Source organism: Hyla sarda, chromosome 7 (assembly GCF_029499605.1).
Source record: "Hyla sarda isolate aHylSar1 chromosome 7, aHylSar1.hap1, whole genome shotgun sequence".
Lineage (NCBI taxonomy): Eukaryota > Metazoa > Chordata > Amphibia > Anura > Hylidae > Hyla > Hyla sarda.
In genome coordinates, this window is record NC_079195.1 from 59,698,673 (window position 1) to 59,987,030 (window position 288,358).

The 288,358-nt window shown below is 44.0% G+C and overlaps 7 protein-coding genes across 25 annotated transcripts in view; 6 read left to right on the forward strand and 1 right to left on the reverse strand.

Annotated features, from left to right (window-relative positions):
* Nucleotides 1–15,159, reverse strand: part of COL17A1 (collagen type XVII alpha 1 chain) — a 67,646-nt gene extending 52,487 nt beyond the window's left edge. Inside the window, exon 1 of one of the 3 annotated variants that reach the window (XM_056529178.1) lies at nt 15,071–15,159. The gene's annotated coding sequence lies outside the window, so the exon portion shown is untranslated. Of the gene's footprint in view, nt 1–602; nt 832–9,143; nt 9,218–15,070 lie in introns of those variants that run through there. The other 2 variants (XM_056529180.1, XM_056529177.1) reach the window with 2 other exon arrangements.
* On the forward strand, nt 9,430–81,251 carry SFR1 (SWI5 dependent homologous recombination repair protein 1). 9 transcript variants are annotated; one of them, XR_008846083.1, is made up of 6 exons: nt 57,764–57,861; nt 58,234–58,287; nt 62,182–62,283; nt 74,499–74,852; nt 79,297–80,430; nt 81,087–81,251. XR_008846083.1 is itself a non-coding variant. In XM_056529193.1 (5 exons), exons 3-5 carry the CDS (start codon nt 62,203–62,205, stop codon nt 79,483–79,485), a joined length of 624 nt encoding a protein of 207 aa, XP_056385168.1. In that variant the 5' UTR covers nt 9,430–9,450; nt 58,234–58,287; nt 62,182–62,202; the 3' UTR covers nt 79,486–81,045. The 9 variants fall into 9 exon arrangements, 8 of the variants coding, with proteins under 8 accessions (XP_056385168.1, XP_056385170.1, XP_056385165.1 ...); XM_056529193.1 differs by lacking the exons at nt 57,764–57,861; nt 81,087–81,251 and adding an exon at nt 9,430–9,450 and having other exon boundaries at nt 79,297–81,045; XM_056529190.1 differs by lacking the exon at nt 81,087–81,251 and having other exon boundaries at nt 79,297–81,044.
* A 23,078-nt stretch (nt 81,252–104,329) lies between these two features.
* LOC130281692 (glutathione S-transferase omega-1-like) lies at nt 104,330–154,444 on the forward strand. Of its 2 annotated transcripts, none has more exons than XM_056529186.1 (7): nt 104,330–104,348; nt 139,928–139,987; nt 143,591–143,699; nt 145,105–145,327; nt 148,119–148,220; nt 152,159–152,265; nt 153,883–154,444. In XM_056529186.1, exons 2-7 carry the CDS (start codon nt 139,957–139,959, stop codon nt 154,037–154,039), a joined length of 729 nt encoding a protein of 242 aa, XP_056385161.1. In that variant the 5' UTR covers nt 104,330–104,348; nt 139,928–139,956; the 3' UTR covers nt 154,040–154,444. The 2 variants fall into 2 exon arrangements, with proteins under 2 accessions (XP_056385161.1, XP_056385160.1); XM_056529185.1 differs by lacking the exon at nt 104,330–104,348 and adding an exon at nt 139,591–139,657.
* A 43-nt stretch (nt 154,445–154,487) lies between these two features.
* On the forward strand, nt 154,488–193,487 carry LOC130281693 (glutathione S-transferase omega-1-like). 3 transcript variants are annotated; one of them, XM_056529188.1, is made up of 7 exons: nt 154,488–154,531; nt 167,504–167,563; nt 168,426–168,534; nt 177,788–178,010; nt 180,023–180,124; nt 181,073–181,179; nt 192,548–193,487. In XM_056529188.1, the coding sequence occupies exons 2-7, from the start codon at nt 167,533–167,535 to the stop codon at nt 192,702–192,704; spliced, it is 729 nt and encodes a 242-aa protein (XP_056385163.1). In that variant the 5' UTR covers nt 154,488–154,531; nt 167,504–167,532; the 3' UTR covers nt 192,705–193,487. The 3 variants fall into 3 exon arrangements, with proteins under 3 accessions (XP_056385163.1, XP_056385164.1, XP_056385162.1); XM_056529189.1 differs by lacking the exon at nt 154,488–154,531 and adding an exon at nt 164,974–164,992; XM_056529187.1 differs by lacking the exon at nt 154,488–154,531 and adding an exon at nt 167,353–167,385.
* A 14,409-nt stretch (nt 193,488–207,896) lies between these two features.
* LOC130281793 (glutathione S-transferase omega-1-like) lies at nt 207,897–226,093 on the forward strand. 5 transcript variants are annotated; one of them, XM_056529411.1, is made up of 7 exons: nt 207,897–207,992; nt 214,482–214,541; nt 216,721–216,829; nt 217,743–217,965; nt 219,189–219,290; nt 223,335–223,441; nt 225,842–226,093. In XM_056529411.1, exons 2-7 carry the CDS (start codon nt 214,511–214,513, stop codon nt 225,996–225,998), a joined length of 729 nt encoding a protein of 242 aa, XP_056385386.1. In that variant the 5' UTR covers nt 207,897–207,992; nt 214,482–214,510; the 3' UTR covers nt 225,999–226,093. The 5 variants fall into 5 exon arrangements, with proteins under 5 accessions (XP_056385386.1, XP_056385391.1, XP_056385387.1 ...); XM_056529412.1 differs by lacking the exon at nt 207,897–207,992 and adding an exon at nt 208,000–208,060; XM_056529415.1 differs by lacking the exon at nt 207,897–207,992 and adding an exon at nt 208,607–208,654.
* A 12,232-nt stretch (nt 226,094–238,325) lies between these two features.
* Nucleotides 238,326–257,050, forward strand: LOC130281738 (glutathione S-transferase omega-1-like). 2 transcript variants are annotated; one of them, XM_056529317.1, is made up of 8 exons: nt 238,326–238,465; nt 248,203–248,340; nt 249,896–249,955; nt 251,278–251,386; nt 252,286–252,508; nt 254,428–254,529; nt 255,551–255,657; nt 256,798–257,050. In XM_056529317.1, exons 3-8 carry the CDS (start codon nt 249,925–249,927, stop codon nt 256,952–256,954), a joined length of 729 nt encoding a protein of 242 aa, XP_056385292.1. In that variant the 5' UTR covers nt 238,326–238,465; nt 248,203–248,340; nt 249,896–249,924; the 3' UTR covers nt 256,955–257,050. The 2 variants fall into 2 exon arrangements, with proteins under 2 accessions (XP_056385292.1, XP_056385291.1); XM_056529316.1 differs by lacking the exons at nt 238,326–238,465; nt 248,203–248,340 and adding an exon at nt 249,723–249,754.
* A 24,732-nt stretch (nt 257,051–281,782) lies between these two features.
* The window catches only part of LOC130281975 (glutathione S-transferase omega-1-like), a 14,495-nt gene continuing 7,919 nt past the window's right edge, over nt 281,783–288,358 (forward strand). The window contains exons 1-4 of the mRNA XM_056529776.1: nt 281,783–281,853; nt 284,756–284,815; nt 287,174–287,282; nt 287,659–287,881. Of these exons, the coding sequence (XP_056385751.1) occupies nt 284,785–284,815; nt 287,174–287,282; nt 287,659–287,881 (363 nt within the window). The 5' untranslated portion in view covers nt 281,783–281,853; nt 284,756–284,784. The remainder of the gene's footprint in view (nt 281,854–284,755; nt 284,816–287,173; nt 287,283–287,658; nt 287,882–288,358) is intronic.

A 288,358-nucleotide genomic window follows, 5' to 3' on the forward strand; every position in this document is an offset into this window, starting at 1 on the left:
AATACCCTCTCATAAGCTACACTACAGTATCCCGTATATTCATGTTCTTTTTCTTGTTCAATGATATCTATCTCGAATGATGCCCCGGCACCTGCAGAGCTGCTGACCATTTACAAATTCCCAATAAACAACACAACATCTCTGCTCTCATGAGCTTCCATTCTACCCCTTATACATTAAGATCATAGCAATATATAGTTCTGCATAAAAGCCCATGAAGAACAGCCTAACAAAAATCACTCACAAATCATAACTAGGTATAGTAGTACCTAGTAAATCAAAAGAAGGTTCTAAAGTCCAGGCTCTTTGAGTCACTGCCACTGATAACACCACCTTAGTAAATAGTCAAGAATATGGACAAGAATACAAATATGTTCTCCGATTGGAAAGTGGAACAAGGACACTTAGCTATAAAGTACTTAGACTATGAGTAGTAATAGGACAAGTTTATGCACAATAGGACTAGTGCAGTCTCCAGGCTGGTAGAAATATATCCAGTACTGGGATCCATTGTAGTCCAGATAGTCCGATGGATATAAATATATCTATATATATATATCTATATAATCTATGTAAATAGAAGTAGTTTCCAATACACATACCTTGTGTGTTATGATGAGAAGAACCTCTGGAAACAGGTGAGGCCAAATTAATGTCAGCCTCCCAAAAACTTTTCCTTTTTATAACTGTTCGCCCTCCTACACTCCTCTGAGGTGTGTTGAGGCTGACTGATGCTTCAAGAATGTTCACTTTTTCTCTTATTCAATCTGTGAATCCCAGTCTCCCAGGTCCCTTCACTTCCAGGCAAGTCCTGACAAAGGTGTGGCATGGTTTTCGTTTTTTTTTTTTTTTTTTTGGTCCCACCCTTACACCCGGCCCAATAATCTGTAAGAGGAGAGAGGAAAAAAATCTCTGCCTTCAGGATGTAAACTCTGAGCGAAGCTACACCTGCCTGTGATTCAAGGCTCAGTAAGTGGTGCTAGAAGAAAAGAAACATTAGACTTGGAAGATGAGATCTGTGCGTGTTACAATTCTCAAGTGTAATAATTGGATTCCATGTATTGTGTAAATATATATATATATATATATATATATATATATGTTAAAGTTCACATACTACCTGGAACACCTATGTAGGTATCTGTCCTCTATCTATCTATCTTTCATCTATCCTTCTATATCTATCTATCTGTTTATGTATCTACAGTGGGTGAAATAAGTATTGAACATGTTACCATTTTTCTCACTAAATACTGTTTGAGACAACAGTGCCCTCTTACTCCAGGTCTTTATGAAGCTCTCCGCAATTGGTCCTTTGCTCTTAGACAACTCTTCCAATTATTCTTTTCTCTCCTCTGTCGAAGGTAAATTTAAGGTGAAACGATTGTCTTTCCACTTTTGTTTTATGGCCCAACTGTGCTCACAAGAACATTCAGAAACGTAGAAATGCGCCTGTTTTGCAAAAATTAGGTTGTGAAGGTCTTGAGACAGCTCTTTGCATTTACCCATTAGAAGATGTGTCTAGTGTGACACCTTGGCAATCAGACCTTTTTGTAGCTATCTGTTTGGACTGAACCAGCTGATGTTGATTTGCACTGACAAGGGGTTGGATTGCTTTTTAATTACTGATAGATTTCAGCTGTTGTCTTGGCTTTCCAGGTCTTTTTGCACCTCCCTTACTTAAGGTGTTCAAAACTTTTTCCTGCATCATTTCACATTATTACATATAACTTAAATTCTGAGATTAATTGGGTTGTTACCAACTGGTGAAAACATCATGTCAGTAGCAACTTTGGAAATATATTTAGTGAGAAAAATGATGAAGCATTCAATACATTCACCCCCTCTATCTATCTATTTATGTATCTATCTATCTATCTATCTATCTATCAGTCTGTCAATCTTCTATCGATCTCTCTATCTTTCTATCAATCTATCTTTTGTAATTAAAAGAGTAATACTAAAAATAAAATTGCAGCTCACTGTCATGCATTTCAATATGCCTTAGAAATGGTGGATTTAGTGAAGAGAGAATCAAGTCACACTTTGGCAATAAAGCATAATGAGGCCCAAATGCCCATGTTCCATTGGAGAAGACCTGTACAATAAATGGCAAGTGATAGATGGGGTTCCTCCTACATATTTTGCATTGGGGCTTCAGGTCACATTCACTTGAGCATCACAATCCAATCTCTGGTAGACATTCTGCTCAGGTCCCTCAGTTACCTACAAATTTACCACAACTTTAGAAAGGACAATGTAAAAGCTGGTTGCCATAGCAAATTTTTTCTCAAACTTTAAATCTATTCAGTATCTTGGGCTGAACCCTCTATAGGGGCTGAGCCTAATGTCTGTGGAATAGTGATGAAGAGGGTGTTCTAAAAACTTCCTGAAGGAACAAGTTCCAGCAAATCAGATTGTCATCATTGGTGCGTAAAGTGAATTAATACCATGAAAAACATCCAGATGCTGATTGGCTGATGTGTTAAGAAGTATTTTTTAAACATGAATAATAACAATTACATAAGACACACCTTTTAAGAACCGGCTGATCTTCTGTTCTACTTTACTATGATACAAAGATGAACTGTGAAAAGAGATGAAAAGGTGGCCTATCAAAGGCTTCCAGGTACTGCATGTTAAGCTCTCAGGGCCTATTGTTTAGAAGTCATTACTGAAAGTTCATTATATGCAAGGCCTACCTTAGAAAACGTCTAGAAGGAGTCCTTCTAATTGTATGTGCTCCTGAGAAACCCTAAGAACTCAAATCTAAACTAAATGTTATGTGGTATATCAAAGTAGACTTTAGAATGTATATAGTCAGTCCATTTATCTCATTACCCATGTGCCTTGCTTTAGAGAAATCATATCAGACCAGTGATTGCTATGAAAATCATCATATTTACTTGTATCTAGGTCAATAATTGCCAGATAGTGGATGCCAGTTTGCCGTAGGACCTCAGATTTGGTATCTGTAGATCTTTGTCAACCAGTGGACAATGGTAAATGGTTACAATGGTTGATAGACAGCAGATCTACCTTGAATTGCAGGCCAGTACATCTTGGTCATCTTAGAGATCTGTAGGTCAACAGTGGCCATAAAGCAGAAAGTGATCTACAAGTAGATCCCAGCCTGAGAATCAGCAGATGTTGCTCAACCAATAACTCTCTAGTATAATAGTGGAAAAAAAGTGTAGCATGATCCACTGGTAGACCTCAAATTGGGAACAGTACTGTAAATCTCTAGGTAGGTGGTGGCCAGACAGAACACCATAATCTACTGGTAAACCTCAGACTGAGAACTGGAAGGCTTCTTAGTAAATCATTATCTACTGTAGACCTCCAGCTGAGACCCAGTAGGTTTTGTTGTTAGGCCATCAGGCTGATCAAACACAGTATAAAAATGCAGCTTAGTGACAAATAAAGTCACTTATGTGGCTTCTAGGACTATTATGGGGGCAGTGGAGCATGTGTAAAAAAGTAGTACCATAGTCCTCCACATATCACATGCCCCTTGTCCTCTATTACACAGAATATTAGTCTGCCTTAGGTTTAGCCCAGGGGGGTACATACTACATCTCTAGGGGGCCCTTACACTGTCTTCACATTCTTAGGCAGAGAAGAGGATGATTTTTGAATTCAAGGTATTTCAAGTTTTTTCCTTTGTTTGTCTTGGGAGTTATTGTCCTGGTACATCAGCTTACAACAGCTAACAACAGGCTCCACAAATGTAGATCCCATATTTAAAACAGGTCCTGAACCTGCTCATGTCTTACCCTGACACTTATCATGTGTCCCATGAACACAATGTTATGCCATAACTTGAGAACATCACTGATGCTTGAAACCACTTATTCAGGCCAATTATAATCCCACTTTCTGCCAAGCACTACCTCTAACTCTAGGGATGCACACACCTGCTTACTGAAGGGCCAGTGGGTACCAACTGAACTCTGCTTAGCTGCTTGTGGCCTGCCCTGACTGGTTTACTTGTGTTTTAACTTTTGTACCAGTCCAGACCACAGTTTTGTATGACTGTGCTTCTGTCTATTGTCCTATAGGCATTGTAGAATGTTCTGAGGCCTGCTGTTATTAACAACATTTCTTCAGGGCAAGTACTTCTTCGGAAAGTCAATGGCGTATGCCCAAGCAAAGTCAATGGTTTATTCCCAAATCCAACATATTAGCAGCCCAGAGGGTCCACTATCTGTCTGTTGGTAACTTAATGACAGCTTAGTGGTCCATAGTTAAAGCAAACAAATATGTGTTCATGATGTAAGGGTTATTATCCGCATTGTTACTTAATCACAGTCAACAAGATATATATACAAAGAATAGACTACAAATCAAAATAGCTTATGGTCTTACAACGATTACCAGGACCCTACTTTTTGTGAATGACATTCTGGCTAATATAAAAAAAATATCTGACTTAAAGGGGTTATCCACCATAAGATTATTTTAGTACATACCTGGCAGACAGTAATGGACATGCTTAGGAAGGATCTGTGCTTGTCTTGGGGCTAAATGGCTATGTTGTGAGATTACCATAATACTGTGGCTAGCTTTTTATGAACTTGTATTTCCTGTTTGACTTTTATTTTTTTGACTACAAATCCCAGAATTCCATTTTCCTCCCTCCCACACATCAGCCACCCCACCCATTGAAACATAAATGAGCTGCATCCATCAAAAGAGCTGTGATTTTCAATCAGGGTGCCTACAGCTGTTGCATTAGTTGCAGATTGATCTCTCTCCCACCAAGCAATCCCTCCACCCATTGAAGCAGACAGGCTCCCTGTCATCAGCTGACTAGTGAATCAGGTCTCGGCCGCATTGCAAGCTGGGAAAAATCTGAGACAACAGTCATTTTTTATGCTGTTAAAAATGAATATTGGAGTGAAAATCACATAAGAATTGTGAGAAAAGCGTCACACACAGGTACAGACACTTTATTATGAACTACACTAACTTTACAGCCCCTGTAGCATAGTCAAATAAAAAAAAATCCTGGAATACCCCTTTAAGACATTTTGCAAAAGTTGCAGGATCACCTACTACCTTGTTGCCATTATGGAAACATTGAGGGTATGCAGTGGCAATCCCTAGATTTTATTGTGGTTTGTTCATGACCAAAACCTTAGAGTCTGTATGCGGAAACAACTGTGGCTGAAGAGAAAGAACAGTTATATCATTTGTTATGACACAGGTAAATAGTAAATGGTTAAAAAAATCCTCCGATTTAGGTTACAACATACAAACAAACCATATGGTATGTTACATAACTTCCAGGAGTATCAGTCTTTTTTTTTTTTTTTTTTAATACCCGGAAATGCTTTATTATACTGTTCCCCCTCAGGATAACTTAGTCACAATTTTTCGATGTACATTTTTGACGTGGATAGAGGGCGGATTTCTTAAAGAAAAAAAAAGAACTTTAGATTTATATTTGCCATAAATGGAAGTAGGAAGTCCCTGCTAATGATTTGTTCACACTTGCCTGGTTTGGCATGAAGCGTGTCATTCATTTAAGATATGATTAAAATTCACAACTTTATAATATGACGAAATCAAATAGTAGCCGGAAACTGTGCTATGTTTTATCAGCAACTTCTTTATCATCAGAATTGGAATATATGATATATAATAAACAATTCTACACATTTTAAAGTACTAAAGGAATATTTTTTATTATTTCCAGTTTGCATAATCTGAAAATGATATAATTTTTAAATCTGATTATTTTATACTTTTGTTTTATTTTGAAGGTATTGTTAACCTGCCAATAGAATGCATACAATAGGCTGACGTTTTCTGTCACTTTTTTGTGTAGACTGCAAAAGACTGACAGGGATGCTCTGGTGTTTAACTTTTTTGATAAACCTGCCCAGGCTGTCGTCATAGAAATAAAACCTGTACTTATCTTTCACCGCTCCCTGATGCCTTCGGTATTGCTACCCCATCCTCCAGTGTGATCCTTTTCCAGGTTGCCCGAATGCCGGGGGTTAAAGCATCAGACCATATCTTAACTAATCACTGGCCCCAATGATGTACCGCCTTGGCCAGTGATTGACTGAGGAGCAGTGTGACGTATCTGGCTATGGTATCAAAAAGAAGGCCGGTGCTGGGCAATACTGCTGCTCATCCAATGACTGGTTGAGGTGGAAGATAACCACGGGCAGCGATTAGCTGAGCTGCAGTCTGATTCATCGACCCCTGGCAACCAGTAAGAGGGATGCACCAGAGGATGGGGCAGTGATATCTGAGGCACCGGGAGAGTGACTGGAATTTTTTTTTTCTTTGTTGGCAGCTGGGCAGGATTGGCAAAAAAAAAAGTTAAATGCAGAGTACCAATTTTAAGGTTTTTTCAGGATAAATATTTTTGTACTTAAAAGTGCTCATGGTGTGGGTGGAGGGATAAAAACACTGGAACTCACCTGCTACCCTGCTGCTGCCATTTTAAGAGGGTCTGGTCCCAACTGTTGAGTGCTTTCTGCTTAAAGGGGTAATTCGCTCCAGACATCTTATCCCCTATGCAAAGGACAGGGTATAAGATGTTTGATTGTGGGGGTCCCGCCGCTGAGGACCCTTGCGATCTATGCAGCAGCACCTCACCGTCATCACTACAGAGAGAACTGGCTCTGTGCTTGATGATGGGGTGATGCAGGGGACAGAGCATCGTGATGTCATGGCTCCGCCCCCATAACATCACACCCCGCCCCCTTAATACAAGTCTATGGGAGGGGGTGTGACAATTGCCACGCTCCCTCCCGTAGACTTGTATTGAGTGGGTGGGACGTAATGTCACGGGGCGGAGCCGTGATGTCACGATGCTCCGTCCCCTGCATCGCCTATCATTACGCACAGAGCGAGTTGGGGTGCCGCAGTCGAGATCACGGGGGTCCCCAGCAGCGGGACCCATGCGATCAGACATCTTATCCCTTAGCATCTTATCATTTGCATAGGGGATAAGATGTCTAGGGGCGGAGTACCCCTATAAGTCTTTTTGCCCAGAAAATGCCTGGTCAGCCATTTAATGGTGGGCTGCATCCACTGATCAGCTAAGTAGACATTTTCTATGTGCTGAGATGGAAGCACGAAATGTGCCCCCGCACTTATAGTTAGGCCTCTCTGTGCCGAAAACTGTATTTAGGTTGCTGTAGTTAAAGGGGTTATCCATTTATTAAAAACTTTTTCTACAGGATAGGAGATAAATGTTTGATTGCGGTGGTCCAACCTCTGGGACCCTCCGTGAACTCTAGAACAGGGTGCCTACCTTCCGAGACATACTAGTCTGTGCAGTGACGGCCCACTTAGCCATTCACCAGATGAGGTGGGACAGATGAGTATGTCTCAAAAGGTGGTTGCCAGAAAACTCAGCAGAAAGAGCCAGGCCCTATTCTGAAGGTCATAGGGTGTCGGACCACTGGGATCAAACACTTATCCCCCATCCAGAGGCATAAGTTTTTAATAACTGGATAACCTCTTTAAGCCAATGGGGGGAAAAAAAACTAAACTCACCTCTCCACACCCACCCACTGAATGGTTGGGTCCTCTCCCTGCTGTAGGCCTCTCAGTGCTGGCAGCACAATACAGTGATATCAAAACAAATGCTCTAGTCCTCGACAGCTCTGATTACTTATAGGCTGTAGTCCTAAAGCAGTCTATGTCCTACAAGGTGATGGGGCAGGGAGTCATTGGCTCTGTGCGCTGTCATATTTTATGTTATATGCAGACACAGTTGAAGGCAATGCATGTAAATAAAAGCTTTACTGCCCAATGCCAAATGGACGCTGGATATGAATTTATATAGTTTTCCAGTCTGTATGATATGACTATGGGATCTTTGAGTTTGTCAGTCCACTGTTAAACAAGATGCAGCATGTCTATCTAACTCAGATGCATTAAAGTGTGTACGCTGTCAGCCTGATAATACTTATTATACAGACCATACTATGGTGACACGTGCCTCTCATCAGAACAGGCACTAACATGACCATAATCTACTATTTATCCTTTTTCAAACAGGACCTTATCAATATTACATGACTGCTATGATGCTATGGTGCATTTATTTATTAGCTTCTTAAAATTGGATATTACAGTTCTGGGCAATAGAAGTACAGTATTTTTAATCTCTGGATTCATATAAAAAATAGAATTTACAATAAATTGCATTTCTCTTGTATTCATAGTATCCAGCACATACTGTATTATAAAACATTCCTCATATTTGAGAGGATTGAGGTAATATACTTTTGAACCCCATTTTTTTCAGAGCTGCATTCACAGTTCTGCAGGGCCCAGAGCTGAAATCTTCCAGTATCCTGTAGTGTAGTCAAATCATGGCAGGCAAAAAAACATATGTCTCAAAACCGGACCGAACCGTATACAACCGTGTACAACCGTATAGACCTCTGTACGGTTTTAAACCGTATACGGTTTGAAAATGGATATCCGGTTGCATACGGTTTAATATGTTTTTTGAAGAAAAAAAAACTGATATGATTTTATGTTTGTCCTTAATTAAATAAAGTTCTTCTTGTTCTATTTGTGGGTAGAACTTTCGGCGTGCACTGTGCATGTGCAAACTGCAAAACCGTATTGTGCAAACCAGATGGAACCGTACGCACATACGGTTCAGTACGGTTCCCATAGACAACCATTTAAAAAAAAAACAAAAAAAAAAAACCTATACGGGTTGTATCCGGTTTTTCACCCGGACATAAAACCGTAGTAGACTACGGTTTTGTGTACGGGAAAAAACACGGATAAAACCGTAAATGATGCAAAACTTACACAATCGGATGCTGCAGTTGGCATGCGGTTTTCTATGAAATGTCTATACATACGGTTTGCCATACGCTTCCATACGTTTTTCTTTTTCACTTAAACCGGATACGAGAATCGTATTGCAAAAAGGAGATGTGAATGCAGGCTTAGAAAGCATCTCTATCTCATTCCATAATACCAACTCAAGTAGAGGGGACGTGGCTCGCAGCTAGCTTGTCTACTGTTTCCCATGACAATAGGCAGAGGTAAAAATTCAGCTCTGGACTATAAAACAGAACATAAACCAGAATGAAGAGAGAATCACCATAATCTATACATCTTTATATTACATCAAAACACAGTATGGCAACCTAGATATGAAGAGCTGTGTCTGATTCTGCACACATGAAATGCAAAGGTACACTCTGGGGGAGATTTATCAAAACCTGTCCAGTGGAAAAGTTTCTGAGTTGTCCATAGCAACCAGTCCTTTTCAAAAATGAAAGAAGCGATCTGATTGGTTGCTATGGGCAACTCAGCAACTTTTCCTCTGGACAGGTTTTGATAAATCTTCCCCTCTGAGTTTCGGGTTGATAAAAATAATTAATTTATTACGTATGCTTCAACAGATGGGATTTTCCTTTGATCAATGACTTGCGAAGATGACCTTCCCTCACAGTAAGGTATTTTTTATTTTGCAAAAATGGTTTCCCCCTTCTACTTTATTATTCACTCTCTATTTTACTAAAGGGGTTATCCACTATAAGGTGATTTTAGTATGTACCTGCCAGACAGTAATGGACATGCTTAAAGGGGTAGTCCAGTAGTGAAAAACTTATCCCGTAATCTAAGGATAGGGGATAAGTTTCAGATCACGGGGGGTCCGACCACTGGGGCCCCCGCGATCTCTCTGTATGGGGCCCCGGCTTGCTGTCCATATAGCACGTGTTGACTACCGCACAAAGCCGCGGCTGACACGCCCCCTCAATACATCGCTATGGCTGAGCCGGAGATTGCCGAAGACAGCACTCTGGGTCTGCCATAGAGTTGTATTGAGGGGGCGTGTCAGCCGCCTCTTCGTGCTTTGGTCAACACGCCCCCATCCCGTGGGCTGTCGGGGCCCCGTACAGGAGATCGTGGGGGTCCCCAGCGGTCGGACCCCCCGCGATCTGAAACTTATCCCCTATCCTTAGGATAGGGGATAAGTTTTTCACCACTGGATATCTCCTTTAAGAAGGATCCTTGCTTGTCTTGGGGCTAAATGGCTATGTTGTGAGATTACCATGACACTGTGGCTAGCTTTTTGTGAACTGGCTATTTCCTGTTGGAGTTCCCTTTCTCCAACTATAAGTACCATAATTCCTTATTTGTAAGTCCATTCTGGACTGTTCTGTGTCTTCTACTATTATCACAAAGCCGCAGACCTGTTGTACCAGCCTCACCTCTGCCTGTGTTTCCAGTGTCTGGCACTGGGGCTGTCTGGCTTTCTTGAACAGCTGTTACTTAGACTGGGACCACTCTTGGGGCAGCTATCCTTTAGCAGCAGAACTCCAGCTTTCACATCGTAGGGGAGACTAGATGCAGACTTAAAAGGCCACTGTCAGATCCCAAAATTTTATATATTGTTGTTACTGATGAAAATTAACCCCTTAAGGACTCCATGTGTTTTTTCATTTTTGCACTTTCGTTTTTTTCTCCTTAGCTTTAAAAATCATAATTCTTTAAATTTTGCACCTAAAAATCCATATGATGGCTTATTTTTTTTGCGCCACCAATTCTACTTATTAATTACATCAGTCATTTTACCCAAAAGTCTACGGTAAAACAGAAAAAAAATCAGTGCGCGACAAAATTGAAGAAAAAATGCCATTTTGTAACTTTTGGGGACTTCTGTTTCTACGCAGTACATTTTTCGGTACAAATTATACCTTCTCTTTATTCTGTAGGTCCATACAATTAAAATGTAACCCTATTTATAAAAGGTTTGATTTTATGGTACTTTTGGAAAAAATCATAACTACATGCACGAAAATTAATACGTTTAAAATTGTCATTTTCTGACCCCTATAACTTTTTTTTTTTTTCTGTGTACGGGGTAGTATGAGGGCAAATTTTTTGCACCGTGATCTGAAGTTTTTAGCGGTACCATTTTTGTATTGATCAGACTTTTTGATTGCTTTTTATTAATTTTTCCATGATACAAAAGGTGACCAAAAATAAGCTATTTTGGACTTTGGAATTTGTTTGCGTGTACGCCATTGACCATGCGGTTTAATTAATGATATATTTTTAAAATTCGGACATTTCCGCATGCAACGTCTAAAAGGCTAATAGCGTGTGGCACCGCGATCAGTGCCAGGCGTTATTAGCCACGGGTCCTGGCCATTGTTAGAGGCCGGGCCCGACCCGAGTTATAGAACGGGAGCAGACTTAGGGCGTACAGGTACGCCCTGAATCCTTAAGTGGTTAAATAAATCGGCTCCTGAAAATCCCACCATTAGGGGTCCCTGTACCTACTGGGACACTAACTAGTTTTACAGCAGCATCAGGCTTGTCCATGAGTCATGGACAAAATATGACTAATTTACAAGCCTGCATGAGCAGATGCACCAATTCCCTCCCACCACCACAAGAAAGGGACACGCCCCCTTCACCTGAGAGGATTTCTAACACTGTAAGCTAATGAAAAGAGGAATTTTTATACTAAATATTGGTGATAGAGGCATAACAATTAAATGTACATGGCAAGGATTAGGTACAGAGTAAAACATTTTTTGTGTGTGGGATCTAACAGGTACGCTTAAATTAAGTTCAGACCATAAATTAATGAAGACAGTTATTAGTTAAAACTGTGAGGGAAAGATACAATTGAAAAGAAAAAAGCAAACCACAGGACCAGTGTGGTTGCCAGAAATAAAGAATGTAGTAAAATGGATCACTTACCTCCATCTTTAAAGAAGAAAATCTTAATAAATTAGAACAAATGGACCAGAATCATTTTCATTTGGTCTATCAGTGAAATCAATAACCATGGTTCCCACATAAAAATAATTAACAGTAATGAAGATGAGAACCAGTTGAGAATCAGTCCCCAATAGAAGTACACCTGGCTCTATATGCTTATAGGGTATGAATACCATAGAGAAAGTTTACCACTTGGGATCTTTTCAATTAGCTGGAGTGGATATTCACAGGAGCACCCTGAAGAAAAGGAGCATTTATTTAAAGGGGTATTTGTAATAAAACCTGAGAATTGAGCAATGATCACCTGATGGTCAAGGGACTGTTTTATATGAAGGGGTTGTTCTGATGGACAACCTTGAATGAAAATCAATACACATCATTATGAAGAGTTGTATCGTCCCACCAACTAGAAAGTTATATGCACCCTTGCTCCTTGTTGGCTCACTTTTACAGAACATGCCTACATAGCCCAATACTTTTCTCTCAGCTTGCAGGGAGAGGGTTTTATCACCAGAGATGGGACTATATTGTACAAATTAGATTATATGGTACAAATAACGTTTTGGTTGCTGGGATAACCGTTTAAAGGCGTCCTCAGGATAGGGGATAAGTATCTATGGCACTTTCATACAAATGAATAGAGCACATGTTGTCTACATCAGAGTCCATTTCCTGAAACTATAGCATGAAAGGGCCCTAACTTCTGAAGATGAACCTGCAGCAAAAGTGCTGGCCAAACAGATTTTTTTTTAACTCAATAGGGTATGTGAGGTAACAAAACAATCCACAGTGTTAGTTACTGGGAGTCAGGTTAAAGGGGTACTCAGGTGGTAAACAAATGTTTTCAAATCAACTGGTGCCAGAAAGTTAAAAGGGTTATCCAGGAATCGAAAAACTGCTCCCCATCTGTCTCCAGGTTGGGTGTGGTATTACAACTTGTCTCCATTCACTTCAATGGAACTGAGCTGCACAACCACACCCAACCTGGAGACAGATGGTTTTGAAAGAAAGTGGCTCTGTTTTTCGATTCCTGGATAACAGACATGTAAATTACTTCTATTTAAAAATATGAATCCTTCCAGTACTAATCAGCTGCTGTATACTACAGAGGTTGCATAGTTCTTTTCAGTCTGGCCTCAGTGCTCTCTGCTGACACCTCTGTCTGCGTCAGGAACTGTCAAGAGCAGAAACAAATCACCATAGCTAATCTCTCCTGCTCTGGACAGTTCTGGATATGGACAAAGGTGTCAGCAGAGAGCAGTGTGATCAGACTGGAAATAATTATACAACTTCCTCTGTAGCATACAGCAGCTGATAAGTACTGAAAGGATTAAGATTTTTAAATAGAAGCAATTTACAAATCTGTATACATTTTTGGCACCAGTGGATTTGAAAACATTTGTACCCCTTTAAAGTCACAGATTAGATAATATTTTATTATATGATTCTATAATGATTTGTCCAAAGATATAGGAAAACTCATTTATTGTGACATTTCCTAAAATTGAAAATGGCTTTGCAGTAATTCTACAACTTGGCTTTGCCATTCTAAGTCACAGACAAGGAACATGAAATACTTTAAGACAGAGTTACTCTATATCATAAAGCTCCAAACACAGGAAGAATGGATACAAAGACAGCAAAGGATATCAGGGGCCTTTTGTTCAGCACAATGCAACAGATATCAGGATGTTCTACTTTAGCTAGTGACAATAACTCCTTACAAAGAAAGATGAAATTCACATGAGAATTACTGTTAAGATTTACATGGAAGCGAAAGTGACAAATAAGAAGCTAAATTGTAAATTGTGATCTTGTTTTGCTCCAAAAATATTAGTTTGTAAAGGACACCTATCGCTACACAGACACATCAAAAATTTTGTTTGGTTGGGATCTCAGTGCTGAATTGGAGAAGCCTCAGCAGTCGGACCCCCGTGATCTATCCTGCGGATATGGGATACTTTTTTTTTTACCAAGAGATATCGCCTTTAATGACAGTAACGCTTCATATGGGTTTTCTAAGTTTAGAGAAAAAGCATCAGCATCACTCTTGTCTGTGGACTATAACTGATATTGCATGCAAGTCATTGTGAACAACCATGTGTTAAAGATACCTGTCACCAAAAAAACCTTTCTAAACTAACTCAGGCTATGTTCTCTAACTACTTCTAACACCCCTCCCGCTCTTAAAAAAATTTCAGAGCTTTAAAAAGCTGTGTATCTTACCATTCTTCTTGCTCACATAGTGCAATCTCCCAGCAGGCATGACTTCACCGAAGCCTGCTGGGGGATCACTTCCACCTTCACATTTGTTACAGTGCTGTGATAAATAGAAGACCTCCAGCTCTGTGCATCTTTCAGCGAGACACTTTGCAGCTTTCAGTAAGGCTCTATGCCAGTTTCAGTGAGGCTCTTTGCAGCTTTCAGTGAGGCTCTGTGCAGCTGTCAATCAAGCTCAGTGCAGAGAAACACTTTCTGTGTTTGGTCTCCTGCCAGGCCGGGAAGAGACCAAACTCAATGTATTATTTGCAGCAGGGAACAGAACAGAGCCACCTAGTGGCCGATTTTTCTTTTACATTTGAAACTTATTTATGTTGATAATTTTAAAAGCAAGTGAATAGGAAAGTGTCTGCTAATTACACAAGGAACACTATATTAAAAGTTTTATTTGGTGACAGGTACTCTTTAAATAGGCAGTCTTAGATCTTAGTTGTTCCAGTAGATAAGAGTAATATGGCCACAAGTCTCAGCCTAACAGCTTCCTGTTAAAAATTCTTCTTTTTTCGTTTCTTTGAAACTTTCTTTTCTTACTTCCACAGTGCATGACGGAAATAGCAAATTTGTAAATGAAATGGAGCCATAACCTGAAATCAGTGAGGCTGAGCACGGGCCGTGAGTGAAGCGTGCTTCTGCTGCGTATGTCACACAGCTATATCTTGTGATCAGTGGGGGACAGCGACTGGTAAAAACTTTTGACCTGTCCCTGCAACATGTCAAAAGTTGTTTTTTTTTATAATGAAAGTAGAAGTTTACGTTTTTCACTTTTGTTGCTTAATTATCTACAATAAAGTGCAGTAGAAAGTAGATACACATTTTTTCCAATAGCTGGGGGGCAGGACCCAAGAGTAAGTTTCCTGGATGGATTAAATGTATTGCAACCTGGCACTGTAAATTGTCAGTTGTAATGTTCCATCCTGAAGATCAACACATGTCAGGTCTTCTCCTGACTAGGGGCAGGTACAGAACTCTACACTTAGTCATTTCATGTAGTCACAGTACATTTGGTCCAAGGTGGTTTTCATGATTCATGACTATTGCTAACATTCACACTTACTTGAGATCGTATGGCCGTAGGGAGTATTATGAATACCAGAGAAAGTCCTAGGTAACTCGAATGAATCATCTTTTAAAATTGTTCAATCCCTGTAAAAATAATTTTTTAAGAAAAGTAATGAGGAATTAAATCTCAGAGTGTTAGAGTTTTGTAATAGAACAAGGTTGTAAGTGAACATAGACTTTACAATGAGGATGTTGTAAAAACTATAAATGTGACAAATTATTCTTACACAATTTACTTTTTACTATACAATAAATATATGGCATATATTTTACTTAGACGTCATGGATGAGTGGGTATAGGATGGGCACCGGCTTCTCTGGTTACAGGAGGAGGCATAAGGTTTAGTGTGGCAAAAATGATCAGATCACTGGCTTTAAGTCAAACTTAAAGGGGTAATACAGGAACAAAAACATTTTTTTTATATCAACTGATAAACCGATTTATAAATTACTTCTATTAAAAAAATCCTAAACCTTCCAATAATTATTAGCTGCTGAAGTTGAGTTGCCGAACAAGGCCTGGCTGGGGCGGGGTTAAGAACCTCCCTGATGGGGCGGGGTTAAATACCTCCCTGATGAAACCACCCTATACCAGGTGGTAGAAACACGTCGGCGGTTCTGACCATTACTCCAGTATTGCATTTGTGGCTGGCAGGGACCAGCAGAGCCTCATTTTTACGATGATAAAATTTACGATGATATCGTTTGGTGTTGGTATACACAGGCACTATTTGAAATTGGTGGATTTTAATAGAAATCTAGTAAAAGTTAAGTATTAAGCACACCTTTTGTTGGAACACTCTTTAGTTGTTATCTAACTATAATTTGATCTTTGATGCTGAGGTGAATTCCCTATATCTGGTTGAGACGCATAACCTATTACATACATTGCGTTCTATATACACAGAAAAGAACCACTCAACTTTAGCAGCTCATAAGAACTGTAAGGATTAAGATATTTTGTAATAGAAGTAATTTACAAATCTCTTTAACTTTCTGGAGCCAGTTGATGTATAAAAAAAAGTTTTTTTTTCCTGGATAATCCCTTTAAATAGGAAATAGATGAAAATATTTGGCCTTGGTATTGGGAGGGTTGGTGATCACAATATTTAGCATTTCCACTATATCGTAAGCGCTGCTAGTCGTACCATCCTGGATCATCTACAACAAAGAGCCCATTGTGGAAGGCATTATACACATGATATTTTTTCTTTTACTGTGATGCCAAAAATATTTATATGGTTGTGTACTCACCTGTGTTTCAACAGGACTCTATGAACTTACATGTGCTTTAACTTGAGCTATTCATCAAATTCATATGAAACAATAGCTTAAATACAGTAAATAGATGCTATAATTTTGCATGAAAAGAGTGCTCATAGGTCCAGTATTAAATTAGCATTTTTTTTGAGCCAATTATAAAAGGGAATTAATTTAACATACCGTATTTTTCGCAGTATAAGATGCACTTTTTCTTCCCCAAAACTGGGGGAAAAAAGTCGGTGCCTCTTATACGGCGAATACACCCCTATCGTGGCAGTCCCTACGGCCATCAATGGCCGGGACCCGCGGCTAATACAGAACATCACAGATCGCGGTGATGCCCGGCATTAACCCTTCAGATGCGGTGATCAAAGCTGACCGCAGCGTCTGAAGGGAAAGTGACACTAACCCGGCTGTTCAGTCGGGCTGTTCGGGACCGCCGCGATTTTACCGCGGCGGTCCCGAACGGCCCGACTGAATAGCCGGGTTAGTGCTTACAGGACACCGGGAGGGACCTTACCTGCCTCCTTGGTGTCTTCTCCATTCAGGGATCCCCTGTATGGCCGGCGCTCTCCTTCCTCGTCATCACGTCGTCGCGTACATGCGTCGGCATGCGTAACGACGTGATGGCGGCGATGGAGAGCGAGGATACCCGGCCGGCAGCAGAGACGTGAGTATTACCTCCTATGCAGTGGTCTTCAATCTGCGGACCTCCAGATGTTGCAAAACTACAACTCCCAGCATGCCCGGACAGCCAACGGCTGTCCGGTCATGCTGGGAGTTGTAGTTTTGCAACATCTGGAGGTCCGCAGGTTGAAGACCACTATTGAGTTCAAAATCTTTATTTTTTTATTTTTTGCCCCTAAAAATTGGGTGCGTCTTATACGCCGGTGCGTCCTATAGGGCGAAAAATACGGTAATTATAAGGTGTTGGGAGCAATGATTACATGAGGACACACACTGATGGCGAACAGGTTCTGGACAGCCCAGACAGACCATCAGTAAAGAGGATTGTTTAATCAGCCGACCAGCATGAGCAGCTTCATAATTTCCTTGTCCACCATCAAGACTCATGTGACTCCCTCATTACATGCCTATGTCTCTGCCCCGGCCATTTCCAGGCGCTTTACAACATTTTTTTTATTGTCATGGCACCCATTATGAGTCCTGCCATTGACATCCAGCCATTGTCACCTTCATTGGTAGTGGTGTTGTGGATGGGAAACCTGGATTGCTATGGGATAGAACTGTATTGTAACAAATCAAGTTTCTGTTTGGGATGGCTGGGTTTAAAGTAGTACTCCAGTGGAAAAAAAAATGTGTTCAAATCAACTGGTGGCATAAAGTTAAACAGATTTGTAAATTCATAAATACAAATAGGAGTGTGCGCTGAGAAAGCAATGCAAATAAATGATAAATAAAATAGGTGGGTATATGAACCTACCTTATGATAACAATGTATTGTTGATACTAATATAGAATGAACATCTGATGCGAGCAGCTAAAAATGGATATAAATGAAAATATGCTAGTTGAAATATCCAAATGAAAAAGCATTCAAGGTGTATGCGTAATGATAGAGATGTAATATAATACCTGGATAACAGATAAGGCGACTGATACAGTGTCTTAAAACATATATAGGATAAGGGTGTTGAAAAACGTGTGGAAAAAAAAAATCCGATGAAGAAAGCCTGCAGTACTTCCGAAACGCGTCATCACTAAGCCCTTTGGACTAGGGATCGACTGATTATCGGTATGGACGATATTATCGGCCGATAATCACGATTTTGGGCATTATCGGTATCGGCAATTACCTCGGCACAGCCCCCCCCGACCTGCCGCACCGCGACCGCACCGTGACCGCCCCCGCCCCCCCCCCCGACCCACCGCACCGCGTCGCACCCCCCACCGTAGTGCTGGGCGGTATACCGGTATGGATTTTTGCCCATACTGCTATACTGGTCGGGCCCCTCCCCCACCCTCCGAGTCAATAAAAAGAATTAAACTTACCCGTAATGGGGGTGGTCCGGGCCATCCATCCTTCCTGTAGTGTCTGGCGGCATTCCGGGTGGAGGGTGAACCGGTCCGGGCTGTCCTTCTCCGGGGGTCATCTTCTCCACTCCGGGCAGGCTCCGGCCTAGTATGCTGCATAGACGCCGCTACGCCGTGACGTCAGGTGCGTCGCTGCGCACGGGCGTCACTGCGCAGCGGCGTCTATGCTGCGTTACTAGGCCGGAGCCTGCCCGGAGTGGAGAAGATGACCCCCGGAGAAGAAGGACAGCCCGGACCGGTTCACCCTCCACCCGGAATGCCGCCGGACACTACAGGAAGGAAGGATGGCCCGGACCACCCTGACAGGTAGGGGGAGAGAAGTGGGTGGTGGCGGCGGCAGCCTATGGCACCGCAAAAGCCACTGCAGTGCATTGCTTTAAAGCGCCTGCTTTAAATCAATGATCTGCAGCGGTGTCACAGGGGGATAAATAGCCGATAACTTATACCGGAATATCGGTATAAGTTATTGGCTATCGGCCCTAACCTCCACCGATTATCGGTATCGGCCCTAAAAAAACGATATCGGTCGATCCCTACTTTGGACACCACACGCCCCCATAGTGACGTCACTATCTACGGCCTACTCCATCTAGCCAGTGTGCGTCGTGGACGCGGTCTGGTCAAGACGCTACCGGCCGGAGCGATCTCCCACTGCCCCGCCAAGAAGATCGTGATACCTACCGGAACAGATTACGGACATCAGAAGACTACAGGTACCCTCTGAAAACAAAAGTAGTCAGCCCTATACCATTCACGTTCAATAGCAGCTTACTAAAGAGTATTTTTTGTTGCTAGATGCAGCGCTGCAGTACCTGAAAAGTCAGCCCACTCAGTTTGGGAAGGAATCACTTTTTTTTTTTCAATTATTTTTTTTTTTCCACACGTATAACACCCTTATCCTATATATGTTTTAGGACACCATATCAGTCGCCTTATCTGTTATCCAGGTATTATATTACATCTCTATCATTACGCATACACCTTGAATGCTTTTTCATTTGGATATTTCAACTAGCATATTTCATTTATATCCATTTTTAGCTGCTCGCATCAGATGTTCATTCTATATTAGTTTCAACAATACATCGTTATCATAAGGTAGGTTCATATACCCACCTATTTTATTTATCATTTATTTGCATTGCTTTCTCAGCGCACACTCCTATTTGTATTTATTTTTTACATTTTGTTAATATTAGTACGCCCTACAGGGAAGCGTACTGGAGTTGTGCAGCAGAGTCCATTACCCACAGTATCCTCTGGCGCTCTATGATACACTAATATACATATAGATTTGTAAATTCCTTCTATTTAAAAATCTTAATCCTTCCAGTACTTTAGACAAAAAAAGAGCAACTGGCAGGAGGTGCTCAACCCCAATTGCAGTTGTACATATATACTGGGGGAGCAGATTCTGCCCTTGTGGTCTGTTGCTAAGGGTGATCCCCAGCATAAAAATGCATACAATGGGGGATGCCTGCAACAAACTACAAGTGTCACAATGGCATCCTACACCAGATAGACGGTGTGGATGTGTAACAATTAGAATAATACAATACAGAAATGTAGGTGCTTGCTCTACTGTGGGAGATGTGAACAATGACATTGTCTAACCCTCAACACTGATGTTCTATTCTAATTGTTACACATCCACACTGTTTATCTGGTGTAGGATGCCATTGTGGTGTTGCAGACATCACCCATTCTATGCATTTTTCTGCTGGAGATCACCCTTAGCAACAGACCACAAGGGCAGGATCTGCTCCCCAGTATATATGCACAGCTGCAATTGGGGTTGAGCACCTCCTGCCTGCCAGTTGCTCTTTTTTTTGTCTAAATTGTATACTTGGAGATACAAAAACTCCACATTTAATGTGCCTTTAGGCAGCATTCTAGGCAGCATTAAGGTCCACCTGTGAGGCCGGCAACCACATCAGCCAACTTAGGTGGGGCTTATAGTCTGCCTCCCTCCTCCCATTGTATGTGGCCCCTGGTTTTGCTTATCACTAACAGGTAGGTTAGTGTTAGGTCCCGTGCCACTTGAGAAACCTTGGCGTTGGTGTGCGGGCTCAGGTATGTCCTTCATATTAGGATTTACTGGCGAATGTATCAATTTTAACTTCAGTGTTGAGGGTTAGCCAATGTCATTGTTCACATCTCCCACAGTAGTGCACCTAAATTCTTGTATTGTATCCTTCCAGTACTTATCAGCTGCTGAATACTACAGAGGAAGTTGTATAGTTCTCTTCAGTCTAACCACAGTGCTCTCTGCTGACACCTCTGTCCATATCAGGAACTATCGAGAGCAGGAGAGGTTTGCTATGGGGATTTTTCCTGCTCTGGACAGTTTCTGACATGGACAGAGGTGTCAGCAGAGAGCACTTTGTTCAGACTGGAAAGAACTACACAACTTCCTCTGAAACATACAGCAACTGATAAGTACTGAAAGGCTTAAGACACAGGTGGCACACTGGGGCCTCTCTGCTGACAAGTGAGCCATAGACTTGCACAAGGCTGGTCCACCAAGAACACTCCACTTTAGTTCTGCTTTGCGCTTTAAGCCATAAGTCTTGCCTTTACTTGGGAGCAGACATGCTGTTGTCACGCCGAGCGCTCCGGGTCCCGCTGCCTCCCCGGAGCGCTCACGGCATGCCTCTGCATGCAGCACTCCGGTCAGCGCCGCTGACCGCGAGCGCTGCTCCTGTGTCATCGGAAGGACGTGGCCACTTTCGGATTGCGCCCCATGTCACTCACCTGCCCCGTCCTCCTTCTGTCCTGTCCCTGCGCCCCCGCTCTCTAGGGCGCGCGCGCCGGCTCTCTGAAATTTAAAGGGCCAGTGCACCACTAATTGGTGCCTGGCCCAATCAGTGCAATCACCTCCCTACACTATATTAACCCACTTCCCCTTCCTTTCCCTGCCGGATCTTGTTGCCTTGTGCCAGTGAAAATGTTCCCGTGCTTCCTTTGCCTGTGTATCCAGACCCTTACCATTGCCCTTGACTACGAACCGTTGCTGCCTGCCCTGACCTTCTGCTACGTCTGACCTTGCCTTTTGCCTAGTCCTTCTGTCTCAGCTGTCAGTGAGGTTGAGTCGCTATCGGGTGGAACGACCTGGGGGTTACCTGCCGCAGCAAGTCCATCCCTCTTTGCGGCGGGCTCTGGTGAAAACCAGTAACCCCTTAGATTCCTTTCCCCTGGTACGGCCCACGCCATCACCTCACTGACATAGAGGATCCACTACCTGTGTCTACCCTGCATACCACTCCGGATCCTGACAGTAGATCCGGCCATGGATCCCGCTGAGGTCCCGCTGCCCAGTGTCACTGACCTAACCTCCGTGGTCGCCCAGCAATCACAGCAGATCGCGCTACAAGGACAACAGCTGACTCAGTTGACCGCTATGCTGCAACAGCTTCTGCCGCAACAACAGCAACCATCTCCTCCGCCAGCTCCTGCATCTCCTCCGCAGTGAGTGGATTCCGCCTGTCTCTACCAGACAAGTTTGATGGGGACTCTAAACTGTGCCGTGGATTCCTGTCCCAGTGTTCCCTACACCTGGAGATGATGTCAGACCAATTTCCTACAGAACGGTCTAAGGTGGCGTTCGTGGTCAGCCTGCTGTCTGGAAAGGCCTTGTCCTGGGCCACACCGCTTTGGGACCGCAACGATCCTGCCACTGCTACTGTCCAGTCCTTCTTCTCAGAAGTACGCAGTGTCTTTGAGGAGCCAACCCGGGCTTCCTCAGCCGAGACAGCCCTATTGAATCTAGTCCAAGGGAGTTCTTCAGTGGGCGAATACGCCATTCAGTTCCGCACCCTTGCCTCTGAGCTATCCTGGAATAATGAGGCCCTCTGCGCGACCTTCAAAAAAGGCTTATCCAGTCACATCAAAGATGTTCTGGCCGCACGAGAAATTCCTGTTACCCTGTCTGAACTCATCCATTTGGCCACCCGCATCGACATGCGTTTCGCTGAAAGACGCCAGGAGCTTCGTCAGGAAAAGGATCTTGTTCGCAACAGGTGGTTTCCTCCCCTGGCACCTCTCTTCCAGCATCCTTTGCAATCTGGTCCAGTGCCTACCGCCGAGGAGGCTATGCAAGTGGATCGGTCTCGCCTGACCCAACAAGAGAGGACTCGCTGTAGGAACGAAAACCTGTGCCTGTACTGTGCTAGTACTGAACATTTCCTAAAGGACTGTCCCATTCGTTCTCCACGTCAGGGAAACGCTCACACCTAGTTAATGTAGGAGAGGCGTTGCTAGGTGTGAATTCTACCTCTCCACGACTGACTATACCCGTGCGGATTGCCATACCCGCTAATACTAATACTTCCTTCCCCGCTGTGGCCTTCTTGGATTCTGGTTCTGCAGGAAGTTTCATTGAAGCCTTCCTAATCAACAGATTCAATATTCCAGTTACCCGTCTTGTCAAACCTCTCTTCATTTCATCCGTCAATGGAGAGAGACTGGTCTGCACCGTGCGTTACCGCACTCAACCGCTACTCATGAGTGTTGGAGTTCACCATCATGAACATATTGAATTTTTTGTGCTACCCAACTGCACTTCTGAAATTCTTCTGGGCTTGCCCTGGCTCCAACGTCATTCGCCTAGCCTCGACTGGGTCACCGGGGACATTAAGAATTGGGGAACTTCTTGCCACAAGCGATGTCTCCACCCAGTTTCTACGTGCCAGGTCTCCTTTGCTACTCCATTGCCAGGTCTTCCTAAGGCCTATCAGGACTTTTCGGACGTCTTTTGTAAAAAGCAAGCAGAGGTCTTACCTCCACATAGACCCTATGACTGCCCTATCGACCTGCTCCCTGGTACCACACCGCCCCGTGGTAGGATTTACCCACTTTCTGCCCCGGAAACACAAGCTATGTCTGAGTACATAAAGGAAAACCTCAAAAGAGGTTTTATCCGGAAATCTTCTTCTCCAGCTGGAGCTGGATTTTTCTTCGTTGCTTAAAAAGATGGATCTCTACGCCCCTGTATTGACTACCGCGGTCTCAATAAAATTACTGTAAAAAATCGCTATCCACTGCCTCTCATCTCCAAACTCTTCGACCGACTGCGTGGAGCTAAGATTTTCACTAAACTTGATCTAAGGGGCGCATATAACTTCATCCGTATTCGAGCAGGAGATGAATGGAAAACCGCCTTCAATACCAGAGATGGTCACTTTGAATACCTAGTCATGCCCTTTGGTCAATGCAACGCTCCAGCAGTCTTTCAGGACTTTGTTAATGAGATTTTTCGGGACATGCTGTACTCCTGTGTGGTAGTCTATCTTGACGACATCCTCATTTTTTCCTCCAACCTAGAGTCACATCGCCTTCATGTCCGTCAAGTGCTCCAGCGACTACGCCAAAATCAACTTTACGCCAAAATTGAGAAGTGTCTATTCAAACGCAGCAGCCTTCACCTTCCTGGGATACATTGTGTCCTGTCAAGGTCTTCAAATGGATCCTGATAAACTATCTACGGTAATGGATTGGCCTCGTCCCACTAGTCTACGAGCTATCCAAAGATTTCTCGGATTTGCAAATTATTATCGTCAATTTATTCCCCACTTCTCCACCATCGTTGATCCTATTGTAGCACTGACTAATAAAAATGCTAATCCGAAATCCTGGCCGCCACAGGCGGAGGAAGCCTTAAACCACCTCAAAGCCTCCTTCTCCTCGGCTCCAGTCTTGTCCAGACCAGATCCTCTGAAGCCCTTCTTCCTCGAGGTTGACGCCTCCTCAGTTGAAGCCGGAGCCGTTCTCCTACAAAAATCTGCTAAAGGAAAAAATGTCGCTTGCGGATTTTTCTCCAAAACCTTTTCTCCTCCAGAAAAAAACTATTCTATTGGAGACTGTGAACTATTGGCTATTAAGTTGGCCCTTGAGGAGTGGAGACATCTTCTGGAAGGATCCCTTCATCCCATCACCATCTATACAGATCACAAAAATCTGTCTTATCTTCAATCCGCCCAGCGGCTAAATCCTCACCAGGCTAGATGGTCGTTGTTTTTTGCCCGTTTCAACTTTCAAATCCATTTTCATCCCGCAGACAAAAATGTCAGGGCTGATGCTCTATCTCGTACCACCGATGCCTCTGAAGCCGAGACCCTTCCTCAGCACATCATCCCCCTGATCTCTACTGCTCCTGCTTCTCTGGTGCCTATCCCTCCAGGAAAGACTTATGTTCCTCCCCGTCTTCGCCTCCGGATCCTCAAATGGGGCCATTCCTCCCTTCTGGCCGGTCACGCTTGAATCAAAAAGACTTTACAGTTGATTGCCAGACACTATTGGTGGTCCTCCCTGGAAAAAGATGTGACCGATTTCGTACGAGCCTGTACAGTGTGTGCACGTGACAAGACCCCTCGCCAGAAGCCTTCAGGTCTTCTCTTTCCGCTGCCGGTGCCTGAACAGCCTTGGTACCACATAGCCATGGACTTCATCACTGATCTTCCTTTATCCCATGGCAACACTGTCATCTGGGTGGTCGTTGATCGTTTTTCCAAAATGGCTCACTTTATTCCGCTTCCTGGCCTTCCTTCTGCGCCTCAGTTGGCGAAGCAATTTTTTCTGCAGATTTTTCGTCTTCACGGGCTTCCCACGCATATCGTTTTGGATAGAGGCGTTTGTGTCAAAATTTTGGAGAGCTCTCTGTAATCAATTAAAGATCAAATTAAATTTCTCGTCCTCCTATCACCCCCAATCCAATGGACAAGTGGAAAGAGTGAACCAGATTCTTGGTGACTACATGCGACATTTTGTCTCCTCCCGCCAAGATGATTGGGTCGACCTTCTGCCCTGGGCTGAATTCTCGTACAATTTCAAAAATTCTGTGTCTACCGCCAAATCTCCATTTTTTGCGGTGTACGGCCGTCACCTGCTGCCCCCCCTCCCATTCCCACTTCTTCTGGAGTTCCTGCCGTGGATGAAGTAACCCGGGACTTCTCCGCTATCTGGAAGGAGACTCAAAAGTTGCTCTTACTGGCCTCTTCTCGGATGAAGAGACATGCAGGTAAAAAGAGAAGAACTCCTCCTGTCTTTGTCCCGGGTGGCAAAGTGTGGCTCTCTGCCAAATACATACGGTTTCGTGTCCCTAGCTACAGGTTGGGTCTTCGTTACCTCGGGCCTTTTAAAATCAAGAATCAAATCAATTCTGTCTCTTACAAGGTTCATCTTCCCTCTTCTCTTCGCATTCCTAACTCTTTTCATGTGTCTCTTCTCAAACCTCTTGTACATAACCGCTTTTCTCCCAAGGTCACTGTTCCCGCTCCAGTTCTGGCTCCTCTGATGTCTTCGCCATTAAAGAAATCCTCGCCTCCAAGATCGTCCGAGGTAAACATATTTTTTGGGTAGATTGGGAGAATTGTGGCCCTGAGGAGAGATCATGGGAACCCGAGGCCAATATTTTAGACAAAGATCTCATCCACAGATTCCTCGGTTCTAAAAAGAGGGGGAGACCCAAGGGGGGGTACTGTCACGCCGAGCGCTCCGGGTCCCGCTGCCTCCCCGGAGCGCTTGCGGCGTGCCTCTGCATGCAGTACTCCGGTGTCACCGGATGCGCTGCTCCCGTGTCACCGGAGGGGACGCGATCCGAGGCATGGGACGTGCCCGCTCTCAGATCGCGCCCCATGTCACTCACCTTCCACGTCCTCCTTCTTTCCCGTCCCGGCGCGCGCGGCCCCGCTCTATAGGGCGCGCGCATGCCGGCTCTCTGAAATTTAAAGGGCCAGTGCACCACTAATTGGTGCCTGGCCCAATCAGTGCAATCACCTCCCTACACTATATTAACCCACTTCCCCTTCCTTTCCCTGCTGGATCTTGTTGCCTTGTGCCAGTGAAAGCGTTCCCGTGTGTCCTTTGCCTGTGTATCCAGACCCTTGCTGTTGCCCTTGACTACGAACCGTTGCTGCCTGCCCTGACCTTCTGCTACGTCTGACCTTGCCTTTTGCCTAGTACTTCTGTACCGCGCCTGACTCAGCAGTCAGTGAGGCTGAGTCTCTATTGGGTGGAATGACCTGGGGGTTACCTGCCGCAGCAAGTCCATCCCACTTTGCGGCGGGCTCTGGTGAAAACCAGTTACCCCTTAGATTCCGTTCCCCTGGTACGGCCCACGCCATGACCTCACTGACATAGAGGATCCACTACCTGTGTCTACCCTGCATACCACTCTGGATCCTGACAGCTGTGTGCAGGCACGTCAGCATAAACATGCCCTTGATGTTGCCAAAGAGGGGCAGAACAGTCAGTAAAGGAGAAAGCGCCGCAGCTGCTACACTGCGGTCTGATGGCCAAGTGGTGTCACTGACATCAGGCTGCCTGGGGACTGGTGCATCACTTCAGTTGACTCAAAGTTTCCTAAGGTAACTGGATGAGACTATAAGTGTCTGAGTGACCTGCTGCTTCCATGATGTAGTACCACCGCCCATGTATTGTGTGAAATTTAACTATTGCAGTAAATGCAAGGTCACATTACATTATTTATACTATACTGGTCCTAAATTACCTCCTGGATTATACTCCAGAGCTGAACTCCCTATTCTGCTGAAGGAGTCACTGTGTACATTACATCACTTTTTGCAATTAAACTTGAACCCTTTTCTTTTAGAAAAACACATCATACAATAACCTGAACTAAGTGCTTCTGTCTAAGACAAACGGGGTCTGCCAGGTATAGAGCGGACATGAGTCCAGAGCCCTCTCCATTCCCTCTTAATGACCCCATGATGTAATGATATGTGACCATGAACTAAAAATCATTCCTGATATTGTGGTTGCTATGATAAGAAATAATCATTTTTGTTTTTGAAGTCGTTTGTGACAGTGGCTGTTAAAAGCCATGTTCACACACCTTACAATTACAGGTTTTTAGCCATAAACTTCGCATCAGTGTGATCCTAAGTTTATGGCTGAGAAAAGACAATTTTACGGTGTGTGAACATGGCCTGGATGGCCGATGTACTGCAGAAGTAGTTCACATCAGAAATAAGAAAGGGTCACAGTTATTTGTCTACCGTGGTACCTGTATAAGAAGGTGGGTAACACAGTCATACACTGACAATCTTGGGTGGTGAGTGATTGGGAGATGCAGCTGCCATTCATAAGAAGCAGCTGCCACCTGAGAGAGTACATGGGAGGAGGGTAAGTATTGGAGAGAACGAATACCAGGGCTAACATCAGGATGGATTGTGATACTGATTATCTGTGATTTTGCTGTTTGTAAACAACAATGGCTCAAGAGGAATTCATATCTACAACCAATGCTTACTACCTAACTGTGCTGTAACCTTTGTTGACATTGCTGCTTGTGGACAGATATTTTCATGAAAACTCACCCTGGCATTTTTAATACCGCAGCTGTATCATTCTTAGTGACTAACAGAATATGTATTTTTTGAAAACATTACAGATAGAAATCTAGATAGTCCTTCTATCATGTATGATTCTTCGAATATTTCTTATGTTGCCATAGTTGCACCTGCTGTCCTCGGGCGTTCTCTCTATGTCTAGTGGAGACATGCTGGTGAAGAGAGTGACCTCCCCTAAACACAAAATATACATTCCAAAAATATACACTAGATCTTCTAGTAATATTTTTTTACAATATTATGTTTCTTAAAGCTCATATTTTTATTATAGTTACAAAGTGTGAGTATTTTGAATAAATAACCTGAAAGGACTATTGTCCACTATATGGGTGATGGCAATATATGTTTGTAAAGCTGGGATCATACATTAGGCTGGAGATAACCATAGGGCCCCATTAACCTGATTAATGCTTAAAGAGTGTTTACACTATTAACACCAATCAACAGTTGTGCCCAAAAGGCACATTAATCCCTCTTGATTCCTTCACCGATAAAACTTAGCGTTTATTAATATCATATAAAATGGTAGAGGGTATGTGAAGTTAAAACTACATCCAACATCTCTGGCATTAATCAATATTCTCTCCAGTAATTAGTGTAACTCCTTTCCCATCCGGGAATAGTTATATATATGTATGTATACCATAAACTGAATGAGAATTAATTCAATACTGAGCCCAATATTAACCCGGGCTCAATGTGCTTTTAGGGCGATGCCACCTGCATTATGGCTACTGCCTCACTTCATTGTTTGTTTCCGGCCAGTATATGTTGGTGTTTGGTTAAAACTTAGTTCTGCTGCATTGTAAATTATCTTAACAATATGAACCTAAAATTTACATATAAAATCAGTCGTCAATGTTTGGAATTTCTGGACGTTTTAATATCTAAAAAAGAAGAAGGGCAAGTCATTGTTTCTGGTTACAGAAAACCCACAGCGGGTAATTCATTACTTCATTACGCCAGTTACCACCCCTCACATACGAAATCTGCAGTCCTGTGCAGCCAGTTCTTGTGACTCTGGAGAACCAATAATAATGATGTGGATTTTCTTACCCAATCCAAGGATCTTAATGATCGGTTCAGAGTAAGAGGTCACTCTCCTCAGATTCTAGATTAAGCCTTGGAAAAAGCTCAATCTAAAAACCGCAACACATTGATTCAAAGGAAACGAAAGTCTGACAGTCTGAACAATACCAAATGTTTTTCATTTTCCTTTCGCTACAGTTCTATGTCCACACAAATAGGAAACATCATTCATAAACACTGGTTTATCATTCAAAACGATCCTGACTTAAAGGGGTATTCCAGGCCAAAACTTTTTTTTTATATATATTAACTGGCTCTGGAAAGTTAAACAGATTTGTAAATTACTTTGATTAAAAAATCTTAATCCTTGCAATAGTTATTAGCTTCTGAAGTTGAGTTGTTTTTTTCTGTCTAACTGCTTTCTGATGACTCACGTCCTGGGAGCTGTGCAGTTCCTATGGGGATATTCTCCGATCATGCACAGCTCCCTGGACGTGACATCATCATTGAGCAGTTAGACAGAAAACTTCAGAAGCTAAGTTGATATATAAAAAAAGTTTTTGCCTGGAATACCCCTTTAACCAACATCAGTACCAATAAACCCCTTATTGCTTTTAAAAAATGCCAGAATCTAGGAGATATCCTGACGCAAAGTAAATTCTCCAATAGAAATACAACCTGGCTTGAAAATACTGCACCCAGGGGTAACATCCTGTTCGTGGTGTCCCTATATGTACATAGGTAAATACCCGAAAATAGGAGGTACAGACATCACCATTAAAGATTGCATATATTACTGAATGTCTTTTGTCGTCTATGGCATCTTTTGCACTTGCGGACGTTTTTATGTCGGCTGTACCAATCGTGCTCTACACACCCGCTTCAGAGAGCACATTTACACGGGGAGAGGAGCTCCTAGATTTATATCACACCTAAAAGAAGTTCACAACAACGATTATAACTGTTTAAAGGTATGTGGCATTGAAAGAATTAATGCAAAAGATGGCATGGACAGAAGAAAACTATTATTGCAACAAGAAGCGCGATGGATCATAAGAACTCAAGTCTTAAAGAATCTCGGCTTGAATGACAGATTTGATTTAAGCATGTTTATATAAAATCACAGTAGACACCTTCTCTCTGTTTTTAACTTTTTTTGCATTATGTTTTGTATGTAAACGCCCCCTCACCTGCGTCACTGCATTTTCGTTTTTTCCTCCTTACCTTTAAAAATCATAACTCTTTCAATTTAGCACCAAAAAATCCATACTGCGAAATGGCAAAAAAAATCATTGTGAGACAAAATTGAAAAAAAAAATGCCATTTTGTAACTTTTGGGGGCTTCCGTTTCTACACAGTACATTTTTCTGTAAAAATGACACCTTCTCTTTATTCTGTAGGTCCATGCGATTAAAATGATACCCTACTTATATAGGTTTGATTTTGTTGTACTTCTGGAAAAAATCATAACTACATGCAGGAAAATGTATACGTTTAAAATTGTCATATTCTGACCCCTATAACTTTTTTTTTTTCTGCGTATGGGGCGGTATGAGGGCTAATTTTTTGCGCCATGATCTGAAGTTTTTAGCGGTACCCTTTTTGTATTGATTGGACTTGTTGATTGTTATTCATTTTTTAATGATATAAAATGTGACCAAAAATGCACTATTTTGGAATTTTTTTGCGCGTACGCCATTGACCGTGCGGTTTAATTAACGATATATTTTTATAATTCGGACATTTCTGCACGCGACGATACCCCATATGTTTATTTTTATTTACACAGTTTTTTTTATTATGGGAAAAGGGGGGGGGGGATTCAAACTTTTAATAGGGGAGGTGTCAAATGATCTTTATTCACTTTTTTTCACTTTTTTTTTTGCAGTGTTATAGCTCCCATAGGGACCTATAACACTGCACACACTGATCTTTTACATTGATCAGTGGTTTCTCATGAGAAACCACTGATCAATGATTCTGACGCTTGACTGCTCATGCCTGGATCTCAGGCACTGAGCAGTCATTCGGCGATCGGACAGCGAGGAGGCAGGTAGGGATCCTCCAGCTGTCTTTTAAGCTGTTCGGGATGCCGCGATATTGCCGCGGCGATCCCGAACAGCTCCCTGAGCTAACCGGCATGGTTTCACTTTCACTTTAGACGCGGCGTTCAACTTTGAATCCGCGTCTAAAGGGTTAATAGCACGCGGCACCGCGATCAATGCCGCGCTATTAGCCATGCCATGGCCCCGCGTTATAGATCGGGAGCGGACTCATGACGTACGCGTACGTCATGGGTCCTTAAGGGGTTAAGCCCTCCATACAAAGGTGAGATGTTGTAACCTGACGAAGCTCCATGGCGGAGTGAAACAGCTGTAGTTATGAGAGGTGCAAGCCATGGCGTCCTCTTCCCGCATAGCTACTTTTTAATGCAGGAGAAATAAAGAATTGCCGTTTCACATTCAAGAATGAAGAACATCAATCAAAACAGGCGGGTTTTGGACAATTCTCTGTCTTGCATAATGGATAAAGGATGGCTGATGATACAGTCTTCATACATGGCCCCTACATGTGACATTTCCTGGTCACATGTGTCAGGGAGTTCATGCTTCTTTAAGAGCTCTTTCCTGGTCCCGTACGGGCATAGCTATTTTTCACATGGAGTTGGCATATACATAAGGTGGAATATATATATATATATATATATATATATATACAGAGGGGCAAAAAAGTTTTTAGTCAGTCACCAATTGTGCAAGTTCTCCCACTTAAAAAGATGAGAGAGGCCTGTAATTTTCATCATAGGCATACCTCAACTATAAGAGACATAATTAGAAAAAAAACATCCATAAAATCACATTGTCAGATTTTTAAAGAATTTATTTTCAAATTATGGTGGATAATATGTATTTTGTCACCTACAAACAAGCAAGATTTCTGGCTCTCACAGGCCTGTAACTTCTTCTTTAAGAATCTCCTCTGTCCTCCACTTGTTACCTATATTAATGGAACCTGTTTGAACTTGTTATCATTATAAAATACACCTGTCCACAACCTCTAACAGTCACACTCCAAACTCCACTATGGCCAAGACCAAAGAGCTGTTGAAGGACACCAGAAACAAAATTGTAGACCTGCACCAGGCTGGGAAGACTGAATCTGCAATAGGCAAGCAGCTTGGTGGGAATAAATCAACTTTGGTAGCAATTATTAGAAAATGGAAGACATACAAGACCACTGATAATCTCCCTTAATCTGGGGCTCCACGCAAGATCTCACCCCGGGGTGTCAAAATGATCGCAAGAATGGGAGCAAAAATCCCAGAACCACACGGGGGGGACCTAATGAATGACCTGCAGAGAGCTGGGACCAAAGTAACAAAGGCTACCATCAGTAACACACTACGCTGCCAGGGACTCATATCATGCAGTTCCAGATGTGTCCCCCTGCTTAAGCCAGTACATGCCACCAATTCTACTTTGTAAAGACATCAGTAATTTTACCCAGAAATCTAAGAAACGGAAAAAAAAATCACAGCGTGACAAAGAAAAATCGCCATTTTTTGGGGGGCTTTCGTTTGTACACGGTGCATTTTTCGTGGCCCCGCGTTATAGAAAGGGAGTGGACTCAGGGCATACAGGTACACCCTGAGTCCTTAAGAGGTTAATGAATGTTGCTGAGAAGCCTTAGATCATTGTGCATGTTGTAGATGTGCGACCATGTCAGTTTTTCCTATATTTGAATTCACATATATATATATATATATATATATATATATTGTATCATCACATTGAAGTTATGATTAAAGACAGGAAATTGGCAGAAATGCATTGATGATCACAATGATGTTCTTAGAAGATATGCAATGTAAGCTGACATTTTAAATGGAGCTGCAAGCTGTAATGATCTTTTTCTACATGTTTGTAGACTCTCTGGGACCCAAGGGAAGTTTGTCTCACTGCAGAAAATAGGTTCCATCATAAGTCTCTAAGACCCGTCTCCTTCAATGAGACAGACTAAGCACCAAGTGCTTTCTATTGGGATACGTGGAAATCTGGATGGGGACAGGTGGGAAGGGAGAGAAGGAGTATAGGGAGAGTAAGAGAGGTGTTGTGTAGGGGAAGTAAGAAGGTAAAAAAGATGGCTACAACACCATGATAGGGGTGCAGTTCTCAAAAGCACTCACTAATGGGGTGACTGGAATGAATAGGAGGAGAGGAGTAGATCTAGGGAAGAGTGACTAGTGGGTAAAGTAAAAGGGGGAAAGTGGACAGTGCAAAAGGAAAAAACTACCAGAACCAACCTCACTATTAACCGAGAACACTCTAGAAAATGCACAACAGATGAGAACATCACAACAGATGAACACACCAAGAAAAAGAGGCTTAGAAGGAGACAAAGAAAACCCAGACAATCCACCACAGAAGATAGGGAAGACTCGATAGCAATCTGACACATCTTAACCCCCAACCAATCAGCAGTATCGAACAAAGGCCTAAAGTTCGCCCTCACACAACCACTCAATACATTTTATACATACATATGTATCGAGAAGTACGTACGGAGATTATGCCTGAATAAATATTTCTTGAAACTACCTGAAACCAGACCCAGTCAAGAGAAAGACAAATACAGACACGCAAACTGTACTCCCAAATCCTGGTTTTATCCTAAAAAGGAAACTGGACCAGATATAACAGCTTTCAAGAGAGCCATGTAAAATGACATAAAATATTTAAAAGATAATACAAGAAGAACAAACAACTTGACTAAGGAAGAAAGAGAGATGCCCGGCAGACAAGGGAAGAGCCATCGTAATTCAAAATGGGGAGAAATACAACGCAGAGTGCCTAAGACAACTCCAAAATGAGACCACCTATCAACTCATTAAAGAAGACCCTATGGAAGATTTCAAAAAGTCACTGGAAACAATGTGCAAGGATGTTAAAGATAGAGGGATTTTAATGGAAAAAGAGTATCCTTTTAAATACAGACAATCGAATGCCAGTGTTCTACTGTTTACTCAAACTACATAAGGACCCTATAAACTCCCCAGGACACCTGATCGTATCAGGCATTGGTTCAATTACTACCAACTTGTCACGTTACATCGACAATTTCCTTTAACCCATAGTGCAGAAGACAGAACACTACCTCAAGGACACCACGCAAGTTATTAAGATTTTAGAGAATTTTAAATGGGTACCCAATATCCTTTTAGCCACAATGGACATCAATGCCCTGTTCACAAGTATAAAAAACGACCAGGGAATAGAAGCGACAAGAAGATTTTTAATGAAAGAAGAGATGGAACCGGACCAAGTGGATTTTCTATGTGATTGTATGGACTACATTTTAACCGACAATTATTTTTATTTTGAGGGCAATTTTTATCTGCAAAGTACCGGTACTGCTATAGGCACCAGATTCATGCCAAGTTTCACAAATGTATCTATGGCCACATGGGAAGAAGAAATCATTACCCCCAAAGATAGGCGTGGGTCTGGTGCTCTGCTACTGGTACATAGACAACATTATTTTAATTTGGGATGGGACAGAAGAAGAGATTTAAAATGTTATAATCACAACTAATGAAAATTACCGCCATCTAAAATTCACTCCGACTATCAGCAAAACCAACGTGGAATTCCTTGATCTAGTTATTGAAGCAAACCCCGGAGAGATTAAAATGCAGAACATTACACAAACCCAGTTACAGCAGTTACATCCTCTATGACAGTTGCCACCTACAAAGATGGCTGATTAGCGAATAAACGTGATTAAAATGGTGATTTTACCCCGGATTCTATATTTATTTCGTTCCCTTCCCATACCGTTGGTCAACCGTGATGTTCGAGCATTGCAACGGGACGTTTTCGCCTATATTTGGGCACATAAACGACCCCGTATAGCGCGCTCTATGATGCATTATAATAAAAAGGTTGGTGGCCTGTCAGTCCCCAACTTTCTTAAGTACTATTATGCTGCTAGGTTGGCGCAGCTCGCACTAATTAACCGAACTGAGGGGGCTCCTCGGTGGGTCACCTTGGAGGACTCTTTACTCCATCCATACTCTTATAGGGCGTTTATGTGGTCTTCTTGCCCCCTGACTGGTCTACTCCCTTCCTCAGCCCTGGTAGTTTTATATTCGCTGTCTCTCTGGCGTCAGGTGCGCTTCAAATTTCAGCTTCAGTCTCCTGTTTCTCCCCTTCTTCCTATTCTTTCTAACCCTCTCTTCCCTCCTTGACTGACCGCACAAAATTTTTCCTGGTGGGTGCGGGGCAAGTTACTCCGCCTACATGATATACTGGTAAGGTGACAGCTTCCTACACTGGAACACTTTCACTTAGCACACACCTTCCCCCCCCCCCCACTGAATTTCTGCGTGCCAGACAAGTTTTCTCCTTCTTTCGCTCGCAAGTAATCTCTCTCGGTGCTATTTCCCCTACCTTTTTTGAATCGAGCATGCTTTTCACACCCGACAGGTTAGGTATGCTCTCCTTATATAGGTATATAGAGGTATGCTCTCTCTATATACTCTCACCTGAATGCCCCTCCGCGAGAGGACAAGCTCCGCTTCATGGTGGACTGGGAAATGGACATAGGCACCACCCTGACATTGTCACAGTGGCAGGACTGTTGTACCACCTTGAGCCGTGGCAGCTGGCAGGTGTCCTTGATGGAGACAGCACTTAAAGTTCTGCACAGAACCTACTTTGTCCCCGCTAAATAACACGTTATTTATCCATCAGTTTCCCCTTTATGTTTCCAAAATTGTGGGCTTCATGGGACCATGTATCATGTATGGTGGTCATATCCTGTGGTCACTGATTTATGGGTTAGAATTTTAAACCTCCTTTCCTCTTTATTTTCGTGCACCGTCCCTAGGACACCTGCCTTCTGCCTACTAGGTTTTAAACCATTGAGGATGCAGTTTAAACCTTTCCGCTTGATCCAGCTGATTCTACTGGCTACCCGCATACATATTGCCTCCCAATGGAAAAAACCTCAGCTGCACTTCAACACTGTGATACAAAGGGTGAACCTCATTATGCTGAATGAAAAGATTACTGCCATTAGAGAGGACTCTGTTGACCGTTTTGAAGAGGTGTGGGAACCGTGGCTGACTTCCACGCACTGTCCCAGTATGTTTCATTGCTTTTCCTTGTATTAATATAATTTCTTTTTCATTCCCAACCGGGTGAACAACACATGTCTCATTCTTACTGGTATGTAATACCCTGATTGCTTTGATTTTTATGTGTTTTTTTCTATGCCTAACTGTACGTCGTGTACATCCATGTGTTCATCTGTTTTGTTGTCGCTTGACCTTGTTGGCCCGCGATTTCGCCATCCTTTCGGGATGACTTGCTCTTTGTTGTGCTTTCATTATCTAATAAAAGCTTCATGGTTTGACTGTTAAAGATGGCTGATTAACGTTATCTTTTTGGACAATATAGAGGATCGAGGCGCAATTGTACAGACACAGAACAATACGGCAAAGAAGCAGTGGCCTTGACACAGTAATGTAAAGAAAACAAATATCCTGAGAGAATTCTGGAGGAATTAGCCCAGAAAGCGAGAAACCTGGACAGAACGTCCTTCTTTCTAGAGAAACATACGGGAAAAACGACCAGTGAACAAGAAGCGAAGATCATCATTCCGTTTACAAAGGACCATAAGAAAATTAAGAGAGTGATCCAGAACAATTGGCACCTAATATTAAATGATAAAGTATTGGGTGCCTTATTATCTAAAAGACCCCCTATCGTCTATTCCAAGGCACCCAACCTGGGAATTAATGTAGCCCTGTCAATCAGGAATCCCACACAGCAGACTCAAAAAAAAGACCTGGCTCACACTGAAAGGCTTTTTTCGCTGCGGGTCCTGCAACAACAGCCAAATTACAAATTTCCAGAAGAAAACCACAAACATACAATCTGTGTCAACCTACTTCAAGTGGGAGATAGAAGAATTCCTCACCTGCAATTCAAGTGGAATCATCTACCTAATTGAATCCACGTGTGGCAAACAATATGTGGGAAAGACGAGGAGAGCATTGAAGACTAGAACAGCGGAGCATGTATACAACATTAGAAAAGGAATCATGAAACACCCACTGCCCGCACACTTTTTGACCCACAACAATTAAGACCCTACCAACATCAGATATATAGCCATCCAATCAGTGAAAAGAAGCTGGAGGGGAGGAAATTACACCACCCAGATATCCAGAGCAGAAACAAGAAAAATCTACAACTTCAATACCATCAAACCCAGAGGTTTTAATGCCAAATGTGAACTTTTTGGCTTTCTATAAACCCGAGAGTACCCCCATCTCATACCAGACACGGTGCCAGGCTGGATAGCGCCCGTGCGTGCCAAGAGAAAGTGTCGCCCCAGGACTAGGCCACTTACGCCACACCCAGACATATACAAAGAGAAGCCCTGAGGAATAAGTTAACCTGTGTTCTAATTTTATACATGATTCTACACTAATTTTATTACGATTATCTTTATTACTATTACCTTTTTAGCATTTTATGCTTGTTTTAAAATTTTTATTCCAGATATGAATATCATTTCCTTCCAAGGCCAGGCATATATTCAATTAATATTCAATTATTGTTCATTCACCCCAGACTAATTTATGAGATGAATCCTTAACAGATTATGGTGCAAAGAATATCATCCAACATCAGCTGATTATGGTTATCCACACCAAGTTCTCTAAGACTTGAATCCCGATCCACTTTACCGGATTTATTTTCTCCCTTTTTCCACACAACCCCTTTCTTCCCTCCATTCCTTTTGGTTTCTCCCATCCCATTCTCTATGACTTGAAGCCTGATCCACCTTACCAGAATTATTTTATCACTTTTTCCACATATCTACTTTCTTCCCTCCATTCCTTTTGGTTTCTCCCATTTCTTTAGTTTGTTTCCCATTTCCTGGCTACAACACTCCACCATTACTGTCAGATGCTAGCTACTGAAAAACTGAGAAGGTCTCCAGAAACCCCTCAATATGAAGATAGCGGCTCCGACGAGAACACCAACGACTTCCTCATATCGCCTTTGCTTTCGAGCGGGACACGAGCGGGACTCCTTTTGGTTCCTTTAAGTACACTCTAACTAGAGGTACTTGTTGACAATATTTTGTTTAATTAGGTTGGGAACGACAACCGGCAAGGGCCCTGCGGTCTAGGATTCCAACCATCTTGTAACAATCTCAAATAAATCTTTACTTATTTAATTTTCCAGTGTTGTAGCCATCTTTTTTTTTCTGGATCTGCTCCTCTCCTCCTCTTCATTTCAGTCACCCCATTAGCAAGTGCTTTTCAGAACTGCACACCTATCTTTGCGTTGTAGCCATCTTTCTTTCCTTCTTACTTCCCCTACACAACACCTCTCTTCCTCTCCCTATACCCCTATTTTGGCATTGTAGCCATCTTTCTTTCCTTCTTACTTCCCCTACACAACACCTCTCTTCCTCTCCCTATACCCCTATTTTGGCATTGTAGCCATCTTTCTTTCCTTCTTACTTCCCCTACCCAACACCTCTCTTACTCTCCCTATACTCCTTCTCTCTCTCCCCTCTCCTTCCCCATTTCCACGTATCCCATTAGAGAGCACCGGAGGACTGTACCCAACTTTTTTTCAATTATAATTTTCACTAGGCACTTTGGGTATTTAGTGCTTTCCAGTTAACCTCGGCACTCCCTATTACCTTAGTGAGCTGCACTTGCCTTTTGTTTCATTCAGACTAAGCACCAAGCCAGGGAGGGAAGTTTTTTTTTAAATTGCAGTAACATTTAAAATATACTGTAAGTAATGAAGACCAAACCTTTTTTTCCCCAGACGGAGAGAGGGCCCCGATGTCTTTTCAGGGGGATTTATCTGGAACATTTTTTCCCCATATTTTTTTGTATGAGCCATTAATATACAGCTGATCATATCCCCCATAGTCGACCATACGCCCCCTTAGTTAATCATATGCCCCTTAATACTATTTCAAAGAAACAGAAGCCCTAATGTACTTAGCTCTTTCAGGTTTTTTTATTTTTTTTGGTGTCCAAAGAAATGTATTATTATTTTTTTTTTGTGTCCATCGTGTTCAAAAATAAATAAATAAATAAACCACAATCAAATAAAACACTAGAAAAAGGCATGGAAACAAATTAGCATAAAAAACCTACATATTTATTAAACTACTAAAAAAAAAACAGAGCATTTTTAGATGCTTAGATTTATGTAGCCTTGGAGTTTGCAGTCTCCGAACTGTATATTTATATATATATATATATATATATATATATATATGTGTGTGTGTGTGTGTATTGAGTATATATGATACTCAATACACAAAATAGTAACATGTAGATAGGTGTGTTCATACCTTAAAGGGTACCTCTCATCAAATAAACTTTTGATATATTTTAGATTAATGAATGTTGAATAACTTTCCATAGCATGTTAATGAAAAATATGCTTCTTTCTATTGTATTTTTCCCGATCAGTCCTGTCAGCAAGCATTTCTGACTCATGCTGGAGTCCTAAACACTCAGAGCTGCCAGCCTGCTTTGTTCACAGCCAAACAGGCTGTGAACAAAGCAGACTGGAAGCTCGTAGTGTTTAGGACTCCAGCATGAGTCTGAAATGCTTGCTACCAGGACTGGTAGGGAGACCCCTAGTGGTCATTTCTTCAAAGTGGAAAATTAAATAAAAAGAAGCATATTTTTTAATAACATGCAATTGTAAAGTTATTCTGCATACATTAATCTATAATATATCAAAAGTTTTTTTTTGATGAGAGGTACCCTTTAAACATCTTATGGATTTATGTTATAGCCAAAATTCTTATAATTTCTAATTTGGCACATGGATAATTACCCAGACATTGGGTAATTACGGTATGTTCCAAAGTCTGGGTAATTATACTCTTTTTGCTATCATTTTGGCTTACACATTACCATATTAGCCAATAACTTGCTTAGTTAGTTGTTGCTAAATGTTTTGTATACAGAGGGTTTTCCTTCTGGTTTTTCCCTTTGCGAATGTTCTGTTCTAAACATAGTGAAATATGTAGGCAATGGTTGCCAAAGTACTCTAACTTCAACTTGCACAATGGTAATATTCAATATTGGCAGCTCACCTACAAGGCGGTGCATGGCCCCAATGATCCACAACAGTCCAATAGCGACCAACATTACATAGTTATACATAGTTAGTATGGTTGAAAAAATACATATGTCCATCAAGTTCAACCAAGGAATTAAAGGGGTACTCAGGTGGAAAACTTTTTTTTTTTAAATCAACTGGTGCCAGAAAGTTAAACAGATTTGTAAATTACTTCTATTAAAAAATCTTAATCCTTCCAGTACTTTTTAGGGGCTGTATACTAAAGAGAAATCCAAAAAAGAAATGCATTTCCTCTGAATACTACAGAGGAAATTATTTTCTTTTTGGAACACAGAACTGCCTGCTGACATCATGAGCACAGTGCATTTTAGGAACCGTCCAGAGCAGCATATGTTTGCCATGGGGATTTTCTCCTACTCTGGACAATTCTTAAAATAGACAGAGATGTCAGCAGAGATCACTGTGCTCGTTATGTCAGCAGAGAGCTCTGTGTTCCAAAAAGAAAAGCAGTTCCTCTGTAGTATTCAGTAGCTAATAAGTACTGGAAGGTTTTAGATTTTTTTATAGAAGTAATTTACAAATCTGTTTAACTTTCTGGCACCAGTTGATTAAAAAAAATTAAAAAAAAGTTTTCCACCGGAGTACCCCTTTAAACATCCTTTAGTGTCTTCACAAATCTATAGAAGGAGTACACAGTAAAATAAGAAACAAATAAGAAACAAATAATGATAATACGGCAGTTGGAGCAGTAGATAAACCAATGCCTTTCAACCTTTAACAGGTATATCAGATTATCCCAAGATTAAAGGGGTTATCCAGGAAAAAACTTTTTATATATCAACTGACTCCAGAAAGTTAAACAGATTTGTAAATTAAGTGTGAATTCGGGTAGAAAACAGACATGGTGCACATCTGCAATCTTGTATAATGATCTGATTGCTTCTCAGCATAATATCAAAAACTAACAGGTAGTTAGTATACATTTTTGATCAAAAAGTACAAGCCCACTCGCCACGTCAAGGCCACCTATTTAGAGTGGGTCCCTAACGTCCCTAGCATAAAATGGCGTAGCACTGGGCGGCGACCACCACCGCCGCGACACCAATGCCCACAGGGGGGAACGACCCACTGGCCGAGCGGCCCCAATGCCACTCCAACCAGTCTATGGGTCGCACCTCCCCGCAGACCAGGCGCCACGGCAGCAACGGACGCCACACAGCACCACACCAGTGTGAACAAGGTGTAATAGCTCACTTACCATGCTCTCCCAGTCAGACTGGGAGGCTGCTAGGAAAGAAATGGCCCATGTGTAGCTAACTACTACTTATATAGGGTTGGGCTGAGGGGGTGGGGAAGAGTGCAACACATGTTCAAACAAAAAAATAAAAAATAAATAAATAAAAAGGAAGGGATAGAAAACACACTGGTGTCGCGGCGGTGGTGGTCGCCGCCCAGTGATACGCCATTTTATGCTAGGGACGTTAGGGACCCACTCTAAATAGGTGGCCTTGACGTGGCGAGTGGGCTTGTACTTTTTGATCAAAAATGTATACTAACAACCTGTTAGTTTTTGATATTATGCTGAGAAGCAATCAGATCATTATACAAGATTGTAGACGTGCACCATGTCTGTTTTCTACTCGAATTCACACTGTGTTTTCTATCCCCTCCTTTTTTTTTTGTTTGAACATGTGTCTGCACTCTTCCCCATCCCCTCAGCCCAACCCTATATAAGTAGTAGTTAGCTACACAAGGGCCATTTCTTTCCTAGCAGCCTCCCAGTCTGACTGGGAGCACATGGTAAGTGAGCTGTTACACCTTGTTCACACTGGTGTGGTGCTGTGCGGCGTCCGTGCGACCCATAGACTGGTTTGAGTGGCATTGGGGCCGCTCTGCCAGCGGGTCGTTTCCCCCCCATGGGCACTGGTGTCGCGGCGGTGGTGGTCGCCACCCAGTGCTACGCCATTTTATGCTAGGGACGTTAGGGACCCACTCTAAATAGGTGGCCTTTACGTGGCGAGTGGGCTTTGTACCTTTTGATCAAAAATGTATACTAACAACCTGTTAGTTTTTGATATTATGCTGAGAAGCAATTAGATCATTATACAAGATTGTAGATGTGCACCATGTCTGTCTTCTACCTGAATTCACAGATTTGTAAATTACTTCTATTAAAAAATCATAATCATTTCAGTACTTATGAGCTGCTGAAGTTGAGTTTCTCTTTTCCATCTAAGTGCTCTCTGATGACATGTGTCTCGGGAACTGTCCAGAGTAGACGCAAATCCCCATAGCAAACCTCTTCTACTCTGTGCAGTTCCTGAGACAAGCAGAGATGTCAGCAGAGAGCACTGTTGCCAGACAGAAAAGAACAATTCAACTTCAGCAGCTGATAATTATTGGAAGGATTAAGATTGTTTAATAGAAGTAATTTACAATTTACATCTGTTTAACTTTCCGTAGCCAGTTGATAACAGAATAACAGTTGACTGTATGAGGCTCTGGTTACAATGATGTCATGGCTTCTATTTCCAAAGGAGCCATTACCGATATGATGGATCTGGTGTAGTTCCTTTTTGTAAGAAAACCGAATGGATGCCATTAATGAAGCAGTTCTCTAGTGTTTAATTTTTATTATTTGTAAAAGGTTCGGAATGTCTTGAAACAGTTGGTGGCATTTTACATATTTTTTTTCTTTCAAGCCCTGGAATCTCAAGTTCTTCATCTAGGGCAGTGGTCTCCAACCTGTGGACCTCCAGATGTTGTAAAACTACAACTCCCAACATCTGGAGGTCTGCAGGTTGGAGACCACTGATCTAGGGTAATCTTGTATTATTATATGTAGAATTATTTTAACAGCACTATCTTACTTTATCATCTAAAATTTGGGAAGTGCATAATTAAACATTTTTTGCAAAAAATTTTAGAAAAATAAGCTGAGCCAAACATTCTTGTGTATGGGGGGGGGTTGGCTATCGTATGTGTATGGCTGCCTTGAGAGACCATGCACATAAGTCATATAGTTTTTTTGGTTGCCATTTGTATGGTGCTCTTCTTTCCTTACATACGTCATATAGCATTAGATGCAAGTTTGATTCGTGTGTAAGACAATAGAATGGAAACCCTTTCATGACTTCATAGAAGACAAAACCCGGGCAGTAGAAAATGTAGATGCACCACTAGAGGCCCATGATATTTTAAAGATTCCAGGACCAAGGTGCTTCTTAGTTAAAGGGGTACTCCCATGGAAACTTTTTTTTTTTTTAATCAACTGGTGCCAGAAAGTTAAACAGGTTTGTAAATCACTTCTATTACAAAAAAATCTTAATCCTTCCAGTACTTTTTAGGGGCTGTATACTACAGAGAAATCCAAAAAAGAAATGCATTTCCTCTGATGTCATGACCACAGTGGTCTCTGCTGACCTCTGCTGTCCATTTTAGGAACTGTCCAGAGCAGAAAAAAATCCCGATAGCAAACATATGCTGCTCTGGACAGTTCCTAAAATGGACAGCAGAGGTCAGCAGAGAACACTGGTCATGACATCAGAGGAAATGCATTTCTTTTTTGGATTCAGTATACAGCCCCTAAAAAGTACTGGAAGGATTAAGATTTTTTTAATAGAAGTGATTTACAAATCTGTTTAACTTTCTGGCACCAGTTGATTTAAAAAAAAAAAAAGTTTTTCACGGGAGTACCCCTTTAACTGCAGATAAAATTATCAAACTTTCCATCAACAAGTGTGAAAACTATATGTAGGGCATATACTTTTTGTAGGTGTTCCTCCTCCTTATTGCTTATATGTACATGGTAACAATTCCACAATCATAATAGATGTGTTTGTTTCTCTATCTTGTTCTCACTGTATCTCCTCCTTCTGCATGTAAAGGCTTACACACGGCCTTAGGGAACATTTTATCATTTTACACAAACTTGTTTTCCCGTCTATGCTCCAATGAATAAAGATTCTAGTGGCTTAGAGGACTATTATTTTGTGCCACCACATTAAAGGAGGAACACACTCTGAATGAGTTTGTTTCTTTGTTGGTACAATGACATCAGAGGAACACACCCAACACACCCAAAAAACATATCTGACAACGACAAGTGGACCTGTCAGCAGGTTTGTAGGGTACAGCTGTACAGGGCTTTTGACCCTGAATCCATACATGCGTCTCATTAGATAATTGACCCCTTCAGTGCGGAGTTTAAAAATGTAAAAATGTTGGGCTTTGGAACCCACTAGAGGTACCATCAGCTACTAGAACCCATAAAAGTTCATCCCCTTCACCTGCTGGTCACCTCCTCTAACCCCAATTGACAGGGGAATGACTAACTGGTGAAGGGGCGAACTTTGCAGGGCTCTACCATTGGAGGGGAAGGCTCAATGGGCTCAATAAGTTTTTAAACTCTGATATTTCAGAATTTGAAGGGTTAATCACCAGTGAAAAAGGCCAAGGTCAAAAGGCCAAAAGGCCTATACAGCCCTGCCCTTACTTTATACTCTAAAAACCTGCTGACAGGTCTGCATTAAAGGAGAAATCTAGTTAAAGGGGTTCTCCAATTTAATGTCTCTTCTTTCTGCTTTGTAAATGATACATTGGAGCAGGACATGACCACTCAACCAATCACTGGCCGAGATGGGACACCACTGGGCCAGTGACTGGCTGAGCGGGCAAGTCCTGCTCCAACTCATCGCATCAGAGGCAGGACGATATAAGGAGCATAAGGAGGAATGGAAGGACTTGCAGCGGGACAATGGTGTAGATAAGTATGACTTTTTTTTTTACAGAGGCCCAGCATTATATAAAAAAAACTTAAACCCAGAAATACTCTTTTTAGGGTACATTAATGTAAGGGCTCATGACTGCACGATTTAGCCCCCCCCCCCCCCCCATTTCCATTTAAGGTATCATGGTGGACAGGTCTTTAAAGGATAACTCTGGGCTGTAACAACTTATCCCTATCCTAAGGATAAAGGATAAGTGTTAGAACGCAGGGGGGTCCGACCGCTGGGGCACTCCACGATCTCCTGAACGGCGCCCTGGATCAATACATGAAACAAGCATTTTCGACCACAGCACAAAGCGACAGCTGACACGCCCCCTCCATGCAGCTCTATGGGAGAGCCGAAGCACTGCTTTCGGCAATCTCCGACTCTGCCATGGAACTGCATGGAGGGGGCGTGTCTGCTGCAGCTTCGTGTTGTGGTCGAAAATTCTCGTTTCATGCAGGAAGCCTTGGCGCTGTTTGGGAGATCACGTGGGAGCCCCAGCGGTCAGACCCCCCCCGTGTTCTAACACTAGGGGATAAGTTGTTACATCCCGGAGTTATCCTTTGAGGTTATTAAGGGTTAAGGGGTGGGATCCCTGTTTGGCTAGTGGGCTAGGAAGGGGCTAGTCAGTTAACATGTTTCCTTTATATTATGGGTGAATACAATTAAAATGACACCCATGGTTACATGCTTTTCTATTATTGTACTAGTGAAAAAACTTACTTTTTTAAAGAAATTTGGATGTTTAAAATTGTTCTATTTTGACCCCTATAACTTTCTTCTTTTTCCATATATATGGAGCTGTATAAGGGCTTATTTTTTGTGCTGTGATCTATAGTTTTTACAGGTACCACTTTTGTGTCTATTTGATTTTTTGATCACTTTTATTACATGTGATACAGATGTGATGTCACCAAAAAGCAGCAATTGTTTAAGTTTACGTCTTTCACCATACGGGAACATTAACGTGATATTTACATATGCTGCAATACCAAATTTTTTGTTGTAAAATGGAAATAATTGGGGATCCTAAAGGGGAGGGGCTTATAATACCTATTATAAAAAAAAAAAAAAAAAAATAAAATTTTTTTTTTACATTTACATTTCCCTATAGGAGACTATTCATAGCAATCACTCATTTGCTAGTACTGTTCAGTAGTATGCATAGGCATTGCACTGATCAGTACTATCTTAAAAAATGATTGCAACAGAGCGGCAGGAGGCGGGTGAGGGGATCTTCAACCGCCATCTTGACTCATTGGACCCCTGAGATTATGCCAGAGGTGTTCTGGTGATTCTGACTAAGCCTCAATAATACTTCAGATGTGATCAGTATTGATTATGGCATCTGAAGTGTTAATGGCGGGCATCGGAGTGATCACTGATGTTTATCATTACTAGTCTCCATGTATGATCCGACCACAGCTCCTACAGTCCCATCATGTATTGTACATAAATGTACATTGATGTCTAATGTCCTTACAGGGTTAATAACATTAAACATGAATTACTTTATTTATATAGTGCTAACATATTGCCAGCACTGTACAGAGATTGCCCTCTCTCCCAGGACCCCATGCATTTGGGTGGGGAACCTGCCCCACAGTGAGGAGAGACCTACAGAACACACTGGTTACAGAGGGTGACATAAAGAGGGGTGTTACATTTATACCTTATCCTATAGGAAATATCAATTAACATTTTTATATTCGTTCTGGGAATTATGCCAGACCATTTTTTTTTGGTGTTTAAATTTGTTGCATTGTCTGGAAATGCTAAGCATGCACATTGTGGTGGCCCAGTACAGGAGGTGTTACCTTGTCCTGTCCAGCAGCCTCCCTTCAGTGTCCCCTGGGCCCCTTGTGCTTGTTCCCCCTGTATATATGTTTTGCTATGTATTATAATATATAATATGTTGTTGCTTTAAAAAAAATGTACCCTGTGATTGTTACCCAGGAGGTATTAGTGATCAGGTGATCCCAGGGGTGACTTATGGGCTCCCTGCTAGTCTCCCCCATATAAGCCCTGGGTGGAGCTAGCTCCCTCTCTTAGAGCTCTTGTTGCTGAGGTCCAGTGCAGTCAAGTCGAGTCTAGGTGTGTGTGCAGAGTCATTGGAGGCCTCAAGTAGGGCTGGGCGATATACCGGTTCATACCGAATACCGAAATTTTTGTGCTGCACGATATGAATTTTAACCCATACCGCAATACCGGTTTGGCCCCTCCCCCTCGGGAATGAATGTATTATCAGCCCAGCGCTGCGCTGTCCCCATCGGGGAACTAATCCTATGTGACCCGCGAGCGCTGTTCTGCCCGCCCCTCCAATTAAATTATCAGCCCAGCGCTGCGCTGTCCCCATCAGGGTACTACTCACATGTCACCCGCAAGCATTGCCCTCCTCGTCCTATTTGTTGCGGTCACCGAAGCTGACACTCTATACCAGTGGTCTTCAACCTGCGGACCTCCAGTTGTTGCAAAACTACAACTCCCAGCATGCCCGGACAGCCAACGGCTGTCCGGGCATGCTGCGAGTTGTAGTTTTGCAACATCTGGTGGTACGCAGGTTGAAGACCACTGCTATATACTGTGCGGTATCCCTATGCCCGGGCTGCAAAAAATAAACAAAATAAACTTCAACTCACCTCCTGTTGGTCCGGTACCGGCCTCATCTGCTTCCTGGGGACGGGAACGTTGGACAGCCGTCAGCCTATCACCGGCCGCAGCGATGTTCCACCTCGGCTGGTGATAGGCTGAGCCAACTGTCATGTAAGATGCCGGCTTCTTACATGACAGTGGGCTCAGCCTATCACCGGCCGAGGCAGAACATCGCTGCGGCCGTTGATAGGCTGACGGCTGTCCAACATTCCTGTCCCCAGCGTAAGGCCGACGTCGGAACATGCGTTAAAGTTTACTTTGTTTACCTTTTGCAGCCCGGGCATAGGGATACTGTACAGTATAGAGTGTCAGCGTCGGCGGCCGCAACAAACAGAACAAGGAGGGCAGCGCTTGCGGGTGATATGTAAGTATTTATCCCGATGGGGATGTGGGCTTATAATTAATATGGGGGGGTTCTAGGAAATATCGTTATATACCGTGGAACCGCCAAAAAGTTGAAAAAATACCGTGATACACACATTTGGTCATACCGCCCAGCCCTAGCCTCAAGTCAAGTCTGCAGCCACAGTCAATTGCAAGTAAACTACAGTCATAGCTTTGTTAGTCATCAGTCAAGTCAGTCCCTGTCAGCAACAGTCAAGTCAGCGTGGCCTGCATTAAATTGTCCAGTCCTACTACAAGTCTCAGCAAGCCCTTAATGTCTCTGAGTCACTGGTCACCCTGGCTGAACTGTATAGACTTTACCATCTGTCTACCCTCAGTAAAGCTACCGTTATCCATAACTTGGTGTCGGAGTCATTATTGCCCCCGTGCCTAGCCCAGGATCTAGCGGTATACCTTTGGGTGGTATCGAGGATAAACCACACCCTGGCGTCACAAATACAAGGGGTTAATTCCATCTGCCCCTAGGGTAACAACATCTGCCCTCATTACACCCTCAATCACAACATGGTATCCGAAAAAATGTGACACACGTAGAAGTTTCACATTTATTGACAAGGAATCTCCATAGCCACTAAACAAAATTTAAGGGTACGGCTCAGAACCTCAGTCACATCCTTTTGGGCATATGAATAATGTCTTGTCCTTCATTTATAAGTCATATCTTAATAACTCCTTTAGGATAAAAGGAGGAGAAAGGTCTGTGGTAGATTTTTTCATTAGTCTTTTCACGTTGCCCACAGCTGACAAAACACCCATGAAATAATTTTATTACAAGACGCATCATGCCAGGACATTGTTTGGTATTAATCAGCACTGGAGACTCAAACTTGTAACTGCAGGTATAAAATAAAATGTGCTTAGGATAGACAGGAGCCTGTGCCAGCTTCAATGGTTGTGCCAAGTTGCTACATAGATTTCCTGGCAGTTGTCTCTTCACACAGTGCTGCTAGAGTCCTTTCTTGGTATTCTCATTCCCTCACGACAAATATATAGGAACATCTCCAGAACAGGGCTATGATATTAAAGGGACACAACCAGTCATTGCTTTGGGCACTGAAATACTGTGCACGGAATTCAAGTTTATATAATGTATTTGTAGGTAGCCATAAAGGGGTACTCCGCCCCTAGACATCTTATCCCCTATCCAAAGGATAGGGGATAAGATGTCTGATTGCGGGGGTCCCGCTGCTGGGGACCCCTGGGATCTTGGCTGCAGCACCCCGCTGTCTTTACTGCACAGAGCAAACTGGCTCTGTGCGTAATGATGGACGATACAGGGGCCGGAGCATCGTGACATCACGGCTCCAACCCCTCATGATGTCATGGCCCGCCCCCTTAATGACAGCCATCACGCCCCCTTACATAGACTTGCATTGAGGGGGCGGAGAGTGATGTCATGAGGGGGTGGGGCTATGACATCACGAGCTCCCGGTGCCCGCTGCAGCGTTCAGAACAGTTTGTTCCAAACGCTGAGCAGCGAAGTACCCCTTTAAAGAACTAACTGAAATCATCCAGGGTAAATAGCAGTGGTCAATGTTAAAGGGGTACTCCCCCCCCTAGACATCTTATCCCCTATCCAAAGGATAGGGGATAAGATGTCTGATGGCGGGGGTCCCGCTGCTGGGGACCCCCGCATTCTACCATGCGGCACCCACCTGTAACGGCTTCCGGAACCGCTGGAGGCCCTCAGGCTAATACCATCCCGACCACGAGAACGGAAGGTCATGACATCACGACCCCCGCCCCCCGTGTGACGTTACACCCGCCCCCTCAATGCAAGTCTATGGGAGGGGGCAGGACCCCAGCCATCAGACATCTTATCCCCTATCCTTTGGATAGGGGATAAGATGTCTAGGGGTGGAGTACCCCTTTAATCCATCTGTCGTACCATAATACTGCTTGATGAACTTTAATTTTACAAACAAATACTTTTTTAGTGTATCATACCAGGGGGTATGACGTTAGGACCCCTAGTGATTTCGAGAACAGAAAGCTCCCATCAGGATAGAAAGGTGGTCATGTGTGAACACTGCTACTCCAGTCATGGTCTGTGGGAGCTGCCAGCGATTGCCAAGTTACCAGATGCCGATCATGGAGAGAAGAGGCTGTTTTTCAAGTTCAGTGTCTTACACACGAAGAACAAAACAATGTTGCTGTTCTTTGGTACTTCCATCGAAAGATAGCAAAACACACTGTTCTTGATAGCATCTTTTTTGAAGGGCTACGGACATGTCTGAACATTGCTTTAGCAAGTTGTTTGGTTGGAAGTCATCTGCCAGCAATAACTCTGCCTTAGGTGATACACAGCATCTCCACAATGACCGCAGCAGCTGGTGAGGCATCCAGCAACGCTCCACCTTTAGCCTCCAGCACTGAAAATGTGCAGACTATGCACTCTACTGTAAGCAGTGAGATATATCACATGCCATTTAGTGTATCCACAAGTTCACGGGGAGAAAGACCTGAAATTGTATCTTGGGTTTTGAAATAAGACACCTTCTGAGCTTTAAACTTCCTAAAGAATTTGAATTTAAACATCAGAACTTGGACTTGATACAAGATCCATAGTAAATTTCAATAAGAATGTAGGAAGGACATGTGGATCTTAAGGATGGCCTATTATTACTGAGAAACGAGAAATAGGCGTCCACATACAAAGTCCCATCTAAAGAAAGCCAATCGTCATGCAGATAGCTATCCAAGTGATAATCTTTAAACGCGACCTGTTCACATGGGTTTTCAATTTCTCCACGTGATGGTTACATCAATTATACCATTATTCATCTACTAATCTGCAGACATGTTAAAACTTAACCATACACAGCACATGTGGGTCGGCCTTCCTCTGCAAGGATCAGACGAATACGATCATACTAAGATGTTGTAGCCATCACAATCTATCAGCAATTCATCTAAAGAAGTCTGGAAAGTATCATATTTACCCACAGGAATATACTGTCAAGTCTAGAACTACTTTGTCTGTATAATCTTAGAAATCATCTGTAAAGGTTTGAAAGATTTCCTAAACACTAGAGTCATTTGTATTCGTTGTATGTGTACTTTTATAAGAGAAATGCATTGGAACCTACTGTACAAATCACTAGTCAGACCACACATAGAATACTGTGTACAGTACTAGTCAGACCACACATAGAATACTGTGTACAGTACTGGGCACCAGTGTACAAGAAAGATATAGTGGAGCTGGAGAGGGTTCAAAGACGGGCAACCAGAGTAATACAGGGAATGGGAGGACTACAGTACCCAGAAAGATTATCAGAATTAGGGTTATTTACCGTAGTTTAGAAAAAAGAAGGCTTAGGGGCGACCTAATAACTATGTATAAATATATCAGGGGGCCATACAGAGATCTCTCCCATGATCTATTTATACCCAGGACTGTATCTATAACAAGGGGGCATCCTCTACATCTAGAGGAAAGAAGGTTTCTACACCAGCACAGACGGGGGTTCTTTACTGTAAGAGCAGTGAGACTGTGGAATTCTCTCCCGGAGGAGGTGGTCATGGTGAACTCTGTAAAAGAGTTAAAAAGGGGCCTGGATGCATTCTTGGAGAATAATAACGTTGCTGGTTATGTATACTAGATTTATAGGGACAGAAGGTTGATCCAGGGATTTATTCTGATGCCATATTTGGAGTCGGGAAGGAATTTATATGGATACACCTACAGGGTGGGCCATTTATATGGATACACCTTAATAAAATGGGAATGGTTGGTGATATTAAATTCCTGTTTGTGGCACATTAGTATATGTGAGGGGGGAAACTTTTCAAGATGGGTGGTGACCATGGCGGCCATTTTGAAGTCGGCCATTTTGAATCCAACTTTTGTTTTTTCAACAAGAAGAGGGTCATGTGACACATCAAACTTATTGGGAATTTCACAAGAAAAACAATGATGTGCTTGGTTTTAACATAACTTTATTCTTTAATGAGTTATTTACAAGTTTCTGACAACTTATAAAATGTGTTCAATGTGATGCTTATTGTGTTGGATTGTAAATACAACCCTCTTCTCCCACTCTTCACACACTGATAGCAACACTGCAGGAGAAATGCTAGCACAGGCTTCCAGTATCCGTAGTATCAGGTGCTGCACATATCATATCTTTACAGCATAGACAATTGCCTTCAGATGACCCCAAAGATAAAAGTCTAAGGGTCAGATCGGGAGACCTTGGGGGCCATTCAACTGGCCCATGACAACCAATCCACTTTCCAGGAGACTGTTTATCTAGGAATGATCTGACCTGACACCCATAATGTGGTGGTGCACCATCTTGCTGGAAAAACTCAGGGAATGTGCCAGCTTCAGTGCATAAAAAGGGAAACACATCATCATGTAGCAATTTTGCATATCCAGCGGCCTTGAGGTTTCCATTGATGAAGAATGGCCCCACTATCTTTGTACCCCATATACCACACCATACCATCAATTTTTGTGTTCCAACAGTCTTGGAGGGATCTATCCAATGTGGGTTAGTGTCAGACCAATAGCGGTGGTTTGTTTGTTAACTTCACCATTCACATAAAAGTTTGCCTCATCACTGAACAAAATCTTCTGCGTAAACTGAGGGTCCTGTTCCAATTTTTGTTTTGCCCATTCTGCAGCACCTGAAACTACGGATACTGGAAGCCTGTGCTAGCATTTCTCCTGCGGTGTTGCTGTCAGTGTATGAAGAGTGGGAGAAGAGGGTTGCATTGACAATCCAACACAATGGGCAGCACATTGAACACATTTTATAAGTGGTCAGAAACTTGTAAATAACTCATGAAAGAATAAAGTTAAGTTAAAAGCAAGCACATCATTGGTTTTCTTGTGAAATTCCCAATAAGTTTGATGTGTCACATGACCCTCTTCCTATTGAAAAACAAAAGTTGGATTCAAAATGGCCAACTTCAAAATGGCCGCCATGGTCCCCACCCATCTTGAAAAGTTTCCCCCCTCACATATACTAATGTGCCACACACAGGAATTTAATATCACCAACCATTCCCATTTTATTAAGGTGTATCCATATAAATGGCCCACCCTGTAGTATGAGTTTTTTTGCCTTCCTCTGGATCAACTCAGTAGGGACACATTAGGGTTATAGGATTAACTTGATGGACTCTTTTTTTTTCCCAACCTTATGAACTATAACTATAACTACTGCTGTGGGCTGTAATTGCTGATTTTATTGTTGAGAAGACTTTTTAAGAGGATAAAATACATTGGATCATGTTGATAGATTGTCTGGTTTCATTAACAGGACATCCAAATGTCTGGGGTTTGGTTTTAAGCATGGGCTTTTGCTCTTCAAAGTCCATCAGAAAACAACGTGACTGCTACTGCAATTCGTAGTAACAGCGGTCAAATATGTTAGGCTGAGTTAACATAGGTCCGGCATCTGGCATAGGTGAACGCAGCCTAAATCTCAACACAACTGATGCCACAACTGATGACAACATGTCATCAGTTGTGTAGCTTCCAGCATCCATTGTTTCTGCGTTCCCCTGTCCGGTACCATCCGACGTGTTTAACCATCTGGCGTCCAAATTGAGATGCTGGATGAATGTGAACTGACACATTTAAATGAATGGGATCAGTTCCAGCATAATATAGGCTGCAGCAGGGAGATGTAAGTACTGTAGCTGTGAGACTTAACTTAACTTGCCTAATTACTTGCCTAATAAAAGGCTAACCTATCTTCTTAGGGAGCATAATTGTTTAAATAGGAGTCCTACCTGCCGGGGGTAATATCTATCTGGGGGCCTGAACACCTATTGGGAACCCCTACCTGATCAACAGGTAGGGCTCCACAGTAGGTAGACAGGCCCCCAGATAGATATTTCCCCCATCAGTGATAGGGATCATATATATCTGGGGCCTCTATACCTTCTTGGGAGACCTACTTGATGGGGTCATATCTATCTGGGGGCCTGTGTACCTACTGGGGAGCCCTACCAGATGGGGGTCATATCTATATGGGGGCCTATGTACCTACTGTGGAGCCCAACCAGATGGGGTCATAGCTCTATGGGGGCCTGTGTACCTACTGGGGAGCCCTACCTGATGGGGGTCATATCTATCTTGGGGCCTGTCTGGGGGCATTATATGTGTGGGGCGCATGATGAGGGCATTATATGTGGGGGGCACATGATGGGGGCATTATATGTGTGGGGGGCGCATGCTGGGGGAATTATATGTGTGGGGGCGCATGATGGGGGCATTATATGTGAGGGACACATGATGGGGGCATTATATGTGAGGGGGCATGATGGGGGAATTATATGTGAGGGGCGCATGATGGGGGAATTATATGTGAGGGGCGCATGATGGGGGCATTATATGTTAGGGGCATGATGGGGAATTATATGTGAGGGGCGCATGATGGGGGAATTATATGTGAGGGGCGCATGATGGGGGCATTATATGTGAGGGGCGCATGCGGCCCAGCCTCACCCAGCCTCTACCTCCCGTGGCCCCCTGATAATTTGAGTTTGAGACCCCTGCTGTATAGGATGTGACTGCCAGTGTTCAAGAAGAAAATCAGCTGCCTCCTTTACTTATCACAGTCTGCTGTACTATACCTAGCCCAGAATAATAATCCCATACAGTAATTATGTAATATCACTTTAAAGAGGACAAATAGTATCCTAACTTCCTGACCACATGTCACCACTATATGACGTTTGAAAAACGCTACTATACTGTTACAAAATACTACCCTTACAGTGAGACCACATATTACTGTGGTGTCCCAGCACCAAAGGCTGTCATGTGGGCTAGAGATTGCCTCGGGAACCCTTACTGACTTTTTCCTGGGGCCACTGTTTCATTATTTCACTTTGTTATATTGTGTAATTTTGTCATGTTATGTATTTTATTATGTACTGTATCCTTAAGAGATCAAGGCAGAGAGACCAGGTGACCTTGACACCCCAATGGGGCACCCCGAAAACATAGCCCTTAAAGTAGTGTAGGGGGGAGGAGAGGTCAGTTTAGCGAGGAGAAGAAGTCTAGTGAGAGGAGAGTGCGTTCCAGCTACCAAGCGAAGGAGAAGCCTAAGGGAGAAGTCTACTAAATTCCACAGCCACGCAAGCCTGGTAGTAAGCAAAGCTCCGTTGGGAAAATCTCTACGTCAGTCATTCAGTCAGTCAAGCTAAAGTTTTCAGTCAGCGTGCGCTGCTACTAATCTTCAGACGGCATTCAACAGCCATTACAACTCCCAGCAAGGCAACAGGCTCCCCGGATTCCACTCTGCCCATCTCACTGTGGAAACGTTTGTGTTGTATAGGGCCTGCTACCTCTATAATCAGTAAAGAGAAGGTTATCCCTAACCTGGCATCAATGTATTAATTATTGTGCGCCAGGCCCAGGAGAAGCTGTCTTATCCTCAGACCATGTAGGTTAATGGTGCCCTGGCTTCACCTCCCTAACCACCCCGAGTCAAGTACCACAATCTGTCTGATCCCCATGGCTGCCACATTACAACATAGTGACTGAATAAAACCCCCATACTGTACTGAATAAAAACCACTATACATGGATGGCGAGAAGGGAGGTAAAGGCCCTCATGCTGTCAGCAGATTGGGACATTGCAACTTCCCTGCAATGGTCCCACTCAGCACCACTGAGCTACTGGCAGTACACTTTTGGCATTTTAGACACAGGGATCAACTTTGATCGCAGCATCTAAAGGGTTAGTGTTTGACATCAGCCCAATCGCTGATGTTCAGCATTAACCACGGGTCCTGGCTACTGATAGCAGCCGGGACCAAATGGATATGAAGCGAGCTCAGCTTCTGAGCTTTCCTCAGACCTGCCGCATGGCTGCGCTGTATATATATGGCACCAGTTGTTAAGGGGTTGAGATCTGCTGGGAGGATGAAAAGAAATCCGCTCATGTGAATGAGCCCTTAAAGGGGTACTCCGGTGGAAAACTTTTTTCTGGTGCCAGAAAGTTAAACAGATTTGTTATTACTTCTACTACTTTTTAGCAGTTGTATGCTACAGAGGAAATTCTTTGCTTTTTGAATTTCTTTTTTGTCTTATCCATATTGCTCTCTGCTGACACCTCTGTCCATGTCAAAAACTGTCCAGAGTAGCATAGGTTTGCTATGAGGATTTTCTCCTGCTCTGGACAGTTCCTGATAGAGGCATCAGGTGTCAGCAGAGAGCACTGTGGACAAGACAAAAAAGAAATTCAAAAAGCAAAGAATTTCCTCTGTAGCATACAGCTGCTAAAAAGTACTGGAAGGATAAAGATTTTTTAATAGAAGTAATTTACAAATCTGTTCAACTTTCTGGCACCAGTTGATTTATAAAAAATAAATAAATAAATAAAAGATTTCCACCGGAGTACCCCTTTAAGATGAGACTGGAACTTGATAAAAAGTAATGGAGGCAGCATCTCAACCTGGCTGCTCGCCACCTCCCGGGGCTTGACTGACAGTTTTCTCCTTATACACACATAGGGGGGCATTTATCAATGGATGTACAACGTTTTTCTGGTGTATATTAGGTGACAAATTGTGCGCAGTTTCCGCTGCTGCAGCTTTTTTGTGCATTCTTTTTGATAGGGTATTTCTCAACCAGTGTATTGTTTGGAGCACAATGGAGAACTTTATGCATTGGGCATGAAGTTCTCATGTGCGGAAAATTGTTGCACCAAACTCTTGTAAACCCTGCTTTTTTTTTTTTTGCACAAGCCTACACGACCTAATAGGACACGTATAAATGTGTCAGATGCCGGAGCACAAAGCTTAAAGGGGTACTCCACCCCTAGACATCTTATCTCCTATTCAAAGAGGATGTCTGATCTCAACTCTGTGCATAATGACAGGTGATACAGGGGAAGGAGCATCGTGATGTCACGTTGGGGCGGGCCGTGACAGCGGGGCGGAGCGCGTGACATCACAATTCTCCGTCCCCTGTATCGCCCGTCATTTCGCACAGAGCGAGTTTGCTCTGTGCAGTGATGACAGTGGGGTGCCGAAGCCTAGATCGCGGGGGTTCCCCAGTGGATGGGCCCTCGCGATCTGACTTCTTATGCGCTATCCTTTGGATAAGGGATAAGATGTCTAGGGGCAGAGTACCCCTTTAAAGGAAATCGGTAGACAGATAGTGCAGGTGACACTGATGACAACGGTATTAACCTTGTCCCGTTCCGTGGTTTTCCGGCAATCCTCTTCGGTATCGTCAGCTCCAGGACGACTTGGAGCATAGGCGGAGCAGAGTACAGCGGTTATGTCACTAAGCCCCGCCCATGCTCCAAGTCGAGCCCGATGCTGGAAATACCGAAGAGTATTGTCGGAGAACCACAGCACAGAACTGGACCAGGTAAGTATCGTTTTCACCAGTGTCACCTGCACAACCTGTCTGTACCGACAGCTTAGTGCAGGTGACACTGATGACAGATTTCCTGTAAACCGAGCGCTGCAGCTCACTAGTTTCTAGAATTGCATAAAATTTATCAAGTCCAGTGCGCAATTTTGGTAAATATTAAGCAGCTGTGCATAAAAATACACCAATGAAACATGGGTAAAATCTTTACTACCTCTCACTAAATAACTGATAAATGTCCTCCATATAGCTGTTGCAAAACTACAACTCCCAGCATGCCCGGACAGCCTTTGGCTGTCCGGGCATGCTGGGAGTTGTAGTTTTCGACAGCTGGAGGCACCCTGGTTAGGGAGAACAGCATTAGAAGGGACTTTTCTTACTTTGACACAAATTGTTTAAATATGTTTTTATTTTACACATTTTCAGGATATATTTTTCTAAGAAAAAAATGAAGAAAAAAAAAAAATATGCAAGCACCGCCATGTTTCTACTCCCAGTTACACTATAGACTAAAATCACCTAGCTTTACTGCTACGACATAAAACGAACAAAAACCTCACCGTCCAATCAGGTGTCACGTCTGAGGTCACGTGTCTTCAGAAGGCTGGCGTCACAGACTGCTCTCTGATTGGCTGAGCTGCAGCACTTGCGCTGCGATAGGTTGACGTCGCTGGGTGGGCGGGGTTTAGGACGGCGGGATTTTTGATTGACAGCTCCGATAGACTCCGGGTCTGGAGGGTGTCTGGGTGAAGGTGAAGCGCCTGACGGACTGTATGATCATTATATTCCGCCAATCAGAAGTCACGTGCTAGTCCGTCCTCCTGGTACTTGTAGTACAGTTTAAATGTTGTTGCTACGTTAAAAGCAGAATTTCGGTGAAACCTATCCTGTTCTGCCATAACAATAAAACCACCTACCTAATACAGTGAGTTGCAATGTTTTATGCCAGTGTTCCCCAATCTGTGGGTCCCTGGCGGTTGCTAAACTACAAGTCCCAGCCTTCGGCTGTCAGGGCATGCTGGGAGTTGTAGTTTTGCAACTGTTGGAGGACCACAGGTTGGAGACCACTGATCTATATGATCTTACAGCTTTCTGGTAAGTTTTTTCTGCTATTTTCCCTACAGATCAGCCATTGTGAGCCCTGGGCGTCCATGACACTGTCCCCATATCCACCTCTGGTAGGTATTAACCTCTACATAGCAGGACCACCCCCCACAAGACCCGCCATATTGGAGATGCTGCCATGTGATTGTGTATACGTCACAATTCAGCCGTTATCGCAGTTGCTCGCATCCTTTCGCTTGCCCATGTTCTGGCTTCCTCATTAACTTAACCCCTTAAGGACGCAGCGTTTTTCCGTTTTTGCATTTTCATTTTAACCTCATCACCTTTCATAACGCTTTCAATTTTGCACATAAAATTCCATATGAAGGCTTATTGTTTGCGCCACCAATTCTACTTTGCAGTGACATCAGTCATTTTACCCAAAAATCCACGGCGAAACGGAAAAAAAAATCATTTTGCGACAAAAATGAAGAAAAAAATTTCATTTTGTAATTTTTGGGGGCTTCCGTTTCTACGCAGTGCATTTTTTGGTCAAAATGACACCTTATCTTTATTCTGTAGGTCCATACGGTTAAAATGATACCCTACTTATATAGGTTGGATATTGTCGTACTTTGGAAAAAAATCATAACTACATGCAGGAAAATGTATATGTTAAAAATTTGCATCTTCTAACCCCTATAACTTTTTTATTTTTCTGCGTACGGGGCGGTATGAGGGCTAATTTTTTGTGCCGTGATCTGAAGTTTTTATCAATACCATTTTTGTATTGCTCAGACTTTTTGATCGCTTTTTATTCAGTTTCGATCAGCCCGACTGAGCTGCTGGGAAGCGTTTACTTTCTTTTTTAGACGCGGCGGCAGTTAACAGCGTGCGGCACAACGATCAATGCTGCATGCTGTTAGCCCCGTTTTAAACACTGGGACCGGGCGTAGGGCGTACAGGTATGCCCTACGTCCTTACGGAGTTAAGGACATAGCGTTTTTCAGTTTTTTCATTTTTGTTCTGATCGTACTTTTTGATCGCTTTTTATTCATTTTTTTTAATGATATAAAAAGTGACCAAAAATACGCTATTTTGGAATTTGGATTTTTTTTTACATGTACGCCATTGACCGTGCGGTTTAATTAACGATATATTTTTATAGTTTGGACATTTACGCACGTATTTTTATTTACACTTTTTTTATGGGAAAAGGGGGGTGATTCAAACTTTTATTAGTGAAGGGGTTAAATCACATTTATTAACACTTTTTTTCACGTTTGTTTGCGTGTTATAGCTCCCATAGGGACCTATAACACTGCACACACTGATTTTTTTACACTGATCACTGGCATACATTAACATCACATTAATCAGTGTTATCAGTGCTTGACTGCTCCTGCCTGTATCTCAGGCACGGAGCAGTCATTCGCCGATCGGACACCGAGGAGGCAGGTAGGGATCCTCCCAGTGTCCTGTAAGTTGATTTCATTGCGACGGTCCCGAGCAGCCCGACTGAGCTGCCAGGATACTTTCAGTTTCACTTCAGGTGTGGCAATCAACTTTGATCGCTGCATCTGAAGGGTTAATACAGGGCATCACTGTGATCGGTGATGTCCTGTATTAGCCGCGGGTCTCGGCCATTGATGGCCGCTGGGACCATCCTGATATGACGTGACCCCGCGTTATATCACGGGAGACGGCACAGGACGTATATATACGTCCTGTGTCGTTAAGGAGTTAAAGGAAAGCTGTCACCAGTACCGACAATTAGTGCAGGTGACACTGCTGACAACGGTACTTACCTTGTCCCGTTCCGTGGCGGGGATCTCCCTTTATTATTTCATCACCCCCTCTATTATTTAATTTCATTCCCCTCTTGATCCCCCCCGTGCTATTTCATCCCCTGATTCTCCCGTGCCGTGTCTTCTCTTGACAACCCCCCCACTGTGCCACATCATTATCCCCCCTTCCCTTTATACCCGCTGTGCTGTTTCATTCTCACCAGGCCTGTGTTGAGTGATGTCCTCCTGTGTGGCTCCACTGTATGACATTAGGTGCATCACTCGTCAGTCCCAGAAGCCACCGCTCGTTCTGGTGATCGGTCGGGGTCTGAACACTTTGGCTCCAACCAATCAAAATTTTTGACATGTCTCTATAACATGTCAGAAGTTTCTTAAAGTAACAGTGCCTCTTTAATGGCTCCCTGCCAGCCTAGGTTTACTGTGCCGCAGTAGACATGTGACTGCTACAGCCAATCACTGGGCCTCAGTGGTATCTGGCGCTAAAAGACAAAAGAAATCTTATCTATTGATAACACTTCATCACACCAATGTGCATGGAGTATTACAAACTCTGGACGGATCGTGTTACAAGGGCATGCGCAGTCTTTATCCGTTCCAATCACTGTTCTCCACTTTGTTGTCTTTGGAAGTCCCAGAGCGTTAATTCACCGAGGAGCAAGAGATCTGTATCTCCTGATCAGTGGGGTCCTATTGGTCGGACCCCCACTGATCAGCTAGTTATCCCCTATTCTGTTGACAGAAGATGACTTTTAAGCTTAGGATAACACCTTTTAAATGTACATAAACTTTTATTCCCCTTCAGACATGTCGTCATAGTGAGGTATCAGTAGTTGTGATCAGTCGGATCCGTGCGGCGAGACTGTCTTGGCATTTAATAAAAACGATTGAACCAGAGAATGTCATGGCATCTGTACGTCGAGTGCTCTGCTTTCCACGTGAAAAAAAAGGGACAGAGCCCTCCTCTGAGCACTTTTGTTTCTTTGTTCTAGCGGTCGGTGGGGGTCTCAGCAGCCGAACCCTTAGAGTGTAATTCTCTCATGGCAATCTGTAAAAGAAATAATTTTACTGTTCTCTATGAGACCTGATATTACATAGATAAAGCCTTTATAGGAGACCACATTGCTTCTCCAAGGTGCCTGTAGGTTCATAATAGTGTTCTTTATTTTTGTTGATGCATATCTGTTAATATTAGACTGTCACTTTTATACAAATTTAAATCTATATATTTATCTAAGGCAGTGGTCTTCAACCTGCGGACCTCCAGATGTTGCAAAACTACAACTCCCAGCATGCCCGGACAGCCGTTGGCTGTCCGGGCATGCTGGGAGTTGTAGTTTTGCAACATCTGGAGGTCCGCAGGTTGAAGACCACTGATCTAAGGGATTGAAAGAGAACTATCATGCACAAAAATGTATCCTTTAGTCCAAACTCGCCATTCTTGGGCAGAGCCAGCGTCCCGTGCAGGAGATCGCAGGGAGTCCCAGCAGTCGGACCCCCCTGCAATCTAAAACTTAGCCCCTATTCTTTGGATAACAGATACATTTTTGTGCACGATAGCTCTCTTTTAACACATTATACATACTACATGACTTGGCCTGGGTGCTGTTGCCTATGCACCAGTCATGTACAGACGTTTCCTAGTATATCAGCATATTGTAATTTGTCACACTTGCTTTTTTATGGGATTTTCTTAATTGTCTTTAAAAGGGGTACTCCTCTGGAAAACATTTATTTTTTTTAATCAACTGGTGCCAGAAAGTTAAACAGATTTGTAAATTACTTCTATTTAAAAATCTTAATCCTTCCAGTACTTATCAGATGCTGTTATGATCCCCAGGAAGTTCTTTTCTTTTTGAATTTCCTTTCTGTCTGACCACAGTGCTCTCTGCTGACACCTCTGTCCATTTTAGGAACTGTCCAGAGTAGGAGCAAATCCCCATAACAAACCTCTTTTGCTCTGGACAGTTCCTTACATGGACAGAGGTGTCAGCAGAGAGCACTGTGGTCAGACAGAAAGGAAATTCAAAAAGAAAAGAACTTCCTCCGTAGTATAAAGCAGCTTATAAGTACTGGAAGGATTGGGATTTTTTAATAGAAGTAATTTACAAATCGGTTTAACTTTCTGGCACCAATTGATTTAAAAGAAAAAGTTTTCCAGTGGAGTACCCCTTTAACCATGTTGCATGTGTAGTAATGTGTGTATTATTCTTGTTGCAACAGGAAGACTATTATTAAGCAGACATGGACAATCCCCCTATGTGTACTTCATCACCAATGTACATTGGCTCTCCGGATCCTCAGAACAATGTATCACTAAAGAAAGTAAGTGTTTTATCATGACAAGCTCTAATGTATTTCATTTAAAGAGTACCTGTCACTAACTACTCTCTTCCTGATTTATTACTATATCTGTACCTGACTAATGCTGAGAAGCATCCTGCTCTTTTTTCAAACAAAATCACACAGAAATACCTTTTCTGTGGTCTGAATTGGTCCTCACTGTGTGTGCCGTCCGTGAGGCAGGAGGGGGCGTTTCCCGGCAGACGTCATCTGAATCCCTGCCGGGGGATAACTTCCGCCCTTTACAGGACTCCTGGAGCAAAGGCATCTCCCATCCCATCTCTCACCAGCCGTGGGGGGTGTGGAAAATTGTGTCCCCGCTGCTGCTCTCCTCTATCCCTGTGGCTCTCACTCTCACCAGCCACTGGGATGTAAGAAGCGTGTCCCCACTGCTTCTCTCCTATCTACGCTGCCCCCGCTGTTGCTCCTCCATCCGTGACCCTGCTGCCAGATGTTAGAGCAGAGGCAGGGGAGAGCGTCATCCATCCCTGCCCTGATTGACAGACAAGGAGCTGCGCTATCACGTGTCCCGGCTGCAGTCTTAGATTTTGGACTCATGCCAGGCCATTGGTGACTTTTTCAAACAGTAAATACATTTAGAAATAAACGTTTTTTTAAAATTATATTCAATTAGGAAGTTGTTTGCCATACGTTAATACACCATATATAAATATATATAAAAAGTTTTGATGACCGGTACTCTTTAAAGGGATTTTCTGTCCCATATTGCTTTGCCATCTAGATCAGTGTTTGTAACCTCAGACCCTCCATGTGTTGCATAGCTTGGACTGTCTTTGACTGTCAAGGCCCTGATGGGGATTGTACTGGTTAAACACAGATTGGAGATCTATGATGTCGATAGTTGTGCTTCTAGAGTAATCTCTAGGACCAAGGAGGAAAAACCCCAGATAGTGTTAGGTAGCCAGGGCGCCTTGCATTTTGGAACCTAGGCAGTTGGAAATAATATCCAACCGGGTATGCTGATGCATATTGGGAATTGGAAAATCTGCAACATTTCTGCAGTGACAAATCTACACCAAATTGTGCAAATTTACAGTCATGGCCGTAAATGTTGGCACCCCTGAAATTTTTCAAGAAAATGAAGTATTTCTCACAGAAAGGGATTGCAGTAACACGTGTTGTATACACGCTTATTCCCTTTGTTTGTATTGGAACTATACCAAAAAAGGAGGGAAAAAAAGCTAATTGGACATAATGTCACACAAAATTATTGGCACCCTTTCAAAATTGTGGAAAAATAAGATTGTTTCAAGCATGTGATGCTCCTTTAAACTCACCTGGGGCAAGTAACTGGTGTGGGCAATATAAAAATCACACCTGAAAGCAGATAAAAACTGTTTGAGGACTCGAGAACCAAAATTTTTAAAAATATCAACAATCTCAAGGTTACAAGTCCATCTCAAGAGATCTAGATTTGCCTTTGTTCACAGTGCGCAACATTATCAAGAAGTTTGCAACCCATGGCACTGTAGCTAATCTCCCTGGGCGTAGACAGAAGAGAAAAATTGATGAAAGGTGTCAACGCAGGATAGTGTGGATGGTGGATAAGCAGCCCCAAACAAGTTCCAAAGATATTCAAGCTGTCCTGCAGGCTCAAAGAGCATCAGTGTCAGCGCTAACTATCCGGTGACATTAACGCTATGGCAGGAGACCCAGGAGGACCCCACTGCTGACACAGAGACATAAAGCAAGACTACATTTTGCCAAAATGAACTTGAGTAAGCCAAAGTCCTTCTGGGAAAATGTCTTTTGGACAGATGAGACCAAGATAGAGCTTTTTGGTAAAGCACATGATTCTACTGTTTATCAAAAACGGAATGAGGCCTACAAAGAAAAGAACACAGTACCTACAGTGAAATATGGTGGAGGTTCAATGATGTTTTGGGGTTGTTTTGCTGCCTCGTGTACTGGGTGCCTTGAATGTGTATAAGGCATCATGAAATCTGAGCACTGTACAGCCTAGTGTCAGAAAGCTGAGTGTTAGCTTTCAGCAAAACAATGACCCCAAACATACATCAAAAAGCACCCAGAAATGGATGGCAACAAAGTGCTGGAAAGTTCTGAAGTGGCCAGCAATGAGTCCAGATCTAAATCCCATTGAACACCTGTGGAGAGATCTTAAAATTGTTGTTAGGAAAAGGCGCCCTTCCAATAAGAGAGACCTGGAGCAGTTTGCAAAGGAAGAGCGGTCCAACATTCCGGCTGAGAGGTGTAAGAAGCTTATTGATGCTTATAGGAAGCGACTGATTGCAGTTATTTTTTCCAAAGGATTTGCAACCAAATATTAAGTTAAGGGTGCCAATAATTTTGTCCAGACCATTTTTGGAGTTTGGTGTGACATTATGTCCAGTTTGCTTTTTTTTCCCTCTGTTTTTTGGTTTTAGTTCCAATACACACAAAGGGAATGAACATGTGTATAGCAAAACATGTGTTACTGCAATCCTTTTCTGTGAGAAATACTTCATTTTCTTTAAAAATTTCAGGGGTGCCAACATTTACGGCCATGACTGTGTATATGCAAAACAAAAATACTAATCTGTTTGTACTTAAAAATCAGCAGCTTTTCAACAGCAAAATCCACAATATCACGGATTTACAGTGGATTTTAAAGGGAATGCAAAAGATCAATATGTGCCTTCCCCTGCATTAAAACAATAAAAGGCTGCATACTTACCTCCCCTGGTGCTGCAGCTGTCAGGTCTTCCAATCTCCAGTGTTGTTCATCCTTCTTCTGATGACATCCCACTTCCTGCTAAGCCAGTCACAGAGCTGAGCTGGGACAGGAGGCCGTCACCGGAAGCTGACAAAACAGGAACAATGTCAATGTAATCCTTTGCGCAATATAGGTGGGACCCAGCATACTCAGAATCCCTGCCTCTCTGCTCCTATATACCCGTCCCCTCGCGCTTACAAGGACGAAGGTGTCCAGGAATATTCACAAGGTAGGTGGCATATGGGAGTAAAGGGAACAGCAGGGATGCTGGGTATGGTGGGTCCCGTCTTCATTGCACGAAGGATGACATTTGCATATTAGCATCGTAGCTAATACACCCTGTATTTCTGGAACGGCAGCAGGGATGAGTTATACATCATTTTACTCAGGTTCACTTGCACAATAACTCTGTGCACTGGTTTAAGTGTAGGTTTCCCTTTAAAGTGTTACGGCTACAACATCCAGCCAAGTCAAGGAGGTCAGCGTATCACAATCAGAAGGCAACTTCATGAATATAAAATACAGATGATTTTTTTTTTTCTCATGATATAAATCTCTGATAACATGTGAACATAAATATAAATAGGGCTGCAACGATTGACCAATATTATCGATAAAAATAGTTAATCAAAATTGTTATTGACGATTTCCATAATCGATTAATCGGTTGTTAATGGCCTCGCTTAGTAGGGGACAGAGCCTAATAACATAATAATTCTACTATTGTTACTACTTTCCCTGCCTTTTAGCCCCTCAGTCGGCCCCTAAATGCCCCCTCCGTCTCCCCTTACCCTCTGGTGCCTTTTTTGAAGATGTTGCGGCTTAGCTCGAGCACTGAGACTGTGGCCTGCAGTGCAGTCCAGAAGCCGGTGTAGCCTCCCTTTTACTCTGTGCCTCCGACGACAAGAAGCCTACAGTTCTGACATTGTTTTTTTTTATCCGATTTTAATTAATAATTGTTCAAATAATTGTTAGTTGCAGCTCTACATATAAATCTTTGCTAAAAACATAAAAAATTGCCCAGTTTTAGAACAAGATTCTTTGGATAGATCAGTGGTCTCCATACTGCTGCAGCCATCAACATGGGCTACCTTGTTAAAGGTTGTCCGGGAATGCTGGGAGTTGTAGTTTTGCTACATCTGAAGACCACAGTTAGGAGACCACTGGGATAGATGAAACCAAGATTATCTGGTACCAGAATAATGGGAACGTAATAGTATGAAGTAGGAATGGAAGGGCTCATGATCTGAAGCAGAACACCTCATCTGTCACATATATTAGAGGCAGTGTTATGGCATGGGCAAACATCACAGCCTTCCATCATATATTATATATATATATATATATATATATATATATATATATATATATATATATATTGGTATATCCTCCTGGAATACCTTCAATGTAAGGCGCAGTGTGAACAGAGCCAATCTAATGCTTTGAATAAAATTGATCTGTGGCTGATGCAGTCAAGGGCCATCTGAAGCCTCTGAAAAGTCAGGTTTATGAGCTCTAGGTCAAAGAGAAAGTATTTTATTTTTAGTTTATAATGTTCTTTCTGCTCCCTCTGAAACTGGGCTATGATGTGAATCTAGTATATACTGTAATGTATGTATTTACTATGATATATTGCTGTATATTTCCTTTTCCTCGCGGATAACTTTCCTCTCTCGTTCCCTCTCTTCTATTATACACCAGATGGTCTAGGAAGGAGAAAGGATCCTATATAGTGATCTCTAGTACAGATCAATAGCACAGTCATTTTTGCCATCTATGAAAATGCCCATGTGTGCCTGTATCCACAGGACAATCCTTTGGTTTTCTGTGCCCAGATTGTGCCTTGCAGTGACTCCACCCTCATGACGATCCTCTTGTCCTGGCTAATTTCGCTTTTACACTCTCGTTTTTCCCTCTTCGCACTATAATAGCCATAACTACCTACTGTAATGATACCTTTTCATTTTTCCATAACATTTGCTCCGTAACAAAAAAAATATCGGTGAAGTGAAATTCAAATAGTAAAAGATAATTTAGCAAATTTGGTGATTTTCTTTTTTACACAATTTACCTTGTGGTTGATATGACATGTTGTTTTGATACTTTAGGTCAGCCTGATTACAGCAATACCAGATTGGTATAGTTTCCGTCATGTTTTACTAATTAAAAAAAAAATCTGAACTTAAAAAAAATAAATAAATAAATAAAAATTTTAATTGCCATTTTCTGACCCCCGTAGCTTTTTTTATTTTTCCGTATAACAGGCTGTATGAGGGCTTATTCTTTATGCCATAATCTGTTTTTTGTATCGGTAACATTTTGGTATTGATTTGACTTTTTAATCACTTAACTTTTTTCTAGGATATTATAAAAATTGCAATTCTGTGGTTTGGTATATATTTTAATTTTTTTACATTTAAGTCATTTACCGTACGGGATACATAAAATTATATTTTAATAGTTCATACAATTACGCAAGCAGTATAAGCCGAGTTTTTCAGCACGATTTTTTGTGCTGAAAACACCCCCCTCGGCTTATACTCGAGTGAACTCTCCACCCGCAGTGGTCTTCAACCTGCGGACCTCCAGAGGTTTCAAAACTACAACTCCCAGCAAGCCCGGGCAGCCATCGGCTGTCCGGGCTTGCTGGGAGTTGTAGTTTTGAAACCTCCGGAGGTCCGCAGGTTGAAGACCACTGCGGCCTTCGACATCATCCAGCCCCCTCTCACCCCCTTTAGTTCTGTACAGTACTCGCCTCCGCTCGCGCTGGTCCGGTGCTGCAGGACTGTCCGGAGAGGAGGTGGTCCGGTGGGATAGTGGTTCCGGGCTGCTATCTTCACCGGGGGCGCCTCTTCTAAGCGCTTCGGGCCCGGCCCCAGAATAGTCACGTTGCCTTGACGACGACGCAGAGGTACGTTCATTACCAACGTACTTCTGCGTCATCGTCAAGGCAACGCCTCTATTCTGGGCCCGAAGCGCGGAGAAGAGGCGCCCCCGGTGAAGATAGCAGCCCAGAACCACTATCCCACCGGACGACCTCCTCTCCGGACAGTCCTGCAGCACCGGATCAGCGCCGAGCGGAGGCGAGTACTGTACAGAACTAAAGGGGGTGAGAGGGGGCTGGATGATGTCGAAGGCCGCAGTGGTCTTCAACCTGCGGACCTCCGGAGGTTTCAAAACTACAACTCCCAGCAAGCCCGGACAGCCGATGGCTACCCGGGCTTGCTGGGAGTTGTAGTTTTGAAACCTCTGGAGGTCCGCAGGTTGAAGACCACTGAGGGCGGATGATGACAAGAGGATGATGAAGGGGGGTGGGGATGATGACAAGGGGATGATGAAGGGGGGGGGGGGTGGGATGATTACAAGGGGATGATGAAGGGGGGTGGGGATGATGACAAGGGGATGATGAAGGTGATGATGATGAGGGTCTGGATGATGACAGGCGGTGATGATGATGAGGATGTTAATGACGGGGGGTCTGGATGATGACAGGGGGGGATGATGTATTTCCCGCCCTAGGCTTATACTCGAGTTAATAACTTTTTTTCCTGGGATTTTGGGTTGAAATTAGGGGCCTCGACTTATACTCGGTCGGCTTATACTCGAGTATATACGGTATTTTTATTTTTACATGTTTTATATAGGAAAACTGGGTGATTTGAACTTTTAATAGGGAAGGGGTTAATGTTTGTCTTTTAAACTTTTATAAATGTATTTATTTATTTTTAATACACTTTATTAGTCCCTTTGGAGACTTTTAGGAGGAATCATTAGATTCCTCATGCAGATCAATGCAGTTCTATTGAACTCCATTGATCTGTGTGCTCTGCGATCCATTGATAGAGCCTAGTGCAGTCAGGATCTATCAATGACAGAGCCACAGACACCAGGGAAGCAGAGGTAAGCTCTCCGGCTACCCCTACAGTTGATCACATTCACATGTCCCTTTAGATGCTGCTGTCAGCTTTGACAGTGGCGATTTAAAGGGTTAATAGCCAGACGCGGTGATCGTCGAATCCTGGTTATTAGCGGCGGACCCCAGATACTGAAAACAGCAGGAGGCTGCAGAGTATAAAGTGATCACAAGTCTAGAGCCTGCTCCATACACTCCTCTGAGCGTCGCCATGCTTGTCGGGGTCTTTCAGGCCTGGCCCTGCTTGCCCGAAGCAGGGCTAAGGGCCTGAAAAATTCACTTGCCCGGCGCCCGGAACTGCATGTCCCGGGCATCAGGCGATAGGAATTCCACATCCCTGAATCTGAGCCAAGCTTTGGAATGTCATTTTGTAGATCTTTTACTGTTCTCAAATCTTATCCTAGAGAATTTTACATCTACCCCACGTCTCTTCTAATCTCTTCAATTGATCATAAACACATTTTTGTATTTATCACTCATAAATCTTGTTAAAAGCAAAATATGTTCCTGATCCCTCAGGGAAGATCAGGGGGCAGAAACGATTACCCCGTTCTGATAAATGACATTGACTAAACATGTAGGTATCTGTGTAACATATATGCATCTATATACAAGTGTTTTAATCTAGGTATCTGAGAATTCCCCTGATGAGTCATTTACTGAACAATTCTGTCCTGAAATCATCATCTTGTTGTCTCCAGTTTCTTTTATTTGGGGGGCCTGGGGTATTTTGTGTCACATGAAACCCTCCAAGGCAGAATGTAACTTAAAAAGACATTTTTAATACCAGCCTGTAAGGAAACAGATGTAGTCCCGCACCTGCCATAGATTACAACATGTTTTAAAGCAATTAAATTGAACTTTAAAATTTTCTACTCTCGTAGTTTCCACCTACATCAGGAATGGACAAAAATCTCTATATAGACCATAGAATCCAAAAGGACTAATCCTGGGGCCAACCAAAGGGTTAATTCCATCTTATTATTGGATGGTACAATGCAAGGAAATGGCATTACTTTACTGTTGATGTGCGTCTGACCTCTGGGATCCCCACCAGTCTTGAGAGTTGGATCCCTTACTTAAGCTTTCTGCCCACGGTGCTATACAGGGAATTATAGCTGGCACTAGTTAAATGGGTTATAACTTTTTTTTATATATCAACTGGCTCCAGAAAGTTAAACAGATTTGTAAATTACTTCTATTAAAAAATCTTAATCCTTTCAGTACTTATGAGCTTCTGAAGTTAAGGTTGTTCTTTTCTGTCTAAGTGCTCTCTGATGACACGTGTCTCGGAAACTGCCCAGTTTGGAAGCAAATCCCCATAGCAAACATCTTCTAAACTGGGCGGTTCCCGAGACACGTGTCATCAGAGAGCACTTAGACAGAAAAGAACAACCCTAACTTCAGAAGCTCATAAGTACTGAAAGGATTAAGATTTTTTAATAGAAGTAATTTACAAATCTGTTTAACTTTCTGGAGCCAGTTGATATATAAAAAAAAGTTTTTTCCTGGATAACCCCTTTAACCCCTTAAGGACTCAGCCCATTTTGGCCTTAAGGACTAATTTTTACGTTTTCATTTTTTCCTCCTCACCTTCTAAAAATCATAACTCTTTTATATTTTCATCCACAGACTAGTATGAGGGCTTATTTTTTGCGTGACCAGTTGTCCTTTGTAATGACATCACTCATTATATCATAAAATGTATGGCGCAACCAAAAAACACTATTTTTGTGGGGAAATTAAAACGAAAAACGCAATTTTGCTAATTTTGGAAGGTTTTGTTTTCACGCCGTACAATTTCTGGTAAAAATGACTTGTGTTCTTTATTCTGAGGGTCAATACGATTAAAATGATACCCATTATTATATACTTTTATATTATTGTTGCGCTTAAAAAAAATCACAAACTTTTTAACCAAATTAGTACGTTTATAATCCCTTTATTTTGATGACCTATAACTTTTTTATTTTTCAGTATAAGCGGCGGTATGGGGGCTCATTTTATGCGCCATGATCTGTACTTTTTTTTGATACCACATTTGTATATAAAAAACTTTTAATACATTTTTTATAATTTTTTTTTTAATAAAATGTATTAAAAAAGTAGGAATTTTGGACTTTTTAAAAATTTTTTCGTTCACGCCGTTCACCGTACGGGATCATTAACATTTTATTTTAATAGTTCGGACATTTACGCACGCGGCGATACCAAATATGTCTATAAAAAATGTTTTTTACGCTTTTTGGGGGTAAAATAGGAAAAAACGGACGTTTTACTTTTTTATTGGGGGAGGGGATTTTTCACTTTTTTTTACTTTTACTTTTACATTTTTTTACATTTTTTTTTACACTTGAATAGTCCCCATAGGGGACTATTCATAGCAATACCATGATTGCTAATACTGATCTGTTCTATGTATAGGACATAGAACAGATCAGTATTATCGGTCATCTTCTGCTCTGGTCTGCTCGATCACAGACCAGAGCAGGAGACGCCGGGAGCCGCACGGAGGAAGGTGAGGGGACCTCCGTGCGGCGTTATGAATGATCGGATCCCCGCAGCAGCGCTGCGGGCGATCCGATCGTTCATTTTAATCGCGAACTCCCGCAGATGCCGGGATCTGTATTGATCCCGGCACCTGAGGGGTTAATGGCGGACGCCCGCGAGATCGCGGGCGTCGGCCATTGCCGGCGGGTCCCTGGCTGCGATTAGCAGCCGGGATCAGCCGCGCATGACACGGGCATCGCTCCGATGCCCGCGGTTATGCTTAGGACGTAAATGTACGTCCTGGTGCGTTAAGTACCACCTCACCAGGACGTACATTTACGTCCTGCGTCCTTAAGGGGTTAAGTGTCCCAGAAGTTGCTCTTCTGCTGACCATAAAATGAAAGAATATTGTAGTGATAAGTTGTTAATTAATAAAGGAATTCCTCTTAAACTTTTTAGGTGACCTTGAAGTTTTGTAGACACCAGGAAGTTGTGATTGCATGGGGCTGCTCGCTGTTGTTTTTCCCTCTTGTATAATTTAGCTGGCCATACACTAAATGTTTCAGACTGCAAACAGTAGGAATCGACCGATATCGTTTTTTTAGGGCCGATACCGATAATCGGTGGAGGTTAGGGCCGATAGGCGATAACTTATACCGATATTCCGGTGTAAGTTATCGGCTATTTATCCCCCCGCGACACCGCTGGAAGATCATTGATTTAAAGCGGGCGCTTTAATTAAATGCACTGCAGAGGCTTTTGCGGTGCCATAGGCCGCCGCCGCCACCCGCTTCTCTCCCCCTGCCTGTCCGGGGGTCCTGAGACCTATCACCGCCACCTCTCCCCCCGCCGCACCCGCGACCGCCCCGAGCCACACCGCGACCGGGGGGCGGTCTTGGTGGGGGCAGGGCATTGTCGGCTTATCGGCAAGGTAATTGCCGATACCGATAATGCCCAAAATCGTGATTATCGGCCGATAATATCGGCCATACCGATAATCGGTCGATCCCTAGCAAAAAGAGACCTTTTTCTGCCCACTTTTTCCTCCCTTTCGTGGCTTGAGGAAGCATGACAGATGGCGACCAAATGCATGTCTGTTAAGTTGTCAGGTCAAACAACACTAGTGCACCCTGTGATGTGATGCCTAGACTAGACCACTGATCACGGCAGAGTTTACCTGGCAATTCATTGCTTTAACCTATAACCTTGTCGTCCAGCCATGTTGTCGCCCAATCACGATCAGCAAGTCAACTGGTGTATGGCCTGGAGAGAAAGATCAAACTTCCCTTTATCCCTCTGACCGCTGTTCAGTCTGCTGTTACAAAAGGGAAACACAGTATTTAGAATGAGATGTGATGATCTATTGCCAAAAGTACAAAGGTCTATGCAGTGAATTAGGGTCAATACTAGAGCTGGGAAGTATGACCAAATATGTGTATGACTGTATTTTTGTAACTTATGGAGGTTACACAGTATATAACTGTATTTCTTTCACCCCCAACCCCCCAAATCATGTTACCCGCCAGCGCTGTTCTGCTTCCCCCCCAATTAATTATCAGCCCAGCGGGGTACTACTCACATATGTCACCCGCAAGCATCCTCCTCCTCTTTGTTGCGGGCCGCCGGCGCTGGAACTCTATACTGTACGCCAGTGGTCTCCAACCTGCGGACCTCCAAATGTTGCAAAACTACTACTCCAAGCATGCCCGGACAGAAGCCGGCTTCTTACATGACAGTGCGTTTAACCTATCACTGGCCGGGGCGGGACATCGCTGCGGCCGGTGATAGGCTGACGGCTCTCTGACGTTCCAGTCCCCAGGAACAGTGTGAGGCCGATGTAGGTGAGTTAAAGTTTATTTTGTTTATCTTTTGCAGCCTGGGCATAGGGATACAGCGTACAGCAGTGGTCTCAAACCTGTGGGCCTCCAGCTGTTGCAAAACTACAACTCCCAGCATGCTCGGACAGCCGTTGGCTGTCCGGGCATACTGGGAGTTGTAGTTTTGCAACATCTGGAGGTCCGCAGGTTGGAGACCACTGGTGTACAGTATAGCGTTCCAGCGCCAGCGGCCTGCAACAAAGAGGAGGAGGGCAGTGCTTGCGGGTGACATATGTGAGTAGTACCCCGCTGGGCTGATAATTAATTGGGGGGGGGGAGCAGAACAGCGTTGGCGGGTAACATGATTTGGGGGGAGCAGAACAGCGCTGGCAGGTCACATATGATTAGTTCCCCGATGTGGGGACAGCGCAGCAGCGCTGGGCTGATAATTCATTCCCAAGGGGGAGGGGCCCAACCGGTATTGCGGTATGGGGGAAATTCATATTGTGCGGCACAAAAATTTCGATATTCGGTATGAACCGATATACCGCCCAGCCCTAGTCAATACCCTGCTGCATATAGAAGATAAGAAACTTACCATCGAGTTGCCATAAGAACTGATGTCTTTACCTCAACAAATATATAAATATATACAGCATAAGCCATTGGACAATACAGGGACTTAACGACATTACATGAGCTCTGATATGGGACACCAATGGCCTTAACTTATTTTCTGGGCTACACTGTTTGTAAGTTACTACAAACACCAGCATCTTAAACATAACCATAGAAGATTTAACCAGTGGGCGTACATAGAGACCAGCTGTACAGCACTCAAACACCACTTGCTGCAGCATCCTCCCGATTTAGTTGACCAGGGGGGCATCATGATTAGTAACATCTGTAAAACGTCCCTTATGTGCATCATTCAGAGCACCTGCTAATCTTAACAGGTCCCATTACAAGTCCCATATGTGCAACTGGCCAATACACTTTATTTGGCTGATTAACTTCTTGTGATAGAAGAGCCCTACAGGGAATTTTACCAGTTTCCATATGGCAGTAAAGCAACCTTTTATGTATTGGTGACTGCAGGAAAGTTCAGGAGGGTAGATCTGCACCCTGTAGGCTTTTGTGTCACTAAAGGATTTTCGATAACAGCACAGTGCAGTTTATAGATGTAAAATCTCAGGTACCTCCAGACTGAAATTAATGGCGTTACCAATTTTTCTTCCTGTAGCCCATAAGTGCGACTCTTCGAGAGCGTCTGAAAAAGTGTCGGAGATCATTTAGTTCAACGTGTTCAGTGGCGAAACGGCTGAAAGTTGATGGCGATGAGAGTGATTCTTCCCTTCCCAAAAATGTACAGAATAACTCTGCGGACACAGGATCACCAGGTGGTCTTCTCATTCCTGGACCCACCAGTGTGTCTGAAGACGGACCAAAACTAGAAGCTTCTCCTTCTAAGCCTGACGTTCCTGCTTGCAACAACCATCAGGAAATGGTGCAGGAGAAAAAGAGATTGCTGAAGCGAATACAGGAGAAGGAAGAACATCTGAGGAGACTGAAGATGGTTAAACTGTATAGGTCAAAGGTAAAATCTGTACAACCTCTAATTCTCTAGAGGAGAAAACTGTGTGAGACACAACTTTGCTGTTAAACAGAATCTGTGCATTGAGAAAACCCCTTTGTCTTTATAGTTTATGTAAAACTATAAATATTTTTGTGAGTATTTTTTTTTTTTTTTCATAACTTCGTCTTTCCCAGATATCTTCACTTTCCTCCTCCACTTGTCTGCTCATCGTCTAGGTTACTGCCATTGTTCTGCTCATGAAGCATTGGTCGGACTGGTGACCGTGCCAACTGGTCAGAACTGTGGGAGCATGCATGCTATTGAGGGGCATCACTTTACTGGACATCTAGAGATATATATATATATATACACACATACATACATACATACATACATACATACATACAGTGGTCCCTCAACATACGATGGTAATCCGTTCCAAATGGACCATCGTTTGTTGAAACCATTGTATGTTGAGGGATCCGTGCAATGTAAAGTATAGGACAGTGGTCTACAGCCAACGGCTGTCTGGGCATGCTGGGAATTGTAGTTTTGCAACATTTGGAGGTCCGCAGCTTGAAGACCACTGGTATTGGAGGTTATACTGACGTGCCCCCGCCGCTCCGTACCGTCAACGCTGCCCTGGATGTCGCCTTCCATCGCTGTTGCCGTGTCCCCAGGGTGTCCCTGACGCTCCGGCAAGGCCTTTGCTTCCCCGGCATCCTCGCTCTCCGTCGCCGCCATCACGTCGCAACGCACGCCGCTCCTATTGGATGACGGGACGGAGTGCGCAGTGACGTGATGACGACGATGGAGAGCGCTGACGATGTAGGGGATCCCGAAGATGACGCGCCGGAGCCCTGAGGACAAGTAAGTGATCATCAGCGGACCACACGGGGCACAGTAAACTGCTATCCGGAGGCAGCTGAAGCAGTCTGCGCTGCTGGATAGCCGTTTAAGCGATGGCCCCGACATACAATAGCATCGTATGTTGATGCTGCCTTCAACATGCGATGGCCTCTGAGAGTCCATCGTATGTTGAAATGATCGTATGTCGGGGCCATCGTAGGTCGGGGGGGGGGGTCACTGTGTGTGTATGTGTGTGTGTGTGTGTGTGTGTATATATATATATATATATATATATATATATATTTTATAAATAGTTAATCTGATACACATTAAAACACATTTTACCTGAAATAAATCTGTTATGCTGATCCTGAACAGTCTATTTATCCAATTATGCAAATGTCATTTTCTGAGCAATGGAGTTGGTCTCCAGCCTTTACCTGCTTGCTGTGACCAGATATCAAAGCATAAATATGCATCTGACATGACAAAGAGTCTGCGATACAGATTTTGAAAGGAGGCGGCAATATCAGGCCAGAGCGGGTGGCAGAAGTATTGCTCAGAAGGCTGGAGACCGCCTCAATTGCTCAGAAAATGAAATTTGCATATTTGGATAAATAACCTGTGGCCATACATATACGATTTTGACTGAGTATGGCTGATCAATCATCCATTAGATCTCTAGTGCACTTTAACACAATACTGAATGGCCAATTGATCATACCAGATGCATTTAATTTTAACCAACAATGGTCAAAAAGTAATCTGTTAGGTTTATACTCTGGCTGGAGATTTCAAATGCGGCCAGTGATGACTGAATCAGTCGGGGCTAGGACCGCGCAGACATTGCAGACTCCTTAGACTGCAATTTATTCCAATTGAATTTTGGCAGAAGACAGACAGACAGATCATTATTTTGGAGGTGGAATTTTTAGCAGCGCAAACTTCGTTGCTGAAATTCTGTAGTGTAGGCTGTACAGCGGAATCCCATAGACAGCGATGGGATACTGCTGCATCGGAATTTCTGAGTGTAATTTTTAAACAGAATTATTCTGTAGTTTACATTTATAAGATGCGCTCAGTGGAGCTTCTGCTCTAGCAGTGAAAGTAGTGAGTGGACTGCCACCCTCCAATGCTAGTGAGGAGGAGATAACAAAGTAAGTGCTTAACAGTGTAGTTTTCAAGGGACAGGGGAAGTGTTTCATGTTAAGACTAGTCCATTTCAAATACTCATACGTTCTTTGCACCCCTTTTATGCGATACACAGAGCTCTATTTTTATTTGCTCCATTTTTGTTTTTTTATTTAAATGTTTTTTATTCAATACACCAATTTTAACAAACATTCTTTTTTATCACACAAATACACAATAGCTTTTATTCTTTAATAACCGTTCTTTCCCCTATTTTTTTCAAGCATATTAAGTGGAAAAATAAAAAACAAAGTAAAGCAAAAAGGTGTCTGGACATGTTCGCTTATAATCATGATCACCATGCCCACCTCTATCATAGACTGGCTTCATTGATACCTTAAGTTTGTAGATAGAGTCCTTCTGCTGCTTTACTGTTTATTCTTTATCAGCTTAATCTAATATAAGAAGTTAGAAGGATCAAGAAATCTTCACTGTCAAACCTATCGTAGAAACATAGAAACTAAAGAATAGCCTTATACCTATCTCTATCTTGTATGAAGGATAGCCTTATGCCTATCTCTATCCTCTCCTCCTTTACTGTGTTGATTCCCTTATGTATATAAAAGTTTCTTTCCTATCCCCTCTGTCCTGTCTGTCTTCTATACATGTTAAGGTCCTTTAACCTTTCCTGGTAAGTTTTATCCGACAATCCATGTACTAGTTTAGTATCTTCTCTTTCCAATGTATCTATATCCTTCTGAAGATATGGTTTCCAGTACTGTGCACAATACTCCAAGTGAGGTCTCGCCAGCAAATGGCATGAGCACTTCCATCTCTACTGCTAATACCAGCCAATGCTTTGGTGAAACTTGACAATGTCTCTACAACAGGGTTCTCAAACTCAAGTTATCCGGGGGTCACTAGAGGTAGCAGCTGGGTGAGGCTGGGCCGCATGCGCCCCTTACATATAATGCCCCCATCATGTGCCCCTTATCATCCACCAGCAACCCCCCCCCCCCCCAATTCCCCCTACCCTGTGTGGTAATGGCATGAGTTGATGGATGATGGGGGTGCTACTTCTGGGGGTTCCCCACATTAGGTAGGCAGCAGGTTCCCCGCATTAGGTAGGCAGCAGGTTCCCCACATTAGGTAGGCAGCAGGTTCCCCGCATTAGGTAGGCAGCAGGTTCCCCGCATTAGGTAGGCAGCAGGTTCCCCGCATTAGGTAGGCAGCAGGTTCCCCGCATTAGGTAGGCAGCAGGTTCTCCGCATTAGGTAGGCAACAGGTTCCCCGCATTAGGTAGGCAACAGGTTCCCCGCATTAGGTAGGCAGCAGGTTTCCCCGCATTAGGTAGGCAGCAGGTTCCCCGCATTAGGTAGGCAGCAGGTTCCCCGCATTAGGTAGGCAGCAGGTTCCCCGCATTAGGTAGTAGCAGGTTCCCCGCATTAGGTAGAAGCAGGTTCCCCGCATTAGGTAGTAGCAGGTTCCCCGCATTAGGTAGAAGCAGGTTCCCCGCATTAGGTAGAAGCAGATTCCCCGCATTAGGTAAGAGCAGGTTCCCCGCATTAGGTAGGAGCAGGTTCCCCGCATTAGGTAGGAGCAGGTTCCCCGCATTAGGTAGGCAGCAGGTTCCCCGCATTAGGTAGTAGCAGGTTCCCCGCATTAGGTAGTAGCAGGTTCCCCGCATTAGGTAGAAGCAGGTTCCCCGCATTAGGTAGTAGCAGGTTCCCCGCATTAGGTAGTAGCAGGTTCCCCGCATTAGGTAGTAGCAGGTTCCCCGCATTAGGTAGGAGCAGGTTCCCCGCATTAGGTAGGAGCAGGTTCCCCGCATTAGGTAGGAGCAGGTTCCCCGCATTAGGTAGTAGAAGCAGGTTCCCCACATTAGGTAGCATTTTTGTTCAAACCCCCCACCCCCGGACTCTCTCACACACGCACACATAGACACATTTACCTGTCTGGTGCTGTGCTTCTCCTCTCCGGCGGCGGCCTGACGAGTGACATCACTGACGTCCTCCTGTACGGGTCTGCGGAGGAACGTCGCATGCGACGTCCCTCACCAGACTCGGGCCAGCCAATTGGAGACGTGGAAGAGGGCGGGGTAAGTGAAGCCTATCGGCATTTAGCGCTGCTTGCCCGAAGCAGGGCTAAATGCCTGAAGAAGTTACCTGCCCGGCGCCCGGAACTGCATGTCCCGTGGGGCAATTCAAATTACATAAACCTGGTGCGGCCCACAAGCTTTCGTTCCACGGGCCGCAAATGGCCCGCGGGCCAGGAGTTTGAGACCCCTGCTCTACAGTCTCCAGAGCCCTGCACACAGCAATGAGTGAACAGGGTCATGATGACAACTTTTTTATTGTCTAAAATTGCAGTAGGCTCCATATCTTCCCACATTCCTACGTTTAATTAATTTGACTATTCAGACTAGAAAAGGTAATATTGTGCTGATAACACTTTTTAATGTTAATTTCTGTTTTATCTCATTTAGAACAATCTGGAAGAGCTACAGTCTCTGATAGACAAGTGGAGGGAGAGCAGCCAACTTCTATTGCCTGAGATCCAGAAAGCATTGTCTACAGCAAACCAGAAGATCACTTTAACACAACTGATAGAAAACTGTGGACTGGATGAGAAGTTACTGCGCTACAACAGAGCTGAGGAGGACTTTGATGCATAATGTCTATGGAGACCTGAAATTCTTAAATATATATTTAAGTTAATGTGATTGGACTATGAGCTGGGTTTTCTGGTGTGTGATAAAGAACATTTAAATGGATAACAATAACACGTAAATCCTATTTTAACATGCTAACCTGAACTGTAAACCAGAGGTCAAACCTCCAACTACGGTAACTATTTTTATGGTTGGTCCGACTGGTTATAAAAGTAAAAACATGTTACTATAAAGTATTACCTCCAATCGAAAGGGAGAATGTGGGGTTCTGTTCCTGTTGTTGATTTAGAAAATAAAAAAACATTACAGCAATTATATCAAACATTTATTTGGGTAAATTCAGATTTTGCTACCTATTGCCTTTATTGTGGAACAAAATCTTAACAAAATATGCACATTTGAACCTAATCCTTCTGCTGAATTGAATTTTACAGTTCATAATGTTAGGGCTTAAACAATCAACTAATCGACTATTATCATTTATTAATCGGTTGGTGGATTATCACTATGTATATATGGACCTGCGGTCCTCAGAAGCCTGTGCAGTGAAGAGGGGGTCCAGCACATCATCAGACTGCCTGATTTTCCATTAACACCATTCAAGTCTGAGACTTCCAGGATGGAACATTAGGTAGTCTGCCTGATGATGTGAGTATCGGCTCTAGTCTCGGGCAACGGGACATCCCTTTTTAGTTTAACCCATATCCTGCCATTGGCTACAAAGATAGTAACGCTTTAAAGTGTTGTGGTTTATATTGCCCTGTAGCACAGTTCTCCTTTCTCTTATTTTTTGGCCTTTTCCTCCTTTTCTTCAGGCTCCTCAGGGATTTCTTGCTATTGAGTGACATTTTTTTGTCGCACTACGCCACACTTTGCACCAGTAAACACATAAAAAAAATAAACAAGTTAGGAGGATTATTCAACTGAATAGAAAACCCAACTCCAATAGTAAGTCAGGGCCATTTTTTTTCTTTTTTTTAATGATCTAATTCCAATGTTAGAATTATGAACGTTTTTTAATATGTGTTTATTGACTGATGCTGCTCTTTAATAGAAGACATTTTTAACTCGGTACAGCCAATTTGTTATCCCCTGTTATTTGCTCTGGTTGGTTTAAAGGAGTAGTCCAGTGGTGAACCCAGTGGTGAACAACTTATCCCCTATCCTAAGGATAGGGGATAAGTTTGAGATCGCGGGGGGTCCGACCACTGGGGCCCCCTGCGATCTCCTGTACGGAGCCCCGACAGCCCGCGGGAAGGGGGCGTGTCTACCTCCGCACGAAGCGGCGGCCGACACGCCCCCTCAATACAACTCTATGGCAGAGCCGAAGCGCTGCCTTTGGCAATCTCCGGCTCTGCCATAGAGATGCATTAAGTTTTTCACCACTGGACTACCCCTTTAATTTAAATGTTTTTTTGCAAATTATTCGGTGGCTGCCCCATCCACAGCCATGTTCTATGGATTATTGTCTTAAACAAGTTTTCTTAGGGGGAAGTCCAGATGTTGTGTATTATTCATAAAATGCTCTAAATGTAAAAAAAAAAAAAAAAAAATGTAGTGTGTAATACAATACATATATCTACTGTGTTTTTCTTTGAATGTAGAGAGCCTGGCTCAAGAATGGACGAAAACCAGTGGGAATTCTGAAACATATTAATCATAAAAAAGAGCCCTGAAGGAAATAGTTTCCCATAGACCTTTAAGAAAAAATATCAAGTTTAAACCAGAGCTTTGCATTCTGACTTAAGGCAAATACTTTCAATGTGTGATCACATATTTTAAAGCATTATAAAGTAATTTTTAACATTTTTGTAATTACTGATGATTTTGAGATTTTTTTTTTTGTATAGTAATTGTAAATAAGCTGCCCACCCTTTTATGAAAGAGACAATATTCCCACTATGTCTTGTTCATACAACAGTTAGGTGATATTTACAACATCTGCAATGGAGGCTAAGCCCAGAACCTCTGTCAAATGTGGTGTGAAAATGATGGCAGAAAGCAGTGTTGTTCTTCTAAAACCATGGTCATCACAACAGAATCTAATGGTCCCTGTTAAGACATTGGTGTCAGTCAGGTTTTTGGTGTTTTCTATTCTACAGATTCAGCACTGCATTGTGGTTTCCGTTGTGAACTTAAACCCAGACAAGTGTGAGCACAGCCTCTAATAGGCATTTTTTGTGTTCAATAATCAAAAATTGTTCCAAATAGACTTATAGTCCACATTCAGCAAATATTTTGAGAGTACATATAAAATTTTGAGAGTAATATTTGATTGAAACAAAAAACATTTCCTATTGATATCCACCGCAAATATGATGGAGAAAGAGCCATATGAAAATTTGATTTCCTTTTTATAGAAATCATGGCTTATAAAAAGACCACTAGTGGTCCCCATACCATCCAGAACATAATCTTTTCTGGCTGCAGCATTATCTTTCTCCCAACTGAAGCAAAGGCATGGGCAAAGTCACAGAGAGGAGGGGGTTACAGAGCAGCCTGTAGTGATTGGATAAAAAAGACCCAGCACGGCAGACTCAGGGAAGTGAATGCGTGGTGAGCGAGGGCTGGCTCAGTACTTGCCTCAGACACACCCCTTCCCGGGCAGTGGATTTCAGAATGAGTGATCAGCAAAACAGAGGGATTTGTGAGCCAAAGATACAAGCTAGACAAGCAGTGAACTTTGCACACAGCGGGCAAAAGTGGACTTCTCTCGGGGCGCTTCTCCACAGAATTTGCAGATGTAAGATCCAAATTATTTTATAGGGTAAAATGCTACAGACACTTGGCGTTTCTAGCCCAGACCTGGCTCTTCGTCAGGCAATACATATAAAAGACAACGCATACTTAAAAGACATAGGGTGAATTGGTTCCGGGTCACCCTGTTACGTCATCACATCAGAAAGGTTAATTAATTAAAACAACGTTACATAATGACTTCAGAATTTTTATTTTCTAGATATTTGTATTTCACATACAGACCCTTTATTCGTTACCTCTACCTTTTTCAAAATAGTAGAAGCAAACAGTTATTTGGATTCCCGCAGCGCTCATTATAAGAAGTGGCTACAGAATATAAGAATTAGGAGAAATTGTACGGACGATCATCAGTTTAAGAAGGAGGCACAAGTACTGCATGAACGATTCTGCCAGAAACATTACCCAAAAAGGAATACTCAACAATGCATACAACTGAGCAAATACTCAGTCAGCAAGAATGCCTCATCAAAAAGGAAACACCGGGAACGAATTCCACCCGCTTTTCGTCTAACTTCATCAGTACTTATAGAATTCTACCAAATTTAAAGAGATGTGGAAACATTGGCACATTCTATGTGAAAATACTTATCTGAAGAAATTACTACCGAAACAGCCACAAATGATTTACAGGATCGCTCCCTCACTTAAAAGTTTACTGACACCAAGTCAGCTAAGAAGACATAGATTAAGGAAAAATCTGCAGCTAAATGGATACGGGAAAGAGCGCAAAAAAGGTAGTTTCAAATGTTTTAAGTCCAGATGCCTTTGCTGTAAATAAATTACTCATAGAGCTACCCAATTTCATCATATTCCACTGGTGAATCTTTTAATATGAAATATCACTTGACATGCCAGGGTAGCTATGTCATCTATCTGATACAATGCCATTCTTGCATCCGACAGTACATGGGACGCACTACCCAACCCCTGCACTTCTGTCTCAACCAGCACAAGCATGGACTCTCTAGGCATCCGGATGTGCCAGATCCTATTCACATCAATCCTATCGATCATGTTACAGAGGATGTAGGTATACACTGCTCATCTCCTCCGAAACTCACTGCATCACCTGTGCAATGACACGCCGGTCCCACCCTCGGCTAGGTGCACAATTGGAAGAAAGAAAGGTTGTCCAGTACTCGGGATATGCAGGTAAAAATCAATGCTTGCTTTATTGATAATCTTCGGACAGGGATCAAAAACAGAGATAACGTCTGACGCGTTTCGCACCTGGGTGCTTAATCGTAGACTAACAAATATTACAGACCACACAAGTTAAAATACTCCCAAAAAAAAGGATCACATGACACATTACATCAATGATTGAAAAGCACATACACATGAGACAGATGTCTAAGACTCAGGGTGGATGTGTCCGTTGCAAACTTGTGGGTGGTAACCTCATTGTTCTACTCTTCTGTGAAAAAGACTTCAATATGAGAAAGGAGCAAATATGTAAAGTATAATGAAATGACAGACATCAAATCGAACCAAGTCAGATAATGGATTGGTGAGTCATTTTTTGTTTTCCTATTCCAGTCAGTTGATCATACTTTATCTTCTGTTGCTATGGGCTACCACCCGTAAGTGCAGAGGATATGACAATCATTTTGAAGCATTAAAACTTCTAGAAATTTTCTGGATTTGTAAGTTGTCTACACTAACTCCTAATGGCCTAATGAAGTACTCATCTAGTTTTATCAACTATTTACCCATTACTTAAAGGGGTACTCTGGCCCTAGACATCCTATCCCCGTTCCAAAAGATAGGGGATAAGATGTCCGATCGCAGGGGTTCCCCTGCTGGATAGTCGATACGATGTCTTATCGCGTGTGTCCCACTGCTGGGCACCTAAGCGATTTCTCCTGCAGCACCCCCTGTCATCTGCTGCATGGAGCGAACTTCGCTCCGTGCTTGATGAGGGGCGATACAGGGGCCGGAGTATTGTGTAAGTCTATGGGAGGGGGCATGGCAGCCATCGTGCCCACTCCCATAGACTTGTATTGAGAGGGTGGGGCCATGAGGTCACAATACTCCGGCCCCTGTATCGCCCTTCATCAGGCATGGAGCGAAGTTCGCTCCATGCAGCAGATGACAGGGGGTGCTGCAGGAGAGATCGCGGGGGTCCCCAGCAGTGGGACCCCCGCGATAAGACATCTTATCCCCTATCCTTTGGATAGGGGATAAGCTGTCTAGGGGCGGAGTACCCCTTTAAATATTTACCCCTTGAACAGCATTTTTACACTCTGCTTCTTTTTGACAAAGCTACGGCTGTAGCAGGTATTATCAGCCAGTGATCTTTATCATAATACTGTAAAGTTGTACATATCTGATACACCTTTTGCACTTTATATGAATAGAAGTTGACAGCACTATAATTTTTAAAGTTTATTTTTGAGTGTGGTAATACTATTAAAGCTTATGCGTTCTTAAAATATGGGAAAGATGAGTATTTTTGGATCACACCTATGGTGATCTATGGGTATATAGAAACATAGAATGTGTCGGCAGATAAGAACCATTTGGCCCATTTAGTCTGCCCAATAATCTGAATTCTATCAATAGTCCCTGGCCCTATCTTAAATGAAGGATAGCCTTATGCTTATCCCATGCATGTTTAAACTCCTTCACTGTATTTGCAGCGACCACTTCTGCAGGAAGACTGTTCCATGCATCCACTACTCTCTCAGTAAAGTAATACTTCCTGATATTACTTTTAAACCTTTGCCCCTCTAATTTAAAACTATGTCCTCTTGTGGTAGTTTTTCTTCTTTTAAATATGCTCTCCTCCTTTACCGTATTGATTCCCTTTATGTATTTAAAAGTCTCTATCATATCCCCTCTGTCTCTTCTTTCTTCCAAGCTATACATGTTAAGGTCCTTTAACCTTTCCTGGTAAGTTTTATCCTGCAATCCATGTACTAGTTTAGTATCTTCTCTGAACTCTCTCTAGAGTATCTATATCCTTCTGGAGATACGGCCTCCAGTACTGCGCACAATACTCCAAGTGAGGTCTCACCAGTGTTCTGTACAGCGGCATGATCACTTTTCTCTTTCTACTGCTTATACCTCTCCCTATACTTCCAAGCATTCTGCTAGCGTTTCCTGCTGCTCTATTACATTGTCTTACTACCTTTAAGTCTTCTTTAAGTCTTATGATAAGATAGAAGCTAGACACCTAAAAAGACTTAATGTTTTTTTTTGTAATATGTCAGGTATGTCTTAAAAATATATAAGATACCCAATTTCTAACAAGAGGTCTTGCCAAAAAAGCAATAAGCTACCAGAGATACTTCTTTGTACAATCATAGAACAATAGACTGGATCAATTCTGTCATTTGCGGCCTCTTTCCAACTTTTTCCCCAGTTAAAACAAAATCTGGATTTTGGCCAAATCATAGCCATATCTATGCCAACTTTACTCCTTTCCTTGTAAGGCTGGTATTACCTGGCTTCTTTGTCAAAAAATGCCATACTAACTGCATTTTGGGCCAAAATCACTGGCCAGATGTAAACTGGAAGTCAATAGGAAAATATAAAACTACATGGCACTTTTTGTATTTTTGTTTACCCTTTTGTGGAGTTATTAGGCATGTGCAGTTTGTCAAAATGGCAAGATGCTCTGGATACAGCATTTTGTCAAGAAATGTTGGGAATAAATGCTGTGTGTGTATAAATATTAATGCCCCCCTCCCAATTCTTGGATAGAGTCACATGATGAAATAATCCAATTTGTATATTCACCTCTTAGTATTTCTCATCTTATAGTGTCAGTGATGGAGCAGTACAGTGGTCCCTCAACATACGATGGTAATCCGTTCCAAACGGACCATCGTTTGTTGAAACCATCGCATGTTGAGGGATCCGTGCAATGTAAAGTATAGGACAGTGGTCTACAACCTGCGGACCTCCAAATGTTGCAAAACTACAACACCCAGCATGCCCGGACAGCCAACGGCTGTCCGGGCATGCTGGGAGTTGTAGTTTTGCAACATCTGGAGGTCCGCAGGTTGAAGACCACTGTTAGAGAAAGTTGTACTCACCTGTCCCCGCCGCTCCAGACCGTCACCGCTCGTCACCGCTGCCCGGGATGTCGCCCTCTGCGTCCCCGAGGTGTCCCCGATGCACCGGCAAGGCCTCTGCTTCCCCGGCATCCTCACTCTCCGTCGCCACTCCTATTGGATGACGGGATGGCGTGCACAGCGACGTGATGACGTCGATGGACAGCGCCGCTGATGCAGGGGATCCTGAAGACGACGCGCCGGAACCCTGAGGACAGGTAAGTGATCGTCAGCGGACCACACGGGGCACCGTAAACTGCTATTCGGTGGCAGCTGAAGCAGTCAGTGCTGCCGGATAGCCGTTTATGTGATGGCCCCGACATACAAAAGCATCGTATGTTGATGCTGCCTTCAACATGCGATGGCCTCTGAGAGGCCATCGCATGTTGAAATTATCGTATGTCGGGGCCATCGTAGGTCGAGGGGTCACTGTATAAGAATCTATAAATGTAGATAACTTGTAGAATGTTTATTACATTTTATTTAATAAACAGTGTAAGGTTAGGATTTATGACATTTCCCATAACAGAAAGCTTACTGTATGCTGCCCCAGGCCAAGGTGAAGTGTAAATACAATGGTAAGGAGTTGAGATGAAAGATTACCATAAGGAATGGCACAGTTCAATGCTGTGTTGTGCTGGATCCCCCCAGGCTGAACCACATGCTGGACAGTGAAGTCCTAATACAGAAATGCCTTGTGTGAACTTGCACGTGCTCAAGATGGAATGTGCTTCTTGTATTTATAGCCTCCATTTGTCGGACCACTGAAAAGAACTGCTTCAGTTTTTCTAATTGACCCATCTCATTAGATCTATTACGGTTCCCAGAACTCTTGAGTGCAAAACTTTCTTTATCTTCACTGTGAAAAAATGTACTGCCACCCACAGCAGATTGTCAGTAGCAAATTATATACATCCTCTATGTGTGGCTGGGTCTATAGTTACTGTAACCTGCAATGTTATTGTGATGTCCCAGTATGGGATATAGTCCCGTAAAGTACTTAGGCCCTGTCAGGTTGAGTCCCTCTGTGTCCTAGGGGCCCTCCTGCAGTGTCTCCCCCATTGTGTTATCTGTATAATAGATGTATTATATATTAAGGACCTTTGAGTTAGTCACATGATAATGTTGTCACATGTTTTGTTACCCAAAGAGCACCAGCTAACCCAGTGGTTCTCGACCTTTTTTAGGAAAAAATCACACAAGGGGATTAATATCAAGGAGGGGGGAATAATGAAACAAGGGGATTAATATGGAGGGGGGGGGGGTTGATTATTCCCCCCTCCTTCTTAATCCCCTTTTGCCGTTATTCCCCCCTCCATTTTAATCCCCTTGCGCCATTCCCCCTTCCTCTGAACCCCTTTTGCCATATCGGATAATAATGGCACAAGGGGATTAAGTTGGAGGGGGGGGGGGGGGAAATGGCACAAGGGGATCAGAGGGAGGGAGGAATAATGACACAAGGGGAATAAGATGGAGGGGGGGGGGATAATCAACCCCCCCTCCATATTAATGCCCTTGTGTCATTATTCCCCCCTCCCTCTGATCCCCTTTTGCCATTTTTCTCCTCTCCATTTTAATCCCCTTGTGCCATTATTATCCGATATGGGACCGGAGCACCCGCTCCCCCGGCCTCTCTGCTCGGGATCCCGGCGGCTCCCGGTCAGACGCGCTGACCGGGAGCATGGGTTCCCTTGTGTCGGGGACGCGGCTGCCGTGGCGGCTGGTCCCCGCTCACGTGCCGCATCCCTGTCTGCCTTACCTGGCTCCCCGCTCCCTGCGACGTCAGTCTCTGCCTCCCGGCACGCACGTCCTCGATCTCTAGGGTGGACGGGCGCCGCCTTCTGTAAATTTAAAGGGCCAGCGCGCCTTTCATTCGTGCGCTTGTCCCTGACCCCTGGCCACTTCCCAATAAATGTTACCTGCCCCTTCCTGCCCTTGCCGGATCTTTGTGCCCTTTTGCCTTTGAGAAAGCGTTCCCTACTGTGTGATATTGCCTTGCCTGTTGCCGAACCCGTTGCTACCGACTACTCGCTCTCGAACCTTTGCTGCCTGACCTCTGCTACGTCCGACTACGCTCCTGCCTACTCCCTGTGTGCCGCGTCATATCAGCTGCCAGAGAGGTCGAGTTGTTACTAGGGGAAACGACCTGGTAGTTACCGCCGCAGCAAATCCATCCTGCTTTGCGGCGGGCTCTGGTGAAGACCAGTAACTACTTAGAACCGGTCCTCCAGTACAACTCGCGCCATCGCCTCTCTGGTCTAGAGGATCCACTACTAGTCCTGCCGGTACGTGACAAGTATATTTATACATACGATTTACATTTGTTTTGTACTTTAGTCCCTGTACTCTAGCAGGCATCTGCCCTAATGTGGACCGTTGGGGCCTACGCAGCACCATTTCCAGAGACTCTGGAACAGCAACCTCTTCAGAAGCTCTTGACTCTGCTGGGCTGACAGTAGATTCTTCTCTCTCAACAGCTGGAACAGGTGATGACTCTTGACTAACAGGATGGTCACTTGGAGTGGGAGACTCTGAGATGAGTGAGGCAATTGGACTGGAGACTGGAGTGAACTCCTGTGCCATTGGTGACAGAACTTGGGCCGGTGGAGTGACTATCGCTGGCTGCCGGTATGTGACAGTAAGATCCGGCCATGGATCCCGCTGATGTTCCCCTGCCAAGCCTAGCGGACCTCACCACCATTGTGGCCCAGCAGGGTCAACAGCTGGCCCAGTTGACTGCTATGGTGCAGCAGCTCCTTCCTTCTCAGCAACAGCCAGCTCCTCCATCTGCACCTGCCGCTACACCTCCGCCTGCAGTTTCCACCGGTTCCGGGATCGGTTTGTCCCTGCCTGATAAATATGACGGAGATCCGAAGAAGTGCCGTGGGTTCCTGTCGCAGTACTCTCTCCACCTCGAGCTGCTGTCCGACCAGTTTCCTTCTGAGCGAGCAAAGGTTTATTGTCCAGGAAGGCCCTGGCCGGGGCTACACCACTTTGGGACTGCGCAGATCCAGCCGTCTCTTCCGTCCAGAACTTCTGCCAAGAGTTCCGGAATGTTTTTGAGGAGCCTGCCCGGGTTTCCTCCGCAGAGACTGCCTTACTTAACTTGACCCAAGGAGGTTTTTCCGTGGGTGACTATGCTATTCAGTTCTGCACCCTGGCCTCTGAACTGAACTGGAACAATGAAGCCCTTTGTGCCACCTTCAAGAAGGGCCTCAACAGTGAGATAAAGGACGTTCTGGCTGCACGTGAACTACCTTCCACCCTTAGTGACCTCATTTTGCTGGCCACTAGGATTGACAAACGTTTCGCCGAGAGACAAGAGGAACTCCTCCTTGAAAAGGAAAAAGCTCGTCCTAGACGCTACCCTCGTCTGGCTCCCGTTTTTCTGCGTCCACCTCCACCCACTACCAGGCCTCCCGCCGTGGAAGCCATGCAGGTGGATCGGTCACGCCTGACTCCGCAAGAATGATGCTGTGCCAGTACCGAGCACTTCCTTAAAGATTGTCCTCTCCTTCCACTGCGCTCGGGAAACGCTCGCACCTAGTAAACATGGGAGAGGCGTTGCTAGGTGTGGATTCATCCTCTCCATGTCTCACCATACCCGTGCAGTTGTTCATCTCTTCCAAGTCCTCTTTCTCCGCTACCGCATTCTTGGATTCCGGTTCAGCTACATAGTTAGTACGGTCGAAAAAAGACATATGTCCATCAAGTTCAACCAGGGAATTAAGGGGTAGGGGTGTGGCGCGATATTGGGGAAGGGATGGGATTTTATATTTCTTCATAAGCATTAATGTTATTTTGTTCCATAAATGTATCTAATCCTGTTTTAAAGCTGTTAATTGTTCCTACTGTGACCAGTTCCTGAGGTAGACCGTTCCATAAATTCACAGTCCTCACGGTAAAGAAGGCGTGTCGCCCCTTGAGACTAAACTTTTTCTTCTCCAGACGGAGGGAGTGTCCCCTCGTCCTTTGGGGGGGTTTAACCTGGAACAGTTTTTCTCCATATTTTTTGTATGGGCCATTAATATACTTATATACGTTTATCATATCCCCCCTTAAACGTCTCTTCTCAAGACTAAACAATTGTAACTCCTTTAATCGCTCCTCATAGCTAAGATGTTCCATGCCCCATATTAGTTTAGTCGCGCGTCTCTGCACCCTTTCCAACTCCGCAGTGTCCCTTTTATGGACAGGTGCCCAAAACTGAACAGCATATTCCAGGTGAGGCCGTACCAATGCTTTATAAAGGGGGAGTATTATGTCCCTGTCCCTTGAGTCCATGCCTCTTTTTATACATGACAATATCCTGCCGGCTTTGGAAGCAGCAGCCTGACATTGCATGCTATTCTGTAGTCTGTGATCTACAAGTACACCCAGATCCTTCTCTACCAGTGACTCTGCCAGTTTAATCCCCCCTAAGACATACGATGCATGCAGGTTATTAGTACCCAGATGCATAACTTTACATTTATCCACATTGAACCTCATTTGCCAAGTGGATGCCCAGACACTTAGTCTATCCAAGTCATCCTGTAACTTATGCACATCCTCTATAGACTGTACCGTGCTACAAAGCTTGGTGTCATCTGCAAAGATAGAAACAGAGCTGTTAATACCATCCTCTATATCATTGATAAATAAATTAAACAACAGCGGGCCCAGTACTGAACCTTGGGGTACACCACTAATTACCGGGGACCAATCAGAGTACGAATCATTGACCACCACTCTCTGGGTACGATCCATGAGCCAGTGTTCAATCCAGTTACAAACTAAAGTTTCCAAGCCCAAGGACCTTAACTTACCTGTCAGACGTCTGTGAGGGACAGTATCAAATGCTTTGGCAAAATCCAGAAACACTATATCCACAGCCATTCCTCTGTCAAGGCTTCTACTCACCTCTTCATAAAAGCAAATTAGATTGGTTTGACAACTTCTATCCTTAGTAAACCCATGCTGGCTATCACTTATAATACAATTATCCCCTATGTATTCCTGTATGTAATCCCTTATAAGTCCTTCAAACAATTTACCCACAATGCACGTTAAACTTACCGGTCTATAGTTTCCTGGGGAAGACCTAGAGCCCTTCTTGAAGATTGGCACCACATTCGCCTTGCGCCAGTCCCTTGGCACAATACCAGACACCATAGAATCTCTAAATATCATGAACAGGGGTACAGATATTACTGAACTTACCTCTCTAAGAACTCTTGGGTGTAGTCCATCCGGCCCTGGGGATTTGCTTACATTTATATCACTTAACTTACCTTGTACCATCTCTACATTAAGCCAGTTCAGTACATTACATGATGTGTTACCAGCACTGACCTGGCCAATGTTAGCTCCTTTTTCCATATTGTATACAGAACTAAAGAACCCATTCAGTAGCTCCGCCTTCTCTTGATCGCCTGTGACAACCTCCCCATTATCATTATTAAGGGGTCCTACATGCTCTGTCCTTTTTTTTTTTGCATTTATATATCTAAAAAAATATTTAGGATTAGTTTTGCTTTCTTTGGCCACCTGTCTCTCATTTTGAATTTTTGCTGTTTTTATTACATTTTTACAGATTTTATTAAGCTCTTTGTACTGTTTAAATGTTATCGCTGACCCATCAGATTTGTATTTTTTGAAGGCAATTTTTTTGTTGTTTATTGCTCTTTTAACATCATGTGTCAGCCATGTAGGATTTAGTTTTAATCGTTTATATTTGTTCCCCTTTGGTATATATTTAGCTGTATAGTTATTTAGAGTTGATTTAAAGATGTCCCATTTACCTTCTGTATCAGTATTTGAGAACACCTCCCCCCAGTCTATGTCCTGTAGTGCAGCCCTCAGCCCAGGGAAGTTTGCCTTTTTAAAGTTATATGTTTTTGCCTTCCCCGCCTGTCTTTGTTTTCTACATTTTAAGTCAAAAGTAACTATATTGTGGTCGCTATTACCAAGGTTTTCCCGCACAGTTACATTACCAATCAGCTCTGCGTTGTTGGAAATGATCAGATCCAACAAGGCATCACTTCTTGTTGGGTCCTCCACAAACTGGCCCATAAAATTATCCTGCAATAAATTTAGGAATTGTCGCCCCTTTGTAGTTTTAGCCAACCCCGGACCCCAATCTATATCTGGATAGTTAAAATCTCCCATTATTACCACTGTACCTGCCCGGGTGGCCCTCTCTATTTGTTTATGAAGCCGAACATCTATCTCTTCAGTGATATTAGGGGGTCTGTAGATTACCCCAAATATTATTTTTTCAGTATTTCCCTCCTTTTGTAATTCTACCCACAATGATTCCACATCCTCAGAATCATCACACACTATGGCATCGTTCACACTGACTTTCATACCACTTCTTACATACAGACAGACTCCACCACCTTTTCTGTTCATTCTATCCTTGCGAAACAATGTAAACCCCTGCAGATTGACAGCCCAGTCATGCGAGGAGTCCAGCCATGTCTCAGTGACCCCAACTATATCAATATGTTCCTCCAGTATCAAGGCCTCAAGCTCCCCCATTTTATTTGCTAGGCTTCTGGCATTTGTGAACATACACTTTACATTTCCATCCTTTATGTTATTGGGGTTAATGGGATTCAAGGGTGTAAGTTTTATTTTCCTATGAAGCCTATTCCTATTAACTATTCTAACCCCTCCCTCCGGTCCACCCCCAGGTACATTTATAATTCCCACCTCTCTATCTACACTATCTTCCCCCTCTTTTCTGTAGGTTCCCTCCCCCCAAGTCCCTAGTTTAAACACTCCTCCACCCTTCTAGCCATCTTCTCCCCAAGCAAAGCTGCACCCTCCCCATTGAGGTGCAGCCCGTCCCTACGGTAGAGCCGGTAACCGACAGCGAAGTCAGCCCAGTTCTCCATGAACCCAAACCCTTCCTTCCTACACCAGCTTCTGAGCCACTTGTTTACCTCCCTGATCTCCCGCTGCCTCTCTGGTGTGGCTCGTGGTACTGGTAGTATTTCAGAAAATACTACCTTGGAGGTCCTTGCCTTAAGCTTGCGGCCTAAGTCCCTGAAATCATTTTTAAGGACACTCCACCTACCTCTTACTTTGTCATTGGTGCCAATATGTACCATGACTGCTGGGTCCTCTCCAGCCCCGCCCAGCAACCTGTCAACCCGATCCGCGATGTGCCGAACTCGTGCGCCAGGCAGACAACACACTGTTCGGCGATCCCGGTCTTTGTGACAGATTGCCCTGTCTGTCCCCCTAATAATTGAGTCCCCCACCACTAGTACCTGTCTGGCCTGCCCTGTACTCCTCCCTCCCTCCTTACTGGAGCAGACACCCCCCTGGCGGTCAGAGGCGGTATCCTGCTGCAGTTCTGCTAGCTCTGTAATGGCATCCCCCTCATCTGCCAAGCGGGCAAACTTGTTGGGGTGTGCCAGTTCAGGACTAGCCTCCCTGACACTTTTTCCCCTACCCCTCTTTCTAACTGTAACCCAGCTAACTGCCTGACTGTCCTGCAACTCCGTCCCACTGTCCTCCCCCACCTCTATTCCCGAGAGTGCCTGCTCAGTGAGCACGAGACTCCTCTCCATGTTGTTAATGCTTCTCATTGTTGCCAGTCGCCCCTCTAGATCCAGGATCTGGGCTTCCAAACGGACAACTAGCACACATCTCGCACAACAATATGCACCCTCAAACTGTTGTTCAAGGATTGCATACATTGAACAGGATGTACATTGGACTGCATTTTCCAACATGGAGGCCATCTAGTTATGGGGATTTCACAAATGTATAGGAAAAAACAGACAGTCAAAATGACACTTAAAATTTTTTGTACACCTTGTGGGTTCAGAAATTAACACTCACAGCGATCTCAACCTCCTGCTTTCAAACTCCTGTTTTTGTAACTCCTCTTTCACGCCCCCTCTTACACAGCAACACTCAGAAGAGCAAGCTCTCAATAAGAGTCCCAAGCTAAGATTTATACACCTGTGCCCAATCTACTCCTCCTCCCCCTAGAGGTGGAACAGAGAAAAAAAAAAAAAAAAAAAATGAAAAAGGGTGTTTAAACTCTAACAGTTATCCCACTATGTGCAAAAGAGAAAAACTTACCCAAAATATGAATGTAGACTATAGACAGTCGCACCCACTCCACAGATTCACTCCGCACAACAGATAATCACAGTTTTTGTAACTCCTCTTTCACGCCCCCTCTTACACAGCAACACTCAGAAGAGCAAGCAATTTTATTCACGCCTCCTTGGTTGACAAGTACCGTATTCCAGTAATATGTCTACCCAAGCCGTTCCTCATCTCTACAGTTAACGGTGAGAGGCTCTCTGCCACTGTGCAGTTCCATACCCAGCCTCTGCAGATGGACATTGGAATATTTCATACAGAGACTTTACAGTTCTTTGTCCTTCCTTTCTGCTCCTCCGAACTCCTCCTGGGTCTGCCGTGGCTTCAACGTCATTGTCCTGTCCTGAATTGGACCACCGGTGAGATCCTGCGTGGGGGTCCTTCCTGTTTTGACCATTGTCTCCTGTCCAACAGGTCCCGCAAGTTTCTCCGCCTCCTGGTCTGCCAAGCCTTACCATTCTTTTGCGGATGTCTTTTGCAAGAAACAAGCTGAGGTCCTTCCTCCTCACAGACCCTATAACTGTCCGATCAACTTGATGCCCGGTTCGACTCCATCTCGGGGCAGAATTTATCCTCTCTCACCTCCTGAGACTCTTGCCATGTCCGACTATATACGTGAGAACTTGCAGAGAGGATTTATAAGAAAGTCTTCTTCCCCTGCTGGAGCCGGTTTCTTCTTCGTGACTAGTGTTGCTCGCGAATATTCTCAATGCAAATTTTATTCGTGAATATCGCATATTCGTGAATTCGCGAATATAGCACTATATATTCGTAATTACGAATATTATATATATATTTTTTTTTTATCACAGTACACATCACAGTGATCACCCCTCTCTGCTTCCAGCTTGTGTGGTGTAAAGAAGGCTCTAATACTACTGTGTGAGACTGGCGTGTGAATGTTCGCATATGCAAAAATTAGCATATGCTAATTTTTGCATATGTGAATTATCGCTTATGCAAATTTTTGTATATGCTAATTTTCGCATATGCTAATTTCCGCATACGCAAATTTTCACATATGCGAAAATAAAACGCAAATATTACAAATATGCGAAATTAGCGAATATATGACGAATATTTGACCATATATTCGCAAATTCTAATATGGCCTATGCCGCTCAACACTATTCGTGACCACGAAGGATGGTTCTCTCCGTCCCTGCATTGACTACAGAAGACTTAATAAAATTACTATCAAGAACCGCTACCCTCTACCCCTAATCTCTGAGCTATTTGATCGTCTCCGAGGGGCAAAGATCTTCACCAAATTGGACCTTCGAGGGGCCTATAATTTGATCCGCATCCGTGAGGGTGATGAGTGGAAGACCGCCTTTAACACAAGGGACGAGCACTTTGAGTATCTGGTGATGCCCTTCGGCCTTTGTAATGCTCCTGCCGTCTTCCAGGAATTTGTCAACGACATCTTCAGGGACCTACTTTATACCTGTGTGGTCGTATACTTGGATGACATCCTCATCTTTTCCTCCAATTTGGACCAACATCGGGTCCATGTGCGACAAGTTCTCACTCGTCTTAGGAGAAATCGCCTATACGCCAAACTTGAAAAATTTCTTTTTGAACGGCCCTCCCTGCCCTTCCTGGGATACATTATCTCAGCCCAAGGACTTCAAATGGATCCAGCCAAGCTTTCCGCTGTTCTAGATTGGCCACGCCCCTCTGGTCTCCGAGCCATACAAAGATTCCTGGGCTTTGCTAATTACTACAGGCAATTTATCCCTCATTATTCCACTCTGGTGGCTCCTATCGTGGCTCTAACAAGAAAAGGAGCTAACCCCAAATCTTGGCCTTCCCAAGCTGAAGAAGCCTTCCAATCACTGAAAGCCGCCTTTGCCACAGCACCCGTTCTCTCTAGGCCAGATTCCACCAAGTCCTTCTCTCTCGAAGTGGATGCCTCCTCGGTGGGAGCCGGAGCTGTCCTCACCCAAAAGTCTTCCGGGGGCAAGACAGTAACTTGTGGCTTCTTTTCTAAAACATTCCCTCCCGCGGAGAGAAATTACTCCATTGGAGACAGAGAACTGCTGCCCATTAAGTTGGCACTGGAGGAATGGAGACATTTACTCGAGGGCGCCACTCATCCTGTGAACATCTTCACGGATCACAAGAACCTGGCTTATCTCCAGTCTGCCCAGAGACTAAATCCCCTTCAGGCTCGTTGGTCTTTGTTCTTCGCCCGTTTTAATTTTGAAATTAATTTCCGTCTTGCTTGTAAGAACATTAGGGCAGATGCTCTGTCTCGCTCTTCTGATGTGATGGGCAACGAGTTAACACCCCAATATATCATCCCACCAGAACGCCTTATTGCCGTCGCTCCCGTGGACCTGCGCCTTCTTCCTCCGGGCAAATCCTATGTACCTCCATGTCAGCGGCTGCAAATTCTCAAGTGGGGCCACGCTTCCCTTTTTGCCGGTCACTACGGGGTACAAAAATCTCTCCAACTAATCTCCCAAAGCTACTGGTGGCCTTCTCGGGAGAAAGATGTCTCAGACTTCGTCCAGGCCTGTATTGATTTGCGCCCGGGATAAATCGCCTCGTCAGAAACCAGCGGGTCTCCTCTTGCCTCTACCTGTTCCTGAAGTTCCCTGGTCTCACATCGCTATGGACTTTGTTACAGATCTTCCCTCCTCCCATGGCATGTCCGTTATTTGGGTCGTGGTTGATCGCTTCTGCAAAATGGCTCACTTTGTACCCCTGCCCGGTCTACCCTCAGCACCCATGTTAGCCAAACAATTCTTCCAACACATCTTCCGTCTCCATGGCCTACCCAAACATATTGTCTTGGATCGGGGGGGTACAATTTGTCTCCAAATTCTGGAGGGCTCTTTGTGGTCAGCTCGGGATCAAATTGGACTTTTCTTCTTCGTACCACCCTCAGTCCAATGGCCAGGTAGAACGGGTGAACCAGATTTTGGGCGACTACCTGCGCCACTTTGTATCCTCTCGCCTCGACAATTGGGTGGATCTACTTCCCTGGGCAGAGTTCTCCTACAACTACAAACAATCGTCAGCTTCTAACAAGTCCCCTTTCTTTGTAGTTTTTGGCCGTCATCCTCTTCCACTTCTGCCGCAGTATCCCACTCCTTCTTCTGTACCTGCTGTTGACAGTCTTGTACTGGACTTTTCCACCGTCTGGCGTGAAACTCACACTGCTCTCCTCAAGGCTTCTGCTTGTATGAAAGTCCAAGCCGACAAGAGACGCAGAGCTCCTCCGGAATTTCGCCCAGGTGACAAGGTTTGGTTCTCCTCTAGTTACCTCTAGGTCCCAAGTTACAAGTTGGGCCCTCGTTACTTGGGACCCTATAAAATCAAGAGTCGGATCAATCAGGTCTCTCAGGTCGCTTCATCTTCCTCCCTCCCTCCGAATCCCTAACTCTTTCCATGTCTCCCTTCTTAAACCTGCTGTCTTTAACCGTTTCTCTCCCAAGCTTTTTGCTCCCACCCCTGTTGCCGGTACCTCTGATATTTTTTCTGTCAAGGAGATCTTGGCGGCCAGGATCTCTCGGGGGAAAAGATTTTTTCTGGTTGATTGGGAGGGCTGCGGTCCTGAGGAGAGGTCTTGGGAGCCTGAGGAGAAAATCTTGGACCGCAGTCTAATCCTCAGTTTTCTGGGCACCAAGAAGAGGGGGAGATCTAAGGGGGGGGGGGGTTACTGTCACAGCGTGCGCTCCGGTCCCCTCCCCCGGACCGGAGCGCCCGCTCCCCCGGCCTCCTTGCTCGGGATCCTGGCACCTCGCGGTCAGACGCGCTGACCGGGAGCACGGGTTCCCTTGTGTCGAGGACGCGGCTGCCGTGGCGGCTGGTCCCCGCTCGCGCGCCGCGTCCCTGTCTGCCTTACCTGGCTCCCCGCTCCATGCGCCGTCAGTCTCTGCCTCCCGGCGCGCGTGGACTTCTGTAAATTTAAAGGGCCAGCGTGCCTTTGATTGGTGCGCTGGTCCCTGACCCCTGGCCACTTCCCAATAAATGTTACCTGCCCCTTCCTGCCCTTGCCGGATCTTTGTGCCCTTGTGCCTTTGAGAAAGCGTTCCCTACTGTGTGATATTGCCTTGCCTGTTGCCGAACCCGTTGCTACCGACTACTCGCTCTCGAACCTTTGCTGCCTGACCTCTGCTACGTCCGACTACGCTCCTGCCTACTCCCTGTGTGCCACGCCATATCAGCTGCCAGAGAGGTCGAGTTGTTACTAGGGGATACGACCTGGTAGTTACCGCCGCAGCAAATCCATCCCGCTTTGTGGCGAGCTCTGGTGAAGACCAGTAACTACTTAGAACCGGTCCTCCAGTACAACCTGCGCCATCGCCTCTCTGGTCTAGAGGATCCACTACTAGTCCTGCCGGTACGTGACAAGTATATTTATACATACGATTTACATTTGTTTTGTACTTTAGTCCCTGTACTCTAGCAGGCATCTGCCCTAATGTGGACCGTTGGGGCCTACGCAGCACCATTTCCAGAGACTCTGGAACAGCAACCTCTTCAGAAGCTCTTGACTCTGCTGGGCTGACAGTAGATTCTTCTCTCTCAACAGCTGGAACAGGTGATGACTCTTGACTAACAGGATGGTCACTTCGAGTGGGAGACTCTGAGATGAGTGAGGCAATTGGACTGGAGACTGGAGTGAACTCCTGTGCCATTGGTGACAGAACTTGGGCCGGTGGAGTGACTATCGCTGGCTGCAGAGGCCCACAGACTGGTATGAACCCGAAGACTGCAGTTTGGTCTAGAGGGAACATGGGATCATCCATGGACAGGGAAACTCCTCCTCTGGGTACATACTCCCTCAATAGCTGAACTGGAAGTGAAGGAGGCTGCAGTGAAACTGGCAAATCTTCCTTGCGGCACAACTTGATTCGATTACGGTGAACAACTTGGGGCTCGTGCCCTGACTTTTGAATTGCATGGACATCTGTATCAGGATAGGGTACAGCGGTCACCGTATAGAGCTCCGTTTCCCAGATGGAGTCCAATTTATGGGTTCTCGGGAATTTCTTCAGCCAGACTTTATCACCTATTTGGAGTGGCTTGGCGGAGGCATGACGATTATAGTCTTGCTGCTGCCACTGCTGTGCCTCACACATTTTTCTGTTGACGATTTCCTTTGCCTCCCGGATCCTCTTTTGGTGTTCAGAGACCCATTCCATAGAGGCTTATGGAGAATTATTGAAAGGAGCTTTGAGTACAAATGTTCTATCCTTAGGTAGCTGGCCATGCTGGCTCAATCAAGGCCATTCTTCATGTCTGGACACAAACGCTGATCGCAGCATGTGAATGAAGACTTGGTTGACCCTTTCACAGAGTCCATTCCCTTGAGGGTGATAAGCAGTTGTCTTGAGCTTCTTTCAGGCATGGAATTGGCATAGCTCCTGGAAGAGCTGGGCCTCAAAGCCCGTTCCCCGGTCGGTCAAGACAGACTCTGGACATCCAAGGATGTGTACCCAATGGGAGTAGAACATCTGTGCTGTGGTCTTGGCTGTAAGATCTTTAACTGGTACGACTACAACCCACTTGGAATAGTGATCCACCATGGTGAGAGCATATGAATAGACGGATCGGGTAGGTGAAAACTTGACATGGTCTAGAGCGACCAACTGGTTAGGCCTTTCACTCTGGATGGAATGGAGGGGTGCTCTAACATCCTTGCGGCCATCCTTGGTGACATTGCAGACTGCACATTCACTGCACAACTTCTCGATGTCACTCCGCATTCCAACCCAGTAGAACCGTCGTCTAACAGTGGCTTCGGTCTTGTGGACCCCAAAGTGTCCCGACTGGTAGGCATTAAGGACCATTGCGGCATCCCTCCGGGGAACCAGGATCTGATGAAGTCTTTCACCTGACACCGGATCCAAAGAGTTTGTACAACAGTCCTCTGTGCACTAACAGCCTTTTCCTTTGTCGCCAGAGACACTTCAATTCATAGTCACTTTGAGACCGGCGTAGGCATGTTCATACCCTTCTTGTTAGTAGGTAGTCCAACAGATCCCTCATGACTTGACTGTCTTCTTGCAGAGTCCTCCAGGTAGATAAGTCTTCCTGGACTTTCTTGTATCTAGACTCACCCTCTTCGAGGATGGTCGCAGTATCCTGACCCACAAATCTTTGGTAAAATGGGGACATCTCCACGTCTTCCCACTCGTCTTCGACAGGTGGCTCTTCGACAGAGGACATCCAAGACAATACGTCCGCGTTGACGTATAGAGAAGTCATAATCGGCTAGTCTCTCTTGGCCAGTCGATTGTTATCCGTATAGACAGTGAACAGGGTGGCACCCAAGTAGTCCTTAAACTTTTCTGTCACTGCCCATACGAGGGCTAGGAGCTTCTCGGCTCCTCGCAGATTATGACTGGCAAAGGCTATTACCTGTTCCTGTCCTCCTTGGACTTGGGATAAGACTGACCCCAATCCTTCAAAGCTGGCATCCGTATACAAGTGTATACAAGAGTGTAGTCTGGATACGCTAGGATGGGGGGTTCTGTCAACAAATGCTTCAGGGCTTGGAATGCCACTTCTCGTTCCTTGGTCCACTCCACAGGTAACTTCCCGCTGTAGTTTTCCTTCACTGTGCCTCGCAGGAGAGAGGTTAGGGGCTCGACAATCTGAGCGAAGTGAGAAATGAAGTGGCTGTAATAGCCAGAAAATCCCAGGAAGCTACTTACATCCTACACCGTGCGCTGGGTAGGCCAGTTCTTGACGATTTCCACCTTGTCAGGATTAGGCTGGACTCCCTCAGCGCTGACAACAGGACCAAGGTAGTGCATTTGCAGATGGCATTTTGATGGCTTTACCTTCAGTCCGTGTTTGATCAACACTTGGAAAACGTCAGACAGGTGACCCAGGTGTTCCTGGTAGGACTTGGAGTATACCATTACATCGTCAAGGTACAATAGAACACTCTGGAAGTTGAGATGTCCCAAACATCGCTCCATCAGCCGCTGGAAGGTCGCAGGGGCATTGCATAGCCCAAACGGCATACTCTTGAACTCGAACAAGCCCATGGGTGTCACGAAGGCTGTCTTCTCTCGGTCTTCCACGGCCATGGGTACTTGCCTGTACCCACTGGTCAGATCCAAGGTGGAGAAGTAGTCGGCGGATCCCAGGGCGGTGAGTGACTCCTCGATCCTTGGGAGAAGATAAGCATCTTTGTGGGTAATTTCATTCAACTTCCGATAATCAACACAGAAGCGGATGGTTCCGTCCTTCTCCTTGACTAAAACCATGGGCGCTGCCCAGGGACTCTGACTTTCCTGGATCACATCTGCGTCCTTCATCTCGACTAACATATTTTTTACGGTCTGGTACATACCCAGTGCGACTGGACGGTGTCTCTCTTTAATGGGTGGTTTGTCACCGCTCAAAATTCGATGTTAAATCATGGACGTTCGTCCAAGTCCGTTTGTTGTTTGCTAAAGGCATCTTGTTATTTCTTTGCCACGTTGATTACTCCTTTGACTTGTTCTTGTGGGGTAGTTTGATCTCCCACCTGAAGCTGTGTCCACCAGGGTTCTGAGGGACTTCCTGTGGAATCCAGGGTTACTTGGGCAGTTCACTGCTGGTCCATCTTACGTGCGGACAAGACATCACTAGGTTCCAGGAAATATAGTTGGGCCACCGGCGTGTACTTTGGCAGCATGGTAGCTACACTGAACAAGTTGACCAAGCGAACTGGAACTCTCCTGTTGACTACCGTAACTAAGCTTCTTGCGGCTCGAATCAATGGGTGATCCTCGTACTGTATGGCTTCCAGCAGGGCTTGGTAGTGTTGGTTCCTCACCCCTGGGTGCACTCGGCACCATAGAATCGTCTCTGTATTCGGCTGCAAGGTCACTGACCTGATATCTTGAATCTGGACTTTATAGACTTCTCCTCTATGATTAACAAACTTCTGCTCCGCATGAAGAACTTTGAGATGGTGCTGCGCAGCCTGCTGGCCTGAAAGGGACATATAGGGGAGAGAGGCATGCAAAGAATCGACAATATCCATGAAACTGTGTCTCATAATGTTCATCCCCAATATAAATTTGGTTGAACCCTTTTAAGATACGTCAGTAACAATTACTCCCTGCCCTCTAAGTACATGGTTCCCCAGCTGAATAGTGGGCTCTCAGTATTCATGCTTGGGGACTCTTTTCCCATTGCCTGCCATTACCCTGAAATCTTTGTCATCAGGTTCACACAATTAATCAACATTCCAACATTTGTAGAAAAGACCCTTAAAGATAATAGACACCTGCAACCCTGTGTCAATTAATGCCTGTAGCTGAATACCATCTAAAGTGACAGTTACATAGGGGCATGGGGCGATGTATAACGAGAGTCCTGATTTAGGTTGTTCTGCTGGCGGACCTGAGATCTGCTCTCCTGAAGGCCATATTTTGACCTCAGGGGAAGCCCGTCTTAAATCCCAACATTGCATCTTCCAATGTCTGGATTTGTTACAATAGGTGCAGAAGGGCCTTGAAGTCCCTGGGGGCCTATTGGGTGGATTATGACAGGGATTATTCTGACAAGGAGTGGGAGCAGGGTAGGGGTTTCTCCCTGTTGGCCTGACTGGCAAGTTCCTTTACAACCTGAGTCAATTGTCTCGTTTGACACCCTGAATTCCTGAGGCTGTGGAGTATGGTAGGGTATTGGTCACTGGGGCGGGAGCCGGTGGTGGTGGTATGGGGCCGGCTGCCGCACCCAGTGATCTTGACATAGAAGTATAACTTTTCCCAGAATCGATCCGGGGCTATATAACTTGGATAGCTAATCTTTTAAAGGCAGAAAAGGACAAATTGGGGTTCTGCACCACTATCATTCTTAACCGAGCTTTGTCCCAATTTGTTATCAGCCCCATCTATGAACCTGTCCATCAAGACTACCCTGATCGGGAGTTGTATCGTCTAACTTTTGGACTTTTGGAGGGCATTTTGTAGGGCCACCGCATATGCACTCAGTGTCTCACCTGGCCTTTGTCACCTCGCGTACAACTGGAGGCGTACCTCTGAGGAAGAATGTGATTCAAATACCTGGTATAACCCCTCAAAGATCTGTTCCACTGTTGCCTTCTCGGAGGCAGGCCAGGTGCGGACTTCCTCAAGCACTGGTCCTTGTACGGCACCTGTTGATGAAGGGGAAGAGAATGGAAAACAAACAAGCTCTGGATGCTCTCCTTGAAATCCCTCAGGGTAAAGGGATTTCCGCTGTAGGTAGGAAGGACAGGCTTCCCCAGGAATACTGGTGAGGCCACAGGAACTCCTAAACTGTGGCGCTGAACTGGAGGGGAAGGGGGCAGAAACCTCCCAGTTACCACAGCAGGTGGTGATCCAACTGCTGGAATTGAAGAAGCACCGTCTGGTGATCCTGGAGAACTGGGTGCTGACACCTTGCAGGCTTGATTGGGTGCACTGGTCCTTTAAGAAGATTTTAGAGCATCGTCGCTGTGAGAATTGAGTGCGCTTTCTCTTTAAGAGGACTTGAGTACGTTGTCTCCGCAGGAATTGAGTGCATTGTCTCTGCAGGAATTGAGTGCGTTGTCTATGCAGGAATTAAGTGTGCTGTTCCTTAAAGCTGCCCGGCAATAAACTGGAATGAGTACCTGCGGCCTTGACTGGGCACCCAGGGGTTAATGCTGGCAATCGCTGGCTCTGGAAACTTTCTGCAGCAATTTCAGTAGTGTTAAACAAAGTCTGTGCTGCCGCGGGTACTTGCCGGTATTCTGTAGAGTCAGGCTCAGCCGCCAGAATCGTTGCTATGGCTGCGCCCAGGGAGCTTCCTGTTTGGTCCGGTCGGTAAATGCATCCCCTGTGCAACATAGGGTGGATCTTTAGTTCCGGCTCGCACACACTGAAGAGGTGTCACCGCTGGGGACTGGCTGGGCGGAGCAGCGACCGCTCCCGCGCACGGGAAACACCGGACTTGGTTTAACCCCTTCAGGTACGGACTTTACACAGTTAGCAAAAACAGTTAACAGTTTTTCCTTCACCTTCCCCACTACCTGTATCCGCGCCACAGTAAAACAAACTCTTGTAACACAGTCCTGTACACTTTGTGGGCGCACACTTTTCCGTGACTGTATTCGGTTTAGTATCAGACACAGTTCAGACTTAGGGGGAAGGACTTGACTGGGTGACTGAATGGTTAAGGCACACACCCGTATCCTGTTCGTGGGACGCCAAAATATGTGGTGTGCCACTATAGTGATGGAAAATATGTATGGAAAATAATTACATTTGTATGTGTATGGAAAATAATTACATTTCCAATTTGCAGGGGTCCCGCCGCTGGGGACCCCCATGATCTCGGTTGTGGCACTCTGCTGTCATCACTACTCACTACACAGAGCAAACTCACTCTGTGCGTAATGACAGGCGATACAGGGGCCTGAGCATTGTGACATCACGGCTCCGCCCCTTGTAATGTCACAGCCCGTCCCCTCAATACAAGTCAATGGGAGGGGCGGGGTGGCCGTCACGCCCCCTCCCATACACATGAATGGAGGAGGCGTGACGTGACGTCACATCCCCAGTCCTGGAAACCCGGAGGTTTCCGAAATTAGAGACGCAGTCCCCGCATTGAATGCGGGTGCTGCAGGGAGATTGCGGGGGGTCCCAGCAAACATATTTGGTAAATGTACGAACTAGCTATCAATGGCTGTCCGGCAATACTGGGAGTTGTTGTTCTGCAACAGCTGGAGGCTCCATTTTGGAAACCAGACGTTTTTCATTTTTATTGGGGTGGGGATGGGGGGTAGATAACTGTGTAGGGGTATGTGTATATGTAGTTTTACTTTCTATTTTGTGTAGTGTAGTGTTTTTAGGATATATTCACATGGGTGAGGGTTCAGAGTGAGGTTTCGGCTGGAAGTTTGCTGCAGTGGAAAATTTTCTGCATCTCAAACTTGCAACGAGAAACTCACTGTAAACCCCTGCCCGTTTACATGGGGGGGGGGGGGGGGGAAGCAAACCTCCAGCTGTTGCAAAACTACAACTCCCAGCATGCCCTTTGGCTCTCTGTGCATGCTGGGGGTTGTAGTTATGGAGCAGCTGGAGGCACACTTTTTTTTCATAACTACATAACTACAACTCCCGGCATGCCCAGACATCCAAAGGGCATGCTCCAAGTTGCAGTTGTGCCTCCAGCTGTTGCAATACTACAACTCTCAGCATGACCTTTGGCTGTGCATGCTGGGAGTGGTTTCTAAGCAACAGCAGGAGGCAAACAGCGCTTACCTCCTGCTGTTGGATCCCTCCGCCACAGATCGCCCAGATCGCCGCCTCAGGAGACCACCGCCGCCGCTCGGGACCACCGCCACACCGGACCCCGGGTTAGCCTCCCCACACCGCGGATCACTCCCTCCCTCCACCGCCGATCACCCACTGATGCCGCCCAGCAGGACGGTTGATTGATCGGCCGGTACGGCCGACCAATCACACCGATCGTGAAGTGACTCCAGTGCCACCTCCCTCCTGCTGGACAAGGGTGATTAGTGCCGACTCGGACTACACCAATCACCCTTTTTTTTCGGGGTCACTGGTGACCCACCCCATGTTGGCGATCGCAGCAGTGGTTTGCACGGGGTGTGGCAGGGACCGGAATTCCCACAGGCATACAGGTATGCCCTTGGTCCTTAAGTACCAGGACGTCAGGGCGTACCTGTACACCCTTGGTCCTTAAGTGGTTAAGGGGTTAAAGGGGTACTCCGGTAAAAACTATTTTTTTTAAATCAACTAGTGCCAGAAAGTTAACCCGTTAAGGACGCAGGGTTTTTCCATTTTTGCATTTTCATTTTTTCCTCATCACCTTCTAAAAATCATAACACTTTCAAGTTTGCACATAAAATTCCATATGATGGCTTATATTTTGCACCACCAATTCTACTTTGCAGTGACATTAGTCATTTTACCAAAAAATCCACGGCAAAATGGAAAAAAATTCATTGTTCGACAAAATTTAAGAAAAAAATTTCATTTTGTAACTTTTGGGGGCTTCGGTTTCTACGCAGTGCATGTTTTGGTAAAAATTATACCTTATCTTTATTCTGTAGGTCCATACAGTTATAATGGTACCCTACTTATATAGGTTTGATTTTGTTGTACTCCTGGAAAAAATCATAACTACATGCAGGAAAATTTATATGTAAAAAATTCTCATCTTCTGACCCCTATAACTTTTTAATTATTCCCCGTACTGGCCAGTATGGGACTCATTTTTTGCGCTGTAATCTGAAGTTTTTATTGGTACAATTTTTGTATTGATCGGACTTTTTGATCGCTTTTTATTCATTTTTTCATGATATAAAAAGTGACCAAAAATACGCTATTTTGGACATTGGAATTTTTTTTAGGCGTACGCCATTGACTGTGCGGTTTAATTATTTTGATATATTTTTATAATTCGGACATTTCCACACGCGGCAATACCACATATGTTTATTTTTATTTACACTTTTTTTTTTTTATGGGAAAAGGGGGTCATTCAAACCTTTATTAGGGAAAGGGTTAAATGACTTTTGTTAACTTTTTTTTCAGTGTTATAGCTCCCATAGGGGGCTATAACACTACATACACTGATCTTTTGCACTGTTCACTTTGCATTGATCAGTGTTATAGGCGGTCGATTGCTCAAGCCTGTATCTCAGGCTTGGAGGAATCAATCGCCGATCGGACGCGACGGAGCAAGGTAAGGGGACCTCCGCTCGCGTGCTAGCTGATCGGGACATCGCGATTTTATCGCGATGGTCCCGATCAGCCCGACTGAGCTGCCGGAAAGCTTTCACTTTCATTTTAGACGCGGCACTCAACTTTGATCACGGCGTCTAAAGGGTTAATAGCGCGCTGCACAATGATCGGTGCCGCACGCTATTAGCCCAGGGTCCAGGCTATCATTAGCTGCCAGGACCGACCCGGTATGATGCGGGGTCATGGCGTGACCCCGTTTTATTTATCGTGACCGGGCATAGAGCGTACAGTTACGCCCTACGTCCTTAAGAGGTAAACAGATTTGTAAATTACTTCTATTAAAAAAATCTTAATCCTTCCAGTACTTATCAGCTGCTGTATGGTCCAGAGGAAGTTCTTTTCTTTTTAAAGCAGGATAGGTTTGCTATGGGGATTTGCTCCTGCTCTTGACAGTTCCTGAGACAGACAGAGGTGGCAGCAGAGAGCACTCTGGTGAGACAGAAAAGAAATTTAAAAAGAAAAGAACTTCCTCTGGAGCATACAGCAGCTGGAAAGTACTGGAGGGCTTAAGATTTTTAAATAGAAGTAATTTACAAATCTGTTCAACGTTCTGGCACCAAAAATTGTTTTTCATCGGAGTACCCCTTTAACGCACCAGGACGTACATTTACATTCTGTACATGACACGAGCACTGGACCTATGCTCACATCATCCACTGATGTCCACCATTAACCCCTCAGTTCCCACGATCAATACAGATCACGGCATCTGCGGCAATCTGGGCTTTTAAAAGGATGATCGGATCACACGGGGATCTGATCATTCAACATGGTGGCCGGAGGTACCCTTACCAGCTCCAGCCGTCATCCCATCTTGTCTGAGAATGAGCAGACCAGGGAAGAAGATCGCCGATAATACTGATCAGTGCTATGCCTATTGCATGTATATGCAATCTAATGATTGCTACGAATAGTCCACTGTGGGGACATAAAAGTGTAAAAAAAATAAAAATAAAAAATAAAATGTGAAATAAAAATTTAAATGGCCCCTTTTTCCTATTTTATCCCAAAAAAGCATAAAAAAAAAATGTGGGGGCAGATGTTATTAACCCCTTCTTGTCGTGACGCCAGGGCATGGTTTAGCCTTAACCACCCGAAGGTAATACCGCTGGTCCTGGGCTAGGTACGGGGGGCAATGAAGACATCGACACCAAGTTCCGGACAACGGTAGCTTTACTGAGGGTAGACAGGTGATACAGTCTATGTAGTACAGCCAATATCCCAAGGAGGTGACACAGGGGGACCTCGCAGGCTTGCTGGGACTTGCAGTATGTAGAGACAATTTAGTGCAGGCCACGGTGACTATATAGAAAACCTGACTTGACTGACTTGACAATTGACATGAAGATGACTTTGAGCTTACTTGAGCTGACTTTGTGGCTGCAGACTTTAGGCTTGAGGCCTCCAATGCTCCAGACACTGAGACGACTGCACTGGACCTCAGCAGGAGCAAGAATGCTGGAAGAGAGAGATTGTAGCTCCACCCTTGGTTTTATAGGGGTGTCTAACAAAGAGCCCATAGGTCACTTGAGGGGTCACCTGGTCACTAGTGCCTCCTGGTTAACAAGCACATGATCACAGGAATTAAAGAAACATTACACTTTTAACATATAACATATGTACATAGGGGATAACACAGCAGGGGGCCCTTAGGACATAAAGGGACTCTGCCTGACAGGGCAGGAGAAGGGCACGGAGAAACACCATCACATACTGGGCCACCACAAAAATAATAAACATATTTGGTATCGCCGTGTGTGTAAATGTCCAAACTATCAAAATATAATGTAAAAGATCCTGAAGGTGAAAGGGGTAAATGTAAAAAAAAATATCCAAAATTGCTGCTTTTTTTGCTGCATAAGCAAAAGTGGTACCAGATCACTATGCAAAAAACGAGGCCTCATAGCGCCCCGTCTATGGAAAAATTAGAAAGTTATAGGTGGTCAATATAGGGCAATTTTAAGCATACTAATTTTCCTAAAAAACATTTGAGATTTTTTTAAAGTGGTACAATAATAGAAAAGCATTAAACCATGGGTATTATTTTAATCATATTGACCTACAGAATAATGAAAGCATATCAATTTTACCGTAACGTCTAAAGCGTGAAAACGAAACCTTCCAAAATTTGCTAAATTGTGGTTTTCTTTTTAATTTCCCCACATTAATAATTTTTTTGGGTTGTGCCATAGATGTTATGGTAAAATAAGTGATGTAATTACAAAGTACAATTGGTCACGCAAAAAACAAGCCCTCATATGGGTCTGTGGATGGAAATATAAAAGAGTTATGATTTTTAGAAGGCAAGGAGGAAAAAACGAAAATGCTAAAATAAAATTGGCCTGGTCCTTAAAGGGGTACTCTGCTCCTCAGCGTTTAGAACAAACTGTTCCGAACACTGGAGCCGGCGCCAGGAGCTCATGACGTCATAGCCCCGCCCACTCATGACATCCCGCACCTCAATGCAAGTCTATGGCAGGGGGCGTGACAGCCATCACGCCCCCTCCCATAGACTTGCATTGAGGGGTGGGGCGTGACGGATTCTTCCTCTTCCTGCACTTGGTCAGTGGCTGCAGGTCTTCTTGTGCGTCTCTCTTGCACATGCAGGAGGGAGTCTCCCTTTTCTCTTGCTCTCAGATTGAGTCTTGTCTTTTTTTCTTTTGAGGTAATTTTAGAAAAAAATGTCAGAAATACATTCTTAGGTCATTATCACAGGGCAGAATGTCCGCCTAGAAAACACGTGCGGACATTCCGCACATTTAAATGTTTCGGCAAGTGCTGGGACCACTCAAGAATGCACAGTTTCATGGACATGCATTTCCAAGTGGAATCCGCAGAAAAAAATAGACATTTCCTCCATTTTTTTTAATTTAGATTTATTACTTTTTCAAATTACAAAAAAGAAGGAGAATGTCGTAATATACAAAAAAGGTATCCCCCCATGGGACTCCGCTGCAGCAGAATTTCCAAGCGGAATATTCCAAGCGGACTGAACATAACCTTAGGGCTCGTTCACATTTGCAGGTTTCCTGCTGTGTGTTTAAAAAAGGGCGGGCTCTCCGCGGCTGTCCACAGCAGATTTTCGCATGCTGAATTTCCGCTGCGGAAAATCTGCCACAAGCTGCATTATATATGCGGTGGATTTTCTGCAGCGGAAATTCGGCAGCCAAAAATCTGCTGCAGACCGACGTGGAGAGCCCACCCGATTTCAAACACACAGCAAGAAACCTGCAAATAAATCTGCTTGTGTGAACGAGCCCTTAGGGTAGGAACACGCGTTCCAGATATACTGCAGAATTTCTGCAGCAGAAAATTTCCCAAAGGCAGTAGTGAATCCAACTGAAGTTGAATATCAATGACGGTATTATACTTCCTCTTTCCAGCTGGATCCACTTCTGCAACGTGTGTTCCTATTTTTGGGTTAGAGTTCTATGTAGTTTTTGTTACAGTTTTTGGCTGTCAGGGCATGCTGGGAGTTATAGTTTTGCAACAGCTGGAAGCACACTGTTTGGAAAACACTGCGCTAAACTGAGATGTACATCACACAAAGCTTTTTTTTTTGTGTTGTCTCTTCGTGACATTAAGGAAAGTGAAAGTGGACAGTGCTCTGGGTGTGTTTTTTTTTTTTTCTTTTTCTTTTTTTTTTTTATGAGGTTTTACCTGTAAACCTCCACCTTTTTTTATTTATTTTTAAATTTTTTATAACATGATAAAAAAGAAAAAATTATAATTTGCTGTGAATTTTTGTGGCATTTCTGATTAACATACAAATGACATATAGAAGTGCCATAATATCTATTCAATAAAATACAGTGATCCCTCAACTTACAATGGTCTCAACATACAATAGTTGCAGCATACAGTGGTCTTTTCTGGACCATCGTAAGTTGAAACATACAATGTACAGACAGTCCAGATCTGTGAAACATGTCAATGGCCCGAAGAACCGACCAATCAGAATGGGCATTCACTGGTAAAACACCTGTATTACTGAAGCGTATGCACTGACTGGTGTCTGGTAGCGCCCCCTACAGTACGGAGAGGTATTACATGTTCTGTACACTTTACCTGTACCAGGATTAGCTGCTCCTTTGGACACCAGGTGAGGGTGACTCCATTACTTTTTAGGATACTGTGTACTGTACAGGACCCTGAAGAAGCTCCTGTCCTCTACATAGACCAGTGTTTCTCAAGCAGAGTGGCTCCAGCTGTTGCAAAACTACAACTCCCAGCATGCCCGGACAGCCGTTGGCTGTCCGGGCATGCTGGGAGTTGTAGTTTTGCAACAGCTGGAGGCTCCCTGTTTGGGAAACACTGACATAGAGAGTGATTTACAGCTTCCAGCAGATTCTATTACTTTTATATGTAAGAACTTGCTTTATCTATATTAGTTATCTACTTATTTTTCTTTAATTCTCACCTTTTTCCTATTTTTGGATGACATTTTGGTGCCTTTAGAACCAATTACCAGGTTTCCATAGAGTTATGGTCTCAACATACAATGGTTTCAACCTACAATGGTCGTCCTGGAACCGATTAATATTGTAACTTGAGGGATCACTGTACAGTAAAGATGATCAGATCTCGTGTTCTTTACTTACGGTGTTACATAGAGAAGAAACATAATATACTGTATAGTGAAGTGCCTTATGAAGCGCTTGTAGCGCGAGACGGGTCCGTAGCCCTGTTAGACCTCTTCCGCAATCTCCCCCCACCCCCCTGCACCCTGTTCCAGCAACATGAAATAAAGAATATTAAAGAAGCAACATAAGTGGTGAGTGCACTTGAGTTACTTTCTCTTGTATGGATTTGTCACTGCACTTATAGCTCTCACGCAAGCTTTGCACCACCAATTAGAGATGAGCAAACTTACAGTAAATTCGATTCGTCACGAACTTCTCGGCTCGGCAGTTGATAGTTTTCCTGCATAAATTATTTCAGCTTTTAGGTGCTCCCCTGGGCTGGAAAAGGTGTATACAGTCCTAGGAGACTCTTTCCTAGGACTGTATCCACCTTTTCCAGCCCACCGGAGCACCTGAAGGCTGAACTAATTTATGCAGGAAAAGTAAGCAACCGCCGAGCCGAGAAGTTCGTGACGAATCGAATTTACTGCAAGTTCGCTCATCTCTACCACCAATGCTTCCACATACACCTGGACGCTGCTATATTGTGCCGGATCCTTAGGAAGTCCGCAGGTGTGTGAAGCTGCAGTGCCAGACTGTCTGTTTGTACCCTACCAATAATATACTGTATAACTCTGCTGCCACCCAGTGGTGCAAAAAGTCATAACAGTTACTGTTCCATATGGGTGAGTTTATGTGTTTGCTCAATTCTCCTTTGTCTAATCAAGCATTTCCCAAACAATGTGCTTCCAGCTGTTGCAAAACTACAACTTCCAGCATGCCCGGACAGCCTTTGCACAAAAAAAGCCAGTACACTACGATAAGAAATCAGGGAGGTTATCCAGGGACCTCAGGAAGACTAATTCTTCCTTTCCAGGGTTTTAAACACAAAGGGGGGGGGGATTCTCAAAAACGACTGTAATTTCTGTTCCAGCGATATTATTCACACTTTTTTTTCTCCTCACATTTTCAAAGGTCTTTTGTGCTGCTTTGTAAATATGTTAAAATTAATTTTCGCGTCACTTGTTTTTTTTTCCGTCCCCCACATTTTTTTTCCCTTACGTCCTAACCAGTGGCACAGATGGGGTATTCCGCCCCCCGTGGGCTGGTTAGGACCGGTGGAAATTTATTGACAACCTAAGAAATCAAAGCAATAGACCCTCCCACCCCCCCCCCCTATAAGTAGGGGGGAAAGAGCCCCACCCAGCTGTGTTTTTTTCTCTCCTCCGGACAGAGGTTAGACTGGTGGTGGGGTCGTGGACAGAGCTTTGCTCCAGGACCCCTTCATATTTGACAGCCTGGGGCTTGTTTTTTTTCCCTAGCCCCTCTTTTCTTTTGCAGACGTTTGTTCTGCTTACCTTGTGCTCTTTCAGCGCCGCATTTCTTTTGTGACGGCGTTCCCGTCACTTCCAGCGTGGCGCTGCGGCTTGCTGCCGCCGTCTCTCCCTCCCCTGGGCGCATTCTCTGCGCGCGTCGCTACGGGGAGGAGGCTGTTCGGAGGTGGCGTCTGACGTCACCTCTGTCTTTAAGAAATGAATTCCCCCTTCCTCTGTGCGCGCTCTCCTCATGGAGGGGTCGGGTCAGAGGTGGCGTCTGACATCACCTCCGGCCCTTTGGTCTTTTTTGTTGTCAATTTAAAGGTACTGCCTTTTTAATATAAGAAATTTTTTAATGTCTACTGAGGCTAGTAAGCCTCTTTTATTATTTTGTCTTGACATTGGAAATTTATTTTGAATCCTCCCACTTTGGGAGGGACTTATGGCCCAATTAGTACTGGGCCCTATATAAACCCGCTCAGAGGGTCCAGGTGGCCTCCTGGAGCGGTAGTGCTTGCTTGTTGCAACAGCCTACTATATCTTGAAAATTGCTATTAAGCCTTGCAGCTTCTTAGCTTGCTACCTGCGATTTCTTTTGCTGCTTTTTTTGTGCTTTCCTTTTGGTAAAGCTCTTTGTTACTGGATTAACACAGTTTCTCCTTTTTTTCCCTTCCCATATTTTTAAACTGCTCTTATTTTACAGAACATGTCATCGGCTGATGGTTCCCGGGAGGTTTCTTCAAAGAAAACGTCCTCCAAGAGTAAGCACTTGCAGTCTTTGCTTGAGGACAACTATCAGTTTTCTCGCTGTCCCTTGTGCCATGACAGACCCAGCAAGAACCCACTATTCAGGACATGGTGGTCTGGGTCAAAGATTTTGTGTCCTCAAACATGAACACCATGGGAGCTTCCATCGACTAATTAAAATAGATGATGTCCGCGAAGCGTTCAAGACCATCTTCTCCTCCAAGATCGATGGAAGTGTCTGGGGAAGCAGTCTGTGATGATCAGTCCTCTTCATCTGAGGAAGAAGACAAGTTACAGTACTTCTTCTTTCCGGAGAAAACGCAGCGGCTGCTGTGGTCTATCAGGTCGGGGGACCATGATGCCGAAGGGGGTGAAGCCTCTACTTCCGCCTCTAAGGGGCCTAGGGCCTTTAAAGCGGATGAGTCCCTGCTGTCTTTAATGAAGACAGAATGGAAAAAGCCGGAGAAGGGTTACCAAGCGCTTTAAGAGCATGTTCCCTATGCAGGAAGACCAGGTATCTTCCTGGGGATCTGTGCCCAAGGTGGATTTGGCCATCTCTAAGTTATCCAAACGGACCATGGTACCCTCTGATGATGGCTCCAGCCTCCAGGATGCCATGGACCGTAAGGCCGATTGCGCTTTACGGCGCTCTTACTCCTCCACCTCGGCGTCAGCCTCTGTGGCAATAGCCTCTTCTGAGGTGACTACATTTCTGAGAAATAGATTTTCTCAGATTTAGTCTGACCTAGACCAGGGGGTCTCTAGGGATGACATTTTGGCCTCTTGTAAGACGGCTAGTTTAGTCATCGATTTCCTCTGTGATGCCGCCCCTCAACAGCTTAAGTTGGCCGCTAAAACTATGGCCCTTTCCTCTGCGGGGCGTTGCCCCTTATGGTTGAAGCCATGGAGGTCTGATACCTCCTCTAAGCACACCTTGTGTGCCATGACATACGAGCCTGGCATTCTTTTTGAGACTGAGCTCGACCGCATTATGGAGGGACTGTCTGATCGGAAGGGGAAATCCCTTCCTCAGCAGTCCTTTCGTGGTCGAGGTAAAAGGTATGGAGCCAGATCTGGCTCCCAAGCCAGACCCCAAAAAGATTGGGGGTCCCAAAAGCAAAGGGGCGGTAGACGCCCCAGGGCTTCCAAGGGTGGAAGATCCTCGGCACCCTGATTACGGGCCTCCTCGAGGCTCTTGGATTCCAGCCAGTGCTCTATTCTATCCCCACTTCCTTTCCCGTCTCTTCCTGTAGGTGGACGCCTCCACCATTTCTTAGATTCTTGGAGGACCCATATCCAAGATCCCTGGGTCCTTCGAATTATTTCGGAAGGGTACAAGGTGGATCTGGAGGATACCCCTCCAGACAGATTTGTAAGAACCAGACTTCTACCTTCCAGCAAACAAAGGATTTTGGAAGCCTATATTCTGGAATATCTCCAGAAGGGTGCCTTGGAGGAAGTTCCCTCTCAAGAGAAGGGGGCGGGCATCTATTCTCCAGTGTTTCTGGTTCCCAAAGCCACAGGAGATTTGAGGATGATCATAGACTTAAGGTTCTTCAACCAGTCTATCAGACAAAAGCGTTTCCGAATGGAAACAATTCAGTCAGTTATCAATCTTCTTATGCCAGGGGAATTCCTGGCAACCTTGGACCTCAAGGATGCTTATCTTCATATCCCCATCCATCCTGGGTCCAGAAGATTCTTAAGGATCGCTGTGCAAATTCAGGGAGTTCTAAGACACTATCAGTTTGTCGCCCTCCTATTCAGGATCTCTTCGGCACCTCATACCTTTGCCAAGGTAGTAGCTTCTGTGGTAGCCGCTCTAAGACTTCAGGGACTGTGTATAGTCCCTTACCTAGACGACTGGCTTCTCAAAGCCTCCTCCCAAGCGATCCTTTCCCAACATATTCAGACCGCTGTGTCCTTTCTCCATCAACTAGGCTTGATAATCAATTGGAACAAATCCAATCTCCAACCAGCCACATCCGTGAGATTCCTAGGTTTTATGATAGATTCCGTAGCGATGACTATTCATCTAACTCCCGAAAGGAAGCTACGGGTACAGGACACAACCCGTTATCTCTTAGTTCCCAAGTGGGTAACTCTCCGTTATCTAATGAAAATGTTGGGACTAATGTCGGCAACCGCGGAAGCGGTGGCCTGGGCTTTGTGGCACCTACGTCCGTTTCAGTCGGAAGTATTAGCCAAGTGGGATCACAGTCCAAGTGGACTAAATTCCGTGCACTCCCTGTCTCCTCAAGCCCGGTCCTCTCTACGTTGGTTGGCTCACCTTCAGGACGGAAAATCTTTGATCCAACCTGTTTGGATCATACTTACCACAGATGCGTCCCTTGTAGGTTGGGGAGCGCATCTTCTGGACATGACGGTCCAAGGGACTTGGTCCCCTCAGGAGAGGTTATTAACCGCGATTCTCCTAGATATCCGGGCCATCAGACTAGCCCTTTTTCACTTTGCTCCTCACATTCAGGGCAAGGCTGTGATAGTCCAGTCAGACAGCATGACGGCTGTCCTATATATCAACAAGCAGGGAGGCACAAAGTCACAAAGTCTCCTGAGAGAGATAGGTGGGATTCTGGATTGGGCAGAATTGAACCTCACCCATTTATCAGCCGTTCATATCCGGGGTACTCACAACGTAATAGCAGATCGCCTGAGTAGAGGCCTTCCAACCCGAGAGTGGTCTCTCCATCCAGACATCTTTTATCAGATCACGCTCAGGTGGGGCATGCCAGAGATCGATCTCATGGCAATGAGGTTCAACGCCAAGGTGGACAGATTCTGTTCCCTCTACAGAGAGGACAATCCCTTGGCGATAGACGCTCTGTCAATCCTTTGGAGGTTCAGGCTGGCCTACATCTTCCCTCCTATTTCCTTGATCCCGAGGGTATTGATGAAAATCAGGCAGGACCAAGCCTCTGTGATAGCCATCATTCCATATTGGCCCAAAAGAGCTTGGTTCACCCAACTCATTCAGATGAGTCAGGGTCAATTTTGGAGGCTTCCCCCAGAGCAAGCAATAGTGTCAGGGGACACTCACAGCTGCTCCAACATACCAATGTTCAACCTGACAGCCTGGAGGTTGATCGGTCCCTTCCAGGAGTAGAAGGGCTCTCAGGGTCGGTCTTGAGAACATTGTCGCACTCCAGATCTGAGGCTACAACTAGATCTCATGGAAGAATATGGAGCACATTCTCATCCTGGTGTTGGCTACGCCAACTGTCTCAAAAGGATCCTACCATTCCTTCTGTTCTGCAATTCCTGCAAGATGGATTAGACAAAGGACTATCTCCTTCCACCCTAAGAGTGCAAGTATCAGCTATCTCGGCTTTCCTCAATAAGTCTCTTTCTCAAGACCCCCTAATTAGAAGGTTCCTGAAAGGAGCCTCTAGAATTAAACCTACTATAATTCGACCCATCCCTGCTTGGGATTTATCGGTCGTGCTCAGGGGGTTATCATCTCCCCCCTTTGAGCCTTTAGAGGAGGTGGATTTAAAATTCCTTACACTCAAGCTTACCTTTTTGTATGCCATCACTTCTGCAAAACGAGTCGGAGAACTCCAGGATTTTTCTGCCTTTGAGCCTTATATTCAGTTCCTCCCGGATAGGGTGCTTCTTAAGTTTTTGCCCACTTTTTTTCCCAAAGTGCCAACATTTACTAATATCAACCAGGTTATTTCTCTTCCTGTGTTAGCTCCGCTCCACTCCTCAGAAGATACGAGAGGCCTTCGCACCCTCGACCTGTCGAGATGTCTCAGGATCTACCTGGATCGATCCAAGGAATTCCGTAAGGATGAAAACCTTCTAATCCTTTTTTCTAGTGCCCGTAAGGGACACAGGGCTTCAAAACCAACTATTAGTCGCTGGATTAAGGAAGCCATTTGGGAGTCTCATGTTTCCCAGGGTCTGGAGCCCCCTGAATTTGTTAAAGCTCACTCTACTAGAGCAGTAGCTACCTCTTTTGCAGAAAGAGGCTCGATTCCTTTGGAACTCATCTGTAAATCTGCTTTGTGGAGTTCTCACTCCACTTTCATCTCTCACTATAGAGTAGATTCCAGAATAGCTAGCTATTCCTCATTTGGGCGGTCGGTATTATTCTCCGCCAGGCATGAGTGCCCTCCCATGGGGGTATCTACTTGCTAAATCCCCATCTGTGCCACTGGTTAGGACGTAAGGGAATCGTTAATTTCTAACAATAATTTGTTTTCCCTTAGTCCTAACAGTGGCACAACAAACCCTCCCTTACTGACTATTCTTTTCTTCTTCTACTTGAAATTACACAAGGGGGTGGGGCTCTTTCCCCCTACTTATAGGGGGTGGGAGGGTCTATTGCTTTGATTTCTTAGGTTGTCAATAAATTTCCACCGATCCTAACCAGCCCACGGGGGGCGGAATACCCCATCTGTGCCACTGTTAGGACTAAGGGTAAACAAATTATCGTTAGAAATTAACGATTTTTTGTTACAGCCATATTGGATTTTGTTGCAGCAATATTGCCAATTTTTGCGACAAATTTTACATCCCAGAAAAGTCTAGCGGAAACATCTCGCAAAATATTCTATTTTTACTAGTGCTCAGACAAGCGATAACTGTATAAATAAAATATTTGTGAGCTTAAATGTGAGTGCAGGTGTAGTAAGCAAGAAAAAAAAACAAAATATATATATTTATTTTGAATAAAAAAGTTTCATATTTTTTTTTTTTTTTTTTTATAATTAACACATTTCCCCCCCCAAAAAAAACAATAAAACCATTTCTGTGATTTTTACACTATCAAAAATCTGGTGTGAAATGTTTGATGTAAACTGGACTCTCACCCCCTTTGAAAACATCATGTAAAGCAGACAATATACGTGGATACGCCCACTTTTACAAAACTGACTTGAACAGTGTAAACCGCGGCACAAAGCTCTTTGAAAATGTGGTTGATACTTTTTGCGCCAAAATTTTGGCGCAAAATTCTTTGAGAATATCCCCCATATTTTCTTTTTTTCTTTTTGCACATGCTGCTAGCTCATACATTTTTAAGAAACACAACTGACCCTAAAATCGCTACTAAAATGTAACCAACCAAAACGCGTTGTATGCAGTACATGTTATAGTTTCTTACAGGCATTAAATGGCTGTAGCATTTTTGGTTATTTAAAAAACAAAACAAAAAAAAACACCCACCCAAAAAAACTCATAAAGGACATCTGTAGTGCAATATAACTTATCCCCTATCTGAAGCGATCGCCTGTACGGGGCCGCGGCAGTATACTGGAAAGGGGGCGTTCCGTCCCCGCATGATGGGGCGGCCGACACGCCCCCGCATGTACCCCATAGAGATACATGGAGGGGGCGTGTCTGCTGCGGCTTTCTGCTGGGGATGAAACTTCACTTCCTGCAGACCGCCGTGGCCCCGTCCAGGAGATCCCGGTGGGCCCCAGGGCTCCGACCCCCTGCGATCTATAACTTTGGATAGGGGATAAATTATTTTGCGCTGGAATACTCCTTTAACCTCTTCAGGACATAGGGCGTATGGATACGCCCTGCATCCCGAGTCCTTAAGGACCGAGGGCGTATCCATACGCCCGTGGGAATTCCGGCCCCCACCGCTAGCCGGTTGGGGACCGGAGCCGGATGCCTGCTGAAATCGTTCAGCAGGCATCCCGGCATATCGCCCAGGGGGGTCATTATGTCCCCCCATGTCGGCGATCGCCGCAGATCGCTGGACAATTCAGTCCAGCGATCTGCGGCGATTCCGGGTCAATCGGGTCTCCAGTGACCCGGTGACCCGGAATTACTGGCTGTTCGGGGCCCCGAACAGCCAGAGCCTGCAGGGGTGAGGTGGCACTGGTGCCACCTCACAATTGTCCTGATTCGTCGGCCGGATTACCGGCCGACCAATCAGGGCGCCTGCTGCGGGTGTCACTCCCGCACCCGCTCCGCCCCTCTTCTGGAGGACGTGAGCGGGTGCGGGACGTGCACCCCGGGTGCTGGGGACCCCGATCCCCGGTGCCCCTGTTGGGATCGGGGCCCCAGGAGCAGCTGCGGCGGCGGAGACGACGAGGGACTGACCTGTGCGGCGAGGATCGTTGGAGGTGAGTGACAGCCTCCTGCTGTTGCTTAGCAACAGCTCCCAGCATGCAAAAAGGGCATGCTGGGAGCTGTAGTTATGCAACAGCAGGAGGCAGACCACCACAACTCCCAGCATTCCCTTATGGGCATGCTGGGACTTATGGTTTTGCAACAGCTGGAGGCACATTCTTTCTATGGAAAAGTGTACCTTCAGCTGTTGTATAACTACAACTCCCAGCTTGCACAAACAGCTAAAGTGCATGCTGGGAGTTGTAGTGGTGCATCTGCTGGTTGCATAACTACAACTCCCAGCATGCCCGTTGGCTGTCGGTGACTGCTGAGAGTTGTAGTTTTGCAACAGCTGAAGGCACACTGGTTGTGAAACTCAGAGTTTTTTTTTACCTAACTCAGTGTTTCACGACCGGTGTGCCTCCAGCTGTTGCAAACTACAACTCTCAGCAGTCACCGTACACCATGCACCATACATGCTGGGAGTTGTAGTTTTGCAACAGCTGGAGGCACACTGGTTGTGAAACACTGAGTTAGGTCACAAACTCAGTGATACATAACCAGTGTGCCTACAGCTGTTGCAAAACTGCAACTCTCAGCAGTCACTGACAGCCAACGGGCATGCTGGGAGTTGTAGTTATGCAACAGCTGGATGTCCCCCCCAATGTGAACGTACAGGGTACACTCACATGGGCGGAGGATTACAGTAAGTATCTGGCTGCAAGTTTGAGCTGCCGCAAACTTTCTGCTGCAGCTCAAATTGCCAGCGAGAAACTACTGTGAATCCCCCGCCCATGTGACTGTACCCTAAAAACACTACACTACACTAACACACAATAAAATAAACACTACATATACACATACCCCTACACAGCCCCCCTCCCCTCCCCAATAAAAATGAAAAACGTCTGGTACGCCACTGTTTCCAGAACGGAGCCTCCAGCTGTTGCAAAACAACTCCCAGTATTGTCGCACAGCCGTTGACTGTCCAGGCATGCTGGGAGTTTTGCAACAGCTGGAGGCACCCTGTTTGGGAATCACTGGCGTAGAATACCCCTATGTACACCCCTATGCAATCCCTAATTTAGGCCTCAAATGCGCATGGCACTCTCACTTTGGAGCCCTGTCGTATTTCAAGGCAACAGTTTAGGGCCACATATGGGGTATCGCCGTACTCGGGAGAAATTGTGTTACAAATTTTGGGGGGTATTTTCTGCTTTTACCCTTTTTAAAAATGTAAAATTTTTGGGAAAACAAGCATTTTAGGTAAAAAAAAAATTTTTTTTTTACATATGCAAAAGTCGTGAAACACCTGTGGGGTATAAAGGTTCACTTAACCCCTTGTTACGTTCCCCGAGGGGTCTAGTTTCCAAAATGGTATGCCATGTGGGTTTTTTTTTGCTGTCCTGGCACCATAGGGGCTTCCTAAATGCGGCATGCCCCCAGAGAAAAATTTGCGTTCAAAAAGCCAAATGTGACTCCTTCTCTTCCGAGACCTGTAGTGCGCCAGCAGAGCACTTTTCACCCCCATTTGGGGTGTTTTCTGAATCGGGAGAAATTGGGCTTCAAATTTTTAGGGGTATTTTTTGCTATTACCCTTTTTAAAAATAAATTTTTGGGGGGAAAACAAGCATTTTAGGTAAAAATTTTTTTTTTTTTTCACATTTGCAAAAGTCGTGAAACACCTGTGGGGTATTAAGGTTCACTTTATCCCATGTTACATTCCCCGAGGGGTCTAGTTTCCAAAATGGTATGCCATGTGTTTTTTTTTTGCTGTTCTGGCACCATAAGGGCTTCCTAAAGGTAACATGCCCCCCAAAAACCATTTCAGAAAAACGTACTCTCCAAAATCCCCTTGTCGCTCTTTCCCTTCTGAGCCCTCTACTGCGCCCGCCGAACACTTTACATAGACATATGAGGTATGTGCTTACTCGAGAGAAATTGGGCTACAAATACAAGTAAAAATTTTGTCCTTTTACCCCTTGTAAAAATTCAAAAATTGGGTCTGCAAGAACATGTGAGTGTAAAAAATGAAGATTGTGAATTTTCTCCTTCACTTTGCTTCTATTCCTGTGAAAAGGGTTAAAACGCTGACTAAATGTCATTTTGAATACTTTGGGGGGTGCAGTTTTTATAATGGGGTCATTTATGGGGTATTTCTAATATGAAGACCCTTCAAATCCACTTCAAACCTGAACTGGTCCCTGAAAAATACTGAGTTTGGAAATTTTGTGAAAAATCGGAAAATTGCTGCTGACCGTTGAAGCCCTCTGGTGTCTTCCAAAAGTAAAAACACGTCAATTTTATGATGCAAACATAAAGTAGACATATTGTATATGTGAACCAAAAAAAAATGTATTCGTAATATCCATTTTCCTTACAAGCAGAGAGCTTCAAAGTTAGAAAAATGCAAAATTTTCTAATTTTTCATCAAATTTACGGATTTTTCACCAAGAAATGATGCAAGTATCGACAAAAATTTACCACTATGTTAAAGTAGAATATGTCACGAAAAAACAATCTCGGAATCAGAATGATAACTAAAAGCATTTCAGAGTTATTAATGTTTAAAGTGACAGTGGTCAGATGTGCAAAAAACGCTCCGGTCCTTAAGGCCAAAATGGGCTCCGTCCTGAAGGGGTTAAAGGAGAAGGAAAACTGTCAGCTTTCTCCCCCCGCACTAATCAGCGGTACTGGCTGGTAGAACGGGGGGACGCTGATCAGTTTCTGATCTGACGCGCTGTTCGGCACTAATCTTCTATTTTCGGTACATGCAAATGTGGTCTAACTGGCACTCTGCATCAGTGCCGGGCCACAGCGCCGCCCAGCTCATCAATATTCCTCCCCTCCCTCTTCTCCCCGCTCTGTAATGAACAGAGAGGGGAGGAATATTGATGAGCTGGGCGGTGCTGCGGCCTGACACTGACGTCAGATTGCCAGTTAGCCTGGCCGGTGCCAGTTAGACCTCATTTGCATATACCGAAAATAGAAGATTAGGGCCGAACAGCGCGGCGGATCCGGGCACGGTAAGCATGAAACTGATCAGCGTCCCCCGCACTACCAGCCAGTGCCGCTGGTTAGTGCAGGGGGAGAAAGCTGACAGTTTTCATTTAACAAAGAGATGTGACAGTACACTACTACAAATAGGACAGCACAGACCAAACTATTGGTAAAAAAGTATGTATTTGCATATGTGAATGCAACTCACGTGTATCTAACCTCATAAAACTGGCTACACATGAGTATGTCCTCAGGGGGGCTAGCGTACAAGGTGCAGCAAGTGTCTGTAGTAATATATTTCACAAATTTATGTGTAATACTCAGTATTATGTTGGATGATTCTACTGGTACTCCCCCAGAAAAAGAGTGACCAAGTATGTAGTTGGGGAGCCTATGGATACATCCACTTACACCAAAGAATCCACTAGTCACATAGGAGGAGATTTATCAATGTCGGTGTGAGGTAGAAATCATTTAATCCATGTCAGTGTTTTCCATGTTTTGCATGTCTGTGCAAAATTTATCAACCGTGCACAAGCGTGTGGATACATTTTGCTCAAACATAGACATTCCTTCATGTTTCTACCGTTTGACACATTGGTACGTGCACTCCTCGGGGCTCTACATTTGCACAAATCTGTTGCCTTTGAGCAAAGTTTTAATATCGAAACAAAAAATGCGCAATAGTAAATTAGTGTGTAAAGCATTTTTCTTTGTACGGTAGACGAGCACATAGAAAACATCGGAAAATATTCTATCAAAAAAGACGCCCAAAAAAGACGCAATGGAAGTCACTGCGCAAATTTTTGTAAAAAAACAAAATACACAAGAAAAAGGAGTAAACTCAATGAAAAATGTTCCCCATAGAGTACACATTAGGCTAGAAGTTAAAGGGATACACCGGTGAAAAACTTTTTTTATTTTTTAAATCAACTAGTGCCAGAAAGTTAAACAGATTTGTAAATTACTTCTATTAAAAAATCTCAATCCTTCCTGAACTTATTAGCTGCTGAATACTACAGTGGAAATTATTTTCCGTTTGAAACACAGAGCTGTCTGCTGACATCACGAGCACAGTGCTCTCTGATGTCATCTCTGTCCATTTTAGGAACTGCCAGAGTAAAAGGAAATCCCCATAGCAAACATATGCTGTTCTGCGCAGTTCCTAAAATGGACAGAGATGTCAGCAGAGAGCATTGTGCTCATGATGTCAGCAGACAGCTCTGTGTTTCAAAAAGAAAATAATTTCCGCTGTAGTATTCAGCAGCTAATAAGTACAGGAGGGATTAAGATTTTTTAATAGAAGTAATTTACAAATCTGTTTAACTTTCTGGCACCAGTTGATTTAAAAAAAAAAAAAAAAAAGTTTTTCACCGGAGTACCCCTTTAACTCTTGTAGCACAAGCCTTCCCAGTATTGAGACTAGTAGATACCAGAATGCAGTTCAAGGACATCCAGGATAGCCAGGTAGCACATTCATAATCTGCAACAAAAAACATACGCCATTAGTAGCACTACTGCACATTAATGTAAATGAATACTAACAGTGGGTCCATGTTCTGAACCTGAGCGTTTCCTAGAAGAAAGACAAGTCCATGGTAGATAAGCACCTGGACTAGCAGTGCCCTCACAACACTCTCAGGTCAGTTCTCCATGTATACACCAAGGAAAAGAACTACAACAGAATCACTTAAAAATGGAATGTAAAATAGTTTTTATTAGACAAAAAGAATAAAATAATAAAAAAAAGGGAAATTCATACATTAAAAAACAACATCTCCAGGATGTCTCACAGAAATTCACATGGCACAGATATATTATATGAGATATAATCCCCAGTAACTACACACCTTGGCACAAGATATTATGTAGACTTCTTACAAGTTAACACAAGAATAAATTCATGAATATATTGTTGTGGAAATCCTTCTGAATGCAATCTAGGCACAAAAACATGCTAAAGTGCAATGCAAATGAAGTTCCCAGAAGAACAACTGGTAATAATGAATATACCCACATGGGAGAGACAGTTAACAGCGAGAGATCCAAGGTGCTAATCATTTCAACGTGTTTCTGCGCTAAAGCCTTCTTCTGGTGATGTCGTCTTTGATGTATGAATTTCCTCCTTTTGTCTAATAAAATCTATTTTTCATTTTTGAGTGACTCTGTTGTAGTTTTTATCTTTGGTGTATATCTTGCTTTGGAGTTTCCCACTATGGTGAATACACGTTCTAACAGGTGCCACAGTGCCTATATACTGTTAATATTTATATTGTATATTCCTGTATGTTTTGGATTTTAGTAATCAGATCCTCCAGATACCTCATACCGTTTCACCGCTCAAGCTCGATCTGGTGCCAAACACTGACCTATTATAATCTTCCCTTTGCCTCCTAGCAGTGTTGTATCACGCTTGACTGCCATATTGTTCATGGCTATTTCAATGTCATGCCCTACCTGTGTCCCTACTTCTGCTGGCACCTCCTTTTTCCATGCTGGCCAAGAAACTTTCATTCCTGTTACCCAGGCAAGCTGTGATGGCGTTGCTGTGCACAGCAGTTCACCAGCCCATTACCAGTCCACGATACAACCAACATGGCACAGTCTATCATGTTTCAGGGTTTGCAGCCTTATCAAAAGCAAACAGACATTTATTCGTAAAGAAGTATACATAGTTTATTTTTACATAAAGGGTAAATATTACACATATGCTTTCATATATTCTCCCAAGTAAGGATTTTTTTTTTGCTACAGAAAACCCACAGTTCAACACAGAGTTGGCTGATGGTCTCAAGCAGAGTCATGGTTGGCAATCTAAAGCTCAGTTGTCAGCATAGGCACTGGGCACACCCTATTTGCCCCCGTCACATTCGGGACATCCTTGTGTCCCGAAAGATCTTCTCAGGACACAAGGATGTCCCTGTTACCTCTCTTTGGCCCCGCATTAACTTTAAAATCGCAGGGGCCGCCGGGAGGTTGCGCACGCAGGGACGTCACTGACGTCCCGTGCGTGCGCCCTTGCGAACGGAGGAGCAGAGCATCGAGGAGGAGGACGACGCCCTCATGGTAAGTTGAACGTCATCTTCGGTGTTCCGACCACCACTACTCCAGTGCCGGGACCTACTGCTATGGCCTATAAGCCATAGCAGTAGATCGTGACCCCGGTCCCCAGGCCGGAGGAGCGGTGGTCAGGACACTGAAGTGGGGCAGTACACAGACATACAGCCTCCAGCCATACACTGTATATGGCTGAAGGCTGTATGTCTGTGGGGGAACTATACTGCACCTAATGTGGGGGAACTGTACTGCACACCTAATGTGGGGGAACTGTACTGCACACCTAATGTGGGGGAACTGTACTGCACACCTAATGTGGGGGAACTGTACTGCACACCTAATGTGGGGGAACTGTACTGCACACCTAATGTGGGGGAACTGTACTGCACACCTAATGTGGGGGAACTGTACTGCACCTAATGTGGGGGAACTATACTGCACACCTAATGTGGGGAACTGTACTGCACACCTAATGTGGGGGAACTATACTGCCATCCTAATGTGGGAGAACTGTACTGCCAACCTAATGTGGGGGAACTGTACTGCCAACCTAATGTGGGGGAACTGTACTGCCAATTTAATGTGGGGGAACTGTACTGCCAACCTAATGTGGGGGAACTGTACTGCCAACCTAATGTAGGGGAACTATACTACCTATGGGTATGTGTGTGTGTGTGTATATATATATATATATATATATATAGAAAAAGCAGGGTGGGCTGCACCTCAAAGGTGTATGGAGGTAGGTGCACGCAGCGGCTGGTCCCAGGTCCCGGGTCCCTATCGCTAGAAGAACAGATTTGCTGCAGCACACAGGGTAGTGACAAGTGGTTTATTTCATTCCAATTGCTATGTTTCAACCGCACATGCTTGAAAAAGGCCGCATGTGCGGTTGAAACATAGCAATTGGAATGAAATAAACCACTTGTCACTACCCTGTGTGCTGCAGCAAATCTGTTCTTCTATATATATATATATATATATATATATATATATATATATATATATATGTATACACTAGCTGAGTACCCGGCGTTGCCCGGTTTTTCCTTCCTAATCCTTGTTGGGGAGGAAAATAAACAAAGGAGGAAGCTTTTGACTTCATATGCAGTCCTCATATATTGTTGTCATATCCCAACCCAACATCCCGACCTCCTATCCCCTCCTCCTATCTCGACCTCCTGTCCCGATCTCCTATACCGTCCTCCTATCCCGGCCTCCTATCCCGATCTCCTATCCTGTCCTCCTATCCCGTCCTCCTATCCCGTCTTCCTATCCTGTCCTCCTATCCTGTCCTCCTATGCCGTCCTCCTATTTCGACCTCCTATCCCGTCCTCCTATCCCGTCCTCCTATCTCAACCTCCTATCCCGACCTCCTATCCCATCCTCCAATCTCGAGCTCCTATCCCGACCTCCTATCCGGACCTCCTATCCCGACCTCCTTTCTCGACCTCCTATCTCAACCTCCTATCTCGTCCTCCTATCCCGTCCTCCTATCTCATCCTCCTATCCAGTCCTCCTATCCCGACCTCCTATCCCGACCTCCTATCCCGACCTCCTTTCCTGTCCTCCTTTCCTGTCCTCATATCTCGACCTCCTATCTCGACCTCCTATCCCGACCTCCTATCCAGACCTCCTATCCCGTCCTCCCATCCCGACCTCCCATCCCGTCCTCCTATCCCGACCTCCTATCCCGGTCCTCCTATCCCAGTCCTCCTATCCCGGTCCTCCTATCCTGGTCCTCCTATCCTGGTCCTCCTATCCTGGTCCTCCTTTCCCGTCCTCCTATCCCGACCTCCTACCCGACCTCCTACCCGACCTCCTATCCCGACCTCCTATCCCGACCTCCCATCTCGACCTCCTATCCCGACCTCCCATCCCGACCTCCTATCCCGACCCGTAATATGTGTACCAAGCATTGAAATAGCTACAGCCGTACGGAAATTATATGAGAAAATACATTTCCTATTGATTTGCATTGGACTTTAAACCAAAACCCCGACCCTCACAAATGGGGGTAGTTAAGGGTTAAATTACCTATCCTATATTTTAAGTGGACATATAAGTAACATGTGACCAAGTATTATGGAAATATCTCCAGCCGTGTGGAAGTTATGCGGTAACATATATTTCCCATTGACTTGCATCGGACTTTAAACATAAGCCCCGCCCCTGGCAAATGGGGGTGAGTAAGGGTTAAATCACCTATCCTATGTTTGTTGTCGACATATAAGTAACATGTGGCCAAGTTTCATGTTAATATCTTTAGCCGTTTGAAAGTTTTTGAGGAACATACACACATACATACACATACATACATACATACACACACACGTTGAGTTTTATATATATATATATATATATATATATATATATATATATATATATACACGCACGTGGCGCAAGTTCATGCTTTTATCACTGAGCCAAAGAAAAAACAACACTGCAGCCATGCTTGGTAATATTATCTGATGATTTCAGTTTTTTTGTTTTGATCTTCCCTGTGGCTGTATGCAGCTTTTATCTCCTGTATAGGCGTCTAGTGTTCTCCGGTTGGTGTTCCCAGGCAGTGATGATTCTTGCCCTATCTTCTTGTCCCTTAGTTACCAGATTGACAGCTGCAGCCTCCACCTTATAGCTCTCCTCTCTGTTCACATCGGCAATAGCTACTGTGGTGGCCCAGTACGGGATAGTGTTTCCCCGTACTCTCCTGCCCTATCAGGCAGTGTCCCTCAGTGTACACAGGGCCCCCTGCAGTGGTTTTCCCCATGTAAATAAGGAAGCCCTGGACTGGAAAACATTGGAAGGGAGGGGCACATGACTAGGGGGTCTGGGCTAGGCACAGCATAAGTTGTGCTGGGTCAAATAAGGGACAAGGGGAGGAGTAAGCAAGAGGGGTATATAAAGGAGGGCTGAGGGGTGGGCTGCCAGCCTGCGGGAAAGAGCCACAAGGAAAAGGTCCCGTCCGCCCTATTGGTTAGGTTGATATCGTCACGGCAGCATGGGTGGGGGAAAGACTTGGAGGCACGTTGGAGACAGAGATGCTGAAAATGTGGAGGTGGCTGGGTGAGGGTATCCAGCTTGATGAGGACCTGGCGGACATGGGGGCCCCCAGGTATGGGTAGGGGACTCCGAAATGGGTGCCACGGGGTCTGGTGACCTACGGCCAGGGGTAATAAGTCGGAGGACCCGTGCAGGTGGAGCAATAAATAGGCATGGAATAATGGAGAGGTGCCTCCAGGTTTTCCCCCTTCACTGGATAATGGTTGTTTCTCTAAAAATGTTATATTTATGGTTTATGTATGATGTTCATACATTTTATTTTGATATGTTGAATTGTTAACGTTTAATAAATTTGGTCTGCTGTGGCCGTTTTACACCAACAAGGTATCAGTGTGTCATTTAAGGTTGGGGGGGGGGGGGGGGGGTGTAATAGGCCAAGCATCTAGACTATCCCTTAGTCATGTTATGTATATTATTGTATGTTGTGACTTTAACCTCTTAAGGACATAGGACGTTCTCTAACATCCCCGCTACCTGGGCTTTAATGCCCAAGGACGTTAGAGAACGTCCTGTTGTATTTCCGGTCCCTGCCGCTCGCCGGGCAGAGATCGGAACCGGATGCCTGCTGAAATCCTTCAGCAGGCATCCAGGGCAAACGGTGAGGGGGGCCATGTAGGCCCCCCATGTCGGCGATCACCGCAAATCGCAAGGGAAATCGCAATTGCGATCTGCGGCGATACCGGGCTGATCGGGTTACCCGACCGCCCGGTAATTTTGCATGATCCCGGCTGTCACAGACAGCTAGGACCATGCTGGAGTATAGGAGCGAGGTGGCAAGCCTGCCACCTCCTCCTATCCCCTGCGATTCTTCAGTTAACTAACCGACCAATCCCTGGGCGGTTACTTCCTCTCATCCTGCCCGGCCCCTTGAAGTCCGGAGAGGACGGGAGGAAGACCGGAGGACGCAGCAGGGGACGGGGGAGTGCTAGGGACCGGCCCCGGTACTTACCTCGTCCCTGAAGACCCGGATCCCGGCGACGGAGACGGCGGCAGCGGCGACAGCTGAGTTGATCTTCAGCCGCGGTCGGGCCCTTTACAGCAATGCACGTCGCCGTAAAGCGACATGCATTGCTGTAATGGGACCCTGTAAACTACAACTCCCAGCATGACCAGACAGCCCTTGGCGTCTGGGCATGCTGGGAGTTGCAGTTTTGCAACATCTGGAGGTCCACAGTTTGGAGACCACTGTGCCCTTCCAGATGTTGAAAAACTACACATCCTCAGCATGCCCTTACTGTCCAGGCATGCTGGGAGTTGTAGTCCTGTAACATCTGGCCCTTCAGATGTTGCAGAACTACAACTCCCAGCATGCCTGGACAGTTTTGGCATACTGGGAGTTGTAGTTTTGCAACATCTGGAAGGGCACAGATTGGGAACCACTGTATTAGTGGTCTGCAAACTGTAGTCCTCCACATGTTGCAAAACTACAACTCCAAGCATGCTGGGAGTTGTAGTTCGGCAACATCTGGCTCTAAAGATGTTGCCGAACTACTACTCCCAGCATGCCTAAGAATGCTGGGAGTTGTGGTTTTGCAACAACTGGAGGCACACTGGTTGGGAACATTGTCTGTTTCCTAACTCAGTGTTTCCCAACCCGTGTGCCTCCAGCTGTTGCAAAACTATAACTACCAGCATGCACTGATAAACTGTGCATGCTGGAAGTTGTAGTTTTGCAACAGCTGGAGGTCCCCCCCCCTGTGAATGTACAGGGTACATTCACATGGGCAGGGGGCTTACAGTAAGTGTCAGGCTGCAAGTTTGCGATGTGGCAAATTTTGCACGGCAGCTCAAACCAGCAGCGGGAAACTCGCTGTAATCCCCCGCCCGTGTGACTGTACCCTAAAAACACTACACTACACTAACACAAAATAAAATAAAAAGTAAAAAACACTACATATACACATACCCCTACACAGCCCCCCTCCCCTCCCCAATAAAAATGAAAAACGTCTGGTACGCCACTGTTTCCAAAATGGAGCCTCCAGCTGTTGCAAAACAACAACTCCCAGTATTGCCGGACAGCCGTTGACTGTCCAAGCATGCTGGGAGTTTTGCAACAGCTGGAGGCACCCTGTTTGGGAATCACTGGTGTAGAATACCCCTATGTCCACCCCTATGCAAATCCCTGATTCAGGCCTCAAATGCACATGGCGCTCTCACTTTGGAGCCCTGTCGTATTTCAAGGCAACAGTTTAGGGTCACATATGGGGTATCGCTGTACTCGGGAGAAATTGCCTAACAAATTTTGGGGGGCTTTTTCTCCTTTAACCCCTTATGAAAAGGTGAGGTTGGGGTCTACAACAGCATGTTAGTGTAAAAAAATAAATTTTTTACACTAACACGCTGGTGTTGCCCTATACTGTTCATTTTGACAAGAGGTAAAAGGGAAAAAAGCCCCCCAAAATTTGTAATGCAACTTCTCCCGACTACGGAGATACCCCATAAGTGGGCGCAAAGTGCTCTGGGGGCGCACAACAAGGCCCATAAGGGAGAGTGCACCATGTACATTTGAGGTGATTTGCACAGGGGTGGCTGATTGTTACAGCGGTTTTGACAAAGGCAAAAAAAAAAAAAAAAAAAAACACATGTACCCCATTTTGGAAACTACACCCCTCACGGAATGTAATGAGGGGTGCAGTGAGAATGTACACCCCACTGGTGTCTGACAGATCTTTGGAACAGTGGGCTGTGCAAATTAAACATTTTGTACAGCCCACTGTTCCAAAGATCTGACAGACACCAGTGGGGGGGGGGGGGGGGGGTAAATGCTCACTGTACCCCTTGTTACGTTCCTCAAGGGGTCTAGTTTCCAAAATGGTATGCCATGTTGGGGTTATTTTGCTGTCCTGGCACCATAGGGGCTTCCTAAATGCAACATGCCCCCAGAGCAAAATTTGCTCTCCAAAAGCCAAATATGACTCCTTCTCTTCTGAGCATTGTAGTTCGCCCGTAGTGCACTTCAGGTCCACTTATGGGGTACCTTCATGCTCAGAAGAGATGGGGTTACAAATTTTGGGGGGTCTTTTCTGCTATTAACCCTTGCAAAAATGGGAAATTTGGGGGGAAACACACATTTTAGTGACATATTTTTTTTTTTTTTACATATGCAAAAGTTGAGAAACCCCTGTGGGGTATTAAGGCTCACTTTATTCCTTGTTACGTTCCTCAATGGGTCTAGTTTCCAAAATGGTATGCCATGTGAGGGTTTTTTGCTGTTGTGGCACCATAGGGGCTTCCTAAATGCGACATGCCGCCCGAGCAAAATTTGCTCTCCAAAAGCCAAATATGACTCCTTCTCTTCTGAGCATTGTAGTTCGCCCGTAGTGCACTTCAGGTCCACTTATGGGGTACCTTCATACTCAGAAGAGATGGGGTTACAAATTTTGGGGGGTCTTTTCTGCTATTAACCCTTGAAAAAATTAGAAATTTGGGGGAAACACACATTTTAGTGAAAAAAAAAATATATTTTTTTACATATGCAAAAGTCGTGAAACACCTGTGGGGTATTAAGGTTCACTTTACCCCTTGTTACGTTCCCCAAGGGGTCTAGTTTCTAAAATGGTATGCCATGTGGGGATTTTTTGCTGTTCTGGTACCATAGGGGCTTCCTAAATGCAACATGCTCCCCCAAAACCATTTCAGAAAAACATACTCTCCAAAATCCCCTTGTCGTTGTCCATACCGCGTCTACCGTTGTCCATAACTTGGCGTCGGTGTCTTCATTGCCCGGTGCCTAGCCCAGGATCCAGCGGTATACCTTCAAGTGGTTAAGCCTAAAATCACACAGATGCAAACATTACCTTTTAGAGTGACTAAAATGATCATACACAGGCCACATATGTCCTTTAGTCAAGAACAATCTGTACAATTAACTAGTGTTGAGCGGCATAGGCCATATTCGAATTCGCGATATTTCGTGAATATATGGACGAATATTCGTTATATATTCGCTAAATTCGCATATTCGTAATATTAGCATTTTATTTTTGCATATGTGAAAATTTGCGAATGCGAAAAATAGCATATGCGAAAATTAGCATATACAAAAATTAGCATAAGCGATAATTCGCACACCAGTCTCACACAGTAGTATTAGAGCCTTCTTTACATCACACAAGCTGGAAGCAGAGAGGGATGATCACTGTGATGTGTACTGTGAAAAAAAAAAAAAGGAATATTCGTAATTACGAATATATAGTGCTATATTCGCGAATATTCGTGAATTCGCGAATATGCGATATTCACGAATAAAATTTGCATTGCGAATATTCGCGAGCAACACTATAATTAACCCCTTTCCACTATAGGATGTATGCATACGTCCAAGCAACCGACACGTTCACGCATTTGGATGTATGCATACGTCCTAGTGATCTCCGGCACTGGCGTGGGCAGCGCAGGAGATTGGCGATGGGACCCGGCTGTTAATCACAGCCCGAGTCCCGCCGCAGCATTAACCCCCTAGGTGCTGTGATCAATCCTGATCACAGGATCTATGGTGTTGACAGGGGGAGCCGCAACGGCGGCGCCATGATACGATCGCGAGTCGCCGTTGGTTGCTATGACAGCAGGAGGTCAGATCATAACCTCCTGTCTGTCTGCTACGGAAGTCTGTGAGATGCAGCCACAGGCAGGATCGCACTGGCTGTACTGTGTGCAGCTCATCAGGTCATACTGTGCTGCAGTACAAATGTATTGCAGCATAGTATAACCTGTAAAAAGTGTAAAAAATAAAATAAAAAGTTCTTCAATAAAAGTATGAAGTGTAAAAAAAAATAAAAAAAATGCCCCTTTCCCAATAAAAGCCCTGTGTTATCACCAAAAAAGATCAAAAACACAAATCATATACATAATAGGTATTGCCACATCCGTAATGACGTGTACTATAAAACTATAATGTAAATTATCCCGCACGGTGAACGCCGTAAAAAAAAGAAAAAGAAAAACATGTTAACCCCTTAAGGACCCAGCCCAAATATACCTTAAAGGAGTACTCCGGCGCGCACTTTTTTCCTTTCATCCCGTCCGGGCTGCAAAATAAAAGAAAACACACTTTCTCTTACCTGCCAACGAGCCCCCGGAGCTCCGGTACAGGTGTTCGGTCCCCGGGCTGTATTCTTCTTACTTCCTGTTAGCCCGGCACGTCACACGGAGCTTCAGCCTATCACCGGCCGAGGCGGGACAATAAGTGCGCGCCGGAATACTCCTTTAAGGACCCAGCCATTTTTTGAACATCTGACCACTGTCACTTCAAGCATTAATAACTCTGGGATGCTTTTACCTTTCATTCTGATTCCGAGATTAGTTTTTTCGTGACATATTCTACTTTATGTTAGTGGTAAAATTTTGTCGATACTTGTATAATTTCTTGGTAAAAAATTCCAAAATTTGATGAAAAAATTGAAAATTTTGCATTTTTTTAACTTTGAAGCTCTCTGCTTATAAGGAAAATGGATATTCCAAATAAATTATATATTGATTCACAAATACAATATGTCTACTTTATGTTTGCATCATAAAGGTTACATGTTTTTACTTTTGGAAGACATCAGAAGGCTTCAAAGTTCAGCAGCAATTTTCAAATTTTTCTCAAAATTTTCAAAATCGGAATATTTCAGGGACCAGTTCAGTTTTGAAGTGGATTTGAAGGGCCTTCATATTAGAAATACCCCACAAATGACCCAATTATAAAAACTGCACCCCTCAAAGTATTCAAAATGACATTCAGTAAGTTTGTTAACCCTTTAGGTGTTTCACAGGAATAGCAGCAAAGTGAAGGAGAAAATTCAAAATCTTCATTTTTTGCACTCGCATGTTCTTGTAGACCCAGTTTTTGAATTTTTACAAGTGGTAATAGGAGAAAAAGCCCCCAAAATTTGTAACCCAATTTCTCTCAAGTAAGGAAATACCTCATATGTGTATGTCAAGTGTTCGGCGGGCGCAGTAGAGGGCTCAGAAGGGAAGGAGCGACAATGGGATTTTGGAGAGTGAATTTTTTTTAAATGGTTTTTGGGGGGCATGTCACATTTAAAAAGCCCCTATGGTGCCAGAACAGCAGAAAACCCCACATGGCATACCATTTTGGAAACTACACCCCTCAAGGCAAGTAACAAGGGGTCCAGTTAGCCTTAACACCCCACAGGGGTTTGACAACTTTTCGTTAAAATCGGATGTGTAAATGGAAAAAAAAATTTTCACACTAAAGTGCAGTTTTTACCCCAAATTTACCATTTTTACAAAGGGTAATGGGAGAAAATGCCCCCCTAAATTTGTAACCCCATCTCTTCTGAGTATGGAAATACCCCATGTTAGGACGTAAAATGCTTTGCTCAGAAGAGGAGGAGCGCCATTGAGCTTTTGGAAAGAGAATTCGTTTGGAATGGTAGTCAGGGGCCATGTGCGTTTACAAAGCCCCCCGTGGTGCCAGAACAGTGGACCCCCCACATGTGACCCCATTTTGGAAACTACACCCCTCACAAAATGTAATAAGGGGTGCAGTGAGTATTTACACCCCACTGGCGTTTGACAGATCTTTGGAACAGTGGGCTGTGCAAATGAAAAATTTAATTTTTCATTTTTACGGACCACTGTTCCAAAAATCTGTCAGACACCTGTGGGGCGTAAATGCTCACTGTACACCTTATTACATCTCGTGAGGGGTGTAGTTTCCAAAATGGGGTCACATGTGTCGGGGGTCCATTGTTCTGGCACTTTGTAAACACATGTGGCATTCAATTCCGGACAAATTTTCTCTTCAAAATCCCAATGGCGCTCCTTCTCTTCTGAGCATTGTAGTTCGCCCGCAGAGCACTTTATATTCACATATGGGGTATGTTCTTACTCAGAATAGATGGGGTTACAAATTTGGGGGGTGGGGGGCTTTTTCCTATTTTCCCTTGTGAAAATGAAAAATTTAGGATAACACCAGCATATTAGTGAAAAAAATTTTTTTTTCATTTTCCCATCCAACTTTAAAGAAAATTTGTCAAACACCTGTGGGGTGTTAAGGCTCACTATACCCCTTGTCACGTTCCATGAGGGTTGCAGTTTCCAAAATGGGGTCACATGTGGGTATTTATTTTTTTTGCGTTTGTCAGAACCACTGTAAAATCAGCCACCCCTGTGCAAATCACCAATTTAGGCCTCAAATGTACATTGTGTGCTCTCATTCCTGAGCCTTGTTGTGCGTCCGCAGAGCATTTTACGCTTACATATGGGGTATTTCCGTACTCAGGAGAAATTGCGTTACAAATTTTGGGGGTCTTTTTTTCCTTTTACTTGTGAAAATAAAAAGTATGGGGCAACACCAGCATGTTAGTGGAATTTTTTTTTTTTTTTTACACTAACAGGCTGGTGTAGCCCCCAACTTTTCCTTTTCACAAGTGGTAAAAGGAAAAAAAAGACCCCCAAAATTTGTAGTGCAATTTCTCCCGAGTACGGAAATACCCCATATGTGGCCCTAAACTGTTTCCTTGAAATACGACAGGGCTCCGAAGTGAGAGAGTGCCATGCGCATTTGAGGACTAAATTAGGGATTGCATAGGGGTGGACATAGGGGTATTCTACACCAGTGATTCCCAAACAGGGTGCCTCCAGCTGTTGCTAAACTCCCAGCATGCCTGGACAGTCAGTGGCTGTCCAGAAATGCTGTGAGTTGTTGTTTTGCAACAGCTGGAGGCTCCGTTTTGGAAACACTGCCGTACAAGATGTTTTTAATTTTTATTGGGGGGGGGGGGACAGTGTAAGGGGGTGTATATGTAGTGTTTTACCCTTTATTATGTGTTAGTGTAGTATAGTGTTTTTAGGATACCTTCGCACTGTCGGGTTACAGTGAGTTTCCTGCTAGGAGTTTGAGCTGCGGCGAAAAATTTGCCGCAGCTCATACTTGAAGCAGGAAATTTACTGTAAACCTGTCCGTGTGAATGTACCCTGTACATTCACATTGGGGGGGGGGGGGGGGGAACCTCCAGCTGTTTCAAAACTACAACTCCCAGCATGTACTGACAGACCGTGCATGCTGGGAGTTGTACTTTTGCAACAGCTGGAGGCACACTGGTTGGAAAACCTTCAGTTAGGTTCTTTTACCTAACTCAGTATTTCCCCACCAGTGTGCCTCCAGCTGTTGCAAAACTACAACTCCCAGCATGTACTAATCAACAAAGGGCATTCTGGGAGATGTAGTTATGCAACAGCTGGAGGTACCCAACTACAACTCCCAGCATGCCGAGACAGCTGTTTGCTGTCTGGGCATGCTGGGATTTGCAGTTTTGCAACATCTGGAGGGCTACAGTTTTTAGACCAGTGCACAGTGATCTCCAAACTGTGGACCTCCAGATGTTGCAAAACTACAACTCCCAGCATGTCCAGACAACAAACAGCTATGTGGACATGCTAGGAGTTGTAGTTTTGCAAGATCTGGAGGGACATAGTTTAGAGACCACTGTATAGTGGTCTCAAACTGCAGCCATCCAGCTGTTGCAAAACTACAACTCCCAGCATGCCCAAACAGCTGTCTGGGCATGCTGGGAGTTGTAGTTTTGCAACAACTGGAGGGCTACAGTTTAGAGACCACAGTCTCAGACTGTAGCCCTCCAGATCAACTTATCGGCTTCCGTAGGATCCAGGGAGCCGTCCTCTTCTGACGCACGTCACGCCGCCCGCTGATCACCGTCGCCGCAGCCTCCGGATCGGTAAGTGGATGTCGGCGTTCGGTCCCCGTCGTTTCCCCGCTCTGCACCGCCTATTGTGGGTGGGCAGGACGGGTAAAACGAAAGTTAACCCCCCCCGCCCCCGGTCTGCTATTGGTCGTCGCCTCTGACGATCAATAGCAGACCAATAGCAGGGATAGGAGGGGTGGCAACCCTGCCACCTCACTCCTATGCCTACAGGGGGATCGTGGGTGTCTTAGACAACCGCGAACCCCCTTATATTCCGGGACACCGGGTCACCATAGACCCGTATGACCCGGAATCGGCGCAAATCGCAAGTGTGAATTCACTTGCGATTTGCGCCAATCGACGACGGGTGGGGGGGGGGGATGGGGTCGGGGGATTGTGTTCTGATGACCCCCCTGGGCATTTGCGCGGGGTGCCTGCTGATTGATATCAGCAGTCACCCCGGTCCGGTCCCCGCCTGGCGCGTATGGATACGCCCTGGGTCCTTAAGTACCAGGATGTCAAGGTGTATCCATACGCCCTAGGTCCTTAAGTGGTTAAAAAAAGCGCAAAATTCAGCAATTTTGGTACAAATAGCAGAAGAAAAAATATCAAAAGGTAGCATGTAACACAAAAAGGATACCAATAAGAAGTACAGCTCATCCCGCAAAAAATAAGCCCTTACTCAATGGCGTCAGACGAAAAATAAAAAAGTTACGGCTGTTGGAAAATGAACGGCAGAAAAAGAATTTTGTTCAGAAAATGAAAAAGAACATAGAAAGCTACCGTATATAAAATGGATCTCGCCATAATCGTACTGACCCACAGAATAAATATAACATCACTTTTACCGCACAGTATACACAATAAAAACATTTATTTAAAAAACGCCAGAAATTTTCCAGTTTTTCACAATATTTTGACGTTTTTCACTAAAAATGTTGCATGTGTCAACAAAAATGCACCACTTACATAAAGTACATTCTATCACGAAAAAACTGTCTCAGAATCGCTCTGTTCAGAAAAAGTGTTCTAAAGTTATTAACATTTAAAGAGATACATGCCAAATTTCAAAAAAAGAGCCTGGTCATTGAGGTAAAAAATGGGTCCGTCCTTAAAGGAGTAGTCCAGTGGTGAACAACTTATCCCCTATCCTAAGGATAAGGGATAAGTTTGAGATCGCGGGGGGTCTGACCGCTGGGGCCCCCTGCGATCTCCTGTACGGAGCCCCGACAGCCCGTGGGAAGGGGGCGTGTCGACCTCCGCATGAAGGGGCGGCCGACACGCCCCCTCAATATAACTCTATGGCAGAGCCGAAGCGCTGCCTTCGGCAATTTCCGGCTCTGCCGTAGAGATGTATTGAGGGGGCGTGTCAGCTGCCGCTTCGTGCGGAGGTCGACACCCGCTATCTGGCCGGAGAGCCTGGCCCCCGTACAGAGAGATCGCAGGGGGCCCCAGCGGTCGGACCCCCCGCGATCTCAAACTTATCCCTTATCCTTAGGCTAGGGGATAAGTTATTCACCACTGGACTACCCCTTTAAGGGGTTAAAAAATGGCATTGTTTTACATTTTAGCAAATAATATCTTTTATTATTGCTTACGGGCTATTTACAATAACTTTGATATTGTATTCACAGCATGAAACTCTAGCTAAATGAAATCACCTAAAGCTCCTCTGTCAGTGAGCGTTTCCCAACCAGGGTGCCTCCAGCTGTTGCAAAACTACAACTCCCAACATGCCCGGACAGCCTTCGGCTGTCCGGGCATGCTGGGAGTTGTAGTTTTGCACCTTGTTTGGGAAACATTGTCGTATATAATAGTGACTGCAGATAGGGCAGATCTCCGCTTAGAGGAGCTGTGTCTGTTTCTGGTTGATCACTAAATGAGAGGGGAGGAGATTAGAACAGACACATGGATATAGACTGCAGGGAGTGGGTGTTATACACAGGCTTCCTTCTAGTAAGTTAGGCCGCATAGACACTATACACAGAGCCGAGCAGACCACTACTGCACTAATATATATATATATATATATATATATATATATATATATATATATATATATATATATATACACTCTGCTTCTTATACAGGTATCCCCAGTGACAGACCATCTACTGCACTAACATATATATATATATATACTCTGCTTCTTATACAGGTATCCCCAATGACAGACCATCTACTGCACTAACATATATATATATATATACTCTGCTTCTTATACAGGTATCCCCAGTGACAGACCATCTGCTGCAATGACCGAATCACAGAAGAGTTTGACCCAGGGTAAGTGTCAGACTGTTGGGAATCTACGCTTTCATTTTCTAATGGGGTTTATAGGGTTAATAGTTTGTGTGCTGGGTATTAGTCTGCACGGCATATATCCCCTTTTGATATGTACAATATCTGTTATTCAGAAGAGCTATTGTGTATACGGTATATCGGGGGCAGGATATAATACCCAGCACACAAGCCCTTTAACCCTGTAAAACCCATTATAAAATGAATGGTAAGATTCTGAATCTAATCTATACTCCGCTTTGACTATATGGAAGGGGTTTAATAGTTGGGGGGGGGGGGGGGGGTGATTCTATTTTTACTGACACTGTGCAGACTCTTTCTTCTGACTTTGACGCCCACAAATTGCATAATGGATAGTCGACCTCTTGCACAGTTTGGCAGATGTAGCAGAGCTGGTTATGTTGTTTGGCACGAATCATTATAGTGTTTGCCCATATATAAAACAATGTTAATTATTACTAACTTTTGTATTTTTTTTTTTTTTATTGCATATAAATTCACCATTATAAGACATTACATAAAACGTAACAGGAAACAAAATATAAAAAATTATAATTAATACTATTAAAAAATTATAATTAAATTATTACTAACTTCTGACATACAGATAATATGGATCAATTCCTCCATCTGAATTGTCTTATTACATATTTTATTAAAGACGTCCAAATGCCCCATTTGCATCCCGTATTAGGCTGGGTTCACATCACGTTTTTCCCCATACGGGAGCGCATACGGCCTGGGGGGGGGGCGCTAAAAACTTGCGATCCCGTATCCCTGCCGTATGCGGCCTGTATGTAATTAATTTTTCACTGTATGCGGTTTTCTACTGGACCTAAAACCGTAGTCAACCACGGTTTTGGGTCCGGTAGAAAACCGCATAGAGGGGAAAAATGAGAAATGAATTGGATCCGGCAGGGATACGGGAGCACAAGTTTTTGGCTCCCCCAGCCTTAGCATTTGGTCACCAGTATGTGTCAGGAAATTAACAAAATGTGAGCCAATGTTTTGACGTTAATAGGCTGAATATAGCCGACCAGTGAAGCCATTTGAACATAAACTATTTTTGTGCTACCACAAGGTTTGAATCTGTGAATTCTACAATAAAAATCCTCACCTCCTATTAAGATGGGCAACAGTAAAACGTAAGAGTCAGCAGAAGACTTTAAATTGTTGTCTGGTAGGTCCCCACTGTCCTAAACGTTTTACTTGGGCAAACAGATATCATAGAGGAGAATTACCTGCTCAAGACCCCCACAATGAGCCCGAGCAGAGCGATGAAACCAAGTTTTGGTGTCCTCAGGTGTTCCATGTATTACAAGGTTGGCCATTTATCTTAATGAACGCCATCCAATAGTACCTTTGTGTAGCCAGCTAAATCTTCCAATTGACTTTCCTGGGGGGCTCACGAACCAGGCCTAAATGTCTCTAATAATAAAGAAGTTCACATATCTTAGTTTATCAACTGGCTCCAGAAAGTTAAACAGATATGTAAATTACTTCTATTAAAAAATCTCAATCCTTCTAGTAGTTATCAGCTGCTAAAGTTGAGTTTTCCCCCCCCTGACAACAGTGCTCTCTGCTGACACCTCTGCTTGTCTCAGGAACTGTCCAAAGCATTAGAGGTTTACTATGGGTATTTGCTCCTACTCTGGACAGTTCCTGAGAGGTTTCAGCAGAGAGCACTGTTGTCAGACAGAAAACAACAACTCAACTTCAGCAGCTGATGACTATTGGAAGGATTACTTTTTTTTAATAGAAGTAATTTACAAATCTGTTGAACTTTTTGGAGCCAAATTTTTTCTTAGAATACCCCTTTTAACCCCTTAAGGACCCGGGGTTTTTCCATTTTTGCATTTTCGTTTTTTCCTCCTTACCTTTAAAAGATCATAACCCTTTCAACTTTTCACCTAAAAATCCATATGATGGCTTATTTTTTGCGGCACCAATTCTACTTTGTAATGACATCAGTCATTTTACCCAAAAGTCTACAGCGAAACGGAAAAAAAATAATTGTGAGACAAAATTGAAAGAAAAAAACCCCATTTTGTAAATTTTGGGGGCTTCCGTTTCTACACAGTACATTTCAGTAAAAATGACACCTTCTCTTTATTTTGTAGGTCCATACGGTTAAAATGATACCCTACTTATATAGGTTGTATTTTGTCTTACTTGTGGAAAAAATCTAAACTACATGCAGGAAAATGTATACGTTTAAAATTGTCAACTTCTGACCCCCTATAACTTTTTATTTTTCCGCGTATGGGGCGGTATGAGGGCTCATTTTTTGCGCCGTGATCTGAAGTTTTTAGCGGTACCATTTTTGCATTGCTTTTTTTTTTTTTATGGCAAAAGGTGATTCAAACTTTTATTAGGGGAGAGGTTAATTGATCTTCCCTTTTTTTATTTATTTTTTTTATTTTTTTGCAGTGTTAAAGCTCCCATAGGGACCTATAACACTGCACACACTGATCTATTACATTGATCACTTGTTTCTCATAGGAAACCAGTGGTCGATGATTCTGCCGCTTGACTGCTCATTCCTGGATCTCAGGCACTGGGCAGTCATTCGGCGATCGGAAAGCGAGGAGGCAGGTAGGGATCCTCCAGCTGTCATGTAAGCTGTTCAGGATGTTGCAATTTCGCCGCGGCTATCCCGAACAGCTCCCTGAGCTAACCGGCATGGTTTCACTTTCATTTTAGACGCGGCGTTCAACTTTGACCACCGCATCTAAAGGGTTAATAGTGCGCGGCACTGCGATCAGTGCTGCGCGCTATTAGCCATGGGTCCCGGCCGTTGTTAGAGGCCGGGCCCGACCCGCTATGACGTTATACGTTAACGCTATGACGTTATGATGTTATAGATCGGAAGCGGACTCAGGACGTACAGGTACGCCCTAGGTCCTTAACAGGTTAAAGGAGTTATGCAGTATCAAAAAACATATCTCCATCTTTCCCATGGAGATGCATAGAGGGGGTGGTGGGGGGTCCTAGTGATCAGACCCATGTGCATATTTTGCCACAGATCTGCTGCTGTGTATTTTTCTGCCCATTGACTTCAGTGGGTAGCAAAATCTGCTAAATGTTCTCCATTTGTGATCAGTCCCTGGCTTTGTATTCAGTAATTGCTATTAAAAACCTGAATGTGTGAGCACGCTTTTAACTCCTTGTTCTCAGCCTTGTTTGGAGTAGTGAACATTCAGCCTACATGCTTTTTAGGGCACAACCGGTTTTTCCACTCATAAACCTGAAAAATGTATTTGCTGTATGTCTGTTATTATGTTAAACAATGCATTGCATAACCCTGTGTGAACAAGTTGTAATGTTGTCCTGCACTCGCTCTGGGCTGCTGCCCTAACACAGTGATCCCCAACCTGTGACTCTTCAGCTGGGAGTTGTAGTTTTGCAGAAGGTGTGGACCACAGTATGGGGGGTCACTGCCCTTACAGAAGCCTCATGTGTGATAGAGAGGGACTCTTTGGGCTGCAGTTGTCACTTTTTTGGCCTCCTTTAGACTTGCTGTCATTTATACTGTATACTGTGCTGTATTTGTCACCCGTATAACTAAATACATACATTCCATTTCAGGCAGCGCAGCCCCAGGACCAGTGCCAGAGGGTGTAGTTCGGCTTTACAGCATGAGATTCTGCCCTTTTGTCCAAAGAGCACTGCTTGTCTTGCTTGCCAAGGGTATCAAGTAGGCACATAATTGTATATTATCCCCTATGTTATGTATATAAGAATATTGTATCTTTAAGAAAGGTTGTCATGTGATTGTTACCCGGGAGGTATCAGTGACCAGGTGACTTAAGGGTGACCAATGAGACCCCACCAGAGTCTCCTCCCTAAAAGCCCTGGAAGGAGTCTCTTCTCTTAGTTCCTGAGTCTTTGCAGTCGAGCCTAAGAGTCTGGAGTCATAGGAGCCTCAAGTCAAGTCTACAGCTACAAGTCTACCAGTTAGCTCCAAGTCACAGCTTAGTCTGTCTCCAGTCAAGTCAGTCACTGTCATCTATTGTCAAGTCAACGGGGCCTGCACTAAATTGTCTGAAACCACTGTAAGTCCCAGCAAGCCCTTAATGTCTCTGAAGTCACTGGTCACCTACATGGGCCTGGCTACACTGTATAGACTGTACCATCTGTCACTGAGTAAAGTTACCGTTGTCCGTAACTTGGCGTCGGAGTAATTATTGCTTCCGTGCCTAGCCCATACCTTTGGGTGGTATTGAGGATAAACCACGCCCTGGCTTCACAAATACAAGGGGTTAATGCCATCTGCCCCTAGGGTAATTCCATCTGCCCTGCATCACACCCCATACAACATATACAGTAGTTAATTCATAACCCACGATCAAAGGTAAATATGACCCAAAAATAGTAGGAAAGGGGGCAAAGTGGGACAAGGGAGCTCACCAGAGCCCGACATACATTTTGCTATATTGCAGCTTCTTCTGTTTCACTCTATGGCGGCTTCTCCAAAAGAAGCTGCTGTATAGTGAAACATATATTGAGCTCTGGTGGCCTCAACTGACCCCCCATGGCTACTTTAGACTTTAGATTTCATTTCTCATGATTCACTAATTGTTTTTTTTTTTTTTTTTTTTTTTTTAAATGAATTCAGGCTGCACTTTTGGAGTATATCACAGGGATCAGTCGGCATCCAGCCAAGAACAGGATACTGACATATACTGTGACATACAGCTGCGTGCATCAATTATTTTAATGACCCAAATGTAGTTACCTAGTGACAATGTTGGGGCAGCTTTGTGCTGGTTTGCGCTAATTTAATGGGACTCAATTTGAAGTTGAATTAACAGATACCAGCGGAAAGCAGCCTGAATGTCACTAGGTCATTGTCAAATTGGGGTCATTGAAATTTTCGTTATATGAATTGCCTAACTACAGTTTTGGTGAAGTTATTTTCCATCATCTCAAGATGCAGGAGAATGATCATAGTGAAACCAAGGATCACCTAAAACCATTGCAGGGTGGGAGGGGGTCTGCGGTTCTCCATATGGTCTTCTACTGTAACTTCACGGTGACCGTCTTACATGTTTTAAAAAGTGAATTTCCCTTTTATTAACCAATTATTTATCTCTGTTCAGACATGAAATTGTCAACATTAACCTAAAGAGCAAGCCGGATTGGTTTTTTGAGAAAAGTCCTCATGGATTGGTACCATCTATTGAGACTTCTGATGGTAAAATCATTTATGACTCTCCAATAGTTTGTGATTACCTGGATGAAACCTATCCCGGGAAAAAGCTGACTCCAGCAGATCCCTATGAAAAAGCACAAGAGAGAATGATTCTGGAACAATTCTCTAGGGTAGGGGGATTATTGGCTTTATTACAAAGACGTATTCATGAGATGTGCACAGGTGGACTTCTGACACTCATGGTCACAGGCTACTGGGTCATCTACCATTATGTTAGCATTCCTGTCGCCTTATGTTAGGACTTGGCTTTTGTAGTCTAGGGTTAAAAACTGGAAAGTTGTGAAAGCTACCAAATTGTCAACATAATTTGGATGTTGTCGTTGTCGTCTTCTGTAGACTGTGTAGCATAAGAGAACGTTTTGATAGGATTCCAGAAAAAATTGTTGAAGGGGGGGGGGGGGGGTTGGTTTACATATGATCACTCGTAACATTTGCAATTTTTTAAATGTTTCTACACCCCTTCACTGGCGAATTTACAATAATTTACTCTAGAAATTGGCAGAAATCTTCTCCAACTAATAGCTGATATATTGGCCCTCATTTACTAAGAAAATCGGGTTGTAAGTCTATCTTGCTTTCTTACCCGACTGCTTTTTTCCCCTGGTATTTATTATGTTGCATCCTGTTTGTCGCACGTGGGTTTTGTTGGTTTTGGTTTCCAACTCCTCTGAGCTGTCGGGAAAAAATCCACAACAATACAACAAATTCGGGTTGGAAACCTTAATAAATACGTGGGAAAGCTCAGAAATGTCGGGTAACGCCCCTTTTTCGGGTTTGGGAGAATCCACATCGGGTCCGTCGGGGAAAAAAAGGTCGCATGGTGTCGCAGACTGGCGCACGATGTCTGCGACATGGCGCAGACAAAGATGCGACAAAAAAACCCGACAAAAGAGGTCGGGTTTAGAATAGTAAATGAGGGCCATTGTGTATTTCCATTTGTGTTACATGGACAACCACAGACAGGAGAAATGTATTAGGAGGCATTCATCTCCAGGACAGTTTTCATTAAGACTGATGTTTGAAACTCTGATCTTAAATGGGGGCTGTCATTAGCAAAAACTAAAACTCTATACAATATATGTATATGTACCGTATATACTCGAATATAAGCCGAGGACTCTAATTTCACCCCAAAAACCCTGGAAAAGTTATAGACTCTACTATAAGCCTAGGATGGGAAATACATCATCCCCCCCCCCCTGTCATCATCCAGACCCTCATCATCACCCCGTCATCATCACTGCCTGTCAATCCTTTTCAGTGGTCTTCAACCTGCGGACCTCCAGATGTTGCAGAACTACAACTCCCAGCATGCCCAGACAGCCATCGGCCCTCTACTCCACTCCGGGACGGCCCTGGACTAGTGACGTTGCCTTGACGATGACTCACTGGGACGTCCGTCCCTGCGCATGAACGTCCCTGTGCGTCCTCATCAAGGCAACGTCACTAGTCCGGGGCCAGCCCGGAGAGGAGAAGAGGCCCTCCCGGTGAAAATGTACAGCCCGGAATGACTAACCCTCCCCACCGGACGGTCCCTGCAGCATAGATGGCCCAGACCAGCTCACCCTTCCTTCCCACCGAGGGGAGGTGAGTAGAAAACTAAAGGGGGTCTGGATGATGACGAAGGCCGCAGTGGTCTTCAACCTGCGGACCTCCAGATGTTTCAAAACTACAACTCCCAGCATGCCCGGACAGCCGATGGCTGTCCGGGCATGCTGGGAGTTGTAGTTTTACAACATCTGGCGGTCCGCAGGTTAAAGACCACTGAAAAGGGATTGACAGACGGAGAGTTCACTCGAGTAAAAGCCGAGGGGGGCGTTTTCAGAACGAAAAATCGTGCTGAAAAACTGGGCTTATACTCGAGTATATACGGTATGTGTGTGTTTGTGAATCCAAGCAATACAAGTGCCAAAGTGCATACAATGGTATAAGTTAAGCACATATATAGAATGCCGAGATATATTGCACAATCACTTGACTGCAAGTTCACCTCTCAACTTAAACTATATGGATGGATAAAAAAAAATGCAAAGCCTGGCAAAATATGCCTCCCTCCCCATGGGTAAATAACCCCCCCCAGCACCACACTAATTACCTGTGGGTCACGCAGAACGTCACCCCAACGTGCATTTCGTGTTACGCTTGATCACAGGGTCACGGTCACCACCCTCTGATCAAGCATAATGCGAAACGTGACCCTGTGATCAAGCAAAATGTGACCCACAGGTAATGAGTTTCGTGCTGGGGAGGAGGGGGGGGGGGGGCATATTTTGCCAGGCTTTGCATTGTTTTTTTTCATCCATCCATATAGTTTATGCAATATATCTCGGCGTTATATATATCACGTCACGATCTCCCGTCACCGTGGTGGGAAGCCGCAACAGGTGGGTGCTGCACCCGCGATCTGACATCTTATTCCCTATCGAAAGGATAGGGAATAAGATGTCTAGGGGCGGAGTACCCCTTTAACTTATACCATTGTATGCACTTTGGCACCTTTTTATTGATGGGATTATTATATGGCAATGTACATATAGCTGCTCTGACCCCTTTTGTTTCCATTTTTGCACCTTACCCTCATGTACGGTTTACATTTGTGTCCTGTGAGGAAAATAGTTTTTCTCCAGCCAGCAGATTCCACTATTTACCTGTGGGTATTTTCTTTTGCTGTGTTCTTTGTGCCTTTTTTTATGTGATTTTTGTCTTGTGATTTTTGTCTTGTGATTGTGTCTATGTGATTTCAATAAAGATTACATAAATTTTAATATCAAGTTCAGTCACTTTGTTCATTTGTAGGATATATATATATTTTATATGGGTAGCACATACCGCATTGGCAGAGTTTTTGTATGACTTATATTCTATGTATCTATAGTATAATATCTGTTTATTTTACTTTAGGTCACATCTGCATTGACCAGTATTCTGTTTGCCAAAAAGAAAAATGAAGATATAACCGAGTTAAAGACAAAGGCTTTTGAGAAATTGAAAACATTAGAAGAGGTAACTTCATCTTATCATTTTAGAGATGAGCGAAGTTACAGTAATTCGATTCATCACGAACTTCTCGGCTCGGCAGTAGCTGACTTTATCCTGCATAAATTAGTTCAGCTTTCAGGTGCTCCGGTGGGCTGGAGACTCTTTCCTAGGACTGTATCCACCTTTTCCAGCCACCGTAACACCTGAAAGCTGAACTAATTTATGCAGGATAAAGTCAGTAGCTGCCGAGCCGAGAAGTTCGTGACGAATCGAATCACTGTAACTTCGCTCATCTCTAATAACCAGCTTAGAGCAAAATCCTGAAATTCATTATGGGGTATTCTGGTTGCAGCAAATAAAGTTTATTCATTGTATACATTATTACAAGATTCAATTAAAGGAAACAATGAGGCTGAATTCACACTTTTTAGATGCATTTTATGACCCAAATAACATCTGCAAATGTCTGGTGTTTATATATATTTATTTATTTTTTTTTTTTTTAACTTTGTGGCCAATTTTCTGCCCAATTTTTGGCCAATTTTGTACCTGTTTTGGGGCTTTAGCAAAAGCGTGATTTTAAATAAAAAATCTACGGCGTAATTAGTTGCAGTACATTGTGTGTAAACACAGCCTAAAAGGGGGTTAAAAAAAGAGGATTCATCTCTGAAACTTCATTCTGTAAGTTTGGTAACACGTCCTCATTGGTTGTTGCCACTGGTGTTGTACTTGTTTCCTAACTTGAGCCTGGGGCGTCAACACAATCTCCTATTCCGAAAGCCTCCTTCCCATAGTCACTTCCCACAAAACGGGCAAATCTCCCCAATTTTTCCTTATTTTCGCTCAGAACTCTCTCCTTGGAAAGTGTAGCATGCATGCCAGATATGCAGTTTTGTGAGCCAAACAGCAGTGTAACGTTGCACTTTACAATAAGCTGCAACTTACAAGGTTGGACCACTCATAGTAAATTCTGGCCAAGTGAGACACCGAAGGTTGCACAGAATATGTGCCATGTTGCACGAAATCACTGCAGATAGTAAATCTCCTTCTTTGTACCTATATGCTCACAGGCCCAAAAATAAGGGATCATACAGTAGGAAGAGGCATCTCAAAATCGCATTATCACTTGATAAAGGGCATATAAACTAATCTGGGTCCCCTTTTTGCTTTATTGTGTTCAGCGAGCCATAAAGTTTTTAATTTTTCCATTGACTTACTGGGTAGGGTCATAGACAGAGATGTGGTAAGTATTGACAGACTGTCTCCAAGCTCGTTATGGCTACATGTGGCGACCACTGGGTATTAGTAGACATACCTTGATCATTTCATGATGCCAGAGCATTGTTTACCCGATCCACGGCCCGAAGGTGGGAAGCAGTCTTCTGGGGCCAGACACCATGAGCCCATAAACACGTCGACGTCAGGTTACGGTTAATTTCCTTAACTGAGCTTGTGAAGTTGGTATAACACAAACAGCTGGCCTTAGTGTGAGAGTGCAGCCTACCCCTTGTGAGCATTGTTGCCGTTCTGAGACTTGTGATGCTTTTCACCAGACGGGATTGTAGAATTTGTGGTTCTGGTAGCTAGGGTCCTTCCAAGGCACTATAGACTATTCTGCAGGGGCATGAATCTTTCCTGCGAGTGACACTTGTAGGATGACCAGTAGTAAACTTGAAGCTGAAGTAGGCCTCTGCTTGGGACACACGACACACATCACACCTGAGCTAAGCTGTTGCTCAGGAGTCTTGCTGGAACTAAGCTGACTTGCTCCTCCCCTGTACCTCACTATACAGGGGAGATTCTTGGGGTCTTATTGGCTCACACGGTGACATGGGGTTCATGGAGTCTCATGGGAAACACCCTTAAAGGCACAGTAACATGTGAAAAACGCATACATGGAACCATAACAAAATTAATTTAAGAAAAATATAATATTTTTATATGACACTATTCACATAATTGATATCACAAAAGGACGCTAGTGGGCCCAACACCTAACCCTGTCAAGCTGCCGAAAACAGTCCACATCCAAGGGACAGCCACTTGTGCTGGGACACCTCATACATGGCGTGCATCCAGCTTTTCCTGGCACCCTTGCTGTCTAGTTCCAGGCTGTGCTAGGCAGCCAGTGTTGTCTGCTGTGTGACTGCTGACTGGCTTCTCTAGAACTATACTTGGAGGTTGTTGGTAAAGCATCTCTGGCACCTTGCCACCATTTTACTACAAACTGAAGCAGACTGTGGGCTGCTGTGGTATGAATTGGGGTGTTCAGTAGAAGTTATGGCACTACTATGGTAGCTGAAAACCTGGATGCAGCGCGGAACCGGCAGTGGCCGGTTTTTAAATTTCCCCGCCGGCAACCGCATTGCTAAATTATTTTGTGAATGCACCCTTATAAGTATTGTGGTGGCCCAGTACAGGAGTTGAACCCCTGTCAGGCAGCCTCCTTACAGTGACCCCTGCCCCCCCCCCCCCCCTGTACCCTATGTATATTCCTAAGTGCCTGTGTTGTATTGCACATAAAATATTTTATGCCAGTGACCTAAGGGTGACCTATGGGACCCCTCCTAGTCTCCCCCCATATAAGCCCTGGGTGGAGCTTGCTCTCTTTCTCTTGTGCTCATAGTCTTTGAGTTGCAGTGAGGTCAAGTCCTAGGTGTGTGTCTGGAGTCCAGAGGAGGCCTAAAGTCAGTCAAGCAGCCACTGATTCTCAAGTCCATTGCCCCACTGGTCAAGTCAAAGCCTGGTAAGCTACAGAAGGGGTGAAGTCAGTCATAGTCATCATAGTCAAGTCAGTCAAAGTCATCCTGTCTTAAGTCAGCGTGGCCTGTATCCAAATTGTCCAAATCCACTTTAAGTCCCAGCAAGCCCTAAGGTCTCTGAAGTCACTGGTCACCTCCGTGGGTCTAGCCAAGCTGTATAGACTGTTACATCTGTCTGACTCAGTAAAGGTCCGTTGTTCCGTAACTTGGCGTCAGTCATTATTTGCCCCCATGTCTAGCCCAGGATCCAGTGGTATTCCTTCGCATGGTGTAGAGGATAAACCATGCCCTGGTGTCACTAACACAAGGGGTTAATGCCATCTGCCCCTAGGGTAATTCAATCTGCCCTTATCACACCCTCGCCACAGTATATTGGATAGCTAACTATTGCATATAACCTACACATGCTATGGACGGAGATGTTCTCGGACTGTCACAGTGTCTGACCAAGCTGGCCCTGTCCATAGTTTGGATTAAGAGAAAGTGTCTCTTTATATCTACTTTCACACTTGCCTATTGACACAACACATCTTTATCTTCATTGAAAGGTGTGGAAGTTTTTGTAAACCTCTGGGTCGCTTAAACTTAAAAAAAAAAAATGGTTTCTATCATGTAGTCTCTGTTAACACTATCATTAGAAGATCTGTTTCTAACCTCCATTGGCAGTTCCATCATATTTGACACAACAAATAGTCCTATCCTCCAAAAAAAAGACAAACGAGTACTAACCAACACAAAGTGTAGTGCCCAGATTAATTGTTGGCTCCAATACCAAAACACTACAAAAAAAATTAAAATCTTTTATTTTATTGAGAACACATATTAAAATTCTTCACAAATTTAATGGTACCAAACAGTAAACGCCTCCTAACGAAACTCCGTCGAGCAAAACCCTCCTTAGGATCTGCACCTCCCTGGGTAAGGCTGATATCCATTACACATGCATGGACTTCTGTATTTACTTACCATTCTGTATGAACCTGCTTATGATCTTGCTGGCTTTTTTTTGGATTTATGGTTGCTTTCTGAACAGCATTGTATGTACAGATTTTCCTTTTCTATTACCTCTTGGCCTTACTTTGGTATGTGCTCCTGAGGGGACCATTTGTTGGTGCCATTTCATTTGCATTTCCTAATTTCATAGTTTTTAATTTTATAGGCATAACATTTCAATTTTATCTTTCTAACTTTTGTTTACAGGCACTGACCAAGAGGAACACCGCTTACTTTGGTGGAGAATCCGTATCTATGATTGACTACATGATGTGGCCCTGGTTTGAGCGGTTCTGTATCTATGATGCCACCGAGTAAGAGGGGAAAATCATATTGATTTGCTTTATTTATTTTTATATATAATAAATAAATATTATATGTAATCTATCTAATCTCTATCCACACATCAGAAGAGAGGATGAGAGAATATACTAGCAGGTAGTGAGGTTTGTGACGCCAGAAGTAGGATTGTGATACACTGAATGGTGGATGATGAGAGTTGTAGTTGTCAGGGGGCTGGAGTGTACCAACCCTGTGGTTAGATGATAGTCCCCACTAATGGCTGTCCAAAACCCTGCATCTACCTTTTTCACTTGCGTTTAACTTTTTTTTTTTTTTATTATTATTAATTTTAACGTTTTTGTAAAAAAAAAAAAAAAATGTTTTTGCTGTACATGAATTGTCTGTATGCACATACCTGCTGTTCCTGGCTTTTTGAACCTTCTGGGTTTCCTTAGCAATGTGACCTTTCTTTAGATGTGGCGTATCACTTTTGGTCTTGCTTGATGCATGGGAACCATCTGTAACACCAAGAGAATGCTGTTACAGATGAAAATATTCATTAAATTGGCCGCAATGTAGATTTTAAACCCACGGTTTGCATGATATCTTCACAACCCAAGACAAGGGCATTGAGGGCAAAATATGCCTTGGGGCTGGGGCTTGGTTCTCAAACAATTAGGCTTCTTCTGGGTCGTAATATTGACTAAAATGTATTGTGTGATCCCTGGCTCTATGCACTTTATTGCTATGATTTTTTTCTTTGTGGATATACATAGACTACTATTGCCCTATGATTGTATTTATGTAGAGCACACTCTATGCCATCAGTCTTTTCAGTGCTACTTATTCTATGAATTTTTATAGTATTTGATATTTGTCAGTATTGTATTTTGTGTATGGACTATATTTACCTCATTACAGGATTAGTAGGTAAAGTCGTACAGTATAAAACTATGTTCACGTAGCCTAAATAAAATCCCTTTGTAGCTTTCTCCTGCAGTTATACTTCCTTCCATCTGTCCATGACTTAGATATACTGTGCATTTATATTTGTATCCATGACGATATGACTGAACATTGGACTACACAGAGTTTGTTTGTAGTCTATTGCCTTGGAAACACATAGGGCCGACATTTATCATTGTCTTTTAGACTGTTTTTTTTTTGTGTCTACAAAAGGCACAAAAAGGCGCAAGCAGGGTTTATTTGCGCCTTTTTTTGCACCTTTTTGTTTACACATTTCTGCTGATTTTGAGTTGCAATCCACTGATTTTTGGCAATACACATGATATGGAAGGGATTTATGAACTGCGCCTTTTTGTAAAAAGGTGCCAAAATGGCGCAAAGCCACTGAAAAGTGTCTTGAACTACACCATCCCAGACCTGGCGTAGCTTTTTGGTGTATGTGAAGAGAGAAATTTCAGAAAATTATCAAATTTATCAAATGCTCTGTGAACACTTAATAAATTTGGTGCTCCTGCACATTACCAGCACACAAAAAAAGGTGTAAAACAATGCTTCACTTACACCTACAATGATAAATGCTTCACTTACACCTACAATGATAAATGTGGGCCATAGGTCTTTATAGGAGCTGTAGACACAAAATGATAGAGCATGAATAAATCCATCCTTTTTATTCCCCCTAGGTCTTTGGAAAAGTTCCCACGTATGAATGCCTGGCACAAGCTTATGCTGCAGGACCCAGCTGTTAAACAGACCTTCATCCAACCAGATGTATATCTGGGCTTTTTCAAACTATATAGTCAGGACCGTTTAGAAGCGGCTGACTATGGCCTGGAGTAAAGACATCAATGACTGTGATTTTCAATGTTTTGTCACTTCAAAGCTCTTAAGACTGAATAAAGGGATTTTCTGTAATATGTAAAAATTTTCCTTCATTCCTGCATTACTAATAATAAAAAGTCCAGCTCACATACAGTGATTACTAGGATGCACGGATAAATAATAAACATATATAAAAACACAAAGACAGTGATGTGGATCTACATAATGTCTGAGTTTGTTTAGTTAAGGTGAATATCTAGAAAGCTTTCTGCAATAGCCACCGGCTTATACTCTAAGGTAACACTGTTTTTCGGGTTCATTTGAAAACCATTTGCTTCTCACATGTGCCAGATGCGTACACTGCTCCTTTGTCTATCTTGTAAGTTATTCTGAATGTTCAATAAAGCTAGACAATTCATCTTACCACCTTGTTGCTGGACAACCCTTTTGTTTCGTGTTTGGGATTGTTGCCAGCAGGTCCGATGTACAGGTGGATGAAGTGAGATAGAGGTGAGCTGTTGCTCTGCATGGCTTGTAATAGGTGATGGTCACCATTAAAGGTGTACTCCGTCCCTAAGACATCTTATCCCCTATCCAAAGGGGGACTGCCGCAATCTTGCATTCGGCACCCACCTCTTTGAGCCGTCACGCCCCCTCCCATAGACTTGCATAGCGGGGACGGGGGTTGACGTCACACAGGGGGCGGAGTCGTTACATCACATTACTTCGGCCCCGTGGTCGGCACCCGGCAGTTTGTGAGATGGCAGCGCGGCGTGTAGCTCAAAGAAGCGGGTGCCGAATGCAAGATTGCGGGGGTCCCTAGCTGTCAGACATCTTATCCCCTATCCTTTGGAAAAGGGGTACTCCGGCCCTAAGACGTCTTATCCCCTTAAGTTTATCACCGAGTGTCCATGAGATACTTATTTATCTTTATATATTTTTTTTTTTCCTTTTTACTGTGTTTGATCCCCTGCAGACTTTGTAAGTTTGCCTACTGACAAACTGATCAGTCTATAATTTTAATGGTCGTTTCATTTGAACAGTGAGAGACAAAACAAGGAAAATCCAGAATAAGAAAATAAATATTTGATTCCCTATCAATCAGCAAGATTTCTGACACGCAGGTATCTTTTATACAGGTAATAAGCTGAGTTTGGAGCACTCTCTTAAGACTGTTCACACACTTTGGCCTATGATCGGTACTGGAGCTAATTATTGTATATGTTTTGCCACAATCGCAAATTATGCTAATCCCGGTAAAAATGGCAAATTTTTACTGTGATTGCAGTCCTTCGAAGCAGAACGCATGAGGTAATTAGCTCAGGTACCGCTAATAAGCTGCAGAGTGAGAAAACAGAGCCCCTTAACAACCAAGGACACAAATGTACGTCCTGGTGCGGAGGTACTTTGCGTACTTTTATGTCCTGTACATGACCGAGCAAGGGAGCGGTGACCACGTCATGCACTGGAGCTGATAGTAGCCGAGACCCGCCGGTAATGGCGGACATCAGCGATCGCGCTGATGTCCACCATTAACCCCTCAGATGCCGTGATCAATACAGATCAAGGCATCTGCGGCAATGTGTGTGTTTAAATGGATGACCGGATCACCCGCTCATCGGCCTCCGGCTCACCTGCCTACGGCCATCTCCAGGGGTCTTCTGCTCAGGGCAGAAGATCGCCGATAACACTGATCAGTGCTATGCATAGCACTGAACAGTATTAGCAATCAAATCATTGCTATAAATAGTCCCCTATAGGGATATAAAAACATTTTTTTTTCTTTTTTTTAAGTGAAAAATTCCCTTCCCCAATAAAAATGTAAATTTGTCCCTTTTTCCCATTTTACCCCCCAAAGACCGTAAAGAAAAATAATTAATAATCTGGTATCGTCACTTGCATAAATATCCGAACTATCAAAATATGTTCATGATCCCATAAAGTGAACAGCGTAAATGTGAAAAATAGTCCAAAATTGCAACTTTTTTGTCAATTCTATAAAAAAAAAAAAAAGTGATTTAAAAGTTTAATGTATGCAAATGTGGTATTGAAAAGTACAGATCATGACGCAAAAAATTAGCCCTATACAGCCATGTAAATGGAAAAGTTAAAAATTTATAGGTGGTCAAAATAGGGAGATTTTAAATATAAAACTTTTTGTACAAAATCAGTATTTTTTTTTTTTCGGGTACGTTCACACGGGCGTTGTTTTTTTTTTTTTTTTTTTTGCGGGTTTTCAATTGCGTATTTGAAAGGGGGGCGGGCTCTTCTCGGCTGTCTGCAGCAGATTTTCCACGGAGGAAAATCTGCCGCAGTCCCTACTGACTTCAATGGGGCTTGCGGCGGATTTTCTGTAGCGTAAATTCTGCCACGGAAAATCTTCTGCGGACAGCCGAAAAGAGCTTTCAAATGCGAAGTGGAAAATTCGCAAAAAAATCCGCCCGTGTGAACGTACCCTTAAAAGCAGTACAATAATACAAAAGTATGTAAAGATGGTATCATTTTAATTGTATTGACCCACAGAATAAAGAAAACATGTCATTTTTACCGTAAAGTGTACAGTGTGAAAACAAAAACTTCCCCAAAATGTGCTAAATTGTGGTTTTCATTAAAATTTCCTCACAAAAAATGTTTTTATGGTAAAGTGAGGTGTCATTGCAAAGTACAATTGGTCACAAACAAAAAAAACAAGCCCTTATATGGATCTGTGGATGGAAATATAAAAGATATGGATTTTAGAAGGCGAGGAGGAAAACGCAAAAATAAAATTGGCCTGGTCCTTAAGGTCAAAATGGGCTTGGTCCATAAGAAGTTAAGTGACCAATCTCAGCTTGGTACCTGTAAAAAAAGACCAGACCTTAAAGGGGTACTCCACCACTAGAAATCTTATCCCGGGGGTCCCGCCGCTGTGGACCCCAGCGATCTTGGCTGCGGCACCCTAGACATCCGGTGCACGGAGTGAACTTTGCTTTGTGCCGATTGACTGCCGTCATGCCCCCTCCCATAGACTTGCATTGAGGGGCTGTGGCCGTGACGTCACAAGTCTCCAGCGCTGCACCCAACGCTGTAAGTGAATGTTGGGTGCAGCAGGGAGAACGCGGTGGTCCCCAGTGGCGGGACCATCGCAATCAGACATCTTAATCTCTATCCTTTGGATAGGGGATAAGATGTCTAGTGGCAGAGTACCCCTTTAAGTGGAAATCTTGGTTGAGTTCCCACACTTTCCTCCCCCCCCCCCCCCAGGACTTGACCCTTGACCTTAACACAGAAGCAGTCAATCCATCAGATTCCGAAGCTGCACCCCCAGCCATCTAAAACTTATCCCCTAGCCTTTGGATAAGGGGAAACGTTTTGCATGATAGTTCTCCTTTAAGCCAGTGTTTCCCAACCAGGATGCTTCCAACTCTTGCAAAACCTCAGCTCCCAGTATGCCTTTGGCTGTGCAGACATGCTGGGAGTTTAAGTTTTGCAGCAGCTGGAGGCAGCCTGGTTGGCAAACACTGCCATAAGCCCTTGTATCAGGTCTCTGCTTTCTGTGAAGAGAGATGAGCACATGCCTTACAAAACTTACGAAGCACCCAGCTTGCCAAAGACTCTGAGAGGCATTTCCTAAATGGATTGTAAAAGCAGAGCTGGTGGCAGCAGGTCCTCAAGCGATTGTTGGAAAAAGGCTCTGAGAGATGTTATGGCTGTTAATATTTGAATAGGTGAGAGTACATCTGGCATTTGGGGATTTAGGGGGAGATTTCACAAAACCTGTGCTGCGGAAAAGTTGCCCATAACAACCAGTCAGATTGCTTCTTTCATTTTTGGAAAGGTCTCTGGGGGGAAAAAAAAAGCAATCTAATTGGTTGCTATGGGGTACTGAGCAACTTTTTCTCAGCACAGATCTTGATGAGTCTCCCCCAATGACCCTTGCAAAAAAGGTCCCTATACATGAAGGGCTATCTCTTTTTGCAATTTCATTTTGCATGAATATTTGCAGCATGACATGATTTTACTTGAAGGTTTGTGTTCCTTAGTCCGGTATGACCCTAACATTACACCACCAAATAAGCAAGAGGTTATCCCCCACATTGAGATGCTGGTCATTTTGAAGATAATAGAGAGGAGTGAGATGGATTCGACCCGAACTTTTGGATTTTTCCAGTTTGCCGAACACTCGAGCTTCTACTGTTTCGGCTTGCGCAAGCCGGTAAATAGTGCAACAAAAACAGAATTGTGGTAGCGGGGTGTGGTGAGGGCAGATGTTATTACCCTAGGGGCAGATGGCATTAACCCCTTGCATTTGTGACAACAGGACTTGGTTTAGCCTAAAACCACCCGAAGATATACCGCTGGATCCTGGGCTAGGCACGGGGGCAATAAAGACTCTGATGCCAAATTACGAAAAATGGTAGCTTTACTGAGGGTAGACAGTTGGTAAAGTCTATACAGTTCAGCCAGGGCCTAAGGAGGTGACCAGTGACACAGAGACCTTAAGGTATTTCTGGGACTTGTAGTAGGACTGGACAATTGAATGCAGACCACGCTGACTGGTCAGTTGACAGGGACTGACTTGACTTGACTCATAAAGCTGTGACTTTAGCTTACTTGAAATGATGGTGGCTGCAGGACTTGACTTTGAGGCCTCCAACACTCTGGACACGCACACTAGGTATGACTGCACTGGACCTCAGCAGGAAGAAAGAGCTCTAAGCTGCAAGAGAGTAAAAAGACTGAAGCTAGCTCCACCCAGGGTTTATATGGGGGAGACTAGCAGGGAGCCCATAGGCCACTCTTGGAATTACCTGGTCACTGGTACCTCCTGGGTAACAATCATATGACATAACTTTTAAAGATACAACACATTTTATAATACAATACACTGAAGAACATATGTACAGGGGGGAAACAGGTGCAAGGGGCCCTGTGGACACCGAAGAAGGCTGCCTAACAGGGCAGCAAGGGTACGGGGCAACATTTCCCCTACTGGGCCACCAGAAACTCCCCCTCTTAAATACAGTCATCTTCGACGCCCAGTCCTAGAGGACTGAAGTGGCCACTGGGGCCTAGTGACAGTTCCTGGGGCATTATGCCAAATGTCCTTCACAGGTCTGGTTATAGAACAAGGTAGAAAAGAGTCCATGGAGCACTGTAAATGTCCATACATGCTCTTTGGTTTGGTAAACATGTGGGATTAACGAGCTTTGTAACTGCTCTAGGAACACATTTTAGACCATAATACACACAAGTTTGCAGATTGGGCTGCAGGAGGCTATCTACCCAATGCTTTGGCTGCTGGGGCCCCTTCTGCCTTCTCCCCAGAACTCAACAAGTAGTTTGATACTATATGACCATTTTACCTTTGCATAATGTACTCTGACTCTACACATGTCTTACTTTTAGTTTCAGGGGAACCCTCTGGTCAGTAGAGTACCCTGTTCACGAGGACAGAAAAATGTTAGATATATATACATTGGGCATTTGTGGATGGGGACTACAAGTAATGTTACAGTCCTAACTTAAGTGTTTACATATGAACTGACTATGTGTGGTACATAACCTTATACACCACAGTATATTGTGAGCCAATCTTTGTACCCTGTGAGAATTTGTCCTTGTGTTGACCTTTGGGACCTGCGCAACACCACTTCTGGAGAGTCTGGAATGCCTTCGTCTTTGGGAGCTCTTGGAACCTCTGGAACGGCAGCTGGCTCTTCCTCACCGAACTCGGGAGCTGGTATTAGTCCAGTGGGGGAGAGACTGGTGACAGGGTTGGTATTCTAGAGACGGGGGTATAAGTTGAAGCCAACGGTGATAAGACTGGGACTGGTGCGGAGATTAGTGTCGTTTGGACCGGCCCAGGGGTTGTGAGACACAGAAGATCGCAGGCTGACTCTAAGAAAACATGGGGAAATCCATAGATTGATGGATCCCATCACCTGGAACGTACTCTCTCGCAGGTCTGACGGCTGGAAGAGATGGTGCTGGGAGCACTGGCAATTCTTCATTTAGACACAATTTGATCCGGTTTCGGTGAACAACTTGCAACTCATACCCATGCTTTTGTACTTCGTACACATCAGAATCTGGATAGGGTATGGCAGTCACTGTGTATGGTTTTGTCTCCCAGACAGAGTCTAACTTATGGGTTCTTGGAAATGTCCGCAGCAATGCTTTGTCACCCAATTGAAGTTCTTTGGGTGTCTTTGCTGAGCCTTGCCCATCTTCTTGCTGACAATTTCTTTGGATTCTTGGATTTTTCTCTGGTGGTCAGGTGCTCAGGCTTACAGAGAGTAGTTGAACGGGGCTTGGAGCCCAAATGTTCAGTCTTTAGGCAGCTGTCCATGTCACCCCATCATCAAGTAGAAAGGGGTGTACCTCGTAGAACAGTGGACTGCGTTATTATAGATATCCAATAGTTCGGGCAGCAGTCGGGGCCACTCTTCTTGTCTTGACACGGAGGTTGCTCGCAATATGTGAATACAGACTTGATTGATGCGCTCACAGAACCCGTTCCCCTGGGGGTGATAAGCAGTAGTCTGGAGTTTCTTGCAGGCATGGAATTGACACAGCTCTTGGAAGAGTTTGGCCTCGAAGGCTGTTCCACGGTCCGTTAGGACATACTCCGGACACCCAAGGGTTTGGACCAAATTGGAGTAGAACATCTGGGCCGCTGTTTTGGCTGTGAGATCTTTGGTGGGGACAACAACAACCCATTTAGAGTAGTGATCCATTATGGTGAGAGCATAGGTATACCCAGTCCAGGTAGGAGACAACTTAACATGGTCTAGCACGACCAACTGGTTAGACCTTTCACTCTGGATGGAATGTAGGGGTGCTCTTGCGTCCTTGCGCACATTCTTGGTGATGTTACAGACTGCACATTCACTGCACCATTTCTCAATGTCGCTCCGCATTCCGATCAAATAGAATTTTTGCCTGACAGTAACTTCGGTCTTGTGGACTCCAAAGTGTCTCCGCTGGTCATGGTATGCGTTGAGGACCATCGCCGCATCTTTTCGGGGAACCAGAATCTGATGTAGTCGATCACCAGAGACCGGATCCAAAGAATTTTGGTACAACAGTCCTTTATGCACAAACAGTCGCTTCCTCTGTCGCCACAGACATTTCAGCTCATAGTCACACTGGACCCTGCGTAGATGGGTTGGTACCTTTTTTGCCAGAAGTTAGTCCAACAGATCCCCCATGACTCGAATTTCGTCCTGAAGAGTTTTCCAGGCGCATAGGTCTTCTTTAAACCTTTTCGGACCTGGGTTAACCGTCCATGAGGGGGGTCACAACATTCTGGTTCATGAACCGTTGGTAGAATGGGGGCATCTCCATGTCTTCCCACACGTCTTCAACAGGGGTTTCTTTGCCGGGGGTCAGCCTAGACAATACGTCGGCATTGACATTTGACTTGCTGCTTCTGTACTTGATGGTGAAATTGTAATTGACTAATCTGGAAGCCCAACACTGCTCGATGCCACCCAACTTGGCAGTGTTCATGTGGGCCAACGGGTTATTATCTGTGTGGACAATAAATGGCATGGCTGCCAAATAGTCTTTGAACTTTTTGGTCATGGCCCATACCAGGGCGAGAAGTTCCAACTTGAATGAGCTGTAATTTGCATTGTTTTTCTCTGCTCCTCGCAGGTTACGACTGGAATAGGCAATTGCTCGCTCTTGCCCTTCCTGGACTTGGGACAAGACAGCTCCCAGACCTTCAAAACTGGCATCAGGATACAGCCAGAACAGCTGACTGTAGTCTGAATACACCAAGATGGGTGGGTCTGTCATCAGACTTTTGAGAGCTCGAAACGCCGTTTCTTGCTCTTCGGCCCACTCAACAGGTATTCTTACATTGCAGTTCTCCTTTGCCGTACCCCGTAAGAGAGCTGTGAGGGGTTCTGCAATCTGGGCAAATGAGCGGTAGTAGCCGGAAAACCCCAGGAAGCTCCTGACATCTTTCACCGTGCGCAGGGTTGTCCAGTTCTTGACAACTTCCACCCTTTAAGGATTAGGCTGGACTCCCTCTGTGCTGACAACATGACCCAAGCAGTGGACCTCAGGTTTGAGCAAGTGACACTTTGATGGTTTGATCTTCTGCCCATGCTTGATCAGGACTTGGATGACGTCTGACAGATGGCTAAGGTGTTCCTGGTAGGACTTGGAATACACAATGACATTGTCCAGGTACAATAGGACACTTTGAAAATTCAGATGGCCCAGGCACCTTTCCATCAGAAGCTGGAATGTAGCAGGGGAATTGCACTGCCCAAACGGCATACTTTTAAACTCGAACAGTCCCATGGGTGTCATGAAGGCAGTCTTCTCCCAATCCTCCACGGCCATAGGCACTTGCCAATATCCACTGGTTAAGTCCAGGTCCTGTAGTTGACACAGAAGCGGACTAGGAGAAGTGGGGCCGCCCAGGGGCTCTGACTTTCCTGGATTTCCTTCTTCACAGTCTGAAACATGGCGAGAGTGACGGGACGGTGTCTTTCCTTGATAGGTGGGCTGTCACCTGTGAGGATTCGGAGCTGAATCATCGAAGTCTGCCTGAAGTCTGCAGGGTGCTTGCGGAAAGCCTCATGGTACCTTTTGGCAACATTGATGATTCCATTGACTTGGCCCCTTGGGGTAGTGTTGTCTCCAACCTGGAGTTGCTTCCACCAGGGCTCTGGAGGGCTCACACTGGATCCTTCGGCCACTTGAGCTGCACGCTGTCGGGTCACCAGACGATCTGTCACAATGTCTTTTGACTCTAGGCGGTACAGCTGGGCTGCTGGAGTGTATTTGGGCAAGACAGTAGCAGCATCAGACAGGTTTACTAACCACACGGGGACTTTCCCATTGGTGACAGTGACAAAGCTTTTTGCAGCTCAAACAAGAGGATGATCTTTCAATTGCATAGGTTCCAGCAGGGCTTGATAATCCCTATTATTTACTCTGGGACTTGCACGGTACCAGATGATGGTCTCCGTGTTAGGTTGTAAGGTAACCGACCTGATGTCTTGAACTTGTACTCTGCAGATTTCACCTTGCTTGTTGGCAAACTTCTGCTCCGCCTGTAGAACTTTCAAGTGGTGCTGCGCAGCCCGCTGGTCTGAAGGGGACATAATGTTCATCCCCAATATAAACTCAGCAGACCCCTTATCTGTCACATTAGTTACAATCACTCCCTGCCTGCTAAGTTCATGCTCGCCCAACTGAATGGTTGGCTCCCAGTTTCCATGTCTGGGGACTGGTTGTCCATTATCCGCAACTACTCGGAAGTTAACATCATCAGGCTCACACAATAAACTAGCATCCCAATGCTGATAGAAAACACTTTTAGGTATAGTAGACACTTGTGACCCTGTATCTATTAACGCCTCCAATGGTACACCTTCTACAATAACTTTTACATAGGGGCAGGAGGCGACATAAAGTGAGAGTCCTGACTTAGGTCCTTCGGGGATTGGACCTGATGACTGTTTTCCTGAGGGCCGGTCCTCGACCTCAGGGGAAATCTGTTTAAATCCCAGCACTGCATTTTCCAATGTCCTGATTTGTTACAGTAAGTGCAAAAGGGTCTTTGAGGGTCTTTGGGGTGAAGCAGGTATAGGTTTTCTAGGCAGGGGTGGTTCATGGTGGAGCGGCCCGGGTGGCATGCTCCTTCACAACATTAATCATGTCCTGCCTAACACTCTGTAAATCTGAGGCTGCAGTGACTGGCAAAGTAGAGGACACTGGGGCGTGGGCTGGTGACTAGTGTTGCTCGCGAATATTCGCAATTCGAATATTATTCGCGAATATCGCATATTCACGAATTCGCGAATTTCGCGAATATAGCGCTATATATTCGTAATTACGAATATTCGTTTTTTTTTTTTTTTTTTTTCACAGTACACATCACAGTGATCATCCCTCTCCGCTTCCAGCTTGTGTGGTGTAAAGAAGGCTGTAATACTACTGTGTGAGACTGGCGTGCGAAAATTCGCATATGCGAAAATGAACATATGCTAATTTACGCATATGCGAATTTTCGCATGCGTGTATTTTCGCATACGCGAAAATAAAACGAGAATATAACGAATATGCGAATATTCGCGAATATATGACGAATATTCGTCCATATATTCGCGAATATTCGCGAATTCGAATATGGCCTATGCCGCTCAACACTACTGGTGACAGAGGTGGTATAGATCTGGCTACTGCCCCTAGTGGCTCTGGAACAGGTGTAAGGGGCCCACAAGCTTCCTCTAACTCAGTCCCGGACTCAATCACTTGGATCGCTAGTCTTTTGAAAATGAGGAAGGACAAGTTGGGGTTTTGGACCGCTAACATTCTCTGCTGGGCTTTATCCCACATATTATGAGCCTGATCAATAATTCTGTCCATTAACACTTTATTGCCCTGCTCGGGAGTTATACCATGTCATTTTTGGACAGTCTCTAGGGCATTTTGTAGGGCTACGACATATGCTCTCAAGGTCTCACCTGGTTTTTGTCGCCTTTCATACAGCCAGAAATGTACCTCTGATGGAGAATGTGACTCAAATACCTGATACAGTCCTTCAAAGATCTGCTCTACAGTTTCCTTCTCTGAGGCTGGCCAGGTGCAGACTTCATCTAGCGCTGGTAGAACTGGCAAGGTCCTGGCTGCTGGGGCAGGTGATGACCTTGCTGCTGGAGATGAAGGGGCGCTGTCGCCTGGTTGACCAGGAGAGCTCGGTTCTGACATCTTGTTGAGTCTTCGCTGCAGCGGGTGCTTGACGGATAGTGGCAGAGCTGGACGCAGCAGCTGGAACCTCCAATATGGCTGCACCCAGGAACTTCCTGTTTTGGTCCAGTTAGCAAAATCTTCCCCTGTGCAACACAGCGCGACTCTTTGGTTCCTCCTCGCTTGATTGAAGAGGTGTCACCGCTGGGGACTGACGGGGCAGAGCTGCTACCGCTCGCGTGTGCGGGAAACGCCGGACCAACTTAACCCTTTCAGGTACTACGTCTGAACAGTTCACAGTAGCAAATAACAGCCTTTTCTTCACCTCCCCCTCTATTTCACAAGCGCCATGAGTAAACCACTTTTCATTTGCAAAGTCCCATACACTTTCTGGCACAGACTTAAATCGCATCGGCATGCCGTTTTTGCAGACAATATTGGACACAGTTTAGACTATGGGAAAACTAGTGGCATAAGGCGCACACCCGTATCCTGTGTGTATATATATATATATATATATATATATATATATATGTATATAGAAATGAATTCTCGCGAGAGAACATACCTGTATAAGTATATGGTGGTGGGTTCACAGGAACTATGTTGAGAAAGGGAGGAGACTCCTGAAACGTCCAGCAGCTCGCATGCCAGCGAGCCTTTCCACACCCTCTCAGAATTAGCGTCCACATGGCCAGGAACACACCGTCCAACAAGCAGCAAGTCTGGGATGGAGAGTTCTGAAGACACCGAGTGGAATTACCTCTGAGCAGTTCATTTAGCACCGGGTGATTATGTTCTGTATATCTCTTTTCAAGTGAGTACATGGATAAATATTGAGATAAAGAACTTTTTAAGTGCAATTCCCAGTTGTATGTCTGTTTCTATATATATGGTTTACTGCACTCAGGATACGGAGCCCTGGGATAGACATAGGGAAGCCACCCATTATGTCCACACCTGTGGTCTGATTATATTGAGAAGTTGAGCTGTAATAGTTACCATGGGTTACTGTATGTCGCCATAACTGACCCTTGAAATCACTTTAAAACTACTTGAATAAGCTCCCCACTGCGTTAGACAGGGGTTTAGAGCTGTTAGGCAGTGGTTTAAACATGTTTAGGGGCTTATTTCATTGATGGTTCGAGTCAAACCAAGGCGAACCAAAATTGCGATTTTTGAAAATTTCGGTCCGGTGAACCGAAGTGTTTAAATGTTCGCTAAACTCTAATAATAGTCATTGTCAAACAGAAATAAATGATGTTATAACAAGTACTAAACTGCCAAGAGTAAAAATCTTTGAGGGATCATGAGGGAGAACAATATAAAGAGAAGTGCTGTAATATAAATAAATTCACTACTCCATTTAAAATGGTGAAATACAAGTTATATAGGGCAGATTGAGATCGACCACTGGGTCCCATAATGGCTATACAACCAAACCTAAAAAAAATCATGGGTCCCCGAAACACACAAAGTAGATTATTCAACTCAGCACTCTGGAATAATTTTCAAATACCTGATAGTTTTTTAAAATAGAATCCATTGACATGAATGACGTTTTGTTTAATACAAAGACCTTCAGATTATTGAATTGCTAAAATAATATTTGGAGTAAAGAAGAAGGAGTATGTGATCTATAGTCACTGCAGGAGTAATACACACAAAACACAAAAAATGTGAAGCAATGCTCTATAATCAAAAATACTTAAAGGGGTACTCTGGTGGAAACTTTTTTTTTATTTTTTAAATCAACAGGTTTCAGAAAGTTATACAGATTTGTAAATTACTTCTATTAAAAAATCTTAAAGGAGTAGTCCAGTACAGGAAAACATCCCCTATCCTAAGTATAGCGGATAAGTTTCAGATCGCTGGGACCCCCCGCGATCTCCCGTACGGCAGCCATCATGCCCCCTCAATACAGTGCTATGGCAGAGCCGGAGATTGAAGGCAATTGTATTAAAGTTGTATTAAGGGGGGCGTGTCAGCTGCTGCTCCGTTTGGTGGTTGACACGCCCACCTCCTGCGGACTGCAAGGGCCCCGTACAGGAGATCACAGGGGGTCCCAGCGGTCGGACTCCCCCACGATCTGAAACTTATCCCCTATCCTTAGGATAAGGAATATATTTTCCTGTACTGGAGAACTCCTTTAATCCTTCCAGTACTTATTATTGAGTTGTTCTTTTCTTTCTGACCACAGTGCTCTCTGCTGACACCTCTGTCCATGTCAGGAACTTCCGGAGCAGGAGAGGTTTGTTATGGGGATTTGCTCCTACTCTGAACAGTTCCTGACATAGGTGTCAGGTGACAGAAAGCACTGTGGTCAGACAGAAAAGAAATTCAAAAAGAAAAGAACTTCCTGTGGAGCATACAGCAGCTGATAAGTAGTGATGGGCAGCAGGGGCCATATTCAAATTCGCTATATTTTGCGAATATAAAAATTTGAATTACAAATATTGTGCTTAACACTACTGAAAAGTACTGGAAGGATTAAGATTTTTAAATAGAAGTAATGTATAAATCTGTTTAACTTTCTGCCAGTTGATTTTAGAAAATATTGTTTTCCACCGGTGTACCCATTTAAAGGATTAATAATTAGCTGGAAGGGGAGGGGAGGACACATAGACATAGACTGCAGGGAGTGTGTGTCATAAACAGTCTTCCTTCTAGTAAGTCAGGCTGTATATACACTATACACAGAGCCGAGCAGACCACTGCTGCACTAATATATATATATATATATATATATATATATATATATATATATATACTCTGCTTTTTATACAGGTATCCCCAGCGACAGACCATCTGCGGCCATGTCGAGATCACAGAGGAGTTTGACCCAGGGTAAGTGTCAGACTCTGGAAGAACATGTTGGGAATTGAAGTTTACGTTTTATAATGTTTTTTTATAGGGTTAATTTGTTTGTGTGCTGGGTATTAGTCTGCTCTGCACTATACATATGATGTAGTTGTTTTCACAGTTATGCTATTTTTTACCGACACTGTGCAGACTCTCTCTTCAGACTTTGATGACGCCCACATATTGCACAATGGATAGTCGACCTCTTGTACAGTTTGTCAGATGTATTTAAGCTGGTTTTGTCATTTGACACGTTATCTGGGTCTACTAATTATTACAGTATATTGATAGTTTCCACTGCGATCTCCTGCACAGTGCTCCGGCTCTCCCCATGCATGTCTATGGGAGAGCCAGAGATAGGGGATAAGTTAGTTTTCGCTGCACAACCCCTTAAAAAACCTAAATGTGTGAACATTGTCCTAAGCCTGGTTCGGTGTAGTGGCCAGTAAGTAAGCAGGTAAAAGGGATTCTGCCTGCATACTATGCACAATAGGTTTTTCACTCATAAACCTGAAAAATGTATCTGTTGTATGTCTGTTATGAGGTTAAACAATGCATTGCACAATTCTGTTGCAGTGTTCTGCACTCTCAGAGTGATTTCCAACCTGTGACTCTTCAGCTGGGAGTTGTAGTTTTGCAAGAAGTGGGGGTCACGGGTTGGGGATCACTGCCCTTACAGAAGCCTCATATGTGTGATATAGAGGAACTGACAACCTCTTTGGGCAAATTACTTAGTCAGGGTTGCAGTTGACATTTTTTTTGGCCTCCTCTATACTTGCTGTCATTTATACTGTATACTGTGCTGTATTTGTCACCCGTATAACTAAATACATACATTCCATTTCAGGCAGCGCAGCCCCAGGACCAGTGCCAGAGGGTATACTCCGGCTTTACAGTATGAGATTCTGCCCTTTTGTCCAAAGGGCACTGCTTGTCTTGGTTGCCAAGGGTATCAAGTAGGCATATAATTTATTAACTTAGCTGTCTGTGTGTTTTATTGATTGTTATAAAGCTATCACTATGTTCTGTCATTGTATAGCAGACTAAACATCACAGATCAAAAGTTAACATTTATGAGTAGTTACTCTATAACCCAAGATCCATGGTAAACAGGACCTAAAAATTAGGAAAGAGGGACAAGAGAGCTCACCAGAGCGTGGCGTCTGTTGTGCTATATCACAGCTTCTTCTGTTTCACTCTATGATAGTTTCTCCAAAAGAAGTTGGAGAAATGTATGTCGCGCTCTGTTGTCTCCTATGGTTTATTAGGCTTAGCTTGGTTTTATGGTTTAGGATTCACTGAGCTTCCTTTTTAAGCCTTGGTTTGGCATCTATTAGACTAAATTCACACTACATTTATGGAGAATGTCACAAGTATCAGTCGGCATCCCACCAAGAATAGGATACAGACATATACTGTGAAATAAAGTTTTGGGCGTCATTCATTTTTATGACCCAAATGTAGTTACCTAGAGACAATGTTCGGGCAGCTTTCTGTTGGTATACGCTGATTTATCAAGACTCAGATTGAAGTTGAATTAGCTGATGGCAGCGGAAAGCAGCCTGAATGTAACAAGTAGCTACATTTGGACCATTGGAATGAATAGCACCTGCTGCTGTAAGCCACAGTCAGCATCCTGTTATTGGCAGATACCTGTGATGTCCACCATAAACACTGTTGGGGTTATTTATAATTGTGTTCTATTCCATTTTTGGTCTAAATCTGCAAATTTTATAAAATTTTGTGCTAAATTCTAAATTCCATCATTTTGACCTTTTGGTGTTGTTAGACCATTTTTAACAGTGACCGATGCAGTGGTCACAAATTTATTATCTGCATGTTTCAAATTTTTCCGTGAATTTTTCTGCAAATGGTGCAAAAAAACCTGCAAATCTAGACCACCTCCGGACCAGGTCTAAAAAAAATTACTACTCCTTTGGCATTTTTGCAGGTGTTTTTTATTCTTTTTTGGACTTTTTAGCGATCCAAAAAAGTGATGGAGATACCTTTTTAATCAAATTTTGTAGGGTACAATTAAAAAAACTAATAATAAAAAAAATACAGTAGTGATGGAAAATTTGTATTTTACAAAATTTATCTTTTTTATAACAACATTTTTAATAATTTTTAAACAGGGATCAATTTATGTGTGTGGGCAGGGAACTTAAAATGTAGCCGATTGTAGACTACTCCATGAGGTATCTGTACTAATTAACAGATCGCCCCGGGTTCCATTGCGATCCTCCTGTACAATTTATAGATGCGGCCGGCTACTCTTCTATGGTCCCCTGCATTGCCATATATATACAGCTATTCATATTTCCCACGGAGTTGTGATTGGCCAGATGGTTCCAGCCAATCACAACTCTCTGTGGGAAATATGAATAGGTGTATATATACGTCAGTGCAGGGGACCATAGAAGAGCAGTCAGCCACATCTATACGTTGATGACAGCAGGTGTCAGGAGTGACACTGACTGCGATCTGTCTATTAATGCAGGTACTACAGCTCCCAGCATGGAGCAGAGTGTGCTCCATGTTGGGAGAAGTAGTACCTGCAGTTAAGGACACATCACAGCAAGTGTCTCACCTGACACCCACTGCGATCATCCTCCATTCCTGAGATGCAGAGCGGCTTTCTCCTACGCTCGCATCTCTGCTCTGTACTCCGGCCACTCACTCATTCATATTTCCCACTGAAAGCGGTGACTGGCTCCCACCATCTGGCCAATCCCCACTCTGGGCGGAAAGTGATGTGAGTGATGTTCTATTCACATAACTGCCCGGAGTAGAGTGCAGAGATGTGAGCGCTGTATAGAGCCGTTCCACATCTCTGCTATATTATGGATGATCGTATCGGGTGTCAGGAGTGACACCCAGGGCGATCTGTCTATCAGTACAGGAACTACTACTCCCATCTCAGAACACTGTTTCATGCTGGGAGTAGTAGTACTACCTAAAAAACATTTTTTTTAAAGAAAAAACTGTGAAAAACACACACACACATACTACATTTTTATTACTGTCGGCTACATTTTTGTGCTCTGCACTGCCACATAATTTGATCCCTGTTTAAAAATGAATAAACATTTCTTTATAAAAAATATGAATTTCGTTAAATAAATTTTTTTCCATCAGTACTGCATCCTTTTTTTTTTGGTACCCAACAAATTTTGAAAAAACGTCAAAGGGGCCAAAAAATGCAATTTCCACTCAAAGGCAAAAATGCCAGAAAAAAATGCATGCTCTTTAGCAGCAGGATAGACATGATCTGAAAGCGGGGTAGAAAATGATCTAGGTGCAGATCTGCACAAAATTCATCATGGTCACTGCGACAATATGATAAATTTGGAGCAACACCGCCAAAAAAAAAAAAACGCATCTAGACAAACCACAAAAATTATCTAGCCAAGACCATTATTGATAAATAACCCCCTGTGTGCTTTGAAGATCATTTTTGTGATTTTCTCATTTCATTGTGGTGCATTTGTGCCTTCACATGATATTAATCCTCTCATCATTTTTGGAGTAATCTGATCTAATTCATATACATAATGGGGGAAATCTATTAAGACGTGTTTCACACGACAGTCCTGAATAAACCCCTGCCAGTGCACTCATGCACACACCTCTGGATAACTCCAGGAGCATGTGAAGCTGCCATGCCAGCCTCAGAAATCTACAACAGTTCAGCCCCACCCCCTTCACCAGGGGGTTTGCACAAAATTCTATGACTTTTGGCTGATCTGCACTAGACATAGAGCTCAATAACTCACCAAAATGTTGAACTACCACTTTCCACCCATTGTTCATCTGCCTTGAGCAGGATCCAGTTATGTATAAGTATTGGAAACATCACCAATTTCACACTAAATATATTTCCAAAGATGCTATTGACATCAGATTTTAACCAAATGTTGATAGCAACCCATGAAACCCATCCATATAAAGAAACCCAAACAAATAACATCAGAAAGTAAGTTATGTGTAATAATGTAGAATGACACAAGGAAAAAGTATTTAACACACTTACTGATCTTTATTTAATACTTTGTCAAAACACTTTTGTTTGTAACGTAGGTTCAACACACCTACTGTATGGAGAAACGAGTCTCATGCATTGATTGCTCTGGTGGGGTTTTGGCACATTCTTCCATAGAAACAGTCTTCAAATCTTGAAGAAGGTTCTGTGAGCCTCTTCAATGAATCATAATCTTCAGTACTTTCCATAGATTTTCATTTGGATATGTCAGGCGATTGGCTGGGTCATTCTCACAGCTTAATTTTCTTTATTTGAAACCATTTAAGAGTTTTCTTGGCTGTGTGTTTGGAATCATTGTTTAGTTGAAATGTCAGCCCTTGTTTAAAGGGGTATTCCAGGATTTTTTTTATTTGACTATGCTACAGGGGCTGTAAAGCTAGTGTAGTTCATAATATAGTGTCTGTACCTGTGTGTGACGGTTTTCTCACAATTCTTCTGTGATTTTCACCCCAATATTTATTTTTAACAGCATACAAAATGACTGTTGTCTCAGATTTTTCCCAGCTTGCAATGCAGCCAAGACCTGACCTCACTAGTCAGCTGATGACAGGGAGCCTGTCTGCTTCAATGGGTGGAGTGATTGCTTGGTGGGAGATCAATCTGCAACTAATGCAACAGCTGTGGGCACCCTGATTGAAAACCACAGGTCTTTTGAATGGATGCAGCTCATTTATGTTTCAATGGGTGGGGTGGCTGATGTGTGGGAGGGAGGAAAATGGAATTGTGTGATTTGTAGTCAAAAAAGAAAAGTCAAACAGGAAATGCAAGTTCACAAATAGCTAGCCACAGTGTTATGGTAATCTCACAACATAGCCATTTAGCCCCAAGACAAGCGCAGATCCTTCCTAAGCATGTCCATTACTGCCTGCCAGGTACGTACTAAAATCACCTTATGGTGGATAACCCCTTTAATCTTCATCATCCTGGTAGATGGCAGCAGATTTTCGTCAAGAATGCTTTAGTAAATTTGGCCATTCATCCTGCCCTTAATTATGGGACATTTCTCAGTATCATTTGCTGAAAAGCAGCCCCACACCATGATGTTCCCACCTCCAAACTTCACGGTTTGGTGTTTTAGAGTGAGGTGTTGCGCATTTCTCCTTAAAACATGGGTGAACATTTATCAAAACATGTCCAGAGGAAAAGTTGCTGAGTTACCCACAGCAACCAATCAGATCGCTTCTTTCATTTTTCAGATGCCTTTTCAAAATGAAATAAGCGATTTGATTGGTTGCTATGGGCAACTCAGTGACTTTTCCTCAGGACAGGTTTCTGGACAGGTGTGTATTATGGCATTCAAACCACTTTGCTCTCATCTGACCACACTATATTCTCCCAATGTTTCACTGGCTTTTCCAAGTGTTGTTCAACAAACTTTACCCAAGCTTCAAGATGTTTTTTTAAATCTATTAATGGATTCTTACATGGTGTGTGCATACAGGCCATGGCGGCGGGGTGCATTGCTTGCTGTTTTCTTTCATACAACAGTACCTGTTAATTCCAGTTTTTTTTTAAGCTCTTCACATGTGGTCCCTGGCTCTTAAACAACTCTTCTGATAATTCTGTTTACTCCTCTGTCTTAAATCCTGTGAGGGGAATCTGGTCTGGGCAAATTTATGGTGAAATGATTGTCTTTTCACTTCTTTGTTATGGCTCCAACAGTGCTCAATGGAACATTCAGAATCGTAGAAATGTGCCTGTAACCAACAAAATTAGGCGTTTTTGCTGGTAGGTGAAAACAGCCAATTTTTTACCCTGTATATCACTGCCTTCAGGGTACCACTCCATGGATCGGATGCAGAGTGCCCGGCCCATGGAATATAAGGAGGTACAGAGTGATGTATAGCATCATTACTTACCTCCGCTGGCCATATACTATACATAGGTTCATAGTGCACACATGTATACTATACAGGAACCGGTAATCCCCTCATTATACTGATGGGACTGCTCCCATAGTCCTTTTGGGTGATATTCAATATAAAGAGCAATCTATAGATGGCTGTATATAGTGTATACAGAAGCCGACGTCCTCCTACCATCGTAGCTCTTGATCCGGCCAGGTCTGTGTAGCCCCGCCCCCTAGTAATGATGTCATAAGGGGAAAGCTAAAGCCGGGAGCCAAGGGTGGTGTGGGTAAGGCTCTGTTTGCATTATCCGTATTGTATATTGTGAACAGACCCTTCTGACAGAGTCTTCCCAGACAGGAAGACTCCAGCTGTTGCAACAATTGGAGGCTCCTTGTCAGAAAAAACATTGCATTATACTAAAAACGTACTAACCCATTTTTTGTGTTTTTATCCTCCTCTCCTCTTAGATCCATGTTGGCAGAGGATTATGTCGGATTCTGTGGACTATATCGATGACCAGCATTTTTTTTCTGTTAATAGAATGGCTAATGAGGGCTGTGGGGAAGTGTTTTTTTTTAATATTTTTAAGTGTGTTGGCCTTTTTAACATGTAATTTTCTGGCTTAGTAAGCTGTCTTTTAAACAGAATCCATTACCAAGCTGGGGCTTAGCATTAGCCCCCAAAACAGCTAGCGTTAACCCCCAAATATTACCCCAGTACCACGGAGGTACCAGGGAAAGCCAGTACCAACAGGCCTGGAGTGTAAAAAATGGCGCTCCTGGGCCTAGGTGGTAACAGGCTGGTGTTATTTAGGCTGGGAAGGGCCAGTTGCTGCTTGGTTGGTATCTGGCTGAGAATGAAATGACGGGGAACCCTATGCTTTTTTAAAATTTATTTATGAAAAAAAAAAACATAGGGTCTTTTCCTCCTCAGCCCTTGTTAGCCATTTTTATTAGTCATTGACTTAGTCCACAGAATCCGATGTAATCCACTGCGTATATGGATCTAAAATGACAAGAAGAGGAAAGTACGAAAAATCAGTTAGTACATTATTAGCATAATGCAATGTCTTTCCAGTCAAGAAGCCTCCAATTGTTGCAGCCTTTGGCTGTTTCGGCATGCTGGAAGTTGTAGTTTAGCAACAGTTGGAGTCTCCCTGTCTGGGAAGACAGTGCCAGAAGGATCTGTTCACATTATACAAAAAGTATAACGTGTACAGAGCCTTAAAGGGGTACTCCGGCGCTAAGACATCTTATCCCCTATCCAAAGGATAGGGATAAGATGCCTGATCGCGGGGGTCCCGCCGCTGGGGACCCCCGTGATCTTGCACGCCGCACCCCGTTAGAATCAGCCCCCGGAGCGTGCTTGCTCCGAGTCTGATTACTAGCGATCATAGGGACGGAGCATAGTGACGTCACGGCTCCGCCCCCGTGTAACATCACGGCTCTGCCCCCTCAATGCAGCTGTCACGCCCCCTCCATAGGCTTACACTGAGGGGGGTGGACCCGTGACATCACTATGCTCCGTCCCTGTGATCGCTAGTAATCAGACCCGGGGGCTGATTCTAACAGGGTGCGGCGTGGAAGATCAGAGGGGTCCCCAGCGGCGGGACCCCCGTGGTCAGGCATCTTATCCCCTATCCTTTGGATAGGGGATAAGATGTCTTAGCGCTGGAGTACCCCTTGGTCAGGCATCTTAGCGCCGGAGTACCCCGTGGTCAGGCATCTTATCCAAAGGATAGGGGATAAGATGTCTTAGCGCCAGAGTACCCCTTTAATCTCACAACCCTTGGCTCCCGGCTGTAGCTCCACCTCTAATGATGCCATCACTAGGGGGTGAAGCTTAACAGACCTGACCAGAGCAGAAGCCAGGATGGTAAGAGGACATCGGCTTCTGTATACACTACATTCAGCCATCTATAGATGGCTCTATATATTGGATACCGCTCAAAGGTATCCAATTTTGCCCCAAAAAATTATGTGGAAACTTAGCCTCGTTGGCCCTCATTTACTATTGTAAACCCGACATGTTTTGTAAGGCTTGTGCGTCAGTTTTGTAAGGCTTGTGCGTCAGAATTGAAAAAACCCCGACTAACTCTCCATTTTACGTACAAAACCCCCCAAAAGGGGCGTGGCTGTCGGGAAAATGGGGTGTGGCCGCAGAAAAGGGGCGTGTTCCCGACATTTTCCCAAAAACCCAACATATTTACTAAGGTTTCCACATAAAATGTAGTGGATTTGAGCTGAGGAAAACCAGACAGATCAGAGCACGTGTAAAAAAAGCAAAATGTAGGGAAAGTGGAAAATTTTGGGAAACCTTAGTAAATACCGTGGAAAATAAATTGTAGGGAATTAAAACCCACAAAGAAACCTACACTCCACTGTTAGTAAATAAGGGCCATTGTGTTTTGCAACAATTAAGTTGTGAAGGATTTGAGACAGCTCTTTGCTTTTACCCGCCATGAGATGTGTCTTGTGTGACACCTTGGCACCTTTTTGTAGCCATCAGTTGGGACCAAACCAGCTGATATTAATTTGCACTGACAAGGGGCTAGATTGCTTTTTAATTACTGATACATTTTAGCTGTTTTCTGGCTTTCCTTTTTGGCCCTCTCTTTCTTCATGTGTTAAATAATTTTTCCCTGTTTCATTTCCCATTATTACACATAACTTAAAGGAAAATTGTCAGCAGTGTCACCCGCACTAACCAGTGGTACTGGCAGGTAGTGCAGGTGACACTTATTAAAATGATATTTACCATGCTCTCTGTCGCTGTGTTCTGTCGCAGAGTGCAGGTGACACATTAAAATAACCCGGGGAGTAAAGGAATACACCAATGTCAGATTATGGAAGGGTGCGGATGTGGATACACAGACAGTATGGTGCAGAGGGGAGAGGATGCAGTGTAACCCCTTAGGAGCCTTGTTGCCTTTCTGGGTCTTGTGGTGCTTTCACCCAATAGATTGATACTGACTTTAGAAATGATTTAAGATTGATCCAGGTAGCTAGGGTTCTGTCAAAGTCCTGTAGCTTTCTCCGTCAGGGCATGAACTTCCACTGTGTGGGTGATTGATCCTTGCAGAATGACTGGATAAGATAGATTTGTTCTGAGCCTTCCCTTAGAGCTTCTCCACACACCTCACACCTTTACCACACTTGTGCTCAGCAGTGAGCTGGGTCAACTCTTCCCCCCCCCCCCCCCCCCACTGCACTGCTCCACTCTTAAAGGTACAAAACATATATAAATACACATATAAAAATAAAATATAACATGATAATTATGAAAATATATTAAACTTTTAGCAAAGTGCTGGAACACAATAGACACAGTAATAAGTTGCTCAGTGGGCCCAACAACTATACCGCAGGTCCGCCTGAGGCAGTCCGAAGCCACAGGACAGGCTTTGGTGCTGGGACACCACATATTTATTAGGGCATAGGAAACATTAGGAGTAAGTTGAAGGAAAGAAGATGATGCAATCACTATGGACGCTGCTTACACAGGTTCAAGATGGCGACGGATGTGAAGCTGCGCTGCAGTAGCTTTCGGGTGTACCCAGTAAGCGGCACATGTGCTGAAGCTGCAATCAAAGAGCGGGGAGGTGGGAGAAGTAAATAAATATTGATAAGCTGGGCCGAGCGTGAACGAACAGCGCTGACGTCATCGTGTCTGAAGCTGCAACCTCATCTGTGCCCCTGGCTTCTCATTTGCATATTCAGAAAAATTTGGATATTGCCGGGACGCAGTGACGGATCCTGGCATGGTTATGATCATTTTATTCAGTGTCACTACCAGCCAGTACTACTGGTTAGTGCGGGAGACAGTGCTGACAGTTTTCTTTTAATATGAGCTTATTTGTTTTGGTTTCTTTGTATATATGGATTATTTGGGTTGCTCCTTTGCTAAAATATATTTAGTAGGAGACATGGTGACTTGTTCAATACTTATTTCATGTGATGTTTCTTACTTTTACCTTTTGTCTGTTTTTTTTTTTTTGCATATTTTTATCTTAATCATATTTCAGTGAAGCTTCTCTTACTGTCTGCGTGAACACTTGTTTTTGTCTTTTTGTTGTGATTGTTGGATTGTGTTGCACACTTCACTTTGGGGCTTTTTGTTATAGGCATTTCCTAACTGCCTTGACAAATAGTTCCGGTTCATTTATTTTCCGTCTTTTTCATGCAAGAGAATCACATAGAAACCAAAGATTAATAAAACCTTGGCTGGGCTCTGAGGTTTCCTACTATAACTTCACGGTGACACAGTATCTTACAAACGTGATTTCCCTTTACTAAATGATTCTTTCTCTCTGTGCAGATATGAAATTGTCACCATTAACCTACAGAGCAAGCCGGAGTGGTATTTTGAGAAAAGTCCCCATGGATTGGTACCATCTATTGAGACTTCTGATGGTAAAATCATCTATGACTCTCCAATTGTTTGTGATTACCTGGATGAAGCCTATCCCGGGAAAAAGCTGACCCCAGCAGATCCCTATAAGAAAGCACAAGAGAAGATGATTCTAGAACTCTTCTCTGGGGTAGGAGGATCTTTGCTTATACTACAAGAAAGACTTCGAGTATATTCACACAGCAGAATTTCCACATGCAGAATTCCACACAGATTCCGTGTGCGGATTCTGCATCAAATTAAAGCCCAATAGACTTCAATGGGATTCTCCAATCCAATTCACACTTCAGAATTTCAGCATGCGGATTCCGCATGAATTCCACACGGAATACGCAAAAGCCAGAAACCACTCAAATGAATGTGGACGTGAAATTGGTGCAGATGTGCGGAAATTCTGCTGTGTGAATATACCCTAAGTCACAAGATGTGCACAGGTTTACTTCTGACACTCATGGTCACAGGCTACTGGGTACTATTATTATGTTGAGTTTCCTCAATGTTAGGACTTGGCTTTTGTAGTCTAGGGAAAAACAAAGGCAACTTTTGAAGCTACCAAATTAGCAACCTAACTAGGACAGTGTCTTCTTCTGTAGACTGTGTAGTATAACAGACAATTTTGATAGGACTCTGAAAGGATACAAAAACTTTTGATATGTTGTAAAGCATCTATAACCAATAGGTTTTGCAATTTCTTTCATTAGAAAATTTTAAGTATTTCATTCTGAAAAAGCCAGTCAAACAACTGCCCCCCCCCCCTGACTGCTTGGACACATACTAGTCCTGCTGTGTCCATGCATCATCACCTGCGTCATGGACACTTCCTTGATTGACGGTTGTGAGCGCAGGGCTCACAGCTGGAGGAAAAATCCTCCCACTGTCAGCTTGTGTCCCGCTACTGTCAGTGAGGACAAGCTGGGAGTTGTAGTTTTGCTAATGCTAGGGGAGATGTGAGCAGACAACATACTGAGGGAGGGGGGTGGAGACCTGCACAGTGAGGCCACACCCCCTCCATTTGAGAGGAATTCAGACTAGTGAGCTAAATTAAAAGTATAATAAAAAAATAAATAAAGGTGCTAGGCACATAAAAATTTGACGTACATGGTCAGGATTAGGTGCTGAGTGATATATTTAAAAAAATGTTTCTTTGTTGGATCTGACGGGTACGCTTTAAGGTAGAGGAGTGGGGGATGATGTGGGGGGATAAATCAGGTGTTTACTTTCGCAAACATTTGTAATGTTTCTATGCCCCTTTCACTGGCAAATTTATGATAATTTACACTAGCAATTGGCCAGAATTGGCATTGGCCAAAAGAGGCATTCACCTCCAGGAATATTTTCATTAACACTGATGTTTGAAACTCTGATCTTAAATGGGCACTGTTATTTGCAAAAAACGTATTATATAATATAAATAATAACATTGTATGTATATTTGTAATACACATGGGTTAAAAAACATGTCATTTTTGGCAAGAAAAAAGGTTCCATACTTCTTACCACTAGGAGTCCCCTCCTTGGCCCTGCAGCTGTTGCCCGTGTGTCTCTGTGCTGGAACAAAATACAGGAAGTGTGGGCGGAGCAAGAAGGACTCTGAATGTTTCCAGCTGTGAGTTGGGGGCGTGCCACAGAACCTTAGTGTACAGATATTAACTCTAGATAGTGAGGGAGGAAGTTCCCACATGAGATGTGAGGGCAAGCAAGGTAAAACTCCTCTTCTCAAGTGATCTGCAGGCAGTGTGAGTAACATAAGCAAGGGAATAAGAGACCATAAGAGGATAAAATTCAGAATTTAAGCACAATGACAGGATCGGCATTAGCTAAGGAGTGAGCCTGGAGCACTAACCTAATAGGGCATGTTCACATGGATATCCTGAAAATTACAAGCCACAGAGTTGTAGGCACTAATTAACCCTATACAGGACACTTGATATGTCCCTTTTTTGTATAGGCTTCAGCACAGATTCCCATTAAAAAAATTGATGCTGAAGACTTTATTAATTTATTTTTATTTGAAATCAAGTGATCTTGGGGTGGAACAGACACAGATTCTGAAACAAAATCCCCACAGTTTTTTGCTATATGAATTTGCCCATACAGGTGGACTGTATCTATACTATAATATTTATTTATGTTTTACTTCAGGTTTCTTCCTTATTGATCAGTATTCTGTATGCCAGGAAAAGAAATGAGGATATAACCGAGTTAAAGACAAAGGCTTTTGAGAAATTCAAAAAGTTAGAAGAGGTAACTCCATCTGATCATTGTTAGACTAGAGATTTTTGTGATATGTAAAACCTGCAAAGGTTTACGGTACTTCTATTCATAAAATGTAATAAACTTGCAGAATAACAAGTTTGCCCTTTACAAATCAGCTCTATTATCGGAAAAATTACTTTTACTGTAAATAACCAGCTAAGGGCAATATTCCGATAATTCATTATGGGGTTTTTTGGTTGCAGCTAATAAAGATTATTAATTGTATATATTATTTTTTAGCTAAACTTTATAACTTAAAAAACATCTATACATTTCTGACTTCTTTCTGTATTGCTTTTAGACAGTTTCTTGATCCTTATTTATTTTTATTCTTTTTCTAAGCATTTTTCTGAAAATGTTTGTCCATTTTTGTAGCCTTTTTTTTTGGGGGGGGGGGGGCTGTAGGAAAAGTGCGATTTCAGAAAATGGCACTAAAATTGCAGGGTTATTAGTGGTGGTACTGTTAAGTAAACACCATGGGGGAGGTTGTCCAGAGGAAAAGTTGCTGAGTTTAAGATGCTGGGCTTTGTATCAGCTTTCACTCTTGCCTATTGACACAATACATGTTTATCCTCATTGAAAGGTGTGGGAGATTTTGTGTCTGCATCTTGTAAACCTTGAGTCGTTTATACCTAAAAAATGGTTCCTATCATGTAGTCTCTGATAACACTAACATTAGAGGCTCTGCACAGAATCTGCATTGGCAGTTCTATCAGGAAACATTATTTTTTTTAAATGAAAAGGACAGAAACCATAATGGAACCCCAGTGGACTTCATTATTAGTTAGTGAGATCCATTGAATATGATGAATACAAACAGACCCTTTACTTACAGATGTTCCTTAATATATTATTGCCTTTTGTTTGCATTGCTTAATTTATTTCAGCTTTATAGGCATAACATTTTCATTTTATCTTCCTAACTTTTCTTTACAGGCACTGACCAAGAGGAACACCCCTTACTTTGGTGGAGAATCCGTATCTATGATTGACTACATGATGTGGCCCTGGTTTGAGCGGTTCATTATGTTTGATGTCACTGAGTAAGAGGGAAAAATATTTTATAGTGTGTTTTTTATATAGTACAGTGGAATTGAGAGATAGTATGGATACTGGCAAGTTGTTAGGTTTGTGATGCCAGAAGTAGGATTGTGATACAATAAATGTGGATAATGAGTGTTGTAATTATCAGGTGGCTGGAGTGTAGCGACCCTGTTAGATCAGTGGTTCTCAACCTTTTTTGTGACTGTACCCCCACAGGGTGAAAGTATGTCCGCGGGTGCCCCTCACGCGGAACTTACGTGCAAGGGGTACCTGCGGACAAAATAAGTCATAAAAGTACTTAATTTCATAATTGTGTGTGCTTACCTCTCTAATGAGATACTAATGCGATACTTAATCCCCTTGTACCATTATTCCCCCCTCCCTCTGATCTCCTTTTGCCATTACCCCCCCTCCATCCTAATCCCCTTTTGCTTTTATACCCCCTCCATCTTAATCCCCTTTTGCCATTATTCCCCCCGCCCTCCATCTTAATTCCCTTGTGCCATTATTAACCCCCCTCCGATCCCCCCTGGGCCAATATTTGAGTTACATACAATAACACCCTCCCTCCCATACTGCGGTGTTACACTTAGTTTAACATGTTTACCAGGCCTGTGTCTATCCCGTTGGCAGGAGTCAGAGGGCCGCACTGACGGGTGACGTCCTTCTGCTCTGTGCCAACACCTCCGCGCAACGTCAGGGACGTCACACGTCAGGCCTGGCAGCCACTGCAGCTCATGTAAAGTGGCCGTGGTCGCAGCTCTGGCTACGGGACAATAGCGCCGACTGCGGTGTCCAATCCCAGCTTTGTGCTTACAAAAACTGGCCAGTGCATGGCATGTATTTGTCAGCGAATTGCCGTACCCCCCGCACAACCCATGGCGTACCCCTAGGGGTACGCGTACCCCTGGTTTAGAACCTCTGTTAGATGACAGTCAACACAAACCAACTCTTCAATATAGCAGCTTGTTCCTTACTGATGTTGCAGATCTAATACAGTGGAAGACACCTGTAATGACATGACTCGGGATACAGTACTTGTTACACACTTTAGAAGTTGAGAAGTAATTGGCAAGTTGTCACTCCCCTTTGGTAATTTGTAGAAAGACAAAAGCAAAAAAGGTGCACACCTAGTGCAGGCCATCTAAGATGGTGAACCAGGTCTAAAGGTGAAATGGATGGCACCTTACCTGGATGTGTTATGCTGAGAGCATAGCATCTGAGTTCGCTTTGATGTAGTGGGAGAACGCAGCCTTGTCCCTCCGGCGATCCCACGCTAGGTTACCGGTGTATAACAAGTAGAAGGAGGACACTTTTCATAAGGAGCTGGACTCACGGTATTCAGGTTGATTAAACAGGATCTTCATTGGAGAAAGATTCAATGCAGATAATAAAGGGTTTTGAGCCCGGACAAGGCTTTTCATCAGGCATATACAAAAGTAAAAAGATATTCATTTAAAAACCCTTGGTACCAAAATACTTTAGGGTCATCAAACCGGGACCGAGACTGGTCCAGAACCGAACCAGGATAATGAATAATACAATCTTTCAAATAAAAGCATACAAAACTTTAAACTGTGACATCATAATTAAAATTGGAACAGACATGTGTAAGAACGCACTTCAAGTATAATAAGACAGCTGTGCAGGCAGACACGGGAATAAGCCGGGAATAAGCCGGGAGCCGGGCAGAAGTGCTGCAGGTACCTGGATTTGGGATACTCCGCCGTGCGGACGGAATGCGAGTAATAATGCACAGGCGCGTGTAATACTTGTGCTCACGGATGTTGTCAGTGAAGCGCTGGAGAATGACAGATTGCGGCGCATGGCTGTCAGAGATTGGAGAATGGTGTTTCTGTGTAAAGGAGACAGTGAGATCGTAGGTGTAGTAATGAGGCTCAATATGTAACGCTGAGAGTCGGCATGTTGGATTTAAAATCATAGGTGTAGTAACTGAGATTCGATATAGTAATAGAGACTCAATCGTATATAAAACTGAGTACCGGAATTTAGATCTAAAAGCCATAATTATAAAATGAGTGTAAGCAGGAGCACACTAGTTGTATATAGTATTGTTGGTGGCACTTTTGGGGAGGGGGACAATTAGCAATCCATAGTATGGTGGCACAAATATATAATTTAGACAATAGAAATAAATATGTGGAATTTAGAGAATAAAAATAATAATAAAATAATTAATAGTTAAGTAAATAAAGACTAGACAATAATAATAGAAGAAAAAATAACAGCTCCCAATTGTAATGTTAAAATGATATAGACCTGGACACTGATGTTTCAGGGTAGTAATATTTCAGGGTTGTAGTGTCATAGGCAATAAATAGGTTAATTGTATTGTGACTAAATGGATTCACTGAAGGATGATATACACTGCTAAATGTTTTGAGAAGATGAATGGATGCACTTTATGTAATCACCTCCGTGATTTCATTTTATCCATTTGGAGAGATCGTGTTGATTTTGTATATTCAATACATCTCAAGTCTTTTGAGTTCCTCAGAACGGTTGCTAACATTGGCTGGGACATGATCGATGGGAGTGATGCTGATAGGATTTGTGGTACCCGGATGAGACATCGTGCAGTGCTTCAAAACCCCATGTAAAAAAATAAATGTTTAATGTTTGGTTCATGTTGGTTTAATCTTAAATGGAGCGGACGTATGGTACGTCTGATGTACTGTAGGGGAGCACAGACATTGAATCATGTAAATGACATAACTTGTTTGACAGTTTAGCTGATATTTTATGGTGAAAGTCTCACCAGTGGAGGATGAATTGAACATAGTGGATCCATTGGAGATTTGATGGCAGCAAAGACAGTGACTTTTATGACATTTGAAGCTCCCATTCTTCAGCGGTTTTCCAAATATGTTGACTTGTTCCATGGTTTTAGATCTTTGTCTCCTAATTTGGCTCGGGGCCAAAATACTTTGTAGAGATGGGGCTTTTCTATGTGAACCGTGGTTGGTCAGGAAGTATTTTGGCCAGCTATGTGTAATGTCCGTTTATTTGTTTTTATATTTTTATTTATAGGTGTATATTCACACACTAGGAAGTTCAAAACAGTTTTCTATTCTCCCTGGATAGGGAATGGTTAATGCTCTGAACGAATGAGAACTCAGGTGTGTCTATTTTAGGCCGGACTTCTCCTGCATTCGGTGCTGGTTATTTAATTTAATGCCACTATGTCTGTTTGTGCAATATTCTGACTATGTCTGCTTGAGCATTTACCTTGTAATTATCTTGTCATTTTATCTGGGTTTTTAGCCATGGTTATATAGCATGCTCCATGTATTTTAGTCTGTGTTACATTAGTCTGTTTTATGATTATGCTTGTTTGCTCTGCTTTGTCTGTGTTCACACTGAGTTAGTCTTGCTAGTGTTATCCGTGCTCTGTATTTTATAATTCCTGTTTGGTGTCCTGGAGTCTATTAAGACTCATCCAGTTCTAGTTTTATATATTGAGAAATATCCTGTCTAGTATCCTGACCAGTGTTCCTCTACGTTGTAGAGTTTGGTGTTCTTGTACCCGTTTTTATGAAGTTCTGTGTTTTATATTTCTGTTTCCTACTGGGTCAGCATCCTGAACATACTGTGGAGTGTGCCCGCTGGCCAATAGTCTATTTGGCTTTATTATTAATGGCTACTCCTTTTGTGGAGTGGGGTGTCCAGTTTGTTTGCTCTGTGTCCCAGTGTGAACAGTGTCCTATGTTTCCTTATCAGTTTGCCTGTTAATATTCTGCCCTGTTAGTATTTGTATTCTGTTTGGTATATCTGGATGTCTAGTAGTTTTCCGTTTCTGTTCTGGCCTGTGACCGACTATGCATATTGTGCTTTTATGCTACTGCACTTTAGCGAAGGCAGGAATCGGCTCCAAGTTGTCAATTCACCGCTTAGGGTGTATGGGCAAATAGGCAGGGAGAGTGTTTTTAGGGTCAGTTTAGGGCTCACTCTCCCTGTCCCCCAGTTGGTTATGACAGGATGGATCAGCTTTGATGATGTACCAATGTTGGTGGACTATCTTATTTATTTGCTGCGAGTCTCTGCTAAAAGTGGTGATAAAATTTGAAGAGAATGTAGAATCTTCATTTGTGCTTGTAGTTTTGTTTTTCTTTGTCAGACAGTCTCTTTGTGAGAGCACTTTTGTTTGTTTAAAGGCGTTACTCAAGACCTTTTCAGGACACGAGACTGATTGATTGAAAGTGCCTTATTGGTGCAATTTTTCTGTATATGCTTATAGTTGCTAAACAATATATTAATTAGCCAGTTTTTATAATGCACACTACGGAAATCTAAATAGTTGTTCGCATCTACCTGTTTTTTTTTTTTTTTTAAAAAGGTAAATGTTGTGAATGAGTTTTCATCATGCGAAATGCGCAAATCAAGAAAGTTGATACTGTTTGAACTATGCTCCAATGTGATGGATAAACCCCATGAATTTTGGTTAAGTTGTTGAGAAAGTAAGGAGATTGTGTCAGTTGGTCCGTGCCAAACAAAAAACAAGTCATCTATATATCACCAATAGACGACTGTGTTGCATGAGGAGAGGGTTGTCCCAGATGTATTCCTTCTCAAAGGCCCCCATAAATATATTCACATAGGCCGGTGCTTTAGTAATTTAAGAGACATGAGAATTTGCACTATGTTACTTGTAGTCCTCCTGATTAAAGATGTTCGGTGGCTCTGACCTGTACAACACAGCACTTGCAGTCTTGACACTGTCACGATGCCGGCTGGCAGGAGGTGGATCCTCTGTGCCAGAGAGGGATAGCGAGGACCGTGCTAGTGGACCGGTTCTAAGACACTACTGGTTTTCACCAGAGCCCGCCGCAAAGCGGGATGGTCTTGCTGCGGCGGTAGTGACCAGGTCGTATCCACTAGCAACGGCTCACCTCTCTGGCTGCTGAAGATGCTGAAGATAGGCGAGGTACAAGGGAGTAGGCAGAAGCAAGGTCGGACGTAGCAGAAGGTCGAGGCAGGCAGCAAGGATCGTAGTCAGGGGCAACGGCAGGAGGTCAGGAACACGGGCTAGGAACAGACAAGGGAACGCTTTCACTAGGCACTAAGGCAACAAGATCCGGCAAGGGAGTGCAGGGGAAGTGAGGTAATATAGGGAAGTGCACAGGTGAACACACTAATTGGAACCACTGCGCCAATCAGTGGCGCAGTGGCCCTTTAAATCGCAGAGACCCGGCGCGCGCGCGCCCTAGGGAGCGGGGCCGCGCGCGCCGGGACAGGACTGACGGAGAGCGAGTCAGGTACGGGGACCGGGGTGCGCATTGCGAGCGGGCGCCACCCGCATCGCGAATCGCATCCCGGCTGGAGGCGGGACCGCAGCGCACCCGGTCAGTGGATCTGACCGGGGCGCTGCAGCAACGAGGATGAGGCGAGCGCTCCGGGGAGGAACGGGGACCCGGAGCGCTCGGCGTAACAGACACTTAAGAGTTTAAACCACAACTAGAGCCTATACTTAACTTGTGACTGACATGACTTAGCCCTTGTGGCATGTTCAGGCTCAGAGGCGTGTGGTCTCGGGATCTACAGCTTTAAAAGGGTACTCCGGTGGAAATTTTTTTTTTTAATCAACTGGGGCCAAAAGGTTAAACAGATTTGTAAATTACTTCTATTTCCTTCCAGTACTTATCAGCTGCTGTATGCCCCACAGGAAGTTCTTTTCTTTTTGAATTTCTTTTCTGTCCGACCACAGTGCCTTCCTGGCCCAATCAGTCTAATTAGCTTCCACCTGCTCCCTGTCCATATAACCTCACTTCCCCTTTCCTTCCTTGCCGGATCTTGTTGCCTTGTGCCAGAAAAAGAGTTTAATGTTGTCCAAAGCCTGTGTTTCCAGACCTTCTGCTATTGCTATTGACTACAAACCTTGCCGCCTGCCCCGACCTTCTGCTACGTCTGACCTTGCCTCTGCCTAGTCCTTCTGTCCCACGCCTTCTCAGCAGTTAGCGAGGTTGAGCCATTGCCGGTGGATATGACCTGGTTGCTACCGCCGCAGCAAGACCATCCCGCTTTGCGGCGGGCTCTGGTGAAAACCAGTAGCAACCTAGAACCGGTCCACCGACACGGTCCACGCCAATCCCTCGCTGACACAGAGGATCCACATCCAGCTAGCCGAATCCTAACAATTTCTTGGTGAAAAAATCAAAAATGTTATGAAAAAATAAAAATTTTTGCATTTTTCTAACTTTAAAGCTCTCTGCTTGTAAGGAAAATAGACATTCCAAATAAATTATATATTGATTCACAAATACAATATGTCTACTTTATGTTTGCATCATAAAGTTGACCAGTTTTTACTTTTGGAAGACATCAGAGGGCTTCAAAGTTCAGCAACAATTTTCCAATTTTTCACAAAATTTTCAAAATCAGAATTTTTCAGGGACCAGTTCAGTTTTGAAGTGGATTTGAAGAGCCTTCAAATTAGAAATACCCCACAAATTACCCCATTATAAAAACTGCACCCCTCAAAGTATCCAAAATGACATTCAGTAAGTTTGTTAACCCTTTAGGTGTTTCACAGGAATAGCAGCAAAGTGAAGGAGAAAATTCAAAATCGAAATTTTTTACACTCGCATGTTCTTGTAGACCCAGTTTTTAAATTTTTACAAGTGGTAATAGGAGAAAAGCCCCCCAAAATGTGTAACCCAATTTCTCTCGATTAAGGAAATACCTCATATGTGTATGTCAAGTGTTCGGCGGGCGCAGTAGAGGGCTCAGAAGGGTAGGAGCAACAATGGGATTTTGGAGAGTGAATTTTGCAGAAATGGTTTTTGGGGGGCATGTCACATTTAGGGAGCCCCTATGGTGCCAGAACAGCAGAAACCCCCCCACATGAATACCATTTTGGAAACTACACCCCTTAAGGCACGTAAAAAGGGGTCCAGTGAGCCTTAACACCTCACAGGTGTTTGACGACTTTTCGTTAAAATCGGATGTGTAAATGAAAAAATATATATTTTTTCACTAAAGTGCATTTTTCCCCCCAAATTTACCATTTTTACCAAAGGTAATGGGAGAAAATGCCCTGCAAAATTTGTAACCCCATCTCTTCTGAGTATGGAAATACCCCATGTTAGGACGTAAAATGCTCTGCTGGCGCACTACAATGCTCAGAAGAGAAGGAGCGCCATTGAACTTTTGGAAAGCGAATTAGTTTGGAATGGTAGTCAGGGGCCGTGTGCGTTTACAAAGCCCCCCGTGGTGCCAGAACAGTGGACCCCCCACATGTGACCCCATTTTGGAAACTACACCCCTCACAGAATTTAATAAGGGGTGCAGTGAGCATTTACACCCCACTGGCGTTTCACAGATCTTTGGAACAGTGGGCTGTGCAAATGATATATTATATCTGTCAGACACCTGTGGGGCGTAAATGCTCACTGCACCCCTTATTACATTCCTTGAGGGGTGTAGTTTCCAAAATGGGGTCACATGTGGGGGGGTCCATTGTTCTGGCACTATGGGGGCTTTGTAAACACACGTGGCCTTCAATTCCTGACAAATTTTCTCTTCAAAATCCCAATGGCGCTCTTTCTCTTCTGAGCATTGTAGTTTGCCAGCAGAGCACTTTACATCCACATATGGGGTATTTTCTTACTCAGAAGAAATGGGATTACAATTTTTGGGAGGCTTTTTTCCTATTTTCCCTTGTGAAAATGAAAAATTTAGGGTAACACCAGCATTTTAGTGAAAACCATCCAAATTTAATGAAAATTCGTCAAACACCTGTCGGGTGTTAAGGCTCACTATACCCCTTGTTACATTCCATGAGGAGTGTAGTTTCCAAAATGGGGTCACATGTGGGTATTTATGTTTTTGCGTTTATGTAAGAACCGCTGTAAAATCAGCCACCCCTGTGCAAATCACCAATTTAGGCCTCAAATGTACATGGTGTGCTCTCACTCCTGAGCCTTGTTGTGCACCCACAGACCATTTTACGCCCACATATGCCCACATACACCCACATATGAGAAATTGCGTTACAAATTTTGGGGGTCTTTTTTTCCTTTTACTGCTTGTGAAAATAAAAAAGTATGGGGCAACACCAGCATGTTAGTGTAAAAAAAATTTTTTTTACACTAACAGGCTGGTGTAGCCCCCAACTTTTCCTTTTCATAAGGGGTAAAAGGAGAAAAAGCCCCCCAAAATTTATAGAGCAATTTCTTCCGAGTACAGAAATACCCCATATGTGGCCCTAAACTGTTTCCTTGAAATACGACAGGGCTCTGAACTGAGAGAGCGCCATGCGCATTTGAGGACTAAATTACGGATTGCATAGGGGTGGACAAACAGGGTGCCTCCAGCTGTTGCTAAATTCCCAGCATGCCTGGACAGTCAGTGGCTGTCCAGAAGTGCTGGGAGTTGTTGTCTTGCAACAGCTGGAGGCTCCGTTTTGGAAACACTGCCGTGCAATACGTTTTTCATTTTTATTGATGGGGACAGTGTAAGGGGGTGTATATGTAGTGTTTTACCCTTTATTGTGTGTTAGTGTAGTGTAGTGTTTTTAGGGTACATTCGCACTGGCGGGTTACGGTGAGTTTCCCGCTAGGAGTTTGCGCTGCAGCAAAAAATATACCGCAGCCCAAACTTGAAGCAGGAAACTTAATGTAAACCTGCCCGTGTGAATGTACCCTGTACGTTCACATGGGTGGCAAACCTCCAGCTGTTTCAAAACTACAACTCCCAGCATGTACTGACTGAGGAGTTGTACTTTTGCAACAGCTGGATGCACATTGTTTGGAAAACCTTCAGTTAGATTTTGTTTCCTAATTCAGTATTTTCCAACCAGTGTGCCTCCAGCTGTTGCAAAACTACAACTCCCAGCATGTACTGATCGCCAAAGGGCATGCTGGGAGATGTAGTTATGCAATAGCTGGAGGTACGCAACTACAACTCCCAGCATGCCGAGACAGCTGTTTGCTGTTTGGGCATGCTGGGATTTGCAGTTTTGCAACATCTGGAGGGCTACACTTTATAGACCACTGCTCGCCCTCTGCCTCCGGACGGGTAAGTGATCTTCGGCGTTCGATCCCCTTCGGTTCCCCGTTCTGCCCCGCCTATTGTGGGTGGGCAGGACGGGGAAAATGAAAGTTAACCCCCCCGCCCCCGATCTGCTATTGGTTGTCGCGTCTAGACCACCAATAGCAGGGATAGGAGAGGTGGCACCTCTTAGACAACCGCGATCCCCCTTATATTCCGGGTCACCATAGACCCGTAATGACCCGGAATCGGCGCAAATCGCAAGTGTGAATTCACTTGCGATATGCACCAATCGCCGACATGGGGGGGTCTGATGACCCCCCTAGGCATTTGCGTGGGGTGCCTGCTGATTGATAACAGCAGTCACCCCGGTCTGGTCCCCATCCGGCACGCGGCGGGGACCGAAATTCCCACGGGCGTATGAATATGCCCTTCGTTCTTAAGTACCAGGACGCAAGGGCGTATGCATACGCCCTTCGTCCCCAACAGGTTAAAAGAAATGAACATTAAGCCTTTTAATCTTTATCATCTATTAGTGACACTTACATAACCCATGTAACCATTCAGTCATGTCCCTTGGCGCCAGTGTCACGTCTATGTTCTATACATGCTGTGCTTGTGGCAATAGGAGCCGCTGTTTAACTTATGTCACTTTTCCATTTTACTGTGCAAGTCCAGGCTGCTCAAAACCCTGCATTACCCTTTTCACTTGCGCCTGGCCTTTTTGTAATATTATTTCATTTTTACTTTATTGTTGTTTATTTTAGTTGAACTTTTTTGTAAACAATTTTGCTGCTGTATATGAATAGTCTGTATGCGCATACCTGCTGTTCCTGGTTTCTTGGACCTTCTGGGTTTCCTTAGCCATGTGACCTTTCTTTGGACATCTCTTTAGTATCACTTTTGGTCTTGCTTGATGTGCAGTGCCATAGGAACCGTGTGAAACGCCAAGGAAACGTGCTGTTACAGTAGATGAAAAACATTGATAATGGGCCGCGATGTAAGATTTAAACCCACAGTTTGCATGATGTCTTCACAACCCAAGACAAGGACATTGAGGGCAAAATGTGCTTTTGGGCTTGGTTCTCAAGCACTTAGGCTCCTTCTGGGTCATAACATTGACTAAAAATGTTTGCCGTTACTCTACATTGCTTCAATTATCAAATATGCTTTCCCCTTGGCATGTTTAGAGTGAATATTGTTCTATTTATTGTGTGATCCCTGGCTCTATACATTTTATTGCTATCATTTTCTTTTCTTTGTGGATATACATGGACTACTATTGCCCTATGATTGTATTTATGTAGTGCCCACTCTATGCCATCACTCTTTTTTTTTTTGCTACGTATTTTATAAATTTTTATAGTACAGTGACCTACGATGGCCCGACATACGATCATTTCAACATACGATGCTATTGTATGTCGGGGCGATTGCATAAACGGCTATCTGGCAGCGCAGACTGCTTCAGCTGCCGCCGGATAGCCGTTTACGGTGCCCTGTGTGGTCCGCTGACGATCACTTACCTGTCCTCGGGGCTCCAGCGCGTCCTCTTCGGGATCTCCTGCATCGTCGGTGCTCTCCATCGTCGTCATCACGTCGCTGCGCACGCCGTCCCGTCATCCAATAGGAGCGGCATGCATAGCGATGTGATGGCGGCGACGGAGAGCGAGGATGCCGGGGAAGCAGAGGCCTTGCTGGAGCGGCGGGGACGCGGCGACAGCGATGGAAGGAGACATCCAGGGCATCGGTGACGGTCTGGAGCGGCGGGGACACGTGAGTATTACCTCCAATACCAGTGGTCTTCAACCTGCGGACCTCCAGATGTTGCAAAACTACAACTCCCAGCATGCCCGGACAGCCAACGGCTGTCCGGGCATGCTGGGTGTTGTAGTTTTGCAACATCTGGAGGTCCGCAGGTTGTAGACCACTGTCCTATACTTTACATTGCACGGATCCATCAACATACGATGGTTTCAACAAACGATGGTCCATTTGGAACGAATTACCATCGTATGTTGAGGGACCACTGTATTTGATATTTGTCAGTATTGTATTTTGTGTTAATTATGTATATAATTACAGGATTAGTAGGTAAAGTAGTACAGTATAAAACTATGTTCACATAAAATCCCTTTTGTAGCTTTCTCCTGCAGTTATACTTCCTTCCATCTGTCCATGACTTCTTAAAGATATACTATACATTTATATTTGTATCCATGACATTATGACTGAACATTGGACTACACAGAGTTTGTTTGTAGTCTGTTGCCATGGAAACACATAGGTCTATATAGGAGCTGTAGACACAAAATGATAGAGCATGAATAAATCCATCCTTTTTATACCCCCCCATAGGTTTTTGGAAAAGTTTCCACGTATGAATGCCTGGCACAAGCTTATGCTGCAGGACCCAGCTGTTAAACAGACCTTCATCCAACCAGATGTATATTTGGGCTTTTTCAAACTATATAGTCAGGACCGTATAGAAGCGGCTGACTATGGCCTGGAGTAAAGACAGTGTTACGCCGAGCGCTCCGGTCCCCTGCTCCTCCCCGGAGCGCTCGCGGCGTTCCTCTCTCTGCAGTGCCCCGGTCAGACCCGCTGACCGGGAGCGTTGCACTGACACTGCCACCGGGGATGCGATTCGCATAGTGGGACGCGCCCGCTCGCGAATCGCATCCCAAGTCACTCACCTGTCCCGGTCCCCGGCTGTCACGTCCTGGCGCGCGCGGCTCTGCTCCTTAGGGCGCGCGCGCGCCAGCTCTCTAAGATTTAAAGGGCCAGTGCACCAATGATTGGTGCCTGGCCCAATCAGTCTAATTAGCCTCCACCTGCTCCCTGCTCATATAACCTCACTTCCCCTTCACTGCTTTGCCGGATCTTGTTGCCTTGTTCCAGAGAAAGCGTTTATAGTGTTTGCCTTACCAGTGTTCCTGACCTCTTGCTATCGCCATTGACTACTAACCTTGCCGCCTGCCCCAACCTTCTGCTACGTCTGACCTTGCCTCTGTCTAGTCCTTCTGTCCCGCGCCTTCTCAGCAGTCAGCGAGGTTGAGCCGTTGCCGGTGGATACGACCTGGTTGCTACCGCCGCAGCAAGACCATCCCGCTTTGCGGCGGGCTCTGGCGAAAACCAGTAGCAACCTAGAACCGGTCCACCGACACGGTCTATGCCAATCCCTCGCTGACACAGAGGATCCACATTCAGCCTGCCGAATCATAACAGACATCAATGACTGTGATTTTCAATGTTTGTCACTTCAAAGCTCTTAAGACTGAATAAAGGGATTTTCCGTAATATGTAAAAGTTTTCCTTCATTCCTGCATTACTAATAATAGAAAGTCCAGCTCACATACAGTGATTACTAGGATGCACGGATAAATAGTAAACATATATAAAAACACAAAGACAGTAATGTGGATTTAAATCATGTGCATAAAGTATATGTAGCTAAGGTGAATATCCAGAAATCTTTCTGCAATGGCCACCGGCTTAGGCTTCTTTCACACTACAAAATGACTCCGTTTTATAGATCCGTACGAAGTTCCGTCTGAAAATCAGCTGAAGACGTCAGTTACAAAATCCTATACGGCCATTAGAAAATCCCATCATAGTCTATGGGATTTTTCTAATAGCCGTTTTAACCCGTTATAGCCTGCTATTAACTGGGCAAAGCCGTGTACTCAGCTAGTCTTCAATAAAAAAAGTAAATTGATATTACCCCCTTCATGCTAGACAACCCATTTGTTCTATATTCGGGATTGCAGACAGAGGCTGGCGGTCAGCAAGATATCTCACTCCCCGGTATCTTTTATACAGGCAATGAGCTGAGTTTGGAGCATTCTCTTAAGACTGTAATTACACAAATTGGCTAATTAGCGGTACCGCAACTAATTATTGCATGCGTTTTTGCCGTGACTGACCGCAATCAGAAATTATGCTAATCCTAGGAAAATGTGACATTTGTCGCAGAAACGCATGCAGTAATTAGCTCAGGTACCACTAATTAGCCGCAGCGTCAGAAAACAAAGCCTTAAGGAAGTGCTCCTAATCTCAGCTTGTTACCTGTATATAAGAAACCTCTCCACAGAAACAAGCAGATTCTAAACTCCCCACCATGGCCAAGACCAAAAAGCTTTCCAAGGATGTCAGGGACAAGATTGTAGAACTACACAAGGCTGGAATGGGACAAGACCAGCTTGGTGAGAAATTTACAACCGTTGGTGCAATTATTGGCCTATAGAAGAAAAGAAAAAAAGCAGATGTACAGGCCTGTCTGAATGATTCAGAGATTTATAGACAAACTTCAGACAGACCTCTACATGAGCTTTATTCAGCAGGGAGACCTTGTGGGCGCTGCAGGATTTCAGTCCTTTACAGTGAAGTATTTTACCAATTGTTTTATGGTGACTATGGTCCCAGCTTAAGATTATTGACAAGATCTTTCCGGGTAGTTCTGGGCTCATTCCTCATTATTCTAATGATCATTAAAACTCCACAAGATGAGATCTTGCATGGAGCCCCCTGACGTTATTTTGTCTTCCATTTGTAAATATTTACACAAACTGTTGTAAACTTCTCACCAAGGTGCTTGACGATGGTCTTGTAGCCAATTCCAGTCTTGCGCAGGTCTACAGTCTTGTACCTGACATCCTTTTTACAGCTCTTTGGTCCTGGCCATGGTGGAGAGTTTGGAATCTGACCATTTATTTGTCAGTAGGCAAATATACAAATTCATTCACTGTATTTATACACAGAAAAGTAAGGATTGTAATATAAAAGTCTGTAATGCTTTTATTTCTAGAGAGAAAAAAATACATACAAAGATGAACAATGGGGGAGATTTATCAGAACCTGTCCAGAAGAAAAGTTGCCCATAGCAACCAATCAGCTTGCTTCTTTAATTTTTAACAAGGCCTCTGCAAAAGGAAAGAAGTGATCTGATTGGTTGCTATGGGCAACTGGGCAACTTTTCCTTTGCACATTTTTTGATGAATCAATTTATGATGCTTAGGCATATGCCAAATTTATAACAAAGATGATGGAAATACCACCACACAGATCAAAGTACCGTATTTTCCGGAGTATAAGACGACCCCAAACTTTTACAGTTAAAATATAGAGTTTGGGATGTACTCGCCGTATAAGAATACCCCTCTATCATGATGTATGGTACCTTACTAGTGATTGGCTGGTTGTTGTATACAAAGCCTGCTTGGATTGGTCAGCTCTCCCTGTCTGCCCAGCCCTCCCTGTCTCCAAGACTATCAAAGCGGTACATGCCTCTTTCACCCGTCTGGCCCGCCCTTGTATCCTATTACCGTACCTCTTTTTCTGCCTCTCAGATCTCGCACATGTGCCACCCTTGTATCCCATTAATGTACCTCCTTCTCCTCCTCTCTGATCTCGCAGATGCACACCAACGCCACCTGTCAGATTTTGCACGTGCGCACCTGCGCCACCTCTCAGATCTTGCACATTCACGCCTGCGCCGCCTCAGATCTCGCACATGCGCACGCTTCACTACAGTCCTCAGGAGCGAGATCTGAGAGGTAGAGAAAGAGGTACGGTAATAGGATACATACAAGGGTGGGCCGGACGGTTGAAAGATGCATGTTTTTCTTGGCACAGTGCTGCTCTCTCTCCATCCATACCCCGGGTGTCCCGGCCGACTGCAGCACCCGCCCTATAAGACGAGACCCGGCGTATAAGACGACCCCCGACTATTGAGAACATTTTCCTGGATTAAAAAGTAGTCTTATATGCCAGAAAATACAGTATCTTCTCCGGCTAATCGCCAGTAATGCCGACTCCCATCTGTCAATCACAAGCGATAAGCAAACATACTCAGGTTCTAGAATAATTACGGTACATTAATAAATATTTTTTTACATCACAAAAAGAGACAATGCATAAGTAAAATAGATAGAATGTTGCACTCTCATTTATGGATGGTTAAATAAATTAATTGTTTACCAGTTGTCACTCTTACATCTAATTCTTCTACCACAAATCAGATGCTCCAGGTTATAATAAAGGTCTCTTAAAGGGGTACTCCGGTGGTAAAAAAAAAAAAAAAAAAAAAAAAAAAAATATTGAATCAACTGGTGCCAGAAAGTTAAACAGATTTGTAAATTGCTTCTATTTAAAATCCCTCCAATACTTATCAGCTGCTGTATGCTTTTTGAATTTCTTCTATGTCTGACCACAGTGCTCTCTACTGACACCTCTGTCCATGTCAGGAATTGTTCAGAGTACAAGCAAATCCCCATAGCAAACTTCTCCTGCTCTGGACAGTTTCTCACATGGACAGAGGTGGTAACAGAGCACTGTGGTCAGACAGAAGGGAACTATACAACCTCCTCTGGAGAATACAGCAGCTGATAAGTACCGGAAGGATTAAGATTTTTAAATAGAAGTCATTTTCAAATCAGCCTTTGGCTGTCCAGGCATGCTGGGAGTTGTAGTTTTTCAACAGCTGGAGGCATAATGGTTGGCAAACACTGCCATAAGCCCTTGTATCAGATCGCAGCTTTCTGTGAAGCGAGATGAGCACCTGCCTCACAAAACTATTGGGGACCCAGCTTGCCAAAGACTGAGAGGCATTTACTCAATGGATTGTAAAACCAGAGGGTTGCCGGCAGCACAGGCAATTGTTGGAAAAAAGCTCTGAGAGACGTTACGGCTGTTACAGTTTGAATAGGTAAGAGTACAATAGAAGGTTTTTTTTGTTCTAAATATGTTGCATGTGTTTGGCGCAGGCACATTTTGCGCCAGCATATTGCAACGTTTCATTTAGGGCAAAACCTGAAAAGGCTCCAGTTTAGAACACTTTCGGTTTTGCCATTTGCAGTGGGCGGTGATTTATGACGTTTGCCTGTTTTTGTAAATAGCATTTTTTTGGTGGAAGGAGGTCGGCCGTGGCGGAAATCCACACTAAGGCAGAGCACCCTTGAGAAAGTGACAGCACACAGGTATAAAAACTTTCACTGGGGTGGGGAGTTACGTGATTTGTTTCCATCCTTTTTTGGGGCGGTGGCTTGGTGCCATTGCACCATAGTTATCAAATGCAGTGAGACACTTTGTTAACTACAGTGCAATGGCATCAAACCACTGCCCCAAATAAAGGCAGAGAAAAAACACTTAGCTATGTGACTTTTTGTGAATTCCCCCCATAGACCCTTGCAAAAAGTGAAAATTGTATACTTACCGTAATTTTGCTTTCATCAAGACAGAAGGCAGCACAGAAGGGATATTCCCGGCCTCTTTTATTCCCAGTAGGACCGCCCACCTACAAAAAACTCAAATGAAGATTAGCCAACTGGCAACGGACATACCTCATAAGTAGCCAACACACCTGCACGCAATTGTGTAAATGGCTAGACTCTTTTCTGATTGCACAAAATAAATTTATTGGGAGGGTTATTTGTGCTGCCTTCTGTCTTGAAGAAAGCAAAATTACGGTAAGTATACAATTTTCACTTTCTTCTACGACATTCAGCAGCACAGAAGGGATGCTCGCTAGCAGCTAACAACAACAAAAAGGGGGGGGGGGGGGGTTCAATCTTGTAATGCAGCAGACAAAACCCCCAAACTGAAGGCTGGACTCTGTGCCTGGATGTCGAGCCGATAATGCTTGATAAATGTGGATGAAGTTGACCACGAAGCAGCGTTGCAGATGTCATTCAGCGGCACTTGCGCTCTCTCGGCCCACAAAGTCGCCGTAGCAGGAGTTGAATGGGCCTTCAAAGGAAAAGGCGGCTCCAAACCTTCCAACCTGTAAGCTTCTATGATTGTTGATTTTATCCATCTTGCCAGTGTATCCTTTGCCGCTTTACACCCCTTTCTTGGTCCTCCAAACTGTACAAATAGATTTTCGTCCCTACGGAACCCTTCTACTCTGGTGAGATAGTTTAACAGAGTGTTCTTCACATCTAGAGATTGAAGATTATCTTCATCTTCAGGAGGACAAAAATTTGGCAAAAAAACTTCTCTGTTGACGTTGACTTCTGAAGCGATCTTGGGAACAAAGGAGGGAACAGTCCTGAGCAGAACTCCACTCTGTGTGAACTTGATGTAGGGAGACTTGGAAGACAGGGCCTGTAACTCTCCAAGACGCTTAGCAGATGTGACTGCCACCAAGAACAAGGCTTTGCAAGAGACCCACTTGATATCCGCTTCAGCGATCGGTTCGAAGGGTGCCCCTGTGAGACTCTTCAGGACTAGTGGCAAGTCCCAAGCGGCAACTGGAGTCTTGACAGTCGGTCTAAGGTTCTTTAGAGCTTTAAAGAATCTGGAGATCAATGGTTGGTTGGCAAATCGACCATCTGTAAAAGAGTTAATAGCTGTTACATGAACTCTGAGTGTATTGGGCTTCAAACCTTTCAAATAGCCGTCTTGCAAGAATTGCAGCACCAATGGAAGCGAGATCTCTGGGTCCCCTTTCTCAACCTTCCATGATAAAAATCTTCTCCATACTCTGGAGTATAGCTGGTTAGTAGATGGCTTGCGAGCTGATAGAAGAGTGTCTATGACCTCTTCAGACAGGCCGCTGTCTCTAAACTTTCTCCTTTCAAACTCCACACAGTCAGATGTAAGCGCTCTAGATGTTGATGGAAAAAACCTCTCTGGAGAAGTAGATCTTCCTGTAGAGGGAACTTCCAGAATTTGCCTTCTGACAGTCGGAGCAGAAGCGGGAACCAATCCCTGCGAGGCCAGAAAGGGGCTATAAGCAGTACTGTCGGTCTGTCCAGGATGATCTTGTTCAAGACACGGCTCATGAGAGGGATTGGAGGAAACAGATACACATGAAGCCCCCTCCAGCTCATGGTCAGAGCATCCAGATGATCTGGTTGATCTATCTTGTACAAGGAACAGAACTTCATCAACTTCCTGTTCTGTCGGGTAGCCATGAGGTCCCATTGGGGACATCCCCATCTCAGAATGATTTGGGAGAAGTACTTCGGGTTCAGCTCCCACTCGTTGGGGTTCAAGGTGTACCTGCTCAGGAAATCCGCCTGGTAGTTCAGCTCCCCTTTTATGTGGATCGCTGAGAGCGAGGAGAGATGGTGTTCGGCCCAGTTCATGAGCATGCTGCACTCGTTCTGCAGAGCCTGAGACCTTGTTCCACCTTGTTTCCGCAAGTAATGTACTGAGACTGAGTTGTCCGACTTGACCAGCACTGGAGTGTCCTTGACAAGGGGAGTAAAATGCATCACTGCTAATCTTATTGCTCTTAGCTCCCTCAGGTTTGAGGAGAACAGTCTTTCTCTTGGAGACCAGGATTTTTGGATCCACTGACCGTTGTAATGCGCTCCCCAGCCGAACTTTGAGGCGTCTGTTGTAATTATAGACTGATCTTGTAGTCTGAAGCAGTTGCCTCGTGACAAATTCTCCTTGTCTAACCACCAGTGAAGAGTTGATCGTGTGTGAGGTGAGAGACACAGCGGGGCTGAAAGGTTTTCTGGACGACGATCCCATTCCTGCAAGATCTCTGTCTGGAGTTCTCTGATGTGGGCCTTGGCCCATGGTACTGCTTCTATGGCAGCAGTCATCAGTCCTAAAACTTTCATAGCTGTTCTTATCTGCATCACCGGCGTCTGAATCAGATCTGTGACAGATTGTATAATCTTCATCTGTTTGTCCACTGGCAGGAGGACTCTCTCGGCGACGAATCCAAAATCAGACATAGGAATTTCTTCCGTCTTGCAGGCACAAGGTCTGATTTTTCTTTGTTGAGAAGAAAACCGCACTCTTGGAGGAGATTCAGAGTCATCTGCAGATGATGTAGTAGAAGATCTTGAGACGTTGCAACGAGCAGCCAATCGTCTAAATAAGGCACGATCTGGACTCCCTGTAGTCTCAGGGCTGCTACAATGACTACTGCTACCTTCGTGAACACTCTTGGGGATGAAGACAGGCCGAAGGGTAAAGCGCGGAATTGAAAATGTTCCACCTTTCCCTGATGGACGACTGCGAGTCTGAGGTATTTTCTTGACTCAAGGTTTATCGGGACATGTAAATAGGCGTCCATGAGATCTAAGGTAATCATCCAGTCGTCCTTCTGGAGTAAAGTGGTGGCGGATTTTATGTTGCCCATGTGGAACTTTTCTCTTTTTAAAAATCGATTTAGGTATCGCAAGTCGATTATGAGCCTCCATCTGCCGCCTGGCTTTGGGACAGGAAAGATCGGGGAGTACACCCCCTGGCCTAGTTGGTTCACCGGGACTGGCTCCAGGGCATCCTTCATCAAGAATTCCTGTAGGAGAGACTGCATAACCCCATCGCTCTTGTTCAAGAGAAACTTTTCGGGAGGACACTCCAGGAAATTTAGGCTGTAACCTATAGAGATAATTTCTAAGACCCAGCTGTCTGTTGTAATCTTCTGCCAGGCTGCTTGATGTCTCAACAGCCTGCCTCCTACGGTATCCCGGAGCCTGGCGTCAGAACTCTGACCTGGGCTGTTTGGACTGCGTCTGCTTCCCTCTTTTGTTGCTGTTCTGGAAACGACGAGTGGATCTTCTGTCCTGAAAGGATCTTCTCTTGTAAAAAGACCTCCTGACCCTGAAGGGACGAAAGGACTTCTTCTTTTCTGAGAAAGGAAATTTTAACTCCTTCGTCTCCTTGCCTGGAGCTAAAATATCCTCTAACTGGGAGCCTATCAGGAAACCCGGCTCGAAGGGAAGGGCACAAAAATTAATCTTTGAAGAGGTCTCGCCCGGCCAAGGTTTAAGAAAAACAATTCTTCTGGCAGAATTTAAAACTGCAAGATTCTTAGCACAGACTCTGGTTATATCTAGCGGGAAATCGCAGGAAAATTCCGCTGCTACCTTCAGGGTGGCGACCTCCTACAGTAGCTCCCTTCTGGGAACTCCTTCTTCTATGTCCCTGCTCAACTGACTGAGCCAGACTCTTAAGGCCCGAGCAACTGGTACTGCGGATAAGGCCGCTTTAGTCATTGCAGCTGTATAAGAATAAGTACGCTTCAGGAGAGTATCCATCTTCTTATCTAGAGGGTCTTTCAGAATAGAGGTATGATCTGCAGGCAGAAGAGTACTCTTAGATAGCTTGGCCACTGTTGTATCTACCTTGGTTGGGTTCTCCCACTTCTCTGAATCATTTGGATCCAGCTTGTAAACTGAACGAAACCTGGACCCCAATTCTAACCTGTGCTCCGGCTTCTTCCACTCCTTTTCCATTACTGTCTTTAACACCGGATGAGCTGCAAAAACATTGGACACCTTCTTTGGAAAATAATAAAGACTATTCTTATCCTGAGCTGCCACCTTCTCCTTAGATGATTCAACAATGTCCTTCACTGCAATCACTAGTTTATCAGCAAACTCTTTCCTGAAGAGATAGTAGTCTTCAGAAACGACTTCCTCTGAATCCGACTCTGAACCACTGGAGGTGTCAGTAGTGATAGGCGGTGAAGGGGATCTAACAACTAACTGCCTCTTCTCTTTTAGCTTACATTTCTTAGCGGCCTGCTCAGAGGTGGAGCCGAAACTCTCCTTGAACCAAGAGAAAAATCCCTTCGCCTCCTGAAGGAAGTCGGCAGTCTCCTGAGGCTCAGAACACTCCTTACACACAGTAGAACTGGCATTAGGGGGTAAAGGTTGAAGGCAACTCACGCATAGAGACTTGTGTCCAGCGGGCTTCTTCCTCAGATGATGCTTGCAGGTACTACACAGATCACCCCTCTGATCCTCAGGCAACGGTTGTTCGCAGGAGACACAGAGTCTGTGTTTAGACTTTGATTTCCTTTTCCTAGGGGTAGAAAGGCTCGACATCTGGAAGGAATACAGACAGAGGGAGTAAGAAAAACACCACGTCAACCTCCAAGACAGACCCCCTCACAAGAAGTACGCTCTACTAGGGCTAAAACCTTCTGTACAGCAACACATAGACTCTGCAGCCTGACCTCTAAGGGGTTAATTCACATAGACAGTGCTAGAGTACCCAAAAACAGGCATCAAATCAGTGTACACAGATCATACTGATGTCCTAACCAAGACTAGTGCAGTCAGGTTACTTCAGCGTAAGTACAGGCTAAAAAAATAGTGTCCAGCAGTTAAATGGTGCGATAAGCATTGGTGCCAGTGTGCACCTAACCATAATTGGTGTCAGTGTGCCCCTGATCATCATTGGTGTCAGAGGGCACAAACTCATAGGTGTGAGCACCTACAAAACATAGGTGTCAGTGAGCTTTAATATCATCATTGGTGTCAGTGTGCCTCAACCATCATTGGTGACAGTGTGCCACAAAATAAATCATTGGTGACAGTGTGCATCAGAACATCGTCATTGGTGACAGTGTGCACACTTACCTTTACAGGCAAGAAGTCCGGCTGCCTCCGTTCCAGGAGACCGAACGCCGGCTTCTTGCCTGTTTAAATGTCCTTCCTCCCCGCCGACTCCGTACAGCCCGACTTCCGCAGAAGGACATCCAGGCGGGCTGCAGGAGAAAAAGGTATACTTACCGGACCGCGGGGGGGGACGAAGGGGGAGGGAACACTCGCAACTCCCGGCACCAGCTGCACGAAGGGGGAACCGCACACCCAGCAGCGCACCAACACCTCCTGTTATGAAGCCTATACGGGGGAAAGCACCCCAGGCTCTCCCCAACATCCTGGATCTAAAGAAGGGGGCACAACATCTCTGCCTTAGCCACCAGGCCTCTTACCCTCACCCGGGTCACCCACATGGGCCAGTAAGAATGGCAGGACACCAGGTAGGCCAGGGTTTCCCACATTGGCCCTCAGACAAACTGCTGGGACACTGGTGTTAATTAAAAACCTTTCTTTACAGAACCTAAGGAAAAAGAAAAGAAAAAGAAAGGTATTACAGGTGGGCAGAAAAACAGGGTGTGGAAACACCGCTTACCAGGAAGAAAAGAGGACAGAAAAAAAACACAATTGCGTGCAGGTGTGTTGGCTACTTATGAGGTATGTCCGTTGCCAGTTGGCTAATCTTCATTTGAGTTTTTTGTAGGTGGGCGGTCCTACTGGGAATAAAAGAGGCCGGGAATATCCCTTCTGTGCTGCCGAATGTCGTAGAAGAAAGGTCCCTATACTGTATCTATCTCTGTTTTTTTTATGTTACATTACATGTAACATTAGCCAAAATCTTTTTGTATGTTGTTACTGACGAAAATTAAAGACCTTTTGTAATACGGTGTTTACATTTTTTAAAATATTTAATAAAGAAAACGGCTCCGGAATATCTCACCACTAGGAGTCCCCATACCTATTGGGACATTAACCAGTCCTGCAGCAGCATCAGGCTTGTCCATTACAGTTTAATAAAGCTAAGAGGACCAGAAGAATACAGTGATTCCTCAACTTACAATGTCCTAAACACAGGGGCCCCTGAACTCTAGAGGCTGTGAGGAAGGTGGGGAGACCAGTACATGTGATGAGGGGCATTTAATTGTATACAGGGGGTAAAGTTAGCAATATCTGGGGGTATAGGTAGCAGTATATGGGGAGCATAGAAAGCAGTGTATAATGGGAGAAGGGGGGCCATAGGAAGCAGTATATGTGATAGAGGGCCATAGAGAGCAGTATATATGTGATAGGAGGTCATAGGGAGCAGTATATATGTGATAGGAGGTAATGGTGAGCAGTATATATGTGATAGGAGGTAATGGGGAGCAATATATATGTGAATTACAGGGTCATACAGAACAGTATATGTGAGATAGGGGGTCATAGGGAGCAGTATATATGTGATAGAGAGTCATAGAGAGCAGTATATATGTGATAGGAGGTCATAGGGAGCAGTATATATGTGATAGGAGGTAATGGGGAGCAGTATATATGTGATAGGAGGTAATGGGGAGCAGTATATATGTGAAATACAGGGTCATACAGAACAGTTTATGTGATAAGGGGTCATAGGGAGCAGTATATATGTGATAGGAGGTAATGGGGAGCAGTATATATGTGAAATACAGGGTCATACGGAATAGTATAAGTGAGATAGGGGTCATACAGAGCAGTATATGTGAGAGAGGGCCATGGGGAGCAATGTGTGGAGGGGGAGAGTCTTTTGGTCCAGTCTGGGGTCTTTACACCAAAAATTAATACACTGAATATCTGATCGGTGAGACCTGACCCCTGGGAACACCACCGATCATGAGAAGAGAGGTCCCTTGTCCCCCAAATGAATGGAGCAGCAGCACATGATCACCTGCAGCTCCATTTGTTCTCTGTGGGACTTATAAACATTGCTGATCGCTGCACTCACATGTATACTGCAGCCTACGAGCTGATCACTGGTCTACTGCAGCCTACGAGCTGATCACTGGTCTACTGCAGCCTACGAGCTGATCACTGGTCTACTGCAGCCTACGAGCTGATCACTGGTATACTGCAGCCTACGAGCTGATCACTGGTATACTGCAGCCTACAAGCTAATCACTGGTATACTGCAGCCTACGAGCTGATCACTAGTATACTGCGACCTACGAGCTGATCACTGGTCTACTGCAGCCTACGAGCTGATCACTGGTATACTGCAGCCTACGAGCTGATCACTGGTATACTGCAGCCTACAAGCTAATCACTGGTATACTGCAGCCTACGAGCTGATCACTAGTATACTGTGACCTACGAGCTGATCACTGGTATATTGCGGCCTACGAGCTGATCACTGGTATACTGAGGCCTATGAGCTGATCACTGGTATACTGCGGCCTACGAGCTGATCACTGGTATACTGCGTCCTACGAGCTGATCACTGGTATACTGCGGCCTACGAGCTGATCACTGGTATACTGCGGCCTACGAGCTGATCACTGGTATGATGCAGCCTACAAGCTGATCACTGGTATGATGCAGCCAGGGGTGTACCTAGAGCATTTGGCACCCGGGGCGGACCCTTTGTTTGGCACCCCCCCCACACACACACACGCACCCCCCCTTAATTACACCCCCTCCCTCCCCTCCCCCCAGGAGCGGACTGACAACACTCAGGGCCCCCGGACCCAAAAAAATGCAAGGGCCCCTGCAGCTCTGCCACACTCCTATTCCACCCAAATCCCACACACAATAAACTAAAATTCATATATGTAAGAAACACTTTAACATAGGTAAATTTCTATAACCAATAATACTGGTATACAAGGAGTAAATATTTACCACCACACAATAGCTGAATAATACCGCCATACTGTACTGAATAAAACCACTATATACAGACCAGTATTCTATAAAGGATCTGTATACAATATAAGTGATTATATACAGGACCATATGGCGGTAGATATCAGCTGTACACAGGATGTGTATACCATATTAGTGATTACAGTTACATTTTGGGACTCACAATTACGTCTTTTCTGATCAGCGGCGTCCTCTTTCCTTTTCTTCTCCGTCCGGATAAGACCACCATGTGGATCTCTTAACATCTGCAGGAAAAACATGTCAGACTCTGCATATTTACAGTGCCCTCCCCTCCTCTACACAATCTTCCCATCTATAGGCCCACAAACTGTAATAATGCACTCCTTGGTGTCCTGCACAGTAAAAGAGCAGGTAGGTAGGTAGCCAGGTAACCCCCTCTTTCCCATAGGTATATGCAGAGTTTCATCCCCCCCTCTTTCCCATAGGTATATGCAGAGTTACACCCCCCTCTTTCCCATAGGTATATGCAGAGCTACGCTACACCCCCCCTCTTTCCCATAGGTATAAGCAGAGTTACACCCCCCCTCTTTCCCATAGGTATATGCAGAGCTAAACCCCCCACCCCCTCTTCCCCATAGGTATATGCAGAGCTACACCCCCCCTCTTTCCCATAGGTATATCTAGGGCTGGGCGGTATACCGGTTCATACCGAATGCCAAATTTTTTGGGCTGCACAATATGGATTTTCCCCCATACCACAATACCGGTTGGGCCCCTCCCCCTCAGGAATGTATTATCAGCCTAGCACAGCGCTGTCCCCACATCGGGGAACTAATCCTATGTTACCCGCCAGCACTGTTCTGCTCCCCCCAATTAATGATCAGCCCAGCTGGGTACTACTCACATATGTCAAGCACTGCCCTCCTCATCTTTGTTGGGGGCCGCTGGGCGCTGGAACTTCCAGCATGCCCGGACAGCCGGCGATGGAACTCTCTGTACGCCAGTGGTCTCCACCCTGCGGACCTCCAGTTGTTGCAAAAGTACAATTCCCAGCATGCCCGGACAGCCGGCGATGGAACTCTCTGTACGCCAGTGGTCTCCACCCTGCGGACCTCCAGTTGTTGCAAAACTACAACTCCCAGCATGCCCGCATACTGGGAGTTGTAGTTTTGCAACAGCTAGAGGTCCGCAGGTTTGAGACCACTGCTGTATGCTGTATACCTATACCCGGGCTGCAAAAGATACAGAAAATAAACTTTTAACTCACCCACGTCGCTGGGGACGGGAACGCCGGACAGCCGTCAGCCTATCACCGGCCAGAGCGATGCCCCGCCCCTGCCAGTGATAGGCTGAGCCCACTGTCATGTATGAAGCCGTATACAGCGTACAGCAGTGGTCTCAAATCTGCGGACCTCCAGCTGTTGCAAAACTACAACTCCCAGCATGCTGGGAGTTGTAGTTTTGCAACAACTGGAGGTCCGCAGGTTGGATACCACTGGCGTACAGTGAGTTCCATCGCTGGCGGCCCCCAACAAAGAGGAGGAGGGCAGTGCTTGACATATGTGAGTAGCACCCCGCTGGGCTGATCATTAATTGGGGGGAGCAGAACAGTGCTGGTGGGTCACATGATCTTGGGGGGGGGGGAGCCGAACACCACGCACGGGTCACATGATAGGGGGGGGGGGGGCAGAACAGCGCTGGTGGGTAACATGATTTTGGGGGGGGGGGGGGGGGAGCTTTTACCTCTCCCCCTTCCCTAAGGTAAATGCAGAGCACCCCCCCTCTCCCCCCCCCCTTCCCTATAGGTAAATGCAGAGCACCCCCCCCCCCTTCCCTATAGGTAAATGCAGAGCACCCCCCCCCCTCTCTCCCCCTTCCCTATAGGTAAATGCAGAGTGTTCTGTACTCTTTACCTGTGCCAGGGTTAGCTGCTTCTTTGGACACCAGGTGAGGACATGTTACTTTTTTTTTTAGGACATTGTGTGTACTGTACAGGACCCTGAAGAAGCTCCTGTCCTCTACATAGACAGTGATTTACAGCTCTTCACAGAGCCCTGTACATAGAGCTTTAAAAAAGATCATAAATTAGGCCGACATACTGCATCCTGCATGTGCATGGAACGCTGACTCCGGCTGTCTCATTTTTCCCTGTATACGGTTTTCTGACCGGACCAAAAACCGTGGTATTAAGGTTTAAGGTCCGGTCAGAAAACCGTATACGGGGCAAAAATGAGACAGCCGGAGTCAGCGTTTGACTCCGGTCGGCTCATTGAAATGAATGGGGTTAGGGCTGGATCCAGCTGGGATACGGGAGCGGCCGGTTTTCGTCCCTCCCAACCGGATCCAGCAACCATACACTGCAAACGTAGTGTGAACCCACCCTTACACTAGTCCTGCAGGACCGACCCCTGAATTATTCTTACCCTACCTCCATCTCCTCCCCCGGAGTGAGGTGAGCGGTTCGATTTTTGCATGGGTTCGGAAATCTCACCTCACACCGTCCCAGACTGCTAGATGCTGGAGATGTAGGACCTGTGATGATGTCACCATCACATGTTGGGGCGGAGCTTAGCTGTGGAGGAGAGGAAAGATCGTGGTTGAAGGACCTGTGTGATGCTGTGGAGGAGGGGGGGCTGCGCTGGAGGAGACATGTCACATGTCACCCCAGTAAGGTAATTACATGGAAGGAGGTTTGTTACAGTGTGTCACCCCAGTAGTAAGGAGATTATATGAGTAGGAGGTTTGTTATAGTGTGTCACCCCAGTAGTAATGATATTACATTAGGGGAGAGTTTGTTACAGTGTGTCACCCCAGTAGTAAGGAGATTATATGAGGAGGAGGTTTGTTATAGTGTGTCACCCCAGTAGTAATGATATTACATTAGGGGAGAGTTTGTTACAGTGTGTCACCCCAGTAGAAAGGAGATGACATGAGGAGTAAGTTTGTTACAGTGTGTCACCCTAGTAAGGAGATAACATGGGGAGGAGGTTTGTTACAGTGTGTCACCCTAGTAAGGAGATTATATGATGAGTGGGTTTGTTACAGTGTGTCACTCTTATACTCCGTAGGGCAGGGAAGGTCCGGAGCCTGGACCTCAGTGAGGAAGAGAACTCAGCACAGGAGCCAGGGGTCAAGTCCTGGAAAAAACAGTGTGGGAACTCACCCAAGATTTCTAATACACTTACCAAGCCCCCCCCCCACACCCTTGACTTGACCCCTGGCTCCTGTGCTGAGTTCTCTTCCTCACTGAGGTCCAGGCTCCGGCGACAGAACTTCTTCAGCAAGTCGTACACGATAAGATGACACGGAAGTGGAAGCACTGCATCACTCTGAAGTATAGGATTAGAGATTACTGCACTTCCCTGCCCATATACAGTACTGTGAGTGGCGATGTGTACATCATACGCATCACCACTCATTTTACTTTCCTGGGAATTCATCTGAATCTCCTGGTTGCAGCTACGGGTTCAGATTTTTCCGCCCCTCCACTGCCTGTGCCCTAAGGTAGCTGCCTTGTGTTTGTGCGGGGCCTGAGCATGCACATGCTCTTTCTGCACCTTAAGGGGCTATGGAAAACGAAAGAAGCAATCTGATTGGTTGCTATGGGCAACTGCACCACTCTTCTTCTGCACAGGTTTTGATAAATCTCCCCCTATGTCCTCCACCTGCCTGACTTTCCTTATATAGGGTACACTGACCTGTGCCTAAGTAATAGTGTGATTTGTGTGGAGGTGTGTGTTCTTTTTTCACACAAAAAATAAAATACAATCCTTCAATACAATACATGTAACCTTACAATGATTCCTATAAAAATGACAACTTGTTCCTATTAAAAATACAATTTATCCTAGATAAAATTAGGTTTGTGACTGAGGGGTTCTGAATAGCCCCTTACACACCTGAGTTAGGCTGCATTCACACTACACTTGTTGATTATGGCTGCCGGATCGGGCTGGGAAATTTCAAAACCAGGAGCTCCTGTATTCCAGCCAGACCGGCGCCAAAACCCATACTTTAAAGGGGTACTCCACTGGCCAGCATTCGGGACATTTAGTTCCAAACACTGTGCTCGCGCTGCTGGGGTCGGCCCCGCTCCATTGTGACGCGTGCAAAGCGTTCGGAACTAAATGTTCCGAACGCTGGCCAGTGGAGTACCCCTTTAATGAGCCGACCTGGAGGGAGACAGTGACTCCCCGGTCGGCTCAATTTTGCCCCATATCTAGTTTTGTGACCGGACCTAAAACCGTAGTATTTTAAGTCCGGTCACAAAACGGGGATACTGGGCAAAAATGAGTCGACGTAGCAAACGTAGTGTGAATGCAGCCTTATGTGCCCAATAGATTTACTTGAGACATCATTCCACTTAGAAACAATTGAAGCCAGTGTGACCTTTACTTACATATCGATTTTAGCTCAATCTATTTGTGCACATTACACATTAACCTTATAACACATTTAATCAGAAGATTTGCTGTGTCATTTCCAATACTATTCAGATCATAATGCAAAAAATTTAGTCCTCATACAGCCCCATAGACAAAAAAACTAAATCTTATTTTGTTTAAAAGAAAGTTTGAGGTTTTTTTTAATAGTACAATAATAAATAATACAAAAGCTGTCACATTTGGTATAGCTGTAATCGATTGACTAACAGAATTAAGAGAACATGTCATTTTTACTGTAAAGATATAAAAACAAACCCCCCTAAGAATGTAAAAAATGGAGTTTAGCTTTTTTTTTTTTTTTTTTAGGAATAATTAAGAAATTAATGAGCATTTACCATGGTTACATAGAAACAAGGTAACAAAAATAAGTACCGTATTTTTCGCCCTATAGGACGCACCGGCATATAAGACGCACCCAATTTTAAAGGTGCAAAATCTAGAAAAAAAAAGATTCTGAACCCAACAAAACTACAACTCCCAGCATGCCCGGACAGCCGTTGGCTGTACGGGCATGCTGGGAGTTGTAGTTTTGCAACATCCGGAGGTCCGCAGGTTGAAGATTACTGGTATAGGAGGTAGTACTCATGTGTCCCCACCGCTCTGGAGCCGTCACCGCTCGTCACCGCTGCCCTGGATGTCGCTCCATCGCTGTCACCGCGTCCCGGGGTGTCCCCGATGCTCCGGGCGTCTTCTTCCCCGGGATCCACGCTCTCCGTCGCCGTCATCATGTCACTACGCACGGCGCTCCTATTGGATGATGGGACAGCGTGCGAGACGAAGTGATGACGTCGAAGGAGAGCTCCGACCATGCGGGGGATCCCGGCACAGAGCAGACACCGAGGAGGCAGGTAAGATCCCTCCCGGTGTCCTGTAAGCTGTTCGGGACGCCGCGATTTCACCGCGGTGGTCTCGAACAGCCGGGTTAGTGTTACTTTCCCTTCAGACGCGGTGGTCAGCTTTGATCGCCGCGTCTGAAGAGTTAATACAGGGCATCACCGCGATCGGTGATGTCCTGTATTAGCCGCGGGTCCAGGCCGTTGATGGCCGCAGGGATCGCTGCGATAGGTGTGTGTATTCGGCGTATAAGACGCACCAACTTTTTCCCATCAGTTTTGGGGAAGAAAAAGTGCATCTTATACGGCGAAAAATACGGTCAAAATGTGAAAGTAACATCTGGACATCAGACATAGTTTAGGTCACTAGTTGGAGAAACAAAATGGTATTCCTCTGTGTAAAGATGTAGCATGGGCTCGAAGTTTATGAAGCTGTAAGTCCAGAGTCAGCCGGTGTTCAGACCGATAACATGTTGTAGAAGAAGTCCAACGGATGATCAGGAGAATGACAAGAGAGTGCAGATTCCCAAGGGAAACATGGTAATGGTGGGGGGGAAGAGGGAGAAAGGGAATGGGGGTTAAAAGAATATTGAAAATTCGTTGGGCATATGTCCGCACATAATTATAGGTAAGATTAACATACGCTAGGACTCCTTGGGGACTTCCACTTCCCAGTTATTAGTCATTTAGTAGACATGGGAAGCTGAGCTCCTACAGTGCTAGAATGCCATGGATAGACATCTAGATCCAGTAATAGTAAGGCGGTGGAAGGGGAGAGGTCAGGCTGTAATCCTGCAAGGCATTTGATTACCAGATCTATTCCTCTCCAGAAGGGGCGAATGACAGGACATTCCCACAAGGTATGCAGGAGCGGACTAATATACCCACATTGTCTCCAACGTTAAGGATTCATGCGGCATAGATGCGAAGGGGTGAAGTACCACCGAAAGATGGTTTTACTATAGCTTCATGGTGGTTTGTTCTATGAAGGTACCAGAATACCAACCAATGTGTATGGAAAAAGGTTCTTCATAAGTCTCTTTCCCAACGTGACATATAATCAAATACAGTTGTAGACGTCTTGTCATTAAGGAAATCATAGAAAAATAGATTGAAAGAAGTCAGTGCGAAGAAAACTTCTAATCTGTAAGCTGTTACAGAAGAGCGAGGTATCGATACAGGTAGGGTTCTAAACAGGTAGAGGAGTTTCGGAAGGAAAAGCATCTTAAAGGCTGCCAGTCTGCCAAACCAGGAGAGGATATAGCATGCATACGATTGCATGGAGCTATGGGAAGGATTTGAGATTTAGTGATTTTAAGTTTATATTAAGATATATATATATATATATATATATATTTGTATTTATATTACTATATGTATTATTATATAGATATATTGCTAAGAGAATGTATTGTCTGGAACAATGCTGTCAGTGAAGATTGCGCATTCATCAGAGGATTACATTGTCAGCAAATAATGCAAGTTTGTGTTCCGATTCAACTATTACAATGCCCGGAATCTTGGAATTGAGGCGTATAGCTTGTGCTAATGGCTCTATCGTCAATAGGAAAATCAATGGTGACAGGGGCCAACCCTGCCGCGTGGCATTCGATAGAGTGAACCGGCTGGACAGTGCTCTGTTGGTAAACACACTTGCCACTAAATTCAAGTTTAAGGCACGAATGACCAAAATATCCAGCCCGAGGTCCCAAACCCCTCTAAGGCAGAAAATGCGTATTGCCAGTTTTCACAATGTTGCAGCAGAGATATTGAGGGAGATTTATCAAAGCTGTCTATGTCCCGCATCAATATAGACCAAACTACAGAGGGTTAGTCCAGTCTATTGTGCACCTAATTTATCAAAAGTCACACGGCTCTTGATAAATTCTGTGCACAAACTTCGGGATCTATGCTTTAGACTGTATTTAATCCTGCTCCAGTATGGTCTGACATTTCAGTCTACTTTCGCTGAAAAGTCGCTTTTGATAAATTCAGCACCAATGCATTTTTCCGTCTAAAATAGAGTAGAATGCATCCTGTTCTAAAAATCCTCTAAAGCAAAAGTCGCAGAAAAGTCGCACATATTTAGACTGCGACTTTCTGTGCGACAAATTTAGACAGGAAAAACCACCAGTCTAAATCCTTTAATAAATCTCTACCATTGAGTTTTGCTTTTTTTCGATTTAACCCGAACAAATCGTTTTTTTTCTTAGCTTTACAGTACATTCTATGGTAAAATGAGTGATGTCATTACTAAGTACAATTTGTCCCGCTTAAAATAAGCTCTCATATGGCTCTGTGAATGGAAAAATAAAAATGTTATGACTCTTAGGCCACATTAACACAGCAGGCTAGGGCCTTAACCTGTTCAGGACGTGGGGTGTATGCATACGCCCTGCATCCTGAGTCCTTAAGGACGTAGGGCGTATGCATATGCCCGTGGAAATTCCGGTCCCTGCCGCTAGCCAGTTGGGGATGGGACCGGGATGCCTGCTGGAATCATTCAGCAGGCATCCCGGTACATCGCCAAGGGGGGTCCTGAGACCCCCCCCATGTCGGCGATCGCAGAAAATCGCATGTCAATTCAGACATGCGATTTTCTGCTATTCTGGGCTGATCAGAATCAGTGACAGTCCCGATCTTCCTGAGGGATAGGAGCGAGGTCGCAGTGCTGCGATCTCCTCCTATCCCCTGCCATTGGTCAGAACTGAATTCTGACCAATGGCAGTGCAGGACAATGGGTTGCCATGGCAACCCCCAGTTCTGCCCACCCCTGGATGTCGGGCAGAACGGGGGGAGAAGATGGAGGCCTTTACCTGAGGACCAGATGCGATGGGGCCCGGCGATCATCAGAGACATCAGTGGAGATCAGGAGATCACGGCGCAGGTAGGGAAATGACGGTGGGGGGAGGAAGGGGGCAGTAAGCGATATTTACTGCTGCCCTTCCTAGTGGGTGCCAAACTGCAACTCCCAGCATGCCCAGACAGACAAAGGCTTTCTGGGCATGCTGGGAGTTGTAGTTTTGCAACATCTGGAGGGTCACAGTTTGGAGACCACTGTTACAGTGGTGCCCAAACGGTGGCCCTCCAGATGTTGCCAAACTACAACTTTCAGCATGCCTAGACTGCCCAGGCATGCTGGGAGTTGTAGTTCTGTAACATCTGTCCCTTCAGATTTTGCAATTTTCATGACATTTTTGAAAATTGATGCTCTACTTTGAAGCCCTCTAATTTTTTCAAAAAGTAAAAATATGTCCATTTTATGATGCCAACATAAAGTGGACATATTGTATTTGTGAAGAAAAATATAATTTATTTGGAATATCCATTTTCCTTACAAGCAGAGAGCTTCAAAGTTAGAAAAATGCTAAATTTTCATAATTTTCATGACATTTGGGGATTTTTCACCAAAAAAGGATGCAAGTAAGGACGAAAATTTACCACCAAAATAAAGTAGAATATGTCACGAAAAGAACAATCTCAGAATCAGAATATTCGTTAAAAGCGTTTTAGAGTTCTTAATGCGTAAAGTGATGGTGGTCAGAATTGCGAAAAAGGGCTCAGTCCTCAAGATGAAAAATGCCTGCATCCTTAAGGGGTTAAAAGGGGAGGAGGAAAAAACAATAAGGCATAAATTAAAATTGATTGTGTCTTCAAGTCCAAAACAGGCCCTTAAGGGGTTAACCATTAGTTGGGAGGGGAGGAGGCTGGTTTAGACACATAGATATAGACTGCAGGAAGAGTGTCTCACATACAGGCTTCCTTCTGGTATGTCAGGCTGTATATACACAGAGCTGAGGTGTATATATATATATATATATATATATATATATATATAATATATCATTTTTTTTTATTCACTCTCTCTTTGCGTCTTATACAGGTATCTCCAGTGACTGACAATCTGCAGCAATGACCGGATCACAGAGGAGTTTAGGGAAGGGTAAGTGTATGTAATGAACCTTATGGGAATTGGGGCTTTTGCTGTAATAGATGGATCGGTGACTAAGCACGCACATCTGCATGTTACTTAATATTGTCTATGGCTTATGTTTTGTAAGAGTTACAAGCCTGGGCCCAGACTGCGTGATCTTTATGCAAACTGATTCTATTTGTATCTGTTACATATAAGTGGATGTTGCTATAAAGCGGAATGTGCCAGAATGTTTGTAGTGTTGTCTATGTGTCTACAGAGCTGGTTTTGTGGTTTGGCGCAGCTCATGTGATATAGCAGAGTGTTATCTGGGGAGAACTTAAATTATAAGGCTGGATAATCACTTTACAGGACACTCTGGTGTGGAGCTTCCCCCTTATACTGACTCTACAGCTTGGACACATTGATACATTTTTGGTTATAGCAGTGTTTCCCAACCAGGGTGCCTCCAGCTGTTGCAAAACTACAACTTCCAGCATTCCCGGACGGCCTTCAGTTGTCCTCACAAGGGAAGTCCAAATGTCTCATTTACAGTTTAAAGAAATGTACAGATCAACCATAGACCTACTTAGGTTTCTTATCTTAATAAGAAAGGGAAATTCATGAGGAACATTGGGGTGTTGCGAAACACACATGAACCCCAATAGGCCAAGCCATTAGAGTGCAAAAACTAACGCAATTTCATTTATAAAGTTTTGAAAAACCTGATATGGTGGATTCGCCAACATTTTCCCCCAAAATTTTTTTTGGGTCTGAATTTATTTGCGGCGAATCGCTTTTAAAAACGGCTATTTCTGGCCTACAGAGAGCCTGAATTGGGGTGTAGAACACTTTTCTTTGCTGTAACACGCATAAGGATTGTGCTGGGTTAGGGAAATAATTATTTAGTATGACAGATTCTTTTGGAAATGTCCTTCATGCCATGAAAATGTAGTGACAAGAGTTTCCTTCCATTCTGGACTTCTTACCTGGCTTTTATGTATAGCAATTATTTTAAGTAATATTAATATTAAATATTATTTAAAAACTTACAAGCTACTTTTCATAAATTATAAAATGTCCTTAAAGTCTAAGTGCTAAACATTGTTACATGATGTGCATTACAGACAGAGCTGTAACTAGCTGTCTTTGCTCCTGATGTGCCCCCCCCCCCATTTAGCTTGAGTGATTCAATTTGCTCAAAAGGTATAATGTTGAATAAAACTACCTTTTGTATTAATCTAAACATAAATGTTTCTGATATTTAAAGGGGTACTCTAATTTAAAGGGATGTCTAATCACTGGGGTCCTGCCGCTGGGGCCCCCCTGCGTTCTCCGCTGCAGCACACCAGTCATCCGATGCAAGGAGCAAACTCTGCTCTGTACCGGATGACTGGCGACTACAGCTGCCACCCCCCCTCCCCTCCCCTCCATTAATGTCTTAGAGGAGGCATGACTGCTTCATACTAGCTCTAAGCTTCCGTGTTCTGGATGCTGCCACTGCCTGCCCGGAGATTACGACATCTTATGGATAGGGGATAAGATGTTTTGCAGCAGAGTACTCTTTTAAGGGCCAGTCCTCATGGCTGAAATTCTGCCGCACAGACCACTAACAAATTTCCACAGCAGTAATACAAGATTTAAGCCCTGCCAAAAAAATGTACATGTTCATTGAGGGCTATGAAGACAACTGGTGCCAGAAAGTGAAACATATTTATAAATTGCTTCTAATAAAAAAATCTTTATCCTTCCAATACTTATTAACGGCTGTATAGCAGAGTTTATATTGTTTTTTTTCCCAGTGCTCTTGTTTACACCTCCTGTCTTTATCAGGAACTGTGCAGAGCAACATAGGTTCGCTATGGGATTTGCTCCTGTTCTGGACTGTTCCTGATACGGACAGAGGTGTCGGCAGAGAGCCCCGTGGACAAAAAAATAGAACTTTCTCTGTAATATATAGCAGTTCATAAGTACTGGAAGGATAAATATTTATTTATTTTTAATAGAAGTAATATACAAATCTGTTTAACTTTCTGGCACCAGTTGATATAAAATAAAATAAAATATATATATATTCCTGTGTAGTAGAGGATATGATGGTTTCTAATAGCAAATTTATGGGTCAGGCCTTTGGTGGCCCCTTTCTTCTGAGGTAAGACTAGTTTTCCTTTACACTACCTGTTATCTGTATATTGTATGTTTTTTACAGGCAGCGCTGCCCCTGGACCGGTACCAGAAGGTCTGATCCGTCTTTACAGCATGAGGTTCTGTCCCTTTGCCCAAAGAGCAAGACTTGTCTTGACTGCCAAAGGAATCAAGTAGGCACATAATGTTATATAGTTTCTTGACAAAATATGTTGTTTTTGTAATGTTTTGTTTCAATTTTAAGTTGCAGACTTTGCATCTGTGGTGGCCCAGCATGGGAGATGCTGCTCTGTACCCTTGCTGTCAGGCAGCCTCCTTCAGTGTCCCCAGGGCCCCTTGCACCTGTTTCCCCCCCCCCCCCCCCCTGTACATTTGTTCACACTGTTCTGCAGTGTATTGTATTATAAAATGTGTTGTATCTTTAAGAGTTATGTCATGTGATTGTTATCCAGGAGGTATCAGTGACCAGGTGATCCCAAGAGTGACCTATGGGCTCCCTGCTAGTCTCCCCCATATAAGCCCTGGGTGGAGCTTCTCTCTCTTGCTTCCTGCTGAGGTCCAGTGCAGTCGTGCCTAGTGTGTGTGTCCAGAGTGTTGGAGGCCTCAAAGTCCAGTCCTGCAGACACCATCAATTCAAGTAATCTAAAGTCAAAGCTTTATGAGTCAAGTCAGTCCCTGTCATCTGTCAAATCAGCATGGTCTGCATTCAATTGTCCAGTCCTACTACAAGTCCCAGTAATACCTTAAGATCTCTGCATCACTGGTCACCTCATTGGGCCCTGGCTGAACTGTATAGACTTTACCACCTGTCTACCCTCAGTAAAGCTACCATTGTCCGTAACTTGGCATCAGTCTTTATTGCCCCCGTGCCTAGCCCAGGATCCAGCAGTATACCTTTGGGTGGATTTAGGCTAAACCACGCCCTGGTGTCAAGAATACAAGGGGTTAATGCCATCTGCCCTTAATGTAATAACATCCCTCATCACACCCCGCTACCACACACCTCTAAAGACCTTCTTTATATTGTTTGTCATTCAACCATAGTAGTGTAAAACCTCTGTATAACAGGTTCTATTTTCTGTTCAGACATGAAGTCATCAACATTAACCTTAAAAACAAGCCGGACTGGTTTTTTGAGAAAAGTCCCCAGGGGGTGGTGCCATCTCTTGAGACCCCAGATGGTAAAATCATCTATGAATCTCCAATAGTTTGTGATTACCTGGATGAAGCCTATCCCGGGAAAAAGCTGACTCCAGCAGATCCCTATGAGAAAGCACAAGAGAAGATGATTCTGGAACAATTCTCTGGGGTAGGACATCTGACTTTTGTTATATAATGTCAAACATTCAGTGTTACAGGGCACCTCTCATCTGAAGCCTGCAGCAGGATCCCAGCAAAGACTGCTTGCAACTCTATGGTCTGCTGCGGAAGTATGTGGAATGGCCGGAAGTCTCATAGAATTGTATTGCAATGGGATTGTGTGGGACTGCCAACAGTTCCATATCCTGCACACTTTAGCAGTGGACTATGGAGATACTGACAGTTTTGCTAGGACCCTGCTGTGGATTTCAGATGAAAGGTACGTTAAGGTTAGAAAACCATGGCTCCTTTATTAGAAGACAGCACCACACCTGTCTACAGGTTATGTGCAGTATTGCAACTGAGCATCACTTGCTTCAATGGAGCATTAGGAGACATGATGTTCTCACTCTGGACAAACTGTTTAAAGTTCTTTTGCATTAAGTTGCAAGCTAAGATATTCACAATATGAAAACTGGCTTAAAGAGGTTCTCCACCATAAGGTGATTTTAGTATGTACCTGGCAGACAGTAATGGACATGCTTAGGAAGGATCTGTGCTTGTCTTGGGGCTAAATGGCTATGTTGTGAGATTACCATAATACTATGGCTATGGTTTTTGAGATCTGGTATTTCCTGTTCGAGTTTTCTTATTTTGTCTACAAATCCCATAATTCCACTTTCCTCCCACACATCAGCCACCTCACCCTTTGAAACATAAATGAGCTGCATCCATTCAAAAGACCTGTGGTTTTCAATCAGGGTGTCTACAGCTGTTGCAGATTGAAATCTCTCCACCCATTGAAGCAGACGGCTCCCTGTCATCAGCTGACTAGTGAGTCTGGTCTCGGCTGCATTGCCACCTGGGAAAAATCTGAGACAATAGTGATTTTGTATGCTGTTAAAAATATAAATATTGGGGTGAAAAACCACATTGTGAGAAAACCATCACACACAGGTACAGACACTATATTATGAATTACACCAACATTACAGCCCCTGTAGCATAGTCAAATAAGATTTCCCTGAATACCCCTTTTAAGGAACTCTTTTTCAGAGTTGAAGGAAAGGTATTTTGAAATATAATGGCACCGTACTAAAGCGCAAGTTTGCGTGTGTGTGTGTGTGTGTGTGTGTGTGTGTGTTTTTTATTTTTTTTTCTCTCTTCGGTTAGGGAAATGTACTATTGATACCAAAAAAGACAAGTAACACAGTTGTATATGTTTGACTTCAGGTTACCACTGCCATGTATAAGATTTTGTTTGCCAAAAACGATAATCAAGATGTAACCGAATTAAAGGCGCAATTTTTTGAGAAATTTAAAAAACTTGAAGAGGTAAGTAATGTGTCTGTCTGCCCTGTAAGATACGATGCAGAAAGATCCTGGTGAATTGATGAACCAACTTAACTCTTTTGTCAACATGCAATAAAGCAGCCATCTTCAAAAAATAAATTAAATAAATGTAAAATTTTTAACCCCTTGCAGTAACATGTCATTTTACCCAAAAATGCACGGCGAAACGGAAAAAAAAATCATTGTGCGACAAAATCGAAAAAAAAAACGCCATTTTGTAACTTTTGGGGGCTTCCGTTTCTACGCAGTGCATATTTCGGTAAAAATTACACCTTATCATTCTGTAGGTCCATACGGTTAAAATGATGCCCTTGTATATAGGTTGGATTTTGTCGCACTTCTGGAAAAAATCATAACTACATGCAGGAAAATTTATAAGTTTAAAAATGTCATCTTCTGACCCCTATAACTTTTTTATTTTTCCACGTACAGGGCGGTCTGAGGACTCATTTTTTGCGCCGTGATCTGAAGTTTTTATCGGTATGATTTTTGTTTTGATCGGACTTTTTGATCACTTTTTTATTCATTTTTTAATGGTATAAAAAGTGACCAAAATACGCTTTTTTGGACTTTGGAATTTTTTTGCGCGTACGCCATTGACCGTGCTGTTTAATTAATTATATATTTTTATAGTTCGGACATCTAAGCACGCGGCGATACCACATGTTTGTTTTTATTTTTACACTGTTTTTTTTTTTTTTTTTTTATGGGAAAAGGGGGGTGATTCAAAGTTTTATTAGGGAAGGGGTTAAATGACCTTTAACACTTTTATATATATATATATATATATATATATATATATATATATATATATATATATATATATATATATATATATATATATATATATATATATATATATATATATATATATATATATATATATATATATATATATATATATATATATTTATTATATAAATTTTTTTTTTTTTTTTTGCAGTGTTATAGGTCCCATAGGGACCTATAACACTGCACACACTGATCTCTCATCCTGATCACAGGTGTGGATTAACACGCCTGTGATCAGTGTTATCGGCGCTTGACTGCTCCTGCCTGGATCTCAGGCACGGAGCAGTCATTCGATGATCAGACACCGAGGAGGCAGGAAAGGGCGATTTCACCGCAGCGGTCCCGAACAGCCCGACTGAGCAGCCGGGTCACTTTCGCTTTAGAAGCGGCGGTCAGCTTTGACCGCCGCTTCTAAAGGGTTAATACCACACATCGCTGCGATCGGCGATGTGTGGTATTAGCCGCGGGTCCTGGCCATTGATGAGCGCCGAGACCGACGCGATATGATGCGGGATCGCGGCGCAATCCCGCTTCATATCGCAGGAGCCGGCGCAGGACGTAAATATACGTCCTGCGTCGTTAAGGGGTTAAACTGTGTGGGTTCCATATTTTCTCATGATTAGCCAGATACCTACCTAGCAGCAACAGCCTGATGTTACCAGGGTGGGCATGGACCATTGTTTATTGGTCCTCCCCAGCCTAAATAATGTAGCCTGTTTACAGGGCACTCTTATGTTAGCCTGTTACCAGCTAGGCCCAGAAGGGTGATTTTTGTAAAGCTCTGGGCCTGTTTGTAGTGCCTCTTGCTAGTACCCCGTGTGGTGGGTACCGGAGTCGAGTAAAAATGTAGGGCTAGGAGTTGGTTTCCACTACTAAGTCTATAAAGTAAATTTAAAAAAAAAAAACACACGTTTATTTTTTGTCCAAAAAAACACTCCCATGTTAACAATTTTGTTGGAGGGGAAAAAATTAAAATGAGGCGAAAAGAAATTCCTCAAAATGGGAAAGTATATTTTGGGTCCTCTTCCCTGGGGGAGATAGCACATTTTATCTTTTTGTGGATTGTTAGGCTAGGTTCACACAGAACTCCCGTGCCGGATTCCGCTGCAGCAGAGACCCCTTGAATTCAAACGGATTCTGCTGCTCTTTTCTCACAGATGAATTTCTGTGCCAGATGTTTCCGGCATGGAAAATACAATTTCCGTGTCCGCACAAATAATGAACATGTTCATTCTTTGTGCAACTGCATAGAATGCATAGCAGTCTGAGACGGCACATTCCTGTACAGTCCTAACTACGACAGATTATGCCGGCAATCTCAAATGTCCGCATGGAGATTCTCCTTGCGGACATTCCGGCATGTGAATGTAGCCTTTAGAGAGATCTTAGGAAAGATGTGCTCTGCTGAGCTGTTATAGAATGAAATGTTCATATACTGTGCTAGCACAGGTGCTGTCTGTGTCCACCTTTCCAGAATGCTGTGGGCCCACGCTGGCTAAAATGTGCTTCCTATTTTCACTAGGTGGCACTTAGACTCTTGGCTGGCTTCTGTTATGTGAAGCACGCTCAGGAGCTGAGCGCGCTTCATACCCGGCATGTCCCAGTTGCTATCAGCAGCCAGGACCCGCAGCTAATACCGGACATTGCTGATCGGGCTGATGTCCGGAATTAACCCTTTTAGAGGCCGAGATTAAAAGTTGATTGCGTTGTCTAAAACGGGAGAAAACTGTTGCTGGTTAGCTCAGTGGGCTGTTCGGGATGCTCCGATTTCTTCACGCGGTCCTAAACAGCTGACGGGGAGTCTTCTTCCCATGCTTCCCACTGTCCGATCATCACTCTGCTGCTCCATGCCTGAGATCCAGGCTGGAGCAGCAGAGCACTGATCAATGCTATGGCATAGCATTAATCAGTGTATGCAATATGGGGACTAAAGGTGTAATAATAAAAGTTTGAATCACCACCCCACCTTTCCCATAAAAAAGTAAACAAAAATAAATGTGGTATCGCCGTGTGCAGAAATGTTCAAACTGTAAAAATATAATGTTAGTTTACCACATGGTCAATGGCGTACATGTAGTAAAAAAAAAAAAAAAAAAAAAAAAAATTCCAAAATTGTGTATTTGTGGTCACTTTGATCGCTTTTTATCCATTTAAGGTTTGCAAAGTCCCATCAAAACAAAAAATAGTACAGATAAAAACTTCAGATCACGGCACAAATGAGCCCTCATACAGCCCTGTATAAGGAAAAATTAAGTTCTATAGGGGTCAGAAGATGACAATTTTGCATATACTAATTTTGGTGCATGTAGTTATAATTTTAAGTAGTAAAATACAATAAAACCTATATATAAATAGGTATCCGTGTAACCGTATGAACCTACAGAACAAAAATATGGTATAATTTTCACCGAAAAGTGCACTGCATATAATCGGAATCTCCCAAAATTAACAAAATAAATATATATATATATATATATATATATATATATATATATATATATATATATATATATATATATATATATATATATATATATATATATATATATATATATATATATATATATATATATATATATATATATATATATATATATATATATATATTTTTTTTTTATATATTTATTTTTTCAATTTTTTTCCCACACAAATTTTACACAATTTTTTTTTTTTTTTTCTGTATTCGCCATAAATTTTGTGGTGAAATGATTGCTGTCATTTGGTGGTGCAAAAAGTAAGCCCTCATATGAGTCTGTAGGTGAAAAATTGAAAGCTAATTTAGGTAAGGAAGAAACTAAAGTGCAAAAGAGAAACCCGTGGCTCATAAGGGGTTAAGATATTATGGCATGCTTTATTCTGGAGGCAGTATGGAGTGGTACACAAATGCTGTCACGCCCCCTCCCATAGGCTTGCATTGAGGGGGCAGAGCATGATGTCACACAGGGTGGAGCCTTGAGGTCACAACGCTCCGGCCCCGTGATCAACAGTAATCAGACCCGGAGCGAACACGCTCCGGGGACTGATTTTAAACGGTGTGCGACGTGCAAGATCACGGGGGTCCCCAGTGGCGGGACCCCCGCAATCAAGCATCTTATCCCCGGAGTATCCCTTTAACTTCAGGGCGGACCACCATCTACTGGTCACAGTACAGTACCACCTTCCCTCGCACCCTGCCCCTTAATCAAATCTAGCTTCACACTTAATTTTGGAAATTCTTCGTAATTTTATCTACAGGCACTGGCCAAGAGGAAAAGCCCTTACTTTGGTGGACAATCGGCATCTATGATCGATTACATGATCTGGCCTTGGTTTGAACGGTTTACTGTTTTTGATATTGAAGAGTAAGTAAGACAAAACATATGGTAAATTTTTTGACGTTTAAGTCGCACATTTTGACACAAATGTGACTAACCGTATTGCTGTCAAGTTTGATGAAATCAATGCCCGCTCGTAGCTGGTCACCACCATGATTGTTTGGTTTGTCTTCTCCATCATGGAAGCAGAACAGAAGAGTGGTGCCATGTGAAGGTAATGGTGTCTGTTGGGTTTCTATCATGGAGTCCCCTATTTTTATCTGACAAAACAGAGCTACATGATGCGTTATTTTGTCTAATATTTTTGAATCTGATACTGAGGCTTCTAAGACAATTGGGAACAAAGCCTTTTCTTACAGAGCTCTGTTTCCTACACTGAAAACAACTATATTCACTTTCCTGCCCTAGGTTTTAACCTTTTTCAGCCTCTAGTTGTAAACAATTGCGTTCTCCTTGATTAACAGCTCTAAAAAAAAATTTGAGAAGGGGATGAAGTGAGGACCTCTGGCCAACTTCCCCTAAAAATCAATGTTGCTGTCATTAAATAGCTAAGGGGTTCCCTGATCACACACTTTAAATGGGCACTGTCATGAAGTACAAAAATTGATATGTTGTAGTACTTAAGTACTACAACATATCTCTAATATACTTTAATTAAAAAAAGTGATTTTAAATAAATAAATTTTTTAAAATTACTTTTAAATTCGGCCACTAGGGGTCGCCCTCCTAGTGGCCGAATGCATTCAGCAGTGACGTCACCACTGAATTTTGACTCGTTTCAGCCTGGCAATGAGTTGAAATTCAGGCTCGGCTGTGCTCGCTCCCTCCCGCCTGTCAAACAGGCAAGAGCGAGCACGCTGATAGCTGGGGCTGCGCGCATTGGCCAGCAACACGCACGCGGCCCTGCCCGCCCGCCCCCGTTACCCTGTCCGGAGGCAGCGCGAGCACTCATTGCTGCGCTGATCCTCCGGATGGGTAAGTCTGATCTGAGGTCTTATATTAGCCGGTGTGAGGTGGACACATGGATCTACGGGGCAGCAAAAAACCACCTCACACCGGCAGTAATATCGTGCACGGCAGGCCGGCGTTGCTCCTCTACTCCTCCTCCCTGGATAGCAAATGCACAGCTAAACAGGGAGGAGGAGACCCCGGAGCTGCCTGCCGTGCTATTGGCAGATCATCTATGCGCGCTCCTGACAGGAGCGCTGCATAGACTATCTGAGGGCGGAAGCAAGCGCCCAGCAAGGCATCAGTGACGTCGTACCTGCTGGGAAGCACTGCTTCCTGCCCTGCTTGATAGAGCAGATTTAGAAGTGCTAAATCTGCTCTATTAAAGCGATTTTAAAATGTTTTTAAAGCCAAGTAGGGGGTTAGGGCTAGATTACTAATGGGTAGGGACATATTAGATTATATATAACTTGGTGGGAGCTACACTTTAAGATGGGCAGGAACTTAATTTTTATAATAGGAGTAAATATCAGGTAATGGGTGGAATTATATCGTCAGGGGGTGTGAATATTGTACATTGAGGGGCATGTATTCCTATTACACACCCCCTGCCTGTAATGTCATATTAAAGGGATTTTCCAAGACTTTGTGTCACTACACCCAGATGTACACAGTGGAAAATGAAGCATGAAGAAGATATTCAGCTCACCTCCCACTGGTCTTGCACCGAGCGTCGGCCTAACCCAGCCTGATACGTAGTATAATAAAGAGAGATCTTGATCAAGCAATTCCGTAAAACTTGGGCTTTATTTGTATCCAATATTAAAATTCAGCAATGAACATAGCACACACGATTCACCACCTAGCCAGTGTAACACTGCACACATGGACGCGTTTTGTGCACATGCGCACCCTTGATCACTACACCCAGATGTACACAGAGCACACATCTCTGTAGGTTTAGTGGCCATTGAAGTAAACAGGAGTTGACCTACAGTAACACAGTACGGCCACTACATGATGAATGAAGCCACATGCTTCTGGCTTTGCCTTACAGCTGATCGGAGGTGTTGCTGGCTGCCAGACAGCACCTCACCGATCAGATATTGACGTCCTGGCCACTGATCCCTGGAATACCACTTTAATGTACTTAAATGGCTAATTGATACAGTATATGTTCATGCACAGTTGCCTAAAATATTGGGGCAAATCTTCTTACATTCTCTTTTTATATAAGATAAATCTAAACCAGGAAAGTGAATGATGCATCTGTCTCTTAGTCTCAATGACTAGACATACAGTATTTTTAGACCCTGAAGTGTAATCGTATACCAGCTATTGGTAGGGTTGCTTTATGTCAATGGCTTGAACATATCTTGGTGCATTTTAGACCACACACCCCTTGCTAAGTGTGATCCAAAAAATGTTTTAAAAGGCATTTTATATATTTTTTTTATTTTTTCCCAACCATTTCTCTAGGTATCTGGAGAAAGTGCCAAATATCAGTGCCTGGCAGAAGCTGATGTTGCAGGACCCGTCTGTGAAAGAGACCTATACAGAGCCGGATGACCTCCTCAGCTTTATGAAACTCTATTTTCAGGACAGTGTAGATGCAGTTGATTATGGCCTTGAGTAATGTAACCGATATCTGTGATCTCTATTTTGTGCCTTTAAAATATTGTCTTATTTTGTCATTACCTCAAAGCACTTGTCTGATTAAATACATGTTTTCAATCACTGATGTTTCAGTTTATGTTCAATATACAACAGAAGGGTAAGCGGTCATTGTTATATTTCCCAGCAGGATTAGGACGATTTGATCTGAGCCTCCAAAGCTATACCCTGGAAGGAGAACTACAATTTACTTACTAAGAATGTAGCGAATCCTTTTACATGGAAAAAGAGTAACTGCATATAATAGTACTTGGAGACCCCAAACAAAAATCCAAATCCAATTGCCTTGAAGTTATTCTGAACAATAACTTCTTAAAGGAGAACTCCACTGCACAGCTTTTGGAACAAACTGTTCTGACCGCTGGAGCTGGGAGCTTGTGACATCATAGCCCTGCCCTCTCATGATGTCACGCCCTGCACCCTCAATGCAAGTCTCTGGAAGGGGGCGTAATGGCATGAGGAGGCGGGGCTATGACATCACGAGCTTCTGGCTCCAAGGTTTAGAACAGTTTGTTCTAAAGGCTGAGCAGTGGAGTACTTATTTAAAGTACAATTAAACCATTTACTACAGAAACTCAGAACATCAATGGGTAGGAAGAATCCTCCCTCACATGCATATCTGTTTTATTGGGCAATTTGAACATCAATATCGTACTTACACAAAAATCTTGTGTGTATTTTGTCTAGAAATACTACAACGATGACTTATTTATTGTGGAATGGTGACACTAATGAAATGATTTGTAATCACCGTACCTGATAACTGGAGCATCTCCCTGACTCCTAAATTCTCAAACCAAGAGATCCATGTTCTAGATTTCTTCACAGATGATGAGAAAATCAAGGGGGTCACAGTCTTCAAAAATGTAGATGTGAATAGTTTTCTCAGTTTCCAAAGTGGTCACAGATCTTTCCACTCTCAATACCCAGGCCAAAATTTTCTAGGACCGCTTCTGGAAAAAAAGGGGTATACCAAACTATTTAAATCAAATTTACCTAATCGCTAATGATGGCACCCTTGGCGAGGACCTCCCACCGCAGGTCTCTGGTAGGAGACCTGGGAGATGTCTCCATACCTAAGGGTCTGCGGCACAGGGAGCCCCACTACCAGAAGTCTCTGGGGGATCCGGTGTGGTCCCGATAGTCTCCTTTCCTTGGTCCAGGGGCATTTAGGAGGTGGGAGCCGGCTCTCCTTTCTCTGGGGCCGAAGCGTCGCTTATGCAGCAATACCGGCGGATGTTAAGTCAGCCCGGCAGCGTAGCATCTCTTCCGGCACCATTCAAAAGGGGCAAGGGATTTCTCTTTCGGATTCCCGCGTCGTTATTCTCAGCATCCGGAACCCCGTGGACCGCAGGCAGCCAGCCTGCAGCAGTACAGCAGCCCGCAGCAGAAGTATCCAGTGGCAGCAATTCCAGCCTGCAGCAGCTGAGCAGACCATTCCTGGTTGCCCTGCAGTATTTTGCTGAAAGAATTCCTCCAGAATGTCGGAGCATTTGACAGAGGGAGTGGACGCTCCAAGAAGAGTAGTTCCAGCCCGGTTACGAAGGTGTGGATCTACTTCTAGGTGAGAATTTCAATTGCCTTCCATATTCTGCTAGCTAAGTCAAGCTATTTTGTTTTGTAGGGTAGAAAACCCGTAATGTGCAGAATGTAGGAAGCCGTTAGATTCTACCTATAAAAAAAAAAATCTATATGTGCAGCCTGTATTGAAATTATCATGGCCCAAGAGTCCTCTGCAATTGCTAGCAACCTAAGAGTAATGATCTGGGAGGAGAGAGCTTCATCCCTTTTTAACCCCTTAACGACCACAGAAGTAAATGTACGTCCTGGTTTGGTGGGACTTCCCGCACCAGGACATACATTTACGTCCTGTGTATGACCTCGAGCATCAGAAGGGTGCTCGCGTCATACATGGCAGGTTCTGGCTGCTAGTAACCCCTCTGCCATTAACCCCTCCGATGCCGTGATCAATACAGATCGCGGCACTTTTATTGGATGATCGGATTGCCCGCAGCGCTGCGATCATCCAGCATGACAGCCGGAGGTCCCCTTACCTAGCTCCGGCTGTCTCCCGGGGTCTTCTGCTCTGGTCTGCAATCGAGCAGACCAGAGCAGAAGATCACTGATAATACTGAGCAGTGCTGTCCTATGCATAGCACTGCACAGTATTAGCAATCAAACGATTGCTATAGATTGTCCCCTATGGGGACATAAAAAGTGTTTAAAAAAAAAAAAAAAAAATTTCAAAAATCCCCTCCCCCCCCCCCCCCCCCAATAAAGATGAAAATTGTCTGTTTTTCCCATTTTACCCCCAAAAAGCGTAATAAAAAAATTAAATAAACATATTTGGTATCGCCGCGTGTGTAAATGTCCGAACTATCAAAATATAACGTTAATGATCGCGTACGGTGAATGGTGTAAACGTAAAAAATTTAAGTCCACAAATGCTGCTTTTTTTTTGTCACATTTTTTTCCCAAAAAATTTATAAAAAAATGATCTGCAAATGTGGTATCTAAAAAAAAAAGTACAGATGACTGCGCAAAAATGAGCCTTCATACCGCCCTATATACGGAAAAATGAAAAAGTTATAGGTGGTCAAAATAGAGCGATTATAGATTGCTGATTTTGTACAAAAAGTTTTAGATTTTTTTTTTTTAAGCGGTACAAAAATATAAAAGTATCTAGCCATGGGTATCATTTTAATCGTATTGACCCACAGAAGAAAGAACACATATCATTTTTACCGTAAAGTGTGAAAACAAAACCCTCCAAAATGTGCAAAATTTTGGTTTTCATTTAAAAAAAAAAATTAATTTTGGGGTTTGCCGTACATTTTATGGTAAGATGAGAGGTTTCATTACAAAGTACAATTGGTCACGCAAAAAACAAGCCCTTATATGGGTCTATACATGGAAATATAAAGGAGTTATGGATTTTAGAAGGCGAGGAGGAAAAAACGAAAATGCAAAAATAAAATTGGCCTGGTCCTTGAGGTGAAAATGGGCTTGGTCATTAAGGGGTTAAAGGACTAGGAATTGTCGGGAATGTGGGTGCTTCAGCCTCCTCTCTGGTCACCCCTGCTATTTCCAGTTCCCCTAGTGTTCAAGAGGAATATCTTACTCTATATTCCTCCTCTGATGAAGAGCAGGAAGAATTTAAATCCAAATTGCTCTTTTCTCCAGATGATACTTATCAGTTCCTTTAAAGCAATCCATCTAACTGATAATCTTGAGAGCAGAGAGACGGTCATGGCCGAAGATGCCCTATATTAAAGCTTAGGCCCCAGGAAGTCCTGTACATTAAATTTGCATAAAAGTATCAGGCAAATAATTGATGAGGAATGGGAAGATCCTGAAAAGAAAGCTTAAAAGGAAGTAAACTAAAAAAATCCGCCTTGCCTTTTGAGGATCTAGGAACCCTGTCTGACCCAACGGACAAATAAGCAGAGCTCTTTAACAAGACCTGGGAGGCGGCCACAGCTTCTATCAGAACCAATGGGGCTGCTACATGTGTTGCTCGCTCCTTAAGAGTCTGGGTTTCACAATTACAATCCCATCTTGTTAACCAGACTCCTAGAGAAGAGATCTTAGAATCCTTACCAGTAATCTCCAGAATGGTAGATTTTATGTCAGATTCCGTAAGATTGGGTGCCAGAGCAGCTGCTTTATCTAATTCTTCTAGGAGAACCACATGACTTAGACAGTGGAAGGGTGATGTGGGCTCAAAAGGCAAACTATGTTCCATCCCTTGCATTGGAGATCGCCTTTTTGGTCCCGTCTTAAAGTACTTGAGACGCTTCTGATAGGAGGAAAGGTTTTCCCACTCAGGGTCGTGCCCCTGGGACAAAATGTCTTCCAGCCCCTGGGTTCTATCCACCCTAAGAACGGGTCTCCTTCTGGAGTTCCGGTCTTTTCCTCCAGATTATTTCCTTCCCACTGGAAAAGTGAAAGATTCCCTAAAACAAGAGGCCATGATAACAGAAATAAAATCTCTTTTGCTCCAGGTCCTGGTTCCAGTCCACTTCTCCACATAATCAGACCACAGGTGTGCACGTAATGGGTGGCTCCTGAAACGTCCAGCAGCTCGCATGCCAGCGAGCGTTTTCACACCCCCTCAGAATTAGCGTCCACATGGCCAGGAACACACCGTCCAGCAAGTCTGGGATGGAAGGTTCTGAAGACACAGAGTGGAATAATCTCTGAGCAGTCTATTGAGCACCGGGTGATTATGTTCTGTATATCTCTCTACTGTTGTGTACATGGATAAATTTGGAGATAAAGAACTTTTTAAGTGCAATTCCCAGTCTGTCTATTTCTATATGCCTGGTTCCAGTCCCCCAGGGGGAGGAGTGGAGGGGATTCTATTCCCCTCTCCTTTTTTTTTTAAACATTTTTATTCAATTTTTTTTACAAAGACAGGCCCTGCAATAGGGCGTAAAGTCCACTGAACAACGTAACCTCTCTTCTTAATAAAAAAAAAAAAAAAAACGTCTCTCTTCAGAGTTATAATTTTGAAAAAGTGAAACAACTTTGTCATACAAAAGATTCAGGATGGAGTCGCTGAAATCCACAATCCCTCTATTTCCAAATTGCATGATGGCCTCTGTAGATTTAGAATGATGCACCCTATTTTCTACAATAATAAATTTATTTTACGAAAATCTTGGCACGTTGTTCTTTGGGAGCAGGCGCCAGACGGGGATATGTCCGAATTTTCCTCTCCAATTTTATACCTCTGCCCCGGTCCCTAGAGGTCATGGTGAAGGACGCTGAGGCAGCCGCCCGTCTGGAATTACTGACTACAGCGAGTTTACAGGTGCTTCAAGGTGTTGCGCCCTTAGCACAACCACTAAGGGTAAGGTGCATCTACCCACATACAGATCACCCCACCCTCGTTATACTCCACTAGGAGCGCACCTCGTTTTTTTATTTTCTTTCTGTAGATTTAGAAGAATCCTACTACCATATTCCTATCCACAACTCTCATCAAAAGTTTCTAAGAGTGGCAGTGTTTATGGAGGGAGTATGGGTCCATTTACAATACCAAGCCCTTCCCTTTTGGGGTCTCTCAGGCCCCAAGGGTATTCACCAAAGTGATGGCGGAGGTGGCCGCTTTCATAAGAACCCAAAAAAGTCAAACTTAACTCCTTACAGGCAGTGTGTTTTCTTAGGCATCCTTCTGGATTCAGTGTCTCAGCTTTCCCTCTTGCCTCTAGCCAAAGAGATCCTCATCAAGGACAGAGTAGAAGTTATTTTTCAATCTCACGTTTGCACCTTCAGGGAAGCAATGTCAGTACTAGGTCTGATGACTTCTTGTATTGTAACAGTGAAATGGGCTCAGTACAGATCCAGGATGTTACAGACAGATATCCTTCAAAAGTGGGATGGCAATCCCTCATCACTAAACCAAAAATTATCCCTTTCCTCAAAAGCAATGGTCTCCTTAATATGGTGGATGAACCCCAACAACCTATCTCAGGGGGTACCTTGGTCTCCCTCATCGGTAGTGAGTATAACTACAGATGCCAGCCCTTGGGGTTGGGGTGCCTCCTGCGGCCAGCATCTCCTTCAAGGCAGATGGTCTCCTCAGATGCATCAGTCTAAGGGGAAGGCAACATGGGGGCAGACTTCATGAGCAGAGTTCATCTTCAGTCCGTAAAGTGTCTGACAAGGAGATATTTGCAATGATAGAGAAAAGGTTTGGAAAATTCTCTATAGATCTCTTTGCTTCCAGAAACCAAAAGAAGAACCACAGGTTCTATTCTCTCAACCCTCTGAATTATCCGACAGCAGTAGACTCCTCTCAGGACTGGGCAAGAGAAAGAGGGTACGCTTTCCCACCTCTTCACCTTATCCCTCGGGTCTTGAGAAAGATAAGACAGGACAGAGCCTTAGTCCTATTGATGGCACCCTTCTGGCCTGGAAGGCCCTGCTTTACCTTGCTAAGGACAATATCAGTCTCACAGCCGTGGGTTCGTCCAGACAGGGAGTATCTACTGTACTAGGGACCAGTTCATTATCCTCAGTCGGCTCACCTTCATCTAACAGCCTGGATGCTGAGAGGTCAATTCTAAAAGCTAGAGGCCTATCTGACCAAGTAATAAACACCTTACTTACAAGTAGGAAAGACATAACATCCGCCATATACCTTCTTAAGGGGGTACTCCCCTGGAAAACTCTTTTTTTTTATTTATTTTTTTTATCAACTGGTGCCAGAAAGTTAAACAGATTTGTAAATTACTTTATATTTAAAAAAATCTTAATCCTCCTAGTACTTATCCGCTTCTATTTGCTCCACAGAAAGTTATCTTTTTGAATTTCCTTTTCAGTCTGACCACAGTGCTCTCTGCTGACACCTCTGTCCATTTTAGGAACTATCTGGAGCAGGATAGGTTTGCTATGGGGATTTGCTCCTACTCTGGACAGTTCCTAAAATGAACAGAGATGTCGGCAGAGAGCACTGTGGTCAGACAGAAAGGAAATCCAAAAAGAAAAGAACTTCATGTGGAGCAAATAGACAACTTCTATTTGCTCCACATGAAGTTCTTTTCTTTTTGGATTTCCTTTCTGTCTGACCACAGTGCTCTCTGCTGACATCTCTGTTCATTTTAGGAACTGTCCAGAGTAGGAGCAGATCCCCATAGCAAACCTATCCTATAAGTAGTAGAAGGATTACCGTATATACTCGAGTATAAGCCGAGTTTTTCAGCACGATTTTTCGTGCTGAAAACACCCCCTCGGCTTATACTCGAGTGAACTCCCCCCACCCGCAGTGGTCTTCAACCTGCGGACTTCCAGAGGTTTCAAAACTACAACTCCCAGCAAGCCAGGGCAGCCATCGGCCTTATCAGGACCACCATTTGAACCTCTGGATTCTATCTCCATCAAGTTGCTCACATTCAAGATGTGCTTCCTCCTGGCAATAACAACGGCTAAGAGGGTAGGAGAATTGCAAGAGCTCTCTGCCTTTCGTCCTTGTACCAAGATATTAGATGACAGCAGGGGCGGACACAGACAGCAGAGGGCCCCTGTGCAAAGAATGTGCCTGCCCCCCCCCCCCTCCCCAGCACTGTGCCCCCTCATGTACCTAGACCCCACCGGAGTGCCTCCACTTACCCCGCGCGTGTAGTGTCGCCACTTGCCTTGTCCACCACAGGTGGATGGAACGGCCCCTAAGGTGGGCTCTGGGTGGCCCCTGTCCCTCTCAGTGTGCGGCCCAGGCCCAGTGAGTACTCCCCCTGGTCAGCCTGTCCCGTATCTAGCTGGGAGGCAGAGGACAGTGCTCCCCTTTACACTCGCACCCCTGGACTTAGCACGACACCCCTTGGCACCCCCTGGTTCCTTGGCTCCTTAGTGATAGAAGTGACTTACAGTTAGGGCCAGACTGGGACAAAAAAATAGGCCCAGGCATTTTAAAATAAACAGCCCATTTTTATGGTGGGGGTCTGACTCATGGGACCCCCACCAATCACCTTGGTTCAAGGGGCTCCCCAAATGTTGGAAAGCTGCAACTCCCATCATGTCTGAAGTGACTACAGCTGATGGGACAGTCAGGAGACTACACAATGATATCAGTGACTACAGCTCTGATGGGACAGTTAGGAAAATACACAATGATATCACTGACCTCAGTGACGTCTTCTCTGTTGTCTTTACTTTTCTTCTTCATCTGGTCCAGACACCAGGATTTCTTCCATCTTCTCTGCCGAGTCTGACACCTGGACATCATTGGTTCCTTAATTTGTCAGTAGATCCTCATCCTCTGTATGATGACAATAATCATTATAACCTTGCCAAATACTGTACCCCCTGAATATAATACTGCCAACCACTGTACCCCCTGAATACTGCCAACCACTGTACCCCTGAATATAATACTGCCAACCACTGTACTCCATGAATATAATACTGCCACACACTGTACTCCATGAATATAATACTGCCAAATACTGCACCATCCACTGAATCACCCCATACACCCCATGCACTCCATCCTCAGTCTCCTCATCACCCCATACACCCCACGCAACCCATCCTCAGTCTCCTCATCACCCCCATACACCCCACGCACCCCATCCTCAGTCTCATCACCCCATACACCCCACACACTCCATCCTCGGTCTCATCACCCCATGCACTCCATCCTCAGTCTCCTCATCACCCCATGCACTCCATCCTCAGTCTCCTCGTCAGCCCATGCACCCCATCTTCAGTCTCATCACCCCATACACCCCACACAACCCATCCTCGGTCTCCTCATCACCCCATACACCCCATGCACCCCATCCTCTGTCTCCTCATCACCCCCCATGCACTCCATCCTCAGTCTCCTCATCACCCCATACACCCCATGCACTCCATCCTCAGTCTCCTCATCACCCCATACACCCCATGCACGCCATCCTCAGTCTCCTCATCACCCCCATACACCCTACACACTCCATCCTCAGTCTCATCATCACCCCCATACATCCCATGCACTCCATCCTCAGTCTCCTCATCACCCCATACACCCCATGCACTCCATCCTCAGTCTCCTCATCACCTCATGCACCCCATCTTCAGTCTCCTCATCACCCCATGCACTCCATCCTCAGTCTCCTCATCACCCCATACACCCCACGCATTCCATCCTCAGTCTCCTCATCACCCCATACACCCCATCCTCAGTCTCCTAATCACCCCATCCTCAGTCTCCTCAGCACCCCATGCACTCCATCCTCAGTCTCCTCATCACCCCATACACCCCATCCTCAGTCTCCTCATCACCCCATGCACTCCATCCTCATTCTCCTCATACATCCCATGCACTCCATCCTCAGTCTCCTCATCACCCCATACACCCCACGCAACCCATCCTCAGTCTCATCACCTCATACACCCCACGCACTCCATCCTCAGTCTCCTCATCACCCCATGCATTCCATCCTCAGTCTCATCACCCCCATACACCCCACGCACCCCATCCTCAGTCTCCTCATCACCCCATACACCCCACGCACTCCATACTCAGTCTCATCACCCCATGCACCCCATCCTCAGTCTCCTCATCACCCCCATACACCCCACGCATTCCATCTTCAGTCTCCTCATCACCCCATGCACTCCATCCTCAGTATCCTCATCACCCCCATACACCCCACGCATTCCATCCTCAGTCTCCTCATCACCCCATACACCCCATCCTCAGTCTCCTAATCACCCCATCCTCAGTCTCCTCAGCACCCCATGCACTCCATCCTCAGTCTCCTCATCACCCCATACACCCCATCCTCAGTCTCCTCATCACCCCATGCACTCCATCCTCAGTCTCCTCATACATCCCATGCACTCCATCCTCAGTCTCCTCATCACCCCATACACCCCACGCAACCCATCCTCAGTCTCATCACCTCATACACCCCACACACTCCATCTTCAGTCTCCTCATCACCCCATGCATTCCATCCTCAGTCTCATCACCCCCATACACCCCACGCACTCCATCCTCAGTCTCCTCATCACCCCATACACCCCACGCACTCCATACTCAGTCTCATCACCCCATCCTCAGTCTCCTCATCACCCCCATACACCCCACGCATTCCATCCTCAGTCTCCTCATCAGCCCATGCATTCCATCCTCAGTCTCATCACTCCCATACACCCCATGCACTCCATCCTCAGACTCCTCATCACCCCAGATACCTTAAGCACCTCATCATTATTTCACAGCTCTACCCCCCAACCCGGTCCTTCTCATCAACATTAAACCCCCTAATCACTACACCCCTGACCCCCCTTCTGGTCCTCCTTATCAACACTACACTCTACCAGACCCCCAATCCTCCTTATCATTACACCACCAACCTCTTCAACACCCCTCCTGTCCTCTTCATCATCATTACAACCCCCCCCCCACCGCCCTGCACCCGATCGTCGCTCTAATCACCTCATCTGCTCAGCGATGCGGCCGTGTGAGGCGGGAGGGTTTGCTGCTCCTGTCGCTTCTGCCGGGGTCAGAGGCCATGACACGTGACGTCAGGGGCTTGGAACAGACGTTCGTGCCTGCATGGGGCACGTAGGTTCCCATCAGCCCCTGGCCTGTCCGTCTCGCCCGGCCGGTTTAAAAGTATATTACTGCTGTCAGTGGCAGGTCCGGGACCTGTTGCTGCAGCAAATAGTATGAAGTACTGGCAGGGGGCCCTGTAGGGGCCCAGACTGTGAGGCCCAGGCTGTGACCTGGGCCACTAGGTGGGCCCCCTTACACGCTGGGCCCCTGTGCAGCCGAACCGGCTGAACAGGTGATATGTCCGCCCCTGGATGACAGTGTAGTAAATCCGCATGCACTTCTAAAATATTTCTACTAAGACCAGAGAGTGCTCGAGGATCATCCCCTTGCTTCACATGGAAGTGTTCATAGAAGCGCTTCTTTAATTTCCTTGAGGTACAACCTATGTACCGCAGATTACATTGGACACATAAAGCTGAATATACCACATGTGTGGTTTCACAATTTATAAATGAATTAATATTGTATACTTTGCCATTGACCGATGAATAAAATTGTTTAGTGTGTGTCATATACTTGCATAGGTTGCACCTCATACAGGAACATTTGAAATTACCTTTGGTACTCAACCAACATGCATTATTGCTCTCTCTGAAATCGCTATTAGACGGTCTCCCCCGCAAAGATTTACCTTTCTTGGCCACAATTCTAATTCCATTGCTCAAGATCTTGCAGTTATCTTCATTATCATATAACACAGGTAGATGTTTCTTAATAATATCCCTAATTTGGTTAAAATTGGTACTGTAAGGAGTAGAAAATGTTACAGGATGATTAACCCTTTCATGGCTGTGTGTTTTCGGTCTGCTAGTTTCTGATTCAAGGTACACACTCCGGTTCTTATTATCGACTAAACTCTTTGCCCTATTCAAGATTTCCTTTTTATACCCCCTTTTGCGCAACCTGGAAATGATGTCGTGGCACGATTCCTCATATACAGAGTTATCCGAAGAGGCTCTTTTTGCTCTAACAAATTCCCCTATGGGGAGGTTGCGTATTGCATGCTTTGGGTGGCAGCTTGTGGCAGACAGAACGCTGTTGCCAGACGTTGGTTTCCTGTATAGCTTAGAATGTATACATCCTTTAATGCCATCTCCTGATAGTGTGAGATTTATTAAATTGATGCAACTACCCCCCCCCCCCCATTCCAGGGTAAATTTTAAATTGATTGCATTACTGTTAAAGGGGTACTCTGCCCCTGGCATCTTATCCCCTATCCAAAGGATAGGGGATAAGATAAGATGTTAGATCGCCGCGGTCCCGCTGCTGGGGACCCCGGGTATCGCCGCTGTGGCACCCCGCCATCATTACTGCACAGAGCGAGTTCGCTCTGTGCGTAATGACGGGCGATACAGGGGCCGGAGCAGCGTGACATCATGGCTCCACCCCTTGTGACATCACGGCCCGTCCCCCTAATGCAAGTCTATGGCAGGGGGCATGACGACCGCCATGCCCCCTCCCATAGACTTGTATTGACGGGGCGGGCCGTGACGTCACGAGGGGCGGAACCGTGACGTAACGATGCTCCAGCCCCTGTATTGCCCGTCATTACGTGCAGAGCGAACTCGCTCTGTGCAGTAATTATAGCGGGGTGCTGCAGCAGCGATCCCTGGGGTCCCCAGCAGCGGGACCACGGCGATCTAACATCTTATAAGATGTCTAGGGGTGGAGTACCCCTTTAATGTATACAAGAAAGTCTTCAGCCCTCTGTCTGCCACCAGACCACACTAGGAGGAGGTCATCCATATATATGCCATACCATCCTATATAGGATGTGAATGGATTCATGGCAGAATACAGATGACCCTCCTCCCAGTAAGCCATGAATAGATTGGCTAATGTTGGTGATCAAAACGTGTCCAGAGGAAAAGTGGCCCAGTTGCCCATAGCAACCAATTAGATTGCATCTTTCATTTTGCAGAGGCCTTGTCAAAAATTAAAGAAGTAATCTGATTGGTTGCTATGGGCAACTGGGCAACTTTTCCTCTGGGCAGGTTTTGATGAATCTCCCCCTATATTTTTTGATATGGTACTCAACCGCAAGCAAGGCCTGCTGATGTAGTATACATGAATATAACGATACCACATTGCACGATATCCATGCATCATTCTTACACCATGTCATGGTTTTCATCGCTGTCAATAAAGATTTAGTGTCCTTGATTTACCCTAACGGGCGTACCGCAAGGGGTTGTCAATCCAGGCACCCAGTCTCTCCAGCACTGCATCTATTCCAGCAACAATAGGTCGCAATGGAAGCGGAAATATGTTCTTAGGAATTTTCGGCAGTGCGTGGAAGATCGGGCACACTGGATGGGGAGGGGACAAGAATTCCTTTTGTTATTTCGTGATAATACCCAAACTGAAACCCTCTGCAAGTAAGACATCTAGTTTTTCTTTTATACTTTTTACTGGATCACTAGCTATTCGTCTATAAGTTGACTCATCCTCCAACATTTCCAAAACCAATTTTCTATATAGGAGCCTATCGAGGATTACCACAGCCCCTCCCTTGTCAGCTTCCTGTATAATAATCCCTTTGTTACGTTCCAATTCCTTAGGGCAAGTTTTTCTTTTTTGGTTAGATTTTCAGGGATAGCCATAGTGCTTTCCTGTTCTAGAGCTTTCAAGTCCTTAGAAATAGTTCGGGAGCTTATAGGATAAACATTTATTTTTTGTGCTTTTAATTTCATGTTCCCGGGTTGTGGTTTGCCCTGAGCATTGCAAATCAATCAAATCCAGCATTGTTTTTTGTTCAGAAAACATAGTATGGAGGGATAAATAGCTAGATTCTTGGGTGTTTAGACAGCTACAGCTCGCTTCTGGGGTTGCACTTTGTTGTAAGGACACAGTAAGATCATCAGATTGCAAAAAATGTTTCTTGACTGTAATAGCCCGGACAAAACGGCATCTTGTAAAGTACCATAAAGATCAAAGCTCTGTGTAGGTACAAAATGTAGTCCTTTTGAGAGGATACTAATGTGATGTGGCGAAAAAATGGTTTATTACGGATAAGTTATTTTCATTCACGTCTGTTTGGTGCTCGTTATTGGTCCTATCATCTTTCTTGTTTTTATTTATCTCCGTTTGTTCTGTCTCGTGTACCTTCTTTTTGTATCTCCTATGTTTGCGCCCTGCTCTATGTCCTGGACGCCATCTCTTGGATTTCTGTTTGAAGCTCCGGCCGTCCTTTTCTTGTTCTTTTTGAAAACCTGCTGTTGTGTTGGGGGATGGCCATTCACGTTTTTTGAAAAAAATTTTTTTGAGATGTATTGTGATCCTGAGGATCATTATCCGCCTCCAATCCATCCGTACCATCGGTACAGTAGTCAGTTTAGTCGATAATAAGAACCGGAGTGTGTACCTTGAATCAGAAACTAGCAGACCGAAAACACACAGCCATGAAAGGGTTAATCATCCTGTAACATTTTCTACTCCTTACAGTACCCGTTTTAACCAAATTAGGGATATTATTAAGAAACATCTACCTGTGTTATATGATAATGAAGATAACTGCAAGATCTTGAGCAATGGAATTAGAATTGTGGCCAAGAAAGGTAAATCTTTGCGGGGAGACCGTCTAATAGCGATTTCAGAGAGAGCAATAATGAATGTTGGTTGAGTACCAAAGGTAATTTCAAATGTTCCCGTATGAGGTGCAACCTATGCAAGTATATGACACACACTAAACAATTTTATTCATCGGTCAAAGGCAAAATATACAATATTACCGTATTTTTCGCCCTATAGGACGCACCGCCATATCAGACGCACCCAATTTTAAAGGTGCAAAATCTAGAAAAAAAGATTCTGAACCCAACAGTGATCTTCAACCTGCGGACCACCAGATGTTGCAAAACTACAACTCCCAGCATGCCCGGACAGCCGTTGGCTGTCCGGGCATGCTGGGAGTTGTAGTTTTGAAACATCTGGAGGTCCACAGGTTGAAGACCACTGGTATAGGAGGTAATACTCACGTGTCCCCGCCGCTCCGGACCCGTCACCGCTAGTCACCGCTGCCCTGGATGTCGCCCTCCAGCGCTGTCGCCGCGTCCCCGTGGTGTCCCCGACGGTCCGGATGTCTTCTTCCCTGGGATCCACGCTCTCCGTCGCTGTCATCACGTCGCTACGCACGCCGCTCCTATTGGATGATGGGACGGCGTGTGCGACAACGTGATGACGTCGAAGGAGAGCTCCGGCCATGCAGGGGATCCCGGCAGGGAGCAGACACCGAGGAGGCAGGTAAGGTCCCTCCCAGTGTCCTGTAAGTTGTTCGGGACATCGCGATTTCACCGCGGCGGTCCTGAACAGCCCGACTGAACAGCCGGGTTAGTGTTATTTTCGCTTCAGACGTAGCGGTCAGTTTTGATCGCCGCGTCTGAAGGGTTAATACAGGGCATCACCACGATCGGTGATGTCCTGTATTAGCCGCGGGTCCCGGCCATTGATGGCCGCAGGGACCGCTGCGATAGGTGTGTGTATTCACCGTATAAGAGGCACCAACTTTCCCCCCCCCCAGTTTGGGGGAAGAAAAATTGCGTCTTATACGGCGAAAAATACAGCAATTCATTTATAAATTGTGAAACCACACATGTGGTATATTCAGCTATATGTGTCCAATGTAATCTGCAGTACATAGGTTGCACGCTTCTATGAACACTTCCATGTGAAGCAAGGTGATGATCCTCGAGCACTCTCTGGTCTTAGTAGACATATTTTAGAAGTGCATGCGGGAGATTCACAATCTATTCGGGTTACAGGAAAAGAACTTGTACCCCGCCCTCAAAGAGGGGGGAGATTGGTCTCGTGCGGTATTTAAAAGCGAGGCTTTTTGGATACTGAGGTTGGATTCACGTCATCCACAGGGATTAAATTTGCATAATGATCTTTCATATTTTTATTAATATCATAATTATTTTTTGATATGGTATATAGTCTTTAGATTTTTCCTTGTCATCATTTTTTCTTAATTTATAGTATGCATTATTAATCCTTATATATTATATCTTGAATATAATTTTTCATTGGAATATGTTTTTTTTGCTTGTTATATTATCTTTCTTATTATTTTCATTCCAAATCGTTTATGGGTATGTCAAATTTTTGAATTTTTTTTAAATTTTTGCTGTGAATTCTTCTGCCGGTCTGAATTGCACCTTATGGTCAAACCTTACAATTGCTTTTGGTGTAAGAAGGGGTTAATTTTCCCTGGCCGGTGGAAATCCTCCCAGGAAGTGATGACAGACGCCAGCTTCCAGGAGGTAATTAGTCGGTTCTCAAAACCATGTGTTATGAACATAAAGTATATATTAGGTTGGACAAGATCCTTTTCCCATGCCATGACTAAGGACGTATTAGTCCGAAACGCGTCGGCGTAGGGGTTTTATCTACACGGGGTGTTTTATTTTTATTTTTAATATGAACTAATCAAATTTTGGACTTTTAATATTTTTTCTACCAATTTTTGGGAGCTTGAAATCTCTATTATATTTCTCCTTATGCACCTGGGTAATGGCTCGGCTTCATCCTGGCTTCCAATGCAACATCCACGAGTGCCCAGAGACTAAGCAACTATAAACGGTGAGCTGGCTACATTTTTCTTTGACTATATTCACATTACATGTTCTGTACTCTTTACCTGTGCCACAGTTAGCTGCTTCTTTGGACACCAGGTGAGGGCAGCTCCAAGTTAAAAAAAAATTAGGACACTGTGTTCTGTACAGGACCCTGAAGAAGCTCCTGTCCTCTACATAGACAGTGATTTACAGCTTCCAGCAGCTCTTTCTTACTTTTTTATGTAAGGACTTGCTTTATCTGTATTAGTTATCTACTTATTTATTTTTCTTCCTTATTTATTTTTGGAAGACATTTTGGTGACTTCATGACCCCAGTAGGTAGGTAGGGAATACTTCAGGTAGATAGGTATTGCAGCCCCCCAGTAGTTAGATAGGTAATGACCCCCCCCCCTCCCTGTAGTTAGGTATTGCAACAATCCCCTAAGTAGTTACAAAGGTCATCTGCCCCAAAAATAATAAAAATGTAACTCCCCTCCCCTTGGCTCCTGTGCTGAGTTCTCTTCCTCCATGAGGTCCAGGCTCCGGCGCAGGACTTCTTCAGCAAGTCGCACACATAAGATGACATCATCACCAGCATCTTGCAGTGGAAGCACTACGTCACTCTGAAGTATAGGAGCAGAGATTACTGCTGTTCCCTGCCCATTAACAGTACTGTGATTGGCGATCTGTACATCATACGCATCACCACTCATTTTACTTTCCCGGGGATGGGGGGCACATCTCATCTCAATCTCCTGCCTGCAGCTGGGGGTTCAGATTTTTCCGACCCTCCACTGCCTGTGCCCTTAGACAGCTGCCTTGTGTTTGTGCAGGGCTTGAGCATGCTCATGCTCTTTCTGCACCTTAAAGGGGTATTCCACTGGAAATTATTTTCTGTTTGAATTTCTTTCTTGTCTTGTCCACAGTGCTCTCTGCTGACACCTGATGCCCGTATCAGGAATTTTCCAAAGCAGGAGAAAATCCCCATAGCAAACCTATGCTGCTCTGGACAGTTCCTGACATGGACAGAGGTGTCAGCACAGAGCACTGTAGACAAGACAAAAAAGAAATTCAAAAAGAAAAAAAATTCCTCTTTAGCATACAGCTGCTAATAAGTACTGGAAGAATTAAGATTTTTTAATAGAAGTAATTTACAAATCTGTTTAACTTTCTGGCACCAGTTGATTTAAAAAAAAAATATATTATTTCCACCGGAGTACCCCTTTAAGGTGCAGAAAGAGCATGTGCATGCTCAGGCCCCGCACAAACACAAGGCAGCTGCCTTAGGGCACAGGCAGTGGAGGGGTGGAAAAATCCGAGATTCAGGCAGGAGATTCAGATGAGATGTGCCCCCCCTCCCCAGAAAGTAAAATGATAAGATTTTTTTTTAAATAGAAGCAATTTACAAATCTGTTAAACTTTCTGGAACCAGTTCATAAAAAAAAAAAGTTTTCCACCAGAGTACCCCTTTAACCCCTTAAGGACACATGACGTACTGGAACGTCATGTGTCCACTCCCGATCTATAACGCGGGGCCACGGCGTGGCCCCGCGTCATAGCGGGTCGGGCCCGGCCTCTAACAACGGCCGGGACCCGTGGCTAATAGCGCGCGGCATTGATCGCTGTGCCGCGCGCTATTAACCCTTTAGACGCGGCGTTCAAAGTTGAACGCCGCGTCTAAAGTGAAACCGAAAGCATGCCGGCTAGCTCAGTGGGCTGTTCGGGATAGCCGCGGTGAAATCGCGGCATCCCGAACAGCTGACAGGACAGCGGGAGGGCCCCTACCTGCCTCCTCGCTGTCCGATCGCCGAATGACTGCTCAGTGCCTGAGATCCAGGCATGAGCAGTCATGCGGCAGAATCATCGATCACTGGTTTCTTATGAGAAACCAGTGATCAATGTAAAAGATCAGTGTGTGCAGTGTTATAGGTCCCTATGGGACCTATAACACTGCAAAAAAAAAAGTGCAAAAAAAAAGTGAATAAACATCATTTAACCCCTTCCCTATTAAAAGTTTGAATCACCCCCCTTTTCCCATAAAAGAAAAAACACAGTGTAAATAAAAATAAACATAAATGGTATCGCCGCGTGCGGAAATGTCCGAATTATAAAAATATATCGTTAATTAAACCGCACGGTCAATGGCGTGCGCGCAAAAAAATTCCAAAGTCCAAAATAGTGCATTTTTGGTCACTTTTTATATCATGAAAAAATGAATAAAAAGCGATCAATAAGTCCTATCAATGCAAAAATGGTACCGTTAAAAACTTCAGATCACGGCGCAAAAAATGAGCCCTCATACCGCCCCATACACGGAAAAATAAAAAAGTTATAGGGGTCAGAAGATGACAATTTTAAACGTATTAATTTTCCTGCATGTAGTTATGATTTTTTCCAGAAGTCCGACAAAATCAAACCTATATAAGTAGGGTATCATTTTAATCGTATGGACCTACAGAATACATATCAGGTGTCATTTTTACCGAAAAATGTACTACGTAGAAACGGAAGCCCCCAAAAGTTACAAAACAGCGTTTTTTTTTAAATTTTGTCGCACAATGATTTTTTTTCCCGCTTCACCATAGATTTTTGGGCAAAATGACTGACGTCATTACAAAGTAGAATTGGTGGCGCAAAAAATAAGCCATCATATGGATTTTTAGGTGTAAATTTGAAAGAGTTATGATTTTTTAAAGGCAAGGAGCAAAAAACGAAAATGCAAAAACGGAAAAACCTCCGGTCCTTAAGGGGTTAAAGGGCTATTGTATGCACATCTAATATGTCCTCCACCTGCCTGACCTTACTTTTATAGGGCTCACTGACCTGTGCCTGAGTAATATTGTGATTTTCGATAGTGGAGGTGTGTGTTCTTTTTTCACACAAAAAATAAAATACAATCCTTCAATACAATACATGTAACCTTACAATGATTCCTATAAAAATGACAACTTGTTCCTATTAAAAATACAATTTATCCTAGATAAAATTAGGTTTGTCACTAACGGGTTCTGAATAGCCCCTTACACACCTGAGTTAGGCTGCATTCACACTACGTTTGTTGCCTATGGCTGCGGGATCAAGCTGGGAAACTTCAAAATCGGGAGCTCCTGTATCCCAGCCAGACCGGCGCCAAAACCCATCCTTTAAAGGGGTACTCCACTGGCCAGCGTTCGGAACATTTAGTTCCAAACGCTGTGCTTGCGCCGCGGGGGTCGGCCCCACCCCCTCGTGGCGCAAACAAAGTGTTCGGAACTAAATGTTCCGAACGCTGGCCAGTGGAGTACCCCTTTAATGAGCCGACCGGAGTCAGACAGTGACTCTCCGGTCAGCTCAATTTTGCCCTGTATCCAGTTTTGTGACCGGACGTAAAACCATAGTATTTTAAGTTTGGTCACAAACCCGGTTGTGAGGCAAAAATGAGTCGACCGGAGTCACTGTCTGACTCCGGCCGGCTCATTAAAGTGAATGAGATGCTGCGTGGACCTGGCAGTCATAGGCAGCAAACTTAGTGTGAATGCAGCCTTATGTGCCCAATAGATTTACTTGAGACATCATTCCACTTAGAAACAATTGAAGCCAGTGTGACCTTTACTTACATATCGATTTTAGCTCAATCTATTTGTGCACATTACACAATAACCTTATTATACATTTTATCAAAAGAGGTGCTGTGTCATTTCCAATATCCAATATATTTTCCAAAATCAGCCCTCATACAGCCCATAGATAAAAAAAATCTTATTTTGTTTAAAAGAAAGTTTGAGTTGGTTTTTCAATAGTACAATAATAATAAAAAATCAAAAAACTGTCAAATTTGGTATAGCTGTAATCGATTGACTAACAGAATATAGAGAACATGTCATTTTTACTGTAAAGATGTAAAAAAAAATAAACAAAAAAAAACAAAAATATGCAAAATTGAGTTTAGCTTTTTTTTTTTTTTTTTACAAAAGTTTTATTGTTTTTTAACCTCTTAAGGATGTACGCCCGTTCCCGGTATGTAAAACAGGTCATATGGGGTCGGTCCCAGTGGCTAATGATAGCTGCGACCCTGGGCTAACAGTGTGTGGTGCCGATCGATTTGCCGCATGCTAATAACCCTTTAGACGTGGCGATCAAAGTTGATTGCTGCGTCTAAAATGAAAGTGAAAGCTTCCCGGCAGCTCAGACGGGCTGATCGGGACTATCGCGATAAAATCGCGTTGTCCCGATCAGCTAGCACGCGAGCGGAGGTTTCCTTGCCGTGCTCCATCACGTCCGATCAGCGACTGATTGTTCCAAGCCTGAGATACAGGCTTGAGCAATCGACCGCCTATAACACTTATCCATGCAAAACTATGGCTTTGCAGGGATCAGTGTAAAAGATCAGTGTGTGCAGTCTTATAGCTCACATAGGGGGCTATAACACTGCAAAAATAAAAGTGAAAAAAAAGTTAATAAAGGTCATTTAACCCCTTCCCTAATATAAGTTTGAATCCCACCCCTTTTCCCATAAAAAATAAATATAAACATATGTGGTATCGCCATGTGCGGAAATGTCCGAATTATTAAAATATATTGTTAATTAAACTGCACGGTCAATGGTGTACACGCAAAAAAAATTCCAAAGTCCAAAATAGCGTATTTTTGGTCACTTTTCAAATCATGAAAAAATGGATCAAAAGGTCCGATCAATCCAAAAATTGTACAGATAAAAACTTGAGTCCTCATACTGGCCCGTACATGGAAAAATAAAACAGTTATAGGGGTCAGAAGATGAGAATTTTTAAAGTATAAATTTTCCTGCAAGTAGTTATGATTTTTTTCAGCAGTGCGACAAAAGAGGGAATGGGAGTTAAATGAATAGTGAAAATTCACTAGGGCATATGTCCACGCATAATTACAGGTAAGATTAACATACGCTAGGACTTCCACCAAACTAGGGACTTCCACTTCCCAGTTATTAGTCATTTAGTAGACATGGGAAGCTGAGCTCCTACAGTGCTAGAATGCCATGGATAGACATCTAGATCCAGTAATAGTAAGGCGGTGGAAGGGGAGAGGTCAGGCTGTAATCCTGTAAGGCATTTGATTACCAGATCTATTCCTCGCCAGAAGGGGCGAATGACAGGACATTCCCACAAGGTATGCAGGAGCGGACTAATATACCCACATTGTCTCCAACGTTAAGGATTCATGCGGCATAGACGCGAAGGGGTGAAGTACCACCGAAAGATGGTTTCACTATAGCTTCATGGTGGTTTGTTCTATGAAGGTACCAGAATACCAACCAATGTGTATGGAAAAAGGTTCTTCCTAAGTCTCTTTCCCAACGTGACATATAATCAAATACAGTTGTAGACGTCTTGTCATTAAGGAAATCATAGAAAAATAGACTGAAAGTCAGTGTGAAGAAAACTTCTAATCTGTAAGCTGTTATAGAAGAGCGAGGTATCGATATAGGTAGGGTTCTAAACAGGTAGAGGAGTTTCGGAAGGAGAAGCATCTTAAAGGCTGCCAGTCTGCCAAACCAGGAGAGGATATAGGGGGAGATTTATCATTGCTTTTAGAGCATTTTTTTTGTCTATGTTTTGGAGCAGTTCAGGCGCAAGCAGCAAATTTTTTTGATGTAGACAGTTTCACTCTTTTTGCCTACCCGTAGAACTTTTTCTTTTTGACCATGCAGTGGTCACGTATTTATCATTTGCGACTTTTGTCAAAAGTCGCTATATTGTGTGCAAAGGTACCTATCAGTAGGCGTGGGAATAATTTCTACCTTCCTCAATTCAACCTTTAACCTCTTGTGGACGACAGCGTCCCACTCCCCTTCTATGACACCTGCTCAGGAGCCACCTCTAATGCCAGACATCACCGATCAAGGTGATGCCCAGCTTTAACCCCTTAGACACCGCAATCAAATTTGATTGTAGCGTCTAAAATGCAAGTAAAAATGTCCCAGCAGCTCTGTGAGAGTAAGTAAAAACACCTAACCTGACACATTCAGGACCCGGGAAAGTGTCTACTTCCCTCCCTCAAGCGTCTAGAAAAAGTGTATGTGGTAGAGCTTTTCCCACCACAGCAGAGCTGCGCAAAATTCATAATTCTGCTGCACCTTCATAATAGATAAGATGAACGCTAGTTAAACCCACCACCAAAATAAACGTGGGAAAATAGCTCTACGGTAGACATTCTTTGATAAATCTGGGCCATAGCGTGCATACGATTGCATGGACTCATGCAAGTCAGAAGAGTAGGAGGTGGAGCTATTGGACGGATTTGAGATTTAGTGACGTTAAGTTTATAGTAAGATACATTGCTAAGGGAATGTATTGTTAGGAACAATAAATAATACTAATTATAATTTAAAAAAAAATTCTAAATATGTATTTTTTTTCTTTAACCATTCCTCCATATCTTGTCTTTGTTAGTAAGAATAGTTTTTAAATGGATACTCTGTTTTTTGTAATCACAATATTGTGTTTTTTTCTCCACTCACCTGGTTTTTGAGTTTGTTTATATGTTACCTTGGAAACACATCCGCTGGGGTCCTTTTTAAACACACCTTTTTACCTGCTACCTAGTTGGGGCCTAAAGAAGCGCAACTAGCGCGAGACGGTTACGGAGCCTGAGAATACCTCCTCCTTTTGTCGTCCCCCTGCACCTACATGTCTGTTCCTGGATGTCTTCAATAAAGTCTTCTTGGTAAAGACACTAACGTGGTGAGTGCGCTTGTCTCTGCTTTTTTGTTCCTGTATATGTCTGGAACAATGCTGTCAGTGAAGATTGCGCATTCATCAGAGGATTACATTGTCGGCAAATAATGCAAGTTTGTATTCCGATTCACCTATTACAATGCCCGTAATCTTGGAATTGAGGCGTATAGCTTGTGCTAATGGCTCTATCGTCAATAGGAAAATCAATGGTGACAGGGGCCAACCCTGCCGCGTGGCATTCGACAGAGTGAACCGGTTGGAGCCGCTGGACAGTGCTCCGCTGGTAAACACACTTGCCACTGAATTCAAGTATAAAGCACAAATTTCCAAAAATATCGAGCCCGAGATCCCAAACCCCTCTAAGGCTGGGTTCACACCACGTTTTGTTAACTATGGTTCACGTATACGGCTGGGAGGAGGGGGGCGGGGCTTAATCGCGGCACCCGCACTCAAAACGTGGTCTACCGCGTTTTTGCCTGCGGTCGGGAAACCGCATACAGCCGAAAACGAAGCCGACCGAAGGCTGCGGTTCACTCTGGTCGGCTCCGGGCGCCGTGATTAACCGTAGTTAACAAAACGTGGTGTGAACCCAGCCTAAGACAGAAAATGCGTATTGCCAGTTTTCACAATGTTGCAGCAGAGATATTGGCCCTTATTTACTAAGAGTGTTGTGTAGGTTTCTTTGTGGGTTTTAATTCCCTACAATTTATTTTCCACAGTATTTACTAAGGTTTCCCTACATTTTCCACTTTCCCTACACTTTGCTTTTTTTACACCTGTCTGGTTTTCCTCAGCTCAAATACACCACATTTTATGTGGAAACCTTAGTAAATATGTTGTTCTTTTGTGAAAATGTCGGGAATACGCCCCCTTTTGGAGACCACGCCCCCTTTCCCGGTGGTCACACCCCTTTATACATTTTTTTCTTAGCAAAATGGAAAGTTAGTCAGGGATTTTTCAATTCTGGCGCAAATTCTGGCGCAGACAGAATTTCTGCCGCAACGCGACAGAACTGGCACAATGCGACAGAATCTGGCGCACAACCCGACAAAACATGTCGGGTTTGCAATAGTAAATGAGGGCCATTGAGTTTTGCTTTTTTACAATCCAACCCGAACAAATATTTTTTTTTTTTTAGTTTTACGGTACATTATATGGTAAAATTAATTATGTCATTACTAAGCACAATTCGTCCCACATAAATAAAAGCGTTATGACTCTTAATCCACATTAACACAGCAGACTAAGGCCCTCGAAGGGGAGGAGGAAAAACCGATAAGGCATACATAAAAATTGATTGTGTCTTCAAGTCCAAAACAGGCCCTTAAAGGGTTAACCATTAGTTGGGAGGGGAGGAGGCTGGTTTAGACACATAGATATAGACTGCAGGAAGAGTGTCTCACATACAGGCTTCCTTCTGGTATGTCAGGCTGTATATACACAGAGCTGAGCAGACCACTGCTGTATATATATATATATATATATATATATACATATACATATATATATATACACACATACTTCCTTCCTTCCTTCCTCACTCTCTCTGCTTCTTATACAGGTATCTCCAGTGACTGACAATCTGCAGCAATGACCGGATCACAGAGGAGTTTAGGGAAGGGTAAGTGTATGTAATGAACCTTATGGGAATTGGGGCTTTTGCTGTAATGGATGGATCGGTGACTAGACGCGCACATCTGCATGTTACGTAATATTGTCTATGGCTTATGTTATGTAAGAGTTACAAACCTGGGCCCAGACTGCGTGATCTTTATGACTATTTGTATCTGTTACATATAAGTGGATGTTGCTATAAAGCGGAATGTGCCAGAATGTTTGTAGTGTTGTCTATGTGTCTACACAGCTGGTTTTGTGGTTTGGCGCAGCTCATGTGATATAGCAGAGTGTTATCTGGGGAGAACTTAACTTATAAGGCTGGATAATCCCTTTACAGGACACTCTGGTGTGGAGCTCCCCCTTATACCGACTCTACAGCTTGGACACATTGATACATTTTTGGTTATAGCAGTGTTTCCCAACCAGAGTGCCTCCAGCTGTTGCAAAACTACAACTTCCAGCATGCCCGGACAGCCTTCGGCTGTCCGGGCATGCTGGAAGTTGTAGTTTTGCAACAGCTGGAGGCACTCTGGTTGGGAAACATTGGGTGAATGAGTGGTGTGGACTGCATCTGCATGGCCACTGCTCTATTCATGGTCTATGGAACATTTCCAAGTGCCGAACTCAGAAATGTTGTTCAGCCCCACAGACAGTGAATGGAGTGGTGGGTGTACAGGTGCTGCCCGTGCCTTTCATTCCAGCGACAAATGTGTCCCTGTTCCCAAGATCAGCAGCGGTCAGACCATGTGGATGAATCTCAATATAAAAAGACAAAAAATTGGGGTTATAAAAAGCTTTTTTTTTTTTTTTTTTTTTTTTTTTTTTTTTTTTTTTTTTTTTTTTGCATAAAGTGTGTAAATAGTCTTTATAGGGGGAGATTTATTAAAACCTGTCCATAGATTGCTACTTTCAGTTTTCGAATTCTTTATCAAAAATGAAAGAAGTGATCTGGTTGCTATGGGCAACTCAGCAACTTCTCCTCTGGACAGGTTTTAATAACTCTCCCCCTTTCTGCTGAGAGACTGGAGGGGGGAAATGTTTCGCAACATGTAAATTAAGTCACGGGGGGGGGGGGGGGGGGGGCGGGGGGGCGGGGGGGCCCTGCGGGCTGCTCAGTGAAGGTGCAGAGGGGTTTATTATATAGCAGCTAATAAGTACTGGAAGGATAAACTTAAAAAAAAAAATATATAAATATATATATATGTTATATTGTTCCTTAGAGAAAATTTGTGGTTCAGGCCTTTGATGGCCCCTTTCTTCATTTAGGTAAGAATAGTTTTCCTTTTTACACTACTGGTTATCCATATATTGTATGTTCTTTTATAGGCAGCACTGCCCCAGGACCGGTACCAGAAGGTCTGATCCGTCTTTACAGCATGAGGTTCTGTCCCTTTGCCCAAAGAGCAAGACTTGTCTTGACTGCCAAAGGAATCAAGTAGGCACATAATGTTATATAGTTTCTTGACAAATCTTATTTCTGTAATGTTTTTGCAATTTTAAGTTGGACTTAGCACCCATGTACGGGAGATGTTACCCTGTACCCTTGCTGTCCTGTCAGGCCCCTTCAGTGTCCCCTGGGCCCCTTGCACCTGTTTCCCCCCTGTACATATGTTCTGCATTGTATTGTATTATAAAATTTGTATCTTTTAAGAGTTATGTCATGTGATTGTTAACCAGGAGGTACCAGGGACCAGGTGATTCCAAGAGTGACCTATGGGCTCCCTGCTAGTCTTCCCCCCCCCCCCATATAAGCCCTGGGTGGAGCTAGCCTCTCTCAGAGCTTATAGCTCTTGCTTCCTGCTGAGGTCCAGTGCAGTCTTGTCTAGTGTGTGTGTCCAGAGTGCTGGAGGCCTCAAAGTCCAGTCCTGCAGACACAATCAATTCAAGTCAGCTAAAGTCACAGCTTTATGAGTCAAGTCCCTGTCATCTGTCAAGTCAGCGTGGTCTGCATTCAATTGTCCAGTCCTACTACAAGTCCCAGCAAGCCCTTAAGGTCTCTGCATCACTGGTCACCTCCTTAGGCCTTGGCTGAACTGTAGAGACTTTACCAACTGTCTACCCTCAGTAAAGCTACCGTTGTCCATAACTTGGCATCGGAGTCTTTATTGCCCCTGTGCCTAGCCCAGAATCCAGCGACATATCTTCGGGTGGTTTTAGGCTAAACCACACCCTGGTGTCATGAATACAAGGGGTTAATGCCATCTGCCCTTAATGTAATAACATCCCTCATCACACCCTCGCTACCACACACCTCTAAAGACCTTCTTTATATTGTTTGTCATTCAACCATAGTAGTGTAAAACCTCTGTATAACAGGTTCTATTTTCTGTTCAGACATGAAGTCATCAACATTAACCTTAAAAACAAGCCGGACTGGTTTTTTGAGAAAAGCCCTCATGGATTGGTGCCATCTCTTGAGACCCCAGATGGTAAAATCATCTATGAATCTCCAATAGTTTGTGATTACCTGGATGAAGCCTATCCCGGGAAAAAGCTGACCCCAGCAGATCCCTATGAGAAAGCACAAGAGAAGATGATTCTGGAACAATTCTCTGGGGTAGGACATCTGACTTTTGTTATATAATGTCAAACATTCAGTGTTACAGGGCACCTCTCATCTGAAGCCTGCAGCAGGGTCCCAGCAAAGACTGCTTGCAACTCCATGGTCTGCTGCGGAAGTATGTGGAATGGCCGGAAGTCTCATAGAATTGTATTGCAATGGGATTGTGTGGGACTGCCAACAGTTCCATATCCTGCACACTTTAGCAGTGGACTATGGAGATACTGACAGTTTTGCTAGGACCCTGCTGTGGACTTAAGATGAAAGGTACGTTAAGGTTAGAAAACCATGGCTCCTTTATTAGAAGACAGCACCACACCTGTCTACAGGTTATGTGCAGTATTGCAACTGAGCATCACTTGCTTCAATGGAGCATTAGGAGACCTGATCTCACTCTGAACAAACTGTTTTAAGGTTCTTTTGAATTAAGTTGCAAGCTAAGATATTCACAATATTAAAAAATCTGGCTTAACCCCTTAACGACGCAGGACGTATATTTACGTCCTGCGCCGGCTCCCGCGATATGAAGCGGGATCGCGCCGCGATCCCGCATCATATCGCGTCGGTCCCGGCGCTAATCAACGGCCGGGACCCGCGGGTAATACCACACATCGCCGATCACGGTGATGCCCTGTATTAACCCTTTAGAAGCGGCGGTCAAAGCTGACCGCCGCTGTGAAAGTGAAAGTGACCCGGCTGCTCAGTCGGGCTGTTCGGGACCGCCGCGGTGAAATCGCGGCGTCCCGAACAGCTGATCGGACACCGGGAGGGCTCTTACCTGCCTCCCCGGTGTCCGATCGACGAATGACTGCTCCGTGCCTGAGATCCAGGCAGGAGCAGTCAAGCGCCGATAATGCTGATCACAGGCGTGTTAATGCACGCCAGTGATCAGCATTAGAGATCAGTGTGTGCAGTGTTATAGGTCCCTATGGGACCTATAACACTGCAAAAAAAAAGTTAAAAAAAAGTGTTAATAAAGGTCATTTAACCCCTTCCCTAATAAAAGTTTGAATCACCCCCCTTTTCCCATAAAAAAAATAAAACAGTGTAAAAAAAATAAAAAATAAACATATGTGGTATCGCCGCGTGCGTAAATGTCCGAACTATAAAAATATATCATTAATTAAGCCGTACGGTCAATGGCGTACGCGCAAAAAAATTCCAAAGTCCAAAAAAGCTTATTTTGGTCACTTTTTATATCATTAAAAAATGAATAAAAAGTGATCAAAAAGTCCGATCAAAACAAAAATCATACCGATAAAAACTTCAGATCACGGCGCAAAAAATGAGTCCTCATACCGCCCTGTACGTGGAAAAATTAAAAAGTTATAGGGGTCGGAAGATGACATTTTTAAACGTATAAATTTTTCCTGCATGTAGTTATGATTTTTTCCAGAAGTGCGACAAAATCAAACCTATATAAGTAGGGTATCATTTTAACCGTATGGACCTACAGAATAATGAAAAGGTGTAATTTTTACCGAAATATGCACTGCGTAGAAACGGAAGCCCCCAAAAGTTACAAAATGGCGTTTTTTTTTCGATTTTGTTGCACAATGATTTTTTTTTCCCGTTTCGCCGTGCATTTTTGGGTAAAATGACTAATGTCACTGCAAAGTAGAATTGGCGACGCAAAAAATAAGCCATAATATGGATTTTTAGGTGGAAAATTGAAAGGGTTATGATTTTTAAAAGGTAAGGAGGAAAAAACGAAAGTGCAAAAAACGGAAAAACCCTGAGTCCTTAAGGGGTTAAGGAACCCATTCTCATAGTTGAAGGAAAAGTATTACGAAATATCACCTTACTCCAGCGCAAGTTTGCTATTGTGTATTTTTATAAATTTTTTTTGTTAGATAAATGTACAATTTTTATACTAAAAAAAGACTAGTAACACAGTTGTATATGTTTGACTTCAGATTACCACTGCCATGTATAAGATTTTGTTTGCCAAAAAGGATAATCAAGATGTAACCGAATTAAAGGCGCAATTTTTTGAGAAATTTAAAAAACTTGAAGAGGTAAGTAATGTGTCTGTCTGCCCTGTAAGATACAATGCAGAAAGATCCTGGTGAATTGAACCATCCTTTAGGCTAGGTTGTTGCCCCCTATGCCCAGAAATGCCATTTTTTATAAAGCTCTGGGCCTGTTGGTAGTGCTTCTTCTTGCTGGTACCAGAGTCAAAATTGAGGGCTTTCGCTAGTTTTTTTGGTGCTTAGAAGTGGACTCAGCCTAGGAGTTTGTTTTCACTACTAAGCCTGTAAAGTAGATTTAAAAAAAAAAAAAAAAAAAAAAAAATTACATTTCTTGGTTCATGTAGTTTATAATTTTTTTTTTGTAAAATACAATAAAACTTATATAAATTAGGTATTCTTGTAACTGTGTGAACCTACAGAATAAAGATATGGTGTCATTTTTACCTAAAAGTGCATTGCATAAAATTGGAAGCCCCCGAAAGTTACTAAATGTTTTTTTATTTTTTATTTTTTTTATCCAATTTTGCTAGATATAGATTATATACTGAATTGATGTCATTACAAAGTACAATTGGTGCCAAAAAAAGCCCTCATGAGTCTGTAGGTGCAAATTTGAAAGTGTTATGATTTTATGAAGGTGATGAGGAAAACGAAAGTGCAAAAGGAAAAACACGTGGTCCCTAAGGGGTTAAGATATTATGGCATGCTTTATTCTGGAGGTAGTATAGAGTGGTACACAAATGTGTTCCGACATGAAAATTTGTGAAAATCCTACAAAATTAATGAGTAGCATTTTTGGCAAAAAGAATTGCACAAAAAAAAATGTAATTAAGAAATAGTAGACCTGTTGCTGAGCATACAAAAAATCCCACACCCAATTGAACATGAATTCATATTAGTCACATGCTGCACCAAAAAAAAGTAATTAGTGTGAACAACTTTATTTTTAACTTTAGGGTGGACCACCATCTACTGGTCACAGTACAGTACCACCTTCCCTCAAACCCTACCCCCTTAATCTAGCTTCACACTTAATTTTGGAAATTTTTCCTACTTTTATCTACAGGCACTGGCCAAGAGGAACAGCCCTTACTTTGGTGGACAATCTGCATCTATGATTGATTACATGATCTGGCCTTGGTTTGAACGGTTTACTGTTTTTGATATTGAAGAGTAAGTAAGACAAAACATATAGGGTACTAACCGTATTGGTGAAATCAATGCCTGCTCGTAGCTTTTCACCACCATGATTGTTTGTCTTCATCATGGAAGCGGAACAGAAGGTAATGGTTTCTATCATGGAGTCCCCTATTTTTATCTGACAAAATGATCCGTTATATTTAATATATTTGAATCTGATACTGAGGCTCCTTAGACAATTGTGAACAAAGCCTTTTCTTACAGAGCTCTGTTTCCTACACTAAAAACAACTATATTCACTTTTCTGCACTAGGTTTTTAACCTTTTTCAGCCTTTAATTGTAAACAAGGATTTTGAAAAGGGGATGAATTGAGGACCTGTGTCCTACTTCCCCCTAAAAATAGCTTGGGGTTCCCTGATCACACACTTTTAAGATGGGCGTGAACTTAATTTTAATCGGAGTAAATATCAGGTAATGGGTGGGATTACATAGTCAGGGGGTGTGTGGGGCATGTATTCCTATTACACACCCCCTGCCTGTAATGTCATATTAAAGGGATTTTCCAAGACTTTGTGTCACTACACCCAGATGTACACAGAGCACACACCTCTGTAGGTTTAGTGGCCATTGAAGTAAATGGGAGTTGACCTGCAGTAACACAGTACGGCCACTACACGATAAATGGAGCCGCATGCTTTTGGTTTTGCCAGCTGATCGGAGGGGTTGCTGGCTGCCAGACAGCACCTCACCGATCAGATATTTATGTCCTATCCACTGATCACTGGAATACCACTTTAATGTTCTTAAACTGCTAATTTATACAGTTTATGTTCATGCTTAGTTGCCTAATATATTGGGGCAAATTTTCTTATCATATATAAAGAGAATGTAAATCTAAACCAGGAAAGTGGATGATGCATCTGTGTCTTATTCTCAATGACTAGACATACAGTATATTTAGACCCTGTAGTGTAGTCATATACCAGCTATTGGTAGGGTTACTTTATGCCAATGGCTTGAACACTATTTTGAACACTATCTTTGTGTATTTTAGACCACACCCCTCTTGCTAAGTGTGATCCAAAAAAATAATGTTTTAAAAGGCATGAGTGAGATAATATAATATATTCACAATTTTTTTTTTTTTTTTTTTTCCCCAACCACTTCTCTAGGTATCTGGAGAAGGTGCCAAATATCAGTGCCTGGCAGAAGCTGATGTTGCAGGACCCGTCTGTGAAAGAGACCTATACAGAGCCGGATGTCCTCCTCAGTTTTCTCAAACTCTATTCTCAGGACAGTGTAGATGCAGTTGATTATGGCCTTGAGTAATGTAACCGATATCTGTGATCTCTATCTTGTGCCTTTAAAATATTGTCTTATTTTGTCATTACCTCAAAGCACTTGTCTGATTAAATACATGTTTTCAATCACTGATGTTTCAGTTTATGTTCAATATACAACAGAAGGGTAAGCGGTCATTGTTATATTATTTCCCAGCAGGATTAGGACGATTTGATCTGAGCCTCCAAAGCTATACCCTGGAAGGAGAACTACGATTTACTTACTAAGAATGTAGCGAATCATTTTACATGGAAAAAGAGTAACTGCATATAATAATACTTGGAGATCCCAAACAAACAAAAATCCAAATCCAATTGCCTTGAATTTATTCTGTACAATAACTTCTTAAAGGGCTACTCCGTTGCTCAGGATTTGGAACAATCTGTTCTGAATGCTGGAGCAGGTGGCTGGGAGCTCGTGACGACATAGCCCTGCCCTTTCAATGCAAGTCTATGGGAGGGGGTGTGACAGCTGCCACGCCCCCCTCCCATAGACTTGTATTGAGTGGGTGGGGTGTGACATCATGAGGGGGCAGGGCTATGACGTCACAAGCTCCTGGCTCCAGCGTTTGGAACAGTTCCGAACGCTGAGCAGTGGAGTACTTCTTTAAAATAAAATTAAACCATTTACTACCAGAAACTCAGAACATTAATGGGTAGGAAGGTTCCTCTATCACATGCCAATCTGTTTATGGGGCAATATGAACATCAATATCGCACTTCCACAAACATATCTTGTAGTATTTCTAGACAAATACACATTTTATAGCTTATTTATTGTGGAATGGTGATACTAATGAAATGATTTGTAATCACCGTATCTGATAACTGGAGCATCTCCCTGCCTCCTAAACAATCATACCAAGAGATCCATGTTCTAGATCTCTTCCCAGATGATAACGAGAAAATCAAGGGGGTCATATTCTTCAAAAATGTAGATGCAAATAGTTTTCTCAGTTTCCAAAGTGGTCACAGACCTTTCCACTCTCTATACCCAGGCCCAAATTTTCTAGGAACGCTTCTGGAAAAAGGTTATACCAAACTATTTAAATCAAATTTTATTACCCTCCATTGTTTGGAGGGTAAATAATTAATCTCTCAGTTAAACACTGTCAAGCCCTGATATGTGATCCTCACATGAAACCCTTGGTCCCAGAAAAGCCATACAGCATTAACTTTAAAAACTATATTGGCTCCCAGCAAATAATAAAAAAAACAAAAAAAAAAAAACACTATCAGGTATAACTGCAAAAAGTGGGTTAAAACCTTTCAGGTTTTCACTCCATCTTATATTGGGTTGCAACATTATAAGGAATAGTCTAGTAAAATGTATCCCCTATCCAAAGGATAAGGTATAGGGGAGCCAACTGCTGGGACCCCCCACATCTCCTGCACGGGGCTATGGCTCTCCTTGTGCATGGAGCGGGGGTCAGCACACATACTCCATGCATCTCAAGCTGGTAGAGCTGAAGGGCTGTACATGTGAATCTCTGGCCCTTCCATAGAGATGCATGGAGGGGGAGTGTTGACCGCCACTCCATGCTGTTGCAGTGATTGGCTGAGGCTGTCATGTGATATCTACTGCTGAGGTAACATTGAAGGAAGAAAGGGGGCTCAGCGCAGGAACAGAGAAGGTGGTAAAAACTCTACAGGAAAGCAAAAATAATTGTGGGGCAAAAAAAAAATGCAATTTTGCAACTTGTGGGTTTCATTTTCACTAGTGCACTCTATAGTGTAAATGACCTATTGTTTTTTTTTTCTTCAGAAGGTCAGTGATACTATATAGTGTGTGTATGTGTGTGTGTGTGTGTGTATATATATATATATATATATATATATATATATATATATATATAAAATTATTTTTTATTTTTTAGAAAATTCAGCATCTCACAGTAGTGAATACACCTCTAACATGTTTTGTCATTATTTTATTCCATCTTTTCATGTGACAACACTGAAGAATTGATGAATATTCATTAATGTCTAAACCTTGGAAACAAAAGTGAGTTCTGTCCTTGATGGAAATTTCCTAATTGCCCCCAATTATCCATATTTCCTTCCCAATGTCATGTGATTTGTTACTGTTACAAGGCCTTAGGTGTGATTGGGGAACAGGTGTCTTACATTTGGTATTATCACTCACACTTTAATACTGGTCACTGGAAGTTCAAGATGGCAACTCATGGCAAAGAACTTGCTGAGAATCTGAAAACAGGAATTCTTGCTCTACATAAAGATGGCCTAGGCTAGAAGAAGATTGCCAAGACCCTGAAACTGAGCTGCAGCACAATCTGCAAGACTATACAGCAGTACCAATTAGAACAGAATTCTCCATGGTCAACCAAAGAAGCCGTGTGCACGTGATCAGCGTCATATCCAGAGGTTGTCTTTGGGAAATAGATATATTGTGCTGACAGCATTGCTACAGAGGGTGAATCCTGTCAGTGTGCCGACCATACGCCGCACATTGCATCAAGGCCTCTTCTAAAGATGATGCACAGAAAAAGCTGCAAACATTTGCTGAAGAAGACTAAGAACATGGATTACTGGAACCATATCCTGTGATCCGATGAGACCGAGATAAACTTCAGATGGTGCCGTGTGGAGTGGCAATCCGGTGAGGAGTACAAGGCAAGTGTGTCCTGCCTATAGACAAGCATGGTTTGTGGACGTGTCATGTCCTGGGGCTGCATGAGTGCTTCTGCATTGGAGAGCTACAGTTCATTTAGGGACCTGGGGTTGCAATTGAGACCAGGCCCCTATGCCAGAGGGGCCTACAGGCACCCCTCACCACACTTGAGGGCACAGCGGAGAGTAAGGGAAGGAGACAAGTAATGTTCCTCTGCTTTGTGCACATTTAGATGTATTCTTTGGTTAAAAAGTACAGGCCCCTTGCATAACAGCAGGGCCCTTCTTTTTACCACACTACAATTGCTGGGGCCCTTTCCCTCCTCCAGCACTTGGTGTCTCAGCCTGGGGCTCTCCTCTCAGGCTGATGCAGTCTGAGGAGGAGGGGGAGGGGCCTTACTTGCCTCCCTGCCATCTAATCGGTGCTACAAGACTGCAGCCAGCGATGCCAACCTGTAGTAATAAAGCGCCGATAAAACTGATTAATGCTGTTCTATGGCAGACTCCTATGGAGCAACATTTGTTCAGCTTTAGAAATTTTAAAGATGTAATAGTTCTCTATGCGGACAAAAAATAGTGTAAAAAAAAAAGTGAAACAATGTGAATTAACCCCCTTTCCCAATAAAAGTTTGAATCACCTCCCTTTTCCCATTTTTCAAATAAAATATTGTAAACAAAAATAAATATGTAAAATCGCCGCATGCATAAAGGTCTGAACTATTAATATATAATGTTATGTAAATCTTTCAATGGCGTAAACATAAAAAAAAAAAATACAAAAACACAGAAATGCATATTTTTGGTCACTTCATATACTAAAAATAATAATAATAAAAAGAGATCAGAAAATATAAGAGTTATAGGGGTCAGAAAAGGACAATTTAATGCATACCGTATATCCCGGTGTATAAGATGACTTTTTAACCCCGAATTTTCTTCGGAAAAGTCGGGGGTCGTCTTATACGCCGGGTACTGGGGTCCGGCATAGGAATACCTATGATTATCTGCCCTGCCCGGCTTCCGTGTGCGGCAGCCGGCCAGAGTAGACAGTTTTTAGTAGACAGTATTACTTTTTACCTGCTATGGCCGGCCCCCGCCTGCAGCCGCACACGGGAGCTGGGCCGGACACATAAAAAGAAGTGTTCCTATCCCGGACATCCCTGTGTGCCGAAAAATCTTTATGGGACATAAGGATGTCCGCCAGTCACTCACCATTCCCTGGCCAACGCGCGTCCTCCTGCGATGATCCTCTGGTCCTCCGCCTCTATGGTTGTATGTCAGTGATGTCCCGTGTGTACAACCATAGAGACGCAGGAGGACCACAGGATCATCGCAGGAGGACGCGCGTTGGCCAGGGAATGGTAAGTGACCGGCGGCTCGTTATCTTCTTCAGTGTTCCGGTCACCGCTTTCCCGGTACTGGCACCTCCTGCTATGGTCCATAGGCCATAGCAGTAGATGTGACCCCAAGCCGGAGGAGCGGTGACCGGATCACAGTGGGGGCAGTACAGACATACAGCCTCTAGCCATACACTTTATATGGCTGGAGGCTGATGCTGTATGTCTGTGGGGAAGGAGGGGGGGGGGGGTGGAGCTGACAACCTAATGTGGGTGGAGCTGCCTACTATTATGGGGGGAGCTGCCTACTATTATGGGGGGGGGGCTGCCTACTATTGTGGGGGGAGCTGCCTACAAATGTGGGGGGAGCTGCCTACTATTGTGGGGGAGCTGCCTACAAATGTGGGGGAGCTGCCTACTAATGTTGGGGAACTCCCGACCTAATGTTGGGGAGCTGGCAATCTAATATGGGGGAACTGGCAACCTAATGTGGGGGAACTGCAACCTAATGTGGGGGAACATGCTGCCTACCTAATGTGGGGGGGAATTATACTGCCTACCTAATGTGGGGGGGAATTATACTGCCTACCTAATGTGGGGGGGGGAACTATACTGCCTACCTAATGTGGGGGAACATGCTGCCTACCTAATGTGGGGGAACATGCTGCCTACCTAATGTGGGGGGAACTACAAGGTACTGTACATTGCGGTAGAGGGGTAGTCTTATATGGCGAGTATATCCCAAACTCTACATTTTAACTGTAAAAGTTGGGGTCGTCTTATACACCCAGTCGTCTTTTACGCCGGCATATACGGTACTCATTTTCGTACAAAAAGGTATAATTTTTTTTATAGTAAAATAAAACAAAACTTTTATACTGTATAATTTGAGTATCACTTTAAAGGGGTACTCCGCTGCCTAGTGCTTATTTCACCAACTTTTTACCTCTTACTTGATAACTTCACATAACACCCCTGTACTTTATGCACCTTATCCATTAGCGTTGTCGTTCCCTTAGTTGGCGTTCTGTCTGGCTCACGTTGTTGCTTATTTCGTGTTGTTCAGTCCGTGAAAACTACCATTCCCCTAATACTATGCGGCCTGATTACGCGCTTAGGTGCCACCTATTTTTCCTTGTTATTCCGCCCATCCTTTTTTTTGTTCACGCCTATGTGCATGCCCCTTTTTTTATTTCCGCCCATAGGCGTACTAGCTTCCGCCCCTTGTTTCTTCTTTCCACGCCCATTATGTTCCATCGTTCGCTAGAGAAATGTGCGCCTGCGCATCCCTACACTGCCAGCGTAGTGCTAACGTAGCATATGTTAGTAGCGTAGCCATGTGCATGCGCAGTTCTCCTTCCAGTTCAGGGCTTATGTTCCTAGCGTAGCCCTGCGCATGCCCAGTTGTCCTTACAGCTCAGGGCTATGCTACTAACGTAAGCCCTTATCTGTAAGGACTACTGCGCATGCGCAGGGCTACGCTACTGACGTAGTCGACGTTAGCACTACGCTGTAAGCGTAGTGCTGAGAACGCGATTCACAAAATGACCAGACATGTGCACTACATACCGAAGACGACTCTCAAAATATACATGACGCATGCGCCTGGCGCAAAGGACGATTGGACCAGGCTACGACGCTCATACAAGGGGCGGCAAAGAAAGTGAAAAACGTCATTCCCACACAATTTCAAAGAATGAATATTCAAGAAATGGGCCGACTTGACTACGGACATGGGAGGAGGGAAATGCGGACGTCAACGCCGACACTGCAGGGTGGGCTGACAACAACATGGCCGCAAACATTGTCAGCAGTCACGAAGCACCAAAAAACGACACTACTTCCTGCACATAGGAACAGTAAGTATAACGGAAATAATATGCATTATTGACAAAGCAAGCATATTAGAGAGTTAAACAACTTTACACAATGGGCAAATGTATTGATAAAGTCATAGCAACGGAGTACCCCTTTAATCGTATGGAGCTACAGAATCTACAGAATAAAGATAACATGTCATTTTTACCAACATGTGCACTGCATAGAAACAAAAGCCCCCCCAAAAAGGCATGGGGAAACAAGCTCTCCTTTTGCATCAGGACCCATGAAGCTTTAGCTACATCCCTGCAGGAATGCCAACATGTACGTGACATACTGAAGCAGAGCTTGATCCCTTTCCTTCGGGGACTGGGCCACAGGGCAGTATTCCAATGATTTGTCTAGTGAACAATCATTTTAGGCTCCTTGTTTTTCAAGCACTCTCCTCTACAAACTCCCCATCAATGTGAATTCAAGTAGAAAAAACAAACGTGGTCGCACATCTACATTTTGTATTTTGATCTAATTGCTTCTCAGCATAAATTAAAAAATGAACAGTTTATGAGTATACATTTTGATCAAAAGGTACAAGCCCACTCGTCACGTCAAGGCCACTTATTTAGAGTTGTCCCTAACGGCCCTAGCATGAAATGGCGTAGAACTGGGCGGCGACCACCACCGCCACAACACCAGTGCCCACAGGAGGAACGACCCACTGGCAGAGCGGCCCCAATGCCACTCAAACCAGTCCCTGGGTCGCACCTCCCCACAGACACGGTGTCACGGCAGCAACGGACGCCACACAGCACCACACCAGTGTGAACAAGGTGTAAAAGCTCACTTACCATGTGCTCCCAGTCAGACTGGGAGACTGACAGATATGGAAGGGCCCTGTGTAGCTACCTGCTACTTATATAGGGTTGGGCTGAGGGGGTGGGGCAGAGTGCAGACACAAGAGAAAACAAAAAAGAGAGGAAAGAAAACACAATGTGAATTGAAGTAGAAAAAACAGACATGGTCGCACAGCTACATTTTGTATTTTGATCTAATTGCTTCTCAGCATCAATTCAAAAACTAACAGGTTGTTAGAATACATTTTGATCAAAAGGTACAAGCCCACTCGCCACGTCAAGGCCACCATCAATACTTCCTGAAAAACAATAATTCTCCCCTCTCTACCCTATACAGTAATAGTGCGCTTCTTCCCCGCACATAATATTATTGCCTTTCTTTGTGTCCCCACACAGTAGCTATATTCCACAATATTGGTATTAATGTTTTGCCAACAGGAAATTAGCTGAAATTCACCACAACACAGTTCTCTTTACGCTGTGCACAGCCTGGTGCAGGCAATATAATGCAATGACACCATTGTGCTGCCTGGGTCGGGACACTGATGTCCACAACTTCTCCTTGTTCCTTATTAGTGTTGAGCGGCATAGGCAGTATTCGAATTTGCGAATATATTGACGAATATTCCTCTTATATTCGCTAAATTCGTATATTTGTAATATTCGTGTTTTGTTTTTGCATATGCGAAAATTTGCATATGCAAAATTTGCATATACAAAAATTTGCATACTAGTCTCACACAGTAGTATTAGAGCCTTCTTTACACCACACAAGCTGGAAGCAGAGAGGGATGATCACTGTGATGTGTACTGTGAAAAAACAAAAAAAAAAGGATATTCGTAATTGTGAATATATAGTGTTATATTCATGAATATTCGCGAATTCGCGAATATTAGTAAATTTGCGAATATGCGATATTCACGAATAAAATTTGCATTGCGAATATTCGCGAGCAACACTATTCCTTATAGGCTGCAGATCTAAACCAGTCCGCAGCTTAGGCTAAGTTCAAACCACCATTGTGCTCTGTAATGTTCAGGGTCTGTTCACCGCCAAACAATGGAGCCGAATGGACCCTTTGCACACCAATGGATTCTGACGGATCCCATTGACTTAAAGGAGTGCTCCGCTGCTCAGCGTTTGGAACAAACTGTTCCGAACGCTGGAGCCGACAGCTCGTGATGTCATAGCTCTGCCCCCGTCGTGCCGTCTATGGGAGGGGGCGTGACGGCTGTCACATCCCCTCCCATAGACTAGCATTGAGGGGGCAAGGCTATGACGTCACGAGCTCCCGGCTCCAGCGTTCGGAACGGTTTGTTCCAAACGCTGAGCAGCGGAGTACCCCTTGAAATAGGGTCTGTTGGTTGTCCAGTATTATACAGCAGTTGAGCGCTGAAAAAATGTCAGACATGCAGTATTTTTTTCTCTGCTCATCTCCCGTCCTGTCAGTAAGTTGAGAGAATGAAGTTCCATTCAGCAGAGCCGAACGGTGGTGTGAATTTAACCTAACATGAGTGAGATGGGGCACGGAGCCAATGGCTCTCTGCGCTGTCCTCGTTTTTAACTGGATCTGTGCCCTGAGAATACAGATATGGAGCCCTTGTCTGGAGAAACCAGCATGAACAGATAATCATTTTGTGTTATATCTCTATGGTTCTTTGGCCTTAGAAAGAACTGATTCCAGAGGGACATTTCCTTATTTATTGATTTTATTCCAATCTACTTGTGCACGTTAAACTTTACCCTTGCTTCACATTTCAACAAAAGATTTGCTGCGTCATTGCCTAAGGCTCAGTTTACACATAGTGGCCCTGATTTGCAGTTGCGGGTTTTAATTCCCTGCAATGTTTTTTTTTCGGCAGTATTTACTAAGATTTCACTACATTTTGCTTTTTTTTTTTTTTTTTTTTTTACACATGCTCTGATCTGTCTGGTTTTCCTCAGCTCAAATCCAATACATTTGTGAAAATGTAGAGACACGCCCCTTTTTGTGACCACGCCCCCTTTCCGGGTATTCTCAGCAAAATGGAGAGTTGTGTAACAGGGGGATGGTGCAGCTCGACTAGATAGAAAATTAGATAACCGAGGTTAACTGTATAGCACCTAATACCCAAGGTGCTTGGCTAAAAACATGAAGTGTGAAAAATAAGGTAACAGTCCTCAAGTGATCTAGTGAGGAGGAGGGAGAGGAGAGGGGAAATGGGAAGAGGTGGGAATCAGATAATAGAGGTGAGCAAAAAAGAGAGATTAGACCATAGAGTAAAAATGATATGAATTTAATGAAAAAAATTAGATAAAAGACAAAAAGGGTAGATGTGAGCTGGAGGGGGGTAATGCAGGGCCCTTGCGATTCCCCTCCAAAAAGGAAAAATAAGATATAATAAATAGCATAAATTCAATATAAATAAATAAATAAAATGTGCAAAAATAAAACGTCAATTCTGAATCCCCAGATGGTGCATGTAATGTCCTATAGAGCAAAGTTCATGCATATGCATAGACATTCAGGTGCAAAAACTGTCAACACAGATATACGGTGTAATAGGAGGCACAGTAATATCTGGCTGCACTGGTCATATAGAAAATACCGTTCCAATACGCTACATGTACGATAAATAAGTGCAGAAGGTATGTATCCTGTAAAAGAAGGGCACAGCAATATGGTGTATCAATATGTAAAATGGAGAGCTGGTCATGTGTTTTCCATCTCTGGCGCAATGAGACAGAATCTGGCACACAACCCGACAAAACATGTCGGGTTTACAATAGTAAATCAGGGCCAGTATGTTGGTCATTATTTGGTCAGTTCACTTAGTTTGTTACCAAAACTGTGCTCTCTGCTGGTTCTAACTCAGTTTATTGGCTAAATATGATGACGAAAATAATAAATGTAAACTTATTACTACCCGGGTAGAGATTCTGTGTAGCAGGCGCTATGACAGACATGCGCCATCTCCTCAGTACATGTGGAAGTTCTCCAAAAGAAGGATTATGTTCAGTCCGTCAGCAGAAAGAATGCTGCCGAAATTCTTCTACAAGATCTCATTGACAGCAACGGATTTCCAAAATGCAAATTCTGTGTGGAAATTCTCAGTGTAAACTGGCCCTTAGGCTACCTTCACACTACAGTCCGTAAGAAACAGAAAATATCGGCACTCACCAATCCAGCTTGCAAGTCTTCTTTATTGAAGCATACTTACAAAAAGGGTACACAAGAGAAGGGTAGTGGTGGGGCAGTGGATGGCGACCGAGCTCCTGTTTCGCACGCTTGGCGTGCTTCGTCCGGCCATTGGCCATTGTAAGTATGCTTCAATAAAGAAGACTTGCAAGCTGGATTGGTGAGTGCCGATATTTTCTGTTTCTTACGGACTGATTAGAAAATTGCTTGCCATATCTGAGCACCACCTCCAGCAACACAGCTACACTAGCATCCATCTGCCGTCTTACACCCCAGGACACCACTAGGAGTGCCGCACCACCTCTATTGTGAACTGTTACCTTCACACTACCTTCATGTTCAGCAGCCTCTCATTGGGGGGAAATTAATTTTTACTCCATTAAAGGGGTACTCCACTGGCCAGCATTTGGAACATTTAGTTCTGAACACTGTATGCATGCTGCAGAGGTCGGCCATGCCCCCTGGTGACGTCAGGCTGTGTCCCTTCAATGCAAGTCTATGGGGGCGTGGTGGGCGTCATGCCCCCTCCCATAGACTTGCATTCAGGGGGCGTGACCCGACGTCACTAGGGGGCGTGGTCGACCCCCGCAGCGCGCACACAGTGTTCAGAACTAAATGTTCCAAATGCTGGCCAGTGGAGTACCCCTTCAATTTGTGTGGTCAAAACTGTGGAGGAGATTTATCATTGTTTGTCTTTTGAAAGGGTGTTTTGAAATCAATTATTATTGCTTTAGTTTTGCAACATATTTATTATACTGTTGCGGGGGGGGGGGGGTTGATAAATTTGGCACATATAAGCAAAAGAACAATAAATCACCTCAGAACACCATTTTGTATGATTCCTCCTCTCCTTTGTAACTTTTCTGCACAAAAAGTGCAACAAAATGTGTGACTTTTTAATATTGCTGTCCACAGCCAGTTTTGTAAGCCAAGTCAGTGCTGGTGTAGACTTGAGCCTCAGTTAGTGCAGTTGCACCAAAAAATGCGACAAACTGAAAAGTCCCACATGATAAATTCCTGACCACTGCATGATATCATCTGACATCACCGCTTGGTATATTATTTTAGAAAAATCGTCTAAACGAAAGGTCGCAAAACTTTGGCGCAATAAATAACTGTGATAAAAATAGTGTGGGACTGTAGCATTGGTTAGCAAATAGAGGTGTAATTCCATACACATAACATGGCTCCTAGGTAATCATCAATACTTGGAGGAGCTGGGACTGATTATGGTTACCCATTAACCGTAGGGAAAGGAACCTTGTATAGACACAATCTTATATATAAAAGGAGAAGACCTGAGTCACTGACTCATCAACGCCCAGCCTAAACCCTTGGACCTAGAAATCTGAATTTTTTCACAGATGTTGTTTTTAAGACGTAGACAATGAATAAGAAAGGATTTTTAAGGGGGTGAAAAAGGTTTTTTTTTGTTTTTCTTTTTAAAGTCCCATACAACTCTATGAGAAATATATGTTACTGCATAACTTCCAAACGGCTGAAGATATTTCGATAATACTTGGTCACATGTTACTTATATGTCCACTTAAAATATAGGATAGTTCATTTAACCCTTAACTACCCCCATTTGTGAGGATTGGGGTTTTTGTTTAAAGTCCCAGGCAAATCAATGGGAAATTTTTGTTCCCACATAACTTCCGTACGGCTGGAGATATTTCAATACCTGGAACACATATTACAGGTCGGGATTTGAGGACGGGTTGGGAGGTCGGGATATGAGGTCGAGAAAGCAGGTCGAAATAGGAGGTTGAGATAGGAGGACGGGGTGACCGGGATAGGAGGTCGTCATAGGAGGTTGGGATAGGAGGTCAAGATAGGAGGTCGGGATAGAAGGTCGGGATAGGAGGTCGGGATTGGAGGTAGAGATAGGAGGACGGGATAGCAGGACGGGATAGGAGGACGGGATAGGAGGTCGAGATAAGAGAACGGGATAGGAGGTCGGGATAGGAGGTCGAGATAGGAGGACAGGATAGGAGGTTGGGATAGGAGGTTGGGATAGGAGGATGGGATAGGAGGTTGAGATAGGAGGTTGGGATAGGAGGTTGGGATAGGAGGACGGGATAAGAGGATGGGATAGGAGGTTGGGATAGGAGGTCGGGATAAGAGGTAAAGATAGGAGGTCAAGATAGGAGGACGGAATATGAGGATGGGATAGGAGGTCGGGATAGAAGGTCGGGATAGGAGGTTGGGATAAGAGGTAAAGATAGGAGGTCAAGATAGGAGGACGGAATATGAGGATGGGATAGGAGGTCGGGATAGAAGGTCGGGATAGGAGGTTGGGATAAGAGGTAAAGATAGGAGGTCAAGATAGGAGGACGGAATATGAGGATGGGATAGGAGGTCGGGATAGATGGTCGGGATAGAAGGTCGGGATAGGAGGTTGGGATAAGAGGTAAAGATTGGAGGTCAAGATAGGAGGACGAAATATGAGGATGGGATAGGAGGTCGGGATAGAAGGTCGGGATAGGAGGTTGGGATAGGAGGTCGGGTTTTGGGTTGTTTGGATGCCCGTAGACTTTATCCAGAGTGGCCTCATTACTATAGGATCGTAAAAAGTAAATCTATGTTACCCCAAATTTAACGCGAGCGAAGCCGCGGGCAAAAGCTAGTATAAGATATAGACTGCAAGGAGGATCTTATATACACACAGGCCACATATGCAATATACACAGAGCAGAGCACTGACAGACCACTGCTGCACTAACCCACATTAAAAATAAATAAATAAATATGAATATATGTGTATAAATAAATATATATATATATATATATATATATATACAAAAAAAGAGGATATATATAATAAATTTGAGTAGCCGTATTAGTCAGTGATGCAGATGCAAATCATAAAATGTTGCAGTATCTTGTAATACCTTTTTTATTGGACTTACAGAATTTTGTAGAGACAAGCTTTCGGGATTCCTCCCTTTATCAAGTCCAAAGCAAATCTAAGCTCACAAGCAGATGAATCTTAGTGTGAATTCTCCACATCTATTGTCTTAACCCCTGCATATTTGTGAGATGTAACCTGTGTCTTCTGCTTGTGAGCTTAGATTTGCTTTGGACTTGATAAAGGGAGGAATCCCGAAAGCTTCTCTACAAAATGCTGTTAGTCCAATAAAAAAGGTATTACAAGAGACTGCAACATTTTATGATGTGCATATATATATATATATATATATATATATATATATATATATATATATACACACACTCTCTCTGCTTCTTATACAGTTATCGCCGGTGACTGACAATCTGCAGCAATGACCGGATCACAGAGGAGTTTAGGGAAGGGTAAGTGTATGTAATGAACCTTATGGGAATTGGGGCTTTAATAGATGGATCGGTGACTAAACGCGCACACGTCTGCATGTTACATTAGAGTTATAAACTTGGGCACAGACTGAGTGATCTTTATGCAAACTGATTCTATTTGTATCTGTTACATATAAGTGGATATTGCTATAAAGCGGAATGTGCCAGAATGTTTGTAGTGTTGTCTATGTGTCTACACAGCTGGTTTTGTGGTTTGGCGCAGCTCATGTAATATAGCAGAGTGTTATCTGGGGAGAACTCCACATTATATAAAGCTGGATAATCACTTTGCAGGACACTCTGGTGTGGAGCTCCCCCTTATACTGACTCTACAGCTGGGAAACATTGATAAATCTTTGTTTGGTTACAGCAGTGTTTCCCAACCAGGGTGCCTCCAGTTTTTGCAAAACTACAACTCCCAGGAGTTTTAGTTTGGCAACAGCTGGAGGCATATGAGTTGGGAAACACTAGGTTAGAGCTACATGGTGACTTGTAGATGTTTTCTATGTAACCACATTCACTATGATTAGTTCTGATTTCACTAGTGAAGCATTGCGAGAGCTAAATCTCCAGTACGTTCTACTGTCAGATTCTTTTTCTGTGTTTTACTAGACACGTTTTGCATTTTTTGGAACATTTGCAGGTTTCGTTTATATAGTCTTGTTTATGCTATTGTGCAGATATTTGAGGAATGTCAATACCTTCAGAAGGTGGGAATAAGTTCCAATATGCTGACATTTTTTGAAAGTTTTTGCTGAATGATTTGGGGCAAACTCAGTGGGTGATATGCTCAAAACTTTAGAGTTTCGTGCCAAAATTTTGGATGTGCAGTTTTTCAAAAGTGAATGTGGTGAATTACATTTCATGTTTTAGATTATATTTCCAAAGGGTAAGTGTCCATTACATACACATCAGCTCTTTGCAAGTGGGAACATCACCATTTTTTTTTGTTTTGAAGAAAGTGTTTGATAATAGAAAAAATCCTCATAGGGTTGTAACAACACATCTGTCATCATGGTTGTCTCAATTAAAATTTTTGGTCAGGTTGTACTCAAAATACTGTGTGTCGGTGTAAATATAGCTGTTTACTGCTAATACCAGCGCATTTCACAACCTGTAAATGAAGTCACTTCAAGAGTTAAATGTCCTCTCTCGAAGGAAGTCCAAATGTCTCATTTACAGTTCACAGAGATAACCATGGACATATCTAGGTTTCTAAGATTGTCTAGGAGACCATAGACTTACTGTATATGGTATATCTGTTCAACTCACGTGACCTACAGCTGGGAGAGAGCATTTAGCTAAGGCTAAGTTTCCCCTTGTTTTTTGTTTTTTTTACATTTACGTTTTATAACCACAAGATGCAGTTTATGTGGCGTTTTTCCCTTTATCATGACAAATCGTGTGATTCTTTCACCATGTGACTCAAGGCTTTCTATAGTTTTGTTTTGTTCCAGAAAAATGTCATAGGAAAAAAAAATGTCCAGCACAGCAAATTTTTCCGACCAATGCTTCTTTATTATATATGCACACGGTACATCAGACAAATTGGATAGTGATGCATTTCGGCCTGACTACGAAACCTTACAAGAACATCATAGTCTTAACATGCTGTGATTTTAGAAAACTGTCCCTGAGCCCAAAACCGCAGAAAAAGGCCAAAGAGAAAGGGCCCCTTCCATTCATGTCTATGGGAGGGGTGATGGCCGTCATGCCCCCTCCCATAGACATGAATGGAGGGGTGAGACGTGACGTCACTAGAGGTGTGGCCATATTGTCACGTCACCGTCTCGGAGGCAGCGCCCGGAACAGTATGCCAGGGGCTGCACCGAGATCACGGGGGTCCCCAGCAGCGGGACCCCTGCTATCATACATCTTATCCCCTATCCTTTGGATAGGGGATAAGATGTATAAAGCCGGAACACCCCTTTAATGCAAGATGCTTGCAATTGGAACCTGCCTTGAAATTCTGTGTCACATAGCTATTTTTTAGACAGCCAAACCGGACAGTAAGTCACATAAATTATTTTGATCAAATGGCTTTGATGACTTAAAGGGCACGTACAGGATTAGAAAAAAACATGGCCACTTTCTTCCAAAAATGGCACCACACCTGCTGTGAGCTCATCCCCATTAAATTTAGTAGAGCTGAACTGCAATTCCAGACCCAACCCATTGATTGGTGCAGCACTGGGTCTCACACTGTATGATTAACACTAGAGATGAGCGAATTGAACTTGACGAACCCAAATTCGTTACGAATTTCATGAAAAATTCGATTCGCAACGAATACAAATATCGCTGCGATTCTATCGCGCGAATCGCTTCATTAAACTCCATTTTACAGTGTTCCAGGCTATTGGAGACCTAAGATGGCGGATCCACATGTGAGTACATGGGGTAGGGGATTATGGGAGGGCGGGAAACAGCAGCGGGAATGAAGGTAGGCGGGCTGACCCAGAACCACATGTGAGATGCAGCCTTTCAGTGTTCATTGACCCCTGTGATGTAACAGCCCCTATATAATCGGCGGCCATCTTCCCTCTGGTCCTTTCTCCTATGCACGAGATAGGGAAAGGAAGTGACTGCACGTCTGTGTGCTGATCGCATACAACGGCGTTATACAGCATATATGCAGCGGTGACATCAGAATTAGAGAAAGACACAGGGCACAGTGTTGCTGCAGTTCTGACCGAGAACGATTCTAGCAAAACCTCGTATTCTCCTTACTCATTATAGCAGGCAGAGAGGTGATGCATAGCAGTCACCTGCGTCATTGATCTCACAGCTGTTTTACCTGTATGGAGCATCTAATCTCCTCTTTTTTCAGCCCAATTGAGTTTTTTCTGTTGCTCCACAAATCTGATTCTCACAATTGTGTGACAGAGAGAAATTTAGGGTTTAATCCCTGTGAAAAAATTTTTTTCTGTGGTGCTGCCCAGTTGGGTCCTGCTGCTGTTCAGAAATAAGTCATATTAGTGTGGACTTTAGTGCCTTTTTACCATTTTTCACCTGTTACTCTGTCTCTGTGCTAAATTCAGTGTTATACCACACGTTATACACCTGCCGGTGTATTAAAGAAAAAAAAAAGGTTTTCCTGCGTACAAATATGCTTAACAGTGCCCTTATCATTGCAAAGGGCCTAAATACAAGCAAATAGCGTACCATATACTACCTTTTTTTCTGTGTCTGTGCTAAATTCAGTGTTATACCACACGTTATACACCTGCTAGTGTATTAAAGAAAAGAAAAAGTTTTTCCTGCGTACAAATACGCTTAACAGTGCGTTCATCATTGCAAAGGGCATACATACAAGCAAATAGTGTACTATTTAGTACCTGTATTTCTGTCTCGGTGCTAAATTCAGTGCTATTCTACACATTAGTATACACCGGCTGGTGTATACAACAAAAAAAGAGTTTTTTTCTGCGTATAAATACGCTTAACAGTGCGCTCATCATTGCAAAGAGCATACATAGAACCAAGGAGTGTTCTATTTACTACCTGTTATTCTGTCTCTGTGCTAAATTCAGTGCTATTCCACACATTAGTATACACCTGCTGGTGTATTTTTTTTTAAAAAAAAGTGTTTTTTTCTGCGTAGAAATACGCATACCAGTGCGCTCATCATTGCAAAGGGCATACATACAACAAAGGAGTGTACTATTTAGTAACTGTTATTCTGTCTAGGGCCTATATAATTTGAAAGGACAGCTGTAAGTAATCGTCTGCTGCTGTTCTATACCCTCATAAACGCACTAAGTATGTCAGGCAGGGAAGTGCCAGGACGTGCACAGAGAAGGGGAAGAGGCCTACATACGTCAGGCAGAGTTGGCAGCAGACTTGGGGCGAGTGGTAGCAGGAGTCACAGCAATAGGCCTGAGCTCCCGTTAACACCCAGTGGTCGTGTCGTCGACCCATCTCTCCTCGTCAATTGGTTTGCACACTCATCCCCATCATCACAAGCGACATTTCACAACCCCAGTCAAGAGTCGGTGGGTTCCTCAGACACAACCCTCAGTTGACATGGCCCGGGAGCAGTCCCCGTAATCCCATTGCCTTTGTCCTATGCTGTTCCCTCTCCCAAAGAAGTATCTCATGCTTTGGGTTCAGCTCCACTATTTAGTGAGGACGATGTAATAGAGGACAGTCCGCAGCTAATGGGCAGCCAAGAATGTGAGGAGACATGCGTCCCTTGCTCCGCAAGGCGGGTAAGTAGTGATGCGGAGAGTGACGTGGGAGGCGGTGTTTCAATTGTTCAGGGTCCTGAGGGAGACACTGTTGTGGAACACGAGGAGGACATCAGTGACGTGCACACTTCTTTTGATGATGATGAAGCCGATCGCAATTGGGAGCTGGGTGCAGAAGCCGGGGCTTCATCATCATCAGGAGAAGAGATTTGCTCTTTGTCTATGAGGCAGCAAGGCGGTAGCACGGTTGGCAATCAGCGTGGTGGTAGCAGTGAAATAGTGCTGACTGTGGGTGGGAAAATCAGCTACTCTGCGGTGTGGTTGTTCTTCATAAAGAATCCGGAGGACCTTAGTGTAGTCACATGCAAAATCTGTCGGCAGAAAGTGAAGCGTGGCCATGGTCCCAATCTCGGCACCACGGCCCTGAGTCAACACATGATTCGCCACCATAAATCGGCCTGGGATAATCGTGGCTCCGATGTAGTGGTCCACCCTGCCGCATCACCCAGTTGCCATTCGCTCCCTCCGTCATCCAGCCAAGGCTCCACCACCTCAGCCAAAGGGAGCATTGTGTCAAACCCTCCTTCTTGCGCTCTTTCTTCTTCCGCTCGTAGTCAGCCATTCCGCCAACAATCGATCGGCGAAGCCATGTCCAAGAGACAACAGTATGCGCCCACTCATCCAACAGCGCAGAAGTTGAATATGCTCCTGTCCAAGTTGCTGGTGTTGCAGTCCCTCCCTTTCCAACTGGTGGACTTGAGCCTGTCGGTGTGTTCAAAAGTGCACGGCAGCGCAAACGTGTGGAGCTGTAACTACGGGCAGGGACAATACATGTCTTTTACGGCCCACTGGGTAAATGATGTTCCTGCACAGCCACAACAGCAACTTGGACAGGTCACACCGCTTCCTCCTCCACGCTCTGGCTCCCAGGCAGTTGGTCCTTTTACAGTGTGCGCCTCCTCCTCCCCCGTGTCCTCGGCCTCCACTCCACGTCCAAATCTCGGTGTCCCTTCATCGTACCACATGTGTAGGGCACAGCGGTGTCAAGCCTTCCTTCACATGGTTTGCCTTGGCGAACGGAGTCACACAGGGGACGAACTGCTAGAGTTCATTAGGGAAGAAATCCGAGTATGGCTTACCCCACGAAATCTGGAAATGGGAACCATGGTGACCAACAATGGGAAGAACATTGTGGCCGCGCTGCGACAAGGAAGTGTGAACCATTCGCCCTGCATGGCACACGTGTTATATCTGGTTGTCAAGAAGTTCATCAAGTCTTCACCCCATTTGCAAGACGTCCTGACAATGGCAAGGAAACTGTGCATGCACTTCAGCCACTCGTACACCGCCAAGCACACTTTGCTTGAGCTGCAACGTCAGAACGGTATCCCACAACATAGTCTCATTTGTGACGTTGCCACACGTTGGAATTCCACCCTCCATATGTTGGACAGACTATGCGAACAAAGAAAAGCCATCACAGATTTTTTGATGATACAAGCAGATAGGACTACTCCCCTGTGTAACTTCAATGTAAACGAGTGGCAGCTCATAAGTGACACCTGCCGTTTGCTGAGGCCCTTTGAGGAAGCCACATTTTTTGTTAGTCGATCGAATTACTCCATGAACGACGTAATTCCACTCCTACATTTACTCCAAAAAATGATTGAAAACATGGCTGGTCACAGCAATGGAAATGTTGCGCCTACATCAGAAGGCTAGATGAGTCCTGTGGGGGATGAACTGGAGGAGGATGATGAGGGGCAGAGCGGAGCACAGTTTACGGTGGATGAGATGGCCGGTGTTTCTGGTCATTGGACCGGAGAGGAGGAGCAGGAGCAGCCAGAGGAGCTGGAGGGTTATTACGAGGGAGGCGAGACAGAGAACCCAGACACACCGTGGCAGTATGCAGTGGAGATGGAGGCAGGTAGTCCCAGCGAGTCACTGTCACAAATGGCACAATGCATGCTGAGTTGCTTGCGTTGTGACCCCCGAATTGTCAAAATTCGTCAGCGTGATGACTTCTGGATCTCCACCTTATTAGACCCTCGCTACCGGCCCAGAATGGGGGCCTTTTTTACACCCACTGAGAGGGAGGACAAACTGACCTACTTCAGGGAGCTTCTATGTAGTCGGTTGGCCGATGCCCATCGGCCACATGGTTCATCCACTCGCAGGTCTGACTCGGGGGGCCCTCTGCGCTCACCTTCCACTGCCACGGCTGCTGGGGAGGGGAGGGGTGGCAGGAGCAGTACCGGCTCAATCACCAGCAGCCTGAGTCTACAGTCGCTGATGAGTAGCTTCCTTCAGCCGCATAGTGAAGCTACTCATCAGCAGCAGGTGGACATGGAGCAGGACCTGAACCAGCAGGTGGTGGCTTACCTCGACATGACCCTGCCAACAACCGTTGAAGATGGACTTCTGGGCAGCCAAACTCGATTTATGGCCGCAACTAGCGGAGTTTGCTCTGGAAAAGCTGTCCTGCCCGGCCAGTAGTGTGCCATCAGAGCGGGTGTCTAGTGCGGCCGGGGCCATAGTCACCCGAAGGCGAACTCGTCTGTCCACTAAAAATGTGGAGAGACTGACGTTTGTCAAGATGAATCAGGAATGGATCAGCCAGGATTTCCAGCCACCAATGACAGAGTGGTCTGAGTAGATTGACCATGCTCCTACAACAAAATTTTCTCTATTGTGGTTGGTTATGAAACCCTCTGGGGCAGACCTGGGCATTGTACGGCCCGCTTGCCACATACGGCCCTTTGATTGGCTCTGACCGGCCCGCGCTGATTGGGGGACAACTATGCTGCCTAATCTGGGGGTCAACTATGCTCCTAATCTGGGGGACATCTATGCTGCCTAATCTGGGGGACATCTATGATGCCTAATCTGGGTGACATCTATGCAGCCTAATCTGGGGGACAACTATGCTCCTTATCTGGGGGACAACTATGCTCCTAATCTGGGGGACAACTATGCTCCTAATCTGGTGGACATCTATGCTGCCTAATCTGGGGGACAAGTATGCTCCTAATCTGGGGACATCTATGCTGCCTACTCTGGGGGACAAGTATGCTCCTAATCTGGGGGACATCTATGCTGCCTAATCTGGGTGACATCTATGCTGCCTAATCTGGGGGACAAATATGCTCCTAATCTGGGGGACATCTATGCGGCCTAATCTGGGGGACATCTATGCTGCCTACTCTGGGGGACAAGTATGCTCCTAATCTGGGGGACATCTATGCTGCCTAATCTGGGTGACATCTATGCTGCCTAATCTGGGGGACAACTATGCTCCTAATCTGGGGGACATCTATGCTGCCTAATCTGGGGGACAAGTATGCTCCTAATCTGGGGGACATCTATGCTGCCTAATCTGGGGAACAAGTATGCTCCTAATCTGGGGGACATCTATGCTGCCTAATCTGGGGGACAAGTATGCTCCTAATCTGGGGGACATCTATGCTGCCTACTCTGGGGGACAAGTATGCTCCTAATCTGGGGGACATCTATGCTGCCTAATCTGGGGGACATCTATGCTGCCTACTCTGGGGGGCAAGTATGCTCCTAATCTGGGGGACATCTATGCTCCTAATCTGGGGGACAACTAAGCTCCTAATCTGGTGGACATCTATGCTGCCTAATCTGGGGGACATCTATGCTGCCTAATCTGGGTGACATCTATGCTGCCTACTCTGGGGGACAAGTATGCTCCTAATCTGGGGGACATCTATGCTGCCTAATCTGGGGGACAACTATGCTCCTAATCTGGGGGACAACTAAGCTCCTAATCTGGTGGACATCTATGCTGCCTAATCTGGGGGACATCTATGCTGCCAAATCAGGGTGACATCTATGCTGCCTAATCTGGGGGACATCTATGCTGCCTAATCTGGGGGACAAGTATGCTCCTAATCTGGGGGACATCTATGCTGCCCAATCTGGGGGACAACTATGCTCCTAATATGGGAAAAACTGATGCTTCTGGCCTTGGGCCTATAATTTTTTGAAGTTTAGCAGTAGCTAAATACATGCTTAATGCAAATTTCAACATTGATCTTTAAATGTAAGGGGTTATGAAACCCTCTTGGGTACTGCGAATGACTGCTCCAGACTCATTCTGTGTCTTTCACAAACTACTTGCCTCCCTGGGGCCTCAGGCCTTGGGCCTATAATTTTTTGAAGTTTACCTCTTAGGTAAAGCAAATGGATGCTCCAGACTCATTCTGTGTCTTTCATGAACTACTTGCCTCCCTGGTGCCTCTGGCCTTGGGCCTTACATTTTTGTATGTTTAGCAGTAGCTAAATACATGCTTAATGCAAATTTCAACAATGATCGTTAAATTCTCAGCCCTCTGCCAGGGCCTTCTCCTACCCCGCCTGGGCCGATCCGAGGACCTTACTAACCAACTCACTAACTAATCCAATCGCTTATAGCGACGGGCGGTGTGTACAAAGGGCAGGGACTTAATCAACGCCAGCTTATGACCATCACTTACTGGTAATTCCTTGTTTTAAGGTTAAATAATTGCAATCCCAGATCCCTATCATGAACTGGTTTCAGCGTGTAACACGCACCTGTCCTTGAAAGATAGAGACACGCTAATCCGTTCAGTGGAGCGCTAGTGCGGCCCAGGACATCTGAGGCCATAACACACCTGTTATTGCTCGATCTCGCAATTGATCAGTAATAAAATTGAATTTTGCAGAATACTAACCGTTACACAACGGAATGCTTGTTGCGTGTGATTTTTTAATTAAAAAAATAAATAGATGGAGAGGAATTAATGCTTAATCATTTTTGGCGATTAGAATCCTTTTGTCATCTGATTTTTTGGAGACAGATGCACTTACACACATGTAATAATTCTTTTAACCAAATTTCAAACATTGTGTGGTTTATTATTTTTGATAAGAATGTCTTTTGGTGGTCCACCATCCTGCATTATAGAGTCTTCTGAACTGCTGTATATGCGCTTGTTTTTAAAAAACAGGTATTTTGACAGACAATTTCAATAACATTTTGCATTTTTTTGGGGTGGATTGTGAAGCCCGGGTGTGTACTCATGCATCAGCCAACTCCAGGCTGTGTCTTTCAGGCAATCTATGGGTTCCTGATGCTGCAGAGGAGGGGCCTGGGTCTGGGAATTAAACATTTTTGGATTGCGGGTGCTACCAAAAAAGATGGACACACCCTAATCCGTTCATTGGAGCGCACCTGCAGCCCCGGACATCTGAGGGCATAACACACCTGTTATTGCTCGATCTCAGGAGAAGGGGGGTTCATCATCGGGAGAAGAGAGTTGCAGGTTGCCCTTGAGTCAGCAAGGCGGTAGCACGGTTGGCAGTCAGCGTGGTGTGGCAGTAGTGGAAATTCTGGAGCCAAACGTGCCCGGGGGAGACCACCTGCCTGCGGCCCCGGAAATCTGAGGGCATAACACACCTGGTATTGCTCGATCTCGCAATTGATCGTGCAAAGGTAGGGGGTTATTAAAGCCTCTTGGGTACTGCTGAGGCCTACTCCTGACTGCTCCTGGTTTAATGAATGGGGTAGTTAAACACTCTTGGGTAGTGTTTTTTTTCTAATTTACTGATAATTTTATCGGTAATAAAATTGTCGTTACACAACGGAACGCTTGTTGCGTGTGATTTTTTAATGAAAAAAAAAATGGACAGGGATTAACTCTGCTTCATCATTTTGGGTGAAAAAAGTCCTTTGGTGATCTGATCTTTTGGAGACAGATGCGCTTACACACATATTGAATTAGTTTTTGTAAAAAATTTCAAACATTGTGTGGTTTATTATTTTTGAGAAGAATGTCTTTGGGTGGTCCACCGTCCTGCATTATAGAGTCTTGTGAACTGTTGGATATGCGCTTGTTCTTACACAAAGGTATTTCTTTAAAAAATTTCTAAAATGTTGTTGTTTTTTGGAGGGGATTGTGAAGCCCGGGTGTGTACTGGTGCATCAGCCAACTCCAGGCTGTGTCCTTCAGGCAATATATGGGTTCCTGATGCCGCAGAGGTGGGGCCTGGGTCTGGAAATTTCTAATTTTTGGATAGCGGGTGCTACCTATGAGAAATCTTTGTCAAAAATGTCATATATTGTGTTGTTTTTTTGGGGGGGATTGTGAAGCCCTGGTGTGTAGTGTACTAGTGCATCAGCCAACTCCACACTGTGCCATTCAGCCACTAAATGGTCGCCTCTTGCTGCCAACATGTCCACGCTATGTCATTCAGTCACTATATGGTCTCCTGACACTGATGCCACCACCAGGCTCTGTCATTGTGCTGCTGTGCGGCAGTGATTCTAAGAGCGATGACAGTAATCTGCATGTTATTCTGAATAACAGTATTATTCCACTCCCCCAGCACACTCCATATGCGTTTTAGGACACAGCAAAGTGTTCTATACCCCTATAGAGGCTGTATGTAGGCTAGAAATAGCCTTTTTTAACATCGATTCACCACGAACAAATTCGGATCGAAACAAAATTTTCGGGAAAATTTGGCGAATCCACCGAATCGAATTTTTAAAAGTTCGCTCATCTCTACTGATTACTAAAATACAGCAATTCTGGAACAGTTGTTTTTTTTTATTTTTATTTTGTTTACATTTAATGATAATTGTATAATAATTCAGGGGGTTATTAATGCGGCAATACCAAATATGTGTAGTTTGTTTATGTCATGACATTATTATAATAGCTATGAAAAGCTGCTGTGATTTAGTGTAAGTTTTTTGTGTCATGGTGACTACCTACACTTTATGCTGAATGTGCTGGGTGGAGGCAGGAACCTATTGTTCTCTCTATGTTCATGTATATACTGTGAATGTCCTGAGTCACCGTGCAGTAGAAGAAAACCTTATATCACACATGGATGCTGTACCACTAATGAAGATTAATGTCCCAGAAGATAATACAAATAAAACAACTACACATATAACAAACAACACAATACAATATTGGATATACCAGTGCCATAAAACTATGCAACTGAAATGTCAGTAGATACCAACTCTTGAAAACTTCACAATTTCACAACCATAATGCTCTCTTAGGCTATGTCCACATGGGGGAATGTTCACACAGCATATCTACGTGTGGACTTCCCCCTGACAGTGGAGCGCTGGCAGAATATGCCGGCACTAGGACCGCTCAAAAATGCGCAGTCTCACAGACGGCAATGCATTCCCATGCAAAGTGTGCAGAAATAATAGACGTGTATATTATTTCTGTGGACACTGGGATTTGTATTTCTGCGCCAGATGTTTCCAGCGTGAAAATTCTGCTATGTGAACAGCACAGATAAATCCTATTGAAATTAATAAGGGCTCTGCTGCTGCGGAATCTCTGTGCGGAATTCCGCATCAGAATTCCATCGTGTGAACATAGCCTTAGGGTATGATCACATTATGGAATCTCCACCCAGCAATATTCCAGGTCAGAGATTCCAACTGGATGGCTGCCACCAAATCCAACAGGGCTGTGTGGACTGCGTGGACTGTAATTCTGCCCAGACAATGAGCAGGTTCATTCTTTTGGTGGGTTAATTTCCGCAGCAGAATTTTCTGCCACTTTAATTCTACAGTGTGAATGAGTCAACAGAAGATATTCTGTAGTGTGAACAAACCATTATAAACAGTGACATAGACACAATTGGGCAGAATATGTGCCACACTTAACAAAGTACCTTACATGTTGTTTAATAATTTGGTGCTTCTAAAGAAAATTTTTTTTTAAGTTTAGACAACCGTTGGCTAAGCCATGCTCCTTTATCCGGCGATTAACAAAAGTGTCTTAAAAATGTCTGAAACTACATAATGAATATAATGTGAGAATGTGGTACAAGACATGTAAGCTGTTTTTTTTCTTGGTGCATACTGTCGCAAATTTTGCCCCATTGTCTTCACAAATAGTGTGTCATGTGAGGATAGGAAATAAGGGAAGTCCTCTACTCACCCGCAGCCCCTGTCCCTGCCTATTGCGTATTTGCCCTAATCGACGGATTCACAACCCATAAAGACTAAGTAAGGTGCTGGGGCATCAAGTCAAAATAACAAACTACAAAAAGACACTAAAGGGTCAGGGTAACAATCAGGAATACAGAGGTAAATAAGCACTAGAACAATACTCAAAAGAGAAAAACAAACACAAATGATAGTCAACAAGCCGAGTCAGGAATCAAGAGGACAATAATATGCAAATAAGGGTTGCATGTCATAATCAACTTTAGCTTATGCAGGAATTGTGCCGAACTTAATCATGTGAATAATCTGTTCAAGTATGTACACCACATTAAGCTAACCTGTGTAGTACCCCTACAGTAGAGAAGAACCTAATTGTTCTGTACATATCTATACTAGCAACACAAAAGTGTTAAAGGCATATCTAGAGATTTTCAGTCAGTACAACTGCTAACAAAGCAATTGCGACCAATTTCCACACATCTGTGACGGTGAGGAGCATTGTTGTTTGGATTCTTCACAGAAGACATCAGTAAAACTAAATCCTGTTAGCAAGATGCACTTATGTCTGGGGTATTACTGCTGCACACAACATCACAGGTCACCAAGTGTTCAGCGGGGTCAAGAATTTCCTATACTGTGCAAGACCATCTTTTACAGTGGTAAGCAAATCCACCGAACTATCTTTGACTTTATTATACAGTGACCCCCCGACCTACGATGGCCCCTACATACGATAATTTCAGCATGCGATGGTCTCTCAGAGGCCATTGCATGTTGAAGGCAGCATCAACATACGATGCTTTTGTATGTCGGGGCCATCACATAAACGGCTATCCGGCAGTGCAGACTGCGTCAGCTGCCACCGGATAGCCGTTTACGGTGCCCGCTGATGATCACTTACCTGTCCTTGGGGCTCCGGAGCTCCTCTTCAGAATCCACTGCATCGTCGGCGCTCTCCATCATCGTCATCACGTCACCGCGCACGCCTTCCCGTCCTCCAATAGGTGCGGCGTGCATAGCGATGTGATGGTGGTGACGGAGAGCGAGGATGCCGGGGAAGCAGAGGTCTTGCCGGAGCGTCGGGGACACCCCGGGGACGCGGCGACAGCGATGGAGGGCGACATCCAGGGCAGCTGTGACGAGCGGTGATGGCCTGGAGCGGCGGGGACATGTGAGTATAACCTCCAATACCAGTGGTCTTCAACCTTGGCTGCCCGGGCATGCTGGGTGTTGTAGTTTTGCAACATCTGGAGGTCCGCAGGTTGTAGACCACTGTCCTATACTTTACATTGCACGGATCCCTCAACATACGATGGTTTCAACAAACGATGGACCATTTGGAACGGATTACCATCGTATGTTGAGGGACCACTGTATACTTTGCCTTTGGACTACTACCCTCAGCTGCCCTGGACTACTCCACCTACGCTCCTTATGGGCACCACAGAGGAACTTGACTTTCCCACACAGAGCCCTGACCTCAACTCCATTGAACACTGTGATGAACTAAAACGGAGGTTATAATCCCAAAAATCCAGACCCTCTCTGACAACATCAGTGTGACCTCACAAATACTCTTCTGGATGAACAGGCAGAAATTCCCACAGGCACCTTCAAAATCTTAGAAAACATTTTTTCCATGCATTTCCAAATCCATATTCTTGCCCATGGAATTAAAATGGGAGGTCCTAAAAGTCTCTGCCGGTGTAAAGTGTAAGAGTCCCGATACTTGTGCCCATATAGTGTATGTACTTCCTAACAACTCATGTTAGGCACAAACAATTAATGGATTATGATGCGTTATTTCCTACTAGCGAGCCCAGTGATATCAGGCAGAACACTTATAACACTGTCCCTTCATGGTATATCTGAGTGTGACACTGTTAGATTTTTTGCAGGCCAAAAATGTTTGTGCATGAAACAGCATGCAATTTTATCTACCTCTATAGGTTAATATTACCTCTGATAATGAATGTAACAAACAATAATCTAGTGGGATCGGACAGTGTGATAATCATTGTGTGTCCATGGACTCCATGGTGCCGGGATCTTAGACTTAACGGAAACCAACAGGTCTACGGCTAGTCCATTTACCTACCTGTTGTGTGCACATTAAACATTAATAATCCTTTACATTTAAACAAAGGTTTTGCCATGTCACTACCTAGAAGTTAGCAAATAAAGGTGTAATTCCATACATGCAACTTGGCTCCTATGTAAGAATGACTGGACAGAAGCCGCGTCTGTTTCTGGATAACCATTAACCAGAGGGGAGGGGACATTGTATAGACATATACATATAGACTGCAGGGAGAGTGTGTCTTATACACAGGCTTCTTTCTGGTATGTAATGCTGCATATACACTATACACAGAGCTGAGCTGAGCACTACTGCACTAATATATATATATATATATATATATATATATATATATATATATATATATATTTGATGATCTCTCTGCTTCTTATACAGGTATCTCCAGTGACATACAGTCTGCAGCAATGTCCGGATCACAGAAGAGTTTAAGCAAGGGTAAGTAAGGAATACTTTGGGGGTTGTTGTCACGATAGATAGGTTCCTATATACAGACCTCAGACTGGGCCAAACTTTCACTTTTAAACCAGGCAATGACCCTAGGCACACAGCCAAGGCAACACAGGAGCCACTTAGGGACAACTCTGTGAATGTCCTTGAATTGTCCAGCTAGAGACCCGACCTGAACCCAGTGGAACATCTCTTGATTGACCTGAAAATGGTTCCACCGTCTGTCCCTGTCTAACCTGACAGAGCTTGAGAGCATCAAAGACATCCAGCATACATGCACACATCACTGCGTGGACCAATGCACTCAGTTTGATGTCCCAGAGATAAACCCTCATTTTATATTATTAGTATATGGAGAATGAAATATAACGGCACTTGCACCACTAAGAGACAAAAAAAATGACTCTGCAAATATGGCCGCTAAAATACCTGCACCTATTCAGAGTGCGGTGGTGCACATTTCAAAAGTTCAATAAGTAATGTAGAAAAAAGAAAATGTAGATGACAGCACTCACCATTCCGAAGGCTTTATTTAAAGGGGTACTACCATGGAAAACTTTTTTTTTTTAATCAACTGGTGCCAGACAGTTTAACAGATTTGTAGTCACGATTTGTAATCACAACCACAGTGCTCTCTGCTGACCTCTGCTGTCCATTTTAGGAAATGTCCAGAGCAGCATATGTTTGCTATGGGGATTTTCTCCTGCTCTGGAGGTCAGCAGAGAGTACTGTGGTAATGACATAAGAGAAATCCAAAAAGATAAACATTTCCTCTGTAATATACAGCACCTAAAAAGTACTGGAGGGATTAAGATTTTTTAATCGAAGTAATTTACAAATCTGTTTAACTTTCTGGCACCAGTTGATTTAAAAAAAACTTTTTTCTACGGTAGTACCCCTTTAAATGGAAGTTGCATAATAAACCGCTTCGGCAGGCAGAATGCCTGCCGAAGCTGTTTATTATGCACCGTCTATTTAAATAAAGCCTTCAGTGCTGTCATCTATATTTTCCTTTTTCTACGTACCCTAATTTTATTAGATCTGCTGCATAAAAAGGTAATAAGTAATATATAGTGGGAACCAGGCTCTCTGCTACTAGTTTATGCTGTTCTAAATTAAGGCAACATAAACCTGGTGACAGATCTCCTTTAAAGATGACCTGTGGCCAACTCCCCAAAAATGTGATTATTACCATTAAATAGCACAGGATGCCCTGATCACACACCCTTTTACAGATCCTTGATTTTCCCTTCTGTTCCCAAGATATGATGGTTTATAAGTTTGAGCTACTTGACCTCAACCACAGATCTTAGACATAAAGAAGTACTTAGTGTGTTTTGGGGCCTTCTTTTAGTAAGAATATTTTTTTGGCATCATATTGTGTTGCAGAGTGCAACATATATTAGCAAGACAAATTATCGTCTTCATTGATACCATTTTAGAGTGCATGTAAGACTCGAATTGCTTTTTATTCCATTTTTATGGGAAGGTATGAATAAAAAATATATTACTACTGCTATAAGTTTTTGTTTTATTTTAAGCGACGTTCTCCATGCGGTATAAATAGCATATTAACTTTATTTTGCAGTTTAGTATGATTACAGCAATACCTAATTTTTATACTTAAAAAAAGAAAAAAAACATGTTTTACGACATTTATACCATAAACATTTTTTTGTTAAAAACATCATGTTTGTGTGTCGCCATATTCTGAGGATTGTAACTTTTTAATTTTTTTTACCGACATTTGATCTACCAGGCAACATGTGGCAGCTGGCTCCTGCTACTGATGACACTGGCGTTACTGCTGTGTTGGTATGATTTATGGAATTGTATGTTCCTTTGCGGGGTTACACCACTAAAATGAATATATAGTTCTGTCCACTTATGTGAACAAGTAAGCAACAGTTATCATGTTGAGACCTGCAAGTTCCGACACAACAATCTTCAGAAATCCAAACTACATTCGCTATAGTAATTTGAGATTTCAGCAGTGCAACATAAAGATTTAATAAATAAAAAAATTTTATAAATAATGCTCATAGAAGCCTGAAAATGAAGGAGTTAGCTAAAGAATGAGACCGAGGCAGAAAGAGAGAGACACACAATGAGAGGCTGCTTCAAACTCTTGTAAGTGTTTTTTGTCATTACAGTGCTGGATTCACAGCTCACACTGCTCAGTACTGATCGATAATATCCTCCATGCCACTACTGCTTCTGAGGGGGTGCTATAGAGTAATAGAAAATAACAGCTCCTCCCCCTTCTACTGTGCGTTAAGACAAGCCTTATATTATGCTACCTACCCCTCTGTTATCTGTATACTGAATGAATATATTCTTTTATAGGCAGTGCAGCTCCTGGACCAGTACCAAAGGGTCTAATTCGCCTTTACAGCATGAGATTTTGCCCCTTTGCCCAAAGAGCACGACTTGTTTTGGCTGCCAAGGGAATCAAGTAAGCAAATAATTGTATATAGTTTCTTTAGAATATATGTGTCCTTCAGCGCTGCTTATTTCTTTAATGTTCTTGTCATATTAATCTGTTTTCAAGATGTCGGTGAATGATTATTTCATTGGGAATGTAGAGAGGGATGACTTATGTTCTCAAAGGGAAAAATTATAGGGGTTACATTTAATCTGTGGCTCATAAAGTCCTCTGCTTCATTCATGATGACCTATATTATAGGTGAGATGTGATGGTTGAGGGGCCCAGTTATAGGCTTGGCACTGGTGCCTCAGAGATTCAAGTTGCCCCTTACTATATAAGAAGATGTCACTCACACATAATGAAGATAAAACATCTTTATAACAGTTTCTATCTTTTCCTTCAGAAATGAAGTTGTTAACATTAACCTAAAAAACAAGCCGGACTGGTTTTTTGAGAAAAGTCCCCAGGGGGTGGTGCCATCTCTTGAGACCCCAGACGGTAAAATCATCTATGAATCTCCAATTGTTTGTGATTACCTGGATGAAGCCTATCCTGGGAAAAAGCTGACCCCAGCAGATCCCTATAAGAAAGCACAAGAGAAGATGCTTCTGGAACTCTTCTCTGGGGTAGGACATTTGACTATTTTTGTTTGAAGTAGAAGACTAATGGCGCAAAGTTAAGAAAACTGTGAATTGCATTAAAAACAGCACCACTCCTGTCCACAGGTTGTGTGTGGTATTGCGGTACAGCCTCATCTGCTTGAGTTGAGCTGCAATACCACACACAACCCGTAGTGCTGTTTCTAGAAAAAAGCTGCGATCTTTTCCTTTTTCTGGACAACACTTTTCAAGGTTTCTTATAAACATACAAACTAAGGTCTGTTCACAATTATGGACATTTATCAACGGGTTTAGTCAGGTTTCTTTACTATAATTTTCGCAAAATTGTCGCAACTGCGACTACGTGATTTTTCGTGCGACATTTTGACTGGAAAGCGAGAAAAGCAAGTTTTCCAAAAATTAACTACGTAGTAATAATTTTTAAATTGACTACGGGTAGTCAGGTATTTATTAATTACGATAGTCGCAACTGCGCAAAAAAAA

Coding starts and splice junctions, on each gene's coding strand:
- LOC130281692 (XM_056529186.1), top strand. CDS start 139,957: ATGACCGAATCACAGAAGAGTTTGACCCAGG. Junction 143,700..145,104: donor TTGCTTGCCAAGGGTATCAA/GTAGGCACATAA, acceptor ATCTCTGTTCAG/ACATGAAATTGTCAACATTA. Junction 152,266..153,882: donor TGTATCTATGATGCCACCGA/GTAAGAGGGGAA, acceptor TATTCCCCCTAG/GTCTTTGGAAAAGTTCCCAC.
- SFR1 (XM_056529193.1), top strand. CDS start 62,203: ATGGACAATCCCCCTATGTGTACTTCATCACCAATGTACATTGGCTCT. Junction 62,284..74,498: donor ACAATGTATCACTAAAGAAA/GTAAGTGTTTTA, acceptor TTCTTCCTGTAG/CCCATAAGTGCGACTCTTCG. Junction 74,853..79,296: donor TTAAACTGTATAGGTCAAAG/GTAAAATCTGTA, acceptor TATCTCATTTAG/AACAATCTGGAAGAGCTACA.
- LOC130281738 (XM_056529317.1), top strand. CDS start 249,925: ATGACCGGATCACAGAGGAGTTTAGGGAAGG. Junction 252,509..254,427: donor TTCTGGAACAATTCTCTGGG/GTAGGACATCTG, acceptor GTTTGACTTCAG/ATTACCACTGCCATGTATAA. Junction 254,530..255,550: donor AATTTAAAAAACTTGAAGAG/GTAAGTAATGTG, acceptor TTTTATCTACAG/GCACTGGCCAAGAGGAACAG.
- LOC130281693 (XM_056529188.1), top strand. CDS start 167,533: ATGTCGAGATCACAGAGGAGTTTGACCCAGG. Junction 168,535..177,787: donor TTGGTTGCCAAGGGTATCAA/GTAGGCATATAA, acceptor CTCTCTGTGCAG/ATATGAAATTGTCACCATTA. Junction 180,125..181,072: donor AATTCAAAAAGTTAGAAGAG/GTAACTCCATCT, acceptor TTTTCTTTACAG/GCACTGACCAAGAGGAACAC.
- LOC130281793 (XM_056529411.1), top strand. CDS start 214,511: ATGACCGGATCACAGAGGAGTTTAGGGAAGG. Junction 214,542..216,720: donor ACAGAGGAGTTTAGGGAAGG/GTAAGTGTATGT, acceptor TGTTTTTTACAG/GCAGCGCTGCCCCTGGACCG. Junction 219,291..223,334: donor AATTTAAAAAACTTGAAGAG/GTAAGTAATGTG, acceptor TTTTATCTACAG/GCACTGGCCAAGAGGAAAAG.